This window comes from Balaenoptera borealis (assembly GCF_965194805.1).
Source record: "Balaenoptera borealis genome assembly, chromosome: 3".
NCBI classification, from domain to species: domain Eukaryota; kingdom Metazoa; phylum Chordata; class Mammalia; order Artiodactyla; family Balaenopteridae; genus Balaenoptera; species Balaenoptera borealis.
The window spans coordinates 131,152,899-131,441,256 of NC_138866.1; the positions used below are offsets into that span (position 1 = coordinate 131,152,899).

The following is a 288,358-nucleotide window of genomic DNA, read 5'->3' on the forward strand; positions in this document are numbered from 1 at the left end:
GCAGAGTCACTTTTAGTATTGACCCAAGAGAAATAAAAATACACTTTCACAGTAAGAGTTGCACAGGAATATTTCTAGTGAGGTTATCCATCATAGCTCCGAACTGGAAAAATCCTAAATATTCACCAGTGAGAGAACTGATAAACATGTGTTGACAGAGTCATGTGATGGAACACAAGTCAGCAACAAGAATAGAATTACTGATACACATTAACAACATGGATAAACCTCAAAATATTGCATTGAGAAGAAGCTAGACACCAAACAGTAAGCACCGTCGGATTCCAGAGTTCAAGAACAGACAAAACTAATCTATAGTGACAGAAATCAGATCACTGATAAAGGTGGGCAAGTGGAGACCTACGGGGCTGACTGATACGTTCTGTATCTTGATTACAGTGCTTACATGGTTATGTCTTTATAAAAAATTAAAGAACTGGGTATATAAAATCTGTGCATTTTACCGTATGAAAAATATACCTCAATAAAAATAAAAGTTGGGGGTGGCAACTTGCTTCTCCCTGATCCCACAGACCACTGCAGGCCTTGGGCCACCCTGGGCTTAGAGCAGGGTGTACCACCCACCCCAGGACCAGCTGGAGCTGGAGGAGGCCGGCCTTGGGAGTTTGGTCACAGGCATGGACGTTTAAAGGGGCCACCTCACCAGCCTTTTCTTCTGCCTCAGAGCTGTGTGGGTGAGCCAATTTCCACCATGATGGGACTTCACAGTGGTCTCTCCACTGCAGACTGGAACCCCTAGGTAGAAGCCAGAACCTGGCAATCACAGCTCAGCTCTGGGAGCAGAGGAAGCATTGGAGCACACAGAGTGCCGGCTCTGGGTCAGGCTGTCCTGGCTCTCACTCGGGACCTAAGCCCTGGACCAAGCTGCCCCACTGCCCCTGCCTATTCCCTTCATCATTGCACAGTGGGAGCATTGGCTCCCAGGGCCGGTGCAGGGCTGTAGATAAGGAGGGCCTCGCAGTCGGGGTTAAAAGGTGTATCAGGGTCGGGCAGTGCTTTTTCACAATTTTCCCTCAGTTTTCTGCTGTGGATTATTTGTCATCATCATCTTCTGCCCCTCCCCACTCCGGCCCTTGCTCCTCCCCTCTTCTCCCCTCCTTTCTTCCTTCCTTCCTCCCCTCCTCCCCCTCCTCCTCCCCCTCTATACTGATATTGTTTCATTCCTGACATTGGTCATTTGTGTCCTCAATTTTTTTCTTTGTCAGTCTTCCTAGAGATGTGTCAATTTTATTGATCTTTTCAAGGGACCAGCTCTTTGTCTCAATGATTTTGTCTATTGTTTTTCTGTTTTCAGTTTTATTGATTTCTGTTTAAAGAATTTCCTTTAGCCATTCTTTTAGGTAAGGTCTGCTGATAACAGATTCCTTAGTTTTCTTTCATCTGAGAATGTCTTTCCCTTCACTACTGACAAATATTTTCACTGAGTAGAGGATTCTTATTGATAGTTATTTCCTTTCACAAATGGAAAAATATTTTGCCAATTCCTCTGGCCTCCATGATTTCTGATGAGAAATCCACTGTCATTGGAATTGCTTTTCCTTTTTAGGTAAGGTGTCACTTTTCTCTCTGCTTTCAATTTTTCTTTGTCTTTAATTTTCAGATGTTTAATTATGATGTGTCTTGGCATAGATTTATTTGGATTTATCCTGTTTGAGGGTCACTCAGTTTCTTGAATCTGTGGGTTTTTGTCTCTTGCCAAATTCAGGAAGTTTTCAGCCATTATTTCTTTGAGTACTCTTTCAGGGCCTCCTTGTTTTCTCTCTTTTGGGAACCTGATGATATGAATGTTAGATTTTTTATTATCATCCCACAGGTCCCCAAGGCAGACTTTGTTCATATATTTTTCCAGTCATTTTTTTCTCTATTATTCAATTTGGGTAATTTCTATTGTTTTATCCTCTAGTTCACCGATTCCTTCCTCTGTCCCATCCATTCTGCTCTTCAGTCCATCCACTGAGTTTTTTTATTTTGGTTACTGCACTTTTCCACTCTAAAATTTCCATTGACTTCTTCTTTATATCGTCTATTTCTTTGTTGACAGTTTCTATTTCTTTGCTGAGGCTTTCCAATTTTCATTCATTTCAGGGATGTTCATGATTACAGGAGGCACACAGGTTCATGGTAAAGGGAGATTGCATTTTGACACCTAGGCAGTAGTCCAATTTAATGGAAGTAAATCTTCATTCTTCTTAGTAGTAAGTCAATATATAATATCTATTGGTTTCCTTTCCCTTGACAGTGTCCTCAAAATGCCTTGCTGGCTTCTCTTCACCATTCTTTTCAACCAAAACTGGAAGAAGATCAAGAAGGAGCTGGTGCAGTGTGTGATAACATGCTGGCTCTGCTGGACAAGTTCCTCATTAAGAACTGAAGTGATTTCCAGTACAAGAGCAACTTCTTCTACCTGAAGATGAAGGGTGACTGCTAGCGCTACCTGGCAGAGGTGGCTTCCAGCAAGAAGAAAAATAGTGTAGTCAAAACTTTAGAGGTGGCCTACAAGGAAGACTTTGAAATCAACAAAGAGCATATGCAGCCGACACCCCATCCAGCTGGGCTTGGCCCTCAACTTCTCCATGTTCTACTAGGCCATCCAGAATGTGCCCAAACAGGCCTTCCTCTTAGCCAAACAACCTTCAATGATGTCATAGCCGAGCTGGACACTCTAAACAAGGATTCTTACAAGGACTCCATGCTCCTCATGCAGCTGCTGCAAGACAACCTTACTCTCTGGAGGAGCGACACACAGGACTTTTACTTTCATAGGCACTTTTTTCTTACTCACTAAATTCAGTTCAGAAATGTCAACTGAGCACCTACTCCACCTTGGGCACTGTGCTAGCTTCCGGGTAACATAAAGGAGTGAATATATCCCATTCCCTCACAAAGCTGTCAGGCTGCTGTGTCACAGTAGCCTAGAAAGCTTCCAGAATGAACTTTTGGAGAAGAAAATAATTGTATGTACATCATGTTTCCTCCTCCCAATAGGTCCATTATGTAAACCCAGATTTTTTATATTTTGAATTTGTTTAGAAGTAGAAACAATTCACTTGGTAGCAAGTTTTAGATCGACTGCAAATTTCCAGGATTAGTTCAGGGAGGCTTCAGTAGTTGGTCAGCAAAAATTGGATGGAACAGAAACTTTTGAGCAGAGGCTTCAAGATGGTGTTTATGAGGGAGACTTCTTGCACTCGGAAGTTCTTCGTGTGCTGATGGTGAAAGAACAGTGTTCTTGTGTGGGTTACTCCTGATAAGAGAACACAGTCAGAAAGCAGTTCATTGCAATTCAGAATGAAAAATGCCCTGTGAGGTGTGCACAAGGGGCCATGGGAGCATGAGGAGGCCTGGCTGTCAACGGGAACTTCAAGGGGAGATGAGACACTCAGAGTGAGGACTTTGCTGGAGGTGAAGAGGGCAAGGCTGACAAGCGTTCCTGGCAGGGAACAAGGCTTATTGACAGAGAGTCTTTCTTGACCAAACTCTAGTTGGCAACTCTGAGCTCTTCTTCAACTAGGCCCTCCCCTGAGCAGGGGACCCTAAGAGCCTGATTTTAGTAAGATTCCTCCTCGGACAGTTTAACCAGCATCTCCCACCCTCGACACCTGGTCATCCTCGATATCTGACAAGATTCCTCACTCCCTCCCCAGAGGATGTCTGCTCCGTCTGGCCTGCCTTCAGCAAGGATCCTGTGAGGTCAGTTTAACCAGCATCTCCCACCACCCTGCTGTTTCCTCTTAGTAACTCCATCCTCTGACTCCAGCAGGCTCTTGGCTGTGAATTCCCACCAGTCTGTGCTGTATTCAGAATTGTCCCTGGTTCTGTACTGATGTCTCCTTTCCCCTCTTGCAATAGTTCTTGAGTAAAATCCGGTTTTACCACTTTAACTACTGTCCAGCTCTGGTTTTTCTTTGACATGTCTGTTGGGACAGGCTGGGCTACACTGAGTAACAACAACCCAAAGATTGCAGGGGATTAAAATAGTGAGATTTGTATATCACTTGTACTAACATCCATCTCATTGGAGTGGGCTCTGCTGCTCAGTGTCTCTCTCAGGCTAACAGAGCCTCCATCTACAGCACTGTGGTCACCACATGAGAAGGATGCATGCATTGCATGCTGCCCTTGAGGGCTGCTTTTCTGAACTGACACTGCCACTTTCCCTCACATTCCATCACCCAAAACAGTCACAGGATCAGTCACACCTGACTCCCAGGGAGTGGGTTGTGCAGTCCCACCACATGCCCAGGAGGAGGAACCCTGAGATTACCCGACCCTTCACATGTGTCTAATGTCACGGGGATAGGGAAGGGCTGGTCGGTTACAATAAAATGTTTGGACTCTGAGCTATGGCATGCCCCTTTTAGGCAGGGAAGAGGCACCGGCATTTTGTGTTTCAGAAAGATAATTCTGCTGGTGGTGTGGAGAAGGTCCTGGTGACAGCCGACAGGGAGGAATTTACCACATCAACCATGGTGCCAAGTGGAGAAGTGATGATGATTCAAGAGACATTCCTGAGTAAAATGAATGGAATTTGGTTAAAGACTTGCTCCATGAGTTGAGAGAGAGAGAGGCCTCCAGGAAAGTGTGGAACTTTCTCGGTTGGGAGTCAAGGTGACTGATTGCATGACTGAGGCCAGCAGTGGAGCAGAGTTTCACAGGAGGAGACAGGTTGGGGTACCCAGGGGCCTGCAGAACGTCATGCCCCTCCTGACAGGTGAGGCACCAAGCCATCGGTAGAGTTATCTTGTGTGAGTGCTGAAGTGCTGGCCATGGATGGGAGCCCTAGGAGGAGGGTACAGAGTTTGGGAAGGCTCAGAAGCAAGCTGGCAAAGAGAGGGGTGACCAGGAGGGAAGGCAGGGGCAGGACGCTCCAGGATGCTGAGGGGGATAAGGCCTCTTAGAAGTGGGGCTCAGAAAACGCTCCAACTTCTGGGGAGACAGGAGATGCGGGCTCGAAAAATAAAAAAGACATCCATTTGGACAATTAGAAGTTATTGGTATATTTGCAAGAGCAATTTCAGTGCGGAGATGGGGGCAGACATGGCCAAAGGCTGAGATTTTTCTTCAAAGGACTTTGTACACACTCTTCTCACTCCTCAGAAATTCCCTGCTTCCTTAATCTCCCAAATCAACTCACAGAGCATCTCTCTCTAAAGTTTTCCTCGATGTCCTCCTCTCCAGGCTGCCTCTACCTTTTTCCCTCAGCTAGTCTTGCTTCGGGAGGTCTGTGTTGACCATCCGTACCGGGTGTTTCCACCCCATCTGGAATCATTGCCTGGCTCTGGCTTCTGCGCTGGGCTGTGAACAGGGATTGTGTTGTATCACCTTTGCAAACTTAGTGTCTGTCTCAAAGGAAAATTTTAAAAGTGTAATGTAATGAAGAGAAAAAAGCAAAAGCTTGAGGGGAGCAAAGGGGTGAGCACTTTTACAGGAGGAAGAGGAGTCAATAAAGAGAGAGATTGAACATAAAAAAGAGAAAACATGGAGGAACCAGAGAGAGAATGGAGCAGGAGCCCAGGAAAAGGAGTTACCTAGACAGACTCCCCTCAGACCACAGACTAGATGCTTCTTTTCTGTGGAAATGAAACAGCCCTGGTGTGAAGACCTACAGTGTCTCTGAGTTGGAGGCCCCTCTGAAACTATCGGGTCTCAGCTCAAGAAGCCGAAGGAGAACCTTGTTGCCTCCAACTAGGTTTTCAGCTCTTTATAGGCAGGTCTCATTTTATTTCACTTTGCTCTTTGTGTTTCACAGAGAGTGCATTTTTTACAAATTGAAGGTTTGTGGCAACCCTGCATCAAGCAAGTCTTTGACGTCATTTTTTCCAACAGCATTTGCTCATTACTTATCTCTGTCACTTTTGGTAATTCTTGCAGTATTTCAAACTTTTTAAAATAATTATATTTTTTATGGTGATCTGTGATCAGTGATCTTCGATGTTACTATTGTAATTGTTTTGGGGGACCTCATATTGCACCCATATAAGACAGCGAATTTAATTGATAAATGTGTGTGTTCTGACTGCTTCACTGACCAGCTGTTTCCTTGTCTCTCTCCTTCTCCTCAGGCTTCCCTATTCCCTGCAATACAACAATATTGAAATTAGGCCAATTAATACCCTACAGTGACCTATAAGTGTTCAAATGAAAGGAAGAGTTGCATATCTCTCACTTTAAATCAAAAGCTTGAAATGCTTAAGCTTAGTGAGGAAGGCATGTTGAAAGCTAGGCCTCTTGTGCCAAACTGTTAACCAAGTTGTGAATGAAAAGGAAAACTCTTTGAGCGAAATTAATAGTGCTGTTCTAGTGAACACACTAATGATAAGAAAGCCAAACAGCCTTATCACTTATATGGAGAAAGTATTAGTGGTCTGGATAGAAGAACAAACCAGCCACTCCATTCCCTTAAGTCAAAGCCTAGTCCAGAGCAAGACCCTAATTCTATGAAGGCTGAGAGAGGTGAGGAAGCTAAGATAATTCATGAAGGTGGTTACACTAAATAACAGATTTTCAGTGTAGATGAAACAGCCTTCTATTGGAAGAAGATGCCATCTAGAACTTTCATAGCTAGAGAGGAGAAGTCAATGCCTAGCTTCCAAGCTTCAAAGGACAGGCTGACCCTTGTTAAGGGCTAACACAGCTGGTGACAATAAGTTGAAGCCAATGTTCATTTACCATTCCAGAAATCCTAGGATCCTTAAGAATTATGGTAAAGCTGTTCTTCCTGTGCTCTCTAAATGGAACAACAAAGCCTGGATGACAGCACGTCTGTTTACAACATGGTTTACTGAATATTTTAAGCTCACTGTTGAGACCTACTACTCAGAAAAAAAAAAATTCCTTTAAATATAGTTCAGCTCATTGACAATACACCTGGTCACCCAAGAGCTCTGGCAGAGATGTACAATGAGATGAATGTTGTTTTCATGCCTGCTAACACAACATCCATTCTGCAGCTCATGGATCAAAAAGTAATTTCAACTTTCAAGTCTTATTATTTAAGAAATACATTTCCTAAGGCTATAGCTGCCATAGATAGTGATTCCTTAGTGAATCTGGGCAAAATAGATTGGAAACCTTCTAGCAAGTATTCATCATTCTTGATGCCATTAAGAATATCCGTGATTCTTGGAAAGAGGTCAAAATATCAACATTAACAGAAGTTTGGAGGAAGTTGATTCCAAATCTCATGGATGACTTTGAGGGGTTCAAGCTTTCAGTGGAGGAAGTAACTGCAGATGTGGTGGAAATAGCAAGAGAACTAGAATTAGAAGTGGAGGCTGAAGATATGACTGAATTGCTGCAGCCTCATGATGAAACTTTAATTGATGAGGAGTTGCTTTTCATGGAGGAGGAAAGAAAGTGGTTTCTTGAGATAGAATCTACTTCTGGTTGAAGATGCTGTGAAATTATTGAAATGACAACAAAGGATTGAGAATATTAAGTAAACCTAGTTGATAAAGCAGAGAGAGAGTTTGAGAAGATTGACTCCAATTTTGAAGGAAGTTGTACTGTGGGTAAAATGCTATCAAACAGCATTACAAGCTACAGAGAAATTGTTCATGAAAGGAAGAGTCAATCTATGCAGCAAACTCCAGTGTTGTCTTATTTTAAGAAATTGCCACAGCCACCCAACCTTCAGCAATCACCACCACCCTGATCAGTCAGCAGCCATCAACATTAAGGCAAGACCATCCACCAGCAAAAAGATTATGACTCACTGAAGGCTCAGATGATGGTTAACACTATTGGCAATAAAGTATTTTTAAATTAATGTACATTTTTAAAGACATAATGCTAACTGCACACTTAATAGACTACAGTATAGTGTAAACGTAACTGTTATATGCACTGGGAAACCAGAAAATTCATGTGACTTGCTTTATTATGATACTTGCTTTATTGCAGTGGTCTTGAAGCAAACCCATGATATCTCCGAGGTCTGTCTGTACTTTTAAATATGTACCAAAAAAAATCACAAACATTTGAGAAAGTCTCTAATATTAAAGCTAGAGCTCAAATAAGGAGAGAAAGGCATACTATCCCCAGAAATGTTGTCCATCTATGAAAAATAACAAACTATCATTAAAAGTAAGAATCAAGAACAAGAGAGTGGATTTAGAAATGGAGTGTGATAACAAATTAAAATGTCCAATAAGTAAGTAAAGTTAATGAAATATCCTAGAAAGTATTTATAGGTTTAAAAAGATAAAGATGAAAGTAGGAGAGAAAAGAGAAGAAAACTAGGGTATAAATGCCAGAGGTAAAACACCTGACCAATAGGTGTTTCATAAAGCAGGAACTGAGAAGATGGTGGAAAGAAACTTCAGTATCAATAGAATAAGATAAGAAAGTTTGTCAAAAGGAAGGGACATGAGAACCCTCATACACTGTTGGTGGGACTGTAAATTAGTGCAGTTACTCTGGAGGACAGTATGGAGATTTCTTAAAAAAACTAAAAATAGAGCTATCATATGATCCAGCAATCTCACTCTTGGGCATATATCCAGAGAAAACCATAATTCAAAAAGATACATGCACCCCAATGATTATTGTAGCACTACTTACAATAGACAAGACATGGATCTAACCTAAATGTCCATCGACAGATGAATGGATAAAGAAGATGTGGTATATATATAATGGAATATTACTCAGCCATAAAAAAGAATGAAATAATTTTCAGCAACATGGATGGACCTAGAGATTATCACACTAAGTGAAGTAAATCAGACAGAGAAAGACAAATATCATATGGTATTGCTTATATGTGGAATCTTTTTAAAAAATGATACAAATGAACTTATTTACATAACAGAAAGAGACTCACAGACATAGAAAACAGACTTACCATTACCAAAGGGGAAAGACAGATGAAAGGAGGGATAAATTGGGAGGTTGTGATTAACATATACACACTACTATATATAAAATAGGTAACCAACAAGGACATACTGTATAGCACAGGGAACTCTACTCAATATTTTGTAATAACCTATAAGGGAAAAGAATCTGAAAAGGAATATATATATATATATATATATCATTGTGCTATACATCTGAAACTAACACAATATTGTAAATCAACTATACTTCAATTAAAAAAATATTTTTAATCTAAATTTTTGTAAAAATTAATTTAAAAAAGGAAGCGACATGAGTTTTCAGATTGAAACTGTTCATTATGTTTCTTAGAGAAGTACAGAAAAATTACCAACACGAGGGACATCAGGATGAAACTTTACCACCCTAACTATAAAAGGAAGAATGTAAGCATCTCCAGAGAGAAAAAAAGGGGTCAGTGCAAAAGACTGGAAACAAGGATGGCCTCAAACTTCTAAATAGCAACATGGAAAGTTGGAAAGCAATGGGACTGTGCTTTCCATATTCCAAGGGAAAATTATTTTCAACCTTGAATTTCATGTCCAGTCAAACCATTAATCAATTATGAGTGAGAATAAGAACCGAAGAAGGATCAAACAATTTACCACCCATACACCCTTGCAAGGGATGCTACTGAGAGGATTCCAGCCAAAAAGGGAGTAAATGAAAAAGAAAGAGACATCTGACCCAGGAAGTGGTGGAGGATGTGGGCAGAAATGGAGGGGATTCCTGGGGGCGGTGAGGGAAGGCCAGGGGGCAGCTGTGCCGACCCAAGAGGGGCTGGAAGAGATGCCTCCAGGGAACAGAACAGCCCTGACAGAGCAGTGTGATGGGAAACAGGCTCTCTGGAAAAAACAAAACAAACAAACAAACAAGCCCTGGCTCGTGGCATTTGCAGATTTCTATATGTAAAATTTCCCATTATGCTGATGTCAAGCTCCCAACACCTTGGCTTACAAAACTTCCAAAATTCCTGAATATTTAACCATTAGCTTTCCCAGCTGGTAGGAGCTGGAACCAGCATACTGCTGAACTGATAAATCACCAATTTGTGATTGCGTGGAAAATAGCATGGAGGGGCATTAGACTGTCCTGTCAGATAGGACAGAATGAATTCAGGATAGAGTTACAGACAGTGAGGTCAAGTGAAAAATAAGCAATTATTAATTCCAAGAAAATGTTTTTAAAAGTTATATGAGGGGAAATGTGATTCCCCGGGGGTACATTGGGCTCAGTGTAGACAACAGAACATAAACAATGAAATGGGATTGAACAGAAACGGCAGCAGATTGAAAGAATAGGGGCAGGAGTGCTGTAGATGCTAAGTTCACACTTCCTGTCAGGAAACTGATGGATAATGCTTAGAGGAATAAGTCAATGGAAAACAGTATAAGCATTTTTATTTGAAGTTTGGAAGAAACAATGTTGAAAGTGGTTACCTTCAAAGAGTCCAGCCTCAGGTAGGCAGGGAGGCCTTCTTAAAACCTCCTGCTTTTAAGCACTATTCACAATAGACAAGACACAGAAACAACCTAAATGTGCATTGAGAGATGAATAAATAAAGAAGATGTGGTACATATATAAAATGGAATATTACTCAGCCATAAAAAAGAATGAAATCATGCCATTTGCAGCAACATGGACGGACGTAGAGATTATCATACTAAGTGAAGTAAGTCAGACCGAGAAAGACAAATACCATATGATATCACTTATATGTGGAATCTAAAATATGACACAAATGAACTTATCTACAAAACAGAAACAGACTCACAGACATAATTAACAGACTTGTGGTTGCCATGGTGGGGAGGGGGTGGGGGGGAAGGATTGAGATTTGGGGATTAGTATATACAAACTATCATATATAGAATGGATAAACAACAAGATCCTACTGTATAGCACAGGAAACTATATTAAATATCCTCTGATAAACCATAATGGAAAAGAATATGAAAAAGAAAGTATATATATATATGTATAACTGAATCATTTTGCTGTACAGCAGAAATTAACACAATACTGTAAATCAACTATACTTTAATAAAATAAAAAAATTTTTAAAAATCTCCTGCTTTGAGTACTCTGGCTTATTAATCCATGAACAGAGGTCCTTGGGTAGACTCAAAAATTGATTTTTAAAAAATTATTTATTTATTTATGTATTTATTTATTTATTTATTTATTTTTGGCTGTGTTGGGTCTTAGTAGCTGTGTGTGGGCTTTCTCTAGTTGTGGCAAGCGGGGGTTACTCTTCATTGTGGTGCGCAGGCTTCTCATTGCGGTGGCTTCTCGTTGCAGAGAACGGGCTCTAGGCACTCTGGCTTCAGTAGTTGTGGCTCACAGGCTCTAGAGCGTGGGCTCAGTAGTTGTGGCGCATGGGCTTAGTTCTTAACCACCACGCCACCAGGGAAGCCCCTCAAAAATTGATTTACCTCAGGAGTGGGGGACATGGGGCAGTCAGACAGCTCTTCCCTCTGTGAAGGTTTCAGGAAAAATGTTCAGCAAGCCCCCTAGGTAGCTCCTCAAGATTTATAATCACTCTGATGACTCACACATCTGATTTTCTTTGGTATATTTTTTATTATGGTAAAATATACATAACATAAAATTTACCATTTTATCCATTTTTAACTGTGCAATTCAGTGGCATTAAGTACATTCACATTGCTGTGCAACCATAACCACCATCCATCTCCAGAACTTTTTCATCATCTCAGAACAGAAACTCTGTCCCCATTAAACACTAACTCCCCATCCCTCCTCCCCCAGCCCCTGGCACCACCATTCTACTTTCTGTCTCTATGAACTTGACTCTTCTAGGGACCTCATATACGTGGAATCATATACTTGTCCTTCTGTGACTAGCTAATTTCACTCAGCTTAGTGTCTTCAAGGTTCATCCATGTTGTAGCACGTGTCAAAATTTCCTTCAGTTTCAACTTTGAAAAATATTCCACTGTATTAGGGTTCTCTAGAGAAACAGAAGAAATGGGATACATATACTTAAGAGGAGATTTATGACAGGAATTGGCTCCGAGGGGTTGTGGAGGCTGAGGAGTCTCACAGTCTGCTGACGGAAAAGGAAAGCTGGTGGTGTCATTCTGTGCGAGTTCCAAGGCCTGAGAATTTGGGGTGGCTGGTGTAAGTTCCAGAGCCCCAAGACCTGAGAATCAGGAGCTCTGATGTCCGAGGGCGGGAGAAGATGGATGTCCCTGCTCAAGCAGAGAGAGTGAATTCACCCTTTCTCTGACTTTTTGTTCTATTCAGTCCCTCAGTGGACTGGATGATCCCACCAGCATTGGTGAGGGCGGATCTTTTTGCTCAGTCTGCCGATTCAAATGCCAATCTCTTCCAGAAACATCCTCACAGACACACCTGGAAATAATGTTTTATCAACTATCCTGGCATCCTGTTGCCCAGTCAAGTTGACACATAAAATTAACTATCATGTACGTTGTATGTATAAGCCACATTCTGTATGTCTGTTCATTGATGGGCCTTGGGTGGCTTCCACCTTTTAATTATTGTGAATAATGCTGCTGTAACATGGGTGTACAAATACCTGTTTGAGTCTGTGCTTTTAATTCTTTGGGTTATATACCCAGAAGTGGAATTGCTGGATAGCATGGTAGTTCTGTGTTTAATTTTCTGAGAAACCTCCATACTGTTGTTCACATTGGCTGCACCAATTTACATTCCCACCAAGAGCGCACAGGGTCTCAATTTCTCCACATCTAACACTTACTATTTTCTGGGTTTTGTTTTTGTTTTTGGTAGTAGCCATCCTAATGAATTTGAAGTGGTATCTCAAAGACTCTTAATGCTCAATCAAGTTGAGTATTATTTGCCAATCAACTTTAGCCATTTTCTCTTATTTGGGTCCTGAGAGCAGTTCTAATAATAACTGTCATCTAGGAAACACCTACTGAGTGGCAGTTATTTTAAATAAATTAACTGTCATCTTCAGACAAAACCCCAACTCAGCATGATCATGTGTATTTCAAACAGAAACATACATTTTATCTGAGCTGTCAGCTGGGGGGAAAAAGCAAAATGCCTAGCATGAGAGCAGTGAGTTTCAGTTTTTCTTGGGGACCTTACTTAGGACTGTGGCCTCTGGGACAGCCTCACACTGCTCCATGGGACTGCTCTGAAGAAGTAAGGGAGGAGCTGGGATGTATACATGAATTTTTTTTGGCTGGGAAATACATGTAGTCAAGTGGAAACTGATGACTGCTAATCAGAAGAACAGACATCTCAAGCTAATGATTTCAGTGCTTTTCTGTGTATGGGAAGATGCGAGATTCTGGGCGTCACTGAATTTCTTCCTTAAATATGCATCTTAACTACGTAGGGGCCTGTGTATCCAAAGCACAGGCTACTTCATACTATTTTTCCCATCCTGAATTCCCCTCAGGGGGCGCTGTTTGTGGCTGACTGCCGTGGGTTGCAACTTAATCCTTGTGGAACTCCAGTGGCGGCCACAGTCTTTGTTCACAGGGCCTAGAGCACAGGATCCTGTTCATAATTCATGCTTCACTGCCTCCCGTGACCCATGCCCATTGCCTCTCACCTCCCAAAGCCTGCATCTGACAAGCCCCAAGCATGGACACCCCTCTGTGCACTGGAGACCTCCCGGTGCCCAGGTGGTGACAGTCGCTGGGAAGGATGTCTCACTTCCCTTGAGTGCAAGACATTTTGATGCGACCTGCCCTAAAAGCCAATGTAATACCTTTTGAGGAGGTGCTGCCTCCCACCTACAGCCTCACTGGGTCCTGAGGCTCCATGCATCCTCAAACCTGCCTCCTCTGTTTTCACTGCAGACTCCCAACATTGCCCTTCCCAGTAAATCCAGGACTGCAGTGACCACCGCACCAGCCTGATGCTGGGTGACTGGCTATGCCTGGGTGTCCCCTGGCAGAGGCTGGGGTATCCCCGTGGAGGACGCACTTTTCTGCAAAAGCTAGTACACCACGGGCCCTGGATCAGAGTAAATGCGCTCACTGCACTGCTTCGACTCAGCACAATGCAGCCCTCCCACTGTTTGTGCCTTGACAGAGATGCAACTTGTGCCCGCAAAGCTGCCAATAACAGTTCTAGAGGCAGCCCTGGGGCAGGGGCGCATCCCATCCACTATGACCCTGCCTGACACCGGAGGCACCATCGGCCGAGGAGCAGGCCTAAGGGTGATGGGAAACTTGGGGATGGGATGGGCATCCACAACATAATAAGGAGCCATGTCGTGGGTCTTTCTATTTTTTCCTCTTTTCAGTTTTATTGAAAATGTTCACTAACACATTGACTTTGGATAAGGTGCAGAAACCACGCTATTTGTCCCCTAGTGTTTTAGAGTAACACTACACAAGGTACAGAAGTCGGGGGGCGGGGGCAGCCTAGGTGCCAGAGATGATGCCCCTCTGCACCTTTGAACTTGATCTGACCTTGGATGGATCCCAGGCCCCACACTCTCTGCAGGTCTTCCAGAATCCTTCTATCACTTAGCACAGGTGTGGAGGTGTGGCCCAACCACAGCAGGAGGGGGACACAGAACTGGCTGTGGAAGTGGGAACCCCTTCAGTGGCAACAGTGGACCCTGAGGGCTGGTCTCCTGGCTCCAGGCCTCCTGAGAGGCTTCCCCCAGGTCTGGAGCCAAGCACTGCCCACTGTCCTGCCCACCAGGGCCTTCTCCCCACAACCCTGCCAGGACTCCCCGCTCTGGGCTATTCTGCTCTTCTCCAGAGGAGCTTCTGTTTGCCTCCCTGGGATCTCTCTTTCCTTCAGCATCTCCAGCTACAACAAGTCAGGTTCAAGGGATGGAAGTGAACACTGACCCAAAGTGAGAGTAACTAGAAGCTCATTTTGAACAACTATTGAATAAAAAAACTGAGGTTTGTGAAATGGGTAAATTAGGATCTTAATTATTCTCTTGACAAAGGATTCCTGGCTCCCCAGAAGGCTTTGAACTTGAGTTGACTTTGGATGGATCTCAGGCCCCACATTCTATGAGAGTCTTCCAGGAACCTTCCATCACTTAGCACAGGTGTGGATGTTACCAAACTCAGGTCCAGCTGCTCATCACTCCAAACATCAATACTAAAGAGGGGACAAATGTTGGTAGAAAGGAAAGTTGTTTTAATCAGAATGCTGGCAATCTGGGGAGACGGCGGACTCAGTGCTCCCCAAAAACCATATCCCAAGATTCTGCTTGGCCATGAAATCTTTTAAAGGGAAAAGGGAAGTAATCTCAGTTAATCATGGAGATGAGGGTCAGTCGTTGCCACCTCCCACTGTGTGCAGGCTTGTATGCAGGCTTGTCAACTTCTTGTCATCTTTCTTTAGATGCTATCTTGTTCGTGAGATTACTGAAGTTAGGGAAGAGATCTGATCACCCGTAATTACTTAATATTCATTTCTCCTCCTTTGATCTACAGAAAGAACCAACAAGTTAGGCAAGGTATTGTGTGATCAAAAGATCTGAAAGGATTTTTGCATCTATGTTCATCAGTGATATTGGCCTGTAGTTTTCTTTCATTGTGACATCTTTGTCTGGTTTTGGTATCAGGGTGATGGTGGCCTTGTAGAATGAGTTTGGGAGTGTTCTTCCCTCTGCTATATTTTGGAAGAGTTTGAGAAGGGTAGGTGTAAGCTCTTCTCTAAATGTTTGATAGAATTCACTTCTGAAGCCACCTGGTCCTGGGCTTTTGTTTGTTGGAAGATTTTTAACCACAGTCTCAATTTCAGTGTTTGTGATTGGTCTGTTTATATTTTCTATGTCTTCCTGGTTCAGTCTCGGAAGGTTGTGCTTTTCTAAGAATTTGTCCATTTCTTCCAGGTTGTCCATTTTATTGGTATATAGTTGCTTGTAGTAATCTCTCATGATCCTTTGTATTTCTGCAGTGTCATTTGTTACTTCTCCTTTTTCATTTCTAATTCTGTTGATTTGAGTCTTCTCCCTTTTTTTCTTGATGAGTCTGGCTAATGGTTTATCAATTTTGTTTATCTTCTCAACAAAATACTAGCAAACAGAATCCAACAGCACATTAAAAGGATCATACACCATGATCAAGTGGAGTTTATCTCAGGAATGCAAGGATTCTTCAATATACGCAAATCAATCAATGTGATACACCATATTAACAAATTGAAGAATAAAAACCATATGATCATCTCAATAGATACAGAAAAAGTTTTTGACAAAATTCAACACTCATTTATGATAAAAACCGCCCAGAAAGTGGGCATAGAGAGAGCTTACCTCAACATAATAAAGGCCATATATGACGAACCCACAGCCAACATCATCCTCAATGGTGAAAAACTGAAATCATTTCCACTAAGATCAGGAAGAAGACTAGGTTGCCCACTCTCACCAGTATTATTCAACATAGTTTTGGAAGTTTTAGCCACAGCAATCAGAGAAGAAAAAGAAATAAAAGGAATACAAATCAGAAAAGAAGAAGTAAAACTGTCACTGTTTGCAGATGACATGATATAATACATAGAGAATCCTAAAGATGCTACCAGAAAACTCCTAGAGCTAATCAATGAATTTGGTAAAGTAGCAGGATACAAAATTAATGCACAGAAATCTCTTGCATTCCTATACACTGGTGATGAAAAATCTGAAAGAGAAATTAAGGAAACACTCTCATTTGCCATTGCAACAAAAAGAACAAAATACCTAGGAATAAAGCTACCTAGGGAGACAAAAGACCCGTATGCAGAAAACTATAAGACATTGATGAAAGAAATTAAAGATGATACCAACAGATGGAGAGATATACCATGTTCTTGTATTGGAAGAATCAACATTGTGAAAATGACTATACTACCCAAAGCAATCTACAGATTCAATGCAATCCCATCAAACTAACTCTGGCATTTTTCACAGAACTAGAACAAAAAATTTCACAATGTGTATGGGAACACAGAAAACCCCTAATGACCAAAGCAATCTTGAGAAAGAAAAACGGAACTGGAGGAATCAGGCTCCCTGGCTTCAGACTATGCTACAAAGCTACAGTAATCAAGACAGTATGGTACTGGCACAAAAACAGAAATATAGATCAATGGAACAGGATAGAAAGTCCAGAGGTAAACCCACACACATATGGTCACCTTATCTTTGATAAAGGAGGCAAGAATATACAATGGAGAAAAGACAGCCTCTTCAATAAGTGGTGCGGGGAAAACTGGACAGCTACATGTAAAAGAATGAAATTAGAACACTCCTTAACACCATACACAAAAACAAACTCAAAATGGATGAAAGACCTAAATGTAAGGCCAGACATTATAAAACTCTTAGAGGAAAACGTAGGCAGAACACTCTATGACATAAATCACAGCAAGATCCTTTTTGACCCACCTCCTAGAGAAATGGAAATAAAAACAAAAATGAACAAATGGGACCTAATGAAACTCAAAAGCTTTTGCACAGCAAAGGAAACCATAAACAAGATGAAAAGACAACCCTTAGAATGGGAGAATATATTTACAAATGAAGCAACTGACAAAGGATTAATCTCTAAAATTTACAAGCAGCTCATGCAACTCAATATCACAAAAACAAACAACCCAATCCGAAAATGGGTAGAAGACCTAAATAGACATTTCTCCAAAGAAGATATACAGATTGCCAACAAACACATGAAAGGATGCTCAACATCATTAATCATTAGAGAAATGAAAATCAAAACTACAATTAGGTATCAGCTAACACCAGTCAGAATGACCACCATCAAAAAATCTACAAACAATAAATGCCAGAGAGGGTGTGGAGAAAAGGGAACCCTCTTGCACTGTTGGTGGGAATGTAAATTGATACAGCCACTGTGGAGAACAGTATTCAGGTTCCTTAAAAAACTAAAAAGAGAACTACCATATGACCCAGGAATCCCACTACTGGACATGTACCCTGAGAAAACCATAATTCAAAAAGAGTCATGTACCACAGTGTTCATTGCAGCTCTATTTACAATAGCCAGGACATGGAAGCAACTGAAGTGTCCATTGACAGATGAATGGATAAAGAAGATGAGGCACATATATACAATGGAATATTACTCAACCATAAAAAGAAATGAAATTGAGTTATTTGTAGTGAGGTAGATGGACCTAGAGATTGTCATACAGAGTGAAGTAAGTCAGAAAGAGAAAAACAAATACCATATGCTAACACATATATATGGAATCTAAAAAAAAAAAAAAAAAGGTCATGAAGAACCTAGGGGCAGGACGGGAATAAAGATACAGAAATACTAGAGAATGGACTTGAGGACACAGGGAGGGGGAAGGGTAAGCTGGGCCAAAGTGAGAGAGTGGCATGGACATATATACACTACCAAATGTAAAACAGATAGCTAGTGGGAAGCAGCTGCACAGGACAGGGAGATCAGCTCGGTGCTTTGTGACCACCTAAGAGGGGTGGGATAGGCAGGGTGGGAGGGAGGGAGACACAAGAGGGAAGAGATATGGGGATATATGTATATGTATAGCTGATTCACTTTGTTATAAAACAGAAACTAGCACACCATTGTAAAGCAATGGTACTCCAATAAAGATGTTAAAAAAAAAAAAGATCTGAAAGGTGTGCTTGGGCTCAAAATGAGTAGAGCATGGGGGTGACTGGTTTAAGGTTAGTTACAATATAGCTTTGCTAAAGTGACAAGACCCAGGGATTTCCTGCTGAGAGCTCTTTGTTGTCAAAAGCTGCTTACACAGGTGGGCCCAGCCACGGCATGAGGGGGACACAGGGGAGCTGGCTATGGAGGTGGGAACCCCTTCAGGGACAGCAGTGGACCCTGAGGGCTGGCCTAGCAGGACTTCCTCTGACTGGTCAGTGGTGGCTCTCCTGTGGGAAGGAGGGAATGTGCATGCTCAAGGCCTTACCCTGACCACAAGATGTCCTTTATGTAGTGTGTCTGCTGTTTGGTAGTTAACCAAGGTGAAACAGCTTGGAGCAGAGTCTGAGTCATCCATCTTGCCAGTCTGTGAATCCATCTGTTCATTCATTTCCTCACTCGTTCCACAAATAACTCTTGAGGGCCCTGTGAGCCAGGAACTGCCCGAGGCACTGGGGTGCTAGAGTGCTGTGTCAGTCCCAGCCCATGGGTCGTGATGCTCACAGCCAGATGCCTGAGGCACTCTCCTGGGCCCATGTGACCCAGAGGGAGCCCCACAGACACTTCCCCCACTGGAGCCTATGTGGGGGTGGGACTGGACCTTGTAGTTCTTATTATGATGGTCCTGCAGGATGTGCTTCAGCAAAACCATCAGGGAACTTTGAGGAACAAGATTTGTCACTTGCCACCTTTCCTAGAGGGTACAGGACATACAGATGGGCACACGGAGGGTCACACAGAGAGGTCTCTGTGGAGAGGGAGGGAGGGAGCATGGACGTGGGCTTCTGCCTTTAGTAGGGCCCAAGGGTGGCGTGTCTAGAGCCTTCATAGGCTAATTCAAAGCATAGAGCAGGAATTATGGTGCAGGAAAGGAGAAGGGGGTCCCTCAAGTGGTCAGTTATCTAGGTCACCCAGGGCTTCATGAAAGAGGGGTCTTCAGGTGTGGGGGTGCCCAGCTCCTCATCTGTTGTTTTGCTAGTAGCTGTGCCTTACAGTGGGCAATCTGTTGCTTCAAGATGGGTGGCTTCAAAGAGAATGCCTTGACAATCGAAAGCTTAACGTCCAGTGCTAACCCCACACAAAGTGAACAGAACAAAGATCCTCAACTTTGCGGCACTTACAGTGTAGTAGGAATAGAGATGGAACCAGTGAGCATCTTTATAAAAGTAAATAGTAGAGTTTACCAGAATGTGATGGTCACTCTGGGAGAAAAAGTCAAGGTAGGGTAGGGTAGGGTAGGGAAGGGGAGTGCTCTGCACTGGGTTGGGGGGATGAGAGATGAGTGTTACACAGAGTCCAGGGAGGCCTCCTGGAGCACAGAGGACATCAACCAAGTGCACATCTGGGCCCTGGTGTCCAAGCAGGAGGAGCAGCCCCTCATGCAGGCGCATGGCCCATTGTTTGTCCTGGGGAAGACAGAGCAAGTGGCCAAGAAGGTGAGGGAGGGATGGAGGAGGAACAGATCATGTTGGACCTTGTGGGCCCTAAAAAGACTGTGGTTTTGGGGGAGAACAGAAGCCACTGGAGGCCTTTAAGAAGAGTAGGGTCTGGTTCTGACATACCTCCTTTGGGGAGACATGGTGGATCATCAGTGCAGTCCCAGGGGACGATGCAGAGGCAGGGACAGGGGAAAGTGGACAGAAGTGGTAGCATCTGGACACAGTTTGAAGCTGGACCAACAGGATTTCATGAATGATGGATGTGGTAGGGGGAGGGAAGGGGACTGAGCTGAGGAAGTGTCTGCATGTCTGGGAGGCGATTTCTCACTCCTCTGGCCACGGTTGGCTGCTACACCCAGGTGTCTTCCCCTTGGATTCAGCAGGGTCCTTTCATATTTGCTCAGAGCTGGTTTCCTGCCATGAACAGTTGTCAAAGATCCCTTTTGTATTAGGCTTGGGTTTGTTGAACATTTGTGAGTTTGCAAAAGGAGGCTGGGCCAGGAATATGATGCTAGTGGAGAATCCTGGCCTTCCTAGCCCCAGCCTTCCCCATCACAGTGGCAGCTTTCCATGTTAATGTGGTCTTGGAGGGGGCGGAATTTCATCTTCCAGATTTGGTCATTATAAAAGCCACTTTAGATGTAGATTTTAAGAAGAACCATGAAATGAAAGTAAGTCTCTATGACATCACTTCCACACAGAAGGGAAGCTGCAATGCATTTTGCTAGACAGTGTGGAACAGTCTAGAGAGAACTCATCCTGGTATCTCCCTTGTTCCCATTCGCCCTGCCAAGAATGATACCGAAAATGTTCTTTCTTGATTAACACTATGAGTATATCCCTCCCTCCCAAGAAGCTGAAAATGGCTCAGAATTTCCCAGTTCATGAAATTTAAATTTAAATTTAATTTCTCACTATAGTTTTCAAAGATCTGTCAAATGGCTGCATTTTACCTCTCTGGGCATATTTTACACACCAATAACAAACATAATCAGAATGAGTAATGTAAGATGTAACCTGTGACTTTGTATTATATTTTGTTTTTTACATTCCACAATGCTGTTTAGGAGCCAGGAAGACATGGGTGAGCAGAAGGGGGTCTCAGCTCAGTCATCGTGGGATTTACAATGTGGGGAGCAACACCAACAAGAGAAGAACCACTGTGTGGAGAACCAAACCAATCTTGGGTCTGCTTTCTCGTGTGCAGTAAAGCCAAACCTGTAGTGGTGAAGGAAAGTGCAGCGTTTTTTGCAGGCACCAAGCAAGGAGTCCAGGCAGCTAATGCTTAAAAGGCCCAAACTCCTTAAAGGCTTTCAGGGAAAGGTTTTTTGGGCAAGGGAGAGGGTTGTGGGGTGCGTGATCTACTCGTGGACATTCTTTTGATTGGTTGGTGGTGAGGTAAACGGGAGTCAACATCATCAACCTTCTGGTTCCAACCAGTCTGGGGACTATTTGCTTGCGGGTAGCATACAGTTAACTTCTTCCACCTGGTGGAGGGGTTTCAGTATCTACCAAACAGCTAAAAGGATATGGCTCAAAATATTATCCATAGCTCTTGAGGAGGAACTAAAAGTCCTTGACTTTGTTTAATGGCTAAACTATTATTATTTTGTCTTGCTTGACTGTTTTCCTTTCTTTTTGCATTTTATCACTTCTCTGATTAAATTTACTCTTTGGAAATTAGGGAAGGCCTAGGAGGCTAATGTTTTTCTAAAGACAAGAGGCAGCTGAAGGACATGGGGGAGGGTCTATTCTGGGAAGGCCCCATAGCGTCCTGCTCAGTTACAGAGAGACTAAATGCCCTGCTTGGGAGAGTCTAGAGGGTTTGGTGTCACAAGTGAGGCCACTCAGACATGGAACAGATGGCCTCTTTAGGGACCCACAGCCAGGCTGGGGCTTCAATAATGAGGATGTGTCAGCCCAATGGTCCCTCAGCAATTTCCGTCTATATTCTCCATGGGAATTCCCACCTCTAGACATACTCTCTGATTATGCTGAAGATGCATATGACCATGATCTTTGTCTTCCATCATAAATGTGTTTCTTTATAATAAATTTGTGAACCTCATGGGGAAATAACGAATCTATCACTATCTTGTTCACTGGTGATATTTATTATTATTGCATTCTTAGGATATGCCTTTAAATTCTCTTCCTTTTTAACTTAGGGTGCCAAGGGTGACGGGGTGGCCTTTACGCTAAATTCTGTCATTCACAAGACCTGAGGTAGCAGGAGAGAAAGAGATGGAGAAAAAGGCAGGAAAAAATGACCCTTTCCAGGAATATATCCTTCCTCTAACTCAGCACAAGTGCTCCTCCCCCATCTGCCTCCTGATTTTTCTCTTGCTTCACACATATGTAATGAAGACATTTTGCAAATCTTAAATATTAAATCTTTTGATTTATCTTAAAGTTCTACACCCTTGCAGCCTCTCCCGTCTGAGGTCACGGTCCCTAGGAGAATGTACTTCACCTCTTGAGGAAGGCGGCAGAGTGATATGGACACATCCTAAAGATTCCTTTAGCCCTCTTCCTATGGACAGGACCAGTCCTGGGAGGGCCAGACTGGAAGAGAAAGGGAAGAAAGCACCTCCCCACCACCATCCCCAGCACCAGTACTGACAGGTCAGGAACCATGTGCGGGAGGAAGAGAGGGAAGGAGGAGAGCTGGGGTCAGAGCTGCATCCCTCTGCCCCTTGGCCAGGTTTTAGCCAGAAAGGAAGGCACACATTAGTTGAGTGAGGGGTCCAAGGTCAAAGGCCACCAGAAAAGACAGTGGGCTCCTCAAGTCCCCAGGAAATGCAGTGTGGTTGTCAGAAGAGACACTGAGGTTCAGCTTTCCCAGGGCTGCCCTCATTCCCAGGGTGTGGAGGAGGGGTCCACAGTCCCAGCAGATACCAAAGGCAGCAGAGAAGAGCAGAGTGGGGGTAAGAGGGGGTTCCTGGCAGGGGTATATTGGTCCCCTGAAGTCATCGTAACAAAGCACCACAAACTAGAGGGCTTGAAACAAGAGAAATGTATTGTCTCAGGGTTCTGGAAGCTTGGAGTCCAAAATCAAGGTGTCAGCAGGTCTGTGTTCTCTCTGAAGGCTCTAGGTAGAATCTTTTCTTGCCCCTTCCTGGTTGCTGGTACCAACCATCCATGGCATTGCTGGGATTGCAGCTGCATCACTCCAATCTTTGCCTCCCTAGACGCTTGGCTATCTCCCCCCGTGTGTCTCTCTCCTCTTCTTATAAGGACACCAGTCATTTGGACCAAGGGCCCACCCCATTCCAGTATGACTTCATTTTAATTTAATATTTCATCTGCAACCACCCTATTTCCAAATAAGGTCACATTCTGAGCTATGGTGGGGTGGGTGTTAGGACTTCAACTCATCTTTTTTGGGGGGGGCGGGGGACACAATTCAACCCATAACAAGGAGTGATGACACTGGTTGGGGACCCAGCAGATACTCAGGGGTCTAGGGCATTAGCAGGACCCCAAGTGAGGCCAAGCCAACAGGTAAACAGGGCCTGGCACTGATGAGATGTCTTTGTGAGAACTGGAAACATGTGCCCCCATGGGCTGGTGCCCTGCACCCAGGTGTCCCAGGCAGTGATGGTGCTGGGTTCCAGCTTCTCCATAGAGGGGTCTGTGAACTTGGAAGGGAAGAAAAAAAATATTTATTTTCACTAATCTCTAACTGATGTTTTGTACTTCTTTTAGTTATGAATGTGGTCAATAAACTACTGTAGTATTAATGATACTGGTAGGGTTACCAGATTTAGCCAGTGAAAATATAGGATGCCCAGTTAAATCTGAACTTCAGATAAACAACACACATATGTGTTTTTTGGTCTTTTTTTAATTGAGGTATAGTTGATTTACAGTGCTGTGTTAGTTTCTGGTGTACAGCAAAGTGATTCAGTTATACAAATATATACTTTTTCAGATTCTTTTCCATTATAAGTTATTACAAGATATTGAATATAGTTTCCTGTGCTATACAGTAGGAACTTGTAAACAACATAATTTGTTTTAGTATAAGTAGATCCCATGCAATATTTGGGACATACTTACATTTAAAAAATTATTTGCTTTTTATCTGAAATTCAAGTTTAACTGACAATACTGTATTTTATTTGGCAACCCTAAGTTATCTTTGTTCCCAACAGCAATTAGCTATTTCCATTTACATTATGGTTGGTGTAGTTATCATAAAATATTGATATATGCATCAGTTCTCCAGAATTGCTGGAGGTATTAAGCCAGGTGCCAGCTTATTTAATGCATTCATAAGGAGCACATTTTATCATATAGTGAATTAGTCTTTCCCTCCTGCGTGTCTCCTGTACTCCCCACACAGAGCACTTCATGTCTGACACTTCTGTTCACCATATGTTTGGGTTTCCCCCCACCAAGCAACTCCACAACACCAGCTGTGTATCCAACAATTTAACTCAATTAAGACACTATACACCAGGAGATAGCACCAGATCCCACATGTTAAGGGCTCAGTCCCACAAGACTGTCCCGATTTCAGGCGCTAGTCACAAGTAGTAGGTTCCCAGGTTACCCACAACTTCTGTCCCATTTGGCTACAAATCAGAAGTTCTCACAACTGCCTCCTTAGGTTTGATTAATTAGCTAGAGCGAGCAGCTCACAGAACTCAGGGAAACACTCGCTTACACTTATCAGTGTATTAAAGGATATGATAAAGGATACAGATGAACAGCCTGATGAAGAGATACTTATGATGCGGTCTTGGAGGGTCCCAAGCACAGGCAGTTTTGTCCCGTGAACCTAGGGTGCATCACCCTCCCAGTACACGGATATGTTCACCAACCTACAAGTTCTCCAAACGCCATACTTGGGAAATTTTTATGGAGGCTTCCTCACGTAGGCACGATCAATTATTAACTCCATTTCTAGCCCCTCTCTCCTCTCTAGAGAACTGAGGGGTGTGGCTGAAAAATTCCAAGCTTCTAAGCATGGCTTGGTCTTTCTGGCGATTGGAACCACCCAGGAGCCCACCCAGAGTCACCTCATTACAAAAAAAGATGTTCCGAGTGTTCTTACAACTTAGGAATTCACAAGAAATTTAGGAGCTCTGTGCCAGGGACTGGGAGTGGAGAACAATATATATATTTTCTATTATCTCATATATAGCAAAATTTTTTAAAACTATTTTGCTATTTCAGTATAACTGGTTTCCTTTGTTATTAACATAGTTCATTCTGTTTGCTTAGAAACGTGAGTCTTTGGAGTCCGGGGTCTTCACCAGATGACCCCGTCCAAGTGCAGAGACCCAACCACAGTCTGACAGCCCTGCTGGAACAGCCTACACAGTCCCAGCACACCTCCATGGGAGTCTGAGGAGTCTCACCCAGCCCCTCTCTGAGCCATAAGGTCATCTTAGATGCTGGTGTCAGGGGTGAGAAAGAGAATGAGGAACAAGCACCCTTAAAGACTGAGAAGCCCCCTTAGGGACTGCTCTGATGGCACAGGGAAAAATCTAATTTGTTCCTGCTACCCAGTGGGTGAGAGAGCAGGTGGGGCGAAAGACCAGATTATTCTAGAGAAAGTCAACCCTCTTTGCTGTGCACGTGTGCATCACAGTGGTGTGTGTCTTGTGTTCCACTCTATAAGTGGCCTGGGGGCCTGTAGCAACCACTCCCTTGCTGTCCACTCCAACGCACCACGCCCTCCTGTTCCTTCCCTGAATGCCTCTGTCTACGCATGCACCCACTCCTCCCGCCTGCTCCTCCCTCGCCCATCCCACTTTCTGCAATCCGTCTCCTTCAAAGCTCTTGGTGACGTGGGTGACTCATGGACAACAGGCACTTTCCTACTCTGATTCTCTGACACTTGGGGTGACCGCATGTGTCCCCAATCATACTCTAAACATTTCCAGAACAGGGAGCAGGGTGAAGCCAAATGCTGACTGAGAACCCTGCAGGGGAGCCCCTCAACCTGGCACACCCTTTGTGCTCAATAGATGTTCATTGCATGAGTAAATGGATGGATGAGGGAATTGAATTAAACAGTAGGTGTCACATGAAACTTGGTTTAGAAATAATGGGTGTTCCACCAGAATTACCTTTAAAGTATTTAAGTTATTTTAATTTACTTTATCCACTTTGGAGAATGAATTTGTTCTATGTGCAAATAAAATTAATATTTTTGTTTCTTATTGAAGTATAGTTGATTTACAATGTTGTGTCAGTTTCAGGTGTACAGCAAAGTGATTCAGTTATATATATATGTATATATTTATATATATATATTCTTTTTCAGATTCTTTTCCATTATATGTTATTAAAAAATATTGAGTAGAGTTCCCTGTGCTATACAGTAGGTTCTTATTGTTATCTATTTTATATATAGTAGTGTGTATATGTTATTTCCAAACTCCTAATTTATCCATCCCCCACAACCTTTCCCCTTTGGTAACCATAAGTTTGTTCTCTATGTCTGTGGGGCTATTTCTGTTTTGTAAATAAGTTTATTTGTATCATTTTTTTAGATTCCACAAATAAGTGATATCATATGATATTTGTCTTTCTCTGATTTACTTCATTTAGTTGATAATCTCTAGGTCCATCCATGTTGCTGCAAATGGCATCATTTCATTCTTTTTTTGGCTGAGTAATATTTCATTGTATTTATAAAAAGTATTTAAGTTATGTTAATTTACTTTATTCACTTTGGAGAATGAATTTGGTCTGTCAATGTACAAATAAAAGTAGTATTCTTAACTTATAAGTGGAAATTAATTAATATTTAGTGAGCTTTTCCTCAACCAAAATACCATGGTCTGAGTTAAGACTCGTGCACCCACCTGCCTGGGCTCAAATCCCAGCTCTCCCACATGCTGTTGTTAATTACCCTCCTTGGGTCTCAATTTTCTACATCTGCAAAAGGGACAAAATTAGAATATACCTCACAGGCTTTTGTGAGTGGTAAGGAAGTCCATCTATAGAAACCACTTAAGTGGATGTCTGCTTTATAAGGAGCATATTCGAAGATGTTACCTAATTTAGTCTTGAAATGTGTGGGTGTCACATGATGAGACTGATCTAATGGATCCAGAGGGGGACCTGGATCCCTACCCTGCCCCACCACCAGTTGCTGACCCCAAAGCTTTGAGATGTAGATAGAGATGAAAAAAGTACATAAAATACATTTAGAGCTGGGAATACAGAAGACTGCTTCTCATTTACATCTAACTATAAAAACCAGAGTGCCTCACAGACAAATGTTATGCCTGTGTTTCAAGAGAAACAAATTAACATCACTGCCATTTTAAACAACTGAATTAAAGTTCACACTACAGAGCTCTCACTGCCGTGTGTGTGTGTGTGTGTGTGTGTGTGTGTGTGTGTGTGTGTGTGTGTGTGTGTTGGGATGGGGGAGAATTTGTAAAAGCCTTCCCAGGGGCACTACCTCCCCATTGCCTTCCTGGAATATGCTTCATATTCTGCAGTACATAATAGGTTAAGAATGTATGGAGGGACTTCCCTGGTGGCACAGTGCCTAAGAATCTGCCTGCCAATGCAGGGGACACCGTTTCAATCCCTGGTCTGGGAAGATACCACATGCCACAGAGCAACTAAACCCGTGCACCACAACTACTGAGCCTTCACTCTAGAGCCTGTGCACCACAACTACTGAAGCCCGTGCACCACAACTACAGAACAACAAGAGAAGCCCCACAATGAGAAACCCGTACACCTCAACGAAGAGTAGCCCCCGCTCGCCGCAACTAGAGAAAGCCCACACACAGCAACGAAGACCCAATGCAGCCAAAAATAAACAAACAAATAAATAAATGTATATATAAAAAAAAGAATGTATGGAAACACTTTTCTAAAAGGTGATTATAACATCTATAAATATATATAGCATATCTATATAAACATTTTTTTTTCAGGAAAATATGGGATTATTGTCTTAAGGAGTACATCCTTATTTAAAGAGATCTTTCTGTAGCCCCAGGTTGGGTAGCTGATTTTTGTTCCTGGCCAGTTTTGAGAATCCCTCAGAGCATAGGAAAGGAAAAAGGGGACCACCAGAGAGGAGGCAGTTACCCTGACACCTTTTGCACGATGACCAGCAGAGAGGCTGCACAGAGCAGCAGCAGACCACAGGACCAGTCCTCATGAGAAATCCAAGCTGAAAGTAGCCCTGTGCCTCCCACTTAGGCAGGATTTTTCACCCAGGGGTCTGAGAGCCTTAGGAGTGCTCTGTGCACAGCCCAGAAGAAATTTCAGATACCAGAGACTTTGGTTTATTCTGATTGGCACATGAGAAAACATTGAATGCCAGTGTTTTCTTTTTAACTCCAGTGCCTTCTGATGGATCTGGAATGTGAAGGGAGGAAGGCCAGGGGGCAGCTGGTCTCTCCAGCTTGGGCTCCACATACATAGGCACCTCAGGTAGGAGGTCACATGTCTTAGAATGTACCTTTCAAGGGATAAACATGCAGCTGCATTTTTAAAGTGTAGCCAAGAATCACATCTCTTTTTTCACACAGTGGAATGTAATACTATACTTCCTTTTTTAAAAAATGCATGTTCTCTTCAGCCTTACTCCCAGAGTGTGATTCAATAAGAAGACGCCAAAGAAAGAGAGTTTGGGCAATCTCTAAAAAAATACAAATTTTCAAGGTACACCCCATATGGAGCTCCCTTTATTGAATCTGTTTATAACTGCTTGATCAAATTGCAAGTGTTTGTAAAAGCTAGCATTTTTAACATCAGGAAACCAGTAGGAATTTGTGCCCTTATTTCAAAAACAATGGTAAAAACCTGGTGTGAGATGGTGTTAATGTTCCAGTTATCAAAGATCAAAATGACATTTGCCCATTATAAAAATCATCCTCAATTAACTATGAAAACTACTGTCAGAACATTTTTATCATCCTGAGCTGAAACTCTGCACCCATTAAATTATAACTGCCTGCAAGAAGGAGGATATATGGGGATATATGTCTATGTATAGCTGATTCACTATGTTATAAAGCAGAAACTAACACACCATTGTAAAGAAATTATACTCCAATAAAGATGTTAAAAAAAAAAAAAAAAATCTACAAAAATGTAATCACTGTAAATGTTGAGAGTGACTGACTTCAAGCTCAGCATCTTGAGAAATAATTCCTTAAATGAGTAGATTTAAGCCTAAATTAAATTTGAAAATGGTCACTTATTCACTAGGAAAGTACTTAGAGCTTTCCTTTAAAAAATTACATGTAGGGATTCCCTGGTGGCACAGTGGTTAAGAATCCGCCTGCCAATGCAGGGGACACGGGTTTGAGGCCTGGTCCAGGAAGATCCCACATGCTGCGGAGCAACTAAGCCTGTGCACCACAACTACTGAGACTTCACTCTACAGCCTGCGAGCCACAACTGCTGAGCCCACGTGCCTAGAGGCCGTGCTCCACAAGAGAAATCACCACAATGAGAAGCCCGTGCACTGCCACAAAGAGTAGCCCCTGCTCACCTCAACTAGAGAAAGCCCGTGTGCAGCAATGAAGAACCAATGCAACCAAAAATAAAAATAAATAAAATTGAAAAAAAAATTAAAAAAAAATTATAACTGCCCTTTCTCCCCTCCCCCAGCAACCCACATTTTACTTTCTGTCTCTATGAATTTGACTACTCTAAGTACCTATGTAAGTGGGACCATACGGTATTTGTCACTTTGTGTCTGGCTTATTTCACTTAGCATAATGACCACAAGGTTTATCCATGTTATAAGAAATGTATCAGAATTTCCTTCTATTTTAAGGCTGAATAATATTCCATTGTATGTATAGACCATATTTTGTTTACCCAAGTGTTGATGGACACTTGGGTTGCTTCCACCTTTTGACCATTGTGAATAATGCTGCTATGAACATGAATGTATAAATACCTGTTTGAGTCCCTGTTTTCAGTCCTTTTGGGTATATACCCAGAAGTAGAATTGCTGGATCATATTTAATTTTATGGTTAGTGTTTTTTAGAAATCACCATACTATTTTCCACAGTGGCTGTAGCAATTTACATTCCTACACCAGTGCACAAACATTCCAGTTTCTCCACCTCCTTGCCAACATTTATTGTTTTGTTTTGTTTTGTTTTCTTGATACTAACCTTCATGGGGGTATGACATGACATTTTATTGTGGTTTTGATTTGCATTTCCCTAATGATTAGTGATGTAGAACATGTCTCAACTATTGACATTATGAGATTATTATATTGTTGATATTATGAGATTTTAATATGAGTGATTACCAAAACAATGAAAAGAACTCCCGTAAGTCATGTTTGGAAGTGAAGGTTGAGGGTAAGGGAAACCATGGTGTTTGGGAGGGAGATGGGATCCCCGGGGCAGGACAAAATGTGGTTGGGGGTTTTGTGTAGAGTGATAATAGGTTTAAGAACTAGTTGATTAAAAACTTGAGTGTAAGACCTGAAACCATAAAATTCCTAGAAGAAAACACAGGCGGTAACTTCATTGACATCAATCTTAATGATGCTTTTGTGGATCTGACTCCAAAGGCAAGGGAAACAAAAGCAAAAATAAACAAGTGGGACAACATCAAACTAAAAAGCTTCTGCACAGCAAAGGAAACCATCAACAAAATAAAGAGGCTGCCTACAGAGTGGGAGAAGATATTTGCAAATCATGTATCTGATAAGCGGTTAATATCCTAAGTATGAAAAGAACACATATAACTCAAAAACAAACATATGAAAACCAAAACAAACAACCTGATTAAAAAATGGGCAAAGGGGACTTTCCTGGCAGTACAGTGGTTAAGACTCCATGCTCCCAATGCAGGGAGCATGGGTTTGATCCCTGGTCAGGGAACTAAGATCCCACATGCCACATGGTGTGGACAAAAAAAAAAAAAAAAAAAAAAATGGGCAAAGGATCTGAATAGACATTTTTTGAAAGAAGATATACTGATGGGGAACAGGCACATGAAAACATGCTCAACATCACTAATTATCAGGGAAATGCAAAACAAAAGCACAATGAGATATCACTTCACACCTGTCAGAGTGGCTATCATAAAAAAACTGCAAATAACAAATGTCAGTGAGGATGTGGAGAAAAGGAAACCCTCTTACACCGTTGGTGGGAATGTAAATTGGTGCAGCCACTATGGAAAACAGTATGGAGGTTTCTCAAAAAACTAAGAATAGAACTACCATATGACTCAGCTATTTCATTTCTGGGTACAGGTGGACCTCAGAGATATTGCAGATTCAGTTCCAGACCACTGCAATAATGTGAGTCAAAATTTTTTTGGTTTCCCAGTGCAATAAAAGTTGTGTTTACACTAAAATGAGTCTTTAAGGGTGCAATAGCATTATGTCTTAAAAAATGTACACACCTTAATTAAAAAATACTTTATTGCTAAAAAATGTCAACTATCATCTGAGCCCTCGGTGAGTTGTAATTTTCTGGAGATAGTAACATCAAAGGTCCTACTCATAGATAGACATAGCAAATATAACAATAATGAAAAAGTTTGAAATATTGCAAGAATTAACAAAATGTGACACAGAAACAAAATAAGTGAGCAAATGCCTTTGGAAAAAATGCTGCCGATAGACCTGCTGGGTGCAGGGTTGCCACAAAGCTTCAGTGTGTAAAAAACAAAAAATATCTTCAAAGTGCAATAAAATGAGGTAAGCCTGTATTTATTCAAAGAACACAAAAACAGTAATTTGAAAAGATGTATGCACTCCTCTGTTTATTGTAGCATTATTTACAGTAGCCAAGATATGGAAACATCAATGGTCCACTGATGAATGAATGGATAAAAAAGATATGGTATATATATATATAAAATATATATGTGTATATGTATACACATATATATAATACATTATATATATACATACATATAATGTATATATGTGTGTGTGTATATATGTGTGTGTGTATATATATATATATATACACATATATACATATATATATATATATATATACACACATGATGGAATATTGTTCAGCCATAAAAATGAATGAAATCTTGCCATTTGCAACAACATAGATGGACCTTGAGGATATTATGTCAAGCGAAATAGGTCAGATAAAGAAAGAAAAATACCATATGATTTCAGTCATATGTGGAATCTAAAAACAAAAACCAAAAAACCAAAACATAACAAAAAAAATCAATGAACAACAACAATAAAAACATAGATACAGAGAACAGATTAGTGATCACCAGAGGGAAGGGGGTTGGGGCAGTAGGCAAAATGGGTGAAGGGTGATGAATGGGAACCAGACATGTAGTGGTGATCACTCTGTAGTGTGCACAGATGTTGAACTATAAGGTTGTACACCTGAAACGTCTATATATAAAAATAGAACTAATCTAAGTCATCAGCCCTGACACAAAGGTACAGGAACACATACTCAGTAGTACCACAAGCATCATACCCTTTGGATGGGAAGGACAAAAGGAGGGTCCACAGGGACAGGGACTACTTAGCAGAATATGAGGTCCATACCCAGAACCCAGCTGGTGGTCTGCAGATGTTTAGGATGGGCCGTCTCCCCCACAGCAGTCAGCCACAAGAAAAACTCAGAAATCCCAGTTCCAAAGTAGAGGGTGGGCTGTGGGGGGCAGTTTGCTCCCCTGAGAGAATCAGGCATGGGCAAAACATGCCTCTGGCATTCTGGTCCCTCCTACAGTGCTGGGCAGTAGCACATTTGAACAAGAACTCCTCACTTCTTGGCTGAAAATTACTAACAAGGATGGAGGAGGGGTAAGTTCCTGGGTGTCTGTCTTGCCAGACTTCCACTCCTGGGCAACACCAATGGGTCATGGCTAAAAATCAGCAGGAAAAGAGATACATTTCTATTGAAATTGCCCTCCTTCTGCACTGAATGCCCTATTCATTTTCAAGCAACTCTTGCCTCCTCAGACCTCGTTCACACAAGACTTTGAGAACCCGGCTCACAGAACAAGGACCACGGTGCCTTCTAAGCACCGGAAGGGGTGGTTCCTCAACCAGGTGGGACTTCTGCTGGTGGGTTTCCAACAGCCTGCTCTGTCCTTTCAGACCGTCACCCAGAGAGGTTTGGCACACCCTTCCTAGCCTGCTTTGGCTCATTTTGAGGTCGCCACATTTAAAAGTCTCAAGAATAGTGAGTACTTAAAATACTGAGATCCCTTTTCCTTGCATTTACATGTACATGTATAACTGAATCACTTTGCTGTACACCTGAAACTAACACAACACTGTTAATCAAGTATGTTCTAATATAAAATAAAAAATTTTTAAATATATAAAATGTTATTCAAAAAAGAAAAAAAGTAAAGAAGGGAAGTGGGCAGCAGTGCTTCTCTGTGTGTGTCCTTAACGGTGAAATGCACCATTTCCTTTGGGAGCCTCAGCTCTTTCTTGGCAACCTGCTTCTTCATCTGGTTGGGGCAGTCCTGGGGTCACCTGTATGTGCAGATGCCAAGGGAGGCAACTGTGGGTGTTGGTGTGACGGCCAGGTGGGCATCTTGGACATGCATTTGACTGGTATTTCACAGCTCCAGCAGCCCTGCTTCCTTGGCCCAAGCAGTGTGATGCGAGACAGCAATGCCATGCCCCTGACAATCACTCTCCCTAAAGGGATGGAAAGAAGACATGACAAGCCTCTGTGCACGTCCCTGGCCTCGGACACTCTCCGTTGAAGCTGTTGAGTTGCTGCACATGGACCAGAGCCTCATGGCCCCTGACCCATCAGTTGAGCCAGAGAGGGAAGAGGAGGCTTGCCCGCTGTTGCCCCTGGGCAGCTGGGGCTGCAGGTGACAGGTGCACCAGGGCCAGAAGCTGTTCCTGATGTGGGTCAGGACTCCAGAACATTTTCCAAACAGAGAAACCCCTGCAGCTGAAACGGAGCAGGACCCTGTGGGGATCCTGGGTACAAAAGCCTTTCTGTGTCCCCCATTTCTTGATTACAGGAAATAAGCTTCATTCAGCCTTCATGACCTTCCCTGAGTTCCAAGGGGCAGGTTCAAACTGTTGTTAATCAGGGAAGGGAGGGGATGCAGAGACAAGAGAGGAGCAGTCAAGAAACAGTAGTACAATCTTGGGGTAGGGTCCTGGTTCCCCCTCAAGGGATATACATAACAATACCTTTGAGCTGTCTTGCAGATACTGAAACCCCCACCAGGTGGAAGAAGTATGCTGCCCACAAGCACACAGACCCCAGACAGGCTGGAACCAGGAGGCTGATGAAGCTGACTCCCACTTACCTCACCACCAACCAGTCAGAAGACTGTCCATGAGCTGATCATGCCCTGCTCTTTGAATCATTACTATAAAACTTCTCACTAGTCCCTGCAGGTTGGGACACACAGTTTTGAGGGCATTAGCCCACTGTGATCCCCTTTGCCTGGCAAAGCAATAAAGATATTCTTTCCTACTTCACGCAAAACTCTGTCTCCGAGATTCAATTCGGTACTGGTGTACAGAGGCTGAATTTCAGCTACACAGCCACTTACACCTAAAAAAGCCTAGCAGTGAGTACCCAGGCCACATGCCCTGACCTTAGGTACAAAGTGGAATTCAGGAAGAGAACGGATCTGGTAAAACTCCTCTACCTACCTCGGCTGCCCACCCAGCATATGGACTTCTATTTACAGTAAAGACCCATGAGCTCCAATTGGTCATGCTAACCATGAACCCCTCTTCTGTTTTATTATGTAGCCATGTTTCTGGCCAGTTCTTCTTAAAATTCTTCGCTTCATCCCAACAATGTAATGGATCCACGCTGACAGCCTACAACATTTTTGCATTTCTCTGTATGTGGATTAAAAAGCAACCTCTTCTAAAATAATTAAATTACAGGCTAGGAAATATTAATTTCTGAGGTAAAAGACTAATTGACCTGGGGTGTCATAGAAGGCAGCCTCACTGGATGCACAGAAGGCAGAGCAGAGGATGACTCTTCTCTTCCTGAGCACAGCTCTTTTCTCGGCCTCCCCGTTAGCTAGGGTTGACCCCACCCTCCCTCCAAAAAGGGTGGGAACCGGTGAGCACCAGGAAGGGGTTCAATCCAGTGAGCAATCTAGGCCTTGTGTGCTGGTTTAAGGAAGAAATGAGGATGACAGATGGTTCTTAACCTCAATTTACCTAAATGTTGATTTTTAAAGACTTGACATATAAACATATACATGGAATAGTAGTGCAAGGCAAAATTAAAGCAAAAACAACCAAAAAACTGAAGAAAGTTAAAATCCTAATTATGAAGAAAACCAGAGTCACCTGAAATTCACCCTGAGTTGAGGTGACTAAACTATCCTAACTCAGTGTGTGTGGGATGGGAACACGGTTCATGTAACTTGTAAGACAGGGAGCTGCCTTCCTGGCAGGGTGGGAAGGCCTCCATGTGCCAAGCAGGACTGGGCTTCGTTAAGGTTTTCCTTATGCCAGCCAGTGTCTGAACCGTGTCATAAACTTTCCAGTGAAGGTCTCCAGCTTTGTTTTTACTAATGAGGACAGGAGGAAAGAAATACCATTATAAGTGTCTTGAAAACACTTTGTCATTTTTCCAAAACACTTGCTTCAAGTTAGGTATAAACTAAGATCAAATTGCTCAAAAGTGTTTTAGTGCTTTTATGTACAAACAAAAGAAAGAAACCAGCCTGCGATTATGTTAAAACTGCAGGGTTGAGATCAAAAAGAATCATAACATGCAGGTCCTTCTGGAAGAGACACTAGGGACTTGTGTAACAGTCCACGTGACAGAGAGGTCATCCCTAGGCAGGACAGAGGCAGCCATCCTGGAGGCAGTGTTCATTCTGCGTAAGATCAACATCCAGAGACTGGGAGGGAGGTGAGCAAGCCCTGTCTTCCTTGTGGCTTGCTCAGACGACCCAAGGCCATCAATTCATTAAAGAAAAGAAAAGTGGCTGGTGGAGACAAAGTTGATTTCATAATCTATGAATGGGCCCCAACCCCAGATGGGTTTCTCTGTGGTGACAGAGTGAACACTTAAGGAAAGGACTTGAGAACAAATCCCAGTATGGAGATTATTCAGTGGAGATGCAAGAAATGCAGGATGAGGTGAAACTGAGTCACAGTGCTGGAGCTGGCAAATGTGTGAGGGGCTCAGGAAGGAGGCCATGGAACCCTCCCTCCTTGGAGGCACAGACAAAGGGAAAGGCCAGGGCAGAGCCAGGTGAGAGGGAGGGCCTACCTCCCTAGCCGATGAGAGTCAGGGACTCCAGGACCTTCCCTGTCCCTGTCTCTGTTCACTGTCCACAACCCCACCCCCAGCTCCTCCTTGGCCTTGCTTGGTCTAATCCACTTCTAGTGGAAGTGGAGGTGCTCTGTCTATGGGACTTGTGGCCTCTGCAGATTTACAGTTGGGCCACTATTTTCTACTCACTTCACAGTCACAAGTACAGAAACAAGCTGCTTATGATCTTCTAACTTCAACAACTACTTTTTTTCTCTACCTGTTCTATTAATTTCTGAGAGAGGGTCAAGCTATATTTGTGATTTTTTTCTATTTCTCCCTTCTGTCAATTTTTGTGGCACGTATTCTGAAGTTCTGTTATTAGGTGCACACCATTCAGGATTGTTATGTCCTCCCAAGAAGCTGACATTTTATCATTAATTGTCCCTCTTTATGTCTCAAAGTCTATGTATCTGCTATTGCTCCAATTATGTCACCTTTCTTTTTTTTTGTTATTCCTTTTTCCATATTGGTACTCTCAACCTGTCTGTGTCTTTATACTTCAAATGCATATAGTTGGATCTTATTTTTTTAATCTAGTCTGAAAATCTTTGTCTTTTAATTGAAGTTTTTAGTTTACTTACATTTAATGTAATTATCAATATGATTGGTTCAAGTCTACGATCTTGCTTTTTGTTTACTAAATAGTAAACAAATGTCCATCTGTTGTTGTTCCTTTCTTCCCCCTACCTGTGGGAAGAGGGGTATGATCCTAATAATTTTTAGTCTTTAAATTTATTTTCTGTATTTTTAAAGCTGTACTTCTTGTATCATAATTGTTTATTTTCATTTTTAATGAAATATAGATCCATGCATTTCTCTAGATCTCCCATTTCAAACACTGTATTGTTCTATGCACTGCCAGAGTGGGGATCCTGATTTCCAGTTAGAAAAATATGATCATAGTGCCAAGGAAGTTCAACACAAATTGAGCATAAAACTAGGGACTTCCATCTCCAATGTAGAGAGACAACAAGGTGTTATAATGAGAACTGGAGTACACCAAAAGCTCAAGCATAGTTTGCAAAGGCCAAGTCAAGTCAAGAAGAATTTGTTCTTGATTCGGGAGCTATTTGAGATGAGGATCCTCTGAGACTGAGGAGGTCTCTTGGGAAATGGTCTCAGAACCTCATTTGCTGGAACATGAAAGAAACAGGATTGGGCAGAGTGAATCACTGAACTGTGATTGGGTCATAACAAAGGCTTTGGCTTGTCCCACAAGGAGCTTTGGAGCTGGGTTGACCCTTCTATGCTGTTCAGAATTGAGGCAGGAGGCCAGGCCTTGGTACCATCACATAAACCAAGATGCAGGTTGAAATCAGGAAGGAAATGTGGGCCTGGGAAGGAAGTCTCTTTAGCTGAGGGCAATTTCTAGAGATAGACTTAGCAGAGAGCTGTTGGTACCAACACTGCCAGGAGCTAGGGAGTAAGTGTTACTGTCCTGAGAGGACCTGGGTTGTGGGCAGCACATCACAGAATCCATGACAGCAGTTCAAATTGTCTCTTTTTTTTTAACCTAGGATGGCCTATCCTAAAAGAGTAGAATTCTAGAACTAACAACACTACATTAATTATTTACTTGGACTAATGTTCCAACTAGGAAAAGGATTCCAAAGAGGAGGTAACATTTGTGGATTTACTATTACTCCTGCTGAGCCAAGACCATAATTCCAATTTTGTGACACTGTATCTAGTTTCTACCACTACACCATGCTGTTTTTCAGTGATTAGGATCCACCCCCCAAAAAAGGAGATGGAAATACAAATCCAAAAGGTCCAGTGAATGCAGGTCCAAAGGGTGTCAATTAAACTAGACAATCCCTTAGTGCAGTTTTGATTGCACGACATACCCATTACCCCCAAGGCCTGCATATACTGTGTGATGGGGTTTGTGTCTCAGTTCAACTGATATTTATTTAGAACATAATATGTGCTAGGCTTTGTACTTGGCACTTGATCACATGTAATTAAACATATAGTAAATGGTTTCTAACCTTTCCATCACAAAGAACCTCTTTTATTACGTTTCCTTCAATGGACCACTTGTTTTAAAATCTATCATTTTTAAAATAAAAGCTGGCTTTTAAAAATGACAATTTTGTTTTTCCATCGTAATGAATAAAATCCATAGATAGCCTGGTATAAATTCAAGTCAAAAGTAAATATATTTAACATGACATTCGACTTTGCAGCTTTATCCCTGGGAAGAATACAACTTCTAGTAGAGCTTTTAAAATATAGGAAATAACTTGATTTTCCTCTAGATCTATTTCAAAATTGGGAATTCCCAGATTGGGAATCATTGCTATAGGGTGTGGCAGAATCGATATGGTACATAAACACTCAATCACACCATACAGAGGACCTCATGAAATTATTATAAGTTATTACTAAATAGAATTTAGGTAAATAAGCAAGTTGCAGAAATTTGGGAAATAATGAGAAATCACCCACAATTTCATCACTCTTATAGTCTTTATCAATCCAGGTTTTATTTTTTACATACATAGTTTTAATCCTCCTTTTTTAACATCATTGTTTCATATACATTTTCCCATATGATTCATAAACATTGTTTTTGGATTTGTGAAATCTCAAATATTCCCAGAATCATTTAGTCATACTCCCACTGATATCACTCTAATTGTTTCCAAATTTTCACCACTAAATATGACAGGTAATGAATATCTATTCAATAAAATGCAAATAATGGACTATTTTCTTTAGATTTAATCATCAAATTGAAATTATTAGGTAAAGAGATTGAATATGTTCAAGGTATTTTGTTGTACCTTGCCAAGTTTCTTTCCAGGATTGTTCCCACTCAAAAATATGAGTGGTCAACTCATCAGTCTTTGGTCAAATAGCATCTCGATATTCGTTTTATTGATTCATAGCAGTCATTTGTCTCATAAAGTTCTTCTCTTCCTAGTTATTATGGTTTTTCTCAATGGGGTTGATCTTTCAATTTTGGTTATCATTTAATACACAAATGTTGAAATATCTTTTAGTCCAATTGACTGAGTTCTTTTTTGGGTTTTTTTCCTATCATTTCTCACTGGGAATGCCATCTCTCCTGTTAGACTTCCTACACAAAGCCCCTGCTCTGGGCTGACAGTTGGGGTCCCAGGGACGGGGTGGGGTCATAGACATGGCCTCTCATGCTTCATGGGAGTATTGGTGTATGAGTAGGATTCTGACACCAATTCCAATGTGTGGGTTTCCCCATACCGCCAAGTAATTCTCTGACATCGGCTAGATATCCTACACTCAACTCAAATCTGACACTACCCACTGATAGCAGCAGATTCCATAGATTAAGGGCTCAGTCTCAGACTTCAGACACCAATTCCAAGTCCAGGTTGTCACCTGTGCATCTGACTGGCTATAAATCAGAAGTTCCCCTGACCCCCTCTTTGAGTTCCATTAATTTGCTAAAGTGGTTTGCAGGACACAGGAAACCAGTTTACTCATTAGATATTATAAAAGGATATAACTCAGAACAGCCAGATGGAAAAGATGCACAGGGTGAGGTATGGGGAACAGACATGGAGTTTCCATGTCCCCTCCAAGTGTGCCACTCTCCCAGCCTGGAAGTTCTCTGAACCCCCACCCCCATCCAGTCCTTTTGGGTTTATACAGAGACTGCATTACATAGGCATGATTAAATCACTAGCTATTGGTGATTGAACTCAATCTGCAGCCCCTCTCCCCTCCCCAGAGGTCAGGGGGTGGGACTGAAAGTTCAGACCCTCTAATCACTTAGTTGGCTTCACAGTCAACCTGCCCCCATCCTTATGTGCTTTCTGAAAACCATTTCATTAGCATAACAAAAAACACCTTACTGCTCTCTTCACAGGAAATTCCAAGAGTTTTAGGAGCTCCGTGTTATGAACAGGACCTGTCTAATTGTAAATAACAATATCAAAGTGAGCCTAAGTGATGTTTGTAGGAGCAGCATCCTGGACAGTCCAGGTTCCGGATTATAATATTGAACAGTGTTGGCAAGTCCAAAATGTGCAAATGAGAAGCCAAAAAGGCTGGGAAAGGAGCTGTGTGGGGCTCTGCTCAGGTTCAGAGGGGCTGTGGGAAAAGGAGGCTGGGGAATGCCCCAAGCCAAAGGGCAGGCAAAACCTCAGGACCCACCACATGTGCCTAAGGGCTCTCTCTTCAGCAGTTTGAGGATAGTTGATTTCAGTTTCTTCTAATTTTACCATGGTTTGATCTCTTACAATTTTTAATTTATTTGGAATTTACTGATATGGACATAAGAATAAATAATTTTTCTACACTGTTGACCAGTTACCAATGAGATTTTTAGTAACTATTTCTCTTCCTCATTGATTCTTGATCCTTTCTTAAACCTTATACATTAAGTTCTTGTATGTAACAGGATACATTTCTTTCATTTCTAGTCAGTTCATTTCTAGTCAGATACATTTCTAGTCAGATACATTTCTAGTCAGTTCTGTTTATGTACCTTTATCTGAATTATTACTACACTATTTTAAGTATCAGCGCTTTATATTTTACTATTTGGTCTCTCCACTACTTTTACTTTTTAGAATATTCTTCGGTATTTTTGCCTGTATATATTGCCAGATAAACTCTAGATCCATTCTATTAATTTCAAAAATACCTAAACAAGGAAAAGAAACAAAAAAGAACTAAACATTTTTAAAGGCTATAGAAATTGTGTTTGGAATGCAGTACCTTTGCAATACTTAGTTTTCCTTCTTTCTTTTTTTTTTAATTGGCCATGCCACGTGGCATGTGGGATCTTAGTTCTCCGACCAGGACCAGGGATGGAACCTGTGACCCCTGCAGTGGAAGTGCAGAGTCTTAACCACTGGAGCACCAGGGAAGTTCCCAATACTTAGTTTTCTAACCTAGAAATGAGGCAAGTCTTTATAGTTAAGACTTTGGTTAACATTGTCCTAAACTCTGGTAGGTTGTCTTTATACTTATTTAGAGTATTCTTAGGTTTTTAACTTTTTGTTAGTGTTGGTGTTGTATTGGTGAATGAGAACTTTTCCTTTTCCCCATCATGCTCTATAGAAAACTAGGATTTTTCCCTTGTAGTTAGTCCATTTATTGCTTCCTCTTGTTAGTCATGAGAACCTTCTAGTTTATTCATTTGGATTTTTGGGGTATACAACCATAATGAAACAGGAGGGAGGGGGGCAGAGCACAACCTTTAAAAGAATGACATAGCCATAGGACATGACAAAAACTGGTTAGAACCAACTAGATCCAACATGGCAAAGGATTTGACTTCCAGTAGACCTTGAGCCTCCTTATATGCTTATTGTAATACGTTAGCATGCTAAATGACATGCCCACTAATGCCATGACAGTTCCAAGGCCGACCACAAAAGGCCAAAAAGTGGGCAGTGGCCCAGTTCCTGGAAATCCCTTCCCCTTCCCCAAAATAGTTGGAAAAATCCTCCCACCCATTAGCCTATGAAATTACCCAGCCCATAAAAACTAACCACTTCATATTTCAGGGCCTCTTGCCTTCTGAGATGGCTCTCACTCTGTCTGTGGAGTGTGTTTCTCCCAGGGCCATTTTTACCTTTTGATACAGACCACATTCTGTCTATGGAATGTGTATCTCTCTAAATAAATCCACTTCTTACCTATCCCTTTGTCTCTCACTGAATTCTTTCTGCCATGAGACATAAAGAACCTTAGCTTCAGTAACTCCTGAGGCCAGGTGTGTGATTTTTCAGTTAAAAGACAGTGGGTTCAAGTCCCAATCTGTGTCCTGGCCATGTTCAAGTCCCGGCCCGTGGGTTCAAGTCCCATCTGAGGTGCATAGTTTCAGCTGGCGACCATGAAGGGACAGTGATAAGGTAAGAAAATGTTGAGAGTTAGGTCTTGGTCGTAGAAGGGCTTGCAGGATTCCATGAGCCAGGTGTACTGGGGAGTATGCTCTGCCGATGTCTGCCCATTTTTGATGGGCTGGTCAACCCCACATGCTTCGGGGCTCTGATCAGGAATCTAGGTCCAGACCAGAGGAATAATGGCAATTGGCATGGTTTGCTATAGAAAGATGGTGTGGAATGGCAATGCTTAGGCACATCCAACAGCAGGTCCAGGACAGAATTATTACTGCAGGATTTGATAATCTATACTATTCTCCTTGACTCTGTTTTTTCTCCTACATTCTATGTTCATTCCTGTTTCATTTCTTTCTTTTCTTAACCCCAGAAGACGTGTGTGGCTGCCAAGATGTACTTTTTATTGACAAGTGCTGACCCTTTATTCCCAACTTGCAGCTACGCCAACTCCCACTCATCATCAACACTGTGGGGGACACCTTCTGTACCATTCCTTTGTGGCAACTTTTTGGGCACTAACACCTAGTTGGGAGACTACTTTGGAAGGGATAGCACCTAAAATCATAAGTGCAAATCTTGACCAAATTGCGTGGTGGATTTTGACATAAGAGGGGAACTTTTGGATAGCATGGAAATTAAAGACCTCACCTCAGCCTTGGGTCTGAAATGGGTCAAGCCACATCAATCCCAACCAATACCCCTCTGGATCATATTCTCCGGAATTGGGGAAAAAAATCAGACAACAGGAATTAAAAAGGAAAAATCATATTACATTATATAATCAGGTTTGGCCACAATATTAGTTAGAAAGCCAAGAAAAGTGGCCACTAAATGGGTCCCTGAGTTATGATACTATATTGCAGTTAGGTTTATATTGTAGAAGAAAATTAAAATGGAGTGAGATTCTGTATGTTCAAATTTTCATGGCCTTGTATTTAGACAATGAAACCCAAAGGAATTTAAGGAATATGTAGCTCAGAGGGATAACTCTAGGAAGAACACAGAGGACATTTTAACTGACCCACCCTATGGGGCCATGCAGTACACTGGGTGGGGAACATTGCCATTCCTGAGGTAGACCCACAATGGAATTACCAGGTAAATTCTATTGACAAGAGATAGACAAGACCATATGATTACCTGTTTAATAGAGGGCATGAAGAAACTTACAGTAAAACCTGTTAATTATGAAAAGGTAAAAGAGATCCAACAGGGACAGGACAAAAATCCTGCAGTCTTCCAAGGGAGACTAATGGAAGCTTTTAGGAAGTATATGAACATGGATCCCTCCTCCCCCGAGGGACAGGTCCTTTTGGCTCTGAGTTTCATAGCCCAGTCTGTCCCAGACAGCAGGCACAAAATTCAGAAGGCAACTGCTGGTTCTCAGACTCCAATGAATGAGTTGCTTCAATTGGCTTATTAAGTTTTCAATAATAGGGATATGGCCTAGAAGGCTGAATGCACCCAGCAAAATATGCAAAAGGCCCAAATGCTGGCAGTGGCTTTGTCTGCTCAGAGACCACCAAAGGGGAAGCCAGCTTTTCGGGGCCAATCTGGCCCTGGCAGACCACTAGGCCCACGGGCACCCAGACAGGACCAATGTACCCTGTGTGGACAAACAGGGCAGTAGAATGAGGATTGCAATCATTACACCCTTTGCAAATAGCCAGGACATTGGAAGAGGGAATGCCCCAGATGCCAGAGAGTGATGGGGGGCCCCTCGGCCATTGATCGTTTTACAATCAGAAGACTGAAGGGCCCCAAGGCCAAAGGTGGCTCTGCCTAGAGATACCATCTATATAACTAATGTCGAGCCTTGGGTGGTCACTGATATGGTGGGCCACTTTATAAAATTTCTTTTATAGTTGCTGGTGCAACCTTTTCAGTCTTAACCCAAAGGATTGGAAACCTTATCAATCATAATGAGTATGTAATGGGGATGTCAGAGAAGAGGCAGTGGCACACTTTCCTGGAACCCCTTTTATGCAACATCAATGGCCAGCTGTTTCTACATTCCTTTCTCTTTGTGCCTGATTGTCTCATCTCTTTAATGGGAAGAGATTTATTAACTATGTTAGGGGTCACTCTGTTTCTTGAGGGGCAAGGGAAACACCTTCACCACCATATGATTCTAACAGAAAGCAGAAAAGTAACAGATTGAATCTGGAGCTAAAATAGAAGACTTAGTAGACCCTGGAGTATGGAATATTGAGGTTCCGGGCTTGGCCAAAGATTTCCAGCTGGTGACTATTAAATAAAAAAGGGTTACAGAGTGTCTAAATATAAGGCACAGATTTCTTAAACCAGGGAAGATCCTCAAAAGTGTCTGTTAATACATTACCAAAATGGGAGGTCACTAATAGAACTAGACTAACCATAGCTGATATTTGGAGCCTGATAAAAATTTTCCGGGGAAGCCCTTTTCCCTAAGCTAAATGAGGGAAAGTAAAACATTACAACATAGGTGAATGAATGTGTCAGTCATTTGATATCATTGAGGTGGCCACCCAATTGTTCGAGGGAAAAAAAAGAAAAGAAGAAAAAAATCATTTTTCTGGGCTTAAGGGAACAAAAGTCATCCTAGGAGGAAATTGCCTGTGCCTTCTCAGAGATACAAATGTTCTACCTGGTCTTCTCCAGGAACACTTATCTCCACCATCTTTTAAAATACAAATTTTGAAAAAGGGGTAATTTAGAGCTTGACTTGTCAAGGATAAATAGAAATCCTAAGTGTCTTTTCTGTAAACATTAGTAAAAAGAATTTAGCCATCTAGACAGGTGACCTTGATTTGTTTCATCTGCCAGAAGCCCAATTTGAATTCAATCTCTTTTGTAAATGATGGGTTTTACATTTTTGTACCTGACTCATGGCTGAAATTTTGAGACAGGAGCTATGAGGTTTTTGTTTGTACTTATGTATATATGTGTTATAGATGTATGGTACTGCCAAAATTCATAAAACAGCTCTATTTAATTCGCTTTAAAAATTAAGTGCTTATATAAATACTCATAAATGTGAAGAAAACCAGCGAAATAAATTTCAGGTTCACATGATCTGGGAAATATTCAGTACTGAACGGATATCTGGTATTAAAGCTAGCTTAAGCTTGTTGGTTTGATTAATATAGACATGTCTTTAGAGTCATCAGTGTTAAGTATAATACTTCTGTTGTACCTAGGTTTACTGAAGGTCAAGTTTATGTTATTCCTATTGCAAACTTGTCAGTAAGAAAATTAACTCGATGTGAAAAAAACTTTTAAGGAAAGTAAGATGTATGTTTTCAATGAAAGAAGGTGTGAGGAATAAAAAAAAATACTGAAAAAAGAGTGCACGATCAGGATTTTCTAAGATTGGATTAAATTTAGTTGGGCAAATGGATTTTGTTGAGAGTAGGCTGAGGCAAGACTGGATTTGATTTCTCCCTCCAAAGTTTTCTTGAAATGCTGCTTTTGATAACAGATTATGTAAATTTCTTTGCCTTTAAGTGACCTGTTTTTGCTTTTGAGACCTCTTTTAACTTTGGTTAAAGAATAAGTATTGTCTCACAGTGACCTATGATTTTATTTGACCAAGTATTTTAAAACTTTTTGACAAACTCCCCAAAGATCAAATTTTAATTAAAGTTCTTTTGATTTACAGCTAACTTTGGGATGCTTTAGAGGGCCCCTGAGGCATCTCAAAGAAAAATACTTAACTAAGATTATTTGGTATGTTAAGTTAAATGTAATCATTCGTAATTCTGGTTATTGTAACCAAGTTTCTTTATCAATTACACTGTAATCAGAGGTTTAACCATGCCTTTTAAGTGTTTTGTCATTTATAGATGGCTAGTTTTGTACTCTGATGCTGTTACAAAAAGTGCTTCATCATCAAGAAGATTCATAGGAAGGCTAAGGAAACAGTCACAACAGTTCCACATCAAGATGATGGCTGTGCGAGGATTCCAGCCCATACCAACTTAAAACAAGGAACTGTCCTGTCCCTGGGGTCCCTAGATCAGGCATCTAGAGATTTTTACTCCCTGACAGGCAGGGTCGATCCCCCTACTCAGCCTTGAAGCAGTTACAGAGATGGACCGTTGCCCCTCTACTTCCCAAAAGAATATGGGAGTAAAATCTCTGACCGGGGAATGAAAGAGGAGGAAAGGGGGCAGGGCACAACATTTAAAAGAATGGCATAGCCATCGAGGACATTAACTGGTTAGAACCAACTAGGTCCAAGATGGCAGAAGATTTGACTTCCACTAGACCTTGAGCCTCATTATATGCTCATCATAATACATCAACTAAATGACACACCCACCAGTGCCATGAGTTTCCAGGCTGACCATAAAAAGTCAAAAAGTGGACGGTGGCCCAATTCCTGGAAATCCCTGCCCCTTCCCCAAAATAGTTGGAATAATCCTCCCACTCATTAGCCTATGAAATTACCCAGCCCATAAAAACTAACCACCCCATATTTCGGGGTCTCTCACCTTCTGAGATGGCCCACACTCCATCTGAGTGTGTTTCTCTCTAAATAAATCCACTTCTTACCTATCACTTTGTCTCTCACTGAATTCTTTCTGTCATGAGACATAAAAAACCTGAGCTTCACTAAGTCCTGAGACCAGATGTGTGATTTCAATTAAACGACAGTGGGTTCAAATCCTAACCTGGGTTCTGGCTGGGTTTGAGTCCGGCCCAGGGGTTCAAGTCCCATCTGAGGTGCACGGTTTCAATATGTGTAAGTAATGATAATTTGGTCTCTAATTCCAATATTCATTCTTTTTAAAAGTTCATGTCTTATTGCATTACCCAGAAGTTCCAAAAAATATTAAATAATACTGGGTTATAACAAGCAACTTTCCTTTATCTCTGATTCTAACAGGAATGCCTTTAGTGTTTCAGCATAAACATTAGTTCTCGGGGTCACCACACATTTCCTGAGTGCATTCTAAGAGCTAGGTTCTATGCTAGTGCCAAGGGTGTTAAGGTGAAGAGGACACAAGATCTGACCTCCAAGAACTTAAAATTGGTTTTGTATAATGTCAAATACTTAGTCCATCCATTTTGTCACCAAGAGCAGAGGCAGCCTTATTTTGGATTTGTAATTAGGATTGAGTGACATGACATGTACTTCCCAGGGTTCTTTTGAGATAATCATGGAGTTCATCTCTGTAGTATGTTCATTTGAGATCAAACTTAGCTGCTTGTGATAATATTATTGTAGGCTTCTATAAATATTCTTCATCCTTTGGGCAGCTAACTGCCAATGCCCTTTATGATGCTTTTTTCTCTGAAATGGCCTTGGTAGGCATATTCACAAAGCCACTTCCTGGATCATTCCATTTCCCAAGAGGAAGTATCTATGGAAGAAAGATGTCTTTGGAAAGAAGGTAGATTGTGAGTGCAGGAAAATCTGGAAGCTGGGGCATTTTAATTCTCAGATACTCAGGTAAATAGGTGTCTAGTTCTTCTTGTACTTTGTACTAACAACCATTACCTTAATTCAGGAAATGGTAGAGTTGTGTATCTTCCCAGGGAAATTCTTTTCATATGTGTTGCTCCAAGAAAAGATGAGGTAATCTCAGGCATGGGGGGAGGGAGTGGGCTAGGACAGCACCACTTTCAGTCCTGGGCATTGCTGGCTGCTGAAGGCCCTCCACTCCTTCTTCTCTCTTGCCCCACTAACAGGACCCAGATATTCCTGAGTATCCACTCATGCAGCCCAGGTACTTGGAGGGAAGCTGACCTCTCTCTCAGCTCCAGCCTGGAGCCCGTCAGGACATTCTCTCAATTTGCCAGTAACTGGTTTAAGGCTGTCCTGCAACTGCATGAGGTCAAGGAAACCAAGACTCTGCTCAGGATGTGGAGAGTGGCACCCTCTCTCTCCTCTGGAGCATGATGTGAGCACATGTCCTGGGATGGTACCAGCCATGTCATTACCAAGAACAGAGCCAGCCTTGGGATCAAGCTGATCCCAGAAAGCTGAGTGCAGGGAGAAAGGGGAAAGCCCAGGTCTGAGTTGCATGTTCAATTGCCCTGGAGCCCACCTTCTCTCTGGCCTTGCAGACATGAGGCCTGCCTTCCCTTTCCATCTGACCAGATGAGGTGCATCTTCTGTCACATGCAATGAGCCACACATGCTGGGTAACCAGCCATTATTGCTGGCATGCTGTGCTCAGAAACTGCTTAGTCCTGAGATCCTCCGACCTCTGCACATCGCTGCTCCGGGGACAGGCAGCCACAGGAGTCCTAAGCAGGAGCACACCCTGCTCACTTCACATCCCCAGGCTGAGCAAGCAGGCAACTCACGATGGCTGGCAAAGTCAAAGAGAGGGTTCTGAAGAGTAAATGCTATACAACTGCCTTGGATTCTTATAATATTTTCCTTCTCTTTTTCTCTGTTTAGAGACAGAAGTAATGACTCATAAGACAAAAACCTAAAGAGCCCAGCCTCTTGGTGCATGGAGCTGGTGTAGCCCATGTCACAGTGTCCCAATGTGCAGCTTGCATGTCACCCAGCTGTTTCCTCCACAGGGTCTAAAAGGACTTGCCATGAGGAAGTGCCCTGGAGTACTCAGAATATGTTCTGTCAGTGTAACCGAGCAGGACCCTAAGGGGTCTTCCCAGGACAGACCCCTCCCCCATATTCTCTGCTGTAGCTCCTCTCTGAAGTACCTAGTGATAGTATCTGATGCATATTTCCTGAGTTTTCCAGATGTGGTACCACCACCAGAAGGAAGAAATTAATGCTTGATGATCGTGAGCCCTAAGGACTGATCACCATCAGAGAATTGTGCACAGCTGATCACAGACCCTGGAACGTCTCTGTCTCACCTGGCCTTTAAAAATGCTTTGTTGAAACCCTTTGGGGAGTTTGGGGTAGTTTTGAACACGGGCTACCCGTTCTCCTTGCTTAGCCCTGCAATGAACTTTTCTCTGATCCAAACTCTGATGTTTTGGTTTGTTTGGCCTCACTGTGCGTCAAGCACATGAACTTGCATTCGGTAACATTAGGTCACGTATTAATAATACCACACAACAGTGGCAACCCGACACGCTCTCTTTGCAAAGTGAAGGTTGTTTATTGCTTGTTATGATTTTAACAGGCGAGACCCTACATAGGAACTATAATACCTACAGGTGGTCTTTACCAAATGCCTGCATAGAGTAGAATGTTGGAATGAATTTCGTGTGTGTGTGTGTATGTGTGTTTTCCCAGAGTTCTCACTTTCCCTTTCCTGGTGAAGCAGAGCCCACCCTCCCAGTGGTGGGATTGAGAGACAGACAGTGGGGATCTCTGCTGGGGCCGTGTGCGTGCCCGTCACCTCCCCTCACATCATCCACACCCGCCCAGGGTTCACTGTGCTCACACGCGTTTCCACTAGGGGAAAGCAAACATCACACATGTTGAAGAAAACCAATCAGACTGCATTTTCTTATAAAATGAGATGAAAAAATAAATCTAAACCCACCTCTCAAGTGTCTCTCTTCCTTAAACTTTTATATACGATAAAGCTCTTATTTTTCTTTTCAATATACTCTAGTTAGAAATTTTAAAAAATAAACTTTTTTTTTGGTACCTTTCATTTCCTGTGTTAGCCTTGGAAATATATAAAATACATCTCACTAGAACTCTTCTGTGCAAATAATAAACATAAATAATATTAACATCTATGTTATAAAAAAAGCATTTCGAGGTTTTCACCGCTGCCACCACCAGCTGTAGTCCCTGGAAGGAGGTCCTAGAAGTAGTCCGTGGTCTGCCCACTCAAGCCTTGCAGGTCCTGGTCTGGCTGCGGGGGGCTGGGTAGGAACTCGCTGTCCCGCTTGTCCATCTGTAAACCACTTTGGGAGAACTGTAGGACGCTTCCCAGCCCGCTGACCAGAGAGAGGGAGGAAATCCAGTTGAGTGAGCTGAGGCTGGGCAGGCTGAAGATGGACGACAGGGCAGCTGCCCTGCTGGCACTTGTGGGTTTCATCTTGGGGTCCCCTGGACAGCCTTCCGGGATCACCTCCCCTGGTGAGGAGGACCCCGTGGTCTGGCTGCCCAGGCCTTCCAGCAGGGTGTCCTCCCTCAGAGACACGCCCATGTCCACCACGGTGGGCACCCCGCTGGCCTCTGGGGAGCAGGCCAGCTGTTGTGAGTGCCAAAACACCTGCGAGCTACAGTCCTGGGAGAAGGACCCCAAGGCACTGATGCTCCTCTGTTCTGACGGTTCCGTCCTCGGTTCTCCTGGGAGGTGTCCCTGAGCAAAGGTCTCTTTGGGAGCCCTGAGTTTCCTGGGGGACCTTCTGACCAACTGGCGTCCCAGCTGCAGTTGGGTGGGGAAAAGGCTCCCCTGCAGGGCTTTGAAAAACAATCTGGAAAGAACATATAGAACACAGTCAGCTATTGCTGCAGTGGGGCCTTTGAGCTTCTGAGACTCAAACAGTACAGGAACACAACAAAGGAGAATACTGTCAGAGCCCACGTGGGACCCAAAGGCCACTGTCCCTGATACCCACCTGGGCAGCAGCGCGGTGACAGGTGCTATGAGACAAATGAAGTAAAACACAGGGTCGCCCATTAACGTCTGCATGGTCCAATAGGGGTTGGACGGAGGGTAGCACATTGCACAGGAAGCATTATAAATCAAAGCCACAGTGAAAAATAAAAGGATACTGAAGCCACAAGCCATCCAGTTGAGCCAGGTCTGAGGGGGAAAAAGAAAGACAGGGCTTTTATCTCAACAAAAATGCAGTGGTCCTCTGCAAGCGGAGGATGTAAGAGGGCGTAGTGGGAACAGGGTGGTCGGTGGGGCGTGGAGCCTTGAGAACTGGTGGACCGGCCTGAACACAAGTGGGGAGATGGAAGTCAGGTGCCAAGGGAAGGAGGGGGAAGGAGAGCTGGGGTGGAGGGGCTTGGGCAGGCAGGTGCCCAGCGCTGCCCGGGACAAGTGCTGCTCCCACACCCTGGGCTTGCGTGGGCATGGCCGGCCTGTGCATCTGCTTTTGTTCTCATCACAGTGAGGCCAGCTTTGCAGTCCCCCCCTGCCCCCAACTCAAAACTCTGCTCAATCTCACAGAATGTGCACGGAAGTGAGCAGATCGCAGACCAGCCCCCTTCTGGATCAGGCCCACAGCTCTCACCCAGGTCTTGGTTTCTATACCCAGGTGCAGGAGGAAGGTGAACAGCGCGATGGTGGTGATGGGGGTCCCCCAGGTGAACATGTCTGTGTCTGAGTCGTGGTAGGCCTGAAAGACAGCGAGGTCCTGTGTCTGTGTGTCGCCAGATAAAGGTGGTGGGAAAAGCTGGGCCAGGTGCCAACTTACCAAATAGGGAATGAAAAAACACACGAGGCTCTGGAAGGCAGCATCAGCCATGTTCAACCAGAACGTACGAGGCCGATATTCCTGAGACACAAAAACAAGCACGGAGATTACAGGAAAGGCCTCATCTCTTCAAATGGTTTTCCGTCACCTATGGGGGCCATGAAGGCACAAGTCAAGCACCCCAGGGACACCTGCTAATTCAGGACCTTGGAGAGGGAGATCCTGGAGTGTGAAGGGCTGGTGAAAAAACACTACAGAAAGGCCTGCAGGGGCACATGAGGCTGAGTAAGTCACTGCGAGCATTTGTGCCCAAAAGGCCTGCTACAGCATTCTCAGTCAACAGCAGAAAGATGAAAACGCTTTCTAAATCCCATAAGGAATTTCCCTAGATAGGGACTAGTGCATGAAACTCCGGCATCTGCCCCAACCTGAGCCGTCTACTTTGTCAGGGCTTTGCTTCCCTCCGTTGGTGGACCCGCTAGAATATTTCTTAAAAGTGGGTTATTTTAAAATTAGATCATGGGTGTTTCCTAATGTTAAAATCAAAAAGCTGCCTACCATGGGCAAAAAATGACTTTGAAATGGACTAATCAAGTCTTCCTTATCTGGATGCTCCAATCTGTATTTGGCCCTGCAGAATTCTGAGCTGCTGGTGCCAGCGGTGACAAGCAGAGGCTCTCCTCATCTACCTGACCCTCAGCAACCCCTACCTACCCCAGGCTGCCTGTGGGGAAGTCAACTCTTCAGTAAATCAGTTCCGAATGAGAGACCATTATGGGAGATGCGAGGATCCGTTCCCTGGGCACTCGTATAATAATTCCAACCAGCCCAAGAGCACCACTCACAGGGCTTTCTTTAATGGCCAGCTAGGAACAGCTGGTAATTAGCATGTCAATCTATGTGATGCATTGATGTAAACATGTATTTTACATCATCTGTTTGTGTTCACTTGTTCTTCCCAGGGTTTCCCTATGGGTTTATTTTCCCATTAATCCCCATTCAAAGGAAATCACATTTCTTTGGGGGTGTTTTAGAAAAATCTCTGCTCTGCCTGCAGTCATCCCACGTGACCTTGACTTAGATTCCAAACGGGATTTCCTTGGGGTCCTGGAGACTCCTGGTGTAAAGACAGTTTTCACCTCAGTATACTTTTTAAAAAAATCTTCCTTTTTTTTTTTTTTCCCCAAAAAGCTTTAGGTAAATTGATATACAAAACCCACACACTTTTAATGTACACATTTCTATGGGTTTGGGCACATACATACACCCCTGATACCATCACCACAACCAATCAACTCTCTACTTAAATAAATGCATTGCAGTCAAGAGACAGAATTCATTGTTTTCCGCCCACTGGTCAGATTCTAGAATTTTAATTGTTTGTTCCACAGTGTCCATTTTTTTTCTTGGAAGATTTTATTTTTTAAATTTTATTGGAGTACAGTTGATGTATGATGTTGTGTTAGTTTCAGGTGTACAGCAAAGTGATTTATTTATACGTATATATATTCTTTTTCAGATTCTTTACCCATATAGGTTATTACAGAATATTGAGTAGAGTTCCCTGTGCTATACAGTAGGTCCTTGTTGGTTCTCTATTTTATGTATGGTAGTGTGTGTATGTTAATCCCAAGCTCCTAATTTATCCCTCCCCGCCAATGTTTCCCCTTTGGTAACTATAAGTTTGTCTTCGAAATCTGAGAGTCTGTTTCTGTTTTGTAAATAAGTGCATTTATATCATTTTTTAAAATTGGATTCCACGTGAGTGATATCATATGATATTTGTTCTTCTCTGTCTGCCCAGGGTGTCCATTTAAAGGCAGGTGTGGGGACCTGAACTTTCCAGGAGCTGGATGTGGAGCGTGGAGGGCCAGGAGATGGGGTGGGGGGAAGGGGGGCTTCACCTCCATGTTCTGGCCAGTCTTGTAGAGCTGCGGCTTGGTCAGCAGCACGTCAGCCGGCACGTCCTTGTCCAGCACCCCAGTCACAAGCTGGGGAAGCGATGAGAAGAGCAGATTAAAGAAGATCAGATACCACTGGTCAATCATGGCAGACGCAGAGAAGCCACAGTAAAACTGGAACCAAAACAGGAGGCCCACGAACATCTGTGATCAAGGGAAGAGTGGGAAAAAGCAATTATCAGCTGCCCTGCAGAATCTCGCCCAAGGGAGCTGAGGGCTTTGCAGCGTCTGACTGTAAAGACTAAATTTATAGGCAGAAATTGTCTCCAAAGACAGCCCTCACTTTGGTGCCCTCTGTCTCTCCCTCCCCCTCCTCCTCCCTCCTCTATCCCTCGAGCATCAAAGACCAGCATTGGGAGCTGGGAATTCCCACCAACAACCCTTGGAGGGATGGAGTCTTGGGCCCAAATGCCACAGATCGTAAGAGAAAACAAAACAAAGGTCTGGCAGGGTCTAGGGTGGCTCCCATCTCAAGAGGGCTGGCTGGATACATCACTCATCATGAGGCTTCTTTCCTTGTGCCCCTCTCTGTGACACTAAACCAAACCTACCTGGGCTAAACCCTGGATCCTGCCTCCCTCTTTTAATGAGGAACAGTGTGCAATTATTGACTCGCATGGAGGGGAGGACACACACAAGCATGGCGGTAAAGTTGATGGTGACACCAACATCGCTGCCTTTACTGAGCCCTGGCATCTGCCGGGCACTGTTGGTGGGTGAGCTACAGGCATTATTGCTGGTCCCTACAGCTACACTGAACAGGAAAATGAGGTCCAGAGAGGTGGAAGAGCCTCCTCCCATGCGCAGTAGGAGGAGCTGGGTGGACCTCTTCCCACTATTACTTGATCACTGAACATCCGTGGCCTGATGTTATATGGGGCGCATGGCAGGTTAGCAATTGCAAAGCATTCCTACACTTATTAGCTGTGCAACCTGGCACAGACCATTTAGCCCCTCTCTGCCTCAGTGACCTTGTCCATGAAATAGGCACACCCATGGTACTTGGCTGAGGGGTTGTGGTGAAGATTAATGACTAATGCACCTTCAAGTACTCACAAGAGCTTCCTGCACACTGAGATGCTCATCAGTGGTTTGTGGTCGTTACTGTCAGCAGGACGGCTATTTCCTTTGTTTGAGGCTCAAGCAGGGCCAGTGTGCTCACCCCATTTAGAGGAAAGTAAACTGAGGTCCAAGATGTCAAACGACTGGACTATGGTCATTGTATGAGTAACAAACCCAACTTGTTCAACCACTCGTGACCTGGAGGAGCCATGGGGGAAGAACATTCTCTGCTGTGCACCGCATACAACGGCCTCCGTGTGGGTTCTGGAGCTGCCACTGCGCACATTTCTGACCTTGACACCGTCACTTAACCTCTCTGAGCTCGGGTTTCTTGACCTGAAAATGGCTTGTTCCAAAGATCAGAAAAAATGATAGTCTACACTGATATCACCTCTAATGACACAGATCCTCCAGGACTTGTTTCAATCTATGACTTAATGCAACTTTTCCCCTCTACCCTGAAAACTGACAAACTTGGCTTTTTCATCGACTTTCTTCCCTTTTTCACACCCACGCCTGCTTTTCTTTCTCCCACCTCCTCAGGCACAGCCTAATGAGTCATCAGTGAGCAAGTGGAGTCAGACAAAGAGGAGGAAAAGTACTTAGATACCTGAGACTTTTTTTTTTTACTGCAGTACCCAAAAGCCTTCTCCCCAAACCACTGTTGCTATGGAAACTTTTCTTCTTTGCTCTTTACTGGAAGGAAGGCCAACTTATTCCTAAAACTAATGAATTTCTCACTTTGGGAGGCAGAGTGATTATCCTCGAATTTCTCAAGTAGATTAAGTACTTGTTAACAGAGGCTTTGCATCTTATACAGAATAAAAACAGGCACCCCTTCTCCTTCCTTGTCCCCTCCGTGAGGACAGATTCACGGTGGCAGGCAGGAGCCAGTGACCATTGCAGGCGGCCACTCTGGGCCTCATCTGCAACTGAAATATTGAATGCCATCCCCTCAATCTGAGAAATTTTCATTAGGAATTACAGAGAGCAGAGTTCAATTCCCGGGTTCCATTTTATTTTGTTTTCAGATAAAGAAAACAAAATCCACAGAAGGCAAATAACTCGCTCCAGATTGCACAGCTAATGAATGAAAGAAACAGGGCTAGGATTCCACCCTTCCCAGCCCCACTCACTTTTACTCAAAGCACCCTCCTACCCCTTTGGGAGCTGGGACCCTCCAGGTTTGCAACTGTGTGCTTGGTGGGGAGTGGGGGTGCTAGGGAAGCAATGCCAGGCAGTCAGAAAAAAGGGGAGTGATCTGACAAGGACAGGGACAGCATGGCACATCTTTGTGTGGACTGAGTCCCAGGCAGAACCCAATCTCAATTTATTTCCAGGACCTAACTTATAAAATTAGACATGCCATGATTGGTCCTGAATATCTGTATTAATTCGCTAGAAGACATTTCAAAAAAATGGGTGAGAGTGAGGAGGTGGGAGATGGGAAAAGAAAGGTGGGTCTAAGCCTCTGGAACAAACTATAAGAACATGTATAAGAGCTGTCCTGATGGTAGTTCAGAGTGAACATGGAGATTTAAAATGGAATTAGAAATAAACAAATAAACCTTTTAATTTATTTGATTTTGTTTCAGAAGACTACAGGATGATCCTGACTTTGGAGCTGCGGATTTCAGCAGGGTAGGTTTATGGGACTACTCTGCAGAGTCAGTTACCCCAAGAGTCAGTTACCCCAAGAGTTTACTTTGTCTCCTTGTTTGTACATTCAACCACAAGCTATCAGAGGCAAGACGGACAAGTAGCAATCCAGCAACTTCTCAGCAGAACGTCTATACCTCACTTACAAGTAGGGTAGGGTCCTGAAATGGCCATGTGGTCCATCCTGGAGGACTATGGCTGCCATACAGCTGTCTGCCAAGGACATAGTAGTGAAAGAACTAAGAATTAAATGTTAGGGTCAACAGGGAAAGGACCAGGGCCCTGGATCAGAGTCCCTGGAGAGACAGAACTGTCCTGAGCCAGCCAGGTCCGGGAATGCCCTAACTGAAGGGTCAACTACAGACTGAGCTGGCCGGAGAGGGCGCCTGCTGGCATCCCCTTCCCACTGGCCCAGGGTGGGCGCATTTTTTTTCCGATTGTTTCTACTTTATTAAATCTGGACCCCAAAGCTTCAATGCCATAATTGCTATATCAAAGCCCATCTGTATCTGAATAAACAATTTTCTATGAAATCAGTTTAGGTCACAATCAAATTTTTATCATTCCACATACTTCATTGACTGGTTCTGAACAATCTTTTCTTTTTTTAAATAATTAATTAATTAATTTTTGGGCTGCATTGGGTCTTTGTTGCTGCGTGTGGGCTTTCTCTAGTTGCAGCAAGCAGGGGCTACTCTTCGTTGCAGAGCATGGGATTTCTCATTGCGGTGGCTTCTCTTGTTGCAGAGCATGGGCTCCAGGCGCGTGGGCTTCAGTAGTTGTGGCTCGTGGGCTCCAGTAGTTGTGGCACGGGGGCTCAGTAGTTGTGGCTCGCGGGCTCTAGAGCACAGGCTCAGTAGTTGTGGCGCACGGGCTTAGTTGCTCCACAGCATGTGGGATCTTCCCGGACCAGGGCTCGAACCCGTGTCCTTTGCATTGGCAGGTGGATTCTTAACCACTGCACCACCAGGGAAGTCCCTGGACAGTCCATCTTAATCCTGGATTTACAAGTGAAATTATTTTATTTGCATATCTATTGAGATGGTGCAGTGGACTAGGTGTTGTAGTAGAGTGTAGTAAGTTGTAGTAGAGTGTCAATGTCTAGTGCGCAAGTACCCTGAATAGAAAACTATGGTAAAATGTGACGATGCCTATGGTTGACAAATACAGAAGCAACAATGCAGCCATAGGAGTATGTATACTCATGTCGGCCAGGGCAACGAGGAAAGGCTTCTCGAAGACTGCTCAGTATCAGGATTACAGCCTGGCTGAGTCCTCTCATGCTAACCCAGGACTGCCAAATCACACTCCTGCTCATCTTCTGATCCCCTGCCTGCTCTGGAGAGAGCACCAATCAGAGCACTCCTGTCTGTGGGCACCTCGGCAGACCACTCCTTAGAGACCAAGGGACAGAGTGGTCAAGGGCTTGGAAGCTGGAGTCAAATGGATGGGGGCTGAATGCAGCCTCAGCCACTCACTGGCTGATGACCTCATGCAAACCCCTGGACCTCGTGGTCACTCTACTTCTTATTATAAAGCTCCAAGTGGATGTTCTCCTTGGATCTACCTGTTTCCATCCTCAGAGGTGCAGGTGAGTTAAGACTTCTGAGCCTGCAGGGTACAACACCAGGCCAGGCCTGGGGAAAATCCACAAAGGTCAAGGAGGGTGGGACCAATGGGAGGCTGTGGGGTAGCCCTCCGGCCACGTTCAGGTGATGGTCCTGTGAATCTCAGGCCTTTCACATCAAAAATCCTCGACACCGGCACCAAATACGTACTGTGTTTTTGTAGAAGAAGTACAGCACCATGTTGGCAAGTCGGGAATAGCACCAATGTCCATGAACGATTAAGAGCCTCTCAAGGTATCGGAATTTGGGCACCGCGAAGTCGCTGGCCATCACTGCCTTGAAAGGGAGAGAGTTCCCGTTACTGGTGCCACTTCACTGCGCCTAAGGTCTGTCTCATCTCCCCCCAAATACAAAGCACAACATGGACGGAGAAATCCAGTCTGAGCTGGCTGTACCACCATCTCCCTGATGAACGCCTGCATTTAAGAAAAATCCAATCTCAACAACACTCTAGTTTAGGGATATCGCCCTAGAGGACTCATTTAAGATTTCAAATATATGTAATTGATGGATTTTTAAAGTTTTTGCTTTTTCTTTTCCATACATTTCTGCTTATCTTTGAGGGTTATTCCACACAAAAATGTTAAGTCTGCTTTTCAAATTTTATGGACTTCCTTAAATAACACCTGGAAAAGAGTAGGTGATGATGTTGTCCCATCTGTGCAACAAAATAACATCGTTATGCATGACAGAAAAGAATGAAGCCTTAGAATGTCTGCTTTCTGAACCCAAACACAAGGATCTGAAAGCAAATAGTGTCTTTACCCCTCTTCCTGTCAACATGTAGGAGTCAAGGGTTTTGTGCATCTTTTCTTCCTTCCGTCATTTATTCCATGATTCATCCTCTCAAAAATCATGTATTAAGACCCTCCAGTTGCCAGGCATAGACTTGGAGATAGACACCATCACACAGGGTCCCTGTCCTCAATGGAGTCAGTCTAAAAACTCAAAGGGTTGTTGTTAAACAGAGTTAAGGAGAGGCCTAGGGGGTCTTTGAGAAGCAGCCCCGACCCTTGAGAACTGCAGATAGACCCCTCCTTCCAGGCCCTACCTGCTTCTCCAGCCTTTGGCCACAACTTTCCACCTCCACACCCCAAACACACTGCTTGTTCCTCCGTCAAGGGAGCCTCCCCAACGCTCCCAGCTGGGTTAGAGCCTCCCGTCACATCCTCAACAGGGAAACTAGTGTTTCTCTTTCACAGCACTCACTACAATTATGACTACTGGTGTAAGTTTAAAATACTTCTCTGTCTTCCCTCTCTGGTCTTTCTGAACATCCCGTGAGAGCCAGGACGGTAGATGTTGTGATCACCCTGCAGCCCTAGTTCCCAGTCAGTGCTTGGCCCATGGGGTACTCAACAAACATGGTTGACCAGAAGACTCTACAAAGACTGAGCATCTCAGAGCTACAGAATCTCCTTGGTCCCCTCTGTCTCCCTGTCCTGGACACCCTTCCCACCTTGGCTGAGCTGGGGAGCTGCAATCACCCTCACTCTTCCTCAGGGATTCAGCTTGGACTCCTCGGGTCCCTGCAGCCACAGCGCCCCACACAGTGCATCTCCCAGAGAGCTCCGCACAATGTCCCTTTGCTTATCAGACTGACTAACATGCAAACAGGGCCACATTCCCCTGGGTAACCTGAGCCCTTAGAGCAGTAAGAAAAGGTGTCCAGTCTTACTGCCATCTTACATAATGTGCCCTCAAAAAAGAAGTATAGCTTTAAACAATACAGAAGCATCCAGTTACAACCCACGCAGAAGTCACGTCCACTCAAAGCCAAGTCTCAATAGGAGCCCTACAGCTTGGCTGATCCCCACACCTCTTTCATGGCTCGTAGACCCCTCCAGCTCCTGCCCTGAGGCCATGCAGTGGGGGCAGCTCACGCCCCTCCTCACCCACATGCTCAACCTTAGAGACTCTGAGACAAAGTGGATTCACTGGGTGCATTTCTCTGCATACATGGTTTACAAGCACTGCCCTGGGTAGCTTTTCACTCTAGGAAATGAATGCAAAGGAGGCAATGCTGAAAAAATCAGAAGGAATTAACTATTTTGTTCATTCATTCAACAGATGTTTTTTGAGCTTCCCCCATGTACATGGCACCATGAAGAGGCAAGGATGAGTCCAAGCTGGGCTCTATTTTCAATTTCATGGAGGAAGAAAAATGTACAATAAGGTAACACAAGTCAGAGGAGGGGCAGGAGGAGAGTAAGAAGGTGCTGAGGATGGGCCCGAGATGGAGCGACCGTGCTTCTGGCTCAGGACTTTCCATCTTACTGCGATTTCAGTGTCAAGTGAGAAAATCAACAAGCCTGCACAAGCATGGCACATGAGCGCTCAATAGCTAATTACAGACTGAATGCATCAATGAGATCGACCAATGACCAAACAGTGACCAACATCCTGATTTTTAAAAGAAGACAACTGGATAGATTGTTCCTGAAAGTCTCCACCAAGTTAAAAAATACTGTGACTCAAAGTTAATCAAATGTCGGCAACTGTTATAATGTTACATCCAAAAGAAGTACATCTTTTTTCTTCTGGATTTTTTTTTTTTTTTGATGTGGACCATTTTTTTTTAAGTCTTTATTGAATTTGTTACAATATTGCTTCTGTTTTATGTTTTTGGTTTTTTTGGCCACAAGCCATGTGTGATCTTAGCTCCCCGACCAGGGATCAAACCCACACCCCCTGCATTGGAAGGTGAAATCTTAACCACTGGACCGTCAGGGAAGTCCCAAGAAGTACATTTTTAATGAACTCATTTGTTCATTGTCTGGATCACATGTCAGGAACCAACACAGTGGCAAATGAAAAATGCAGAAATAAATTTTCACATGAGCAAGGATGGCTGCACTCCATCTTTATAGTGACACCAGGATACAACAGTCCTACAGCAAAGTCCATTCTTCAAATGGTATCACTAATGTTCAGGAGCAGTAAAAAATGCCTTCGAGGGACGAACCATTGACAGCCAGAGGAAGGCGATGACTCACTGTGCCTCGCTCCATCCCACCTTTTCACAGAAATACACTTATAGACACATTCACTGCACATGGCTTCATAAACATGAAGAGCCACCTGCCACCTGGTATCCTACCACTGGCTTAGCAGGAGAGCACCAGTTGTACTGAAGTCCAACCCTTTAGCTCTGCGGCACAGAGCCCACAAGAAGGCCAGCACAGCTCACAGTGTGAGGACCCCTTGGTCACCCAGGACAGCCCCTTTGGTCTTTACCTGCATGCCCTCCTGGCCTGAGAGTCCCACGCCCACATCTGCCACCTGGATCATGCTGACGTCATTGGCTCCATCTCCTAGAAACAGCACGGGCAGGAAGAATCATTTGAGTTGAGATGCACAGAATCAAATCAGCTTGATGGATCATCATGGGGTCCCCGTGAGCTGGGTCCTGTGAAGGGTCCTGGGGAGGAGTGAGGAAGAGGCAGTGCAGAGTCTGCCTTGGGGGAGCCAAGTTATGCAGCCAGAAAGAGCCTAGTGGGAGGCTTGCACTCACCAGCCACAGCAGGAGGTATTTCCAAAAGCGGTGGCCAGCGTGTCCCTTTCCAGTTAGTACACGTTCCAAGCTACTGGCTCATACACCAGTAGAGCCCTTCACGTGGCATCCAGCACAGGGAGAGATATGACCACCACCTTCATTGCTGTTTCCTGAGCCACTCCAGACTTTGTCACACGTCAGTCAAGGCTACTCCAATTCATACTCAGGTGAGTGGTTTTCTAAACTGAACGAAGGAGGTTAAACTCTGCCCAAACAAACTGTGGAGCTCTTTTTGCACACCAATGTCCAGCTAACTTGTTAGCTACCGTGCCCACTCTTGGGCTCTTTGAGCATGTGATAAAGGAAACCGTCTACTTATTCAGTCACAGAAAATGTGTAGGAATACAGGGTATAGGTCAGAGCTCTGGACACCTTTAGGGAAAGGCAAGCAGAGACTTAAAGTCATTGTCATTCAGTGATAGTGACCGTTCTTGGAACAGGGCAGCAGAAGGGCCCACATCACCGAGTACCTCTCAAATTTCAAATATGCAAAAAGTGTAGATACATAAAGTTGGAGGATCTCAGACCATGGCTATAGGACATCTCTCCCTTGTGATTCCTCTGTTCTTTATTGCACTGGGCCCAACAAGGGTGATGAGTCAATATTTGTCAAATTGAAATTCTGTAAAGCAATAACCTCTGCAACTTTTTCCAGAACGTCCCATTGAAAATGAGATATGTAGACAATGATGTTCTCTGGATTATTAACCGCTGGATGCCCAGGACTAGGTCATATCCATGCTTTAATTCATAGAAAGAAATGAACTAAGGTTGATTGGTCCTTACTTTCCCTTTCCCTTTTGAGATTCTATTTTGTTTTTTCTTTTCTTTCTAACCAGCCAAGCTTTACCTCCGTTTTCCTAAATGAATGACACACATCAGTGATTCAGTGGCTGAGCAGGCACTGACCAGAGAGTGAAAATGTGCTTTATCATTCAGGTCTTACACCAGCCCCACTGGGGGGCACTGTCCTCATGCTACACAGGAGCAAAATTATCGGTAAGGGTGCAGACCCAGCCTGCAGACTCCTCAGCTTCTCCCTCCAACACTTGCTCAGACAGCCCGAGCCCTAAAGGCCCCTCCAGGCACACGAGGGCAAAGGTGGTCCTGAGACAGCCTCCCTGAGGAGGGGCCACCCCCAGAAGAGCTGCCTGTCTTACCTCAGCCTGAACTAAGGGGCCACAGATGAACACACACTCACTCCCCTTAGCAGTTACCATGGCCCTGGGGATGTGTAGGGCCGTCTCCATGACGACCATGCTAAGGCCATCCCCCACGGACTGGGCTCAACACCGGCCTCAACTATCCTGATGAGGTGTCCTGTATGACAGGGTGGCAATCCCTACGTCATCAAGGAGGGGCTGTCACAGACCTTTCGTAGAACATACAGTAACTATTAGTGATTGGTGAGGATGCTTTATTTCAGAGCCAACTCTCACCCCGGTGTGCATTCTATATGCAGGGAAAACAAACTGTTTGATATCGGGGGATCCCGGGGATTATATCATCTCTTTTCCTGGGCTACCTGCAGTCTCTCCCATCCCTCACCAGCAGGTGGCGCTGCCAAGTCCCTGAACCTCACTGGAGGCCGGACCTGTATCAGACATGGGGACACTCCCCTGGGGGAGACAGGTGAGCACCGTGCAGCACGGAAGAGGAGCCAAGAAGGCTCTCCAGACCAACAGTCTGCAAGGAAAAACCACCATTAGATGCACAGTCCTTAAGGAAATGATGCAAAATTTAGCAACTATTCAGACCTTAGGAGGGATTGTTCAAATTAGATGCTTGTCTTGAAACAAAGTTCAGCAGACAAGAAGCGATGGGAATTCTGATCACCATGGAGTCCCTGGGTCGTGCAGCATGATGAAGCTTTGGACTCCAGGTGGCTCACGGCCATTAGAAGCACCTGCAAAGGGCCTTCTTCCTAAGTTGGCCTGGGGTCGTGCTTAGTGTGCAGGGCTCCACTGTGGCCGAGGCTGCTGGACAGTAGTCTTCTGTCGCCCAGGAGACAGTAATAAGCTCCATCTTCTTCAACCACCATTGAATTACTGACTTCCTAATATGTAGCTATATCTGTTGCTAGTACATTTGGTGGCTTTCAAATCCAAGCTTTATATTTGGAACAGGCTGCCTGTTTCATTGTACCAGGTGTGATTTTATAAATAGAAAAAAGAGCAAGGAAGCATTTTCCCATCCTATGGCATAGTGTGGAAGGGGCAGGAAATTCAAGATGCTTTGACAGGAAGCAGCTGCAGAGGTGGGGGCTGTTCGGCCTGGATACTTGCCTATGGCCAGAGTCATGGCCTTGAGCTTGCTCCTGACCAGCTTCACCACCATGCTCTTCTGCAGGGGAGTCGAGCGACAGCAAAGGACAGACCGGCACTGCTTAGCAAGGAAGAGGAATTTGTCCTCCAGGTTTCTCTCGAGGGCATAGGCCAGACTTCTCCCATCGATCACAAGGCTGGGGCTGGGGCCAGAGATGGCGGCTGCAGAGGGCGAGCAGAGGGGGGAGAAGCCCACGCTCACGCCGCCAGCGGTCTTCTCGGCGGCACTGTGGGGGGTCCTGGACTGCACATAGTGTAGGCACTGGTCCAGCAGGGCTGCACACGCCTCCTGAAATGGACACGAGAGGACGGTGCAGGTCACTCGGCAGCATCACAGAACAGGCTGCCCACACAACACATCTGAGAATCTCCAGGGACCCAGGCTGTAGGCTCTGCCCAGGAGGTGGCCCTCCTGAGCCTGGGAAGTCGGTAAAAGTGGATGACTTTCAACATGAAAGAATCTGAGTTGGTTTAGGGTTCCTATAAGACTCTACTTGATTCCATTATACTGTGTAGAGGTTAGGACAAAGCATTTTCACTTCGGGAGGCCTGGCCAGACAGGCTGAGCTGCCAGCTAGTTAGGCTATGGGAGCTTTCCAGGCACTTCCCCATGGTCCTCAGAGGCCCTTACTCAGCCCTTCTTGTTTCCTAGTGAGGTACCAACAAAAGCTTCTGTTGTGATTAGCTCCGAAAGAAGTGTAATCAGTGTCTCCCTAAGCTCAGGAAAATGAAGTTTAAAAAAAAGCCTCATTACTGAGGCTTTGAATTGGCAGTGCCCTTCCAAAGCTGTATCTGAGTTCCAGAAAGAATAGGGAAACTTCCTGGGGAAGCTGCAAGGTCAGGGGACAGAGGCATAGGAGGGAAAAGTGTTTCCAAGAACGAACACACTCCAGGGAACTGAAGTGGTTCCTGGTCCTCCACGGATGGACAATGAGCCCCCAGGTTAGTGAGCAGCTTCCTACAATGCACTGTGGGAATCCAGGTGTGTCTGACAAGCACTTAACTGAGGACCTTTTACATCGAGGAAAATGAGTGAGACTGGAGAAAAGAAGACCAAGAAGACGCAGCTGTTGGCCTTGAGTGATGAGCAGGCAGCCGGACACACACACACACCCATGACCACAGCAAGTCACTGACCAGCATGTGCAAAGTGTCCCTGGATACAGGGAGGGGAAAACTTGCTTCCAGGCAGGGCTGGGAGTGGTGGTGACTGGGAAGGCCTCGCAGAGAATGCGGGACCTCATTGCAGGTATACCATGGATGCCCTGGTCCTAGCACAAGGCACTGACAAGGTAGGATGGAGCAAGCACGCCCTGCCTCCCCTACAGGTGCAGCTGTGGCACCTGGACAGATTCATAGAGCCACTTTGAGTACTCAGAGTAAACAGTAGCTGTCAGGCTGGGGAAGAAGACCGGCATTCTAAACACACTGAACCGCAAGGTTTCCACTGTCACTCTGGCAGGCCCTCACCTGGACCCAGGTGTCACGGAAGCTGGAGGTGGGCACCGAGGCAGGGACAGAGAAAGCTCCAGCTCTAGAAGCCCTCTACTTCTGGCTTGAGGAGCGGAAAAGAGAACTTCCAATGCTTAGAGAAAATGGAGGAAACCCCATTTTAATTTATTTTTTCCTCTATTCTCTTGAACCCAGCCCCAGGCAATTTTGCTCTGTGGGCAGCAGTAGGAACAACAGTGGTAGCACAGCCATCTGTTGCTGGGGACTCTGAGGGAGGTGGTCCTTCCTTCCTATCAGAGCAGCTGTGGCCCCAGGACAGCAAGGCAACGGCTGCCCTCCTTTCTGTCTGTCCTGCCACCACTTGGCCCTGAAAGTCGGTGCAGAAGTACAAAGCAGATCAAGGTAACTCAAACCCCAGCTTTCATGCCAGAGGGAGTCCCAGAGAATCAGAAAGTACTGGAAAAATTGTCAGGAGGGGGGAGCTTGGCAAAAATGTAAGACAGATTCTAACAGCTTGGCAAAGGCCAAACAAAACTGACATTGAAATCAACACCCCAAGGCTGTTCAGAGCCTGCAGGCTGCACCCAAGAGGACTGATATCCTGCCTTAAAAAAATCCACATTCTCCAAATTTAAAATGATCAGAGTGCCATTCAAAATACCCACAACATAACTCCAAATTTATTAGCATATAAAGAGCTAGGAAATTTTCAGTGCCTGTGGTAAAAGACAATCAAGCCAATGTCAAGATGACACACATACTGCAATTACCTGACAGACTCTGAAGCAGCCATTATAAAAGTGTTCCAAGAAGTAAGAAAAAATTCTAGAAATGAATAGAAAGGAAGTCTCAGCAAAAAACAGAAGATATAAAGAGGAATCAAATAAAAATTTTAGAACCCCCAAAACACATTAATGAAAATGAAAAGCTCACTGGATTCCACTTATGTGTCCATCATTGGATTACATAAGTAATTTACATAATTTCTCCATGCTCAAGGAGGGGGATTATAACCCCCACACTCTCTGTGAGCTGTGCACAGTGACTTCCTTCCAGAGAGGACAGTGTGAGAATTAGTTTACGGGGGAGAAACCTGACAAAATTAACATCCACAGTGATACGTCATGTTGATAGAATGTGCTATGTGATATGATGCGATGAAATGGTGAAAATGGCCCTTCGTCTGTGGTCTTCTTCCCCAAAACTCATAACTTTAATCATGAGAAAGATATCAGACAAATTCCCATGTAAAGACATTCTACGAATCACCTGAATGTATCTATCCTCAAAACTGTCAAGGTCATCAAAAATGAAGAAAGTCTGAGAAACTGTTATAGCCAGTAAGAGCCTAAGGAGACATGATGACTAAATGTAATGTGGATCCTGGGGACTACCCTGGTGGTGGTCCAGTGGTTAAGAATCCTCCTTCCAATGCAGGGGACGTGGGTTCGATCCCTGGTCGGAGAACTAACATCCCACATGCCGTGGGGCAACTAAGCCCGTGCACCACAACTACTGAGCCCGTGCGCTCTAGAGCTCACGCGACACAACTAGAGAGCCTGTGTGCCTCAACTACTGAGCCCATGCACTCTGGAGCCCACGTGCCACAACTAGAGAGGCTGCGTGCTGCCACTACTGAGCCCGCACACTCTAGAGCCCGAGCACCACAACCAGAGAGAAGCCTGTGTGCTGCAATGAAGAGCCCATGTGCCGCAACAAAAGATTCCACGTGCCGCAACGAAGATCCCACGTGCTGCAACTAAGACCCAACGCAGCCAAATAAATAAATTAATTTAAAGAAAATGTAATGTGGGTTCTCAATGAGATTCTGGAAAACAAAAAGGACATTAGGTAAAAATTAAGGCAATCCGAATATAGCACAGATTTTAGTAAGTAACTGTTTATCAATATCATATTATAAATTGTAAAGATGTTAATAATAGGCAAAATTATGTATAGGTGAAACAGTACTATTCTTCACAATTTTTTTGTAAATCTAAAACCATTCTATATAAAAAGTTTATTTTTAAAAAACCACTAAATGGGCTCAGTAGCAGAATGGAGATAACAGAAGAAAAAGTCAGTGATCTCAAAGACAGATCAAGAGAAATTATCCAATTTGAACAAGAGAGAAAAAAAAATTGAAAACTGAAGAGCACCTGCGGGACCCTTGAGAAAATAACAAAAGACCCAATATTCATGTCATCAGTCTTACAGAAGAAGAGGAGAAAGTGCAGTGCAGAAAAAGTATTTGATGAAATAATGGCTGAAAACTTACGAAATCTGGTGAAAGACATAACCCCACAGATTAAAGAATCTTAGCAAGTCCCAGATTATAAATCAAAAGAAATCCATGCCCAAACACACCGTAATGAAAGTGCTTAAAATTATAGACAAAGAAAAACATGGGAAAGCAGCCAGATATAAATGATTCATTAGCTATGGGGTAATAATGATTCAAATGACTGTTGATTTCTCACTAGGTACCACAGTGAAATAAAGACATTCTCTGATGAAGAAAAGCAACAGCATTTGCCACCAGTGGACCTACTCTAAAACATAGATAAAGGAAGTTCTTCCTAGAGAAGGGAAATTGTGCCACAAGGAAACCTGAAATAACAGAAATGGAAGAAAAACAACAGAAATTGTAAATATAATTTAATTTATGTAAATATAATTTATTTTAACTAAATATAATGGACCATTCTTTTCCTCTTGATTTCTTTAAAATATGCTTTTAGATTGAAAGCAAAAAATATAATATCTGATGAGGATTTCAATTCATGCAGTTGTAATATATGACACCTTCAACGTTAGGGGGAAGAGTAAGGGGCACGTGGAGTGGTAAGATTTCTTCATTCCATTGATTCTAAGTAGACTGTGACAACTTAAGTATGCATAGTGTAATCCTAGAAAATACACTAAAAAAGCTAAGTGATGGGGAATTCCCTGCTGGCACAGTGGTTGAGAATCTGCCTGCCAATGCAGGGGACATGGGTTTGAGCCCTGGTCTGGGAAGATCCCACATGCCGCAGAGCAACTAGGCCCGTGAGCCACAACTACTGAGCGTGCGCGTCTGGAGCTTGTGCTCCACAACAAGAGAAGCCACGATAGTGAGAGGCCCGCGCACCACGATGAAGAGTGGCCTCCACTTGCCACAACTAGAGAAAGCCCTCGCACAGAAACGAAGACCCAACACAGCCAAAAATTAATTAATTAATTAATTAAAATACTTATTTAAAAAAAAGCTAAGTGATGTCAAAACATAAGAGACAAATTAAAATGAAATACTAAAAAATGTTCAAATAACCCAAAAGAAGGTAGAAAAAGGAATGGAGGAACAAAAAACAGAGAATAATAAGAAAACAAAAGATAAAATAGTAGACTTGAATCCAAACATATTGATAATTATAATAAATGTAAATGATCTAAGCATACCAATTAAAAGGGACTGTCTGAATGTATGAAAACATGATCTACCCAAAAAACCATAAACAAACAAAAAACCTCACCTCATTTCAAATGTAATGCTACAGGTAGATTAAAAACTAAAGGATCAAACAAGGTATGCCATGCAAACAGAAATCAAAATAGCTGGAGTAGCTATTTGGGGCCAGAGTAAATTATTTCAGGCTTTTCAGATCATTCAGTCTCTGTGGCAACTACTCAAAACTGCCATTATAGCATGAAAACAGCCAAAGATTGTATATAAAAACATGGGGAAGGCTGTGTTCAAATAAAACTCTACAGAAACAGGTGGTAGGTTGGATTTGACCTGTAGGCCACAGTTTGCTGACCCCTATTATAGAAAAATTGAACCGTACCATCTCTCAACTGGATCTAATTGATATACCAGCCAACAACACAGCAGAACACACATTCTTTTCATATGCATATGAACATTCACCAAGATAGATCATACCCTGGGTCATTAAAAAAAATTAATATGAAAGAATTAAAATCATAAAAAGCATATTCTATGACAATAATGGATAGAAATCAATAAAATAGGTTTAAAATAGAAATCAGTAACAGAAAGAAAATAGGAAAACTCCAAACACTTGGAAATTAAACAAAACACTGCCTATTTTAAGACATTTAAAAACCCACAGGACAGCATGGTTTGGTGAAGGGACAGACACACAGATCAATGGAACAGAATAGAAAGTCTAGAAATAGACCCACACAAATAGGACCAATTGATTTTCAACAAAGGTGTAAAGACAGTTTAGTGGAAAAAAGACTGTCCACAAACGGTGCCTGAATAATGCAGAAAAATGCAGTTTGATGTAAACCTCACACCTTAGACAAAATTCTACACAAAACAGATTGTGTTTAAAGCTGAGATGCTAAACTATAAAAGTTTTAGAAGAAAATAAAGGAGAAATCCTGTGATTAGGGACATCTTACGTGTGACACCTAGAGCATGATCCATAAAAGTTAGACTTTGTCATCTGCTGGAGGAGATGTTCCAAGGGAGAGTCAGTCACTCGAGGAATCAGAGCCCCGGCCAGGGCCTATGGGAAGAGATTCACCCTCCACACTTGGGGATTTCAGTCAATAGATGTGACGAATGAAAACCCACATGCCACTGGGGCATCCGTGAGACAACACATGCCATCCTGAGGACGCCAACGCAGAATGGACCGTTGCCCTGGCTCCATGTGACCTCATGAAGAACACTCTCTGATACTGTTGGCTGGAAAGTATGTCAGGAAAAAGTGGGTTGAATTTTGCATTATAAAGCCGAGATGCGCGTTCCTAAGAAATCTCAGCAAATCCCACATCTTCCAAGACTATGACAAGCACGTTCTGAGCGCCAGAAACACAACACAGGTGCAAACAGAGCAGAGAGCAAAGGCCCGCCTCACAGCGGCTGCCAGAAATGGAAGGCATTCTTTCCTGCTCTGCTCTGGGGCTGGTGGGGTGTGAGGCTGCCCAGGCACAGCGGGTCTCCCCAACATCCACCCACCTGGGATTCGGCGTTCAGGGTGATGACTTCCTCGTCGTGGTCCAGCAGTTTGCAGGCGTAAGCGATGTTAATGGCTGTTTCCTGTTTGTCACCGGTGAGAACCCAAATCTGCAGGCCTGCTTGACGCAATTTAGCAATGGTTTCAGGAACTCCGTCCTGCAGGCGGTCTTCAATCCCAGTGGCACCTGGTCAAAGGTACAACGGTGTGGGTAAGCCCTCTGCTCATGGGCCCTGACCCTGACCGGCATGAATGCCTCGCTCCGACACAGCAGAGGTGCTGGCCCCACCCTGCAGACTGGGCCCTGCTGTGGTCCATCTTATCTGGAAGCACTCGGTGATTCCTCATTCAGGACATGGGGGCACCTTCACTAGCTCTTGATTCCACACGGTAGGGATACCTGGGAGGCACTGAACATAATTCTCTGGACGTACAACAGAGCACCTCCAATGCTTTCTAACATGCAGCCAACTTTTAACTTTACAGATAGCTTGGAAACGAAGCTTGTGGGGAGATGGTGGGAGTGACCATATTCGGAGGGATGAAAAGTTTTAAAACTTATCCATCCCACAGAAAGCTTCTGGTGAATGACACCCACAGTGCTTGCTCTCAACAACGCTTACCATTAGCTGTCGAAACAGACCACGAAGGCCCACTATTTCTTGAAAGCAACATTATCCTGAATGTTTTTTCCACAAAAATAATGATTAAGGGGCAGATTTTCCCGTGCAGGTCTCAGTATATTGGGAAAAATATACTACTCAATGCAGAAAAGTGTCCTCTAGGCCAGCCTGTTTTTCCCTCCATTTCCAACTTGGTGAGATGGTCTCACCTTCCTTCTAGAAGTGCAGCATTGCCTGAGGCCTCCTTGTCAGCCTTACCTTTCTCTTTTATGCACGCTGCTCCCTGTGCTGGGATGCTGTTATAGACTGAATGTTTGTGTCCCCCCTAAAAATTCCTAGGTTGATGCCCTAATCCCCAAGGTAATGGCAATAGGAGGTCGGGCCTTTGGGAGGTGATTAGGTCATGAGGGTGGAGCCCTCATGAAAGGGATTTGTGCCCTCACAGCAAAAGACACAAGGGAGACGACTTCTCTCCACTGTGTGAGGATGCAGAAGGAAGGCAGCCATCTGCAAACCAGGAAGACAGCCCTTTTCAGGAACCAAACTGGCCAGCACTTTGACCTGAGACTTCCAGCTTCCAGAACTGTTGAGAAATAAATGTCTGCTGTTTAAGCCACCTTGTCTATGGAAGTTTTGTTCAAGTAGCCTGAAATGACTAAGATAGACACCACTTCCCTTTCTCTGCCTTGAATGGGTGAGATGGCAGGTGCGGGGAGGAAGGAGTCAAGGTAGAACACATGTACAAAAAGTGCACATTTCTTAAGTATACCCTTTGATGCACTTTCACAAATCACACAGCTGTGTAGTCAGCCCTGAGCTCAGGAAACAGTGTCACCAACTCCCCAGAAGCCCCCCTCAGGGGCAAGTGGTTGTCTTCTCTCTTCCATCTCATGCAGCCTGTGTGGGGTGTTGGACCTGGGCCTACCCCACACTTGATGAATGCACCAGAAGGCTAAGTGGTAACTTGGGAAGGACCCAGAAAGGAGGAGGGGACATTGCACCCAAGCTTTCCTCTGCTCTGAACCATTAAGTCCTCCCAGGAAGGACCAGGCAGGGGTGTGGGGTTCAAGGTCTGCTTAGGAATGGAACCTCTTTATGATGCTTGCTCATGGTGAGCATGACCCTAACCACCCTCCTGGCCCCTCTCCACTTCCCCAGCTCTGTGGCTCTAGCATTAGAATAAAGTGTACATCTCTGGCTTCTTATCTTCACCATCCAACAGAGTCGACATCTCTCAGTGCATCCTAAGTGTCACTTCTGCTACGATATGTTCCCTGATGTGGGGGAAAGAGGAAGGGATGATCTTGCCACCTCTGCGTGTTCATAGTGTCTTATTCATACTTAATAATAATGATTGTGGAATAATCATAACCATGGCTAACCTTGATGGATTCCTATATGCCAGAAAAAGTTTTCACAGCTTCCCTAAGATGTGAGAACTACAATGATCCCCACAACACAGGTGTGGAAAGCAGGGTGAGGGAAGTGAGTTAGCCAGGGAAGGGCCAGCATTCCCCTTATGGTATGTCTCTGATCCAAACCTCTGAGCTGCATGTCTGCTCTAGGATAGCACTTCCTACAATGCGGTGCTTTGTGTACAACTCAACCAACTACCCACTCTTCACTAGATGGGGATTTTCTGCAGAAAGGCCTTCTATCTCCCATCCTTGTACTCTGGCCACTCAGCCAGGGCTCCTTGGTAAGTGTCCACCAAGAAAGAAAGCAAGGAAGACCTCGCTGATAAATTCCCATCCAGAGGAAGTCTGCCTCTTTTCAGGGAAAACCTAACACCTTGAAAACATACCTTCTTTATTTCAGGAGCTTATTGGCCAAAGTAATGGGCTCCTAATTGGGTCACTTGACTGCCCCTCACCTATATAACGTGCATGTTTCAATCAAACACAGGATATTAATGAACTTAGAAATATAGTTGTGGAAAGCATGTCTGTCTCAGTGTGAACTATGGCTGAGAATAAAGAGGCAATCTGAGGAACAGTCCTTTTAAAACGATCTGGAAGCCTAGTATCTCTTTTCAGCTCTCCAAGGTAGCTTGTTTGTAATATAATTTATGTGACTTTGAATAAATGTCACCTTCTTTACAACCTGATCCTTGGGAGAACCTGGTATTTTGAGTATTATAATCAGGGTAGTTAGTGGGGTTCAAGCTAATGCCACCTTATTTCACTGCACTCAGATGTCAGGTAGCTTTCAATGGAGGGGAAAAATCTCACCAACTGGGAAGTTTCAGATGACATTTGGAGAAACCAGCAAGAACGCTGGGGAGAGTGAGCAGAATGTTGTATTTTGAATTTAGGTTCTTGGCCAGAACATTATGGAAAAGAAAATTTCAAGAACACAGGGGGAATGACAATCCTTGCCCTGTGGCTCTCTGATGTTACTTAATGTAAGAACCTAAATGAAAAGGTTTAAAAAGGGGTATTTGGCATGGGATATTAAAAATATAAAAGCTGACTTCACATTTCTCAAATACAAATCAGAGGAGCTGGAGCACGGTGCCCATGGATGAAGCAGTGGTGAGCACTGAGGTGGGGGTTCTCCTGCTCTCCAGCTTGGCTTCATCATTTGAACCATAAACATTCCAGGTTGTAGGGGATGGTACATGTTTAAGAACTGGCTTGCAGGGGCTTCCCTGGTGGCGCAGTGGTTGAGAATCTGCCCGCCAATGCAGGGAACACGGGTTCGAGCCCTGGTCTGGGAAGATCCCACATGCCACAGAGCAGCTAGGCCCGTGAGCCACAACTACTGAGCCTGCGCGTCTGGAGCCTGTGCTCCGCAACAAGAGAGGCCACGATAGTGAGAGGCCCGCACACCGCGATGAAGAGTGACCCCCGCTTGCCACAACTAGAGAAAGCCCTCACAGAAACGAAGACCCAACACAGCCAAAAATAAATAAATAAATAAATTAATTAATTAAAAAAAATGTTAACAGCATTTAAAAAAAAAAAAAAAAGAACTGGCTTGCGGGAGGAAGGCTGATTAGTGCGTTTGCCATTTCTGTGGTCCCAATCAGCAGAGAGTCTGTGCAGAAGATGCCAGCCAGGCCACACAGGTATGGAAGCAGTAACTCGAGCTTCATCACCTTCACCGTGCAGCTATGTGGGGCTGGACCCAGTGCCTGCACCTTGCTCAGTGCTTTGCTGCATCCCCTCTGCTCACCCTCACAGAACTATTACGTCCACTTGGCAGATAAGGAAACTGGGATGCAAGTGTCCAGGCTCACATGGCCAGTAAGCGGCAGAGCCAGGACTGGACAACTGAGCCAGGGCTCCTAGACTCTGAAAGAAGGAAAGAAAGGAGTGCCTGCAAAGACAGGCAGAGGAGGGACAGCTCAGGGACTCACAGCTGTGTTCTCAAACAGTTAAGGTCTCATCCTGTGGAAAAGGGAAGAGATTTTATCTGCATTGCTCTAGAGGGTAGGACCAGCGCCCCCTGGAAGAAGGTACCGGGAGGCGGATTTCACTCCATTCAAGACGTTAGAGCTTGGTGGGGAGGAGAGCTGTCCCAGGGGAGAGCACCCTGCAGAGAGGGGGGGCCATGACAACCAGCGGACCCCCTCCCATCCCACGGGTCTATCAACAGTGTCCTTTGGAGAAGCACGTTCCAGATGTGAACAGTCCTAGTTCAGGAAATCAAAACCTGGCAATCTAGAGGAGGCACAGCCATTTTCCAAGTGTTTCATTTAATTCACCTCCTGAGTACCGTTCAGGATGCCTCTGGGCCTCTGGATCTTCGGGCTTTTTTGAATAGTGCGTGGCCTCGTACAGGACACCGTAGGCGAAATAGAATATTGTGTAAAGTATGTATATGTAGTGCTCTTAAATATCTGAATATTAGCTATTCTATTAGATATAAGTATGTAGATACAGAGATATCCCAACGCCTTTGCCTATGAAGGGGGCCAAATGAATTACGGCCTTTCTTGTTGAAAGATGAATCCCCCGTATCTTCATGCCCCAGGAGTATCACCATCTGACCACCAGCACCATGAGATGGGGAGTGTGTATACACAGCACTACCACAACCAGCTCCTGGTGAGAGCACAGAGAGCATGTATACAAAGATCCAGCTAATTTAATACATACATTAATAAATATTTTAAATAATAAATTAAATAAATACTAAAGCAATAAATACTTTTATAAATACTAACATGAACTCAGTAGCAAATATGGGCACAATTTAGTAAGAATGAGCCCCATTTTTTTTTCACCCAAATCAAATCTGTGAAATATTTACTAGATGTAAAATGCAGCCCTGTCGAGTCCAACGGTTTCTGTTTGTTTCCTGGGACTGGGGGGATCCTTTAACGCATCAGTTGTTGAGAAGCCTTGCTCCTCATCTCTATTTTTGGTGGGAAAGCAGGGTTTCAGGGGAGGCAGTTTGGACGCTGTCGTGGTGCCTGGCAGGGTGGCACATAGAATGCCCCAGAAACGGGCCACGGGGAGAACGTTCAATCGAGCACAGCCCTGCCTGGGGGCCACGCTAGCGTCAGGCCAGAGGGGTCCTTAAGCAAGCCTAGCGTGTGCAGAGCTGCCACTGACTAGAGCCAGGGCACCTCTCCATCCAGGATGCTGCAAACTCCACCCGGCTCCGCGGCACCCGCCCGCCGGAGAGCGTAATTACCCAACAGATGCAGATTCGTCTCCAGGCGAATGGCAGACTGAAACAGGAGCTCCTCGCGGTTGTCCAGGGCGGATTCCGCTTCCAAGTGGCTCTTCAGCCAACAGGCATACTCTTCCTTACTCAGAACCTGGGTGAGACCCGCTGATGAGCGCCCAGGCCAAGCCCCGTGACCGGCCCCGCCCCTTCCGCGAAGCCACGCCTACTCACCCTCTTGGCGATGCACAAGGTGCGCAGGCCCTCCACCGCGTACAGGTTGAGGTAGTTCTGAGTCTTGCTCCGGATCTTCTTTTGATGCCTTCCTCTGGCGTCATCTAGGTTGGAGTAAGAGCAGAAACAACGATGAGTGAGAACAACAGAGCCCAGTGAAATGGCCTGGACTCCCAGGACACCTGGCCCGTTGAAATGAGTCTGCATATATGCAGTTTCCGCAGCTGAGAGCTCAGCGCCATCAGAGGTTCTAGCTGGGAAGTCTTCTCACCCAGGGAGAGAAAACAGGCACATTTTCAGGTCCCTAAAGTAATCACACTCAGAGAGCCAGAAAGTAGGATGATGGATGCCAGGGGCTGGGGGGAGGGGAGAAAGGAGTTGTACAGAGCTTCAGTTTTGCAAGATGAAAATTTCTGGAGATCTGCTGCACACCAATATGAATATACTCAACACTACTGAACTGTACACTTAAAACTGGTTAAGATGGTGAATTTATATTGTGTTTTTTTAACCACACACACACACACACACACAAACAACTAAGAAATTAGCTATCAGCTAGTAAGATTTTTCCAAACATCCACTCTTTTCTGTTTTCTGTAGACCCAGATGTGGAACAGACTTGCTGTTTATTACCAGACTGCAGAAGTGCTGGCTCTGAGCCTCACCACTGTGGAATCCATGCCAAAGTGACACACACCTTCTTAACTCCACCGTGTTTTTGGGTCAATAATTGTTAGTGAGAAGGCAGAAGGCACTTTAGTTTTCGTGTGATAAAAGTATGTTAGGAGTGAATGTGTTCCAGAGCCAGTGAGGACGACGTGGCCCTCCCCATTCTGCCTCACTGTAGCTAGCTGCAACTGGAATGCTAGCAGGAATTTTGTTGCAATTCATTAAGCAGGAATGTCACAGGTGCCCCGTCACGTCACTGTGATTTACTCCAACAGCCTCCAGAAAGGGCGCCCAGAAAACATCTGCACCAGTAGATTTAGCCCACCTCTTGCTTCATTACTTGCCAATAGATTACAGGTTCAATATAAAACTTAAAGTAAAAGTTAGATGTTATTTTAAAAAGAACCTCATAATATTTTTGACTATTTCTAATATCCCTTGTTGAAATGAGAATCTCACATAAACAAAACCTCATTAAGAGTGATCTGGCATCTTTTTGTCCAGGAGGTGAGTGTATAAACTTCCCGTTTAGAAAAAGTCATACTTAATAGAAAGTGCAGTTTCTATCCTCCTACACCAGTAATGTTGCCAGACAGAATATAAGATGCCCAAATATTCGGAGAAAACTATAATTCGAAAAGATACATGCACCCCAACGTTCACTGTAGCACTATTCACAATAGCCAAGACATGGAAGCAACCTAAGTGTCCATCAACAGAGGAATGGATGAAGAAGCTGTGGTACATATGTACACAATGGAATACTACTCAGCCATAAAAAAAAGAAATAATGCCATTTGCAGCAACATGGACAGACCTAGAGATTATCATACTAAGTGAAATAAGTTGGACAGAGACAGACAAATACCATATGATATCACATATATGGAAACTAAAATATGGCACAAATGAACTTATCTATGAAACAGAAACAGACTCACAGACAGAGAACAGATTTGTGGTTGCCAAGGGGGTGAGGGGTAGAGGAGGTATGGATTGGGTGTTTTGGGACTAGCAGATGCAAAGATATATAGAATGGATAAACAACAAGGTCCTACTGTATAGCACAGGGAACTATAACAAGCACTTTGCTGTGCAGCAGAAATTAACACAACATTGTAAATCAACTATACATCAATAAAATAAATTTTTTGAAAAAGAATAAAGGTGAGAAATAATTTACACCTTCCAAAAAAAAAAGAATATAAGATGCCCAAATAGCACATAGGACATACTTTTACTAAAAACATTATTTGTCGTTTATCTGAGATTAAATTTTAACTAGACATTCAATATATTTTCTTTGCTAAATCTGGCAACCCTACTTTCCAGTGGTGAGGCCCCTGGTCTGGGGAAGGCTGTCTACTAACCAGGTCAGCTCCTTGACACACAGGACCTGGGAGAAACACTCTTAACCTTCTAGATCTGTGCTCTTCATGGAGAAGACAGTGTCCCCAACAGACCGAAGACTAGTCCCTTGGAGGCAAAAAATCTTATTACGTATAAAGCACAGATACATGTACAGTACATAAACACATATACAGCATATCTGTGGCATTAAAATGTCATGGAAGGGCCATTAGAAAAAAAGTATCTAAAAAGACTCCTTAAGGGGGCAATAATGAAAAAAAGAGAGAGAGTTGGGAAACACTGCCCTAGATTATTGTGCTTTAGGAATTTAAATTTCCTGAAAAGATGACACTGAAAGTCATCTTAATTTTGACTACCATTTACTCCTGGTATTGTGATAACATTATTCCAGATTCTGACTGTTCTTTGAGCAAAGACATGTCTAGCTGAGGGACTCTGGAATTAACACTAATAAAGTACTTGAGTTGTCCAGAGGGGGAGGGGAAGGTTGCATTCCAGGGCAGGAGCAGGGTGCAGGGGCTGTGATGCTGCCCTTAACCACACTAGTCCAAACAAAACTAATGAGTGAGAGAAGGCAGGGTGGGCCACTGGGGACCCAGGGTGCCCTGGACAAGGGTGTGGTCACAGACCACACTGACATGTTTCTGTGAGGGATGGAGCCCACCCAGCCCAGCATGGAGAGAAGCTGTGACCGCCACATCTTGCCCATTCCTCCCCCTCTATCCTTGCCCTTGGAGGAGGGTGGAGCCATCACAACTTTTGTGTCTTAAAGACCACTCAGGGACTTCCCTGGTGGCGCAGTGGTTGAGAATCCGCGTGCCAGTGCAGGGGACACGGGTTCGAGCCCTGGTCTGGGAGGATACCACATGCCGTGGAGCAACTAAGCCCGTGCACCACAACTACTGAGCCTGCACTCTGGAGCCCACGAGCCACAACTACTGAGCCCATGTGCCACAACTACTGAAGGTCGTGTGCCTGGGGCCCGTGCTCCACAATGGGAGAAGCCACCGCAATGAGAGGCCTGCGCACCGCAACGAAGAGTAGCCCCTGCTCAACACAACTAGGGAAAGCCCGCGCGCAGCAATGAAGACCCAACGAAGGAAGGAAGGAAGGAAAGAAGAAGGAAGGAAGGAAGGAAGGAATGGAAGGAAGGAAGGAAGGGAAACCACACAGAGTGGCACTGGACTGAACCTCAGGCAAGTGAATCTTAAGGAAAAGAAACCAGAGAGAAGGGAAAGGGACCCAGCTTATGCTTTATGCCTATAACACACTAAGCACTGTGCTAGGAGCTTGGACAGGGGCTTCTTGTGAGGTCAGAAGCCTAATTTCCTTTGTACAGATGAGAAACTGAGGCACAGGAGGAGTGACTTGTCCAGGGTGACCCCAGCCCATAAATGTAGACTTGGGATTTGAACAGAGGTCCGCAAGGTAATGGGTGGGGTAGAGTCCCTGCTCTCTACCTGATCCCACACAACCTAGTGGTAGGGCAGGCAAGACATAGCCACGTCCTAAAAACACAACACATTCTCCATCCACCATCAGCTTAGCCTTTTCGTGCCGTTTTTGGTAAAAGTGTTGTGAGCTTTTTGAAGAAAGATGTTGGACACTCATGTGCCCTCCTCACTTTATCGCCTGCACACAGGTAGAGCAGCTTGGCCATCTGCAAGCCTGCTCTGCTCCATACCCCGCCCACCCCACCCCCAAAGTGAAAGTTGAATGATTTATGCACAATGTCAGGGTGTCACTGGTGGATAACTTCAAGATTACCCCAGAGCCATCCCCTTTCTTGGGAAACCACTGGGGGCTCTAAACATCCTGAATCTTAAATTGCCTGGCGTCTCTACATGTAGCTCTGACTGATTCAAGCTTATTTGAAGTGCACACTGCTTGGAAATTCCCAGAGGAAGGTGGAGATCTACATAAACTGCTTATTTTTAAGGTGCCCCCTTCAATGTCACGGTTTGGGTAATGTTGTGCTTTGAACCTGTCTGTTCCATGGCTTTGTTCTTTCTCACCTGTAGTTAATTCCTCCCAGGACCAGGTGGAGGGGTCTGGGATGCTCTCCAGCTTGCACAAGGGCTCCCTTCACCCCCTGACCTTGAAGCTGACTCTGATAGAAGTTTTGTTTGTTTGTGCTTTGTCTAGAAATTTGAGGCTTTCTACTCATTTTTAAAAGTGCACTGCCAGCCAAGTACAAGCGTGGCCACTGCTGCAGCCTTCTCGGTTGCTCTCGTGTCCCTTGCACAGCTCAGCAGGCTCCCTGCCCTCTCTCTGGGGTGGGGGTAAGCCTCTCCTGCCATCCCATCCCACCCTTGCTTGCTAGAGCTGGTCCAGTCTTTTCACCTTATCCATGACCCACTGTATGTAGTAAAGTCTGAAACACAGCGGTCCATTAAACTATCTTTAATACAAGGCTGTAGAATAGGAAAAAGGTGATATTTTTGCAGTAGAATAAAATCTGCTCAGATAATTGCCATACCTATCTGTTTTTCTTTTGCGTGGATGCAAAATCAAATTTCAGAATGAAGGAGGCTCTTGGAATGCAAAATCAGCCTGTAAATTGGATTCTACATCCACCCTAGAACCAACACAGGGGTGGGAAGGCAAACCCTGCCCTGGAGTAGGTCACCCTCAAGAAAGGCCATGCAAACCGCTTTCAAAGACGCATTTGCAATTCACTCAGCTGCCTTTGGGAGGCGATAGCTCTGTGACAGGAAAACGGATTTGTCTGCAGAGATCCACCAGTGCACTTTCCCTTAACTGGAGCTGGAGTCCTGTTCTGAGGCACTGAGATCATGGTGAGAGGACCATGGGAAGCAAAGTGGTAACCCCTAGCTCCATTCCAGAGCCCCAGAAGGGCATATCCAGCGTAAGGGTTTCCCACAGGTGGTACCCAGAGCTGTTTCCAGGATACAGAAGAGAGGGAGGCTGTGGGGGTCAGGCAGTGGTCCCTCTCCCATCTGCCATCTGCCATCCACCCTGCTTCTCTCCCCTGGAGGTCAGATGTGCCCTCCTTTGTCCTCTGGGCACAGAGGAAGGGGTGACTAGGTTTACTAGTGGGGACCCAGGCCCTCCCCCTTCCAAGTCCCAGAAGCATTTGTATCTGGAAAGAGGTACAAGCCCTTCTGCTAAACAAAGTTCCACCCTCTACACCAGTGGTATCTGAACCCCTCTTTTTCAACCCGAAAGTTACATGGAAGTCAAGTGCAAAAGAGAGCAAGATGGAGGTTCTTGGCTGTAAGCGGCAAGAGGCGAGCAGCCCCCACTACCTGGGCCCTCGCTGTGGCCTGAGAACACTCCACAAATGGGCTAAAAACCATGGCTTGGGCCTCATAGGTGCCCAAGGTCCAAGCAATCACAGGGCAGAAAGGAACCTTCTGGGACTTCTAATCTAAAAGCTCTTAACTTTCATTGCCCAGATTTAAACCTGATGCTAGGCCTCACCCCCATTAATCCCCAACCCCATTCTTCTGAGGTGGGTTCAGGCACTGAAACCCTCCATCCACTGGGCCCTCCCCCAAATTCTAGTCCAAACCCTTCAGAGGAGGAAAAGGCCACCCAGAGAGGCAAAGCTCCACTGGAGGGAGGGGCTGGTTTCTCAGGACTGCTCCCTGCGGGGAGCTGCTAGCGGAGGGGAACAGGGTACCTGTGGAGCAGGGCAGCAGGAGGTCCATGACCACCGAGTCAGCCCCCTTGGTGTAGACGTTGATCTCGTCCGTGAGTGGGTGCCGGATCACCACCGACATCCTCTTGCGGATGGAGTCGAAGCCCAGAGTGTGCAGGAGCTCGAAGGTGAGCCTGCCCAGGTGGGGCAGCTCTACCGACACCTGGTCGTGCAGTCGGTCCACGAGCGCGCAGCTGTAGGCGCGGGCGGCATAGACGAGCGCTGCCTCGTCGGGGCTCTCGGCCTCGTAGCGCAGCTCCCGCTCGGGCTCGGGCTCCTGTGCTGAGCACTCAGGTGCCCAGCCGTCCGCCCCGCTGCTGTAGCCATTGCTGGTGAGGGCCGGGGCCGGCGGGCCCAGCCTCTCCTCCAGCCGGAACAGCGTGCCGTCGGTGGCCAGCGTGGACAGGAGGCTGGACTTGTGCGCCGACTTGTTGGTGGCCATGCTCCCAATGCTGCTGCAGCCCGAGGCCAGGCGGCTGGGCGTGAACCTCCGGAGGAAATCTTCTATTGTCTTCACCGGGGACTTCAGCTCGAAGCGCACCCTCACCTGCCAGGGAAGTAGTTGGAAGACAGGTTAGGTGTCTCCCAAGAGGCCTCACCCTGACTCCCTTAGGGCCACCCTCCACTTCCCCAGGGGGGCCTGAATACGGATTTCCCATTTCCCACTGAAAACTGCAACCAGAGTCAGCATTTCTTCCTTGAGACTATCCCTTGGCCTCTTCCTCTCCACCTCAACACAGGTTCTGCTATATTCATTCTTTCAGGATGTGACTGTAGGGTAGCAACGACCAAGGCCCGGGATGGACTCAGGGCATTGGGTGGCCTGTGGTTCCCAAGGCTTTGGGACTGTCCCCTCACTGCAGTGGCCCATGGCTTTACAGAAACTTCCCAGGAGTGGGCCTGCCACTGCCTGGCATGAACCCTGGCTTTTTTTTTTTTTTTCAATTAAAAAAACCATTTAACAAAAGACCAATTTATACATTCCTTTGAATTATGTCCATAGAAAACTTAAATTTACACAAAATTTCCCAAACCCAAAAGAATCTTTCTAAACAAATGAAATACATAGGCAAATTCAGGCTCCAAGTCCTTAAACAAATGTTTAAAAAAATCACAATAAATTGTATATTTTCTAACGAGGACTGAAAACAACAAAACGACATGTATACAATTGTTAAAGTTTCAAAAAGCTCAATATGGAGCAACAAAGCAACACTTTATTTAAGTGAGTGCTGTATGCTAATGCTGATACAATATACCTATTTTAATTTTCTGCTAGATAATGGATTTAGAGCAAATGTTGAAACAATCAAACCATTGAATTATAGTTACCCCTTAATCTTTGCAATTTTGCCCATGGGTCTGAAGTTGTGAATTATAGTAAGAGCCTCCAGAAAAGTCAGGCATTTGGTAAAACAAGGCACAAAGGACCAATTTTGATAAAGGTGCTTTTTCTTTGGTCTTCTACTGACTATAAATATTGCTATATATCCAAGTGGGAGATTCGGGCAGCCATGCCAGAGCTCCTGCTGGCTCCAAACGCCCTTGAAGGTGGCACCCACCCATACGTGGGCACAGAAATGCATCCAGAGACACGTTCATGTGCAGTCTGAGGATTCTGCTCCCTACATGGAACTCACTCCATGTGTGACCATGGGCACACACCTCAGTCATGTCGGGGTCTCTCTCACTTATTCAGTAATTGCAACAATGCCTAGGTCAGTCAGGTAGGGTCTAACCTAGAAACCAGACCCCTCTTCAGGGAAGTATTCCAGAGGGACTGAACAGGGTGGCGGAAGAACCCAGAGGCCAGACGAGGGATGCCGAGGCTGCTGAGAGGTGAGCTGCAAAAGGAAGCAGCCTCCATCCAGGGCTGATGGCACAAGCCTGTGGTCTCTGAGTGGCAGAGCCCGTCCACCTGGGATCCGCCAGGCCCACTGGGGCCTTCAAAGGCTGGTGGGGTATGAGCAAGAGCACAGGGGGGTCACATTGCTGCCAGATATGCTGCTGCTGCAGAGAGGGCAGGGGCCCCTTGTTCACCCTCCATCACACCAATGGCTTCACCAGCAGAACCTGCTGGAAGGGCTGGCCCAGGAGGAGGGGAAGGGGTCTGGGAGAGTGGGGGGTCAGGGGACAGGCCTACAGTGTGCATCAGCCCTAGAGCACCTTCATTTGTATCCATTTAAAGTTGCCTAGCTGCATGACGCACAGCCATGCTTAGGTGCACCCCACCCCCTGCAACACCACCTGGTTCACCCGGAGGAGCGATTGAGTTATAGAGGTTCCTTTCACACATAAAACCTTACTCTCTTTGGAGAGAACCTTCATGTTAACCCAAACAAAACCCAACTTGGGTGTTGCTATGTTTCTACCGCCCGAAGTAACTTCCCACTGATTCTCAACCACTTCCTGAATGCCAATGTTAAAGGCCTTTATTAACATCAAATACATTTACTATGTGCCAAACTCTACTCTGAGACCTTTCCCTAAATCCCACCACCGCCCCCACATCCCAGACAAGGTGACAAAGACACAGGAGGGGACCAGCTTATAGTGTCGTCAGGATGCAAGTCCAGGCGGCTCCTCCCAGAGTCTGGGCCCCAGCCCATCCTGTCCCCTCTCATGTAAGAATCTAGGACCCTGAGGCTCTGGTCGGCATGGAGGGCAGCCACCCTCCTGCCACTGCCCACCTTGGGCCACGCCTGTATGCTCTGTGCCCCTTTCATCCCGGGCTCAGTAGCTATCTCTGGCTGGCTGCCCTCTCCCTCTTTGCCACAATCCTGGCACCTGCCCACTGCAGTCTGGGGATGTCACCGCAGAGCTACTGAGCTGGTCTGCCCCGTCTGAAGCCCCCAGTGCACCCCCTGAAACCTGAGAGTGGTGCTGAGAGACCAGGCTCCTGCAGGACAGGGAAGCCTGCTCCCTCTCAGGAAGACTGACACCAGTGGGGCCACACCTAGGGGGAGGGGCTCTGCGGGCTCGCAGTACGATGCTCCAGAACTTGCCTTTTGTCGCGGCTGATCCGGGGACGTGACCACCACTGTGTTGCAGATGGTGAGTGCAATGAAGAAGTCGAAAATGTCAGACAGCTCAGGTGAGAGGTGGGCCAGTGGGTGCTCCTGGTGCCTTGCAAAGGCCAGGTACCTGTCACACTCGCTCACCTTCTCCAGCAGCTTCGGGTCGGGCGTTATGTCCTTCTCCTGGGAAGAACACAGGGGCCGAAGGGTCAGTCTGACCCAGTGACCTGCCAAGTGTCCTTTTAGTGCTTGACTATTTAGGGCACCTTGATTTTACTAGAAGCTGTAAACAGACCTTCACCTCATATATACACATGTCATTTTATAATGACAAATTATGTATAATCTTGATTGTATAAGAATATACAGCTAACATGTGAAATGAAATGCATATATTCTTATATATAAGAAGGTACACATGTTCTTTTTATAAAATAATACCTCCAAGAAAATATATTATTATAAAAGTAACATATCTTACTCAGAAAGATTTGGAAAAATAAGAGAATAACAGGGAAAATGTAATAGATCTGTATCACACCACCTCACAGTAATATATACTTTCTAAAAAACACTTCTCTGCCTTTCCTTCGTCTTTTTTCTATACATTTACATTTTTAATCAAAATATTTTATACATAAATTGGCAGTTTCCATTTCCCCAAAAACATTATATTGCCTCAACTTTACCAGGCCTTTAATAGCCATTTGAAAATATAATTTTTAACGGCTTCAAAATGGACATACCATAATTTATTTGACCATTCCTTTATCACTGGGTACATTTTTTCGCTGTTTTATTGATGTAAATAACACACTGATAAGCTTCTATGCACAGAAATCTTTCACTGAATCACTAACTTCCTAGGTCAGAAAGTTGCGACATTTCAAATACTTCTGACCCATATTGATTGTGAAATTGATGTCAGGAAAAACTTCTCCAACACAGCCTCTCTGCTGCTCGGGTGAGAGCTCCTCGCCCACGTGCCCCATGTAAACCCAACAATCAGTGACCACAAGTCTAGATGACCTCTATTCAAATGGCACCTTCTTATATGGGTTTTGAAGGACATAAAAGAATGAGGCCACCATACGTGAACAAAACGGATTCTCCCTCTCTGGTCTTCACAAATTTTAGAAGTGAAAGGATCTTTTAGAGGTTGTCACTCATGTACTTCTGGAAATTTCCCTGCCGGATGAGAATGGTCCATAAATGTTTGGGCGACTGACAAGGCAAAGGAGGGATTTGGGTTCATCTCATTAAAACTTTTTTTTTTTAAATTTGACTTTGCTTTTTCACAGTTGTCATCTTGCCCTGATGTTTTACTCATTTCATAGGGCAGGACGGACTTCCTCTCTGTCACCCTCTTGGGTGAGTCATCGGCAGTCCCCAGCCTGAGAAGCCTGGTAAGGGGACCTAATCAGTGTTTTGGAAAAGGTACAGCAGTGTGGGAAGAAGGCACTGGACAGAAAAACATCCCCTAACTGAAGAGGTAACCCCGCAGTGAAGTACAGACACTTTTGGTGACTGGGGGAGGTGACAGCGGGAAGGAGGGCTGTGGGACTCACCATGGGGCTGCTGAAGGCTGTGTGCTTGGACAGCATGCTGGCCCTCTTGGCCTCGGCACGGCTGCTGGTGCGCCGGTGTGACCTGGTGCTCTGGCTCCGATGCACGATTCGGATGCTTTGGTGGCTCCCGGTGCTGCTGCGCTGGGGCAGCGAGCCCCCTCTGGGCACCACCTCCTCCTCCTCCGAGTCTGCCTCCTGGTACCTGGCCAGACGCCGGGCTGTGGGGGAGGGGCACAAAGTGACATCGTGGGGAGGCTGGGTGTGACACTGAGGGGTCTAGGTTCCACTTCCACAAGGCATCCAGCAGGGGACCCCGGGCCCTCGCCACCCTTGCTCTCTGATGGCGAGGCCATGTTTGACAGGGGTTTCCACTGAGGGATGGGGGATGTTCTCATTTACATGCACCTTCAGTGAACCCGATGGGGCTTATGTTCTCAACCCCACGTCACAGATGAGAAGACTGAGTCTCAGCTGTTAAGGTCACGGGATGCAGGGGCAGGGGGTCGAGGTGGCACCCAGGCCCATGGGATGCCAAAGCTCAGGTCCCGCCCATGATGGCAAAGGGGCCACCCCATCCCACAAAAAGTCACATGTGGGTGGAGATGGGTTCACATACAGCCCCTCTGTTCAGGGGGAGCCCCCATGTGAATGGGGTGGGTGGGCAGGTGGCTGGGAGGCCCACAGAGTAGCTGGGTTCCAGGCTTTGACCTTCATGCCAGGGTCACAGGGCCACCTGCTTACTGGGGCTGTCAGGACAGATCACGCATTGAGCATCTGCCTTGCAGTCAAGCAGAAATAACGGTTCTCAGGCTGTGTTGACGGTGCTCTCCTGAGAGGGCTCCTTGCTCAACGTCAGGTGGGGAGTAGGTGCTGTCTGCACTCACCCCATGAGGATGAAGCGCTTAGCAGCAGAGAGGCTCACATCCTCCTGGGGTTGTACAGCATGGAAGAATGCTGCCAGAGTTCAGACCCAGCAAGCAGAGCTCCACTGAAGAAGACGGTGATTGTGATGCTGTGCTTGGCTCTTAGGGGGCACCGGGGAGCGACAGTCCCTGAGCCCTCCAGGGCTCTCAGTGAATCACAGAAGTGTACCCACGCTGCTGTTCTTGCTAACAAGGGCTCTCAACACGTGTTCCTGGCTTTGCCCAGTTAGTTCAGCTTCTCCATCATATGTGAGCAACAGGAGACTATCCATAGGGACCACTCACTCCAAACAAGCAACTCTTAAGAACTTCCAGGGCAGGCCCGGTGCTGGGTGGCAACACAAGGCATCCTAACAGGAGGTGGCCCGTGTGAGGGGCTAAGAGAAGGGCCCCCCGTCTGGGCATGCCATGGTGCGGTCTGTCCTGTGGGCCAGGCCTTGAACTCAGCTTCTTCTTTGGGAAGACTTTTCTTTAGAGATAAGGAAAGGGAAGTCACCTGCCCATGGCCACCAGGCCGGGTAACTGCCAACCCCAGGATTCCACCTCAGGGAGCTCCTAATTCCAGGAGAAAACTCCTGCACCCGCCCCCTTTTCCCCCTGGCAGTGAGGTGGTGAATGGATGGCAAGGAAGGGCAAAGCCTGGACTGGGCCTGTCTAGCTCCTAGGCTTGGACATTATGAGCATGGTGTCAGCCTCCCAAGGGCACATCTGCCCACCCACCCTCCCACAGCAGTGATCAGATGTTAGCCTGAAAGCAGACATCCCTCAGGCCACTGCTGGTGTGTCTGTGCTCTGCGACCAGGCAGCAATGGCCTCAGCGATGCCCTCGGGCTCTTTTGGGAAGATGGGGACAAGGAGCAGGTGATGTCCTGCACTGTCACCAGGACACGAGGTAGAGAGGAACACGCCCATGGTCTGTGTGGCCGGTTCAGGTACGCGTGAGCTGGGCTCTGTACTCACAGCCAAACCCGCCTGCATTCATTTTACTAACAGATCTGAGAGGTCGGACCATGGGAGCAGCTGCGAAGGGTGCCCGCCCAGGGGCCCATCAGTCACTGATCACAGCTCTTCTTTAAAACATGCTGCAGAGACACCTGGCTGTTTCCACCTTCCCCAGCAATGCTTTCCTGTGTCTTCTGGGGGCGATGGACCCCTTTGGTTTTATGGCAAGCATCTGACAACTGTAAAAATCCTTCTGTGATCTTACTTGGGATTCTGCCCCCAGAGCCTCAGTTCCAGTTCGAAGGCCGACTTCAGACCTGGTCCTCTGACTCCTTTACAAGCAGGATGAGGTCTGCTTTCAGTCCCCCAAGCTCTTCTGCACAAGCCTGAGGAGTCAGGGAAGGGGAGAGCCAGAGAGGGAGGCAGGTGGGCGGATGGGACACTGTTCCTGACCGGTTTTTTTGAGTGGCAAATAAAACATTAAACAAATTGGACACATTCTTATGCCTTCTGTTAATATGATTCCTTTTATCATGGAGGATATAGTGGATATCATGATAATTCTTGGTTTTATAAAACTCACAAAAATCTCATGCTTCCAGCAGATCTTTCCCACCAAATGCCCCTAAAGAACAGCTTCCTATTGATGCCCCCATGTTGTCCCCCTATTCTGTACTTGCTTCTGTTTCTGTGGCAAGGTTTCTTTGATGTTCTCAGATGCTGTTCCAGGAAAGAAGGGGAGTCCTGGTTGCAGAGCAGGTGTCCTCTCTCTCAGAGGCACGATGGCCCCAGAGACACTTCTGTGGTGCAGGGACCCCCTCCTGGTTTGGGTGGGCAGCTGGCTCCAGTCACCCCTCGACTTAGGAAGCAGATGGCTCCCCTGTATGTTCAGAGGGGACAGAGGGAGGCAGCCAAGGATGAGAAAAGGAGAGGTGGGAGGAGGGACTGCCTAAATTCCAATGTGAGGTGACACTTCCCTCCGGGAGGTCGTATTCCAGAGGAAAGAACGCAGCATGAACTGCCCAGTGCCCTGCTGAGAATTTTCAGCTGATAACAAGGAGACTGATGCGTGACAAAGGAAACATCTCTTTGCCTCTTGGTGTGACAGAGACCAGGTGCCTCTGAGGTGAGTTCCTCAAGGTTGCCCTCTTTGGTTCTGCTTGTCTGGCAGAAAATGAGTGTTTAAGCAGATGCCCACCACACCAGATAGTGCAGGGAGCAGGGCGCCATCAGCAATGAGGAGGGCCCTTTTCTATAGATGCTGGTCCAGAGTTGCTCTGACAGCCTTTCTGTTTTATTCTCCCTCAAAAATCATCAATCCCTGAAGCTGTGTGTGTGTGTGTGTATGTGTACACGCACGCACACACAGGCACGTGGGCATGCAACTCTGATACAGGAGCTCTCTGGTCCTGCCCAGATTGGGAGACCCCGTCCCCAGACTCACCATTTGCATCATGAGAATATTCTATGCCAGACACAGTGCATCTTCGGAAAACCATCTTATTCTCGGTTAAAGTGCCAGTTTTATCGGAGAAGATATACTGTATCTGCCCTAGGTCTTCCGTGATGTTCAGGGCTCGGCACTGCAGCTGCGAGTCTGTCTCCTCATCATACAACTCTATATCCTGGTTAATGAAGTACACTTGGCATACTTTAACAATTTCAATGGAAACATACAAGGAAATTGGGATCAAAACCTAGGAGACACAAGGCACATAGAATGAATGACCGTGAAGACCGGGAACTGCGGATTTAGTCCAATTTAAACGACAAAAACTACAACCCCAAGTAAGTAGGGACTATACTGTACCTTTCAGAGCTTACACAAGTTGGCTTAGAGTCAGTATTGTTAGAGTATTAGGATATTGGCAAAGAGTTTAAACTAGGACAGCCTATGGTGCCACTGCAGAGCGGAAATCCACTATCGTGTCTGGAAGTATGGAAACCATGGCTTGTATAGAAGCAAGCGTTTTCATATTACTAAGTTGTGCTTGAGAGAAGCTAGGAGAGGAAAAAGAGAAAAGAGAAACACAAAACACATGGCACATTCAGAGTCCTCATAAGAAAAGTCACCTCACACCCAGGCTGTCCCGGGGCTCCCGGCGACAGGAGCTGCCTGTCCCGCAGACACAACCCCACAGCTCAGAAGAGACAGTCTTTTCAGAGGCTGGTTCTGTGCTGAAGGACAATCTCTGTGATCTTGTACAATACAGAGCAGAGAGAAGAGGCTTTGAGAAGAACAGTCACGGTTATGCTTTGACAATTCAAGAATAACCTTCATGAAATCAACGCTTAATTTTTTCTTTATCCGTGGAGTAACAGTATTGAACTGATACTTATGGGCTCAGAATACCACATCCAGACTAACTGGGTTCTCTGGGTAACTTAAGTATATGTTAACGCAACACCTACTACAGGACGAACTCAAGTACATGTGATATAAGACAGCAGAACCCCCCTTCCAGGCAAAGGCTAAGCCAATATCTTCTGTTCACTCTGTGTCCCTAAGGAGGGTGGCAGAGATGCTCACTGCCCCTCTCCACTCTTACAGGCTTTTGGGGCATAGATTCTCAGTTAGTGATGGGGAATTGTTCAGGAGGTATGGGAACTAATAATAGTAATAATAATAACCAATGCTGCAAAATGCAATGTGATATCCTAAATTGACTCCTGGAACAGAAAAAGCACATCAGTGGAAAGACTAGTAGAATCCAAATGACGTCTGGAGTTTTGTTCGAGACAAAGTACCAAAGTTGGTTTCTCAGTTTTGACAATGTACCAGAGAAATGTAATAAGCTCACATTAAGACACACTGGTTGAGGGACACATGGGAACTCTCTGTACTATTTTTTGCAACTTGTCTGTAAACTTTAAAATTATTCTGAAATAAAAATGTAGGTTTAAGATGGGAATAAAGACGCAGACCTAACAGAGAATGGACTTGAGGACTCGGGGAGGGGGAAGGAAGTGAGAGAGTGGCATGGACATATATACACTATCAAATGTAAAACAGATAGCTAGTGGGAAGCAGCCGCATAGCACAGGGAGATCAGCTCGGTGCTTTGTGACCACCTAGAGGAGTGGGACAGGGAGAGCCGGAGGGAGGGAGATGCAAGAGGGAAGAGATATGGGGATATATGTATATGTGTAACTGATTCACTTTGTTAATAAAGCAGAAACTAACATACCATTGTAAAGCAATTATACTCCAATAAAGATGTTAAAAAAAATGCACGTTTTTTTAAGAAGTAATCGAGTGGAGGGGGGGTGGGATGAATTGGGAGACTGGGATTGACATATACATACTATTGATACTATATATAAAATACATAACTAATGAGAACCTACTGTATAGCACAGGGAACTCTAGTCAATGCTCTGTGGTGACCTAAATGGGAAGGAAATCCAAAAAAGAGTGGATATATGTATACGTATAGCCGATTCACTTTGCTGTACAGTAGAAACTGGGAAGGAAAGCCAAAGAAGAGTGGATATATGTATATGTAAAGCTGATTCACTTTGCTGTACAGTAGAAACTAACACAACATTGTAAAGCAATTATACTCCAATAAAAATTAATTTAAAAAAAAAAGAAGTAATTGAGTGGAAAAACAAAACAAAAACAACGATCGAAAACCGACCCCTCAGAGCCTAAAAATCTTAAGAACAGCAAAGGAGAATTTTAACTTGAAAAGCACCCAAGAAAAGATCCTTTAGATAAGTCGGGTGGGAAAACAAAAGGCAACACATTTGTCAGATGAACCTGTGCTCCTCCCAGATGCAGAATTTGTAGGAAGTTCTTAGCAGACTATGATGATTCGAAGTTCTCATCAGAAAAGTAAAGCAATTGTCATATGGAACTTAGTACTGTTACCTGCAGAACTATTATCATTGTCAAAAACGAATAAACTGCAGCTGTGACTGGGGATAAAGAGGTGCCGTCAGACTCAGGGACATCAAATAATGATTTCTTCTCTTGATAGCGCTGCACCCATAGTCCATGTCCTGTAGCAAAGTTCAAAGAGGAACGTCATTCACCCGACACAAGTATATCGGGTTTTATGAGCCCGCCTGGCCACCTAAGAAAGCAAAAGCCCACGGTATTGTTGGCACTACAATCAGAGCGCTGGAAGGAAGGCCCCGGGACTTGGACTCTGCCTCACCCCAGGCCTTTCCCATCACTGGTACTGAATAGCACCACTGGTCATAAAACAGGAATTGGACGTGTGCTGGTAGCTGCCAATGAGAAACCCCAGAAAGGAATTTCCCAATGCCTCACTAAACACCAGTCTCAATAGGCTCTGAATACTGCCTGTTATTGTCCCTGCTTAGAGATTCAAAATTCACATCTCACAGACTCTGAAAAGCCAACAGCAACACACATTATTTCATCAACTGAGCCCCACACCTAACTGATGACAGAGCCTTTTTCATGCCCCATACACCTGTGCCTTTTTACCACTGAGTTCCAAGACCACATCACACCTGTCTGGTGTGTGATGGCAGCTGAGCGGGACACGGTGAAGGTCGTTTACCTGGAGGTCCACGCACTTCCCTGCCAGGCACTCCCAAAGCAGCATGCCAGTTTGGAGGCCACCAGAGGCTGGGGGTGCCAGACTCTGCACACAGCCTAACTGCTAGCCCCTTCTTGGGACCCAAATAATGTTTTCCCTCTTCTCACAGAGTCCCTATTAGTAGCATTTGTGCTTCTACTGCTCTGATTCCTGTTATCACCAGGTTAGTATCACTCTTTCCACTGGAATCATTACAGGAAGCATGATTAAGCCGTTCTTCCACCCCAGAAGATGCCAATTCGAAAAACACTAGTTTGCGGAGCTCATTCATCGAAGCGTCTCAACGTGGCCTTGCCAACGCAAACATCCCCTGAGTCCAAGCCAGTGACAAATGTGTGTTAATTAGAGCACTGGGTCAGAAGGAGACAGAGATAGCCCAGCAGGGGCCCCCGGTAGCCGTCCAGCAGTGCCCACTCATCGTGACCTCCGAGGAGACTTACCGACGGCCGAAAACAGAGACATACAAACGAGGAGGAGGACACACCAGAGCACGTCACAGTTCATCTGCCTCTCCAGCCGGCTGCGCTTGTAGCGGGGCCCGCTGTTGTTGAGCAGAGCCTTGGTCTCGTGTCCTGTGGGGGAGGCGGTGAGTCAGTGCCCAGCAGGGAAGGGACGGGCTACGCTGACTCCATGGATTGGAAAAGGGTGCTGCCATCCAATGATCCATATGGGATAAGTTCAGTCAGAAAAGTAGGCTCTACAATTAACCTCAACTATGTAACCACCACGGGGAAATGCACAGAAAGAAATAGGCTAACATGTTAAGAACACTTCTGGTCCAGATATTATTAGACATTTTGCATCTTTCTATTTTCCTGGTTTTCTACAATGGGTTTGTGCTACTTTGATAATCGGGAAAAAACCAAAACAACCAGGAGCAATGTCCAGGAATAGCCAGCCCACCATGCCAAGCCAGTGCCATCACAGACTGCAGGTGACACGCAGCACCTACCTGCGTAGATGACGATGCCCACGACGGCTTCTGTGTTTCGGATGGTGCAGCCTCGAAGCAGCAGGTTTTCTTTGTAGAGCCCTGCCTTTTTCCCGTTGTCGTGTATGCTGTCATGGAACAGTTGGCATGTGTCACGTGGGTGCTTACATGGCCTCACAGCTCAAGCAGCACCGCTCTGGGAAAGAAGGCCTAGACCCAGGACTGGGGAGGGGAGGGGTGGAGGGACTCAGCGGACCTTTGCAAGAGCTGAGATGGGGCTGGCGCTCACCAGTAACTGGGCTTCTAGAAGCCCCTCCAGAGCCTGATGTTTGTTCGTTTACTTTGCCCACAGGCTTTGTGAAATAATAAGAAATATATGATTTTGCCTCTGCCCCTGGTTCCTGACAGAGGGCTCCTGACACCTTTGTAAATAGAAGTCCTAGGATAATCTTTTGTTCTAATATTTAGTCTTTGACTCCAGTGTCTGGCACAGAGCTCCTAAAATTCTTGTAATTTCCCAACTGGTCAGAGCACTACGAACATCTTTTGTTCTAACATTTGGTCTTCGAGCCCGGCTGTTCCTGACACACAGGACTGAGCCTGTCACCTGTGGGATCTGATGCTCTCCCCAGATAGATAGTATCAGAATTGAGTTAGACTGTGGGACACCCAGCTTGGTGTGGGAAAAACCCACACGTCAGAATTGGTACCAGGACCATTGTAGGCTTTATACCACGGGGGCTGGCCACAGCTAGAGAGGGCAGAGCCAGGAACTGGGGGACCGAGTTGGGAAGCTGGCCCAGGAAGGCCCTGCCAGGTGGTCTCTGCCCATGTCCTGATCATCACAGAGAACTCTGCTCCTCACCAGCACCTCATGTTGTCACAAGGGTACAAATATTTCTCTAGAAAAGGGGATCATATTGGTTTCAGCAACATTTCCTACATTCTGTTTTTCTTATTGAAAGTCATACAATTATTAGAAATATTAACATGTTAAATTTGAAATGTGGTAAACTCCATGATACAATTTTATACATTCAGTTTCACTGCTATTTAGATTCAGAGAATATCCCACGTTTAAGCAACTGCTTTTCAAACTCATCCTCTTGACCTACTAATGGCAGCCGCACCCCCACCCCTGTTGGTCAGGAGTGTGCTAGGGCCACACTGGGGTAGACGAGGTCCCGGGAGCCTGATGAATGGGTCACAAGGGGAGGCCCTGGAGGCTTTCAGAACTAGAGCAGGGGCCCAGCCTAACCTACATCAATCAGGCAGTGCCACCTGCCTTCCAAGAAGCCACCTTCTCACACCCTAGGTGGACAGCCCTCCCCAGCTCTCCCACACACACCCGCAGCCCAAACTCCTTCTCTGAAGTCACCAAGAATCCCTGCGGGTGTCACCCCTCCCACCAGCTCCTAGCAGTGCCCACTGATCAGGGAGCAGAGCTAGTTTGGAGAGGTACAAGGTCAGAAGAAGCCGTTAAGGTTTCCAGGAAAACAGCACTTCCTGCCACTTCCGGACCCTGGTCACAGCATGAGGGATGGGGCTGTCTCTCAACCTAAGACACAACCTGTATTCTTCACAACCAGGGAAATCAATATATTTTACGGTGAAGAAAAGAAGCTAAACAATAAAGAAAAGGCCAAAACACCATGCTGGGGGGACACATTTCCTGCAAGCCTGTTATTTACCAACATGGCATCAGTTCTTCTGCAGAACTCATGCAAAGGAACGTGCAGGAGGAGGGCCAATCAACACTGTGTGATGCCCTTCCCCCCACACCTTGTGGCAATTCCAGAATAAAGTTTTGCTTTAAAAAGAGATTCAAGACTGGAAACCTCAGTGCCAGCTAAAGCGTCAAGAGGCCCGAGTGTGTGAGACGTTACACACAAAACCCAGCTCCCGAGTCAGGAGTGAGAGAATGCCCACCACCACGGTTCTCTCTGCAACAGCCGCACATGGAAACCATTTCTCAGGACAGCAGTCAAGGATGAATCATCTAAATCAAACCAGTCATGCTTATTCAGAACAAGAGATGAACTCAACAGAAACAAGAAAAGGTATTACATTAAGCTTCCTTCGATGTGACCTACACCTTTCAGTAACTACTGTGCTTTCTAATCAGACCAAGCCAGACCAGAACTGATCACAGCAGGTATATCGGCCTGTTTAAGGCCTCCGGCGGCATACAAATGGCAATGGGGGCTGTGCTCTGAGTGAATCTCCCTGCATCAGAAGGGGAGGAAGGCTGGAGAACGGCGTCACCCTAAAGGTGCTTGGCAGTGCAAGTGCTGCCTTGGTCTCCTAAGGGGGAAAGTCCCTGCCAAGGGCGAATAGGCCCAGGGCCCAGCAGGCATGAGGCTCAACTCCAGGAAGACATGCATGAGAATGTGAGCCCATCACACTGCCCTCAGCACCTACCTCTGTCTTATGGCTTGACATGTGTCCCCCCCAGAATTCATATGTTGATGTCTTAACCCCAGTATCTCAGAATGTGACTGCATTTGGAGTTAGGTATTTAAAGAGGTAATTAAGTTAAAATAAGGTCGTATGGATGGGCCCTAACCCCATATGACTGCTGTCTCTGTAAGAAAAGATTTGGACACAGAGACGGACAAGCACAGAGGTTAAGATGATGTGAGGGCACAGGGAGAAGGTGGCTGTCTGCAAGCTAAGGAGAGGGGCCTCAGGAGACACGAGTCCTGCTGACACCTGGATCTTGCTTCCACCCTCCAGAACTGTGAGACAATGCATTTCTGTTGTTTAAGCTGCCGGGTCTGTGTCAGCCCGAGCAAACGGATACATCCCTTAACATTTAATCTAAGCCACTTAGAAGAGCTCCTTTAGTTCAAGTCCCCAGGCCTCTTGACTCATCCAAACAATCTCTTCTAAATCGAAACTGTCCAAAAGTGCCCTGGGAAATACCACATGCAGGACGTGGCAGGGCTCAGCTAATAAACTCCTGACTGGCTGCTCTTTCTCAAGGGAGGCTGTGTCTCCTGATGGGCTTGCATGTCAGCTCTGTCCTTCTAAGTCCCAGCACTCGGAGGTGCTGGGGGGAACCAACCATCTGTCCAGACACAGGTGCAAGGTGCCATGGTTGTGACGCAAGAGAAGGGGGACCTTGGACAGCAGCCTGCAGCCAGCCCCTCCCTAGGTCACATCACCTCTAGCACCCAGACTTGGGTCTCTTCTCTGCTCCATTGCTGGCCGAAGCTCCACCACTGACTGGTCACACCTGGACCAGCACCCTTGCTGCCATTGTTCACTCCCCTCCTTATTTTTATATCCACACAGACATCAGTTTTCGATTTTGCCCCCTTCGCTAGCTACTACTTTTTTTTTTTTTAATATCTTTATTGGAGTATATTTGCTTTACAATGTTGTGTTAGTTTCTACTGTACAAGAAACAAAGTGAATAAGCTATATGGATACATATATCCCCATATCCCCTCCCTGTTGAGCCTCCTTCCCACCCTCCCTATCCAAACCCTCTAGCTAACACAAAGCATCGAGCTGATCTCCCTGTGCTATGCAGCAGCTTCCCACTAGCCATCCATTTTATATTTGGTAGTGTATATATGTCAATGCTACTCTCTCACTTCGTCTCAGCTTCCCCTTCCGCCCCATGCCCTCAAGTCCATTCTCCACATCTGCGTCTTTATTCCTGCCCTGGCACTAGGCTCATCAATACCGTTTTTTATATTCCATATCTGTGCGTTAGCATCCGGTATTTCTTTTTCACTTTCTGACTTACTTCTCTCTGTATGACACTCTAGGTCCATCCATTTCATTACAAATAACTCAATTCTGCTCCTTTTTAGGGCTGAGTAATATTCCATTGTATATATGTGCCACATCTTCTTTATCCATTCATCTGTCGATGGACACTTAGGTTGCTTCCATGTCCTAACTACTGTAAATACAGCTGCAATGAATATCGTGGTACATGACTCTTTTTGAATTATGGTTTTCTCAGGGAATACACCGAGTAGTGGGATTGCTGGGTCATATGGTAGTTCTATTTTCAGTTTAAGGAACTGCCATACTGTTCTCCATAGTGGCTGTATCAATTCACATTCCCACCAGCAGTGTAGAAGGGTTCCCTTTCCTCCACACCCTCTCCAGCATTTATTGCTTGTAGATTTTTTGATGATGGCCATTCTGACTGGTGATAACTCTTTGTAGTTTTGATTTGCATTTCTCTAATGATTAGTAATGTTGAGCATCTTTTCATGTATTTGTTGGCAATTTGTATGTCTTCTTTGGAGAAATGTATGTTTAGGTCTGCCACCCATTTTTGCATTGGGATGTTTGTTATTTTGATATTGACCTGCATGAGGTGCTTTTATATTTTGGAGATTAATCCTTTGTCAGTTGCTTCATTTGCAAATATTGTCTCCCATTCTAAGGGTTGTCTTTTTATCTTGTTTATGGTTTCCTTTGCTGTGCAAAAGCTTTTAAGTTTCATTAGGTCCCATTTGCTTATTTTTAATTTTATTTCCATTACTCTAGGAGGTGGGTCAAAAAAGGTCTTGCTGTGATTTATGTCATAGAGTGTTGTGCCTATGTTTTCTTCTAAGAGTTTTATAGTGTCTGGCCTTACACTTAGGTCTTTAATCCATTTTGAGTTTATTTTTGTGTATGGTGTTAGGAAGTGTTCTAATTTCACTCTTTTACATGTAGCTGTCCAGTTTTCCAGGCATCACTTATTGAAGAGGCTGTCTTTTCTCCATTGTATGTATATTCTTGTCTCTTTTGTCAAAGATAAGGTGACCATATGTGCATGGGTTTATCTCTGGGCTTTCTATCCTGTTCCATTGATCTATATTTCTGTTTTTGTGCCACTACCATACTGTCTTGATTACTGTAGCTTTGTAATATAGTCTGAAGTCTGGGAGCCTGATTCCTCCAGCTCAGTTTTTCTTTCTCAAGATTGCTTTGGCTATTTGGGGTCTTTTGTGTTTCCATACAAATTGTAAAATTGTTTGTTCTAGTTCTGTGAAAAATGCCAGCAGTAGTTTGATAGGGATTGCATTGAATCTGTAGATTGCTTTGGGTAGTAGAGTCATTTTCACAATGTTGATTCTTCCAATCCAAGAACATGGTATATCTCTCCATCTATTTTTATCATCTTTGATTTCTTTCATCAGTGTCTTATAATTTTCTGCATACAGGTCTTTTGTCTCCTTAGGTAGGTTTATTCCTAGATATTTTATTCTTTTTGTTGCAATGGTAAACGGGAGTGTTTTCTTAATTTCACTTTCAGATTTTTCATCATTAGTGTATAGGAATGCAAGAGATTTCTGTGCATTAATTTTGTATCCTGCTACTTTACCAAATTCATTGATTAGTTCTAGTAGTTTTCTGGTAGCATCTTTAGGATTCTCTATGTAGAGTATCATGTCATCTGCAAACAGTGACAGCTTTACTTCTTCTTTTCCAATTTGGATTCCTTTAATTTCTTTCTCTTCTCTGATTGCTGTGGCTAAAACTTGCAAAACTATGTTGAATAATAGTGGTGAGAGTGGGCAACCTTGTCTTGTTCCTGATCTTAGTGGAAATGGTTTCAGTTTTTCACCATTGAGGACGATGTTGGCTGTGGGTTTGTCATATATGGCCTTTATTATGTTGAGGAAAGTTCCCTCTATGCCTACTTTCTGCAGGGCTTTTATCATAAATGGGTGTTGAATTTTGTCGAAAGCTTTCCCTGCATCTATTGAGATGATCATATGGTTTTTCTCCTTCAATTTGTTAATATGATGTATCATGTTGATTGATTTGCGTATATTGAAGAATCCTTGCATTCCTGAGATAAACACCACTTGATCATGGTGTATGATCTTTTTAATGTGTTGTTGGATTCTATTTGCTAGTATTTTGTTGAGGATGTTCATCATGATATTGGCCTGTAATTTTCTTTTTTTTGACATGTTTGTCTAGTGTTGGTATCAGGGTGATGGTGGTCTCATAGAATGAGTTTGGGAGTGTCCTTCCTTCTGCTATATTGGAAGAGTTTGAGAAGGATAGGTGTTAGCTCTTCTCTAAATGTTTGATAGAATTCTCCTGTGAAGCCATCGGGCCCTGGGCTTTTGCTTGTTGGAAGAGTTTTAATCACAGTTTCAATTACAGTGCTTGTGAGTGGTCTGTTCATGTTTTCTATTTCTTCCTGGTTCAGTCTTGGGAGGTTGTACTTTTCTAAGAGTTTATCCATTTCTTCCAGGTTGTCCATTTTATTGGCATATAGTTGCTTGTAATAGTCTCTCATGATCCCTTGTATTTCTGCGGTGTCAGTTGTAACTTCTCCTTTTTCATTTCTAATTCTGTTGATTTGACTCTTCTCCCTTTTTTTCCTGATGAGTCTGGCTAATGGCTTATCGATTTTCTTTACCTTCTCAAAGAACCAGCTTTTAGTTTTATTGATCTTTGCTATTGTTTCCCTCATTTCTTTTTCATTTATTTCTGATCTGATCTTTATGATTCCTTTCCTTGTGCTAACTTTGGGGTTTTTTTGTTCTTCTTTTTCTAATTGCTTTAGGTATAAGGTTAGGTTGTTTATTTGAGATGTTTCTTGTTTCTTGAGGTAGAATTGTATTGCTATAAACTTCCCTCTTAGAACTGCTTTTGCTACATCCCATAGGTTTTGGGTTGTTGTGTTTTCATTGTCATTTGTTTCTAGGTATTTTTGATTTCTTCTTTGATTTCTTCAGTGATCTCTTGGTTATTTAGTAGCATATTGTTTAGCCTCCATGTGTTTGTATTTTTTACAGTTTTTTTCTTGTAACATATCTAGTCTCATAGCGTTGTGGTTGGAAAAGATACTTGATACGATTTCAATTTTCTTAAGTTTACTGAGGCTTGATTTGTGACCCAAGATGTGATCTATCCTGGAGAATGTTCCATGTGCACTTGAGAAGAAAGCGTATTCTGTTGTTTCTGGATGCAATGTCCCATAAATATCAATTCAGTCCATCTGGTCTAATGTGTCATTTAAAACTTGTGTTTCCTTATTTATTTTCTGTTTGGATGATCTGCCCATTGGTGTAAGTGGGGTGTTAAAGTCGCCTACTATTATTGTGTTACTGTTAATTTCCCCTTTTATGGCTGTTAGCATTTGCCTTATGTTGAGGTGCTCTATGTTGGGTGCATAGATATTTACAAATGTTATATCTTCTGGATTGATCCCTTGATCATTATATAGTGCCCTTCCTTGTGCCTTGTAATAGTCTTTATTTTAAAGTCTATTTTTTCTTATATGAGTATTGCTACTCCAGCTTTCTTTTGACTTCCATTTTCATGGAGTATCTTTTTCCGTCTCTTCACTTTCAGTCTGTATGTGTTCCTAGGTCTGAAGTAGGTCTCTCGTAGATAGCATATACACAGGTCTTGTTTTTGTATACATTCAGCCAGTCTGTGTCTTTTGGTTGGGGCATTTAATCCATTTACATTTAAGGTAATTATTGATATGTATGTTCTTATTACCATTTTCTTAATTGTTTGCGGTTTGTTTTTGTAAGTCTTTCCCTTCTCTTGTGTTTCCTGCCTAGAGAAGTTCCTTTACCATTCACTGTAAAGCTGGTTTGGTGGTGCTGAATTCTCTTAACTTTTGCTTGTCTGTAAAGCTTTGATTTCTCCATCGAATCTGAATGAGATCCTTGCTGGGTAGAGTAATCTTGGTTATAGGTTTTTCCCTTTCATTACTTTAAATGTATTGTGCCACTCTCTTCTGGCCTGTAGATTTTCTGCTGAAAGATCAGCTGTTAACCTTATGCAGATTCCCTTGTATGTTATTTTTGCTTTTCCCTTGCTGCTTTTAATAATTTTTTTCGTGTTTTACTTTTGTTAGTTTGATTAATATGTGTCTTGGCATGTTTCTCCTTGGGTTTACCCTGTATGGGACTCTCTGCGCTTCCTGGACTTGATTGACTATTTCCTTTCCCATTTTGGGGACGTTTTCAACTATATCTCTTCAAATATTTTCTCAGACCATTTCTTTTTCTCTTCTTCTTCCAGGATGCCTATAATTCAAATGTTGGTGCACTTAATTTTGTCCCAGAGGTCTCTGAGACTGTCCTCCATTCTTTTCATTCTTTTTTGTTTATTCGGCTCTGTGACAGTTATTTCCACCCTCTATCTTCCAGCTCACTTATTCGTTCTTCTGTCTCAATTATTCTGCTATAGATTCCTTCTACTGTATTTTAATTTCAGTTATTGTGTTGTTCATTACTGTTTGTTTGATCTTTAGTTCTTCTAGGTCCTTGTTAAACATTTCTTGAATTTTCTCTATTTCCAAGATATTGGATAATCTTTAGTATCATTACTGTGAATTCTTTTTCAGGTAGTTTGCCTATTTCCTCTTCATTTATTTGGTCTTGTGGGTTTTTATCTTCTCCTTTGCCTGTAAGATATTTCTCTGTCTTCTCATTTTGTCTAATTTACAGTATTTGAGGTCTCCTTTCCTTAGGCTGCAGGGTCATAGTTCCTCTTGCTTCTGTTCTCTGCTCCCAGTGGTGGCGTTGGTCCAGTGTCTTGTGTAGGCTTCCTGATGGGAGGGACTGGTGCCTACATTCTCATGGGTGGAGCTGAGTCTTTTTCCTCTGATGAGCAGGGCCATGTCAGGTGGTGTGTTTCGGGGTGTCTGTGACTTTAGCATGACTTTAGGTAGTCTGTGTGCTAATGGGTGGGTTTGTGTTCCTGTCTTGTTTGTTGTTTGGTGTGAGGCACCCAGCACTGGGAGCTGCTGGCTGTTGGGTGGAGCCGGGTCTTGGATTCAGATAGAGGCCTCCAGGAGAGCTCTCAGCGATTAGTATTCCCTGGGGCTGGGAATTTTTTAGTGGTCCAGCATCCTGGACTCGGTGCTCCCCCCACCAGAGCCTCAGGCCCGATTTCCGGTTGAGGGACCAAGACCCCGCAAGTTGCTCATTCCAGCAATAAAGGTGATCAAAAAAAAAAAAAAAGACTAACAAAACCCCAGACAAATGGTAAAAAGTAAAATCAAAAAAACAGAAACAAGGAAACACACACACACCAAAGAAGCAAAAACAGAACCATATAAATCAAAACGCAAGAGAACAACCAGACAAACAAAAGAACCCAAGAATGAAATCCACCAATTAGGAAGAAAGCTGACAAAAACACAAAACCAAAAAACAAAATCAAAGCAGAGTGCTAACAGAAGAATGAAGCAAAGAAACAAAACAAACCAACAAAAATGATTAAAAAAAAAGAAAGAGAAAAAGAGAAAGGAGAAAGAAGACAGAACAAAAGGAAGGCAACATAGAAACAGAAATTTAAAAAAAATAAAATAGAAAATATATTTTTAAAAAAAGACAAACAAAACCCCAGAGAAATGGTAAAAACAAAATCAATCAAACAAAAACAGAGACAAGGAAACACACACATGTAAAAAAAACAAAAACAGAGCCAAATAAAACAAAAAGCAAGAGAATAACCAGACAAATAGATGAACTCAAAAATGAAATCAATTAGGATTAGAACCAACAGAAACACATAACCTAAAAACAAAACCAAAGCAATGTGCCAACTGAAGAATAAAGCAAGGAAACAGAACAAACTAATAAAAATGATTTTTAAAAATAGGATAAAATAAAGTAAAAAAGGAAAAAACACAGGACAACAGAAAAGCAAAGTAGAAATGGAAATATATTTTTACAAAAGAAAGAAAAATATATTAAGAAAAAGAAGAAGAAAAAATATGGGAAAAGAACACAGAACCAAAGAAAAGCAAAGTAAAAACAGAAATATAAAAAAAAAATTAAAAAAAAACGTTATAAAACATGGAGCTCCCAAGAAACAAAAACAAAAACAAAAAAAACTAAAACACCACCACCAAACACAAAAAGAAAGAAAAAGAAACCAAAAAAGAGCAACAAACAACAACAACAAAAGCTAGAACCAATGACAGAATGAATCAAAACAAACAGAATTAATAGTAATAATTATGTTTCCCTGGGGTCTCCACTGTAAGTGTCCTTGCGCACACCATGAGCCACAGCCCACCTCCGCCTCCCCAAGAGGTCCTCTGCCTCTGGGCTGGTCTCTGGACCTGCTGTGGGCCCTGTGGGGACCACTCAGACTCTGATCTGGCCTGATTCCTGTGTGTGCTGCCCCCAAAGTCCACAGCTGCCAGAGGTAGACCGTTTTCATTTGTGGGAACACTCATTCTCTACTCAGGTATTCCACAGATGCAGGGACTACCTAGCTGATCGCGGGGATTTAATCTTCAGCTTGTACAGCTGATGGCAAGATTTTTGATCTTCTTCCTTAGCCACCCTGTCCCTGGGGTTAAGCTTTGGTTTTATCCCCACCTCTGTGTGTGGTCCACCCACAGGAGTCCAGTCCTGAGGCTGCCTTCGAGCTCTTGGGTCAGTCCATGTGAGGACCGGGCGCAGAGGCGGTATGACTACTTGGATCGCAGAGCCCTGGCAGCGTCAAATGCACAAAGAAGCCAGCAGCCACGGGTGCAAGAGATATGGCAGTAGTGAGGGCCTTTTCTGGTGCCCGGCGTAAGGCACGTGAAGGTCAGCCCTGGCCCGGCTTTTTCTGGTGCCCAGCTGCAGGCGCACGAGGGCCAGCTCTGAGTGTGCTTCTTTTATTGTCATCAGCAGCTCTGGCGTGTGGGGAGAGAGAGGCTGCAATAGTGGCTCCTGCCCCTGCATGTGACTCAGCAGAAGCGCCCTGCTTCCATGGCAGTCTGGTCTTCCTCTGTAGGCATTTCCTGCTGTGGATTTCCTCCCTTCCATCCCTTCAGTCCATCTCCCCACAGCCAACAGCAGTTCTCGCTCTGGGCCTGTTCTCCAATCCCCACACACCAGCTCCCAGCACCTGTGAACAGATGTACAGACCGTCTGTGTATTTCTCACTCTGTCCCATCTGCCACAGATTGGCCGCTTCACCCTCTTCCAACAGCCTCAAATGCGTCCCTTCTGTCCCAATCAACTTCCCCATCAGAGAGGGGGTTTCCCCGTTGGAGAGGGCGTTTCCTCGAATTCGGGAATCTCTCCTCTGCTTCAGCTCCCCCACCCCGGGATGCAGGTCCCATCCAGCTTCCTCTCCTCCTCCTCCTCCCTTCTTTTTTTTTGTCCTACCCAGTTATGCAGGGATTTTTATAGTCCTTTCTGGTGTCCAAGGTCTTCTGCTAGTTCTCCACAGGTGTTCTGTGAAAACTGTTGCATCTATAGGTGTATTCCTGATGCATCTGTAGAGAGAGATGAACTCCACGTCCTCCTACTCCTCCACCATCTTGAATCCGCTACTCACTGGCTATTTCTTTAATCCACCTTCTTCTCATACTCTCTGTGCATCACTGCCCTAATTCAGGCTTCCAAATTTCCCTACTTCAGCCTTCGATGCACCCCTTGTGGCTTGGATGCCACCAGCCTTGGTCCTTCCTGTCCATTTCTCACCCAGGCACCGATCGATGTTTCAGGGTGCAGGTTTGAGCTCTGCATTCTCCTGGGAGCATCCTGTGGGATCTCTGACTTCCTCTGGCACACACGGCCACTCTGCGCCCTGGGCGGGCCCGTCCTGTGCAGGCTCTCGGCCCCAGCCACCCATGCTGCACGTCCTGCTACCCACGCTGGCTGTTGGCCCAGCGTGTCCTGCCTTGGGGAGCTTGGCCTGCTACCCTGGGCTCACATTTTACAGCCCTCAGGAAGGTGCTTTGCTAACACTAAGCTCCCCAGACCCCACAGCCAGGAGATTCTGCGGTATTTTGTGCTTCCCTGTCTCTGCTTGTAAGAACGGGCTCCTCACATGTTCTTCCATCCTGCACCCCATCCCCACCCCAGTCCCTGGCAAATGCTGAGGCTGCCTGGCCCTCAGCTTTGGAGTGGTCCAGGCCACGGGGATGTCAGAAGGAAACCAGAGGAGTGGACAGAGGCGAGGGAGGATGGGAGCGTGTCTCGGCTCCTCCTAGGAGAGAGTGCTGGGCTGGTTGTGTCCCTCAACCAGGGTGGTGAGCCTCCCAGGAGCCCCCTGGACATGAGTCCCCAGGGGCCACTCCCCTCACCCCCCCGGGACCACTGGGCCTCATGGTGACCACAGCTCAGCTGCTCCTAACCCTGTGGCTGCCTTAAGCCCTAGCCCCTCCTGCAGAAATGGACCCTTGGCTAATAGCCCCACACATTCAAATTTGAGCACCTGATCTGTTTCCAGAAGGGACCCGACTGACACAGGTAGAGAGGATGGAAGGAGAGATAACCCCTTCTACTGCCGAGTCCTAGGCATAATTTTCTTTCTTTTTTTTTTTTTTTAAATTTTATTTATTTATTTATTTACTTATGGCTGTGTTGGGTCTTCATTTCTGTGCGAGGGCTTTCTCCAGTTGCGGCAAGCGGGGGCCATTCTTCATCACGGTGCGCGGGCCTCTCACTATCGCGGCCTCTCTTGTTGCGGAGCACAGGCTCCAGACGCGCAGGCTCAGTAATTGTGGCTCACGGGCCTAGTTGCTCCGTGGCATGTGGGATCTTCCCAGACCGGGGCTCGAACCCGTGTTCCCTGCATTGGCAGGCAGATTCTCAACCGCTGCGCCACCAGGGAAGCCCATAATTTTCTTTAAAATAATATTTGCTCAGGTTTCTGTTTATCTATGTAAGTACAGAAATGATCCGACTGTGTTTTGTGCCAATGTTAGATTTTCTTGAGATGTAAATATCAGTTAAAGGTGCTAAGGTAAAATGAAAATATTCCGATTTTAGAGTCTAGCTGATGCAGTTACAATTCGTCTCAAAGCCTGGTCCTTGGGAGTGAGGACATTTTGGATATAAACCCACACAGAGCTCCATCCAGATGCTGGGCTGGGGGTCTGGGGAAACTGCCAGGGTGTCCTGGGGCGACCACAGTCTTGGAGCATGTCATCTGCCAGGGTGGGGCGGGGGTGCAGTCCCAACAAGCACACCCTGGGCTCTGGATGGCAGCCAGTGTCGTGAAGCCTCATGTGGTCAAGCAGGCTCTGTGGCCCACAGGGAGGGACCCCAGAAGCTGCTCCACGGAGGACTTAGGATAAGAAATGGAGCCTGGCTTTACAGCTGGAAATGGAATTTCACATCAGATGATGAAACCAACCAACCTCTTTGCTTTATTTATTCTTTAGGAGTAAGTGAAAATGTTTGGTTGACTGGTGGCTTCAAAGCCCACATCGTCCTGCCCTGGAGTTGCTGAGCAAGCTGAGTAGGGTGCCCTGAGCAGCCAGAACCCCCATACACAGCGGTTCTCTGGGCTGCCAGGGCCAGAACGATGTTATTTCCAGCTCCTGTCTCTGAGTATTTCATAAGTGCTTAACTATAGGGACTGCATTAAAAACTAGTGAGCATTAAAGCACACTTGAATAATGATGCACCTGACACTTTTATTTTAATAGCTTGAGCTATATTTCATATACCATGAAACTCACCCATTTAAGGTGTACAGTTCAGGGTTTTTTGATATATTCACAGACTTGTGCAGTGCTCCCCACCAGCTAATTTGAGAATGTTTCCATCAGAAAGAAACCCTGTACCCACTGGCAGTCACTCTCCATTCCCATCCCACCCCCCAACCATGGCAAACCACGAATCCACTTTTTGCCTCTAAAGATATTCCTACTGTGGACATTTCACACCAATGGGACCACACACCATGGCTGACACCACCCTCTTGCATGAAGTGCTCTGATTCACATTGTGTCTTTCACGCCATTCAATGTCAGCCACTGTTCTCTCCAGAATTAGGAAGAAGCCGGGGCTCGGAAACACAGCATAACCTTCCTAAGGCCACTTGCCCAGGGGAGGGGAAGAGCTGGAATTCAGACTTGGGACTTCTTGGTACGACCCCAAGCAAGCTTAGTTCTCCAGCTGCAAACAGCTAATGTTCCCAGTTTGGATGGACTGGTCCAAATAAGAGTGAAACCTGTTGGCCTGTCCAGTGGCCTATAGTCCTGGGCTCTCCAGTGTGAGTGAGGCTACAGGGCGGCAGCTGAGCTTAGGCTGAAGGAAAGCCACCAGGAGCAGACAGTGAGAGCCAGCAAACCAGGGAACTGGCTCAGCAGCTGGTCTACCCCCTGGGTTTAAATCTCAGCTCTACCACCCAGGTTAGCCCCACCCATGAGCATCAGGACCAGTAGCGGGGCTGGGGCCTCCTCCCTTCCTTCTGCCTGGAGGCAGGACTCAGGACCTGGGGTGACCAGGCCCCTCCCAGAGGCCCTGCTCACCTGCCCTCCCCTCCCCTAAGCACTCTTCCTGGAGACTTCAGCCTGAGTCACGGAGGGACGAGCTTTTAACACACTGCCACCAACACCCAACCTCCAGAGCTCCTGGCTGGACAGGCCTAGCTGGGAGATGGGCCTGTCTGCATCCTGACATTCTTGTAGCAAATCCCAAATATCGCCTGGTAGAGAGAGCAAGTCACAAATGCATGGAGGTTTAGGCACGCAGAGGCCTGAACTGGCCGGGCTCTAGCATGAGCCTCAGGGCAGGATGGCTTGTTGGGAAAAGTAAGAGAAAGCATGACAAGGCTGGACCAGAGCGGGAAGAGGTTTCACCTGGGGAGAGTTGCCCTTCTTGCCTTTCTTGGGCAACGTGCCAGCGAGAAGGACGCATGCTGGGAACACTTGCTGGCGACATCTGTCTGAGCGGCCAAGTCAGCCTAGCTGGCCATAGGCACAATGCCATCCACTTGAGGCCATCTTCCCAAGAAAGGGGCAGCTGGGGCGCCAAGTCAGCTGAGGGCCGGCTTGGAGGCAATGTAGGGGCTGCAGGTGGTCGAGGGGCCATGGGACACCCCTTTCCCGGATCACTGAATCCCTTCGCATGGAGGTCCCCACGGAGATCTCCAGCCTGGCCTTTTGTCATCTTCTCTCTTCCTAACAAGTGTCCCTCTTCTTTTTTTGAGGCTTTCACCTCTGGCCCTGTCCCTCCTTTTCAAACCACATTTCTAGAAAGAGTGGTTGAAAATATAATTCCTCTTCCATCTCCTATAATCTGGGCTCTACTCCGACAGTGCGGCCCTCCCCTTTCCCAGGCTCCTGTGGAGTCCAGCATCTGGCAGACCTCCTTCCTAAATGTCCCTCTGGGCCTCCTCCACTGGGTGTTGCCCTTGGAACCACATCCCCAAGGGATCCTGCTCCTGGCTGTTGGGATTGCTTTGTCTTCATTCCTTTCCTCTCTTGCCTTCTGTCCCATGTTGGTCTGGTGTCTCCCCGTCCTCAAACACAACCTCTAGACAGAGGCTCCCCAAACCTGTGTCTTTAGCGCCTACTCCCCTGAATTCCTAGCACACAGATTTTTTCTGTCAGCTGGGTCACTCCACCGAATGCACTCGCCAGCTCCTCAAATGCAGGGAATCCCAAACCCCATCTCTCCTCCACCTATAGCTCCCCATGATCCATATATAGTAGACAAACCATCCTCCCAGCCTCCTCTTCCACTGTATCTCCCTCCCCAGGGAACATGTGAGTTCTAGCCTCTCCCTCCCTCCTGACCTGTCTCTCTCCCTGCTCCATAGTATAATAGTAATAATATATTACTATATAGTAATATAGTCATAGAAATGTTAACAACAGAAGCAATGACCATAATAGTGGCCAATGTTTATTAAGCACCCACCCTGCTGAAAGCTTTCCATGTATTAAATTGACAAAGCTTTGCACCCATGACACGAGGGGGCTCCTGGATTCTCCCCATTATACACTTGAGTAACGTTCAGTAGTTCGCCAGAACTATCTTGCTGGAAAGCATGGGCTCCAGAGTCTGCCAACCTCAGAACTAAGCCAGACTTGGTGAATACCCTTGTTTAACACAGAGGTAGCTCCCAAGGGCAGGACCAAGAGCTGCTGACTTGGGGCTAAATCCCCTCCAGCGCTAATCCAAGTCTGGGGCAGTCAACAAGAGTGTGAGGAGAGGTCTGAGAACAGGGCTCCAGAGGCCCCACAGAGCAGGAGAGCACAGGCCAGGGTACAGTCAGGAGAAGGAGGTCTAGCTTTTTCCTTTGGGAGAGTTGGCACCAAAAATTTACCCCATCAGCAAGAATGTCCACAGAACATTCTCCCTAGAGGCTGCCCCCACCTCCTTCAAAGTAGTCATTTCAGGGTCTGTGGATCCAGCATCTTCTCTGTTCTGCCCGCCTGACCCGGGAGATTTGGGGTGGTGCACAGGATGGTGCCATGTGTGTGACGCCCAGGGGGGCCATAGGGGCTGAGAAACCCACAGCAGACCAGTTTCGGATGGACGGCTGAGTATCTTCCCCCAAATTTTACAGATGACATTTTAGCATTTTTCTAATGAGTTTTTACTCTCCTTTAACTGGTTCCTTTAAGGAGTGATCTAACATTTTCAAGTTCTAGTCGATCCTCAGGCAAGTATCCGCAATTTCAGCAGGTGACGGGCAGTATCTGGTCCTTCACTGTTCACACTTTTCATTTACTGACTCTCCCCCTGCCCCCCAACATGATGGGAAGCCTGCTGCGTGCTGGGCAAAGGCAACATTGCTGGACATGTCAGCAAAGCAGAAGACTTGACCTCACGCCGAAAGCTCTCGGCAGTGGAGCCCCTCCAGGAGCAGAGTGCCTGCGTTACCTGTGTGTCCTCGGCACCCACGCTGCACCTGCACTGCTAAGCAGCATCCTGGTCAGCTGGCCCCTCAGAGCCGGACAGCCGTGGGAGGCCCCAATTCTCCAGGTCACACCTGTGGTCCCCAGGCTCATGCCCACACAGCTGGCTCCCTCTGTGGGGGGTGCCCCCACCGCCCCCAGCAGGCAGCTCCACAACTCCATGCTACACCCTGTTCTCTCCCTCCTCCCTTTTCCCCACACTGCCCAGACAAGTTGTGCACAACTATTAACACGATTGCGGTAATTTCCAACCATTCACAGAAGCAGAGATACCAGTCCATATTTCCCATGTACCCCCAGCCCACCTTCAACAAGGACCAACAGATGGCCAGTCCCATGTCATTCATCTACCTTTCTTGTCTCTCTGTTTTGGAGCAAGGAGCTGGACAATTTAATATGTTCTAGGTCTTCTTATTTTGTTTACTGTCTCTCTAACTAGAGTGAAATAAACATGAAGGCAGGCATTTCTTTTCTAATCAGTTCACTGTGTTATCCCCAGAGCCTTGAAAAGAGCCTAGCACACAGTAGGTGCTCAGCAAATACTTGTTCAATGGCTGAGTGCATGAATGAAGGAATGAACTTCCAGGCAGGCTCCTCCGGCCTGGGGCCTGTGCTTACATTTATGGGGCCACATGTAGTCAACCTTGTTTCCCACGTCCCCACCTTCTCTGGTTGCTAGAGGGAGGGGATCTGACAAACTTCTACTGCTGACAGGCTCTTACCAAGCAGCCCCACGAGCTCAGGTGCAGGGCAACATTCCTCAAAGGCTGCACCAAGTGGCAAAGAATATATATATATATATATATATATATATATAGTACTGTACTATACTATACAAAGTGGACCATTGAACAACACGGGTTTGAGCTGTGCAGTTCCACTTATTCACAGGTTTTTTTCAATAAACACAGTATTACACCATCCGAGATTGGCTGAATCCATGGATGCAGAATCGCACATCCAGAGGGCAGACTATGGGACTTGAGCATCCATGGACTCTGGTATCCCCGGCAGGTCCTGGAACCAATCCCCCATCGACACTGACCATGTGAATTTTCAACTGGGCGGGGGTCGGCATCCCTCAACCCGTGTTGCTCAAGGGTTGACCGCATATGTACATATAGTTTGTCAAACAGAAGGGGAAGCCCAGGCAGAGGTCTGATACTCACATGCACCCACGAAACCTAGTCAGGTCATTGTTGGGCTTCTCACACTCGATTACGCTGGTGAACGTCAAAGGATTGAATTCGGAGACCTAAAATAATAGCACATACACATTAGAGAGATCTGGGCTCAGCCTGTCATCTAAAAGGCACTTGCTTCTCTGTCTCCCACCCACAGCAGGAACATTTCATGAAGAAGGATTCTGCCTTGTAACCTGTGCAGTCTCTCTCTCACACGCACATACACCGCACACAGAGTGCTTGGCTTGTGCATCTTTGTTTTTACAGTGAATGACACTGAGCCCATAGAACTGTAGCTCTAATGCAAATTAAGCACATATGGTATAAGAGGGAAGCCACTAGTGGCGGGAAGGAATGAGTGAGTTTCTTGAGACAGACCAGCACCTTCCAACTTTCTATATAGATTTAGAGAAGCAGATTCCATCTGGAAAATAGGAACTTAGAATAAAAATATCACTTCCTCAATGTGCGCTAAAAATTCTTCACAGATATTTGGGGAAAAACAGTTAAATAATCAATGTGTAAGCCAACAATTTCTTTATTATTCTGCTTGATGAAAAAATGACAGCTCACCACAAAGATAGTCCTTCACTTAGAATTTGGCATTGATAGATGAAGCAAGGCCTGGCTCGCGTGGAGATGAGGCGTGGGGAGAGGGAAGGGGCAAGAGGAGGGGGGTGGTAGGGAGGGAGGAGAGAAATACCGGAAATACGTCTTTAGTGTAAATAACTGAGTACATTTATGTTTTTTTTTAAAAATCAGCTTGCTTTGATCAGGCTGGCCACTCTCTTTTCTCCATTAAGAGTCACACGTGGTTAAAAAAAAAAAAAAAGGGACCTGTCTTTGCTCATGCAAGCATAGTGTCACAAAAAAAGTGCAACTGGTTAAAAATCAGAGGAATGCCATAAACATTGTTGACACCCACCCAGATAACTATTACTCCAGCACAACAATGCCCTCCCTGGGACAGGATACGGCTGTAAAGGCAATGACTCAAAAGTCCGTCCTGAATGTTTTCCCGTATAGCATGTACATTAAAAGAACTCACTACATAGTAGTAGCTCAATTCAATAGCTGAAAGGAAAGTGCCATTTTAAAAGGCTCTTCCTGAAGTTTCATTAGCCATCAGCCCCTCTCTCTGTGGACTGAAATGGCCTCTGGCTCTGTTCCAGAGTAAGGCTATGCTTGGAAAAGCGGTGTTTATTTCAAGACTTGTGCTTCTCTTGAAGCCAGTTGGCTGACTTTTCCAGAGCAGACATCTGCAGATACAGTGCCCAGGACGGCCATGAAGGGAGGGAGTTCTGCAGCACACCAGGGTTATTCTTGGCAGACAGGGAGGATAGACTTAAAATACTCTGTCTCTGTTTATGATTCTTTCTCTCTAAGAAAAATGTAATGTGCATGGCTCAGAAACGGTAGAACATTCTGTCTCTGGGGCTTCAGAGCTGCATTTGTAACGTTCTACTAATAACCATGTGCCTTGGGGAATGTGCATGCCCAGGGCATGGGATGCCTGGCCTCGTTTGCTTTGTCTGGAACTGGGGAGGATTTTTAGAGCTGGAGGGATTTTTAGAGACTGTTATGGATTAAACTGTGTCTCCTTACCCCACCCCCAGAATCCATACGTTGAAGTCCTAACCCCGAGTACCTCAGAATGTGACTGTATTTGGACATAGGGTCTTTACAAAGATAATTAAGGTAAAATGTGATCATCAAGCTTAGCCCTCATACAATCTGCTTGGTGTACTTATAAGAAGAGGGAATTTGGACACAGACACAAACTGAGGGAAGATTGTGAAAAGAAAAAGGGAAGAGACACCCATCTACAAGCCAAGCAAGGAGAGGGGCTTCAAAGAGAGCAACACTGTGGACACCCTGATCTTGGACTCTGCAGCCTCCAGCACTGTGAGAAAATAAATTTGTTGTTTGGGCCACTCCTAGCCCTAACAAACTAATACAGAGACCATCTCCGAGTTTCCCATTTAAAAAGGGTTTCATGTCCGGAGCACACCTTTTGGATGAGAAAATTCTACTTACCTTGATTGTTTCCAACTTAATTGGCAATCTCTTAATAACCCCATTTAAGAAATATATTTATTCATCACTCCATCCAATCATCTACCCGTCTCAGTCATGCCAAACTGGCCTCAAGGTAGTGCCCAAGTCATCCAACAGCCAACCTCCTGTTGACCTGGCACCAGAGCATGGACAGAAGGTCCAGTCTACCCTTCCATCCCAAGCATGCTAACTCCATTTTTTAAAAAAGCAGACACAAAGTTGGGGAAGATGAAAAAGTTCTGGAGATGGATGGTGGTGACTGTTGCACAAGAATGTGAATGTACTTAATGTCACAGAACTGTACACTTAAAAAAGGTTAAAATTGGGAATTCCCTGGTGGTCCAGTGGTTAGGACTCCACACTTTCTCTCTGTGCTTTCACTGGCGAGGGCCCAGGTTCAATCCCTGGTCAGGGAACTAAGATCCTGCAAGCCGCACAGTGTGCCAGAAAAAAAAAAAAGAAAGAAAGAAAAGAAAAGTTCAAAGCAATAAAGAGACTCTAAAAATACAACAACAAAAACGGGTTAAAATGGTAAATTTTGTTGTTATGTGTATTTTACCACAAAAAAAAAAGTTTAAAGAAAGCAAATATAAGCATGCATTGAGAATTGACTGTGAAGAAACAGATGAATCATCAAGTAGCACCTAGCTCAGAGATCCAGGAATTTCAGCACAAATACAGAGAGCCTCATGCTTAACTCACCCGAGGGCACCTCTGTACCGATATCTATATCATAATCATCAACTACAGCTGCAATGTTTTATAGGTCACCTAATGCCAGGCATTGTGCTAAGTGCTGTTCACCACCGCTCACAGCACCACAATGAGGTTAGTTTTCAAACTACCTTTAGTGTGGGGTAATTAAGGACCATGCCCAAGGTCAAGAGACCTTGGAGCAAGTGAGGGAAGCTCCTTGGTCTCTCAGACATCCAGCTCAGCCGCCGACCTCACCGAGACCATCTTGCATTAACAAGAAAAGATGACGTATGTATAAGCCAGAAAGTGTACAATTGATTCCACAGAAATTACCAAAGAAACAAACATGTCAAAGTTTGAATGTTTTCAAAAACATGCGTCAATTAAATGTACCCCTTTCCCATCTTCAGCAATGCCCCTGGATGTAGTTAGCACAGTTCACCCAAAACCGGAGTAAAAAAATCAGGAGCCCTGGGATTTACTCCTAGTTCTTCTGATTAAGAAATGCAGGCCTCTTGGCATTCAGACTTGTCTCTCCAAGGTCTCCGGAGCCCCGTGAATTCACAGTTTCATGAATGCAGAGGTGATTCTAACCCCCGCACCCGCACCCGTCCCGGCCCCGCCTGCAATGGCCTTGGTACTGGAAGGCGCTGCAGAAGCAGCATGATCCACGAGGATACCGTCACACCAGCAGGCCTTCAGCCGTGCCGCCCACTCTCTGCAGCTTGGTCACAGCACACCCGGCATCTTGGGCCAAGTGTAGCTGACATCATTCACTGCAGAGCCTGCATGTCCAAACAAGCACCTTACTGGCAATAAAATGCACATGGTTTCTGCCGCAAACATTTCTCAAGCTTCTTTGGATGAAGTGATTTGACCTCATTAGGTAGATGGGAAAGAAGAGGCAGGGTGGTGACACAGGGGAGAGCCCTGGGCCCTGCCTTTGAACTTGTATTTCTCTAGAAACTGTGGCAGCTGAGAACCTTGTGAGCCAAGTCACCCCAGATTGTGGTCCCTCCTTCTTCCCTCCGCAGATGCCCAACTCCCACATCATCCTGGCACTTGGCACCCTCTCAGGTAGAACAGCTACCTGCGCAGGTGCCATGTCCCTGGTTCAACCACACAGGGGAGCCTGGTGTCTAATGCAGTGCCCAGACCAGTCGCTGAATGAATGTTTGATTCACCAGGAAGACTCTTTTTTTTTTTTTTTTGGAGTATAATTGCTTTACAATGTTGTGTTAGTTTCTGCTGTACAATGAAGTGAATCAGTTATATGTATACCTATATCCCCTTCCTCATGGACGTCCCTCCCACCCACCCCCATCCCACCCCCTTAGGTCATCACAAAGCACCAAGCTGAGCTTCCTGTGCTTTATAGCATGTTCCCACTAGCTATCTATTTTACACATGGTAGTGTATGTATGTCAATCCTGATCTCCCAATTCATCCCACCCTCTCCTTCCCCTCCTGTATCCACATGTCTGTGCTCTACATCTACGTCTCTATTCCTGCCCTAAAAATAGGTTCATCTGTACCATTTTTCTAGATTCCACATATATGCGTTAATATACGATATTTGTTTTTCTTTTTCTGACTTACTTCACTCTGTATGACAGTCTCTAGGTCCATCCACATGTCTACAAATGACCCAGTTTCGTTCCTTTTCGTGGCTGAGTAATATTCCATTGTATGTATGTACCACAACTTCTTTATCCATTCACCTGTCAATGGACATTTAGGTTGTTTCCATGTCCTGGCTATTGTAAATAGTGCTGCAATGAACACTGGGGTACATGTGTCCTTTTTAATTATGGTTTTCTCAGGGTATATGCCCAGTAGTGGGATTGCTGCATCCTATGGTAGTTCTATTTTTAGTTTTTTAAGGAACCTCCAGACTGTTTTCCACAGTGGTTGTATTAATTTACATTCCCATCAACAGTGTATGAGGGTTCCCTTTTCTCCACACCCTGTCCAGCATTTATTGTTTGTAGATTTTTTGATGATGGCCATTCTGACCGATGTGAGGTGATACCTCATTGCAGTTTTGATTTGCATTTCTCTAATAATTAGTGATGTTGAGCATCTTTTCATGTGCCTCTTGACCATCTGTATGTCTTCTTTGGTGAAATGTCTATTTAGGTCTTCCACCCATGTTTTAATTGGGTTGTTTGTTTTTTTGATATTGAGTTCCACGAGCTGTTTGTATATTTTGGAGATTAATCTTTTGTCTGTTGCTTCGTTTGCAAATATTTTCTCCCATTCTGAGGGTTGCCTTTTCATCTTGTTTATGGTTTCCTTTGCTATGCAAAATTCTGTTATCAATCTTGTGTTTCACATTTGCATTAAATTAGTGGTCCCCAACCCTTTTGGCACCAGGGACTGGTTTCGTGGAAGATAATTTTTCCACGGATGGGGGTAGGGTGGGGTTGGGTGGGGGATGGTTCAGGCTTTGGACCATTACCGGTCCACGGCCTGGGGGTTGGGGACCCCCATTAAATGAATGCATTAAATGAATACTCTGTAAAAGCAAAAGTGGACTTCCTCCATCCTAAAACAGAAGCAGCGATGTCTGAAAAAGGCCATTTATAGTCCATTAAAGCAGACACATTATTTATTTTTTACCATAAAAAAGTTACGTAGGGGGCTTCCCTGGTGGCACAGTGGTTAAGAATCCACCTGCCAATGCAGGAGACAAAGGTTCGAGCCCTGGCCCAGGAAGATTCCACATGCCGTGGAGCAATTAAGCCCATGTGCCACAACTACTGAGCCTGCACTCTAGAGCCCACGAGCCACAACTACTGAGTCCGCGTGCCACAACTACTGAAGCCCGCGTGCCTAGAGCCCGTGCTCCACAACAAGAGAAGCCACTGCAATGAGAAGCCCGCGCACCGCAAGGAAGAGTAGCCCCCGCTCGCCGCAACTAGAGAAAGCCCACATGCAGCAATGAAGACCCAACACAGCCAAAAATAAATAAATTAATAAATTAATTAAAAAAAAAAAAGTTACGTAGGAATTCCCTGGTGGTGCAGTGGTTAAGAATCAGCCTACCAATACAGGGGACAAGGGTTCAAGCCCTGGTCCAGGAAGATCCCACATGCTGCGGAGCAACTAAGCCTGTGTGCCACAACTACTGAGCCTGCGCTCTAGAGCCCGCAAGCCACAACTACTGAGCCCGTGAGCCACAACTACTGAGCCCGTGAGCCACAACTACTGAGCCCGCGTGCCACAACTACTGAAGCCCACACACCTAGAGCCCGTGCTCCACAAGAAAAGAAGCCACCGCAATGAGAAGCCCCCGCACCGCAACGAAGAGTAGGCCCTGCTTGCTGCGACTAGAGAAAGCCCGCACAGCAACAAAGACCCAATGCAGCCAAAAATAAATAAGTAAATAAATAAATCTTAAAAATTAAAAAATAATTTTAAAAAATTAAAATGTTACGTAAACCAGTTTACATTGCTTTGCCGATGGGACAAGTAGGTGCTGCCAGCAGGAACCCTACCTGGATCTCCCCGTGGAGACTTCAGAGTGAGGTTGTGTTGTCTTGGTCTCTGGGTCCCAGAGGAGGCTGGTGAGAGGACCCACAGAGCCTGGTAACACTACCTCCTGCACCAGCGGCCAGACCTGGGCACGCATGAGCTCCTTCTGTTCTCTACCTCTGGGACCCCCATCCTGAAGACGCCCTTTGTGTCCTGTGGTCTGTCACGATCTCCTACACACAAGGGACTCAGGGTTCCCCTCCACCTCCAGCCTCAACATCACTGCCCCACAGTGGCCTTCGAAGGCTAATCACCCTACTTCGGCTGCTGCACTACGGAATGAGATCTGCACCTCCACGCAGCAGCCAGACTCTGCCCAGGGGGCCCCGAGGTGACCCTGTCGGCTGCCCCCATCCCTCCTGGCACCCGTTCCTGCACTCAGGTGCCCTGGAGAGGCCCACACCTTTCCACATGGCTTCCTTTGCCCTCCCACCTGACTCCACCTGGCTAACCGCCCCCTGCACTTGAGGATGTGACAGCCCCCTGCCTTAGGTTGGGCAGGCGGATACTGCTGCTCCGAGCTTGCATGGCCCCCACACACACTGCTCCTTCCCTAGACCTCAGATTCTCTGAGGACAGGACTTCTGTTTCCTCAAGACCAGCACAGGGTCTGGTGCACACACGACCCAGGGGTGACAGATGTTTATTCCTCAAGGATCTCAAGTACTGCAAGCTCCCAAATCGACCCAGAGCTCCGTGCTGAGCCCTTGGAGGCCTGGACCCCTTGATTGCCAGGCACCCCTTACCTGATGCTAAGGCAGATGGGGCTGCCAGGGGGCTGGTAGGGCCTCTCTGTGCTCCAGAAAGCACAGTCCCTCTTTTACAAGTGTTAGGGTAGCAATATCAAATGATTTCTTCATAGCCTCTTAATCTGGCTGCTTACTTATTGACGATGGGTGAACAATACCTGCATTAATTTAGGCAAAGCATTTAACCCAAATGCATGGAATAACTACCCCAACTCTTATTTTCCATTTTTAGTACAATTTGTATTTACTACATACCTGTCAGTGCTGTGGGCATTCAAAAGAGGGCAGACGGCCCAATACTGAATGAGGGAATGAATGAATGAATTTACTTCTTTACTGCAAAGATTAGATTGCCAAATCAATATTTTCAGTCAGTTAACCTGAAATGGGAAAGAAGTCGTCTACCACGGTGTCCCCTGGCACATGGCAGGGTGTCCCCTGATCAATCAGTTTTTATTAAATAACTAAAAACCTGAATGAAACCAAAGGCACTCTGGTCCTGGGAGCAGGAGAAGCCAAATGTATAAGGAGTCTTCAACCAAAGAATCTTCTCTCCAATTGGTTTCATAGTTCAGTGTAACACTGGGAGTTTATGCCCAATACAAACAGAAATAGGATAGAAATGATCACAAAACACATTTAAGTAACTAATCTACAGTTGCAGGAGTCTGACTATCATTTAACACGTCCTAGATTCATAAGTGCATAAGGAGGCTGGCACAGCAGCTGGTGACAGGGCCCTGGATGGCAGGCAGTCCAGAATGTGGCGATTTTTCTGAGTGCCACACCGGCTCCTGATCCATCAGCGTCTCCAGGGAAACAAAGCTGACAGGGACAGCAGACAGGCATCAGGGCCTCAGCGGGCCTCACAGGAGGCTTCCAAAGCTCAGCGCCTTTGACAGCTGATAGAGACCTGATCCAGGGGTGTCTGGGCTGAGGCCTTCTTTTTCCAATTGCAAATTTTCCTGCCACAAGTACCTGCACTAGATTTCCCTTTGTGTGAAGGTAGAAAGCCAGGCTTTCATTTGTTAAATCTGACTTAAAAATGCACAAGCCAGACCTCCCTTCCTTCCCTACCTTTTTGTCCTTTGTTCCCTTGTCTCCTTGCTGGTTCACAGTCAAAAAGCCTCAAAGCTTTAGTTTAGATGGTAGCCAAGTACAAAGGCTCAGAGTGCTGGGTTTGAGCCTGAATTCTCAAAATTAAAAGGCTTGCTTTCCCTCTCACTACAAATGCTCCATGCTGCCTCTGTAGGCTGTGACTGCCAGCAGAGCTGCACTTTTTTTTTTTTTATCAAACGTGTAAAGAGTATCTAAGGGCTGGCTATGCCTTCAGACAGTTAAGCAATAGAGTTGTTTTTATAGAAAACCAACTTCGAAACCTAAATGAGGGCCGTTCTTTAAAATAGCCCTCTTAAAGAATCTGTACTTAATCCAACACGGTGCCACTGCATAAAACACGTCTGGATCGGCGCTGCTGAGCTGATCTGCTCTGCCAGGTGACAGGCCAGCCTGTCTGCTTCCCAGTGTCGACTGAAAAAAATGCACAACCTAAAAGTTGAGAGTTGTGTTTTATTCCGCGTACCTTCTGAGGACTTCACGAATAGGACACAGCATCTCAGATAACACTCAAGAACCATTCTGAAGAGGTGGGGTGGGGTGGCCAGGATATATAGTAGTTTTTGCAACAAAAGACCAGCTAGTCGGAACATCAAAAGATGACTGTTGATTAAAGAAAACCAGATATATCAAGTTAAGGAATTCGGTGCTTTTCTCTGTATGGGAAAGATGCAAGAGTCTGGGCTCACTGAAATCATTCCTTTGATATGCATCTCAGCTATCTGGGGCCAAGTAGCCTGTGCTTTCTCATCCTGAGTTTCCTCAGGCTGGCTGTTGGGGTGAGGGTGAGAGTGCCTTCAGGGCAAACATTGTTTCCATCCTGAGTTCCCTCAGGGCTCACTGTCCCTAAGGTGATGGCTTGATGGTTGCAACATCCTTTTTTTTTTACTGATATAGCAGGTGATATTTTTCATTCACACCAACCACAGGCCTCCAGTACCTCTTTCATCACCAAAGGTGATATGTGACGTGTAGGCACAGACTGGGCAGCGGGGTGTGAACCTGTCCCGTTTTGGAGATCACTGAGCAGACAGCCCAGCTGGAAAAAAGGCACCCACCTCTCAGAAGGTGGCTTGAAGGGAACTGAAACCTGGGGTGCATTTATAACCAAGTGGATTCTGAGGGCAGCTCCCAAGGGTAACCATGTAGGAGAGAGTCATACTGCTGGTGTTAGAAGAAAATCAAGATGGAGGATACAAAAAGAGGTCAGCTAAGGAGCCCTTGCACTAACCTGGGAAATGACCAAAAGGGCAGCAGGAAAGCAGAATTCTAAAGCACAACCAGACTAGTTCACTCATTGGAATTCAAGAGAGAAAAAAAAAATGCCCAGCTTGAAAGATAGGCAATTTGGACCAAATGTCCAGCTGGGGGCAAATAGAAACACTGGACAAAATATTAAAAACGACTGCCCAAAGGTATCAGAGATTTAACAAGAAGGTGAAGTAGAATCAAATCTAGAAAAGACAAAAATCTGGAGAGTTGGGACTGATCTTTGGGGCCTCTTCTTCCTTCAGGGAGTCTCTGGTCTCTAAAAGAGGTAGTAGAGAAACGAGTGGCGCTAATGAGACCAGTGGTGAGTGCAGGACCTGAGCCAGTTTCCTCCCTCTGCTGTAACACATGTGCTATCTTCCAGGTCTGGAGGTCAAAAGTTGGAAAGGGGCCTCACTGAGCTAAAACCAAAGTATCCAGAGGGCTATGTTGCTGTGTTCCTTCTGGAGGCTCTAGGAGAAAATCCACTGCTTTGCCTCTTCCAGCTTCTCGAGGCCCTTCCCATTCCTTCACTCACAGCTTCCTTCCATTTTCAAAGTCAGCACCTGGGGATGGAGTCTTTCTCACGCTGCATCTGACATTCACTGTCCTGCCTCCTCTTTCACTTCTAAGGGCCCCTGTGATTACTAGGAGACTGCCTCAATAGTTCAGGATAATTAGTGATATTATCCCCACCTCAGGGACAGCTGGTTAACCACCTTAATTCCATTTGCAACTTTAATTTCCCCTTGTCATGTAACACAACATATTCCCCGGTCCAGGGGATTAAGACATGGGCAACCCTGAGGGGGCTATTATTCCGCTACCATAGAACTCACTGGGGCCTGGCACCCCAGAGAGAGAGAGAGAGAGAGAGTGAACCAGAAGTAAGAGTGAGCCTTTGTGCAAACTGCTCCCCAGCTTAGGGTCAACTGGGTGGCCCAGAAAATATCACCCCCTGGCACTGGATTAAGGTCATTCCAGATTGCGGGAACTCCCAGATAATGAACAAAACAAAGTCCTCACTTAATTAAAAAAAAATACATATAATCCTAGTCCTCAAATTATTTATAAGAAATAAATTTCCAAGTACAATGTCAGACACATACTCAGAGATAACCAAGCACAACACAAGATAAGGTATCATACAATAAGAACCAACAAAAACAAGAATAGGATCAGGCTTATAGGGACTTTAAGTTACCATGCTTGCGATGATCCTGAAGCTAAAGACAAGATTGACCAGACTGACACTTAGAAGAGCTAGAAACTATAAAAAATGACTTAACAGATTTAAACAAACGAACACCTCATACCAGCCAGAATGGCTATCATCAAACGCCTACAAATAATAAATAGTGGAGAGGATGTGGAGAAAAGGGAACCCTCCTACACTGTGGGTGGGAATGTAAATTGGTGGAGCTACTATGGAAAACAGTTTGGAGGTTCCTTAAAAGACTAAAAATAGTTACCAGATGATCCAGCAATCCCACTCCTGGGCATATATCTGGAGAAAGCCATAATTCAAAAAGATACATGCACCCCAATGTTATTTACAATAGCCAAGACATGGAAGCAACCTAAGTGTCCATCAACAGATGAATGGATAAAGCAGATGTGGTACATACATACAACAGAATATTACAAAGAATGAAATAATGCCATTTGCAGCAACGTGGAGGGACCTGGAGATTATCATACTAAGTGAAGTAAGACAGACAGAGAAAGACAAATACTACAGGATACCACTTATACGTGGAATCTAAAAATATGATACAAATGAACTTATTTACAAAACAGAAAGAGACTCACAGACAAAGAAAACAAACTTATGGTTACCAAAGGGGAAAGAGGGGGGACAAATTAGGAGTTTGGGATTAAAATATACACACTACTATATATAAAATAGATAACCAACAAGGACAGGGACAGGGAACTATACTCAATATCATGTAATAACCTATAATGGAAAAGAATCTAAAAAAGAATATATATATATATATATATATATATATATATATATATATATATATATATATCTGAATCTCTTTGCTGTATACCTGAAACTAACACAACATTGTAAATCAACTATATTTCAATAAAAATTAAACAAACAAAAAGCCAACTAGACCTGAAAAAAAAATAATTACAAGCTTGATGAATGGTTCAATGGAAGATTTGGTAAAGCTGAAGAGAAAATTAGTATACTAGAAGTTAGAAAAAAAATAGAATAAGGCATTGGGAGACTAGAGGTTGAAAGCTAACAGAAGAGAGGGTAAGAGACACAGAGAGAGAGAGGGGGAAAGGCTGACATATTTGTCATTGGGAAGAAGGGAACGAATTATGTGGGAGGAATATTTGAAGAAATAATAGCTGAGAATTTAGTAAATCTGATTAAAAGCACCAAACCACAGATCCAAAAACCTTAAATAGGTAAAGGGAGATTATACCTAGGCACACAACACTAAAATGCTGAAGACCAAAGAAGATAAAATCTTAAAAGGAAACTGAGAGTGTCACTGGCAGACTAGAACTAAAGAAAATCTAAATAGTACTCTTCAAAGAGAAGGAAAAATGGCCCTGGTTCAGATGCAGGAAAGAATGAAGAGCAACAAAAAGGTAAATGTGAGGGCAAGTGTAAATACATGGTGACTGTATTAAACAATAATAATGAAATCTCAGGGGATTTATAAACAGATATAATTATAACACATACCTATAAGAGCATGTAAGTTAAGAGGGAATAAAAAGATGTTAAAAGAAAAAGAAAAAGTCCTTGCATTGTCCAGGAAGAGGATAAAAATCAATTCCTATTTATTAAATACTGATAAGTCAAAGATGCATGCTGTAATCTCTAATACAACCACTAATATAAGAGTAAAGGAATGTATAACTTCCAACCCAACTGGAGAAAGAAAAATAAAACCCTCAATTGGGAATTCCCTGTCTGTCCAGTGGTTAGCACTCGGACCTTTCACTGTCAAGGTCCCAGGTTCGATCCCTGGTCAGAGAAATAAGATTCTGCAAGCCATGCGGTGTGGCAAAACAAAACAAAACAAAACAAAAAAAACCTCTCAATTAATCTAAAAGAAGGAGAAAATGGAGGAAGAAGGGAAAATGGTGCAGGCAGAACAAATAAAAGATGGAATCATCACACTCAAATGTGCTTCCCAACAGTAATATTAAAAGTGAATCATGTAGAAAGAGATTAATCAAGATGGCGGAATAGAAGGACGAGCTCCCACTCCCTCTTGCGAGAACACCAGAATCACAACTAGCTGCTGGACAATCATCAACAGGAAGACACTGGAACTCACCAAAAAAGATATGCCACATCCAAAGACAAAGGAGAAGCCACAATGAGATGGTAGGAGGGGTGCAATCACAGTAAAATCAAATCCCATAACTGCTGGGTGGGTGACTCACAGACTGGCAAACACTTTTACCACAGAAGTCTACCCACTGGAGTGAAGGTTCTGAGCCCCATCTCAGGCTTCCCAACCTGGGGGTCCGGCAATGGTAGGAGGAATTCATAGAGAATCAGACTTTGAAGCCTAGTGGGAATTGGTTGCAGGACTCCGACAGGACTGGGGGAAACAGAGACCCCACTCTTGGAGGGCGCACACAAAATACTGTGCGCATCAGGACCCAGGGTAAGGAACAGTGATCCTGGAGGAGACTGAACCAGACCTACCTGCTAGTGTTGGAAGGTCTCCTGCAGAGGTGGGGGGTGGCTCTGTTTCACTGTGGGGACAAGGACACTGGCATCAGAAGTTCTGGGAAGTACTCCTCAGCGTGAGCCCTCCCAGAGTCTATCACTTCAGACCTAGGGACACACACAGACTGAAAGTGAGGGGATGGAAAAAGATATTCCATGCAAATGGAAATCAAAAGAAAGCTGGAGTAGCTATACTCATATCAGATAAAATAGACTTTAAAATAAAGAATGTTACAAGAGACAAGGAAGGACAGTACATAATGATCAAGGGATCAATCCAAGAAGAAGATATAACAATTATAAATATAGATGCACCCAACATAGGAGCACCTCAATACATAAGGCAACTGGTAACAGCTATAAAAGAGGAAATTGACAGTGACACACTAATAGTGGGGGACTTTAACACCTCACTTACACCAATGGACAGATCATCCAAAATGAAAATAAATAAGGAAACAGAAGCTTTAAATGACACAACAGACCAGATAGATTTAATTGATATTTATAGGACATTCCATCTAAAAACAGCAGATTACAATTCTTCTCAAGTGTACACGGAACATTCTCCAGGATAGATCACATCTTGGGTCACAAATCAAACCACAGTAAATTTAAGAAAATTAAAATCATATCAAGCATCTTTTCTGGCCACAATGCTATAAGATTAGAAATGAATTACAAGGAAAAAAACGTGAAAAGCACAAACACATGGAGGCTAAACAATACGTTACTAAATAACCAAGAGATTACTGAAGAAATCAAAGAGGAAATCAAAAAATGCCTAGAGACAAATGACAATGAAAACACGACGATCCAAAACCTATGGGATGCAGCAAAAGCAGTTCTAAGAGGGAAGTTTATAGCTATACAAGCCTACCTAAAGAAACAAGAAAAATCTCAAGTAAACAATCTAAACTTACACCTAAAGGAACTAGAGAAAGAAGAACAAACAAAACCCAAAGTTAGCAGAAGGAAAGAAATCATAAAGATCAGAGCGGAAATAAATGAAATAGAAACAAAGAAAACAATAGCAAAGATCAATAAAACTAAAAGCTGGTTCTTTGAGAAGATAAACAAAATTGATAAGTCATTAGCCAGACTCATCAAGAAAAAGAGGGAGAGGACTCAAATCAATAAAATTAGGAATGAAAAAGGAGAAGTTACAACAGACACCGCAGAAATAAAAAGCATCCTCAGAGACTACTATAAGCAACTCTATGCCAATAAAATGGACAACCTGGAAGAAATGGACAAACTCTTAGAAAGGTATAACCTTCCCAGATTGAACCAGGAAGAAACAGAAAATATGAACAGACCAATCACAAGTAATGAAATTGAAACTGTGATTAAAAGTCTTCCAACAAACAAAAGTCCAGGACCAGATGGCTTCACAGGTGAATTGTATCAAACATTTAGAGAAGAGCTAACACCCATCCTTCTCAAACTCTTCCAAAAAACTGCAGAGGAAGGAACACTCCCAAACTCATTCTATGAGGACACCATCACCCTGATACCAAAACCAGACAAAGATACTACAAAAAAAGAAAATTATAGACCAATATCACTGATGAATATAGATGTAAAAATCCTCAACAAAATACAAACAAACAGAATCCAACAACACATTAAAAGGATCATACACCACGATCAAGTGGGATTTATCCCAGAGATGCAAGGATTCTTCAATATATGCAAATCAATCAATGTGATACACCATATTAACAAATTGAAGAAGAAAAACCATATGATCATCTCAATAGATGCAGAAAAAGCTTTTGACAAAATTCAACACCCATTTATGATAAAAACTCTCCAGAAAGTGGGCATAGAGAGAACCTACCTCAACATAATAAAAGCCATATACGACAAACCCACAGCAAACATCATTGTCAATGGTGAAAAACTGAAAGCATTTCTTCTAAGATCAGGAACGAGACAAGGATGTCCACTCTCACCACTATTATTCAACATAGTTTTGGAAGTCCTAGCCACGGCAATCAGAGAAGAAAAAGAAATAAAAGGAATACAAATTGGAAAAGAAGAAGTAAAACCGTCACTGTTTGCAGATGACGTGATACTATACATAGAGAATCATAAAAATGCCACCAGAAAACTACTAGAGCTAATCAATGAATTTGGTAAAGTTGCAGGATACAAAATGAATGCACAGAAATCTCTTGCATTCTTATACACTAATGATGAAAAATCTGAAAGAGAAATTAAGGAAACACTCCCATTTACCACTGCAACAAAAAGAATAAAATACCCTAGGAATAAACCTACCTAGGGAGACAAAAGACCTGTATGCAAAAAACTATAAGACGCTGATGAAAGAAATTAAAGATGATACCACAGATGGAGAGATATACCATGTTCTTGGATTGGAAGAATCAATATTGTGAAAATGACTATACTACCCAGAGCAATCTACAGATTCAATGCAATCCCTATCAAATTACCAATGGCATTTTTTACACAACTAGAACAAAACATCTTAAAATGTGTATGGAGACACAAAAGACCTCAAATAGCCAAAGCAGTCTTGAGGGAAAAAAACGGAGCTGGAGGAATCAGACTCCCTGACTTCACACTATACTACAAAGCTCCAGTAATCAAGACAATATGGTACTGGCACAAAAACAGAAACATAGATCAATGGAACAAGATAGAAAGCCCAGAGATTAACCCACGCACCTATAGTCAACTAATCTATGACAAAGGAGGCAAAGATATACAATGGAGAGAAGACACTCTCTTCAATAAGTGGTGCTGGGAAAACTGGACAGCTACATGTAAAAGAATGAAATTAGAACACTCCCTAACACCATACACAAAAATAAACTCAAAATGAATTCGAGACCTAAATGTAAGACCGGACACTATAAAACTCTTAGAGGAAAACGTAGGAAGAACACTCTTTGCCATAAATCACAGCAAGATCTTTTTTGATCCACCTCCTAGAGTAATGGAAATAAAAACAAAAATAAACAAATGGGACCTAATGAAACTTCAAAGCTTTTGCACAGCAAAGGAAACCATAAACAAGACGAAAAGACAACCCTCAGAATGGGAGAGAATATTTGCAAATGAATCAACAGACAAAGGATTAATCTCCAAAATATATAAACAGCTCATGCAGCTCAATATTAAAGAAACAAACAACCCAATCCAAAAATGGGCAGAAGACCTAAATAGACATTTCTCCAAAGAAGACATACAGATGGCCAAGAAGCACATGAAAAGATGCTCACCATCACTAATTATTAGAGAAATGCAAATCAAAACTACAATGAGGTATCACCTCACACCAGTTAGAATGGGCATCATCAGAAAATCTACAAACAACAAATGCTGGAGAGGGTGTGGAGAAAAGGGAACCCTCTTGCACTGTTGGTGGGAATGTAGATTGATACAGCCACTATGGAGAACAGTATGCAGGTTCCTTAAAAAACTAAAAATAGAATTACCATATGATCCAGCAATCCCACTACTGGGCATATACCCAGAGAAAATCGTAATTCAAAAAGACACATGCACCCCAATGTTCATTGCAGCACTGTTTACAATAGGCAGGTCATGGAAGCAACCTAAATGCCCATCAAGAGACGAATGGATAAAGAAGAGGTGGTACATATATACAATGGAATATTACTCAGCCATAAAAAGGAACGAAACTGGGTCATTTGTTGAGACGTGGATGGATCTAGAGACTGTCATACAGAGTGAAGTAAGTCAGAAAGAGAAAAACAAATATCGTATATTAACGCATGTATGTGGAACCTAGAAAAATGGTACAGATGAACCGGTTTGCAGGGCAGAAGTTGAGACACAGATGTAGAGAACAAACTTATGGACACCAAGGGGGGAAAACCGTGGTGGGGTGGGGATGGTGGTGTGCTGAATTGGGAGATTGGGATTGACATGTATACAATGATGTGTATAAAATTGATGACTGGTAAAAAAAATAAAATAAAGAAACCAGGAAAGAGCAAGAAAACAAGTATATACCTACTAAATTTTAAAAAAATAAGTGAATCATGTAAAATCTTTTAGGGAAAATATAAAGATTGTCAGAATGAATTTTAAATACTCAACAATCTGGTATTTGTAAGAAAAATACAGATACCAGAAAACAGTGTGAAAGGATGAAAAATATATCTGACAAAGAGTAACAAAAGAAAGCTAGCATACCTGTATTAATTTTAGACAAGGTGATTTTGAATCAAAAAGCATATCTACATATAAAAAGGGTTAACTCAAAATGATAAAAAGTTCAATTCATAAGAAAATAAAAATAACTCTAAATAACATAACATCAAAACAAATCCACAATCTTAATAGGGGGATTTTAACAATCCTTTCTCAGTATTTGACCGGACAGTCAAAAACCCAGAAGGTATAGAAAATTTGAACAGCACTACTAACAAACTTAACTGAATAGATATATACGTATATAAATAAAACACTGCACTCGGACTTCCCTGGTGGCTCAGTGGTTAAGAATCTACCTGCCAGTGCAGGGGACATGGGTTTGATCCCTGGTCCAGGAAGATCCCACATGCCATGGAGCAACTAAGCCCACGTGCCACAACTACTGAAGCCCTTGCACCTAGAGCCCATGCTCTGCAACAAGAGAAGTCTGAACACCACAACGAAGACCCAAAACAGCCAATAAATAAATAAATAAATATAAAACATTGCACTCAACAACTGTAGAATACATTCTTTTCAAGTGCGCACACAAAATTTACAAACATTAACCACTTTCTGAGCCATAAAGCAAGTAACAAATCTCAAAAAAATGAACACAGAGTTCAATTAAACCAGAATACATAATAAAAAGTAAATGATTTTTAAAAAGACTACTTGCTTTGAAATTATGGAATATAATTCTAAATAATCAATTGGTCAAAGAAAAAAGTCACAAGAGAAATTAAGCCATGTATTTACCTAAATAATATTAAATACACTATGTATCAAAACTTGTGGGATATTGCTTCCTTTCAGGGAAATTAAGAGCCTATTTGCATATATTAAAAGTATTAAAAGCTGAAATAACAAGATAACTATCCACCTCAAAAATTAGAAAACAGTAAATGAAATCTAAAGAAAGTTAAAGGAAGGCTATATTAAACATAATAGAAAAAAATAAAAGTACAAATGTCATAACTAACCCACCCCAGAAAGACTGAGCTTGAAAACAATGAGTACAAATTACGAATAACAGGAATAAAAAAGAGGTTTTCACTATAGATCTTACACGCATCAAAAAGTTTAAAGGTGTTATATGAATAATTTATGACAATAAGTTTGAAACTTAAATGAAAAAACAGATTAGAGAAATACAAAATACTAAAATTTATATTAGAAAAATAAACATTCTAGTTATTTAAACATTAATGAATTTAAAGATATTTAAATCTTCCACAAAGAAAACTTCAGATTCAGATGGTTTCACCAGTGAATTTTAGCAAAATCTGAGGAAGTAATAACACTCACTTATGAAAACTGTTCAGCGATCAGGACAAATACTTTCCAACTTATTTTCTGAAGCCAACATCAACTTGATACTAAAACCCAACAAACACATTATGAAAACAGAAAATTACAAGCCTATCTTACTATGCAAATATTCTTAATAAAACATTAGGAAACTAAGCCCAACAGCATATATTAAAAGATAATACATTAGGAAAGTGGTTGTAGTCCAAACATTCAAGGTTGGTATGGTATTAGAAAAAAATCAGAGATTGGTTCACGATGGCAGAGTAGAAGGACGTGCTCTCACTCCCTCTTGCAAGAGCACAGGAATCACAACTAACTGCTGAACAATCATCAACACGAAGACACTGAAACTCAGCAAAAAAGATGCAACACATCCAAAGACAAAGGAGAAGCCACAGTGAGATGGTAGGAGGGGCGCAATCACAATAAAATCAAATCCCATAACTGCTGGGTGGGTGACTCACACACTGGAGAACACTTATACCACAGAAGTCCACCCACTGGAGTGAAGGTTCTGAGCCCCACGTCAGGCTTCCCAACCTGGGGGTCCGGCAATGGGAGGAGGAATCCCTAGAGAATCAGACTTTGAAGGCTAGTGGGATTTGATTACAGGACTTTGACAGGACTGGGTGAAACAGAGACTCCACTCTTGCAGGGCACACACAAAGGAGTGTGTGCAGCGGGACCCAGGGGAAGGACGAGTGACCACACAGGAGACTGAACCAGACCTACCTGTTAGTGTTGGAGGGTCTCCTCCAGAGGCAGGGGGTGGCTGTGTCTCACCGTGAGGACAAGGACACTGGCAGCAGAAGTTCTGGGAAGTACTCCTTGGTGTGAGCCCTCCCAGAGTCCGCCATTAGCCCCACCAAAGAGCCCGAGAAGGTTCCAGTGTTCGGGTCCCTCAGGCCAAACAACCAACAGGGAGGAAACCCAGCCCCACCCATCAGCAGACAAGCGGATTAAAGTTTTACTGAGCTCTGCCCACCAGAGCAACAGCCAGCTCTACCCACAACCAGTCCCTCCCATCAGGAAACTTGCACAAGCCTCTTAGATAAACTAATCCACCAGAGGGCAGACAGAAGAAGCAAGAAGAACTATAATCCTGCAGCCTGTGGAACAAAAACCAAATTCACAGAAAGATAGAAAAGATGAAAAGGCAGAGGGCTATGTAACAGATGAAGGAACAAGAAAAAAACCCAGAAAAACAACTAAATGAAGTGGAGATAGGCAACCTTCCACAAAAAAGAATTAAGAAAAATGATAGTGAAGATGATCCAGAACTTCGGAAAAAGAATGGAGGCAAAGATCGAGACAATACAAGAAATGTTTAAAAAATATCTAGAAGAATGAAAGAACAAACAAACAGAGATGAACAATACAATAACTGAAATGAAAACTACACTAGAAGGAAATAATAGCAGAATAACTGAGGCAGAAGAACGGATAAGTGACCTTCAAAGACAGAATGGTGGAATTCACGGCTGTGGAACAGAATAAAGAAAAAAGAATGAGGCGCCCGCCTCAGAGACTGAGGAGAGCGGGAGGAGGTCGCGGCGGCGGGAAGATGCTGCACTTTGGCGTAAATTGCAATCGATTAGGGATCGTTTCTCAGACTCAAGTTAGAAGTGAGAGTTCAGATAAGTGAGGCCGCTATTGCTGCTTTGAACACCTCAGAAGGGGAGAATGGATTTATCAGGAGTGAAAAAGAAGAGCTTGCTAGGAGTCAAAGAAAATAATAAAAAGTCCAGCACTAGGGCTCCTTCTCCTACCAAACGCAAAGACCGCTCTGATGAGAAGTCCAAGGATCGCTCTAAAGATAAGGGGGCCACCAAGGAGTCAAGCGAGAAGGATCGTGGCAGGGATAAAACTCGAAAGAGGCGCAGCGCTTCCAGTGGTAGCAGCAGCACCAGGTCGCGGTCCAGCTCTACCTCCAGCTCGGGCTCCAGCATCAGCACGGGCTCCAGCAGCGGCTCCAGCTCATCTTCAGCATCAAGCCGCTCAGGAAGTTCCAGCACATCCCACAGCTCCAGCTCCAGCAGCTCCTCTGGCTCTCCGAGTCCTTCTCGGCGCAGGCATGACAACAGGCGGCGTTCCCGCTCCAAATCCAAACCACCCAAAAGAGATGAAAAGGAAAGGAAAAGGCGGAGCCCTTCCCCTAAACCCACCAAAGTGCACATTGGAAGGCTCACCAGGAATGTGACCAAGGATCATATCATGGAGATATTCTCCACCTATGGGAAAATTAAAATGATTGACATGCCTGTAGAAAGGATGCACCCCCATCTGTCTAAAGGCTATGCATATGTGGAGTTTGAGAATCCAGATGAGGCCGAGAAGGCGCTGAAGCACATGGACGGAGGACAAATCGATGGCCAGGAGATCACTGCCACTGCTGTGCTGGCCCCCTGGCCTCGGCCACCCCCCAGGCGATTCAGCCCTCCCAGGAGAATGCTGCCACCGCCTCCCATGTGGCGCAGGTCACCCCCACGGATGAGGAGAAGGTCACGTTCCCCTCGGCGCAGGTCCCCCGTGCGCCGGCGATCCCGCTCCCCTGGCCGCTGCCGCCACAGGAGCCGCTCCAGCTCCAACTCCTCCCGATAAGCAGGGCCACCGAAGCTCTGCCCTGTGACTTGTATCCCATCCAACTCAACTTTTGTCACTTTCCTAGCAGAAGGAGGATCGGTAGGAAAGAAATCCTTCACTCAGGGGCAGGCTTCGGAGGTGAAGGCAGTTAATTGCTACATTTCCCCTGGCGGCAGGGTTCTGGCTGCAGGAGTGTTGTTGGTTTGGGGTCGTGCTTATAAAGATGCTCTCCAGTTTTCTGGCTAGAAAGCTTCCACATTTCTAGTTCCTAAGAGTCAGTTTACTGGCAAAGCCAGCAGGGATGAGCAGGGGGCTCCAGGCAGTGGTACAGCCCCAGCCTGGGAGCATGTTTTCCCATTTCACAGATGCCGTGGGGCCCATCTGGTGGGCTGGTCGTGCCCTAACCTGTTGGCCTGCAGGGTCCCACAGGAAAGGGTGTGCTTTTATGCAGCTGCCATTCCTGTTAGCGTGGCCCTGCTCCCCTGCTCGAGTCCTCTTCTGACCTCTAGGGCCAAATACCCAAAATGGTTCTTTTCACATGTACTCATGTGCATGCACACACACAGACACACAAACCCACAAACCCACATCTCCCTTTCTCTCTGAAACTGGTAAGTTGAAAGCCAGCTCTGTCGGGTCATTACAGAACCCCCCGTTGTGTTGGTATTCATGGTGGTTGTGCAGGTTACCTTGGCAACGTGTACATTGCTTTTTTGGCTTTTATTGTACAGTCAGTACTATACATTTTCTGTTTTGAGTTTTGTAACTTTGTAGCATTTTAGATAATATTGTGTTTGTACTTTGTTGTGTAGAGAAAAGAATTGTGTTGAATAAACCTAGGATTAGAGTGCAGCTCGAGTGTTGGGTTCGCTGCCTCCTTCCTGTCCCTTGGCCCCAAAGGCAGCTTCAGTTGTGAGGTAATTAAACATTATTGTCTAAAAAAAAAAAAAAAAAAAAAAAAAAAAATGAAAAGAAATGAAGACAGCCAAAGAGACCTCTGAGACAATATTAAACGCAACGGCGTTCACATTATAGGGGTCCCAGAAGGAGAAGAGAGAGAGAAAGGACCAGAGAAAATATTTGAAGAGATTATAGCCGAAAACTTCCCTAACATGGGAAAGGAAGTAGCCACCCAAGTCCAGGAAGCACAGAGAGTCCCATACAGGATAAACCCAAGGAGAAACACGCCGAGACACATAGTAATCAAATTGGCAAAAATTAAAGACAAGGAAAAATTATTGAAAGCAGCAAGGGAAAAATGACGAATAACATACAAGGGAACTCCCATAAGGTTAACAGCTGATTTCTCAGCAGAAACTCTACAAGCCAGAAGGGAGTGGCATAACATACTTAAAGTGATGAAAGGGAAGAATCTACAACTAAGATTACTCTACCCCGCAAGGATTTCATTCAGATTCAATGGAGAAATCAAAAGGTTTACAGACAAGCAAAAGCTAAGAGAATTCAGCACCACCAAACCAGCTCTACAAAAAACGCTAAAGGAACTTCTCTAAGTGGGAAACACAAGAGAAAAAAAGGACCTACAAAAACAAACTCAAAACAATTAAGAAAATGGTCATAGGAACATACATATCGATAATTACCTTAAACGTGAATGGATTAAATGCTCCAACCAAAAGACACAGGCTTGCTGAATGGATACGAAAACAAGACCCATATATATGCTGTCTACAAGAGACACACTTCAGACATACGGACACATATAGACTGAAAGTGAGGGGATGGAAAAAGATATTCCATGCAAGTGGAGATAAAAAGAAAGCTGGAGTAGCAATACTCTTATCAGATAAAATAGACTTTAAAATAAAGAATGATACAAGAGACAAGGAAGAATTCTACATAATGATCAAGGGATCAATCCAAGAAGAAGATATAACAATTATAAATATAGATGCACCCAACATAGGAGCACCTCAATACATAACGCAACTGCTAATAGCTATAAAGGAGGAAATCGACAGTAACACAATAATAGTGGGGAACTTTAACACCTCACTTACACCAATGGACAGATCATCCAAACAGAAAATTAATAAGGAAACACAAACTTTAAGTGACACAATAGACCAGATAGATTTAATTGATATTCACAGGACATTCCATCCAAAACCAGCATATTACACTCTCTTCTCAAGTGAGCACGGAACAGTCTCTAGGATAGATCACATCTTGGGTCACAAATTAAGCCTCAGTAAATTTAAGAAAATTGAATTCATATCAAGCATCTTTTCTGACCACAATGCAATGAGATTAGAAATGAATTACAGGGAAAAAAAAGTAAAAACCACAAACACATGGAAGCTAAACAATACGTTACTAAATAACCAAGAGATCACTGAAGAAATCAAAGAGGAAATCAAAAAATACCTAAAGACAAATGACAATGAAAACACGACGATCCAAAACCTATGGGATGCAGCAAAAGCAGTTCTAAGAGGGAATTTAATAGCAATACAATCCTACCTCAAGAAACAAGAAACATCTCAAATAAACAATCTAACCTTACCCCTAAAAGAACTAGAGGAAGAACAAACAAAACCCAAAGTTAGTAAAAGGAAAGAAATCACAAAGATCAGAGCAGAAATAAATGAAATAGAAACAAAGAAAACAATAGCAAAGATCAATAAAACTAAAAGCTGGTTCTTTGAGAAGATAAACAAAATTGATAAACCATTAGCCAGACTCATCAAGAAAAAGAGGGAGAGGACTCAAATCATTAAAATTAGAAATGAAAAAGAAGTTACAGGGCTTCGCTGGTGGCACAGTGGTTGGGAATCCACCTGCCAATGCAGGGGACACGGGTTCAAGCCCTGGCCTGGGAAGATCTCACATGCCGTGGAGCAACTAAGCCTGTGTGCCACAACTACTGAGCCCGCATGGCACAACTACTGTGCGCATAGAGCCTGTGCTCCACAATGGGAGAGGCCACCATAATGAGAAGCCCGTGCACTCCAATGAAGTGTAGCCCTCACTCACCACAATGAGAGAAAATCCGCGCACAGCAACGAATACCCAACACAGCTAAAAATAAATAAAATAATTAAAAAAATAAAATATCCTGTTTAAAAGAATAATAAAAATAATAAATTTTAAAAAAAAGAAGTTACAACAGACACTGCAGAAATACAAAGCATTCTAAGAGACTACTACAAGCAACTCTATGCCGATAAAATGGACAACCTGGAAGAAATAGACAAATCATTAGAAAGGTATAACCTTCCAGAACTGAACCAGGAAGAAATAGAAAATACGAACAGACCAATCATAAGTAATGAAACTGAAACTGTGGAACACACCCAAACTCATTCTATGAGGCCACCATCACACTGATACCAAAACCAGACAAAGATACTACAAAAAAAGAAAATTATAGACCAATATCACTGATGAATATAGATGCAAAAATCATCAACAAAATACTAGCAAACAGAAACCAACAACACATTAAAAGGATCATACACCATGATCAAGTGGGATTTATCCCAGGGATACAAGGATTCTTCAATATATGCAAATCAATCAGTGTGATACACCATATTAACAAATTGAAGAAGAAAAACCATATGATCATCTCAATAGATGCAGGAAAAGCTTTTGACAAAATTCAACACCCATTTATGATAAAAACTCTCCAGAAAGTGGGCATAGAGGGAACCTACCTCAACATAATAAAGGCCATATACGACAAACCCACAGCAAACATCATTCTCAGTGGTGAAAAATTGAAAGCATTTCCTCTAAGATCAGGAATAAGACAAGGATGTCCACTCTCACCACTATTATTCAACATAGCTTTGGAAGTCCTAGCCACGGCAATCAGAGAAGAAAAAGAAATAAAAGGAATACAACTTGGAAAAGAAGAAGTAAAACTGTCACTGTTTGCAGATGACATGATACTATACATAGAGAATCCTAACGATGCCACCAGAAAACTCCTAGAGCTAATCAATGAATTTGGTAAAGTAGCAGGATACAAAATTAATGCACAGATATCTCTTGCATTCCTATACACTAATGATGAAAAATCTGAAAGAGAAATTTAGGAAACATTGCCATTTACCATTGCAACAAAAAGAATAAAATACCTAGGAATAAATCTACGTAGGGAGACAAAAGACCTGTATGCAGAAAACTATAAGATGCTGATGAAAGAAATTAAAGATGATAAGATGATAGTCTATTTATCTCTTGTAAAAATAAAATACAGTGTGTGTGTGTGAAAAAAAAATAAATAAAGATGGCAAAAGAAAAAAAAAAAAAAAGATGATAAGAACAGATGGAGAGAAATACCATGTTCTTGTTTGGAAGAATCAATACTGTGAAAATGACTATACTACCCAAAGCAATCTACAGATTCAATGCAATCTCTATCAAATTACCAATGGCTTTTTTTACAGAACTAGAACAAAAAATCTTAAAATTTGTATGGAGACACAAAAGACCCCAAATAGCCAAAACCGCCTTGAGGGAAGAAAACGGAGCTGGAGGAATCAGGCTCCTGGACTTCAGACTATATTACGAAGCTACAGTAATCAGGACAATATGGTACTGGCACAAAAACAGAAATATAGATCAATGGAACAGGATAGAAAGCCCACAGATAAACCCACACACTTGTGGTCAACTAATCTATAACAAAGGAGGCAAGGATATACAATGGAGAAAAGAGCCTCTTCAATAAGTGGTGCTGGGAGAACTGGACAGCTACATGTAAAAGAATGAAATTAGAACACTCCCTAACACCATACACAAAAATACACTCAAAATGGATTAAAGACCTAAATGTAAGACTGGACACTATAAAACTCTTAGAGGAAAACATAGGAAGAAAACTCTTTGCCATAAATCACAGCAAGATCTTTTTTGATCCACCTCTTAGAGTAATGGAAATAAAAACAAAAATAAACAAATGGGACCTAATGAAACTTAAAAGTTTTTGCACAGCAAAGGAAACTACAAACAAGACGAAAGACAACCATCAGAATGGGAGAAAATATTTGCAAACGAATCAACAGACAAAGGATTAATCTCCAAAATATACAATCAGCTCATGCAGCTCAATTTTAAAAAAACAAACAAACCAATCCCAAAATGGGCAGAAGACCTAAATAGACATTTCTCCGAAGAAGACATACAGATGGCCAAGAAGCACATGAAAAGATGCTCAACATCACTAATTATTAGAGAAATGCAAATCGAAACTACAATGAGGTATCATCTCACACCAGTTAGAATGGGCATCATCAGAAAATCTACAAACAACAAAGGCTGGAGAGGGTGTGGAGAAAAGGGAACCCTCTTGCACTGTTGGTGGGAATGTAAATTGATACAGCCAGTATGGAGAACAGTATGGACGTTCCTTAAAAAACTAAAACTAGAACTACCATATGACCCAGCAATCCCACTACTGGGCATATACCCTGAAAAAACCATAATTTAAAAAGAGTCATGTACCAAAATGTTCATTGCAGCTCTATTTACAATAGCCAGGACATGGAAGCAACCTAAGTGTCCATCATCATATGAATGGATAAAGAAGATGTGGCACATATATACAATGGAATATTACTCAGCCATAAAAAGAACTGAAATGGAGGTATATGTAGTGAGGTGGATGGAGTTAGAGCCTGTCATACAGAGTGAAGTAAGTCAGAAAGAGAAAAACAAATATATATTAACGCATATATGTAGAATCTAGAAAAATGGTACAGATGAACCGGTTTGCAGGGCAGAAATTGAGACACAGATGCAGAGAACAAACGTATGGACACCAAGGGGGGAAAGTGGCGGGGGGTTGTGTGTGTTTGTGATGAATTGGGAGATTGGAATTGACATATATACACTAATATGTATAAAATGGATAACTAATAAGAACCTGCTGTATAAAAAAATAAAATAAAATTCAAAAAAAAGAAAAAAAATCAGTGTAATTAGCCACATTAGCACAAAAGGAGAAAAATTATACAATCAGCTCACTTGAAGCAGAAAATGCATTTTATACAATTCGACATCCATTCATGATAACGTCTCTTAACAGAATAAAAATAAGAGGGATCATCCTTAGTCTGTAAATGGTATTCAGCAATATCATACTGAAATGTCATATATAATAGTGAAAGGTTCAAATTTTTCACTTTAAGTTTCATATCAGAGGAAGAATGTCTGATATCACCACTTTTATTGGAGACTGTATTGGAGGTCCTTGCCTTTGCAAATGGGCAAAAATAGGAACTAAGACTATGATAATTGGAAAGGTAGAAATGTTATCATCATTAACAAATGAAATGATTATATGTGTAGAAAATCTAAAATAATCTTCAGAAAACTTGTTAGAATTAATAAGTGTAAATCCACTTATTAATTAGCAAGGTTTCTGGATACCAGATCAACCACTGTATTTCTACAGATTGTATACACATACATACATATATATACATGTATAGTGCATTTACTACTTTGTAAATGCACACACATTGCATTTATATACACATTATAGCAAGCTAACCAAATCATTTTGCTAGGATGAAATCTAACAAGAATGTACAAAGACTCTATGTTGAAAACTAGAAAGTGTTATTAAGACATAATTAATGGAGAAATATATAGTATTTATGAATTAGAGAATTCAAAATTGTTACAATATTGATTCTCATCCCTCCAAATTTATCTATATATTCAATGTAATCACAATCAAAATTCCAACCTCTTTGGGAATTCGTTTGGGAACAAGTTTATTGTAAAAGAATGGAAATGCAAACAGCCAGGAATAGTAATGACACTTGAAAAGAAGAGCAAAGTGGGAGGAAGACTTCTAACACGTACTAAGACTTATCAGAAAGCTACATAATTAAAACAGTACAGTGCTGGTATAAGGACAAACTAAGGACAGACAAATGGATAGAAGAGCATGGAGGCCTGCAAACAGAGCTGTGCATGATGGTCATCTGATCTACGATACGGTGGTGCTGCTCTGTGTAAAGGGTGTCTTTTCAATAAATGATTTTGGGATAACTGGGCATCCACATGGGAAAAGGAAGTCATCTACAAAAATCAATTCCAGCCGGACTGTGGCCCTAAATGTGAAAGGTAAAGCAATCAAGCTTTTATAAAGTTACAGGAAAATATCTTCATGATACCAGGGTAAAGAAAGATTTATTAAATAGTAAACTAGAGAGATTAGTCACAAAGGAAAAGATGAATACATTGTCTTCTAGAAATATTAGTAACTTCCCTTCATCAAAAGACATCACAGAAAAGGTGAAGAGGCAAGCCACAGAATGGGAGAAAATATCTGCATAGGGCTTTTATAAAAGAATTCTTCGAAAATAATTACAAAAAGACAGGTAACCGAGCCATCCTCCTCAGGGGCAATCCCCTTGCAGAACTAAGTGCCCAGGGGAAGAGGTTGGGAATGAGTCATTGAGTGAACTGAAAGACAGGTACAATACCTATGAGAAAGGCAGGAGATTTTTAAATTTAAAGTTCAGGACTTCTACTACTGGTCAAGATTTAGTAACAGAGACAGGACTTAATCTACAGTTGAAAACAACACATAAAATATATAAATCAAAGACCTTCAAGACATGGAACATTTGGACAGCAACACCTGAAAGATGGAAAACAAAGGAACTGAGTCCTACAGATGCCCCAGATTACTGCCCAGACTGAAAGACTTTACAGGCCATGACTGTGGAGGGGAACCCAGATGGCTGATTTCCTCAGTTGACAAGCTGGACCTGGGAGTTCAAGGAGACTAGGAGAGTTAGTTTGCAGGACAGAGTACCAGAGAGGAGAAAAGTACACGGAGAACCTCAGAGATCTGCAGAGGTTCCTCCGTGAGTATCCAGCAAGGATGACAGATGCATACCTGTGAGGGAATTGTATGTGGCAGGGAGAGAAACAATCAAAAAGGGTTAGAGGGTGCTGTGCTCTGGGCTCAAACAGGTCCTGGAACAGTAACTGCTCCTATCAGCCAGACTGGGAAAATGCATAATCCATGGGCACTGGTAGGGTATTCAGGTATGGAGAATAATTAACTCGAAATGAGTACTGCTTTGGACACACCTAACAAATCAAACTGTTCTCAGTTACTTAACTGCAGTCCAAAGCAAAGCTCAAGAATATTTAAAGGAACATGAAAATAGGCAGCACCCAATAATGTAAAATCCAAATACACAGCAGGAAAATAAGATCCATAATGAGGAGAATAAATAAATCCTTTGAAACTGATCCAGAAAAGAGACAGTTGTTAGAATTAATAGGAAAGGGCATTGAAATAGTAATTATGATTGGATTTCCTATGATTAAAAATTTAAGTAGAGACAGGAAAGGCATAAAAAAAAAGAACCAAATTGAACATCTAGAGATGAAAATGACAGTGTTTGAGATGGAAAATAAACTGGATGAGATGAACAGCAGACTAAGAATTCCAAAAGAAAAGACAGTGAACTTGAATGACTGAAACATAAACTATCCAAACTAAAATACAAAAAGAAAAAGAATCAAAAGGAAAAGAGCATCAGTGAATTATGGGACAAATTCAAGAAGCCTAATATTTGACTACTTGGGAGTCCCAAAGGAGGGGGAGGGTATAAAAAAATATTTGAAAAAGTAATGGCAAAAAAGTTTCCAAATCTGATAAAAACTATAAACCTACAGAATCAAGAATCCCAAGGCCAAAAATTACAAAGAAAACTACAAAGGCACATCATAATCAATTTGCTCAGAACCAAAAATCTTCAGAGCAACTATGTTACGTATAAAGGTACAAAAATAAAGATGACTACAGATTTCTCAGTGGAAGTAATATAAACAATAAGCAGGGAAGCAACATCTTCAAAGCACTGAAAGGACAGATACTGTCAACCTAGAATTCTATACCTAGTAAAGATACCTTTCAAAGAGAAAAGCAAAATAAAGATGTTTTCACATGAACAAAAGCTGGAAAAAACTCATCACAACAGAGCCACACTATAAGAACTGTTAAAGACCTCTGGGCAGAAGGAAAATGATATCATTTGTAAATTTGGCTCTACACAAAAGAATGAAGAACACAGGAAATGGTAACTATATGGATGGATATATAAGATTTTTTCTTATCATGTAAATCTCTTTGATATGTGTGTATAAACAAAATTAATAGCAATGTATTGTGGTATTTAATGCACTTATAAAAGTAAAATGCATGATGACAATAGTACCAAGGCTGCAAGCCTGCAAGAAGAGAAATGTAAGTATGCCATTGCAAGGTTCTTTAATTATATGTGAAATGGAATAATTTCACTTGGGATAGACTGTGATGAGTGAAAGGTGTCTCTTACAAACCCTGAAGCAGCTACTAAAATAGCAAAATAAAGAGTTACAGCTAAAAGAGAGAACAGGAAAAGAAAATAAGGAGAACAGAGGTAAGAAAACAAATATTAAACCTAACCACATGAGTAATTATATTAAATGCCAAAGCTTTAAATATTTCTATTAAAAGGTAGACATTATCAGAAAGGATTAAAATTAAAAAAAGGCAAGACCTAACTCTATGCTGCTTACAAAAAATGCACTTTAAAGATAGACACACATAGGTTAAAAATAAAAGGTTAGCATGTTAATACCAGTCAAAAGAAAGCTGGAATGACTATATTATTACTGGAGAAAGTCAATTTCAGAGCAAAGAATATAGCCAGGGATGTACAAAGTTATTTCATAGTGATAAAGGGATCAAAATGCCCCCAAAAAAGAAAGCTTCAAAATAAGGAAGCAAAGTTGGTAGATTTGCAAAGAGAAATAGACAAATGCACAATTATACTCAGAGGTTTCTACAGCCCTTTCCAATAATTCATAGAACAAGTAGCATAAAAATTAGCAAGGAGCAGAAGACTTGAACAACACCATCAACCAGAATAACCTGCTTGACACTTATGGAACATTCCACCCAACAGCAGAATTCACACTATTCTCAAAAGAGCATGTGGAGCATTTACCAAGATAGACCATATTCTAGGTTATAAAACAAGTATCAATAAATTTAACATAGTTCAATTCATCAAAATTTGTTCTCAATCCACTATGGAATTAAGTTCGAAATCAGTAACAAAGATCTCTGGAAAATGCCCAAATATTTGGAAACAAAATAACACCTTTCTAAATAACCTATGGGTCAAAAAGACATAAAAAAGGAAATTAGAAAGTGTTTTGAATTGAATGAAAGTGAGAACACAAGTATGTGGAATTCCATTAAAGCAGAATATAGGGGGAAATTTATAGCACAAAATTCATACATCAGAAATGAAGAATGGACTCAACTCAATGACCTCAGAATTAACCTTATGAAACAAAGTAAGCAAAAGAAAGTGATAAAGATCAAATTGGAAATCAGTTACAAAGAAAAAAGAAAAACAGAATCATTGAAATCAAAGGCTTGCTCTTTGAGAGCATCAATAAAACTGATAAACCTCTAGCTAGACTGATAAAGAAAACAAAAAGAGAGAGAGAGAGGAAGATACAAACTACCAGAATTAGGATTGAGCAAGTATGAACAAAGTTTGCCAATAAATTCAACAAATTAGGCAAAAGGGGGAAAATTCCTTAAAGGACACAAACTACCAATACTCACTGCAGAAGAAACAGGTACCCTGAAAAGCCCTGTATCTATTAAGAAAGTCACATATGATATGATCCTATATATAGAAAGTCTCAAGGAATCTTCAAGTACTATAGCTAATAAATTCAGTAAAGTCGCAGGGTACAAGATCAACATACAAAAATCAGCATTTCTATACACTAGAAGCAAACATACTGAAAAGGAAATTAATAAAACTATTCTATTTACAACATCATATAAAGAATAAAATATCTTGGAATAAATTTAAGCAAGGAGGTGAAAGACTTGTATAGTGAAAAATATAAAACATTGCTGAAAAAAATTCAATACCTAAATAAATGAAAAGACATCCAGTGTTCATGAATAGGAAGACTTAATATTGTTAAGATGCCAATACCAACAAAGTGATCTATAGATACAATTCAGTCTCTGTCAAAATCCCAACAGCCTTTTTTGCAGAAATGGAAAAGTCAATCCTCAAACTTATGTGGAATTGCAAGGGGCCCCAAATAGCCAAAAGAATCCTGAGAAAGAAGAATGAAGTTGGAGGATTCACACATCCCTATCTCAAAACTTACTACAAAGCTACAGTAGTCAAAACAGTGTGGTACCGGCATAAAGACAGACTAATAGACCAATGGAATAGAATAGAGAGCCCAGATATAAACCCTTGTATATAAGGTCAAATAATTTTTGAAATGGATGCCCAACCATCCAATAAGAAAAAAAGAAAAATGATCTCTTCAGTAGATGGTGCTGGGTATGAAGTTGGACCCCTGAGTCACACCACATACAAAAATTAACTCAAAATAAATCAATGATCTAAATATAAGAGTAAGACCATAACATTCTTAGAAGAAAACATAGGCTAAATCTTCCTGACCTTGCATTTAGCAATGAATTCTTAGATATGATAACAAAAGCACAAGCAACAAAAGAAAAAATTGATAAAATGGACTTCATCAAAATTAAAAATTTTGTGAATGAAAGAACATTATCGTTGAACTGAAAAGACAACCTACAGACTAAAAGAAAGTATTTGCAATCATACATCTGATAAAGGTTTAATATCCAGAGTATATAAAGAATTCTTACAATTGGAAAACAAAAGACAATCACCTATTTTTAAAATGGGCAAAGAACTTGAGCAACTATCCAAAGAGTATATACAAATGGTCAATAAACACATAAAAAGATGCTTAATATTATTAGTCATTAGGAAGACGGAAATCAAAACCACAAAGAGATACCACTTCATACCTACTAGGATGGCTATCATTTTTTTTAAAAAAGGAAAATAACAAGAGTTAGCAAAGATCTAGAGAAACTGGAACCCCTATACATTGCTGCTGAGAATGTAAAATGTGCAGTCACTGTGGAAAAGAGTTTGGTGGTTCCTCAAAAACCTAAACATAGAATTATCACGTGGCCCAGCAATTCCACGTCTGAGTATAAACGTGAAAGAACTGAAAACACAGACTCAAAGAGATACTAGTACACCAATGTTCATTGCACCATCATTCACGATAGCCAAAAGGTGAAAAAACCCAAGTGTCCATCAGCAAATGAATAAAGTGTGCTATATACATACAATGGAATATTGCACAGCCAAAAAAGGAATAAAGTTCTGATACATGCTGCAACATAGATGAAACTTGAAACCTAATGGTAAGTGAATTAAGTGACACAAAAGGACAAATATTGTATTATTCTATTTATGCAAAATATATAGAATTAGAATAGGCAAATTCATAGAGACAGAAGGTAGATAAAAGGTTGCCAGGGACTGGGGCCATAGCAAGGTATAGCTTAATGGTTACAGAGCTCCGTTTGGGGTGATGAAAAGGTTTGGAACTAAATATTGGTGATGTTTGTACAACACTGAATGAAATTAATACCATTAAATGGACATTTAAAAATGGCAAAAAGGCTAATTTTATGTTATACATATTTTAGCACAAGTAAAATAAAAATACTGGCTGACCACTCACCACACCAAATGTTGAGGATGTGTAGGAACCAGAATTTTCATACATGCTAGTGGGAACACAAAATGGTGCAGCCACTTGGGAAAGCAGTTGGCAGTTCTTAGAAAAGTTAAACATACACCTACCGTAAAATCCAGCCATTCCACTCCTGGGTATTTTATTTATCTAAGAAAAATGAAAGCCTATTTCCATACAAAGACCTATACATGAGTTTTCACAGCACCTTGATTTGTAACAACCAAAAACTGTAAACAACCCAAACGTCTATCAACAGATGAATGTATCAAGGTATATCATTGAGACATACTACATAAAGAACTACTACTAGCAATGAAAAGAAACGAATTATTAACACACAACAACTTGGATGAATCTCAAAATATCTGTACTGAGAGAAAAAGGCCAGAAGGAAAAAAAGTACACACTATATGATTTCATGTGTAATTCTCTAGAAAATCCAAAATGATCGATAATGACTGAAAGAAGATCAATGGTTGTCCAGGGCCTCAGGGAGGGATGGGAGAGATGGATTACAAACTTCTAGGAGTGATGAATGTGTCCACTAACTTGACTGTGGTGATGGTTTCCATGGTGTACACACATGTTGTCAAAACTCATCAAATTGTCCAGTTTAAATATGTGCAGTTTATTGCATGTCATTTGCACCTCAATGAAGCAGTTTTTAAAATGAAAGGGCAGCTAGAGTTTGCAACTGATAATTAAATAGAAAAAATGTGGGGCTTTCTTTTTCTAGTGGCACACTAATTTTCCCTAATTTTTAATTTTTTGAATGAGTCTTATAGAGTAGGTAAAAACAACCACTTAATTGCCTGTCCTTTAGGTACTACACTGTCATCTGACTTCCCTGAGGATATTTTTCACTTTAGAAAAAGAGAAACTTATTCTGAAAGAAAATAATTGATCCTCCACCTATGCTTACTTCATTCTCCAGCAAAATTAACCTGCCCCAATCAAGAGCTTTACTTTTACAAGCCTAAGTTGCTTGCACATGGAATTCTTGAAATACATTATTTTCCCTGGGACTTGGCGTCCTTTCAATTCTAGATCTTTCATTTAACATAAGCTTATTTGTTTGCCTCTTGACTATCAGCAACTGGTGAGCACAATGCATCCCAGATGACAGCAGATGGTCAGGCTCCCCTGCAGCAACTCCCTCTCACTGGGTCCTAGGACTCACTTCCTCTGTGGACCGCCTCTCCAGCATCCCTTCAAACATCGCGCTCCCCGCGCCTCCATCACCAGCTTCAGTCTGCTCTCCCTGCCCCTCCAGTCGTCTAAACCTTCCTATCACCCGAGGCTCAGCTCACCTCCCACTCACAACCCTTCTGATCCTTGAGAACATCCACAGTGTCCCTGGTCCATTGCAGACCTGCTTAGCAACCAAACACAGCCCTTTCGTTTACTGAGGACATGCCGTGTGCCAGGAACCATGCCTTAATTTGTCTCCAATCCCCACAACAGGAAAGCATTTTCTTACCCACTTGACACAGATGAAGAAACTGGGACACCCAGAAGGCATGTAGCTGGCCCTGGCAGAATCCCCTTCCATGTACTCCTTCTTGCCCCCAAGGTCAGTGTCCAGCTTGAAGGGGTGGAGAAAGGGGGCTCCAGGTGACGGAAAACAGCTGTGCCATGTGTGCTACTCTCATGCACGCCTCCTTCGCTCCTCTGCCCCTGGCAACACAGGTGTCAGCAGCTGCCCACTTGCTCTGCCAAGCAAGTCAACAGCAGTGACCTCTGTTGCTTACACTGATTTACACACTTAACTAGCTAGCAACACTCGTTCTCCTCCTGACCTTAATCGTTGTCAGGATGAAAATCCTGAGCAAATAAAAGAATCCCCTTTGTTATCCAATGATCTGAAGTCAGACAGCAATTCTCCTCTCTGCTCCCTCCCCACCTCTCAGCACACCTGCCCCTGGGGGCAGCAGGGGCACTTGTGGGTCTGTCCTCCAGGGCATAGGGAGGGAAACTCCCAGCTCCTGCCGGGCAGTCAGTCAGTGGTGCAGTGTACTTAATCCCTGCCAGGTTCACTCACATACAGTCTCAGGCAGCTAACCTGATTCACCTAGATCAAAGCAGAGGAGAAATACAGAATAGAAGGAACAGAGTGGGGTGCCTGGCACTCAGACAAATGTCCCTCTTTTCCAGGGAGACAATCACAGGCTTCTGATCACTCCCCTTGTCACAGATGTGTGTGATCCACCCATGACGAAGACACCAATGCCCACACACGCTCTCCACTAGCACCGGCCTCCGATGAGATCCACCACACAGCAGCAAGCGAGGAACAGACCGCTGTGGATACTCCTTTTAAATCTCATCCTGAAATGTTTCTCCTCTATATTTTATGAGGTCCCTACAGTATTAGTATAGTCATTATTTGACCCACACAACAGCAATGGTTCAACCCAATACACAGAATTTAACTGAGAAGGAAACTGACAAGCCTACATTGCAGTGCTCAGGCACTGGTTACCAATTAGGGTGCATGAACTAGTTTGGGAACCGGTGATCTCGCTGGGAGGACAAAGGGCGTAGGCAGAGTCTACAAATCCAAATGGGAATCCCAGGTCTCTCCTGCACTAGCTGAGTGCCTGCCAGCAAATCACAGCATCTATCCAGGATCCCAATTCCTTCATGTAAAGTGGGGGCAATGGCAATGCTGTCTCATGGGGTGAGAATTAACAGGGCAGCAGATGTGAATGGTTAGGCTGGTAAAGCAAGGCAATGAAGAAGAGGCCCCTTGGGGAGGGTCCAGCCAAGGCAGAGCTCCCCAAGGGGACGGAGCAGAAAACGGTGAGTGGAGCTGCGGGGACCCAGAGGAAGCCCTAGAGAGGCTCTCCTTCCTGAGGGAGGCTCCTGACACATCCACGGTGCCCAAGTTGATGATGTCCAGTCATTCTCTGGGCACAAACTCTTCTGAGCCACCGGGGCCCTTGCATTAAATGTCGTCCACGTCCCTCCTCTGCAGTGAGCACATCCCTCACCTCACAGCTGCTGCTGACAACACTGCAACAGAGCCCAGAGCTTCCTGACCAGCTCAGGACCTCCTGCTGCAGGGACTTCTGCCCCCAGCTCCCCACACTAGGGTAGAACACACTATTGTCTTATTCATGCAGGAGAGTCTAGCCCCATGTCTAACTTAAATCTTCCCTGACCAAGTCTACCTTCCTCTGTTCTATTCTTGACAAAGCTGGGCCTCTGAATGCAGCATTCTGAGGCAGATGAGAGCTTCCCTCGGCCAAAGGCCAGGGTCCAGCACATCACACCATGCATCTCATTCCGAGCAACAGACCTCATGTTCCTTGTCTCAGCTGTTGCCTTTGTAAAATGGGAGAAGTGATATATACAAACCCCTCGGGTCACTGAGGGTCACCTGAGAGGCCACCTTGGGGGCCTGGCACACAGCAAATGCACTGGCGGGCGCTGGAGTTGGATGTGTCATGACCGGGGCATAGCTGCCTACTAATCCCCGTCATCTCTCCATCCACACCACTGCAGTGTCCTTGCCCTTTTCCATGAAAGGCAGTCACAGAGCAGGGACAAGAGGGGCCTCAGAGACCTCATGGTCCAATGCTGTCCATTTCTAGATGTCTGGGAGAGAAGTGACTTGGTCAAGGTCCCGAGGCCATGTTATGGCGGCCTCCTCCCCGCCCCAACCCTTGCCCAGCCTCACTGACTCCTGAACCTGTTCACCACAACTCTATCCCCTCCCACTTCTCCCGCTCTCTTGCGAGACCCTGGGATGACGTCCTCCCACTCAAGCCATAAGTCAAGGTCAGAAGCAGAAGAGTCCACGCTCAAAGGGTGGTCAGGGCCAAAGCAGAAGTTACAGAACTGCCTCCCTCTGCCTTTTTACTGTTCATATTCTCTCCAAGGAAAACCCCACAAGATACCAAGTAAACACAGGTGGTGGTTAATTTTATGTGCCGATTTGACTGACCACGAGGTGCCCAGATCAGACATTGTTTCTGGGTGTGTCTGTGTGTTTCTGGACAAGATGAGCATTTGCATCAGTGGACCTGGTAAAGCAGATGCCCTCCCCAAAGTGGGTAGGCATCCTCCAATCCACTGAGGGCCTGAACAGAACAACAGGTGGAGGAAGGAGGAATTCGCCCTTTTTCCTGCCTCACTTTTGAGCTGGGACAGCTCTCCTCACTTTCTCCTGCCCTTGGACTGGGATTCATACCATAGGTTCCCCAAGTTCTCAAGCCTTCAGGTTCAGACTGAGCTACACATCAGCTTCCCTGGTCCTTCCTGTCAGTTTGCAGATGGCAGATCATGGGACTTCTGTCTCTATAATCCTGTAAGCCAGTTTCCATAATAAATCTCTCTATATGTACATACATTCCCATATATAGAAATATCTATATATCTCTATATTCCTCTAAAGAAACATTATATACACACACATATGTACATATATAGAGAGAGACTTATATAGATATTGACTCAAATATAGAGATATAGACATAGATACACAGATATATAAAGAGATATATAGAGAGACTATATATAGACAGAGATTGACCTATCCTCCTATCTATCTATCTAGCTAGCTAGCTAGCTAGCTAGCTAGCTATCTTCATCTCTCCTATTGGTTTTGTTTCTCTGGAGAACCCCAATACAATGCACCACAACCTTTTAGGGTCTGTCACCCTTTCTGAGGACTCCCAGAGACCTAAGTAAGGCATTTTCCCAAAACAGTCTCATGGCCCTGACAGCAGTAAGTATGAAACAGGCAGGGGTTGGGAAGAACACAGTTTCTGTAAGCAGTTCCACCCTTGGGGATCTCTGCCAAAGGTCGCTCCTTTCAGATTCAGCTGACCTAGCTGGTAAAAATCCCGATTCTCAGGGCAGGCACCCCATAATGCGAAGACTGCAGGTCTCTGTGTATCTATCTGCGTGCACGTATGCACACACACACACGTGTGCACTCATGTCGGTCACAGAGGTGTGCCATGTGCCTGTGGTTTGTCCTTACATTTTAAACTTTAAAAGCCGAGAATGCTTGTTATATATCTTAGTCTTGTGTTGCAATACTTCTGGAGGTCTCAGAGGACGGGTGTGATATTTGAAATTTCACCCACGGGCAGACCTGAAGGGAAGCCAGACTCCAGGAGCAGAGGAAGCACCCGAGGCTGTAGGCACACCTGGGGGAGGACCCAGGACACCAAGCAAGGAGGCCTGGGGCACACTGGGGACAGCATTCCAAAGCACTGGTGTGTTAGAAAGAGTGCCCCCTCGGAAGTGGTGGCAGCAGGAGTCCTGTGAAAGGGAGGAGGGCAGGCGTGCAGGAGAGCCAGCGTGGGAATCGGAGTAGCCCTAATGCGCAGTGGCACTCAGCTGGGCAGAGCGGCTTCCCTAGGACACCAGGTGACAGTGGCCCTACCTTGGGAACGCCGAAAGAAGAGGCTGCCGGGACCATGAAGTCCAGGGCCCAGAACCCACTGTACCAGTACTCACCCCAGGAAGCACTGCTCCTGCCCCACGGACTAACCTAGCGGTGCAAACAAAGCATCCCTGAAATTACTTCTAGGGGAGAATATCGTTCAATTTTATTTTATCCAGAGGTGTTCAAAGGCACATCTTTTGTAGAAGGTGATCTATATTTGTGACTTTTTTTTTTTTTAAAAAAAGAAGTGTCTTAATTAGTGAATTACTGAAATATCTACTTCCATCAAGAAGACAAGAAGAACATAGAAACTGATTATTATCCTACTTGTGTCCGGAAAACAGAGGAAATACAGAAAACTAAGTATGTCCAGGTGTAAATCAGCACCACTTGACTTCTCAGACATGAATCCCACAATGATCTTATCAAAACGAGATCCTGCTTCTGTGGGGCTGAGCGGGCCTGGGACTCTGCAGTTATCACCAGCCCCAGGTGAGGGCAATGCTGCGGCTCTACCCACCAACCTCCGGACAAGAACCCAAGAACACAAGGAATTATGTGCAAATAGTTTTTCAGTCTAAGTTTTTCAGACCCATGGTGCAGTGTGGGCTTCCAGGACCAAGGATGCCCTATCTGGTGATCTCAGCCATCCTTAACTTCCAGTCGCTGAGACACAAGGGTCATCGCCAAGGACGCCCCACCTGTGATACCAGAAATCATATGGGCCCTGCCCTTGAATTCAAGGGTGCCAAGAGCTCCCGGCTCCAGCCTGCCAACTGCAGAGGATAACTCTGCAGTGTGTCTGGTGAACGCTTGTGAGGAGCCTTATGGACATAAATGAAGGCTTCCTTCTCAATTATTTTCCCTTTGCAAGCCTGGCCTTTACAACCATCCTACAGTTTGAGGTGAAGCACCTCCAGAGAGCCCCGGCAGGTCCATGGACCCTGGTAATGATGTCGGCCCTGCACCGTGGGGCGTCATGTCTGCTGAGCTCCTGGGCTGTGGGTAGAGATCTAACAGTCCCTGGCACATCAAGCCAGCATCCTCCCTTCCTCTGTGGAATACATGCCAACAGCTGCAATATGTGACACAAGGATTCCCTCTAAAAACCAGGACTTTCCCTTAGAAGCATGTAGCCCTGCCCTGCGAATGGGTCAAGGAGCAGCTCCCCAGGGTGCTGGTTGTGTCCTACCTGCTCCCATGTTCCTGCACCAGGGAGGCAGGTTAAAGCTGCAGACCCAGCATCCCACACCCACAGGCCGGTACTCCATGCTGCAGCCTCCTCCTCCCCAGAACCCCACACAATTCCCCACTAGCACCCAGCTCTCCAGCTCTCTCCAGCCACTCTGGACTCACTGAGCTCAGGGCAATGCCTCCCACTGCTGTGTTTATTATCAGGCTCTTCTGCACAGAGAGGCACACAGGGGCCGCTCCCACCTTTCCTCCGAGGACAGCCATGGGGGCAGGGGCAGAGGCACCCCTGCTGAGCTCTGGCCTGCCGGGAGAGGAGGACCTCTGACACTGCTCCCATCCTGCAGATGTTGAAACTGAAGCCTGAGAGGTCATATGACCCTCTCGGGTTGCAAGCCAGCAGGTGCAGAACCCCGAGCCTGCTCTCCACAGTGCTCTCCGCGGCCCCCATCTTGTTCACTGTGACCAAGCCTGCCCGGGGCCTCCTTCTCAGACCCCAAACTGTCTACCAGCGTCTTCCTCCCCAGGCCCGTCAGGGACTGTGGCCCCTCCTAAAACAGGGGTTTCCTCGCAGTCAGGAAGAAGGGGTGAGAAGAGCCGGCCACCACTGAGGTGGGTCGGGAAGCTGGGAAAGAAGGAAGCCACACGCCACTTCACAGGCCATGGAAGGTCAGCTTTATTTCTACTCTGTGTGGACTGAGGGGCTGCAGCCTCAAGTCAGCCTTGCCAGCTCTGCCAGCCTCTGCTATAATTGGGTTTTTCTTAGGAAGTCTTGGAGGGAACGGGGCAGGCAGGGCTGACACACACAGAGCAACCACACGCCCAGGCATCACCCACCCTTCGGGAGTGAGGGAAGGGTTGGGGGGTGGCCGCGGAGCCAGGAGGCTGGCCGAACCCCCCCTGCTGCTTCAGGCAGGCTTCAGTTTGCATCCGGCTCTGCTCCAGTCAACAGCTCAGATCACTTAACCCGCAGTTCCTTAAAGGAAGGGATGTTTTCTGTTTTAATCACAGTGCCCAGCACACAAAGTGCTAAGTCTGTGAACAGTGAAGGAGACTTTCCGAGCCTCCCTGTTCTCCCCTTTCCCCATCACCACCACCCTGTGAGGCGGGGAGGGGGCAGCACCCCCACCCCCCACCCCGGGCTGCCCATCTCAAGGAGGGCAGAGAGGAAAGATGGCAAGGGCTCAATTTTCCCTCCACATCTTGGCCAGACCCCTAACGGTGATGGCTGTCATGCTCATTTAAAAGCCCAAGTGCAGCACTGCTGTGGGAAGTGACCCAGGTGCTCACAGGGCCACACTGCCCAGGGGCAACTGCTTCCTGTCCCTGCTGTCTGAGAGCAGCAGCCTGCATGGGGGCGTGCCAGAGGTCCAGGTGGTCATCTCGTCTGCCCACAGCCCGAGGGTCCCTCATCACCCCAGCTAACCAGCTGGGGCACCCCAGCCCCATCAGAGACGGAGCCTTCTCTCCAGCCCCAGAGCCCTGTACTCATCCAGGCCTCCTGGATTGAAGCCAGGGACGAGGACCACAGCTCGGTGAGAAGCACAGCCCAAAGGCCCCAGAAACAACCTAGCCAGGGTTTTGCCAACACTTCAAACCAGTGGAATCCTCCCACTAATCAACTCTTAAGTGGAACCCACAGATACATGTGTGCATGTACATCCCTATCTACTACATCTATGTGTGTATATATAGAGAGAGAGACATATATAGACAAACACATATCATGCATTCTGCCCCTGGCTTCTTGGCATCAGCAGTTTCTTTAGACTGGGCTGTTCTGCTACACAGCGCACTGTAGTCAGATATTTGGACAGTAATCAATTTCTTTTCTGCCCGTTATGGCCTAGGGACTTGTCCTTTAACTTTACCACAGTGCTCTAAAGTGCCTGCCTCCACTGGAGGCTTCTGAGCCAGAGTGCCAAGGTGAGAGCTGCCATTTGGACATGAATCTAGCAGCCACTGTAACAGTGTTCAGGGCCAACTGCGGGGGGAAGACGCTGCGTGGACACACTGGGAAGGTAGAAGGAGGAGTCAAGTCAGGTGCTGTCCTAAGAAGGATGGACTCAAGCACCCCTGCAGGGTGAGCGCAGGAGCTGGAGCGGCAAAGGGGCAGGAAGGGGTGCTGCAGGAATGGGCAGTGCAGCCAGGATGCCTGCTTTGTAGCTGCAGGACTGGGGCGAACCCGCTTATCTCTCTGGACCTGGGCCACCTTACTTGTAAAACAGGAAGGCAACTGTTCTTATCTCAGGGCAGATGTCCTCAGCCCTGGGGAAACCCTGGGGAGCTCGGAACAGCCCAGCGCCTGCCCACCCCACACCAAGGTAGGCAGAGCGCTGGGGGGCCCAGCCCCGGAGGGTCCCATGCACCCCCAGGGCAGGTTTAGGTCAACCATACTAGAAAGCACTGTTAAGTGGTTAAGTGCCAGCAAATGTCAGCTGTGGAGACCACTGCCCCAGGCTAGTTGCCAGCAGCTTTCACAGCTCTGAAGAGCTCTGTGGAGGGGAGGGGAGATGCTCTCCATGAAGGGACCTTTCAGAGTCACGTATTCGGGACAAGGGCCTTGGGTGTCCCCAGCTGAGGTGACACCTCATGAGGGGCTGCCTCCCAGTCGGGGTCCCAGGCCTGGCACTGCAGAAGCTACAGGACTGGGACCAGCTCTCTGCACTCAGGGAGGGTTGGGTGAGCGGTAACTCCAAGTGCTGGGCTGGGGTGGCCAGGAAATGACTGGACCGTGACAGTCATTTGGGAGGAGTGACCATGACCAAGGGGAGGGGAGGGTCAGAGGGGTCTCCTGAGCTGTGGGGCGGGTAGTAGAAGGAAGGGGTGTCCTGGCCACCTGCTCCTGCCACAGCAGCTCAACGCCTTTAATTGTGGACTTTTTTTGTGAAAGGTGTAATCAGTGGAACAAATGGCTTCTTCTGCTTAGAATAAAGCAAACATTTCCTATGCCTCTCAAGCCACAGGGGTGGAATCAGAAGCACACACTCCAAGCTGGGCAGGAAGCCAGCCAGACCAGATGTGGCAGTGCGACCACGGGACCCCAGACTCATCCTGTCCACCCCAAGGACGGCCACGCTCTGCCCGCCCCCCGCCCCGTCCCCATGGCTGTGGATGAGCCCGGCCCGGCCCTCCTCATCCTGTACATTCAACAGCAATGGTCCCGGGCTCTCTGGAGGTGGCCCTGAGTCCTACCCGTCCCTCTGCCCCATGATAGGCCAAGGGGCTGAGTCCCTCTGTGTGTCAGGGCTCATCTGTCACACGGGACCTGGATGACATGGGTGTCCCAGCACCTCCCTCAAGAGAATCAGAGGAAGCAGTGACCTGGGAGGCTCAGAGAGGCCTGGCACACAGTGAGTGCTGGGTGAGTATCAGCTGGTACCACTACCCGAGGCGGGGGCGGGGGGCAGGGGGGTTGGCGCAGACAGTCTCATTCTCACCGGAAGGGTCACAGAGCCCCCCCAGTTCCGGGTTCTGCACAGTGCCAGCCCTAGGGTCTCCTGTCAACAGGGGGTTGGCAGGCAGCTGTCACAAAGATGCCCATCTCCCCAAGGGGCATGATGTGCAGGATGGCTTAGAACAGGCAGACGGCCCCCCCTTGTTGAATCCAAGTGCTCTTGAGCCTCTGATCTCTGGTGCTTGGGACAAACAGTCCCAACTGAGCTATAGAGCCCGACCCTCCTGGCACATCTTCCCTGCCTGCCCTTAGCCCTGACACACCAACACTCAGAATATCCAAGCAGGGTTTCAACACTCACGACCCTGGAGGAGGGTCTCCAGGGCTGAGAGAGACACGCCCCCTCTCAGTCTGTCCTCATGTCAACCTCACAAAGTCTGTCCTCACAAGATTTCCTGCCTGATGGTCAAGGCTCCAAAACGCTTGATAAAGGCCGGATGGCCAAACCAGCCATTTGATGTTCCTTCCAAAACAAACCTAGATCTGCAGTCCTTTGAAGCCAGCCTTCTTTACCACCACGAAAGGGCTCACTTCTAACCAACAGCAGGAAGATCTGCTGAAAAGTCGCTCGTCACAAGTATGTGAGAATATTTCTTTCCTTTTTTCTCAAAGACACAAGACACACATGGATATTTCTGTTAGGGTTAGGGTTAGGGTTAGGTGTGTGTGTGCAACAAAGAACAATTCTGAAGCTTTGGCCTAATTCTAAACTTACAAAAACCCATGCAGATGTACCTCAGTGTCCGCTCTCTGGATCGGAGGGGAAGATTTCTGGTCACTGGCTATGACACACTTTTAGAGGGGGAGGGGAAGGTGCCCTGACACATCTGCTACTGCAAGAGGCTCCACTGGAAACCAACAGACTTCAGCCTGACCTCGGTTGGGTGACAATGCCCATCGGGGCTGCTAGGTCGAATCCCGGTGTCTTCCACAGTATGGATTATTCGTCAGCACTGCTGGAAAAGCCCCGAATGTATCTCAATATGGTTTAAACCCAATTCAGATGTCAGGAGCACAGTTTCATCCACACCCAAGCAGGTAACAGTGTGCTCTGTAGCACAGCTCCCTTCCCCTTACAAGTGAGACAGACTGGGACCTGGGACCTGGGACCCTTTGCTGCAGTGCTTGCACCTGGACAATTGTCTTCTGGAGCTACAAAATACAAAGAAACTATAAGGGACTAAAAATAACTGCGTGCGTGCACAGTTGGGGCACATTATGGACAAGATATGAAAAGACCAAAAAACACACCCAACTGCCACTGCTGAAGAGCCAGGAGCAAAAGCAGGGGGTAGGGAGCAAAACCAGGGTACTGGGCATGCCCCCTGCACACACCACCCCCAAGGGGTGGTCAGATCACCTAAGCTACCCCTCCAGCCCGACCCCTGGACACACCCCTACCCTCACCCCATACAAGGAACCAGCTCACCACCCCCGCCAGGGAGTGAGCAAGGGAAACTGTTACTTGTTTTCACTCACCCCTGCTGCAGCAGGAGCCCCAGTAAAGCCTTGCCTGAATTTCTTGCCTGGCCTCTTATCAATTTCTATTGATTGGAGAAGGCCAAGAACCCTGGTAGGTAACACAAGGACTGGTTCACAGGACATCATGATGACCATGCAGATGTGGATAAGGATCTCTGCTTTGTTCTGTTGTGTGGGGAGGCCAGACGCTCAGAAGCACTCACACCAGTACAAGAACCTAGCACTGGCTTCTACTGGAGGAGTACATGCAGGTTGAAAGCTTTGTATAACTTTCCCAGTAATTCTTGGTAAAATGGGGAACTAGACTCAACATTCAGAAACAAAAGGAGGATAACTCAAAAAATTCAAATGCTGCGGCGACTGGTCTCATGTTGTGGGAACAGGGACCTTCCTCTTGTCGGGGGCTCTGCTCAGAAAACAAGGGGAAGGGACACGGCCCCAGGCACGATGCCCCATCAAGGAACAAACTGCCCCACAGTCCACTGTGCAGAGACGGGACTGCCTGGGCACCATCACCTAATGCGAGCGGTGAACAGGAGATGCTCAACAACCAGACTGAAAATTCTAGGTCCCCCAGGAATGAGCTCCTGCACATGAATATACTACTAGAACAGTATGTCTTAGCCCAGGAAAGAATCTTTATCCTCTCCTCAAAGATAGTCAAAAGCGGTAACTTGGGCACGCTTAGCTCATTTTGCTTTATTCTTTGGGACATACACTTGCACACACACACTCTCACACACATACACATACCTATGCACATGCCCACACACAAATACACTCACACGTGGGCAAACACACATGCACACAACCACACCCATACCCACTTGTGAGGAGGACCTTACTGCCAACTGGACAGATCTCACATTGCCAGCTCCTTCTACTGGTAAGAAATGCCTTCTCCAGAACACACACACACACACACACACACACACACACACACACACACACACACACACAGAGCCTCAAACTCTTTGCGATTGCTGATGCAATTTAACTACATTTAGAAAAGTTGGAATTTGACTAAATTCCTTTTTTTTCCAATGAAAATACAAAGAAAAATAAAACTTCATATTGTATACCACCATGAATAGAACAAAAACCTTATTGCTTTAGCTGTCTTTCTCCTAGAATAGAAAATAACCACTTCCAACCAAACAAAAAAACACGAAGTTAAATGCACACAAAAAAATGTTGAAGTTTCTATATATTGTAATAAGATCTTTTAGGATTAATACTTCAGGGGAGCCTAATATTATCAACTTCCTGGCATTTAGTTGTTTTCATTAAGATTACAGTACTTTACTCTCTGTAAGCACTGCTTTCCTAGACCACAGGTTCAAGGCAAAGAATCCATGGCAAAGTCACCGGGATTGGAAACCAAAACATCTTATTACACAACCAAATTGACATTCCCCATGAAGTAAACGCAGTTGATATTATAAAACATGGTATGTCTCAGATAATTATATTACCTACCTAACTGAATTGCTTTGAATATCCACAGTTGCTAGAATTAAATTTTTAGTCCAAATATAGTTATTATATTCTCAAAATAATTTTCTTTCTCATAGTCTTTCCTGTTACCTATTTAATATCCTTCAACAAAAGTATGTGATTGTTAAATTTGAGAATAAAAATGTCTCACAGTATAAATTACGAGTTTAGTGACTATATTTCATTATGTAAAAGAAAACCATGAATCTTTTTGCCAAGGCTTGATATTGACCAATCCAATTAACACACCCAGCCAGCTGTCTTTGTTTTCCACTTAGATGACAGATGGTTTCCTTTTTCAATCCCACAGCAGAGAATATAGTTAATTTGAAGACTACTCGAACAGTTTAAGGAAAAAGAAACTTTGGTGTAAGAACTATCTTATAAACCACCCCTTCACCCCTAGTTTTCCTGTGGTAGAGGTAATTTTGGGAGCATGTGTAGGTAGAAACAAAAAAATATTAATTGTGTCTCCTACATAATTGGAATTTTAGTCATTCTGCTAAACTTGAATTTTGTCAAGTAACTTGGGGGAGGACTGACTCTCCCTCATAAAGGAAACTCTGAGCTTTGTCATTGAGAGAGTCTGGCACCCAATGCTGGTGGTAACTTAGTAAAATCTACGTGCAAAGTGGAAGAAAAGCTGGGTCACTGTCTTAGGATCCGTGCCAATCTAAACATTAGGTACATCTTTTTAAAGTAGTGCTTCTCAGACTTTTTCCAGCCTAGGAAATTTCCACACTAATGTCATCGGGAGCACGCGCCAGGCACACATGCACACATGCGTGCACACACCCACACACGTCTGGAAAGAGCGAGCTTCGGCAGGCTTGTGGGTTCAGCTCTTCCTGCAGCTCCCACAATCACCGCTCCAAACTGTGGGAAGCAGATGGCCCTGTGGGTGTAGCCGGGGTGTGGGCAACAATCCCACAAGTCCATCCAAGAGACAAACTGGAGGAACATTTTTTCCCAGGAAATTAACTCACACGTAAGTCCCCTCCTAGACGGCCCCTCCCTGACACCGACGTGGCTTACATGGCCTCAGGGCCCCACCCCCTCTGAAACTCCAACACCACCTGATGTTTAGGGCCCCTGCTTCTGCTTTATCCTCAGCAGTATCCCTAGTCCATCTCTGCCCGATTTACCTATTCACACGTCACACAACACCATGAGGGGAAAGACGTTTACCTGTTTTGATGGGTGCCTAGAATGGCATTTAAAGCATAGTAGGTGCTCAATAAATATTTGTTAAAAGAATGAAAAATCACAAAAGTGAGTCTCTGTAAAAAAAAAAAAAAAAGATCTTTATGTAAAATTATCAGCCTAAGGACCTCCTCATTCTGCAGAAATGACTGTGTGAATGTTACAGATGAGCTAGAAACTTCTCCCCATATAGAGGCTGAACACATGCAGCTGCACGGGCAGGGCTGCAGGTCTGAATGAACGCGTGGGATGAAGCAACACAGATGCCCAATGAACAGGAAAGACGGGGCGCTGGAGAACCCCCATCCTGCCAACCCAGGAGCTGCCAGACCCGGAAGCTTTGGGCTCCCCGCTGATTCGACGGGTGGGGGAGGGTGGCCTTGGCAGAATCTCCTGACTTCCCTGTTTGTCATCTATAAAAGGGTATGATCATCATTACCTCACAATTTATATTTAAAAATATGATTTAAAAATGTTTGAACCACTATGAATGGGAGAGGCATGATAACGCCTGGCCCCCAGGAAGCCGGAACAAATCTGAGCTGTTATTGTGACAGCTCGTGTTCAGCCTTGGGGTCCCTCTTATTTCTTGGATAATGCCAATTTCACCCCAACTTTTTTTTTTTGGGCCACGCTGTGTGGCTTGCGGGATCTCAGTTCCCCAACCAGGGACTGGACCCAGGCTCCTGGCAGTGAGAGCACGGAGTCCTAATCACTGGGCCGCCAGGGAACTCCCATGACCCCAACTTTTAAATCAAATGTTTATTTTGAAGTGCCAATGTCTATGTTTCCTTCTCCAGAGGCAAGATGGCTGGGTGGCTGAAGGTGTCTGGGGGCCTTGTCCCCTTGGACTCAGGGGTCTGGGCAAGCCATGCGTTCCCACCTCGCTGTGCTTCCAGCCCCTCAATTCTGTACAATTTATCTAACTCTCTTCTTTATATACAATTCTGTTTCCACCTCTGAGATATCATCTGACCTGTATCATTGCCTAAAACACCTACCCGGCACCCAAACCCTCCCATCCTAGCCTTCAGAATACAATTTAAGCCCTCTTTCTGGGAGCCTCCCTAGGCCTCTCGGAAGGCCACTTTCCAAGCCCAATCCCCTAATGGGATTCTTCTTGTTGCTCAGTATCAAGTGTCTGCTGGTGAGCAGGCCTGGGTCCTCTAGGTGTTGGTCCCACTGCCTTAAATGACCAGATCCTACAGTGTGTGGACCACTTCCCTCTTTCTTAGCATCCTTCCCCAAGCAAACAAGCACTTCATAAATGACTTCGGAAATTGGAGAGGGTGGGAAGAGGAGCCACATTCTTGCCTTGTCAGCCAAGGGTGCTGGGGGGAGGAGCTGGCCTTCAGGTGGAGGGTCAGCGGATTTGTTCTCCAGGACCCAGCCAGCACAAGCTCTCCCCGGCTCTCAGCTCAGGGAAACCAGATCCCTGAGGCTCAGCCTCGGACCCCAGCCCAGGCTGCTGCTCTCTGCATGCCCTCCTGAACACCTCGCATATACAGGCGTGGGATCCATGGGGCTGCTGTCCAGAGATCCGTCACCTGGCCTTCGTCCACGGCAGTGGTGGGAGCCCCACACAGAGGGTGGCATCCCCAGCACCCAGCTCCAGCAGCACCTGTCCCAGCATCTCGCAAGCTCCCAGGCCCAGCACCTCCCAGTGGATGGCTCCACTGCACCTGTGAGGGCTGACCCACTGGTACAGCCCGCCCCTCAGTAACTTTTCTGCCATCCCATGAGGGACAGCTATGCCCTCGGCCATAAGAACAAGACTCAGGCTTGGGGGCCTCTTCCCTGGGCGCTATCTTAGCACCAGGACCACTGGCTGTTCCCTCTATCAGCTCTTCTGCATTCTGGGGAGTCCCTTCACTTCTTACTGTGCAATCCCCCATGAGGAGTTCTTTACATCAAACTTGCCCTGACCGAATCAGCTGTGGTTTCTGCCTCCTCACTGGACCCTGACAGATACACCCAGCCCCTGCATGAATGTCAAGGTCCTCTCATATTCTTCACCTTAGTTTTGCAAATCACCTCTAATTTAAGTTTTCCTAGGGGCCTGCACTTCCAACTGAGCCCTCGTCAACGTGGCACTGTGTTACTGTGCATTGGACAGGAATCCACTCTTCACCTGCCTGAGACGCCAGCTGACTCCACCCATGAAAACCCCACTTCAATACATAGAACTGAATGTTCCTGGCATTGTAATGTTACAGCCAAACCTTGGTTTTCCAATTGTCAGGCTTTTAAAAGCCAGAGACTTCCTATCTTTATATTCCACGGGGCAGTTCATACATTTCAGAATAATAATGTATGAACAAGAATTCAGGTACCAGAAAAATGCCTTTGGACGTTAGGGAAAGAGGGAGAAAAAAACAGAAAGTGAAAAAATATACCAATAATAGAGACTAGAGTGTGCATTCATATTGAAGAATTTGGGTGCTGATAAAGAAATTTTTTTTTAATCAAAATGGTTTTGGTTCTTAATTTTGGCCATTTTGACTAAGTTATGGCTCAGCTCCATTGACCTCCTCAGGCATGCACGGGCCCTACGCAGGAGGATACAGGATGTGTCTGTCTGTAGCAATCCTGGAATTTCAACATCCATCTTACAAACAGCGTGTTTATACAAAGCACCAGCGAGAAAAGTGGGTGGAGGAGGCTTTTAGATATTACTGGGTTCAGCAGCTGAACAAATTATAAGACAGGAAACAAGGAAGTTGTTCCCGAGAGCTGACCAAGGAGATGCACCCCCGTGGCTTTGCCCCACCCGTCACCCAAACAGATCCACTCTACTCTCAGGTTCTGCAGTTTCGCCAGATTTTCCACAGCGTCTGAAGTTTCACCCATTACATACACAGATGCATCCGTTTATGTTACAGGCACCCTCTGCTCACACTGGCTGCTCCACCTGGATGGAGCTGGAGCCTGTGCGGTCACCACCTCCCTCCAATCCAAGCCCATCCCTGCTGACCTCAGGGCTCGTCCCCACGTCTGTGCACTGGAGAGGGCTTGGGAACAGTGGGTTCTGAGGGACTGGGGCAGGCCTGGGGGAGAAGCCTTGGGGTGAGGCGACCTCAGGACACATGCACATGTGGCCGGGGGGGAAACAGCAGGGGAAGGTTGGCCCACATTTATTACCAAACCCTGGAGCACAATCAATGCAGAAGCTGGAACGCACTGAATGTGCCAGTGCTGGGCCTCAAGGGTCCCAAACAAGCATTGTCACCAACTCTCCTGATCTGGGAGAAGAGCATCCCATTTAAAAAAAATACTATTTTTAATGTTTATGTATGCTTTGCCTCGTTCCAAGAAAGATTTGAGGCAGCTCACAAAAACATTCTTGGCACAAAAGGAGATGAAAACGAGGAAATCATGGTGGTGGACAGAAGTGACGGCAGAACAATCCAGACACTGGTGAGGAAGTCCAGGTTGTCTGCAGGAGGTGGGTGAGTGTCAGGCTCAGAAAGTCCTACCACCAAGGCCAGCAGTAGCCCCAGGGTGTGGGACGCCATCTGGCCCTTTGCAAGTGTGTAGGAGGTGCCTTCGGCTGTCACAGTGACCAAGGGTAAACGGCATGGACACTCATAGCGGGATACGGGGATGCCCCCCGACAATCCTGCACAATTAATGCCCTACGTCAAATGCCGACAGTGCCCCAGGGACAACCCCAGGCTATAAAACAAGCCAACTGCTCCAGACCCATCCCAGTCCTGATTCTAAGGCCTGGTTCTCCTGTAGGAACTCACTGAGAGGGTGCCAACGACAGAGGAAGAAAATCCCCAGTGTGTGACACTGACACCCATTATGTGACAGAGGAAGAGACCCCCCCAGTGGCTGCCTTCCTGAAACTCAGGAGCTCACTGCCTCGGGCACTTCTTAAACCTTCCTTCCTCGATGGCAAGGCCCCTGAGTGACAGAGACAGGCAGCTCAGTGTCAGGAGAACAAGGTGTGGGCTAGTCCACTGCCCTGCCAGACACCTCCTGATCCCCAAGGGCTCATGCTCCTTTCTGTCCCCTGGCGTTGGCACCCCTGCATCCTCTGCACAGACCTAGAGGGGGACAGAGGTTGGAAACCCCTGACAGGGTCTGAATTTTCCGGCCACAAGGCTATCAGTGGGTATAGGTGGTGGGACCCTGCTCCCCTTCCTACTTCTCACTCCCCACAGGGCCAGCATTTCTGAGCTGTAGTCAATGCTCCTCCAAGGCAGAATTCAGTCACAGAAGACCTGACACTGAACTCAGAAACACCCCTGAGGAGAGAAATTCCTGAGCCACATGCTGGGGTCAGGTCATTACTGCTGCTGTGTTAGAATGACAGCAACAGCTGGGTAAATGCTGACAGTCAGCCAGTCCCAAGTGTTCCTAGTGACTTTAAAGGGACTCCAAATCTAAGAAGTGTACAGTGGAAATCAGAGTCATAAAACTGGGTCCTGTTTCCCATAGTCACGGGCCGGTTATGCGCTCAGGGGGACTGGGGTCCTCTCAGACCCTCAGTCCCACATCCGTCCATCAGCCTGGCCTGATGGAGGGGATGCAGGTGCTCGAAGGCCTGGAGGGCCGGCATGGGAAGCACCACGGGACGTGGTACCTGGGACCCCGGACACGCCAGGTCACTTACGAGCTCGGAGAAGCCTCGGACCACCTGGCGCCGTTTCAGGTTGGTCTCTCCATCCAGGTTGGCTGTCTCGATGTGGCACAGCCCGTCGGGGTCACTGGAGTAGAGCAGCAGGATGTCTGCAGGGATGATCTCATTGCAGCGAAGACGCACAAAGTCTCCCACGCGGATTTCTTTCCAGAATCGGTTCACGTACTGCTTTTCTTCCCTGGTAAAGAGACAGCCGTTAACAAGTCTGGAGGAGATCGATGGAGGCCAAATCTGGATGATGGGCACATGCAGCTCATTGAACACTTCGTGCCACTTTCTGTAATGCTGAAATTTTCCATAATAACAAGCATTTAAAAGAAGATTCCTAAAGGCCACATATAGTGAAACTCCAGTAATATGAAATATCTAGAACAGGCAAATCCATGGCAATAGAAGGTGGATTCGTGGCGCCAGAGCCTGAGGGGAGGGGAGATGGGACAGAGAGAAATTGTTTCCTGGGTACAGGTTTCCATTTGGGGTGATTAAAATGTTCTGGAACTAGGTAGTGGTGATGGTTACACAACACTAAACGCACTAAATGCCACTGAGCTGTCCACTTTAAAATGGTTACACTTTCCACTCTTAGGTATATACCCCAAAGAATTAAAAGCAGGGACTCGAATGGATATTTGCCTACCCATGTTCATAACAGCATTACTCCCAATAGCCCAAAAGTGGAAACAATCCAAATGCCCAACAATAGATGGATAAGCAAAATGTCGTATACCCATACAGTGGAATATGATTCAGCCATGAAAAGGAAGGAAATTCTGACACATGTTACAACATGGATGAACTCAGAGGACATTATGCTAAGTGAAATAAGCCAGTCACAACAGGACAAACACTGTATGATTTCACTTTTAGGAGGTCCCTACAATAGACAAATTCATAGAGACAGCTAGTAGAACCTCTGTACCTTCTGCAGGATGGAGATCACAGCAGATGTATCCTCTCCACGACACTCAAGATGAAGGAGAAAATCACTCAAATGAGTGCCTGCCACAGTCAGCTTTCAATACCTGATAGTTACTATTGATTAATAGGTAGTAGGATGAAAACACGTGTAGATTTTGGCTTTAGATTTTTTTTCACTCTGGAAAAATGGGCTCATTAATCCTACAAAGGGCATTTTTAAGAGCTCCTTGAAGGCAGTTTTGTCCAGTTTTATAAATAAGCAGAGGAACAAGACTTTATCTCAACATGACATTCTACATGAGAAAACTGCATCAAAAAATCCTCTGGGTTATGTTGTTAGGAAAATAAAAAGCCCTAAAACACACTTCACTTTCACCATCACCTTCTCACTGGCCCCCCACACTTCCTCGCCTGAGCTCCCGGAGAACAATTCAGCAGCGAGTCTGTCTCACCTGACTCCTGAGCGCTGGGTGATGAGTCCTGAGTGTCAGACTTCTATTTTATTCCACACTGTGGATCTGAGGGAACCCACGGCAGACTTCCAGGGGCTCCTAGCATCAGCTGCCCCAGGTGCTGAAAAGAGAAGTAGCCCCTTCCACTATAAGCCTCTATTTACTTGCATTCCTCTGTTTCAAGATCCACCGTACTTTGGTCGCTATAGGGCCAACAAAGATAAATTAGATACAACTTTGTCCTCAAAAATAAATTCAAGGCGAGACCAAAGCATTAGATAGCACCCCCTGGGGGCTATAGAATCAAAGGTATTCTTCCGGACCCAACCCTCCCTGCAAGGCCAGGGTGCTGTTCAGGTGAGGCATCCTTTTCCAGCTGTGACAAGTCCCCTAGCCCGAGCCCAAGGGCGCTGCCCGCTCACTGTCACAGTCTGACTTCTTCCCAGTGGACAGACATCCTTGATGAGTGACAAATGAAACATCACTTAAGTATGTTCCTATTTCCTCTTCTGAAGATCAAACCTTGACTTTCTATCATTGCAACATTAGCTCTTTAGTCTTTCTTCCTTATCAGGACACTTTGTTGGCTTCCCACAGAAAGTACAGAGGAATTTGAAAGGCCCTGTCCTTTCCAGAAGAAGGTTTCCAAAAGCTAATTCGCTGTGCGGTCACTGAGGTGGGCAGTGCACGCTGACAGTGAGCTGGACGGGCCCCAGTGTGACAGCAGCTGCCAGGAGACCGGTGGTCCTACACTGGCCCTGGGGACAGGCAGGAGGTAGGGATGGCCGGGCCGGAGGAGGCGGGGCGTGACACTGTCTGGGTTGTTTATCTTCACTACATTCCATTTACAGAACTCATCAAAAATAAAGTCAGTTTCCATCTGCTTTGAAATCTTAAAATATTAGCTTGCCCACTCCAGCAGAGCATGTATTGAAAACAGTAACTTTGATGGAGACATTTGAGCCCGAAGGAGACCCCCGCACAGGCCCCTGGAAACACACAGCAATGGATGAGGAGACCTCGGTGACCAACCATCCTGGCGGGAGGACCCGTCCCAGCCATGGAAAGCAAAGGGAGCAGCAGCAGAGCAGCTCCAGGATGCCTGAAAGAGAAAGGCCCTGCAGCTCACAGGAACTCCTAAAGCAGCAGGACCCTTAAAACCCAGACTCAGGAGTCACGTGTGGAAGAACAGCATCACCTTGACAGACAGACAAAAATTCCTCACTGAAGCCCCACAGTCCAGTTGACTGTTCCAGCAGGAGCTCCAGCACTGAGTGTGGACCCTACACCAACCCTGCAACGGCCCTGCCTGGCCTGCGTTACTCTTATTTTTATTATATGTATATCATATACGTTATATAGTAACATACACTGTATAACTTATATATACTATATTACATATTACATGTGTATGTCTATACATATATAATAGATATATTACCTATAACATACATATTAGATATAAGCTGCCCTCCTTTTCTCAGCAACTGTATTTGGACATAAGGTCTTTAAAGAGGTGACTGAGTCAAAATGAGGTCATAGGGTGGGGCCCTGATCCTTATAAGGAGAGGGAGAGACACCAGGGATGTGTATGCACAGAGGAAGACCATGTGAGGACACAGGGAGAAGACGGCCATCAGCAAGCCAAGGAGAGAGGCCCCCAGAGACACCAGTCCTGTCAATGCCTTGATCTTGGACATCCTGCCTCCAGACTGTGAGACAATAAACTTCTGTTGTTTAAGCCGCCCAGTCTGTGGTGCTGTCACAGCAGCCTGAGCAGACTAGCACCCAATAACTTCAATTCCCATGACTCCTGCCGGAAGGAGCGGCTCCCAGCCTGCAGGGATGGGAAGGGGGAGAGCAGCAGAGGACCAGGTGACAGAGGGCATCACACCAGGAGACTCTTCCACAGGCTTGTGTCCCACATGGCCCCGTGTCTGTGCACTGGAAAAGCACCGCAGAGAAAAGATGTAAGTCCCACTGACACCATACGGCAACACTGGCCTCCTAAGAACACTGATTTTAGAAGCAGCAGGTAAACAATTTAGGACCGGCTTCTATTTCCTCAGGTCATGGTGGATGCAGTCTAGGGTGGACAGGACACATGACCCCTCCTCTCCACAGGAAAAGTCTCAGGAGTGTATGCCACCTGTGGCCTCCCTGCAAACTCCAGAATTCTAACCTCCACCAGGCAGGTGCCTGCACTCCTCCAGGGACCAGGGGATCCACCTGAGATGCAAGGTTTAAAATCACCCAGTCCTCAACACTATGCATTTGTTTCCAGCAATTTTAGGAAGTGGCCCTGTGTAGTTTGCCCCCGAGATATTCCTTCTAAGCACAGGTGCTGCCCCATGTGGTGGCAGGATTCTGAGACATCCCCTAGATCCCCAGCCCTGGTGTGCAAGCCCCTGCCAGCGCCCCACCCCCGGCCCCCAAGTAAGGTGGGGGCTGTGAATGTGGGAGGAGTCACTCCCGCAGGTGTAATGAAGGTGACCCGTCAGTGGGCTACGAGCTAATCATCAGGTGGGCCTGATGGAGCCACAGGAACCCTGTAAACTGGGCCTAAACCAGAGACAGTAAGTCAGACATGAAAGTGTAGAGAGCAATGGAAGGGCCTCATGACCAGGGCCAGGAGCTGAGAGTGGCCCTGGCCATCAGCCAGCAAGAGCACGGGGCCCCAGGCCTACCAGCACCGGAGCTGAATTCCACCAAGAACCTGAACGAGCCTGGAGGAGGACGAGACCACAGCCAGGCCAACACCTGGACTGCAGCGGGTAACACCCAGGGCAGAGCACCCAGCCAACCCGCGCCTGCACGCCTGCTCCCGGAAGCTGTGACAGCACACATCTGAGTTGTCTCCAGCTGCTGAGTTTATAGTAACTCATCACACAGCAGTAGAAAACTAATACGCACAATTCCCTTCTTCTGCACAGAAGCAGGAGTCAGAGGCATCTCAGTCCTCTCAGGGCACAGCAACTGGAAAACTCCCACTCAGCTTTAGAATATGCACACCGAGAAAAGACTACCTCATAGGAAAAGAACGCAGAGCAAGACTGGTTAAAATCCAAACACACTTCCCTCTCCTCACAAAGTGGGAGCCCAACAGAAGGTATGCATAACATATTAAAATGTGGGGAAACCTGAAAACGTGTAGTCTTGAAATATGGGCCACATCATACATATTACAAGCATGGAGCATGGACCCTCCACGAGAATGACAACCGCCCTTGCAATCAGCCATCACCAAGTACCCTGCTCAGGTGTCCTGAGGGGTCTGCCCCAGAGTGTCAATCCAAGAGTTCAGGGTCATTGGTGGAAAAAAGTGTGATTCTTCTGAGATGGGGGCGGGGATGGGGGAGGGGTCCAAGCTGAAAGGGGTCCTGATAAAAATGCCTTCTGTTCGAAAGAACCCTTAGAAGGCCACAGGCAAAAACATGTCTTTTCTAGGGAAGCACTGCCACTGGTTTTTCTGCGCCAAACCCCTCACCTCTTGGCCTGTTGTTTGCTCAACTGTAAAACCAGAGTGTTAAACAGATAATTTCCAAGATCTGTTCTTAGGCCAAAAGAGGCTTCTAATGATTAGCTTTCCTCTTCTGGGAAAATCAATTAACACCATTTATAATTAGTCCTGCTGAGCTTTGAAGTTCTTATCTGAGCCTTTTTTGTGCAAAACAGCACAATGTGGGGGGTGAAGGAATAAGGAAATATTAGAGTGACTAGTGACAAATTTTATTTAAAGACAAGCAGTAAACAGAATTTTAAGATCCCTTAATTCATCATTTTTGGTCAGTTATTTAGGCTGACAAACTATTTATTTGTACTAGTTATGTTTTTAAAGTTACTAAGTAAACAATTCCAATAAGAGGAGGTAGCTGGCTTACAGAATTTACAGGAATTATTTTAAGCAGTTGAAAGCAGGTTTTTGCCTGAAGTTACTTTCATGTAGCTCTTCATGAATGCAGGGTTCAAGGACTCCTGCTCAGAAATGTTCTGTTAATGATTTATTTTTTGAAATGCATCAGAATTCCCACCAGTTCAGCCTCACTCATGATCCCTCTCCAGTGTTGAAACTGTCTCTGCAATGGCTAAGGGTTTTCAACAATGTATTTATAAATCTCTCCAATTGTATTGGGGGGGAAAACAAATCTGACTCCATATTGGATCTGTTTCTTTAACTTCTGTATTCTATTGCTTTTGCTTTAAGTTAATCACTAAAGGGACATTGCCTATAAGCTTAAATTATACATAATGGCCCATCTCTGGGAACCCTGCCTCCCAGGTACTGAGCCTTAAGCTAAAATACCTTTGTTTAACTCACAGGAAACATCCTGACCAGGCCCACCTGTGAATGACTACAGGGAGGAGAAATTAACACATCCCCTCTGGAGGCTGACCAGAACCAGGAAATGTTTGACTTTACTTCCCCTTTTAGTATAAAAGAAGTCTGAATTTTAACTCAGCAAGATGGTTCTTTGGGGCAGGAGTCCACCACCTTCTTGTTCTGCTGGCTTTCGAAATAACGTCACTATTCCTTGCCCCAGCAGCTCATCTCTCAATTTACTGGCCTGTCCGGTAGTGCCGCGAGCATTATGAGCTTGGACTCGGTAACATGATGTGGCCAAGGAATAAAACCGAACAAATTGATAAAGTTTAAAAAGAAAAAGGCACTTGCAGAATTGAGGGAATTTTACTTTTATCTTCAATGCGTTGTTTTCAAAGAAATTTTCATTTGGGTTATTGGATTACCATTTTCCCAAACAGCAAAAGAAAATTTTTTTAAGGTGACAACAGATTCCAAATTTGAGAAACCATTTAACATCCCTAGTGACCCACTGCCCCTCCTTGTACAAAGACAGTCCCAACAATAATTGGGCTGTCACTGTCCCTGATCTCCAACCTGGTTTATGGATTCATGAACGTAAGAGTCCTCCCGCCTGAAGGAAGGAGGGAGAGGAAGATGCACGCCCATTTTTGACTCCACCCACAGCAGGTGGCTCCTCCCTTGTAATGTGACACGACCATTCCAGTTTAGTGACCAGGAGGCAGGCTGCCCACAGTTCTAAATGTGTCCATGAAATGCCCATGTCACATGCATGGAACCAGCGTCCCAGGGCATCTTGCTGTTGGAGACACTTGCCTCTTCCATTTCTCAGTAATTTAGGAAATGAATGAGAAGATTGAAATGCTTATAACTTGGATACACATTTGATTTTCTGGCCCTTACATTATCTAACAACTTTACGTGGCCATATTTTACCATATACTTTCTCATGTTCCAAAAATGCTCCCTTTAATTCAATTGCATATAAGTTTCACAACCACACACGGGAACTCCCCAAAGCCCTCCCACCATTCACCATGCCCACACCCTGCTCAGGTGCTGGCAATGCGTGTGCAGGGGTAAACAAGGCACATCTCACTCACCTCCCTTGATTTTTCCCTCCCTTAAACTTGTCTCTCCCCCAACAAGACCAACAAACAAAGGAGTGTGTCTTGGGTTTGGATGGGCAGGAAAGAATGAGAAAGAGAAAGAAGAGATAGAGGGTTTTTAAGGTTTGAGCAAATCCACTTGAAAACAAGGCATTAAAGATGAGGGCTTCCCTGGTGGCGCAGCGGTTGAGAATCTGCCTGCCAATGCAGGGGACACACGTTTGAGCCCTGGTCTGGGAAGATCCCACATGCCGCTAGAGCAACTAGGCCCGTGAGCCACAATTACTGAGCCTGTGCGTTTGGAGCTTGTGCTCCGCAACAAGAGAGGCCACGACAGTGAGAGGCCCGCGCACCGTGATGAAGAATGGCCCCCGCTTGCCGCAACGAGAAAGCCCTCGCACAGAAACGAAGACCCAACACAGCCAAAAATAAATATAAATAAATAAAAATTAAAAAAAAAAAAAAGATGAAAGTACAATTCCCTCACTTGTGTTTTAAGTACAATTCAGGGCTGAGAAGAACACTTGTTTTGATTAGGCAGTCAGGGAGTGCCTCCTGGAAGAGGGGGCATCTGACTTTAGCTCCTGAAGGATGAAAAAAATCTTAGCCTAACCCATACCCCACCCACCCCAAGCAGACTACTTATACTAAAGAGTGGAATTTAGGGAGAGGCTAAAAGGGCAATGCCCAAACCAAAGCTAAGGGAGGGCACAGCAAAAGAAATCAGCAGACTCAGACACAGAAACAGTAAAGAAAGACCAGGCATGGGAGTTTGACTGTACAATCAATGTGACTGGACTCCATGAATGATCAGATAAGTCAGGCACGGGGTGCCCAGGTCTCCAGCCCTGGTGGCTGGAATGTGGGAGCCACTGACCTCACCCAGGAGTGGGTGTGCTGTGGGATGGAACAGAGTCCAGTTGTGAGCAATGCTGAGTCCAAGATGCTGATGGGCATATGGGGTGGGAGATGCGTCAAAGACCAAGGTAGATAAAGACAGGCACTCAGGGTTCACGCATGGAGGAGACAGGATGCCGACCACGGGCACTGTCATGGTGATTACCAGGGAGAGAGCTGGCTAGAAGGAAACAGCGTGAGCTCAGACGGAAGCAACGAGGGAGGGAATGCCGAGGAGGGGAAGCCGGCGGGGGGTGGCTGGGCAGGCAGGCGGGGCAAAGAGTGGGGGCTGGGAGCCCAGGATGAAGATGTGCCCAAGGTCTCGTGGTGCCTGCTCACCACCACGGGCAGGAGTCCAGGGGCCACACTTTCCACTGCCAAGTGATCACATCTGGACAAACAGTCATGGAATGTGTGCTCACAGTCACTGTATTTTTATTTCCTTTTGTGGGGCCTCAACCTTCAGTGGCACAAACCTGAATACGGCACACCTGTTACGATCAAAGCTCACTTTTCCAAACACTCCTGGCCCTTCTTCCTCCCCCTCCAGACCTGTTTTCCACTCAAGCACATTTCCTGCCTGGCTAAGGGAGAGTTCAGTCTCTTGAAAGACGGGGAAATGTTTTCCAGGAGTGGGCCACCTGCACAAGGTTCACGAATGCTTAACGGCTTGGGACAAGGCTTTCAGCCAACGCCAGCTGGAGGCTGACACCAAATCCCCGTCAGCGCCCACACATCAGCATCATCTTAATAATCAGAGCAACAAAACAATAGGTACGTACCCCCGCTAAGTGCAGCCCTCACATGGAGCAGGCAGCACGCAGAGTGCTTACACACAGTCCTCACACTACATTCTCACTTACGGATGGACAGACTGACCTGTCCAAAGTCACACCCAGAAAGGGGCACAGCGAGGACCAAATCTGTCTGACTCGGGGGCCCATGAAGCCCTGGGGGAGGTCTGGTTTTGAAAGTATTATACATTTTACATTTAATCTGTGGTTTGTAATTAAAGCAAGAGCTGAGATTTTGTTTTCTTAACTTAGAAAGACGGTGTGATTGTTCAGAACAGTTAAGTGAATGGGGTACCTGTATGGGCAGCGCTGAATGTAGAATCATAGAGAAAATAAGACCGCGTGGTTAGCAACATTCCATACAATGTCTCTGACGTGGAACAACTATCCCTGTAAAGAGAGAGCTCTTTCCAAACATCAAATTGCTTCAGGTCTACCTGTCAGTTTATCACATCTTCTGTTGGTAAAACATCCCCCTGGATAAGAAAGGCAAGCTCCAACTAAAGTCGTGCTTCATTTACTAAACAGAAAAAAAGTTGGCCAGAAATATCGGGATGCATGCAGGTGAATGCATGTTCTTTCCTCCAAATGGTTCAAGATCGAGGTAGGGTCAAACGTAAAGTATCTAGAAAGATCCACAGAACATTTTTAAGAAAAAGAGAAGCCCAGAGAACTCACGAAACACGCAAACCAACTAGACTCAGGCCTCCCAAGCATGGCCCGAGTGAAGTACTCCTTTGGCCCTCGAAGGGGAGAGCTGCTCAACACTTTTTAAAGCTTTTTTAAGCAAACAGAACAAATGAGAAAACAGGATGCAGTGAGGCAAGCCCTAAATGGGAGTGTGGCAGCAAGAGATCCAAGAATCTCGTGGAATAATCATCGTGCCAAGGCCTGATGCCTTAGGGATGAGAAAACCCTTCATGGATCCATTATTCAGATCGTGGACAAATGAAGGAGTGTGTGGGGATGAAGAGAGAGAGAGACAAAGATGGACAATTTTCACAGCACTTTAAAAAGACCCATCAAGACTCTGAAACTACTCCAAATTTAATATACACTCATTATGAGACACGCCTGGGGCCTGGGACCCTTTGCTGCAGTGCTGCAATGCATGCACCTGGACAAACCTCTCCTCTAGCTACAAAATACAAAGAAACCATAACGAACTAAAAATAACTGCATGCATGTACAGTTGGGGCAAATTCTGGACAACAAGATACAAAGAGACCAAAAAACCCAACTGCCACTTCTGAAGAGCCAGGAACAAAAACGGGGTGGAGAGCAAAAGCAGGGTACTGCACATGCCCCCTGCACACAACACCACCAAAGGGGTGGGCAAACCACCTAAGCCACCGCTCCGGCCCGACCCCTGGACACACCCCTACCTTCACCCAATATAAGGAACCAGCTCACACCCCCTCAGGGAGGGAGCAAGCAAGCGATCCTGTTGTTTGTTTTCGCTCCCCCCTGCTGCAGCAGGGGCCCCAATAAAGCCTTGCCTGAATTTCTTGTCTGGCCTCTGATCAATTTCTATTGATTAGGGAGGCCAAGAACCCTGGTCCGCAGCAATTACACAACAGGCAGAGAAGGGAAAAGTCCAGAATGAGAGAGATAATGGCTTTAAAGCAGGGTTTCTCAGCCTCAGCGCCACTGACGTTTGGGGCCAGATCGTTCTTTTTGCAGAGGGCTATCTGCACTGTGGGACTTGGGCAGCACCAAGCCCCCACCCAAGAGGGGCAGCAGCCCCTCCCCACAAATCCTACCAGCCAAGTTCCTCCTGGGGGCAAAGTCGCTCCAGGTGGAGGACCACCACTTCATAGCACCCAGGATGGACATTCAGGAAGGTGGGTTATTAAGTAAACCTTTACAGAACCAACATATTTTAAAAATTACGTGGGTGAGAACTCAGCACTAAAACAGAAATGGCAAAATCTGCAGCAGACACCCGACCCAAATCTGTTGCATAACGTCCAGAATGTGTCTCCTTTCCACCCTAAACTGAAACAGCTGCTCCTTCGGTGAGACATGCTAATGGATTCGGAATCTCATACTAAACATCAGAGGATGCTGGCGGTACTCACCCTGGATTACGGGGCCTCTGTCTTCTTTAGAACGAAGATTGGATGCTGACTTTCCCAGCCCCCACTGGACTATGCTGGGACCACACAATTATTCACTGCAATGCCACAATGCATACCCAGAAGAAAGGAATTTTCCCCAGGAGCTGTACTAGCTTGTGACAGCAAAATGACACCTAAAAGAACATGACCAATTAGAAACCTCTTGGTGAGTTATAAAACTTTTGTTTTTGGACAAATCATTTCTACAGCAATCTTTTCTGAGTTTCATGGGACAGTCTCAAAATAGCTCACCAGACATCAGGATGCGGGATCAGACTCTATCCCAATAATAATACTGCCCATTTGTAAAGCATGTAAAATACTTCGGGGGCACTTTTAGAGTTTTCAAGGTAATTTCTTCTACATTCACTGGTTGGTATGACATTCTCATGAAACAGGCAGGATGACTCACATTTTTCAGGCAATGCCTTAAAGCTGGGAGGGGTCTGGTGTTTTTAACAATTTTTCCTAAGAGGCTGCAACAATACATACTTCTCCATTGGTACCTAAGAGTACCCGCCGCCCTGTTTCTGCAAACAGTAAGTGCTTCTTTCTTTTCTCTCCTTGCCACCTGATAGGCAGACAGGACACCTTACCTTTTTACTGCTCCTGTCTGACTCCCAGGCCATTTAACCTGTTCTTCTGGGAATAAACTGCCTATTTTCCCACCGTTTTTCCTATCGTATTGTTTGCTTCCTTCTTGACAGCTTAATTTGTGAGAGCTTTTATATTAAAAATATTAATCTTTTTTATTTTACCTTGAAAATATTTTTCTCTAAAGAATTATGTTTTTTAATGTTTGCTTATAGTATATTTTTGTCATATAACAGTTTTAAATTTTTATATAGTTAAATATGTGTGAGTTTTCTAGGCCTGGCTAAGAAAGTCCCCTGTGCCCCTAGACTGGACGTTTACTTTTTTGTTTTTTGTTGGGGAGTGCAGCATTCTTTTCTTCTTTAGTATTCAAGTGTTCAAATGAACTGATATTCATTTTTATATAGTACAACCTGAGGGTCCAAGGCTGTTTCCTCCAGACAGCCAATTGTATAAACACTGTTTATTAAATAATCCTTTTCCCAAGGAACTTAAGCACCCACTCTAAAATTCTCACATATAATATCATGCATTTGGGGTTTATCATATCTTTCTCCATGTCCACACTCTTGACACTGGGACCCACTGCACAGTGTGCTGGATCAGCCCCACCACTGGGAGCCCCCAACCCCGGGTGGAGGCAGCCCCATGGCAGGGCCCCGGCTGGCACTCTGGGTGACACTGGGTGCTTCCTGCTGCCACCTCTGCACCCCTGCAAGTCACAGTCAACTTCATGCTGCAGCCCTGGTTCCACTAACTGTACGAAAAGTCCCTCCTGTTTGATCTTTTTAAAAATGTCTTGGCTATATTGGGGCATTATAAACTCTAAGGCCATTTTATTCAATTCCAAGAGAACCTTGCAGGCAGAACCACACAGCACACATGCACCCTCTTCTTGGAGAACTCACTCTCCCACCCACGGCCACAGGAAGCCTCCTGCTGGCTTACATCCTTCAAAGAGATACTGCAGTTATCTTCATGCAGGCTTTGAGCCCTTCTTGTTCAATTCACTCCTCTGGGTGCTCACTGCTCCCTGAGTTACTGTGAGTCATTCTTTATGGTCCCAAGCCTTCCTCAGCAGCTGTTTCTCTGGGCATGAGTTCCCTCTGCTCAAACCATTTTCCTTTCCCTGGCGGCCAGGCCCCTTTGAAGGAATGGTTACTATTCTTGGTTAGCATGTTTGGGCTCTGCTCTGCTTTCTAAAATGATGGCAGGTGCCCGCCTTGCGGAAAGTGAAGCGGCCCCCAAGAGAGCAGTGAGCATGAAGTTCACCCAAGCTCCCGCTGGCAGCCTCTCCCAGCCTCAGGGGCAAATGAAAAGCACCCTGGAGGCCACAGCGTCAGGTCACCCTTGCATGCACCAACGGCCACCTTCCCCACTGAAGGCCCACAGCCCTCTGCAGGCCCAGGCTTTCTCCAAGACACTCACTCTCCTTTGTGGCACCCACCCCAGTGCTGTTCTCCGAGTGCCTGTGGCCTATGCAGGAGCCTGAGCCAGTGCTCTGCACGGACCCAGATGGACCAAGGTCGGTCCAGATGCACAGAGACCTGTGGCCACTGCTCCAGTATGCAGGTTGGAGAGGAGAAAGATTCAGGCCCCCATTTCCCCAGAGCCCCCTGCTTCCTCTGAATCTGAATTTTGAAAGTGAGAAGGCTTCATTGATGACAAAGTCCCTCCCTCTCATTTGACATTCTGAGGGGACTAAGGGCCAGAGAAGTAGACAGATTTTTCCCACTCGGTGGGGGTGATTGTCTGCTCCCACTGCACTGCCGGGAGTCTTCCCGAGGCTCATTGAAAAGCACTGACCTTTGGGTCACTCTCTGACTAATACCACGCTGGGTTCCCCCCGGCCAAGCAGAATGAGGAATCACGCAAGCAACCTAGTCTCTATATAAAGTTCTCTAAAAGAATCACTGCAATAACATTTCTCCATAATTGATTTATTGCAAATGTCCCTCAGTCATGACAAGCACAGTGAACGACCTCAAGCAAGCCCTGTCCTTCAGAAGATTCAGCCCCTGGAACGGAAGGGATGTTAAAATATGGATCAAACTATGCTCTGGCAACATGATTTCTTTTGAAGCAGTTTGTGTGGGGACGTAAGACACCTCTGGAATTCACAGCTTGGGAGTCCAATCCCAATTTTCTCCAGTAAAGCAGTAACGGCAACAGTATCTCAGGAAATTGATTTCACCCAATAATTTTCTGAGAATGATCAACAATGCTGGAATTCAGAATTGACTTAATCCCCTCTTTGGGTAAAGACATGGTGAGTTTGGCCATGCTGCTGATGGTCCCCTTTTCCTTGTGCCACGGCTGCCAGACCCCACTGGCCACCGCAGAGTCACTGTCACCAGTCATGTTTGCAGTGCCCTGTGAGGGGGTGCCACTCCCGCTTTAAGGAGGAAGATGCTGAGGACCAGAGGGGGTTAAACCTATGCCCTGACTCACGGCTGGAAGAGAGGAGAGTTGCTCCAAAAACACGCATAGAAGGAAGGCCTGAAACTAAAGTAACCCATGCTTTCCAATTTTAGATTATTGGGGGCAAAAATGCTAAGAAATGGGAATTGCTAAATTATAGATGTTCTCGCCCATCTTTATTTAGAAAAAAAAATTTCTTTTTCTTCTTGGGGGAATCAAGCAGGTTACAGTAAGTTACATTCAAAGAATCTTTTGTCGCTACACAAATGTGCAAAGTTAAGAAGCACACCCCTTCGGAGGAACTGAATCAGCCAGGGGTTCCCACCATCCCAGCACCAAATCACCGTCATACTGCTGAGCCCACCTCATGAGGCCTGGGTGCCATAGACGTGACTGTCACACAGGCCCCACTGTGGGAAGGCCTGCCGACTGGTCACCTCTGGCCCAATTCTAAACCCGTAACAATGACGACTTTGGGATTTCAACATAGCTTCTTGAGATGGGGGAGAGACAGACCCTTCCCTCAATCCACTTCAGTGATTTGGGGTTGAAAGGGCTTGTAAATAGGAACAAAAAAATTTTTAATGTTTTTGGATTTCTGCTTATGCCTCTAACAATCTAAATACCATTGAATTTGATTCCTGATTTTGGTTTTAGCAATATGTTATTATCTTTACCACTATTAATAGTAATACTTATTTTCCCAAAGACTGCCAGGTAGGTACCAGCACTAAAATTACTGCCTGGAAATATTTCTTGAGACATTTTATTCCTTAACGGAAGTAGTGTGTCATGAAATCCGCTGGGAAAAATTTGACCTGTGAAAAGGGTTTGTTTCGCAGCCAAAGCACAGGCGCTGAGTGTCACAGTCTCTTTCATCCACACAGCCACGGCTCTGTCATGACCCTGTGCGCACACACAGCCAGGGCCAGCACATGGGGGTTCCCACAGCAGGGTGCTGGCCAGGGAGCCTTTGTTCCTGCACAAGCTGAGTCTGGCCGACATCAGAGAGCACTCACCCTTCTTCAGACCACTCCGGTTCTTTCCACTGGGGATGTGCCCCTGTGGCGAGGCAGGCATCCTGGGCATGGCTGCAGCCACACGTGACCTGGACAGGTGTCCTCTGCCTGGAACTTGCCTGCTGCCCCCTGGGATGGGCCAACTGGGCCTCAGGACAATGCCCCCTGGGTGGAAATGGCAGCAGCAGTAATTCAAACTCGCCTTGGAAAGGCCTCTCACTCCTTCAGTGGCTCTTGAAACTTTAGTAACTTGGAAATGTTATCTTTCAGAAAAGAATTCACCAAACACACACCTGTGTATATTAGGCTCCTCAGTGGCACAAGGAATCCCCCTGCTGCCAGGAAAGCTGGGACAGGCACCCCCAGGCCCAGGAGACACCTCTGAGCGGTCACTGTCATGAAGAGGGGCCGACCCGCCGCCCGCGTCTGTGGACATCCCGCAGCAAGGCCAAGGGCACAAGGAGGGCAGCACAGAACAACAAGAAGATTCCAATCAGCAGGAGAAAAAAGGCTTTTTTACTTCCTGCAATATGTGATTCCAGTCTGGTGAGACAGCTTCCAGGTCTCCTGGGCCACAGGGGCTGGATGACAAACACCTAACAAGAGAACAGTCTCCAGATCATGGTGACAAAACCCGATTCAGCTGCTCTGGCTACCACCCGCGCTGGACACGCCCATAAAGGGCTTTCATCTGGACCCCCCAACAATGCAAACTGAGTCTAGTGTAGAGTAGAAGGTGTGTCAGGCAGCCCACTCTGGAACATTCAGGAGGCTTCCTACCCATCCTAATAAAATTCACTTTATTTCAAATACCAATACATGGTTAACTATTTTAACATCTATTTCTCACCTTATTTAATTTTTTATTTTTCAGTTTTATTTTATTCCTAGTATTTCAACAACAGCAGAGCCTATGTGCTTTTACAGAAATAAAGTCCACACATTTAATCTAACGCCAGTATTTGAATAACTTTAGTGACAGCACTATCCTCATGCTGTCCCCCTTATGGAGGAGAGTTCGGGGCGTCATTCTGGGTGAAAGGAAAATGTATCTCCTCTTAGGTAACTAACTTGAACAAAAGAAAACTCTTGGGAGTGACAGCCTCCCCTCAGCTGGGGAAGGCAGTCCAGTGTGTGCCATGACCCCAGGGGGACAGAGATGCTTTGGGGAACCGGCCACATGTACTGCCCTCACACTGTCCTACACATTGGGATTTGAGGCCCCTCAGCCAGCAGCTCCCCAGACCCTGGGTTCAACCCCAGGGTCAGCACTTCCGAGCTGTGCTGCCAGGCGTGTATCTGAGCCTGTGTCCCCATCTGCAGAGTGGAGATAACAGTGACAATGCTTGTACCATGGGGGTAGGGAATGGGTGCAGAGATGAGCTTGGCTGTGTACTCAGGGCTGCTGTGACGGGGTCTTGGGTGAGTCTCTGGGGGAAAGTGCCACTACGGAGCTTCAGAATGCTGACTCGTACTCACCTCCCAGGCGGCCAACACCTCTCACCCTTAGTTCCCCATTCATCAGGCCTCAATGTGCTCAGTTTGAAAATGGTTCAACCTGGCATAGAACAGCTTGCTTTTAAGGAAATCACACCTTTCCGCTCTATAAAGCACCTTGCCCCTACCCCTTCTGCACCTACTGCTCACCAGGCTACTGTCCTTTTGCACCACCAAGTGGGAGGGGCACCTCGGGCCCCCATGGGGACCCCTCCTTACTAATCTCTGAACCCGACATGACTGACAGAGCAGAGGCCACGTGGCAGTATATCTCCGTTACTGGCCAGCAGTACCACTTGTCTTGGGCCAAAGGCTGAGAATCTCCCTGTGTTCCAAAGGGAAGGATCTCATGCACATTTTTTATACCAACACAGGGAACACGTGCTCCACATGATGGGGGGGCACGTGGTCGACTCAGGCTAGTACCACACACAAAGCCATCTTTGTTCACCAGGGAGACTTTAAAAATTATTTTCCTGTTTCAAGTCAGTAAAATGTTGCTTTTGGGCCAAGACTTACTTGGGAACTCTCCAACTGGACGCTTGTCTTCTGAGAACAGAACAGAAATTGGGCAAAGTGCACCACGGAGACGTTGCATATGCCTGTCTCTGCAGTACAGACCATGTTGTTTCAACATCGCAACACGGAGCTGGGCTTTCCTCCTTGAAAACTGAAACCACCAGGCTGGGAAATATGGAGGCAGCTTCTCTCAGACCCACAGGCCTCCCTCACTGAAGCTGGGGCCACATGGATGCACTGAATCAGAGCCTGGGACTATGGACCAGTTCCCTCTGGCAGCAGTAACAGATTACCACAAGCGAAGTGGCTTAAAGCCACACAAACGTATCATGTTATAGTCCTGGAGGACAGAATCCCAACATTGGCCTCACTGAACTAAAATCGAGGTGTCGGCAGGGTCGCATCCCTTTCTGGGGGCTCCAGGGGCAAACCCGTCTCCCTGCCTTTTCCAGTATCCAAGGCCACCCCCCTCCTCCACCTGCAAGGCCAACGTGGCATCAGGCCTCTCTCACTGAGCTCCATCTCTCTGGCTCTCTCCTGATTTTTTTCTTCCACCTTAGGATCCCTGGGATTATAATGGGCCCACCCAGAAAAGCCAAGATAATCTCTTTATCTTAAGGTCATCTGATGAGCCACCTTAACTGTGCTTTGCCATGAAAATATTCACAGGTTCTGAGGATTAGGAGGTGGATGTCTTTGGGGGACCCTTATGCTGCCTAAAACAAATCATGAGCAGAAGTCAGGTAAAAGTGCATTTTATATGTGAGGAGGGTGTGGCCAATATTCAGTGGGATGTGTCCTGAAGTCAGCTCCCACCTGGTGCCCTCACGGCCAAGGGACCCTTGTGAGTGGGGACGATTCCTGAAACAAGGCAAGGCCCGGCCACAGGGACACATCCCCCTCTGACCCTGGACACAGCAGCCTAGGGTCTGAGGGGAGACAATGGTTCATGCGAAGGTGGTCAGGTTGTGACTCTGTGGCCTGTGCTGGGCCCCCACTTACCATCCCTCAGGCACATCTGCCATGCAGTCCCCTAGGACCCCTGGATTACTCGTGACCCGCTGGGCACCTTCTTCCTTTCATTCACTCACTCATTCATTCATCCAGTGTCTGTTGGTTCTGCTGGGCTACGTGCTAAGGGACAAGGCACGACGGGGAGCAAGAGGGCCTGTGACGCCCTCATGCCCTCTGGGCATCTGCAAGTTTCCTCTCTGCGTCTCAGTCACAAGGACTGCATCACTAGAGCAACTCGCCCACCGTGTAGAGTTCTTTAAAGAGAGTGACGGAACCTACACAAGCAGCCCGAGCTGCTCTGCCTTAGTTAGTCCGTGGGAACCAGGGTTTAGCCACGATGCAGCTGCCATTCTAACCCCTGGCGGGCAAAGTCCAGTCCCCATTCCCAAGGGCCCTTGTCACTAGCACCTGTTCCATAAGGATGTGACCCTCAGGTTCCGAAGTGCTGCCATCCTGCTTGTAAGGCCAAGATAGCCCACAGTGGACACACCAGCAGCACCTGCTAAACCCAACAGTGAATTCGGAAAGCCCAAGAATGAACCTCACTCAGTCTGGACCAAGCTGGGCAATTGCCAAATCTCCATAGGCCTTGGCTTCTGCGAGCGTAGACTAGGAGCCACAGATCTGCCAGACGTGGGCTTGAGTACGCCTTAGTACCACCCACACTGCTGCTCTGTCTGCACACTGCCTTGCCACAAGATGTGTGCGAGTGGGAGGCATGTGTGTGTGGTGTATGCACGTGAGTGTGTGCGGTGTGTCGGTAGGTATGGGGGTTGCACACACGTACACATGGATGGGTACACACAGATATACACATCAAGGACAACTGACACGCGTGGAAGTCAAGTAGAAACAGCCTGAGATCTACAAAGATAGAGGTGTTCAATCAGCCTCTGGCATCCACTTTGTGTGTGCCTGGATAAGCCACCTAACTACTAGGAACGTGAACGTAAGTCATCTTGTCTGGAGAACGTGGCTAATGACATAGATGAGTCACCTCTCAGAACTGTCCTTGGGAATCAAATCAATTTTTTCCAGCACGCACTTTTGAATATTAAATATATAGAGTCAAATAAATGTTTGTTAAACAGCTGAATGAATAATATATGTGGTATTTCCTTTAGAAGTATAAAATATTATAAAAATATCAGGAATTTTAAGTATTGGGTTTTTAGATTTGCTCACATTGTAATACATCCTGGGTTTGGAAAACAGAAAGGTGGGAACGGAGGAAAAATAAAAACCCTCTTTCGAAATCTTATAAGGCACATGCAGCTGGTGTGGCAAGCTAATGGTGATGCGGGAGAAGGTTCTGAGAGAACCAGCCTCCACATCTACACACAGGCCCACAGGACCCTGCTGGATACCCGCTCAGCGATGCTTCTCCAGCTAGTTTAGAATGACTGGTTGAGTCCCTAGGAGCTACAGTGCATATGGAATCCACCAGGCCCAGCACACACTGGCCTCAGGGCCTCCGCTTCACCACCTTGAGTTCCTCTTGCTGTACAAGGGTCCAGATCCAGGAAAAGAGATGTTGCCTCATTAAGAAACAGAAAGTCTTTTATTATCATAATCAATGTTTCAATAGTAGCATTCACCAAAAAGTGGGCCCACCCCCTGCATCACACTTAATACATATTTTTGTGCTATGTTCGAGTTCGAACAGCTGGCTATTTACAGATTTTGACTGGGAAAATATCGCATGAACATATAAGAAAGTTCCAGATAAAAGTCCAAGTCTTGTAGCTCAACACCCGTGGGTTGTGTCCACTCTAGCACCTCCTGGGCCCACAGGTTGGAGGCTTATGTGTCCCTTCTAGGGGCAGAACACAAGGAAATTCTAAATCCATGGGTTAAAAAAGTAAAGCTGGACTATTTTCCTTCCCAAAACTCACCTAGCTCTAGGAATTGGCAAACATTTCATAATTTGCTTCATGAAAACAAGTGCCTACCTTTACTAAAAAGAAAAAAAGAAAATGTGAAATTCCCATAATTCCCAAACAGTGTCTGGAGGAAAAGGCATTTCAGAATCAAAGATGAAAAGCACATCTTCTAGTTATTTCGAATAGTCTTCCCAAGACATTTACCTTAATTCTTAGAAAAGCCCCTTATACTGCTTTGAGAAGAAGCAACTGCAAACTGCTAAATATAATTATCTTCTAATTAATACAGAAGAAACAACCGCCCTGACACACCTTCTGCTCTCCCTCCACCATGAATGCTCCCTGACCCCAAACCAGGAGAAATGAAGGGCAGGCACGTGTTTTCTCCAGTGCATCTAAATGGCCCAGTTCTGACCACAGCCTACCCTTCAAGGCACCCATGTCTCCATCACACAGACTGCCTTCACCTCAGCTGGGAGCTCAGCTTTTCAGGAGCAACAAAAGATGGGCAAAGGAGAAGTGCTCAGGACTTTCAGAGAACGGCCACCTTGGGTGTGAGACCAGGAAAACACCCTTCACTCATTTCTTCATGCAGTGGAATCTTCACATATTTCAAGAATCAGCCCGAATGCCATCTTCTCTCCTCCACTGAGCACCTGTGAACGCTCAAGGGGACCAGATGCCCAGGCTCTGAGCACCTGCACCAGGGAAGGTGGGCAGGCAGCCTGCCCGCGGGCCTCCTCACCCACTCCACCAGGCCACACGCACAGGGTGCGCACTGGCCTTCAGGCTGCCCATCCCCTCACCCTGCCCATAGCCCGGCCTCCCAGAGGTCAAGCTGGTTTTGCTGGCTGAATGGATGAATACTTTGAGATTCTTGCGATGGTCAAACATTCCTTGTGGGGTGATGGTTTTAAATGAAGTCCTAACTAACCAAATATTTTAAAGAGAAAAACACTTTCGTTGGTGCCAGTTGGGGCTCTGAAATGACGTCCTCACAAATTTTCTAACTATAGTGGAAGTGAAGGTAAAAAGTTCGACTGAATGATTTCTTTGAGGAAGACCACAGTAGAACATATCAGTAAGAAAAAAAGCAGTAAGCAATCACCATTTAAGTAATATTGAAAGTTAAATGTGTCCTATTTACTTTCACAAGTGCCAAATATATCAGCAGGCTGAGAGCACACAGCCCCCGATTTAACTGTTGGTTCCCATGCTGTACTACACAACAAGGCCCTTCATTTCACAGTATGAAAATAACACCACCATGAGTCACCACTGGGTAGCAAGGTTACTTCCCAGTTCTAGGGTTTGTTCTCACTGTTGCATTTGCTTTCTTCAAGGTCTCACTATGGCCTTACTGTGCTAGGGGTATTTTGGATGAAGCAGCTAGGCATAAATTAACGGTTAAATGAGCAAAAACGGATGACAGGTTTCTCCCACTATCCAAAAGCAGAGTGTTTCTATGAAACCTTTCCTGACCTGAAATGGCATAAGTGAAGAAGCAATTACCTTATGACACATCTGGCAAGGGATGCGCAAAAATAAATCTAGATAAAGCACAGATGCTCACACAGTTCAAAGCTACTTGATGCAGAGATGCTGAGTGTGGATCCCAGAGAAGGAACTTGGTGGTGTCACTCTTTGAGGTGTGCATTGCCTCTATTACCGCTCGCTGCAAAACAAACGCTATTTTTGATTTTTGCCTTTTTTCATAAAAGCAAAAATCCTCTTTGGATTTCTTTTGGTTAGCAAAAGGGAACGCAAAAAAATAAATAAATAAAAGTAAAAACAAAGTGGCATAAACCGAACTTTCGAAAAGTGGGGGACACCTGTACTTCAGCACAACTTATCGATCAACTCTCATCAAAACACTCTCCCGTTTGTCTCCTGTTTCCCAGGTGAGAAAGCAGTTTGTATAAGGAACTAGTGATTCACAACTCATGTATTTTTATGCCAGTATTTTCCCCCATCAGGTGACCAGCCTGGATATATGATATTTTTATGCCAAATGCTGTCTATTCTTTGGGGGAACTTAGAAGAAGTTTCTTGGAGAAGGTGGAGTTTTGCTTTAGGATTAAAGGCTGGGGGGATTCACACGCGCTAACATCAGCACAGGCTTTCCTGGGTTTGAGGAAGATCGACACGGTTGGGAGGATGTGATGTGCTCACTGACTGGCCGTGAAATGGGGGTATGCAGAGACGCCACAAGTGGGCAATAAGGTCCTTACAGGAGGCGGCCCACATGGTGGGGAGGGGAGACATGATGGCTGCATGGGAGGATCCCTGCTTGTGTTCTCTGAAGCCTGAGCCCTGCGGAAGCTTCCAGCACTGGGACAGTCTGCACTCTAAGTAAGAGCACCCTGGGCGGCCCCAGATGGGAGGGTGGGAGGTGGGGAGGGGGGACCACCCCCCGAAAGAACCCAGCTGAGTGTGGGATGGTGGGGGCCGCATGTCAGAGTGGAGGAGTCCCCAAGAGATGGGATACAGGAGGGAGCCTGTAAGGCCCGTACCTCCCACAAAGAGTCTAGTGGGAGCAGGGTGGGAGTGGCGAGCGATGCACTGAGGGCACCAGGGACAATTACTGACGGCAGAGTGATGGAGGACACACATTTCACTTTGACTTTCTCAAAATTACGGTGTTTCTTTTAAAACTAAAGACGAGGGCTTCCCTGGTGGCGCAGTGGTTGAGAATCTGCCTGCCAATGCAGGGGTCACGGGTTCGAGCCCTGGTCTGGGAAGATCCCACATGCCGCGGAGCAACTAGCCTGCGCGTCTGGAGCCTGTGCTCCGCAACAAGAGAGGCCGCGATAGTGAGAGGCCCGCGCACCGCAATGAAGAGTGGCCCCCACTTGCCACAACTAGAGAAAGCCCTCGCACAGAAACGAAGACCCAACACAGCCATAAATAAATAAATAAATAAATCAAAGGTTAAAAAAAAAAAACTAAAGACGAGAAAAATCAAATGAGCAACCAACCTTAAGAACTCCATCCACTTCACCACAAACTTGCTGTGAGCTAACATTAACAAAGGGCTCATTTATGTAAGGATGGCTTTTTTTTTTTTTTTGGTAAAGTCTATCTTCAAGGTAACATGTAATTAAATTTCTGCTTTAATTTTTTAATATGTGCTCATATTCCTTTCCTTCTTGGGAAAACCTCAAACTCACTACATAGATGCACCATGTGCCTGAGAACAGTGCTCATCACCCTGGATACGCTGAGAGGCGGGAAGATGTTTCCATGACCACTGTTCATCTTTGGTCTAGCAGCACATGGTAATTTTTTTTTTAACATCTTTATTGGGGTATAATTGCTTTACAATGGTGTGTTAGTTTCTGCTTTATAACAAAGTGAATCGGTTATACAAAACATATGGAACGCTTCACGAATTTGCGTGTCATCCTTGCACAGTGGCCATGCTAATCTTCTCTGTATCGTTCCAATTTTAGTATATGTGCTGCCGAAGCGAGCACAGCACACGGTAATTTAAGCATGAGGACTTGTTGCTAAAAATCCTGAAGTAGAAACGAGAAGGGGATGGAAGATACTTTGCCCCCTTTCCCATGGCCTGTATTCTCAGTTCTGCCGTCGCAGAACTGCGTGGTTAGATCCCGGCTGGCGGCCGATACAGAAGTGGTCTGCCTTGGGGTCACCCACACTGCAGACTATATGCACTTCAGGTAGATCTAGGACATGTATGGTAAACCACTTGACATAAGAAATTAATTACAAGAACTTTTTTCCCAAAAATGACAATGTGCATTTTAGAATCTAGTTTTCAAAGTCAGGGTCTTCAACTAGAGATGAAGGCTTGATGGCAGTTTCCCCATCACTGAATGTTAACTCCCTGTGATCCATGTAAGTGTTACAGAGTGGGGGGTGAGAAATGAGGAGGCCAGAGCAGGAAAACTATCCCCGAACTCCTCATCTCCTGCAACCTTCTAATAAGACCTGCTGCCGAAAGCCCAAGGGCCTGGTTCAAGTTTCCTTAACTTTCCCGTCTGTGGTTACCTGATAGTACAGCAGCGGGGTTGCCAGGAGACGGAGTACAGGGATGAAGGCAGGGATGAATTACCAAATGGACGATTTGAGCCTGATGTGTCTACACTGCTTAGAATTCAAAGCTGCTGGTAGGCAGTTCAAGAGCAAGCCAATCCTCTCACCTGCATATTTTAGGGTTCCTTTAAATCTGAAGATGTTCTGGGAAATACACATCTATACTTGTTTATTTTCAAAGTGTAGCAATGCCCACAGAGCTCTGGGCACACAGACTGTTTTGCAACTTAAATATATACGATGAAACTATGATTCTATGTCCACAGGGCTTTACCTCCTACCTGCCTACAACAAACAATGTTTGTACCACAGTCTGAAAACAGAGCACACAGTCCTGGCCAGGACTTATGAGACGAGGTCTCCCGGGTCTGATGGAAAAGGCTTCCATAGAAAGTACTACTACTGGGATCCAGGGGGTGACCACTGGGTGGCCAGAAATTCATCTGCAAAGCCAGGGAGGTGAGGCATGCAAAGACACACCATAATTATGCCTAGAAGCCAAGTGTAGCACAGCCTTCCCTTTAACCACAGCCTGACAGAAGCAGAGAAGTAACTGCCCTGATCTGGAGTCAGCACAAGTCTCCTAGCCATGACAACAGTGTGTGTTTAAATGAGGTGGAGGACATTTGTCATCCAGCAGGGGTCACAGGTGACCTGACACCACCTTAGCAGAAATTTCTCTTCACTTCACTAATTACAACCCATTAACAGCCTTAAGCCACCAGACAATGGGGTCCAGTGAGCATAGGTCCCAGAGGGGTCAGTGTGGGTGGAACACAGGAGGCAGGGAAGGCCAGCATCAGGGACACTGCAGGAGCCCAGAAGGGAGCTGCCGGGATGTCCCAGGCAGACGTGGACCACTCGGGCTCTTGCAGGCTCTCTACAGATACAGAGCTGGGTGATTAAGAGGAAGAATGCCAGAGGCAAACTTTGCTGACTGGCCAGTTCCTGGCCACAGAGAGAGTGAAGCATCCCACCAAGACATACAGCAGAGGTGGGAAAAGAAAAGAGAGGAAAAAACTAAGAGAAACAGGAGATGAAGACAGAGAGGGAAGAGAGAGGAGAGAGACAAAACGATCAGGGCAGGGCCTGATCGTTTACAAGAAAAAAAATTTACAAGAAAAAAATTAAAAAGCACTAGTGAGATTGTGGGGAGGAAAAGCTTCAGGGACCCAGAAACATCACAAGCGTCAGGGACACAGGGACAGTGCACATGGGTCATCGGACACACGGGGACCGACATCACACCTAATCCAGCTGTACCACAGCTCACTCCCCCAGTCACTGTGTGTCTCCCCAGGCCCAGCCCCACTGCTCTCCACTCTGTGAGGCCGGGGAAACTGAGGTACGGGCTGGAAGATGCCAGCCGGCAGAGTGCACGGCATCATGCAGGACCTGGAGCGATGGCGATGCTTGCTCAGTGCCTGGTCCATGTTTCTCCCCACACAGCTCCTCTGAAGTGGACACAGTTGATCAGGAGACACAGCGAACATTTACAGGAGCAAAGATGACAGCTGTAGTGCCTGTCTGGCCAGCTAAAAAACTGATGCCTAGGAGTTAGTTGTTTTTTTGTTTGTTTGTCTTTTAAACAGTTTCCTTAGTTTCTGACTATCCTCTGATAAAGAGCACGGTATCAATCACACTTTAAAAATAAGTCAGGAAACAGGAACCTCACTCAGATTCTTACCATGTTAAAGAACACTTCTGTAGTTTGGATATCATGCCCTGTGCTGAGTACAAAGCTCGATTTGTTTCTGCTTTGTAATGTAGAGTGTTATGTTCTACCACTGCTACACAATCACTTTGAGGAAACATTACTATAAAAATAAATAAGTTTCTTTTTTCATTCAAAGCGAGGGAAAATAACAAGGACGCCCTAAGCACACCCACAAACCTTTTCCAAGAACACTTGTATTTGTCCCTGGGCTGGCAAGAATGTTTTGCTGATGATATCAAAGTCCTTTAATTTATCTACGATCAATCAGACTTAAACACTGAGGAAAAAATATTCATTCTGTTCCACTTTAAATTAAAACAAGCTATTTTTGGGGTACTAGGCTGTCTTTATTTTTCTTTGAACACAGGGGAATACGCTACTCTGAGACCTGGCTGTGAAAGGGCAGCAAAACGCACTATTAATCTCTGAGTTGGAGTTTTAGAAAAGACAAAGTATAATTCCATTTTCAAAAATGATTGCCAACTTCCACTGTTGACCAAGTGGAATATACAGGATTTATTCTCCACTTTGAAACAAGTAAGAAGCTGGGACAAAATACATTTTTAAAAAATGGTTTTCAGGACTTCCCTGGTGGTGCAGTGGTTAAGAATCTGCCTGCCAATGCAGCAGACACGGGTTCAAGCCTGGTCTGGGAAGATCCCACATGCCACGGAGCAACTAAGCCCGTGCGCCACAACTACTGAAGTCCACGTGCCTAGAGCCCCTGCTCCGCAACAAGAGAAGCCACCACAATGAGAAGCCCGCCACTGCAACGAAGAGTAACCCCTCTCACCACAACTAGAGAAAGCCTACGCACAGCAACAAAGACCCAGTGCAGGCAAAAATAAATAAGTAAATAAATTTTTTTTAAAAAATGGTTTTCAGACACTGGACAGCAGGAAGCTGTGAGAGGGGAGCAACTGAGGTGAGCCCCACACTTGCCCTTCTTTATTATCTGAAGGGTCTCAGGCTGCAGACAGGATGGGGAACCAGGCAGAGCCCTCGGTCTCCCCAGGCCGGTGGGGGACAGAGCTGAGGATCCAGGGAGACCAAGGTCGCTGCAGTTTGTGGGGCAGGGTGCCAAAAAGGGAGAGCTGCCCGGAGTGGCCAGCTGCTCTGGAGACCAACGGAGGGTCCCCTGAGGAAACAACCCAAGGCCAGGGAAAGAACCGCCTGAAAAAAAGCAAAGGAAAGATCTCTGAATTTCCCAGTGGTCCAGGAATAGTCCTTGCTGTCACCAGCTAGGGTAGAAAGTTTCTTAGTTCAAAGTGTACAGAAGTGTCCAACAGCTTATAAAGTAAAATTCATAACACCTGGCCTGGTGATAAAAAAAACACAGGCATGCAAAGAAGAAGAAAAATAATCAAGAAAATAAAAATCAAGCAATACAAACAGATGCAGAAATGATACAGATGACAGAATGAGTAGGGCACTAACATAGTTGTGACAACTGTAATCTGTGTGTTCAAGAAACTAGAGGAAAGATGAAATTGTTAAGTAGACATTTGGAAGAGATTTAAAAAATAAAGACCCAAATCAAACTTCTAGAGTTGAAAACTACAAAGTCTGAGATGAAAAACCCACTGGATGAGATTAACGGCAGATTAGACACCTTAAAAGAAAAAAATTAATTAACTTGAAGACACAGAAATAGAAACTATCCAATATGAAAAATAGATTTATAAAAAAGATGGGAGGGGCTTCCCTGGTGGCGCAGTGGTTGAGAATCTGCCTGCCAATGCAGGGGACACAGGTTCAAGCCCTGGTCTGGGAAGATCCCACATGCCGTGGAGCAACTAGGCCCGTGAGCCACAATTACTGAGCCTGCGCGTCTGGAGCCTGTGCTCCGCAACAAGAGAGGCCGCGATAGTGAGAGGTCCGCGTACCGCGATGAAGAGTGGCCCCCACTTGCCGCAACTAGAGAAAGCCCTCACACAGAAACGAAGACCCAACAGAGCCATAAATAAATAAATTAATTAAAAAAATTTAAAAAAAAAAAAGATTTATTATTTAAAAAAAAAAAAAAGATGGGAGGGTATAAAAAGAGCATCAGTAAGCTCTGGGACAACTTCTAGTAGGCTAGTACATCTGAAATAGAGTTGGGGGGTGGGTGGGGGAGCAGAGAAAAATGGATGAAGAAATAATGACCAAAAATTTTCCAAATTTGATGAAAACTATAAATCACAGATTCAAAAAACTCAATAAATCCCAAGCACAAGAACAAGAAGAAAACGACACCCCAGGCAAATCATATTCAAACTGCTTAAAAATCAATGACAGAGAGAATCATAAAAATAGAGAAAAAAATATATTACGTACAGAGAAGCAAAGACAAGAATGATAAACTTGTCATTGGAAACACCGAAGCAAAAAAGACAGTGAAGCAACACCTTCAAAGTATTGAAAGAAAAAACTGTCCACCTATAATTCTACACCCAGTGAAAATATATTTTGAAAACAAAAAAGAAATAAAGACTTCTTCAGACCTAGAAAAATGGAAAGAATTCATCCCAGGTAGACCTGTACTCTGGGAAAGGAAATGGAAACCCTTCGGGAAGAAGGAACGTCACACCAGGTGGAAATCTGCTTGCACAGAAGTGATGACAGGCATCAGAAACGATGCCCACCACCCGGTGTCAGCAGTGACGTCTGCAGATCAACGCCTTTGGGTCTGCAGTCCAAATCCTCACTTGCCCTTTTCCTCAGGACCACCCATGCCAACTCGGGCCTCATTTTCCTGCGATTTTTTTTAAGTTGCTCTGGAAAATACATGTTTCCTTGTGATCCCTGAGGTTTCCACGTCTTCAAGCTGGGCAGAAGGGAGTCTGTTACTTCGAAAGATAAATGAATAAGCCTTCTTAAATTTCAATTAGACCACTTTGGATTTCCCTTGGAACTATTTCTGGTTTGGGAACTTATTTTGTGTACAAAAAGAGGAAATTCTTTTGCATTTCCATTTTTGGGGACAGACAGAAGATAAAGGCAGAGCCAGCCATATTAACCTGGTATTGTGAAGTTTGTCAGAGTCAGGGACAAATGTTTAAAAATTAATAGGAAAATGCACAAATATCTGCACTATTTGTGTAAGGTGTATACCTCCCAAACACAAAATGTCCATTTGGCTTGTGAAGAATATGTAAGAAGGTTCTCTCAAGAAGCTAGAACATCCTTTCAAGATAAAAAGATATTACAGTCAAATTTTTTGCTGTTTGCTAAAATCAATTTGATTAAATTGAACTCTCTCCACCCCCTCACCCTCTACCAAGTTGACATCAAGCCACTGAGCACTCAGAAGTTAAATTCCATAAAACACAAGCAGCTGTGCTCCATCAAAACAAAACCAAAAATTGACACAACTAACTATTCACTTAATCCAATTAGTTGAGGTTATTGATCAGTTGAGATTATCAATACTCAAAATGATTAACGTAACTTCATATTCTAAACCAGGAGAAATCTGTGTGGCATTCTAGGGAGGGGACCCAGGGAGGTGACAGGAGAACCAGAAAGCTGCAGCCACAGATCGGCTACTTGCACATTTAGGCCTGTGTTCTCATTTCATAACGGCATTGATTTCTCGTTGCATAAAGGAGGGATTGTGGCTCTGCAACCATCTCAAGGTTCTACTTTGGACACTTCTAAAATAGTATCTACAGAGTCAATGGGGGGCCTGTTCCATGGGAGTGTGAAGGTCTCAAACCAGTGGTCCACAGTAACCTCTGCCTTCAGAGTTCAAAAAAAGAGACTTATAAAAAGACATTTATAAAAATCTTGATGTCCACTTTGTTGTGAAACTCAGTCAGCACTGCAACTGCACAGGAACAAGGGGCATGTCTCGGGGCCGGGCTGGCCTCTGCAGCACAGTATCGTCCATCATGGGGTCTGGGTGCCTGCACAGCCTGACACCTCCGGGGGGACACACCCTTCTCCCAGACTCTCCCCTCAGCCCCTCCCAACAGCTCCTCTCACTCCCAGGAGTGGCCAGGCAGGAAGAAGATGGAAAACTTAAATGCACCAACTTTGTTATCTATTAGCAGATGGTCTTAACATTGCAGATGGCAAAGAAGCTTAGAGCTCACCTCTTCCAACTCTCACCAGACACACCAGATCACCTCTCCTCACACCAGTTCACCTCTCCTGGTTATTACAGGACACGGGCTAAAACCAAACTCAGGAATGAATTCTGCAAACATCCTTTATTAAGCTTATTGTAATGATTAGATGTTCCACACATGTGAAAAGTGGCTTTTTCCAAGAAAATGATATTACGTTGGAAATGTTAAAAACAAAAGACTGGTTTTATTTATTAGCCATTTTCGAGGAAATGTTAACTTTACCAAGGAACTAGCTTCCCTCCTTAGGATGATACATTTTGCTTTACACAGGCTATTATTATCTTTGTGTTTTAAATTGATGGGTCAATTCAGTTCCAACTCTTGCAAATGAAAGGAAATTTTGCCTTTCCAATTCTAGGCTGATAATCTGAGGGTTACTCTGACAATTGTGTCTTATGGAAGGAATTTTAAGGAGGAAAATTACGTAAATCTTTTTTAAACTAGAAATTTCCATCATAGGGGATCTAGAATGCCTATAGTAAATAACTTACAGAAGACTTAAAATATTTCTAAAAGTGAGATATACCTGTTCCTTTATTATCAATAATAGTTAACATTTATAATTTAAAATGTTTGAAGTTGGTGAACAGAACTTGCAGAGCAATAAAACTTACGATGAATAAAATGACTGACCTTTTGTTGCTTTTCTGGTTTTGCTTTTAAAACAAAAGTGGAAAAATATGAAAAACCAAATCAACTCATAAATTTTCCTTTCTGTGCCTAAAGAATATAATTGGTTTTATGTAAGGCAAAAATCCAGATTTCTGTTAATGATGGGCACAGTAAAAATAAATGAAATACAGAATTTTCTTAAAAAATACAAGTTTTTTAAGAGTATACATTGGTTTGATATTTTCAAAAATATTGCCATGCTTTTAATATCTCTTTAAAAGGTAACCGTCAACCATGCCACAGATTTGGTTACATCTCTCCCTAACCTGCTACATCAAATACTATGCTACACAGTTCTGAGATAACATGACATTACGAAAAAATTTTAAGTGAGAAAAACTGATTTTTTTGTCCTATCTGTATGAATTTTTGAGGTGTGACCTATCTGCAAAGTGAAAAGATCTAAGATCTCCACATTTAGAGAATTATTCTCATTAGGAGTAGAAAAGCCTACTATAAGAATGGGTGTGAGAATTTCTGTTATAGCTTACTCTGGGCTACAAAAGGTGTGGGTCCCACCCTAGAATTTGATCATCTGTAGGAAAAAAATTCTGCTCGAATTTTACAATCTACTAGTCTTTGTAATCTATTTATAGTGCAATTCTCCCTCTCTCTTTTAACAAACAATGCAGTCCATAACCCACTAGAAGGTGGGTTTAAATAGGTCAGTTTAATAGATCAATTTCCAACTTTGATAGCATGAAGACTATGAAAATACTATTCATTTTGGGAAATGAAAGTTCACATAACATACTTAATCTTACAAAAGTGTCTAAAAATGATTTATAAAATCATTTACTTCATAAGAACAACAACTGCCCAAATGCACACACACTACCAGCTCTTTCTTTTCTCCAAACTCTCTAGTCCACCCAGATCATAGCTGGAAGGACACTGGTCACCTCCATGGTTCAACTATCAGTTCACCTCTTCATAGATGGAAATCCAGGTGGGTGTACATTATTTGACCTTCCCAGGGTCAGAGTCCTTATCTCTACAATGGGAACAAGACCAAATAGGGCTCTTTAGAAGAAGGGTGCTAAAGAATTTGAAAGGTTATTTTTCGTAATTAAATGTAGAATGCTACGATGATGATAAAGTTCTACTTGTACATTCCTTTAGATGGAATATCTAATGTATTCATTTTTGGTTTTCACTATAAATTAGTTTTAATATTCTAGTAAACTGATTTTTCATTGAATTTGCTTGAAACAACTGGAAGATTAATTTACAAACACAAAAAGCCACCTAAAAAAGCATAATTAACCTATACCATTATTTATTTGATCTTAGGTTCCATTAAAATGAACCTTAGGGATAATTTTACATTGCTAATTTATTTTTATGCAAACAATATATAAAAATAAAAGTATTTGTTCATTATGGGATACATTTAAAGCAAATTGAAACCAAAAGAAATTTTAATGTGGGAAAATATATTATAGGACAAATATCAATATATGAGAAAATAATTTTTTAGACAGTAAATTAATATTAAACAAATATTTTTAAACAAAAGACACTAAAGGAATAGATCATACTATAGTGGTAAATATAAATACATATAGATGAATATAAGTATGACAGAACTATCATGATATGATCAAAATCAAAAACTTCAATGAAAGAGCCACATGCAATTGAACAGCATACTTCTACATCTGTAATCACTAGCTCAAAAATCTGGGGGAGGAATCTTGTCCAAGGAAGGCAGACCATTCACAATAGCACAAAAATTACAAATGTAAAGAAATAAATTTAAAAATTACTGTGCAGAATCTTTATGAAGGAAACGGCAGTGCTTTCTGAACAACTTAAAAGGAAAACCTGGCTAATATGAGGACCACCATGGCCTTAAATGGAAACACGTTACACCATATTGATGTTGATTCTCCTTCTATCAGAGCAAGCCCAATCAAAACTCCACAGGGACGTTTTTTTGGTGACATTTTTTCAACCCATTTATATTGGCTTGAAAATATTTCTAATATTTACATGGAAAAATAAATAGGTGAAAATACCTAAGAAAACAATTTAAGTGGAGTGATTTTTCATCACCACATGTTAAAATGCTTATAAATGTGCAAAGGAATATGCAGGGTAAGACTGGTGGTCTGGAGTAAAAAAACGAAAAAAATGAATACAATGAAAGTAGGATTTTAAATTGGTGAGAAAAAAATTCAATAAATTCTTCTTGGAAAATTTATTATTTGAAGGGAAAAACATACTTTCTACCCTCACAAAATACACTGTAAAATGTTTGAGAGAAATTAAAACAAAATCATAAGGAAAACAAAAATGAATGTAAGTGACTATTTGTACGTTAGTTAAAGGTTTGGAAGAACTTTGTAAGTTAAAAGGTATAAAAAACTAAAGATTGATTGATATGACTATATGAAAGTTTTCAACTTTTATGTGTCAAAAAACACTCAACAAAACTGAAAGTAATGATTCAGTGGGAAAAATACCTGCAACATATATACTAGATAAAAATTAGTATACATGATGGTATATGTTTATATATCTTATAAATTTAATGAAAAGTAAACAATTATTTTTTTAAACTGGGGAAAAACAGGTGATTTTAAAAGAAACATAAAGCCAGTAACACTAAGGAAATAATGTACAATCTTACCATCAAAGAGACACAAATTAAAAATAAGAAGGTGCCATTTTTGCCTGCCTTTAGGCAAAGACTAAAAATAAGCTGGGGACCAATGTCAGTGAGGGTGGGGGGGTCTCTGAAACTGGCCCCCAGCTTATTTTTGACACTCTGACAATTGGGGCATCTATATTGGAAAGGCTTTTTCCTTCAGATTTCAGGAGGCCTGTAGGAATACATCCAGCAAAAACAACAAGATCACACAAGGATCGTATAGGAATGCATAACCCGTTCAGAAATTCATGAACAATGAAGTAAATGGAACAATCATTAGAGCAGAAGCTTTGTAGTCTTTAAAAATCATATTTTTGCAGAATATTTCATGATACATAAAACATAACAAGGCAACAAACACGGAATACAAAACTATAAGCACATGAGGACGGTAAAAGTCTCTGAGTGACAGGAAAGGTTGCACATGATTGGTATTTACTTCTTTCTGAATTACTATATGTTCCAAATGATCTATAGTAAACATGTATACATTTTAGAAACATAATATTTATGTATGTATGCATTAAATAGGTATTATTATGTACTTATGTATTCATTTGCTATTTATTTAAGTATGTACATATTTGTAAATAATATATATTGTGTGGTGCTAAGCTGTCACCCAGTACTTCTAAAAATACTAATGATTAATGATAAAATTAATGCTATGTCATAATCTATGTTTGTTTCAGTATTACATGAAAATTTAGCCTGGCTATGTAACTTCTGGACTTTATTATCTGACCCACGCTTTGTCCTCCTACCCCTGCTGACCAGGGGCATCACAAGGACCCAATGTGCCTTTATGCATCTCACAACAAGGCTAGGAGGTAGGTAATATTCCCATTTTACAGAGAAATACAGGCTTCAAGCATCATGCCCAAATTCACATAACTAGCATCTAAGCACAGCTGGAGCCAAAACACAGGTCTGTCTCACTCCATAAGCATATTAAGTCTTGTTCTCTCTCTCTCTCAGAACCTACAGCTTAGAAAATAATGTCAATAGGGAAAATTATCTTACATATAACAATTTCCCGTCATCTTTTATACCTTATACAAAGCAGTGTATTGCCAATTCATAGCTGAATCAATGTTTGAATGTTTAACTGTGGTAAACAGTACAGCCAAACTGAATTGCTAATTCCAACCGAACGTAAAAACAAATCTAGATTCCTACACAATGTCTTTCTTACACTACATTTTCTATCTAAAGTTGCAAATCTACCTTCATTAAGTTATGACCCATTTAACCTAAATAAGAAATCTTGATGCCTCTACAATATGCAAACTTTCAGAAGTTAACCAAATATTTAAAGAAACTCATTTTTTACATATTCTAGTAGACTTTAAAGTTTAGAAACCTCAAGAGTGAAAGAGGGGCTTCCCTGGTGGCGCAGTGGTTAAGAATCTGCCTGCCAATGCAGGGGAAACGGGTTCGGGCCCTGGAGATCCCACATGCTGCGGAGCAACTAAGCCCATGCACCACAACTACTGAAGCCCGCGCACAGCAACGAAAGAGTAGCTCCTGCTTGCCACAACTAGAGAAAGCCCGCATGCAGCAACGAAGACCCAACGCAGCCAAAAATAAATAAATAAATAAACAATTTTTAAAAAGAAGAGAAAATACTTTGAGATTAATGCAAACGAAAACACAACCACCAAAACTTACAGAATGTGGCTAAAAGGGGTGTAAAACAGAGGGGAATTTAACATGCTATGTTAAGTATCATTTGTACTGGTTTTTTCAATTATAAGTACTCCCATGGAATTATCAATAAAAGTATTTTTAAATATACTTTAATAAATACATTAATATTCCAAGAAATGAATGTACTGTAATACTTAACCATTATGCTAATTTAGCAGCATTTAAGTTATGTTCTATTTTTGCTGTTGTACAAACTATCTTTGGACACTTTAATCTGTGACTGCATTAAAGATTATTTTCTCAGGATAGATTTATAGAAATGGAACATTCACTCAGAAAGTAGGTATTTCTATGGCTGGCGATACCTGGCAACCTTCTGTTCATTGTGTATGAAGCCATGTCCAGCATCTCACACATGCTGGAAATGTGTGGGAGAAGGAACAGTGGCAGATGTTGTGATTCCACTGTGCTTGCGAGAACCAACACGGGGAGCAGGGGAGAGGAGGCCAGTTGTACTCCTTTCTTTCCCATTTTTCTTGCAATAACACAAGTATGTCCAAAGAGTGCTTTTTTTAAAAAAATTATTTATTTATTTATTTATTTATATTTTGGCTGCATTGGGTCTTCACTGCTGCACGCAGGCTTTCTCTAGTTGCGGCAAGCGGGAGCTACTCTTCATTGCTGTGCACAGGCTGCTCATGGCGGTGGCTTCTCTTGTTGCAGAGCACGGGCTCTAGGCGTGTGGGCTTCAGTAGTTGTGGCATGCTGGCTCAGTAGTTGTGGCTTACGGGCTCTAGAGCACAGGCTCAGTAGTTGTGGCGCACAGGCTTAGTTGCTCCATGGCATGTGGGATCTTCCTGGACGAGGGCTCGAACCCGTTTCCCCTGCATTGGCAGGTGGATTCTTAACCACTGCACCACCAGAGAAGTCCCAGAGTGCTTTTTTTATAACGGAATTTTTACAAAGCTTGGCCACACCTGTCTGGGAGGAGGGGAAGGTGTCAGTTCAGGTGTCTTCATGGCAGGTAGTGATGTCACCAAGGAGGAGGGCAACCCCTGAAAGCACCCAAGGAGTAATGCTACCAGGACTTTGCATCCTTTTAACCTAAAGTTATACTGAGGAGGAAGTGTCAGCTCCATTTTAAAGATTAGTAAAAACAAGGCCCCCAGTAAAGTCTTAAATAGGTGAGGCAATGGTTAATGAGCATTGTGACATTATTTGTTCCTTAAAATATACCTTATGTATGTATGCCTTGAGCATGTTTAGGAGGCAGGTGGGCTCCCCTCGAGGGGCCAGGTGTGCAGCCAAGCTCTTGCTCCTGTGGAGTTCACACTCTAATGGGGGGCGGGGGGGCGGTGCTGCAAAACAACCAACAGTGGACTGTGGTGAGTGGTGTCAGAATAAACAGAGCAGGATGCAGGGAAGGGCTCCTGAGGACACGACACTGGAACCCAGATGTGGATGACACTGTGTGGGACAAGCCAGGGAGCGTGGGGAAGGTTCCAGAAAGGGCAGCTGCCCAGGGCCCTGAAGTGGGCACAGCCCGGAGGCCAATGTGGGGTGGGTGGTGGGGGGGCGAGGACAGGAGGGAGGGAGACAGGCAGCAGCCATCTCGGTAAAGAGCCCCTGTGGCCAGGAGAGGGCTTTGGGTCTTCCTCCGGGTGGGAGGGGAGGCAGGGAGGCTTCGGAGCAGAAGCCTGTGAGATCTGCTTTAGGTTGTAAGGCATCACTGCTGGGTAGAGGGTATGTGGTGCACACTGGGGGCAGGGGCGGAGGCACAGGCCAGCTGGGTCAGTGGAGGTGGAGGGGTGACAAGTGAGGGACGCAGGGAGGGAAAACCATCTGGAGCTAGGCTCCATCTATGAAGCAAAGGGGTAGTGAGGACAGCCCCGCCCCCTCCACAGCACAAGCACACCAGAGGCTTAACTGCAGGAGACGCAGTGCCCACAGGCAGTGCCTGGCACCATGCCCCATCCTCCCTGTCTCTTCACTCAGCATATGTCCCCAGATGCCACACCTCTGCTCTACTAATGGGCATCTTTCTGTGGGACCCCTCCCCTTCTCTCACTGCGGGTTGAGGGTCCTTGGTCCAGAACTCTAAGTCTATAATTTTCCCACACCCAAGAAGACATGACACTACAAAATTACCTCTTTTTGTTTTCATTATTAGACCCTTTTAAAATATTAGCTTTAGGAAGCTTCAATATCTAAGAGCTTATGGGAGTCAACATTCCACATCTAAGGAATCCATTTCCTCAGATGCACAAAAAATACCAGAAAACAGTTGGCCGAGCTGACAGTGCTCTCAGAGGACCATCCACCCTCCTCCAGCTTCATGGCTTCGCCATGTGCCAGGCTTCCTGCATCCGACAGCCCATCCGCATCACTCGAAGCTAAAACTGTAATTGGGGTGCATGACGAATCCACAGTGAAATGCAGCCAGACTCCCCACCCGCCCACCACTCCCCCCGCAGACAGGCTGCACCCTGGGCCCGACCCAGCACCCTCCACTGTGTCTGGACGTCTGGAAGCACTGCCCACACCCACTCCTTCCTCTGGAAGCCCAGCTCATTCCAAAGCTGCATGTGGCTCGGGCTGCGGGGACCCACCCATACAAGGTACTCACTGCAATTACATGCCATTGGGCCATGACTGTAACTGCAGTATGTTCTGTGTGTTTACGCTCCCTCCAAAAAATGCCAGATTTATTCACAGATGCAGTTAATCTCCTTGATAACATTTTCCAGGGGAATGCTATGGGCGGGCAATTCCTAATAGGGGAGGGAACCACTTTCGGGAGTTCTATAAAAACACACGTCAGTGTGTAGAGATGTGAAAGCAAAGCTGACCCAGCAACATCCTTGAAATACTTGGCAATCAGAGTGTCTTCAAGGATTTTTTCCAAATACCATATGGATTAATGCACCGCGTCTTCTGAGTTTCTATTTATCTACAAGCTCTAACCGAGCCATATGACGTGCCAGGCGCTGTGCCAGGCGTGGGGAGCCAGGGACCATGAGCCAGACTCTCCCTGCACTGAAGGAGGTTCCCGTGGGCACCACCTCACTGCCTGATCAGGTGAAGACCCAGAAGACAAGCTCCGTCAGAGATCTCCAAAGAGCCACACCACCCTCGGCTCTTAACAACTCCTTATTCACCACCTAAATGGAATCCTTTACAAACAGAAAACCAACAAACCTTGCCAACAGAGACAAGTGTCCGTAAGTGACTACGTCAATTACACTGTGATGAAGTGTCCTCAAAAGCCATGTCCACCCAGAACCTCAGAGCACAACCTTATTTGGAAATAGGGTCTTTGTAAGTTAACATGAGGCCACACTGGAATAGGATGGGTGCTAATCCACTGACTGCTGTCCTTTGTAAAGAAAACAAAGACACAGAGACTCACACAGAGAAAAGACAGCCCTGGTAAGATGAAGATAAAAAAAAGCTGAAGCCACGCAGCTACAAGCCAAGGAAAAACACGGGTGGCCAGCAGCCACCAGGAGCTACATGAAGCAAGGTTCCCTCGAGCCTTCAGGGGGAGCACGGCCCTGCCAACAGCTCCATTTCACGCTTCTGGCCCCCAGAACTGTGAGAGAATAAATTTCCATTGTTTTAAGCCACCCGGTTTGTGTCCAAACTACCACAGCCACAGTGGAGAGTTGAGCTCCACTTCCTATGCTGACAGAGACCCTGTTTCAGCAGGGCACAGACGTCACAAAGACAGGAGACACTCTGGGTCCATCACAGGGATTCCACACTGGCATCTTTACATCCCAGGTTGCTGATGGGCAGATTCCATTTTTTGTTTTACGATCATGGGAACTATTTCAGATGGGTTCTAGGTTTTTTCCAAGCGCATATCCTTTACATCCGAATCACTCTCCTTTCATGTACTACATGTAAAGCAAAAAAGTAAAACAAAAACGGGCAACCACCAGCCTTCTGCCTAGAGAAGAAATTAAAAGAGCACAATGTACACGTGCATGTTGGCCATGCTCCGCAAAGACCTCACGGAATGGAATACCCCTGTCTCTAGAGAATGGAAACCCGGTTCCACAGCAGCCAAGGCGGACTGGTTAGAGGCCAGTTCAGGCTGACTTTCCTATAGGATCCTCAGTTTTATTTTCTGAAGAGTCACTTGCCAGTAGAGTACTGCTGCCAAACATTTCTGTTCACTTTGGAGTCAAAATTTAAAAAGAAAAAATATAAAAGGAATCCCTGCTCTGTGGCCCCCCTAACCCCCACAGGGGCAACACCCCCAGAAGTGGCTCCCCTCTGTGTCAGGGCAGGGACACGGGTACTCAGTCACCAACATCACCAGCTGCTTTCGGGGCTGCGGGAGTCAGTGCAGCCTTTAAGGCAGGAACACAATCCCGGAGTCTTGGGCATCCCGCCCTCCCTCCCTCCCAATCCCTTCCCACTTTTTCTTCCCCCGCAGCAGCTCCTTATGTTATTCCTGCTCCACCTTTCCCAGTGGATCCCTTCATTTCTTCCTCTCTTTCTGCACCCTTTTCTCTTCGCTATTTCTATTCCCTTTCTAACTTCCTTCCAGAGGGCTGTCTGAACCAACTACCCCATAAATGTGGTGGCAAAAGAAACACGCCCTGACCACAGAGGTGGCAGTGCCAACATCAAAGAAAGAAGCGTTTAAGGCTCATGGTGTGGGCTGAACTGCTGTAGACATCACTAACACAAGGCAACCAAGTGCAGACACATTTTATTAAACTCGTACCTACCTAGTCAAACACTAAGACATCCTCAAGGCCCTCGCAAACCCCACTTCCTCCAGGAAGTCTTCTTGGGCAGTGCAACCAGGGCTGACCATCCCCGCTATCCTCTCAGACAGCTATGTAATTAATTAGTGCCAACTATGTGCCAGGAACTGTCCTACATATATTCTAGGTATTGGCTCACGTGAGCTGGTCTCCATAGCAACCCTAGGAAATGGGTACCATCATCACCCTTGATTCACAGAGGAGGAGAGTGAGGGCAGAAGTCACTTGCAAAGAACCACACTTCTAGCAAGGCCATCTCTGTGAGCACCTGTCCCTCTGGCTCAGCTGTAAGCCCCTTAAAGACAAAGGCCAATGTTTCACCTTTGTGTCCACAGAACATCTGCAACTGGGCTTCATATGTGTAGATGATGCTGCTGACTTGAGGAACAAAAAGGAAAGGTATAAACTGCAATGCTCTTTAAGCTCTAAGATCTTATTATCTAAACCAGATGGGCACGAATGGGTACAGGACCAGAAACTGTGCACACTCACAGTCACTTGGGTGGAAATCACCTGTCTGCTCCCATTCAGCAGGGGGGGGGTCCTAGGAAACAGCTGAGGATAGGGGGCAGGCTTTGGGCAAACTGAAGGGGGAACACACAGCAGACCTGGTTGAAAGGGGAGCTGGCAGGAGGGAAGATGGGCAGGGGAGGGCTAAACTAGGTGATGATGCTCTCGGAAGAAAGAACCTGGCTGGGGGCACTGCCCTTGGGCAGTGTGGAGGTCAACAGGAGGGAGAAAGCTGATGGCACCAGTGTTCTCAGGCCTGGGCTCCAACTTCAGCAAGCGGCAGTACCAAACACAGAGGACAGCACCCATCCCAGAGTCTGATTCAGTTGGTGGGGGACAGGGCATTAGAATGTGAACCTCTAACAAGTTCCAAGGTGATGCTGATGATGCTGGTCCAGGGACCACACTTTGAAAACCACTGCGCTAGGGAGTTCTAGCCATAACTTTAGCAGAAGTTGTTCCAGTGTTTCTGTGACATACCACCCTGATGTCTGTCATTATACCCCACATTTAGTCAAGTTAAAACTGGGTCTGCTTTGGTCTCTGATTTCAAACAGTATAGGTCCAGCTGCTTTCCAGAAAAGAGGTACCTTCCAGTTGCCGCTAGCCTTCCCTAATAGACCTCATTCTACTCTGTCTGCAAAAGAATAAACCAGCGGGAAGCAAGTTTGTTTTCCTGCGATGGCTGCAAACCAAAGCAGTAAAGGGGAAGTGGAGAAGAGGAAATATTCACCTAGGGAAGCAAATACACTTGGAAAAAGCACCTCTCCAGCTGATTCTGATATGGTCTCCCCAGGAGGGCTACCCCCCACCCCACCCCCCGCCTACACAACTAAGAAAGCTAGTTTGAATGGATTAATGTATATGGCAGTAAGACTCATTGTTTTATTAAAAACTCAGACATACTGAGTTTTTTTTTTAATAAATTTATTTATAGATTTATTGATTTTTGGCTGCATTGGGTCTTCGTTGCTGCACGCGGGCTTTCGCTAGTTGCAGCAAGCGGGGGCTACTCTTCGTTGCAGAGCACGGGCTCTAGGCACGCAAGCTTCAGTAGCTGTGGCACGTGGGCTCAGTAGCTGTGGCTCGCGGGCTCTAGAGCACAGGCTCAGTAGTTGTGGCGCACGGGCTTAGTTGCTGTGCGTCATGTGGGATCTTCCCGGACCAGGGCTTGAACCCGTATCCCCTGCACTGGCAGGCAGATTCTTATCCACTGCGCCGCCAGGGAAGTCCCATACTGAGATTTTTAACTTTAGTAAATCTCATTAGATATGAAATGGCCTTGAACTTTCAGAGAAATGGTGGTTTAGATAGGAATTATTTTGTCACATGGTTGCCCTTAAGCAAAAATTTATTGAGAGTAAGAAAATATGTAAAAGTACTAAGATGCTACTGGGTGGGGGTTGGGGGGCGGATAACGAATTAAAATAAGAAGAAGAAAGCTGTGGATAGCTAAGGCCAAATGGCCCAGGCATTTAACTCTGGTGGGCACATGTCAGAGAAGCATATAGGTCATCTTTGCTCTACATCCGGGTCGCATGTAGCTGGTCCCATGGGAAGGCCCTTTCGGGAAGTGTGTACTCCATCTGGGTCCAGTTTTCTTGAGGTTTGGCAGGTTCTCATTTGGCCTGATTCAGACAAAACAGAAACTCGGATACTCTGATTTTTCAATGTGAAACCAACATACTCAAATTGCTTATTACTCAGCAGTAAGAATCTCAGAGGCCTAACGAACACTTCGGAATGTACTCTTCATCTCACATCAGGTCACGTGCCTGCAAAAGGCAGGCACGAAACACAGTCCCAAGTAAGCTCAGCTCCTGCACAAGCCTCAGCTTCTTCAGGAGCCAGAGCGAAGGTCCTGGACCTGGAGGTTCCAAACGGCCTGTGACAAATTCACATCCCCAGCAGAGCCACACCTGGGTTGGGTGACAACTTCCCAAGCCTCAGTGTGAAAGCCCAAGGTGGCCCTGGCTTGAACCAGATTTTAGAGCATCCCAATGACAGCCTCAGGGCTCGGCTCTGTGCTCAAGGCCACCCTTCAATCTCCATTCTAGCACAAACAATATTTTTATTTTATTGAAGTATGATTGGTTAACAATGTTGTGTTAATTTCTGCTGTACAGCAAAGTGACTCAGTTATATGTATAAATACATTATTTTTCATATTCTTTTCCATTATGGTTTATCACAGGATATTGAATATAGTTCCCTGTGCTATACAATAGGACCTTGTTGTTTATCCATTCTATATATAATAGTTTGCACCTGCTAATCCCAAACTGCTAATCCATCCCTCCCCCCCAAATAATTTTATTAATCCAACAACAGGGATTGTTACTCAAATGCAGATCAAGTTTTGATTTTCTGCAGCTTTAAACGCCTCTGCAATGGAGTCCCTTGTAGCCTCTTCAGGGAAGTGTCCCGCTGAGAGTTAAGGCTCTTGATTAATGATATTGCGTGTGGTACTTCCTTTAACCTATTTCCCCTGAGCAAATTGGGAAAGGGCGGGCATGTCTCCAAGATGTTGTTCTAGAAGTAGCCTTTCTCTATAGTTAGAAATCAAGGTCCTTACAGAGGCATTTCCTATTGAGAACTTCCTCACCTTTCCACAGGACTGCGAGACACCTGCCCCTGTTCTTATTTCCTGGGAGTGAATGTCTCTGGATGAAAGATTGTTTATTTTAGGAACATCCCATGCAGTGTAGTGTTTCTGCGCAGTATCCATCTCTTGTAAATATGTTAAAAATGTGTATTTACATAGGTGTCAACTGTGACATAGCAATATGCTTTTATCCAAGACCAATTCTTTCTAGAAGACACTGGCTATCCCTCAGCATCCAGTTACAATCCTGATCTCAAAGGCAAAGGGCTGGGATATTCCCAGGACTGAGCCCGGGTTAATAAGAAACTCCAGGGTGTGTGCATTAGTGCATCCCTTCCAACATCATTATCTGAATTACTCATAACAATAAGATAAAAGGACATTAAGGGGGCTTCCCTGGTAGCGCAGTGGTTAAGAATCCGCCTGCCAATGCCAGGGACACAGGTTCGATCCCTGGTCCGGGAAGATCCCACATGCCATGGAGCAACTAAGCCTGTGTGCCACAACTACTGAGCCCATGTGCCACAACTACTGAAGCCCGCGCGCATAGAGCCTGTGCTCTGCAACAAGAGAAGCCACCGCAATGAGAAGCCCATGCGCTGCAAAGACAAGTAGCCCCTGCTTGCCACAACTAGAGAAAGCCTGTGTGCAGCAGCAAACACCCAACGCAGCCAAAAATAAATAAATTTATTTTTTTAAGAAAGGACATTATTAAGATAAAATTCTATGGGATATTTCCAGGCATTAATTTAAGCTAATATTCCCAAGTGTTTTATAGTTTCCTTATAACCAGAGAACCAAGTCACCTCAAAGTCAGGTATGGAATAACAGCAAGATTCTTCTATTTGCCCTTAATTACAGTTATTCACAAGGTATATATGCTTATACCCACACCCATAAGAGATGTTGTTACCCAAGCGCTTCATCTCTGCTGGGACGTGTAATGTCTGACACTACCACTCCCTGGGAAGAGTGGCAGCACATCTCTCCCCATCTTGCTGCAATGGCAGAGCAACATGAGGGAACAGGCACCCCTTCAGAGACCATGGTCCTGGCAGCCTCACAGTCCCACTGTCTGGGTCCTAGGAATATTGAATTTCTGTGTCTCCTTTTCATATTTAATAATTATAGTACTTAATAACAAAATGATCATTTTTAAACTTTTTGTTTTAAAATAATAATAGAGTCACAGGAAGTTGCAAAGAAATGTAGAGGGAGGGCCCATGCACCCTTCAGCCAGCCTCCCCCATGTTAACATCCTGCATTTCTGCATAACCAGAGTACAATATTGAAACAAGGAAACTGACAAGGGTATAACCTACAGAGCTTATGCAGATTTCACCAGCTTTAAGCGCACTTGTGTATGTATATGTGTACTTCTATGTGATTTTCCATGTGTAACCTCTTATAAACACCACATCAAGATACAGTACCCCCTCAATGCTACCTCTTTGTAGCCACACCCATCCTCCCCATCCCTAACCCCTGACAACCACTAATCTGTTCCATAATTACGTTATTTCACAAATGCTACGTAAATGGGATCATGCAGCATGTTTCATTCTGGAATCAGCTTTTTGCACTCAGTAAAATGTCCTTGAGGCCCATCCAAGTGGTTATGTAACAACAGTTCATTCCATTTTATTGCTGAGTAGCATTTCAAGGTGTGGATGGACCACAGTTTGTTTAACCATTCACCCGTTGAACACCTGGGTTGTTTCCAGCTTCGGGCTATTATGAATAAAGCTGCTGTGTACACTCGTGTACAGATTTCTGTGTGAAAATAAATCCTCATTTCTCTGGGGTAAAAGCCCAAGAGTACAGTTGGGTTCATAGAGAAATTCTATTTATGGTTTTAAAAGGATTATTTCCCAAAGTGGGTGTATTTTACAATCCCACAAGCAATACTTGAGACATCCAGTTTCTCTGCATCGTGGCAACATTTGGTGTTATCGCCATTTTTGTTCTTGCCATTCTAGTAGATGTACAGTGATATCTCCTGGTGGTTTGAATTTGCATTTCTCTATTATCTAAGGATGCTTAACGTTTTCCATGTGCTTACTGCCACCTGCATATCTTCTACAGTGAAATGTCTCCTCATTTCTTGCTCATTTTCAAATTAGGTTTTTTTAATGTTCAATTTTTAGAGTTCTTTATATATTCTGAATACAAGCACTTTGTTGAGTATGTGATTTGCAAATATTCTCTCCCAGTCTGTAATCTGTCTTCTCTTTTTCTTAACAGGGTCTTTGTGCTCGCTTCGGCAGCACATATACTAAAATTGGAACGATACAGAGAAGATTAACAGGGTCTTTCCCACAGCAAATGTTCTTAATTTTGATGAGGTCCAATTTATCAACTTCTCCTTTTATGGATGATTCTTTTGGTATCAAGTCTAAGAACTTTGTGCCTAGTCCTAGGTCCTGAAAAAAATTTTTCAAAATGTTTTCTTCTAGAAGTTTTGTAGTTTTACATTTAAATCTATGATTTTTCTGGAGTAAATTTCTGTATGAGGTGTAAGGTTTAGGATTTTTTCCTTTCTTTCTTTCTTTTTTTTTCTTTTTGGGCCTCTAGATATTCAATTGCTCCTACACAATTTCTTGAAAGGCTATACATTCCTGCATTGAATTGTTTTTGGTTCGTTGCCAAAAATTAATTGGACATATTTGTGTGGGTTTATTTCTGAGTTCTCTATTCTGTTCCTTTGATATATGTGACTATCCTTTTGCCAATACCACACTATCTTGAATTCTGTAGCTCTACAGCAAGCATTAATATTGGGAAGAGTGATTCTTCCCATTTTATTCCTTTTCGTAACTGTCTTAGCTATTCTATGACCTGCGCTTTTCCACATAAATATCAGAATAAGCCTGCCTATGTCTACAAAAAGTTTGCTGAGATTTTGATAGGAATTGTGTTAAACCTAAAGATAATTTTAGGGATAATTGACATCTCCATTACAATGCTTCCTCCAATCCATAAACATGGTATGTCTCCACATTTACCCTGATCTCTTTTCATTTCTTTCATCAGCACTTTGTAATTTTCCTCATGCAGATCTTGTATGAGCTTTATTAAATTTATATCTAAGTATTTTATTTTCTTTGGAGCAATTATAAATGGTAATGTGTTTATGATTTCAGTTTCCACTTGTCCATGGTCAGTGTATAGAAATGCAATTGATTTGTATATGTTGATCTTGTATGCTGTAATCTTAATGAGCTCATTTATTAGCTCTAGGATTACTAGTTTTTTTGTTTTTGTTTGGTTTGGCTTGGTTTTGGTGGTAGATTCCTTAGTATTTTCTTCATAGGTAATCATGTTTGCTGCAAATTAAGTTTTATTTTTTCTTTCCAACCTGTATGCATTTTGTTTCTTTTTCGTATCTTATTGCAGTGGCAAAAACTTTTAGTACTGTATCAAGTAAGAGTGATGAAGCTAACATTCTTGTCTGTTCTCATTCTTAGGAGGGGAGGCATCAGTCTTTCACCAGTAGTATGATGTTAACTCTGGGATTTTTGTACATGCAATAGGAAGGCACCTCCCCAGGTTGCCTTCCACTGTGGTGTGGGTGGGTGGGCAGACACCCCTGGGCCTGGGTCTCCTTATGCTACTGGGTGGAGAGTAGGGCACCCAGAGCTGTGCCAACACTGCTCCTACAGGAGCATCAGTGCCTGCTGGTGCCCTGCGTGGGATGGGGCTCTCCTAGGTCACTGTTGGGCTTCCCCTTTGGCCACAGAGCCTTTTTTGTTTTTGTCTATACTTGCTGGCAGTTCTGGTTACAGGACTCTCCATGCCCAGGCTGGATGTACATGGGAGGTAGAAAGGAGACCCAGAGAATTCACCGTGCTATCATACTTCAAGTTCTCAGGTCCCCAGCCAGTCTGCCTTCTTCTCTCAGCTTCCACTGTTCTTTGACTGTTGTCTGTTGAATTATTTCCAGGATTTGGTTGTAGGGGAGGAGTTAGGAAAAGTGAATCTACACCATCTTGTTCTGGAACCAGGAAGTCTCTGTTTTTCAATTTTTCTACCATGTTTCAATGAACTGCGAGAAACTAAACCATCAGTTTACTTGTATTTTTGAGATATTTCTATAAGAAATGCATCATTTTCATATTGTGATAAATAGAATTTACATAATCTATATATATGATTAATGTCAGCAGTCTTTAAGGTCTCAGACACAAATGTCATCTCCGATTTTATAAGGTGTCTTTTACAGCTAGAACTCTGACTCTATTATCAAGTAGTTTTATTTAACTATTAAAATTGCCTTCCTCCACCATCCAGAATTTCAAAACCTAGTGTTCTAAACAGCTACAGGAGATGCCAACAATTTAAAGTTGGAACGGAGGTACAAAATAAAACTGTGCAAACTCCTGTCTACCCGAGTCACTCCACACACCTCCCCACTCCCCCACCCCCGGTGCCAGACAGCAGGTGCGAACCCAAGGAGCAAAGGCTCGTCCTCCACCCCTCATCGGCCCGAGGTGTGGCTGGGGCATCTCAAGTCGTTCCTCACCACTCAAACCCACATCAGTGTGCACAGAGGGTTCCAGGGGGCCACACCTCTGGGGATGTCAAACTTCAAAACAGAAAGCTGGAGACAGAAGGCAACTCTTCCACGTGAGCAGACAGAGATGCGATTAAACGGCAGGGAGTAGAATACCTTCTCTAAGAAACTGACTGAACTTTGCCTCTGCATAGACCGAATAGCTGATGTTCCCAACTCATTGCCTAGATTTGGTACAGAAAAGACATGCTCCTTTCTTGGGGGGTGGGGGTGGGCGTGGCAGGTTGACACTTGCATCCCTTATGACAGCAAATGTGCACATGCACACAGACACACACGTGTGTGCACCATCAGCTCTTTTAGGCACATATGAATGAAGACAGCTTCTTTCAACATCTTTCCCTAAGCCCTGACCCCGCAGATTTCCATCTACTCAGATATCACCCCAGCCCTTTGAGGATGTTCAAGAAGAACTCATCCCCCAAATAAAGACAGATGCTGGGCCACCCACATGACACTCCCAGTGTTTGAACTCTCACAGTCAATCATGCCAAGCCCACAGCTCCTGCCACAGACCCCACTAATTCCAGAAGCAATTTCTGGATGCTGTTTCTGGTTGATACCAGAAACTCTAAATTCACAAACACTCAACAGACACTGTCAGAAAGGGCTGGAGTCTCCTTTTCACTTTTCTCCACCTTCCCATGGCCTTAAAGCATAGTTTTGAAGTATTTGTCTAAAACAACAATGTCCCCCTCTGCCAAAACCATGACAAAGCCCACCACACTAGGAACTTTTGCTCAAGATAAATCAAGTGGAGATGACACTTACTTTACTATCACTCCAAATAATATGAAGGAGCCAAAATGTGAGAAACAAATGACACAAGGCCACAAAGCACACAGGGATTAAAAAATGCCTTTGTCATACACTTTGATAGCATGTTTATTATTTCTCATTGGTTGTATGTCATAACATTACAATTTGAATGCTTTCAAAAAGGGAGAGAATTTGCCATTCAGTGGAAATGACCTTGAGATAACAAATCCTGGAGTTTCTCTGTACATCCCACCTCTGGCCAGCTGGACCCTCTACAAACAGGAGGATTAATAAACTCCAACCTCAAGTTAAATTATGACGCAAATCAAAGGAACTTTTATGGGCCTGAACAAGGGTAATGAAGCTTAAGAAATATTTTTCTACACATCCATTTTCCTAATATATTCGTTTTTATGATGTCCTATTTTTAAAGGGATATATTAATTTCTCAGGTAATCAAAAGGGAAATAAGTAAAGTTGTTTTCCTTTAAAAACAATTTCTGTGTTCCTGAAAGCTTTCAAAATGTAGATAGAGTAAGAACTCACTTATTAGTAAAAGAAGGTTGAAAACCAGCCTCTTTCAGAAAGGGCTTCATGATCATGCAGTGAGAGTGATGGGCACAGCCCCACCTGTCCCCTCACCACGGCCCCCCGCCACTCCACGCACTCTGATTGGCGGGGGGGGGGGACAGGGGTCCCTCCCTGTCCACACCTTGCCCATCCCGCAGGGCTGCAGGCAAGCGATGGGGCGGGCACATTGGCCCTGCTCCTGCAGCAAAGCCACCAGCACGGTAGACCTGCAGACTCACCCTCTGGGGACAGGCCTAGCCCCAACTGTAAAATGAGACGTGGAACAGGGGTGGGGCCATGCGGGCAGGGATGGTGTGACAGCCTCAGGGACATGGAATGATCTCAACTCCTCCCTGTCTTCAGTGACAGATTTTAGGTCCACTGGGCCCTCCCTGTCTTCCTCCAATCACCAGTCACCACATGCCTCTGATTTGACCAAAAGGGACACAGCCCAGAACAAGGGCCCCATCAAAAGGGTGGAAGTGACCCAGGAGAAAGCCCCAAATGCAGGGAGATGGTGGCACCTCCATCTGACGAGGTGGAACTCACCAAGCAAGACCTTGGCCGGAGATTCTCAGGAGCTGTAAGACACCCTGGGCTCTGACCGTGGGGAATCAAAGCATGAACAAGGATGGAGACTCTGAACACCAGTAAGGATGACAGAGGCGAGAAAGGTGCCACAGGCGGCAAAGACCAAGTCACACCTGCAGAACCGCAAAGTCAGCAGGCCCTTTCTCCTGCACGTGTGGGCATCAGGACATCCCAGTGATGCGGCAAAAGTGACACCTGGTGCCTCCACCTGCGTGCACTGCAGTGAGCCGACAGCTGTGCCTGGGCGGCCAGTAAACAGAGCTGCCTCTGGACCCAAAGGAATCTCAAGCTCAAAGATAAAGGGCGGGATGATATCCAGGCAACAGGACCATGAGGGAGCACCTGACCCAGGCTAAGTTGACAGCAGTGCCCCCAAGTCTGCAGGTGTGTAGTTGGGGGAGACAGGTGTGGTTACGGATACATCAGCTGAGCTCCTGGAGACCTGTCTGTTGGCAGCACCACCTGAAGGTAAAGGGCTGAAGCAACCTCCTTAGTTCATGGGAGCCACACAAAAGCTAACGGTGGGGAAAGACCCCATAGTGCATGCTGCCTAGATGCACCCTGACTGTGCCATCCTGAATACATAGATACAGCCCCTGGAAACCAGGGCATCCAAATGAAATCCATGCAAAACATCCCCATAAAGGTCAAGCACAAGATACTCAAGCAAATACTTGTATACCCATGTTCATAGCAGCATTACTCACAACAGCCAAAAGGTGGAAGCAACCCAAAAATGTCCATCACCAGCTGAATGAATGAACACAATGGGGTCTACACATACTCCCTGAATATCATTCAGCCTCAAAAAGGAAGGAAGTTCTGACACATGCTACAATACGGATGAACTTTGAGAACATTATGCTAAGTGAAATAAGTCAGACACAAAAGGACAAATTTGTATGATTTCACTCATGTGAGGTCAAAGAGACAGAGAGTAGACTGGTGGGTGCCCAGGACTGGAGGAGGCAGGAATGAGTTGTTGTTTAATGTGGATAATTTCAGTTTGGGAAGATGAAAAAATTCTGCAGGTAATGCTGATGGTTGCACAACAATGTGAATGTAATTAATGCCACTGAACTGTACACTTACAAATGGTTAAATTGGTAAATGTTATGTGTATTTTACCACAATAAAAAGGTTTTAAAAGTAAAGCACAGGAAAGAGCACACTGGAGGGTAGGTGGCCAGTGTGCCCATGCGGCGTGGCTCAGGCTGCCCAGTGTGAACTGACAAGCCATCTGTGCCCAGAAAGTGGACACAGCCAGACACCCAGCATCTCACAGGCCACGACCACCAGACGGACCTCATGGCACACAGGGAAGGACCGTCCCTCTGTGAACAGTGGGCATTAGCAGTGCCTGAGGTTCTTTAAAGGTTCCTAAGTGGCCCTGGATAAATAAAAGAAATCCCGAGAATGAACTGGACTGTGCATCTGAACACACGCAACGCTCTCCAGTGAACTAAGATAAACAGAAGGCCACCTGAGGATGCTCCAGGGCATGCTCATACACAAAAACACACCATCACTGGGGTGCAGAAAAACATCACCACTTTTATTTGTAATTGCTATTTACCTTACTTTTAAATTCACTTATATATTCATGCATTGCATTACATGTCTATGATTTATACATAAATAAGTCCATCTTGAGCGCACACACACAAGTGCTTGTGACTTAGAAGGGTGTGAGATCAAAAAAGTTTGGAGATTACTGCTCAAATGAACCAGCTACACTGAAAAGAACGTCCATTACAACATTTAAACTTTTCTAAAAAGCATACATGCTCTTGGTCATTAACCCTTGGTAAATTCTGGGCCCTGGCATGTGTAAGGATAACTATCTGGTTTCAGACACTTTCTCAAAAGCCTGAAATAATTAAACAGCTGGAGCCTTATCCGCACCCACACACAAGATGAAAATGGCCCTGGATACTCACGTAGGGTAGCACACGGCCAGCATGTGGCTGGTGGCCCTGGGTAGCATCACCTGGGATCCCAGAGCCCAGAGCCATCTGTCCCACCCCCCAGGTGCACCCCCTCTGAGCCGAGACCTCCCTCTCTGGGCCACCATTTCCTGAGAGGGTCAATGAAGAATTTATCAGCACCTCCAGGGCTGGCTGTGAACTTCCCACACAAATTCATAAAAACTCTGAAGAGTATACAGTGCTAGAGACATGTATGATGTCTTATCACTAAATATTTCAACTGAAAAAACAAGTAAACACCTCTTTCCCACTCTACCATGTCCTCATGCCCCACTCAGCAAACGTGGAATTCTCAGGTATCATCAGCTGATTTCAAACAGCTACAGATGTTTTCAACTGAAACTAGATAAATTGATAGGAACACACAAAAGGCTATGGTTCAAGAACTTGGTATTTGTTTGTCAGATTCTCCCATCAACAGGGATGTGTTCATTTCCTGTGGCTGCTGTAACAAATCACCACAACTCAGTGGCCTGAAACAACACAAAAGTGTTATCATACAGTTCTAGAGGTCAGGAGTCTGATATGGGTCTCGTGGGGACAAAACCGAAGTCTCGGCAGGGCTGTGCTCCTTCTGGAGGGTGTAGGAGACAGGGTTTCTTTGACTTTTCCAGCTCCCAGAGGCCACCCACACTCCGCAGGTTGGGAACCTTCCCTCCATCTTCACAGCCAACAACAGTCAGTTGAGTCCTTCAAACGTTGCATCTCCCTGCCCTCTCTTCCTCTACCTTTAAAGACTGGTGATGAGACTAAGGGCTCACCAGAATAATCCAAAATAATCTCCCCATCTCAAGGTCAGCTGATTAGCAACCTTAATTACATCTGTAACCAACCTTAATTCCCCTGTACCATGTAGCCTAACAGTCACAGATTCTGGGGATTAGGATGTGGGCATCTCTGGGGGGCTGTTATTCTACCAACAGGCATTCATTGTGTCACGACTCAGGTATCACAAGGATTAGTTCACTCATTAGATCAAAGATGCTGAGGCCCTGTCACAGCATCACAGCAGGGGCAGTGAGGACTGGCTGGTCCCAGAGAGCAGGACAGGACAGAGCATATGGAGCAGAGGAAGGGCACAAACACCCAGGATACAGAGGAGGGACTCCTGCTCCAGGTATGAATGGCAGCAGGAGGGAGCGGTTAATAGGCCTTGGAGAAAAGGGCTGGGGATGGGGAGAGGGTGCTGGGGCAGAGGGGCTACAGGTGTGTGCAGCACAGCGGAGAGTAGGTGGCCCGGGACCTTGTGCACAGAGGTCCAGGGCTGCAGCTCAGCATGCAGGGTGCAGATGACATCGGGATTAATCAAGAGGTTCCAAGAGTCAAAGAAAAAGATGTAACATTTATAAACCGAAAAAGACAGCTCTGGTGGCAATGAGGAGGGGAGACCACAGGAGAGGTGCAGACGAAGCAGGAGTAGCTAAGTTAGGAGGTGAAGTCAGACACACAAGAAAGCTGAAGAGGGCCTGGGGTAGTAGCTGTGTGGAGACACATCTTAATGTAGGGTTACTGTTACTCAGGTGTGGGGAAGCCAACAGATCAGGAGACACTGCCAGTGAAAAGATAGTTTGTTTCTCAGTTCCCAGGAGGAGAGGCCACGGGGGAAGCACCACGGCAGTCAGGAGGCAGAGGAGTGGGGGGAAAACGTGGGCAAGAGACTTCACTGTGGTTTCCGTGGGAAGGACAGGGTGAGGCAGGGTAACCAGGCTCAGGAATAGTATCAGTAGGCTCTGGGACATAGGGGCTGTCCTCAGCTGTCTGCTACCTGGCCCTGAGGGTTTGGGGGCCCTGAGTGTGACAGCCTGATAAAAGGGTGTGTAGGGTGTGGGCTCTGGATTGGTTGGTTTGCATATGAAAGACACACTCACTGGCCAGTCCTTTGCTCTCTCTAGGAATTGGCTGGTCCTGGGAGGAGCCATCCACCCACAGGTGGCAAAGGCCAGATGTCAAAGCCTCTGAACAGAGGGCTTCCCGGTGGCGCAGTGGTTGAGAATCTGCCTGCCAATGCAGGGGACATGGGTTCGAGCCCTGGTCTGGGAAGATCCCACATGCCGTGGAGTAACTAGGCCCGTGAGCCACAGTTACTGAGCCTGCGTGTCTGGAGCCTGTGCTCCACAACAAGAGAGGCCGCGATAGTGAGAGGCCCGCGCACCGCGATGAAGAGTGGCCCCCGCTTACCGCAACTAGAGAAAGCCCTCGCACAGAAACGAAGACCCAACACAGCCATAAATAAATTAATTAATTAATTAATTAACTAAAAAAAAAAAAAGCCTCTGAACACAGACAATTAAAAAACAAGGGCCTGAAGAAGCAGGGACTGACTTAAGATGTCACTGTATGCAGTGATTGGGATCAGAGCCAAGAGTAACAGACATGGCGGTCCCTGCAGCAGCCCACCCCTCCTCCAGCCTTGCAGCACTGTGAAGGAATTCCCATTAAGTCACAGAAGATCAATGAGACAGAAAACAGGGTGAAAAGAAAGTAAGGCCAGAAGCAGGGCGGTTACAGCGATCAGTGGGGAGTACCCACAGAACCAGGAAGACGCCCCTGCCATGGGGCAGCCACAGCCCCGGGACTCAGCCCCACCCTGATGCTCAGCTGATGTGAAGGAGTCCCGGGCCTGGCGCCCTGGCCTAGCGTCAAGCCTGTTAAAGAGGCAACACAGCAACCAGACCTCAATGTAATGAATCAAACTTTCCACCCCGCTTAAAAGCAATGATTTTTCTTTCCAAAAACAAAAAAACAAAAAACCACTGTAAGTGGAAAACGTTACAATGCCAGTCTCAGTATACCAGGAACAGTTGCACACATCTGATTTGACTAAAGTCTGTCACGGCAAAATAAAGAAAGAAAGTAAAAGAATGAGGATGATAACTGCAATATGGAATGCTAGGGCCTAGGCTGCTACCAATTAGTCATGAGAAACAAGACACATCTACTAAACTATCGTGCCGTTTAGCACAAGTACTCTTTTATAAAATAAATACATGCTGTGTGTATCCTGAGGCTGTTAAATGAAGAGGGAACAAATCGCTTGCACACGTTTAAAGATGGCTTGTTTGTTCAGAGACAAAAGCTGAGAGCATCCCAAGAGGAACGCTGCCTCCCTCCCAACAACCCACTCTCTTCCTGCCGTGTCTTTTTGCCTCAGATCGCTCTGAGCTTTCTGAGTCAACAGATTTCCTGAGCCACTGGTCCTGAAGATGACCGGGATAGAGAAAGTGGATGGATTTTGTAACTGAAATGAAAATGATTTCCAACTTGGCCAAGGGCAAGGGGAGAGGTCCCATCTGTGTGTCCGCCCGGGCGCTGGAGAGAACAGCACTAGACTGGGAGGTGGCCGCACCCTGAGTAATCCCGGGGCACCCTCCTCCGCCCACTCACCGTCCGGAGAAGACCCTGCATCTGGGCACCACCCGAAGGAGGCTGGCAGGACACGAAGCCAGGGCGGCTCAGGTGGGATCCACCTGCATGCGCCACGCCCGCGTCCCCATCTGCAGCTGACCCATGGGGCAGATGCCGCCAAGAGCCCCAAGGTCACATCTGACAAAGGAGAGAACTTGGAACCAAAACTGAACTCTCCTGAACTTGGTTTTCTTTAGCTGTCATGGAAGCACACAGAAACACAGGGCGGGACAGAAGAGCAGTGAAAAGCGCCTGGTGACAGCTTGGGCTTCCTCCCATTCCATTAACCCCTCAGATACTAGAGTCCTTTAGGAGCAGAAATTTCCATCAGAAAAGCACTGACGGGACTTCCCTGGTGGTCCAGTGGGTAAGACTCTGAGCTCCCAATGCAGGGGTCCTGGGTTCGATCCCTGGTCAGGGGAACTGGATCTCACATGCATGCAGCAACTAAGAGTTCACATGCTGCAACTAAGGAGTCCGCATGCTGCAACTAAGCTCCATTGCAGCCAAAATAAGTAAATAAATATTAAAAAAAAGAAAAGAAGAAGAAAAATTAAGGCAGATCCTGAGCTGACGGGACGTTCCTACTCTTCTAAGCTCTGGAATCTCAGAAGGGCCATGAAGTCCTCTTCTGAGGAGCCCTGCACGCAGGTCACTCCTGGAGGAAGCCACCCTGGCTGCTCAAGACTTGTTCTCCTTTTGAAAACCAAGGACCTACTGTAGGTTGTTGTTGCAAATAGGTCAATGAATTTAACTCATTGATATTTTTAAAACCAAAGAAAAAAAAGGATTTTACCACATCCAATGGATTTATAAAACTCACCACACTGCTTTCTAATTATTAATCTAAACAAATAATGCCTTAATGTCACCATGTCCCTGTAGTGCTTCTCCAGTGAAGTGCATTTCTAAGAAGATACTTGAGCCACCAGGAGCATCCCGAGATTATCAGGGGTCCATGAGATTAGCAACGGGAGTCCGCAAGCTACTTTCAATATTTCAAAATGCTTTCAAAAGCAGTCCATTTACCCAGGGTAAAACTACACAGGCTAATGACAAAGGTCTTTGTTTTAGCTAAAAGTATATCTACTTCAACTTGTATGTTGGGGGCAATGTATACAAACTGTACTCTGGGAAAATGCAAAACAAGTAAACATAGAAAGCCAAGCTAAGTGTATTCTAAAAAAGCAAAGATCAAAATAGCTTCTCCATTTTTCCTGTGAATTCTTTCAGTGCATTATATATAGCAAGGTAAGTCTTGTACAAATAAGTACAATGGGCTCCCTTGTTAAGGGAATTCAACAAGAAGCTGGACCACCCCACTGTAAAGGGCAGAACCCTAGCAGACACACAGCCCTCTCTCAATCTTCCCAAGTCAAGGAATCCAGAAACGTGGATAAGCTTTGTCTTTAAAATGTCTTCCAAAAGTGCTTTTCAATGAGGGCTTGACTGGTCTTGGGGACAGGGGCGTTCTTTATGGGGTGGCACTATCCAGAACTAGGCAAGAGCATCACATACCATTCAGCACCCTGGTCCAGGTGCACCAAGTCCTAGAAAGGCTGGCAGTCACTGTGATAACTGAATATTTGCAAACACACCTAGAGGCAGTACTGCCCCCACAGATGAGACACCTGACTCCTTCCAGAAAAGATGAAACCTGCAGAGTAGCTGATCACCATAATGAATGACCATCAGATGAAGGTCCAGCCAGACCACAGCATGGCAGAACAGAACAGACATATTGGGCTTCTCAGGCCACTGAAAGCTTTCAAAGAATTGTGTCAAAAATAATAAGGCCACTAATCAACTAAAATGGACAAAAAACCTGAACAGACATTTTCCCAAAGAAGATATACAAATAGCCAACAGGTACACAAAAAGGTGCTCAACATCACTAACCATCAGGGAAACGCAAATCAAAACCACTATGAGAGGGGCTTCCCTGGTGGTGCAGTGGTTAAGAATCCGCCTGCCAATGCAGGGGACACGGGTTCGAGCCCTGGTCCAGGAAGATCCCACATGCCACGGAGCAACTAAGCCTGTGTGCCACAACTACTGAGCCTGTGCTCTGGAGCCTGCGAGCCACAACTACTGAGCCCACACGCTGCAACTACTGAAGCCCACGCACCTAGAGCCCGTGCTCCGCAACAAGAGAAGCCACTGCAATGAGAAGCCCATGCACCGCCATGAAGAGTAGCCCTGCTCACCACAACTAGAGAAAGCCCGCATGCAGCAACGAAGACCCAACACAGCCAAAAATAAAAAATATATATAAATAAATAAATAAATTTTTTAAAAAAAAAGAAAAATCAATGTAACACATTATATTAATTTAATAAAGGACAAAAGCCACATGATCGTGTCAATAGATGAAGAAAAAGCATTTAACAAAATCCAACACTCTTTCTGGATTTTAAAAAATAAAATTAAAAGAAAAAAAACCTCAACAAAGTCAACAAAGAATAGAAAGGAACTTTCTCTGATAATGGCATCCATAAGAAAGCCACAGCTAGCATCACACTTAATGGTGAAAGACTGAATGTTTTCACCCTTAGATCAGGAGCAAGACATGATCATATATAGAAAATCCTAAGGAATCCACAAAACAAGTATTAGGTCTAATAAATGAGTTAGCAAGGGGGCAGGATACAGGATCAGTACCCGAAGGACTGACCAATACTTGTTACTGCATTAATGGAAAAACCATTTCAATCTGAATAAAAATGTAGTTTAATTTAATAGGTTTGTGCTAATGTTAATTTCTTAGTTTTGACAACTGGAGTACAGCTAAGTAAAATGTTAAAATTAGAGGAAGGTTGGTTAGGGGTATACTATTTTTGCAACTTTTCTATAAAGTCTAAAATTATTTCAAAATAAAAAGTTTAAACATTTTAGAAAACCAATTAGTTCCAATTGGAAGATGCTAGTGATCCAAATCAAGCATTTCTCTCTCTTTCCTATATGAGTTGTACCACTGGGAAACCAGGCAGTAGATGAGGGGAAGAATTTTTTTATGAAAGTATTCCCAATAATAAATGAAAGAATTAGACCACCATCATTTCACAACCACTAGCAAATAAATGGATGTAGGCAATGATCATCATGGCTGCTAACATCACAAAAAGATGGACCAAGGAACTTTATGTTCCTCCTGATGGAAGTGCACCACCTACGCTTGTGGTTTTGACCAAAAAAAAAAAAAAAATCAAACCTGAACCTGATGAAACTCTGATAAAGCATTGAGACTCACCTACCACTTCACAGGAATTACAGTAGAAAGAAATATGTTACATGATCCACAGGAAAGGAATCAGCAATATTCAAGCTATGCGAAACCCTCCAGGACAAATAACTCAGTTTCTTCAAATATATTTTGCAAGGGGAAAAATAAATAAAACAAATTGCAAGGGGTAAAAAGAGAGAGAGAGAGAGGGAGAAAGGGAATTTTAAAGGAAGAAATCAAAAGAGTAAAGGAGCCCTAAAAGACAGATCAGCCAATTGCAATGAGGCCACCTTATCTGGATCTGATTCAAACACACAAATTGAAAAAAAAATATGGCATTTATGAGACAAGTGGAAATTTGAACATTGATTGGGTATTTAATAATATTAGGAATTAATATTAATTCTTTATAATAATGGTATTGTAGTTTAGGTTTTTAAATAGTTGTTGATTTTCTAAAGATAAATGCTGAAACATTACAGAAGAAATGTCCTGATGTCTGGGATGTGCTTCAAAATAAAAGGGGGTGAGGGAGTGAGGGCAATATGGATAAACAATGTTGCCATGAGGTGCTAACTGTTAAACTAGGTGATGGAGACACAGAGGTTCCCTATCTGTGCACTGCTCTTTATCTGTGTAAACAGAATGCAACTGGAAATCAATAACAATGAAATTTGGGGAAGTCAGCAATATATGGAAATTAAAACATTCCTAAATAAAATGGGTCAAAGAAGAAATCACCAGGGAAATTAGAAAATACTCTGAGATAAATAAAATATTGAAGGTTTTGTCTTTTGGGGTTTTTTTAAATGAAGCATACTGCTCTAGGAGGTGGAGACGACAAGTACAAGAAAACTACAAACATGGAGTCGGAGCAGGATGACTCTGGGCTCAAGCCATGGCACTGTCATCTCCTAATAGGGAACCCCTAAGGCAGCTATCAAGCCCTGAAGCTCAGTTTCCTCATCTGTGAAATGGGGATGTGAAAATAGGACCATCAGGATGTTAAGATGGAACTGTGCACTAAGACACTTGGCTCATATTAACAAGTATAAAAAGAACCTTCCCATGAACAAGACTAACTCCTGAGGGCAACCAAGTTTTTAGGGAAAGATAGGTTCTTTTTCTATAACTGGACCCTATTTATGACTCATGAAAGGTATCAAAAGAAAAATTATTTCAAAAAACCATGTGAATGGCAATGTCCAAATATTATTCCTCAAGTATCCCCCAACCTAGCACACCAGAGGGATGTCCCTGCTTAAAGAGGACTTGCATTGTCCTGATATGTCCCTGTCCCCTGAGTCTTGCGCTGGTACCTCTGCTTCTTCAAATCTTTTACTCCAAATAAGACAAAGATGCTGTGCTTCCCAGGGGCAAAATGTTTCTGCTGCTGGTGAGGAAGAGACTGGGCTCTCCAGGAAAGGGAGGAAAGGAGGACCAAGACAAGATAAATGGACAGAAACAAAAGGAGAACTTTGTCAGGTCCCATTTCAGGCTCTTCTGAAAAAACAAATCATGAAGCCCAGGGTAAGCAAATTGGACAGATAACCCTGATGAGCTGGGGAAACAAAGCGAGAATCAAAGGAAAGGGAAGAGACAAATATCAGAGTAATTCCAAGATAAGGATTAGAGTACGCCCTGACTACCTGTTTTCCCACAAGATGGTGGAAAGACACCAAGATGCCATACTCAAGTCCAAGAACAGAGCCCCCAAAGCCCAAAAGATTCAGGGAAAAGTCATCTTGGGTTAATTCATGCAGAAACGCTGCTGTTTCCATCATCCTAGAGACAGACACTGAAAGGTGCCTGTGTTTGAGTTATCTCAAAGCGTATGGAAGCAAAAGGGAAAAAACATTACACAAGAACCCAGGAAGGGTTTGGGCAGAGGGTGGGGAGCCCATAGCACAAGGGTGCCAAACTCTCCCAGGGCCACAGGATCAGGGCCAGAAGGGGCACGTGGACCTGGGGCCAGTACCCCACTTGACTAGTTAGGAAATGGAGTGCAGGTGAGGCAGGGGGGCTTGTGCAGAGTCTCGGCCAGGCAGGACCCCCACCTCAAGCTGTGCCACTCTGAGGCTCATTCCATTTCTGGCAGCAAGGGCGAGGTTTCTGGTTTTAACGTGTTACACCCCCGCCCTGTGGTTGAAGAGGTGGATGAGTGCTTGGACCCCTGCTTCCGCCCTTCACCTCTCTTGGGCAAATCCCCTTCCAGGAATGTTTCTACTTAAATTTCCCCCCAGCTCCTCCTCTGATAACCATGCTCTGCTTTCCCACCACCAGAACCGCCACTCTCTGGGCTGGCTCTGCACTCCTGTCCCCTCTCCTCTGTCAGTCCCACCTGCCTTGGGACCTGTGGTCATTCGCTGCCCCCTTCATCCCAGCCCCTGGTGGCGCCTGCCCTGTCCCAGCTGGATGCTCGCTTGGTACTGGAGGTGGATGCCTGCCAGCTAAAGTGAACTCCAAGCCCCCCAGCAACAGAAACCTGAGGTCACATTGGGAGGGAAGGGGGACAGAACCCAGTCATCCCCTTTCTTTCCACCTGTGCCCAGAAGGAGGTGGTTTCTCCAGCCAACTGTCACCAACACCAGGGAGGTCTACGTGACCAGAAAGGGCTTCCATGCCTCCCCCATCGCACTAGCCCACAGCCGAGTGATGCTCAGACTGACTTTCCCCCAGGGTGGGGGCCACAGGCAGGATCTGAACCCCCAGGATCACCCACTGCGCTCTTATCCTGCTGGCTCAGGAGGGTTTTCCTAAACACAGCCTGAAATCCAGGAGGTGATACCGTGGGCTCAGGCCGTGGAAATAGGACCTCCACTCAGGTTTGTTCGTGCAAACCAAGCCGTGATGTGGACACCAGCTCTCCCACCTCCAGAGGCTCAGCAGCCCAGGGGTGGGGGGAGGAGAACCTGGGAACCTGCACTTCCAGCAAGCCTGATGGGGGATTCTCACAGAGAGGGGACCCAAGGACTCCGTTATGGGGACACACCACATAAATAACGGTACAAATCATTGATGCACTGCACGCTCCAGTCAGAACACAGAGAAGCAACCCTCCAGAGACACTGTCAACAGGTCAGGCTTCCACAACTAAAGTCTGCTCTCACTCTGCATTTACATGCACTTGACTGAAGCCCCATTTCACAGCCACCAGAGCAGTGACACAACACAGGACAGACCCTGACTGTGCACCACTGTGGGGCCACTGCCTCTGTAGTCACCAAAGGCCTTGAACGAACTCTGGCCTGACATAAAATGTCATTTCCCAGGCTTCTCTGGCCAGCCTCAGTGCCAGCTCTCTGAGATCCTGACTTCAAGGCCATACACGTCCCTGTGCACAGGTTAAGACCTGGTTGCAGTCTCAGGGGGCCCTGACTCTGTCACGTGCGCCACGCTCCCTGGTCCTCAGACTCGTGCGCTCTGCAGGGAGTCTCCTGAGCTGCCTCTCTGGGCTAGCAGCCCCACCCAGGACCCCCACGGACATGCCCCATGGTGCAATCGGTCCCCACGGTAAGCTCCAGGTGAAACCCAGACTCTCCCTTCTCCAGAGCCTGGCCTGGGTCTGGCTCAGTGAGGAAGAGCTCAGGGTGTTGGTTTGAGCCGATGGGCAACAGCAGCAAGGCAGCCACATGCAGCGTGGAATGCAATCGGAGGACAGGGAGGGCTCAGACATCCACAGGACTCAAAGCCTAGGCCGGAAAACACCCATCCCAGACTTTCTGGGCCCAGAGAAGTTTGACCTGGCTTCTGAAAAGGGATGGCTCTCCTCCAGACAGGCCTCCTCTCCACACACAGCTGCCACCATCTCACACCCACGGAGCCTCCCCAGGAAGAAGGCCAATTCTCTCCCCAGGAAAGCATTCAAGGAATTTGACTTGGGAACTGAGAGGTTCTGGGGAACTCCTCCTGAAAGCACCATTATCCCCAAGGCCTTGCCCCCGAGGACTGTACCCAGCTTTTGAGAACCCAGGTCAGGTCAGGGCAGAAGGGGAAGAGAATGCGGATGGGTGGGTCCACGAGGAAGATGAAGGTTTCAGAATCCCATGAAGCATTCCAAGGCCATGGAGTCCAGAGATTGCTTTGGGGTTCCACTCTGAGTTTTCTCATGGGCATGTTGGGGGTGATGGTTGTTTTAAGGGTTAATTGACTTCATGGGTCGAAAGTACTTTGTCAGCTGAAAATAAACTGTTTCTTGAGGCCTAAGTATTCCTAAAAAGGAGGCTACAGGAGCTACCAGCTGAGTAATAACAAGAAGTGATACACGTGTAAAGACTAAAACCTGGAGCCCCATTGGGGTCATGGTGAGCAGAACAGACTGGAGTGCTGGAACGGGGGACCCTGAGGACATCTGCGTAAGGGTGCCCCCTCCCTTCTTGGCTTCAGGAGCCTGGGGAACAGGAGCCAGGAAACCCCACAGCCCTTTCTATCAATGTCATGCTTGCTGACTGGACAACGGGTACCCCTTGATGGGAAGCAGGCAGCATTACTCAAAAGTGGGTCATGATATAAGCATCACCTCTGTGCTAATTAAATACACAGATTCCTGGGCCCAATCCCAGATGAGCCTGTCAGATGTGTTGGGGACTGGAGCCTGAGAATTGTTAAATTGTTTATTCTTAAATTCAAGTTGTTAAATTGTTATTTTTAATAAGTTCCTCAGGCTGATTCTTATATAAATTTAAGAAGCACAAGCACCAGAATATTGTAAAAGCTGTAAAGTCGGGAAGACCTGGGTCAAATTCTAATACTACTACATAGCAGCTGTGTGGATTTGGGCAAGCTACTTAACCTCTCTGAACTTCTGTTTATTCATTTGTAAAATAAGTATAAGGCACAATCAGTGCTGCTGGGAGGGTCAGAGATACTCAAAGGCATTCATGGTCTTCGTCTAAACTATCCTAAGAGGCAGGAATAACCATGGCCCACTGAGAGTACAAGGGGCTTCCTGGAGTCCGCTCACATGTGATGGTGGCTGAACAAGGCTAATGTCCTTCACCTCAGAGGCCCATATCAGCCCCTACACCGAGACTCAAGCAAAGACAACAGGAGGGAAAGATGGGCTGAGCTCTGGATGGAGGCCAAGACCATCTGCCTTCCTGAGGGGTGCGGTCTTGAGGTGGACTCCACTACTAGACACAGCTCCAAGATGGGTATGCAGCCAAGTGGCTCTCTTGGGGTGGGGAGTGTAAAGAGAGAAGAGACAGAAGCATCCCAGACAGGTCCCGCCTGATGATCCAAAACTTTAGAGAGGTGCAGGGAGAGAGAAGGAGCAGGAGGAGCCCAGAGGAAGTACATTCCTTGGTACTAACTGTGGACAGGACTTGAAAAACCCCTCAAAGCCTCAGTCTTTCCATCTGGAAACTGGGGTTAATTTTTTAAAAACTGAACAGTCAACTATGGGATGGCACCTAGCTGGGTGGCCTGCTCACAGCTCACGTCAATGGATGGACGCCGCTGTTACTACTCCTGCCCTTTTAACTGGTCTCTGCCTGGCATGTCAGAACTTGGCGGCAGTTTCACTCTGTTGCCCCAAGACGAAATGTTATCTAAGACCGAGCTTTACATTCATTCCTGTCTAGGTTGTTAAAGTCGTTCAACATCCTGGTGCTTGGAGCCTGGCTGAAGATTGAGGCTGGGACTTCAGGCTGGGGCGCCCGGGAATAGATTTCCCTCCTTTTTACTTATAAGGCAGGAGCGGCTGGGAATGAGGACGCCCAGCTGCCTCTGGATTCCAGCCCTGGGATCCCTAGGCTCAGAAGCGGCGTCTGAGTGACAATCAAGGACAGGGTACCCCTGCACCCCGACATCTACGGTTTCTTGTTCTCCGCGACCCGAGTCGCAGAGTCCCGGCTCGGCCCCCGGCCCCTCGAGGCCCGGCCCTCCGCCCAGAGTTGAGCCGCTCTCTCCGGGCCTCCCCACCCCGTGCCACTCACGCCGCGCCCAACGCCAAGTTTCCGAGAGCGCCCCGGCCCTGCGCGGACCCAGCGCCGCCCCGCCCGCTCCGCTCACCTGCTGAAGACGAGGCAGCCCAGGTGGTTGATCTCTTGGTCGGAGCGGTGACGGCTGTAGTCCTCCCACAGGTCCTTGAAGGCCGTGACCGCCAGGATGAAGAGCACAGGCGCCAGTGCCAGGCCGGGCTGAAAGGCGTTCACGGCCGGCACGAAGTTGAGCAGCGCGATGAAGACGAAGTACACGTTGGCCAGGCGATGGAACTGCTCGAACAGGTTCTTGGGCAGGAAGGACAGCAGAGTGTACTTGGTGGTCTTGAGCCGGTTGTCGGACAGGTGCTGGGAGCCCCCGCACCGCCGCCGCCGCCGCGCGCCCTTGGCCGCGCTCGCCGCGGGGTCTTCGGCGCCCGGGGGTGGCAGCAGGTTGGAGCGCACCGTGCGCGTCCTGACCTCCCTGCGCCGCCGCCGCCGCCGCCGTCCCGGGGGCCCGGGCTCCTCAGCCGCCGCCGGCTCCCGCTCCATGGCCGCGTGTCGCCGCGCCCGGCTCCTCCGCCGCTCGCGCCCGCCCGCGCCAGCCTCCTAGGTGATCATCGCCGGCTGCCCGGCGCGGCGGCGCGGGCTCCCCGCCTGCGGGACGCACAGAGACGCGGTTAGCGGCCGCCCCGCCCAGCCCAGCCCAGCCCAGACCGCCCCCCCGCCGTCGGGGCCGGGCGCCGCACAGAGACCCCTTGTCCTCGCACCCTCCCAGGCCTTTCCGCCCCGGCGGCTCCCGGCCCCGCCCCGCGCCGCGCCCAGCGTGGGACACCGCGGAGAGCGGGAAACAAAAAGCCGAGCTGGAAACTTTAGAGCGGCTTAGTTTCGTTTCCCAGAAGCATCAGTTCGGTCCCAGCACATTGCAAACGCGCCCCGCCACCGGAGGAGAGAGGAGGCGGCAGAGTGTGGGAGGAAAGGACAGCAGCCCCCCTAGGCTGGCGGGCTCTTCCCGAGTCCGTGCAGGAGGCTACGAGCCTCCTGGAATCAACTGGAATCAAAATTCAAATGAACCAGGGCATACCAATGCTCCGATTTTTATGTCTTATTTACCAAGGACATCTGCTCCTGGGACCCCAAGAGGATTCTTCGTTGCCTCTACACTCTTCCTTACCCTGCCCTTTCAGATTCACTTCTTGGCTGAACTAGACTTTGAACTTTCATGATCATCACTGCCTTTCCTTACTTCCCTAAATAGGAATTTTTTTTTTCTTTTTTTCCCCTTAATTGAAGGGAGGAATATTTCGCTAAGCAAAGGCAGGCTTTGGTTTGCTCTATTTCCGTCTATTTTTCTCTCTGGTAAACCCTGAGGGCCAAAATATACCTTGTGTGCTCTGGTTCTGAAGTGGCCTCTATGACCCAGACGGTGACAGGGCGTTGAAGATGGTTGTTGGAAGGGGAAGGAGGGGCCCAGGAGGGTGTGGCAGAAGTGTCTGTTGGTGCAAAGGGCTCCCCTCAGTATTCACAGGGAATCAGAGAGAGCAGTGTGTGAAGGGTGGGCAGAGGCTGGGCATGGCAGAAGGTATGGGGAGTCCCAAGTGGGGACAGTAAGACTCGTCTCCGGATGTACTACAGCCAGCGGTGACAGTTTGGCCACTTTAGAAGTACAGATGTGAGAAGAAGGGATTTCCTGCCCAGGAGACCATGGCTGGGAATTTGGGTGAGAGGAGCACTTTCGGGTACTGCCTATCTGGATTTGGGGAGCTGCTGGCCTCCTCCTCCTCCTTCAGGCCAGCCCCTCATTTCTCTTACTGCATTGGGACACTATCATCTCCCAAGGGACCACCTCAGCAGCCTCTGCTGACCTGAGTTCCTCCCTCAGGTGCCTGCTGACAAGTCACTTCCCTGGCTTTGCTCAAATCACTTACCTCTTCCCCATGACGCTCTCTCAGGATGGTCCTCACCTCCCATACCCTGGCTTACACCCCATCCAGCCAGGCCAGGGGCTCACATCTCTACAGGGAACCTTGCCATGGACCACAATATTTACTAGAATCCAGCTTGAGGAGGGTAGAGTGACAGGTACTAAGAAAATGATCCATGTCATCGATCAAGCCTGTTTCCTTCCACCATTCCTGGGGGTACCATATTGATGTGTGGAGGCCCAAATCAGAGAAAATTTTGACTGAAGTGCCTGCATTTTCAGGGAAAGAAATCAGATCTCACAGTGGACCAGTGGCATCCCAAATTGAGTATTAACAGCCCACAAAGGACCACAATTTCCCTGGTCTCCAGGGACTAACTCATGGATCCACATTTTCCTCTATCCCCCAACCCAGCGAGGTCCCAGGGCCTGCTGGTTCCCTCCATTTCCCATCCCTACAGTATCCCCAGGGTTGCCCCAGAGCCTCTGGGTGGGTCTCCCTGCCTTCCAGTCTCCCAGCTACAACCAGTCCCCAGGTGGCCAAAGCGATTACTTGACTTCCTTGACTACTTCAATTCATTTCCTTACCCGGGAGCTTACAGGAGTCCCCTGTTGCTTACAAAGTCAAAGGCTGGCTCCTCAGGCAAAGATCCCTTGAGACCCTCAGGGAACAGGCACCAACTTGCTAATTTAACTCTGCCCCGCCCTCCTCCCCACCAGCCCCAAGGGAGAGGTCTCCTTACCCTTCTCAGAACAGTCCTTGTTCGTTCCCATCTATGTTCCGCTCTAAGGTTCCAAGATTCTGTGAGTCACACTGCTCCCTAAGCGGGGAACCTCTCCCCACCTGCTCTTCACCAATCCAAATTCAGTATTTCCACTAAGGCCTAGTTCATCTGGCCTCGAAGTTTTCCACACCGCATGATCCATTGAACCTCATGGAATTACTTCTATTCTGACATATGTGTAGTGGTATGTAAACCTCTCTTAACTGCTCTGCAGGGGTTTTGGGTTTGGATGTCTTCTGTCAGCCAAACTCTCAGACTCTTAGCTGGGCCAGGACCAGGCTTGGATGGACTCCCAGGCTGGCCGTCTGGACCCCTGAGTTCTAAGGAGGCCCTGCTGCTGACCCCCGGGCAAGTCTCTTTCATTAGAATTGTCTCACGGATCTAACATTCTAGTAGAAGAGGCAGTGTGATATTGTGATCTATAATAAGAAATATATATTTGGTCTTTGTCTCCATTTCTGGTTTCTGGCACAGAGCTCCTAATCCCTTGGAATTTCCTAAGTGATAAGAGCTATAAAGGTGCCTTGATATTCATAGCAAACCCCTTTCAACCACACCTGGGTTTATGTTAATGAAGTGACTTTTAGAAAGCCCCTAAGGATGGGGGCAATTGCCAGGGAACCATCTAAGTGATTAGAAGTTTGGAACTTTCAGCCCTCTGACCTCTGGGGAGGGGAGGGAGCAGGGGGGTTGAATCAATTACCATTAATCAAAGGTTTTAATCACTTTTATGTAATGAAGCCTCCATAAAAACCCAAAGGACTGTGTTTGGAGAGCTTCTAAGGTGGTGATCATGTGGAGATTCTGGGAGTGTCGAGGGCTCACAAAGGGCATGGATACTCTGTGCTTTCCCCGCACCTTGCCCTGTGCACCTCTTCCATCTGGCTGTTCCTGAGTTATATCCTATTACGATAAACTGGTAATCTAGTTAGTAAAATGTTTTCCTGAGTTCTGTGAACCACTCTAGCAAATCAGTCAAACTCAAGGAAGGGGGGTCTTTGGGAAACTCCAGTCTATAGCCAGAATCTATAGCTGATCTATTGTCAGAAGCACAGCTGACAAACCTGAACTTGTGATTGTCTCCTGAAGTGGGAGCAGTCTTGTGAGACTGAGCCCTTACCCTGGGGGATCAGATGCTCTTGTCAGGTAGATAGTGTCATAATTGAGTTGAACTGTAGGACACCAGCTGGTGAATTCCCACACACACATATTGGAATCGGTGTCCCATAACAAAGGCAGCCACTAAACAGGACACTCTGGGAACACCACTAAGTCCCTGCTCTCTGGAACACTGTGTTCTCCTGTGGGAATTCCAACAAGGCGGGCACAGGAAATGGAGGGGCACAGGCAACCCGGCAGGGAGGGGTGTGCTTGGCTTACTGTAGCTAGGGCTGTCGGAGTGGGCCTCTCCTAGGCAGCCCTGAGCAGAGGCTAAGGAAACAAGCTACACAGATGTCTGGGAGAAGAAACGCCAAGTGCAGGAGAGGGTGGGGTTCCGGGCCCAGAAGATGGGCTAGGTGACTAGGGCCCCAGGGTGGGCTCTTGGAGGGCCTGGAGGATCACGGAGATCATTTTGGCTTTTAGCTGAGTGAGAGGGGAAGCTAGGAGGGGTTTGGGTGGAGGACTCACGTGACTGGACTCAGGCTTTCAAAGATCATCAGCTGGGGCTTCCCTGGTGGTGCAGTGGTTAAGAATCCACCTGCCAATGCAGGGGACATGGGTTCGATCCCTGGTCTGGGAAGATCCCACATGCCACAGAGCAACTAAGCCCGTGCGCCACAACTACTGAGCCTGTGCTCTAGAGCCCACTAGCCACAACTACTGAGCCCACGCGCCACAACTACTGAAGCCCACACTCTCTAGAGCCCGTGCTCCGCAACAAGAGAAGCCACCACAATATGAAGCCCGCACACCGCAACGAAGAGTAGCTCCCGCTCGCCGCAACTGGAGAAAGCCCATGTGCAGCAACGAAGATCCAACACAGCCAAAAATAATAAATAAATAAAAATAAAATAAATTTATATAAAAAGAAAAAGATCATCGGCTGTTGTGTGAATAGAATGCAGAGGAGTGAGAGCAGCAGAGAGAGGCCGTCAGAAGCCATTGCAGTGACCCTGGACAGGGGACGGTGGCTCAGGCCGGGGTGGCCATGGTGGAGGCTGGAACGCGGCTACTCAAGCAAGCAGAATCTGCTGGTGGCCTGGGCGTGGTGTCTGAAAGAAAGAAGGGAGTTGAGGATGTATAGCTAAAAACTTGAGTTGCTGAGGCAGGACAGTGTGGGGGACGGGGGGAGGGTGCTGCAGGTGGGCACCGGGCCCAAGAGCCGAGGTGCAGGAGGCAGGGGTGCACAGGTGCACACATCCCAGCTCAGCAGGGAGGCCCAGCCAGAGATGTCAGTCGGGGGTCAAAGAGCAGGATGTGGGTGGAGGACAGCATGGCTGGGAGTGAGATTGGGGCACAGGGGCCAGCGTGCAGGGCTTCACCTGCCTTTGGAAGGGACAGGCCTCTCTGGATTCGTTCCAAGGGCAACAGGAAGCCACGGACTGCCCCAAGCAAAGGCATGAGATAAAAGAATCTGATTTTCCCTTTTAAAAGATGGAAGATGGACTTGGAGCCCAGTGGGAGCAACCAAGGCAGTGTACTAAATAGGAGGTGGCTTAGACACAGGCAATGGATAGACAGTAGAAAAATTGGAAGTATGTCTTCCAGGTACAATATGTCCCTTACATAGAGACCTTAAGTTGCAAACTTTCAAAGGTGCGAACATGTGTTCACGTGTCCAATCATGTAAGTTAGTTCATGTGTCTGGTGTACATTGGTTTTTCCACCACTTTATGCTGGAGGTAGAGAAATATTGCTTGGAGAAGGATGTCCCATTCAACATTCTTTTGCTGCTTGACAACGCTCTGGGCCACCCCCCATTCATGGACGACTTTCATCCCAACATCAAAGTAGTGCATCTGCCATCAAATACTGCATCGCTCATCCAAACTATGCACCAGGGACTTACAGCGACTTTCAAGAAATATTGTTTATGTCACACTTTTCATCAGACAGTAAAGGTGAGTGACGAATCAGGAACAACCTTGTGACAATTTTGGAAGGACTATAATATCTACAAGGCCATAAAAAACATTGACTTTGCTTGGCGTGAGGTTATGGCCGTCACCATGAATGGGGTTTGGAAGAACCTTGCCTGCAATTTGTTCATGATTTTCATGGATTTGAGAAAGTGGATGAGGAGTTCAAACAGGTCTTCAGCAACTTAGTGACCCTCAGCGAGAAGCTGGAGCTAGATCTGCAAGAGGACGACTTCATTGAACTCCTTGCTGTGCAACATGAGGAGCTTACTAATGAAGACCTGATGGATTTGGGGGCCCAGAGAAAGGACACAGAGAAACAAGAGGAAGAAGAAGTAACTGAAGAACCGAAGAGATTTACGACGCAGGAAATGGCAAGGGGATTTTCCTTATTTGAGGAGGAACTGCTAGTTTTTGAGGCACAGGATCCGAATGTAGAACAGTACACGATGGTTGCAGCAGCTGTTCAGAATGCCATCCAGTGCTACCATGTAATCTATGATGAGAAAAAAAGAGCTACTACCCAGACATCACTTTTTCAAGAGGGTAGATAGAATTGAATCCAGCAAGCAACCAGAACCTGTGCCATCAGCATCAGGTGTGAGTGAAATTGCAAATTGCCCTCCATCTCCTATTGCTGGGGATCCTTCAGCTCTACCATCCCCCACCTCCTCTCCCTTCTCCAGTCAGTAACTCTTCTTGCCTGTTCACTCGATGCCAGCCCCTGTATGCCAGCTGTTATACTGCACTACTGTACTCTTCAACGTACTATACTGTAAGATTAAAAATGATTTCTTTACTTTTTGTGTTCGTTTGTTTTTTATGTATTATTTGTGTGAAAAGTATTATAAACCTATTATAGTACAGTACTATATAGCCGATTGTGTTAGCTGGGTACCTAGGCTAACTTTGTTGGACTTACGAACATGCTCTTGGAATGGAACGTGTTTGTTTGTAGGGGACTTGCTGTAGAGTTAATTGATTGGCCAACAGGTTGGATGTTTGGATGAGGAAATGAGGTGAATCAAGAGTAACACTTAAGAGTTTAGTTAATAACTTGGGGATGAAGAGGAGCAGAGTATGCCACCCTAAAATATGCCCCTTTGGCACATTGATTATTTTGAATTAAAGTTACTTGAGAAACAGCCAGTGCAAGAAGGACACTTTGACCCTCCTTTGTCCCCCTGAAATCAGGAAATAAATATCCCATGTGAAGATACCCTCCCTGTAACAGGAGGGTAGAAAGCATACTTATCACCAGAAATAGGGAATTTAGAGGAGTTCCCTAGTGGTCTAGTGGTTAGGATTCTGGGCTTTCACAGCCATGGCCTGGGTTCAATCCACGGTTGGGGAACTGAGATCCCACAAGCCACGCAGTGCTGCCAAAAAAAAAAAGAAAGAAAAGAAAGAAAGAAATAAGGAATTTTAGGACTGAGAAGGCTATATACACAAACCTTTTTACTTCTTCACCGTTTACTCCCTGAGCCCAAACCCCTTTGTATCATCAATTCTTCACAAATGCATTCTTTGTCTAAAAGGTCTAAAAGCTGCCTGCTTTGGTCGCTTCTTTGAGTCTCTTTTTTTATGTACGAAAATTAAATGTGTTTTTCTCCTATTAATTTGTCTTATGTCAGTTTAACTATTAGACCAGCCACAGGACCTAGGAGGAAAGAAGGAAAAGTTTTTCCACCCCTAAAGGGAAGAACAAGTTTGGGGAAGAAAACACAAAGGTAGCATACCCCATGCTAAGTGTGAGGTGCCTGTTGGACATCAAACAGATGCCAAGTAGGCAGTGAGATAGTGAGGTCTAAACATCACAGGAGAGGCCAGCACCAGAGATACAGATCTGGGCAACATCAAAAGAGACCTGTAGTTTAGAGCTATGTGATGAGAAGCTGGTACCTACAGACAGAGCATAAATAGAGTGTATAGAAGAGACCCTGGTGTGATGTTCTCACTGAACAACGTAGAGAATTGAACGAGGCAGTCCTGAAAACTATGTCCAGCTTTCAGGTACTGAGAATCAGCCCCTTTGATGGTGTGATGCTTGCTTAATTAATACTTCTGGACTAAGTGACAATCACATTCTCAACGTTTTAAACTAACAACATTTGTTTAATATTTACTCTGTGACTGCGCCTAATTTTTTTAAAAAAGGCATAAGAGAGTTTGAAATGTGAAATGTATAAAAACAGGCACAGATGCTGGCCATTTATTAATGAGGCACAGATGCTGGCATTAATAATGTGATTTTAAATAAATGTTAATTAATTAACATTTATTTAAAAATTATCAAAGTATAAAGCTGTGGAATATTAGAATAGATTAATTGGTTAATGATCCATGATAATGTTCCAAATCCCAGAAATGCCAAATTCGCCGAGACTCAAGTAAACATTTCTATTTTAGAATGCTTGCCTATGCACAATTTGTTCTCCTTTTCTACAAACTAAATTTCTTGTGAAAGACAGATGATATTTTTTTTTAAAGATAAATGTATAGTTGTGCTGGGAAACTGGGGAAAGTATCTTCAGAAGATAGAAAGGGATGCCTGGAGATATAAAGCAGGTGAAAGTGGGTTGGTGAGGAAGTCTAATAAATATAAGGGAATGCATTATATAGTCAAGTAGGCAAGGATGCTTTTTAAAAAGTGTTTTCCAAATATACCCCCTGAAAAGTCCCAAATCTGAAGAGAAGGTCTGGGAGCATGAGCCGTGCTGGGGCATCTGGGGAGGCAAGGAGGTCCATCATTCATGCATTATAAGGACGAGGGTGCTGCTCTAGACCCCAGGCCTGTTATTTCTACTAGTTGCCCTCACTGCCTGATGCACATGAGGGACCCCTGGTGAGCTTCAAAATCACACCAACACCCAAGTCTCACTCCAGACCAGTTATATGTGGGTGATTCTACATGCAGGTAGGTTTAGACTCTGGTCTACATCTGCAGTTGTTAAGTATGAACTTATTAAACAGTCAAGAGTCCCCCGGATTCTTGAGCAGAACTAGTAACATGAGAGAAAGAAAACAACTCCACACAAGTAAGTTTGTCCTCTCTGAGAGAATACAGACCCAACACAGAACACAGAATAATAACATTAAAAATCATTATTATCCTTGGCTCGCAGAGAGAGTGTCCAGGAAGCCCATGGCAAGAGGCTGTCCGGGTAATAGCAGAGATTAAAGAACTTGTCTGAAGTTAAGGAACTTCTGGAGAGAGAGGCTTAAAATTTGGATGCATACTGTTTCTTTAAAAGCCGTGTGGGTGAAAGGCTCTTGGTGCTCCAGCCAGGCATCAGGCCTGTTCTTCTGAGGTGGGAGAGCCAACTTCAGGACACTGGTCCACAAGAGACCTCCCAGCTCCACATAATACCAAACGACGAAAATATCCCAGAGATCTCCATCTCAACACCAAGACCCAGCTTCACTCAACGACCAGCAAGCTATAGTGCTGGACACCCTATGCCAAACAACTAGCAAGACAGAAACACAGCCCCATCCATTAGTAGAGAGGCTGCCTAAAATCATAGTAAGGCCACAGACACCCCAAAACACACCACCAGACGTGGACCTGCCCACCAGAAAGACAAGATCCAGCCTCATCCACCAGAACACAGGCGCTAGTCCCCTCCACCAGGAAGCCTACACAACCCACTGAACCAACCTTAGCCACTGGGGACAGACACCAAAAACAGCAGGAACTACGAACCTGCAGCCTGCAAAAAGGAGACCCCAAACACAGTAAGATAAGCAAAAGGAGAAGACAGAAAAACACACAGCAGATGAAGGAGCAAGGTAAAAACACACCAGACCTAACAAATGAAGAGGAAATAGGCAGTCTACCTGAAAAAGAATTCAGAATAATGATAGTAAAAATGATCCAAAATCTTGGAAATAGAATAGACAAAATGCAAGAAACATTTATCAAGGACCTAGAAGAACTAAAGAGGAACCAAGCAACGATGAAAAACACAATAAATGAAATTAAAAATTCTCTAGAAGGGATCAATAGCAGAATAACTGAGGCAGAAGAAAGGATAAGTGACCTGGAAGATAAAATAGTGGAAAGAACTACTGCAGAGCAGAATAAAGAAAAAAGAATGAAAACAACTGAAGACATTCTCAGAGACCTCTGGGACAACATTAAATGCACCACCATTCGAATTCTAGGGGTCCCAGAAGAAGAATAGAAAAAGAAAGGGACTGAGAAAATATTTGAAGAGATTATAGTTGAAAACTTCCATAATATGGGAAAGGAAATAGTTAATCAAGTCCTGGAAGCACAGAGAGTCCCATACAGGATAAATCCAAGGAGAAACACACCAAGACACATATTAATCAAACTATCAAAAATTAAATATAAAGAAAACATATTAAAAGCAGCAAGGGAAAAACAACAAATAACACACAAGGGAATCCCCATAAGGTTAACAGCCGATCTTTCAGCAGAAACTCTGCAAACCAGATGGGAGTGGCAGAACATATTTATTTATTTATTTATTTATTTATTTTTAATTAATTTATTTATTTATTATTTTTGGCTGTGTTTGGTCTTCGTTTTTTCTGTGTGAGGACTTTCTCTAGTTGCGGTAAGCGGAGTCCACTATTCATCGCGGAGTGCGGGCCTCTCACTATCGCGGCCTTTCTTGTTGCGGACCACAGGCTCCAGACGCGCAGGCTCAGTGGTTGTGGCTCACAGGCCTAGTTGCTCCACAGCATGTGGGATCCTCCCAGACCAGGGCTCGAACCTGTGTCCCCTGCATTGGCAAGCAGATTCTCAACCACTGCACCACCAGGGAAGCCCGGCAGAACATATTTAAAGTGATGAAGGAGAAAAACCTACAACCAAGATTACTCTACCCAACAAGGCTCTCATTCAGATTTGATGGAGAAATTAAAACCTTTACAGACAAGCAAAAGCTGAGAGAGTTCAGCACCACCAAACCAGCTTTACAACAAATGCTAAAGGAACTTCTCTAGGCAAGAAACACAAGAGAAGGAAAACACCTACAATAACAAACCCAAAACATTTAAGAAAATGGGAATAGGAGCATACATATCGATAATTACATTAAATGTAAATGGATTAAATGCTCCCACCAAAAGACACAGACTGGCTGAATGGATACAAAAACATGACCCATATATATGCTGTCTACAAGAGACCCACTTCAGACGTAGGGACACATAACGACTGAAAGTGAGGAGATGGAAAAAGATATTCCATGCAAATGGAAATCAAAAGAAAGCTGGAGTAGCAATTCTCATATCAGACAAAATAGAATTTAAAATAAAGACTATTACAAGAGACAAAGAAGGACACTATATAATGATCAAGGGATCGATTCAAGAAGAAGATATAACAATTGTAAATATTTACGCACCCAACATAGGAGCACCTCAATACATAAGGCAAATACTAACAGCCATAAAAGGGGAAATCGACAGTAACACAATCATAGTAGGGGACTTTAACACCCCACTTTCACCAATGGACAAATCATTCAAAATGAAAATAAATAAGGAAACACAAGCTTTAAATGATACATTAAACAAGATGGACTTAATTGATATTTATAGGACATTCCACCCCAAAACAACAGAATACACATTTTTCTCAAGTGCTCAGGGAACATTCTCCAGGATAGATCATATCTTGAGTCACAAATCAAGTCTTGATAAATTTAAGAAAATTGAAATCATATCAAGTATCTTTTCCAACCACAACGCTATGAGACTAGATATCAATTATAGGAAAAGATCTGTAAAAAATACAAACACATGGAGGCTACACAATACACTACTTAATAACGAGGTGATCACTGAAGATATCAAAGGGGAAATCAAAAAATACCTAGAAACAAATGACAATGGAGACATGACGACTCAAAACTACGGGATGCAGCGAAAGCAGTTCTAAGAGGGAAGTTTACAGCAATACAAGCCTACCTCAAGAAACAGGAAACATCTCGAATAAACAACCTAACTTTGCACCTAAAGCAATTAGAGAAAGAAGAACAAAAAAAACTCCAAAGTTAGCAGAAGGAAAGAAATCATAAAGATCAGATCAGAAATAAATGAAAAAGAAATGAAGGAAACAGTAGCAAAGATCAATAAAAATAAAAGCTGGTTCTTTGAGAAGATAAACAAAACTGATAAACCATTAGCCAGACTCACCAAGAGAAAAAGGGAGAAGACTCAAATCAATAGAATTAGAAATGAAAAAGGAGGAGTAACAACTGACACTGCAGAAATACAAATGATCATGAGAGATTACTACAAGCAACTCTATGCCAATAAAATGGACAACCTGGAAGAAATGGACAAATTGTTAGAAATGCACAACCTGCCAAGACTGAACCAGGAAGAAATAGAAAATATGAACAGACCACTCACAAGCCCTGAAATTGAAACTGTGATTAAAAATCTTCCAACAAACAAAAGCCCAGGACCAGATGGCTTCACAGGTGAATTCTATCAAACATTTAGAGAAGAGCTAACACCTATCCTTCTCAAACTCTTCCAAAATATTGCAGAGGGAGGTACACTCCCCAGCTCATTCTACAAGGCCACCATCACCCTGATACCAAAACCAGGCAAAGATGTCACAAAGAAAGAAAACTACAGGCCAATATCACTGATGAACATAGATGCAAAAATCCTCAACAAAATACTCGCAAACAGAATCCAACAGCACATTAAAAGGATCATACACCATGATCAAGTGAGGTTTATTCCAGGAATGCAAGGATTCTTCAATATACGCAAATCAATCAACATGATACACCATATTAACAAATTGAAGGAGAAAAACTATATGATCATCTCAATAGATGCACAGAAAGCTTTCGACAAAATTCAACACCCATTTATGATAAAAGCCCTGCAGAAAGTAGGCATAGAGGGAACTTTCCTCAACATAATAAAGGCCATATATGACAAACCCACAGCCAACATTGTCCTCAATGGTGAAAAACTGAAACCATTTCCACTAAGATCAGGAACAAGACAAGGTTGCCCACTCTCACCGCTATTATTCAACATAGTTTTGGAAGTGTTAGCCACAGCAATCAGAGAAGACAAAGAAATAAAAGGAATCCAAATCGGAAAAGAAGTAAAGCTGTCACTGTTTGCAGATGACATGATACTATACATAGAGAATCCTAAAGATGCTACCAGAAAACTCCTAGAGCTAATCAATGAATTTGGTAAAGTAGCAGGGTACAAAATTAATGCACAGAAATCTCTTGCATTCCTGTACACTAATGATGAAAAATCTGAAAGTGAAATTAAGAAAACACTCCCGTTTACAATTGCAACAAAAAGAATAAAATATCTAGGAATAAACCTACCTAAGGAGACAAAAGACCTGTATGCAGAAAATTATAAGACACTGATGAAAGAAATTAAAGATGATACAAATAGATGGAGAGATATACCATGTTCCTGGATTGGAAGAATCAACATTGTGAAAATGACTCTACTACCCAAAGCAATCTACAGATTCAATGCAATCCCTATCAAACTACCACTGGCATTTTTCACAGAACTAGAACAAAAAATTTCACAATTTGTATGGAAACACAAAAGACCCCGAATAGCCAAAGCAATCTTGAGAACGAAAAATGGAGCTGGGGGAATCAGGCTCCCTGACTTCAGACTATATTACAAAGCTACAGTAATCAAGACAGTTTGGTACTGGCACAAAAATGGAAATATAGATCAATGGAACAGGATAGAAAGCCCAGAGATAAACCCACGCACATATGGTCACCTTATCTTTGATAAAGGAGGCAAGCATATACAGTGGAGAAAAGACAGCCTCTTCAATAAGTGGTGCTGGGAAAATTGGACAGATACATGTAAAAGTATGAAATTAGAACACTCCCTGACACCATGCACAAAAATAAACTCAAAATGGATTAAAGACCTAAGTGTAAGGCCAGACACTATCAAACTCTTAGAGGAAAACATAGGCAGAACACTCTATGACATACATCACAGCAAGATTCTTTTTGACCCAGCTCCCAGAGAAATGGAAATAAGAACACAAATAAACAAATGGAACCTAAGGAAACTTAAAAGCTTTTGCACAGCAAAGGAAACCATAAACAAGACCAAAAGACAACCATCAGAATGGGAGAAAATATTTGCAAATGAAGCAACTGACAAAGGATTAATCTCCAAGATTTACAAGCAGCTCATGCAGCTCAATAACAAAAAAACGAACAACCCAATCCAAAAATGGGCAGAAGACCTAAATAGACATTTCTCCAAAGAAGATATACAGATTGCCAACAGACACATGAAAGAATACTCAACATCATTAATCATTAGAGAAATGCAAATCAAAACTACAATGAGATATCATCTCACACTGGTCAGAATGGCCATCATCAAAAAATCTAGAAACAATAAATGCTGGAGAGGGTGTGGAGGAAAGGGAACACTCTTGCACTGTTGGTGGGAATGTAAATTGATACAGCCAATATGGAGAACAGTATGGAGGTTCCTTAAAAAACTACAAATAGAACTACCATACGACCCAGCAATCCCACTACTGGGCATATACCCTGAGAAAACCATAGTTCAAAAAGAGTCATGTACCAAAATATTCATTGCAGCTCTATTTACAATAGCCAGGACATGGAAGCAACCTAAATGTCCATCGACAGATGAATGGATAAAGAAGGTGTGGCACATATATACAATGGAATATTACTCAGCCATAAAAAGAAATGAAATGGAGGTATTTGTAATGAGGTGGATGGAGTTAGAGTCTGTCATACAGAGTGAAGTAAGTCAGAAAGAGAAAAACAAATACAGTATGCTAACACATATATACGGAATCTAAGGAAAAAAAAAAAAAAGCCCATGAAGAACCTAGTGGCAAGACGAGAATATAGACACAGACCTACTAGAGAATGGACTTGAGGATATGGGGACGGGGTGGGGTGAGATGTGACAGGCTGAGAGAGTGTCATGGACATATATACACTACCAAATGTAAAATAGATAGCTAGTGGGAAGCAACTGCATAGCACAGGGAGATCAGCTCTGTGCTTTGTGACCACCTTAGAGGGGTCGGTTAGGCAGGGTGGGAGGGAGGGAGATGCAAGAGGGAAGAGATATGGGAACATATGTATATGTATATGTATATGTATATGTATATGTATATGTATAGGTATATGTATAACTGATTCACTTTGTTATAAAGCAGAAAGTAACACACCATTGTAAAGCAATTATACTCCAATAAAGACGTTAAAAAAAAAAAAGAATGCTTAAAAAAAAAAAACCATTATTATCCTTAAAAAAGATCCCAAAGTCCAGCCCATGTATAGAATTGCCATGAGAAAGAAGCAAGTAAGAAACAATAAAGTAAAAATTGAAAATAGTAAAAGCTTTGGAGCAAAGGCAGGGCTGGTTACATAGTTTTTAAAAACATAATACACAATGTGAATGTACTTGCTGTCACTTAACTGTACACCATAAATGGCTAAGATGGCAAATGTTATATTTATGTATATTTTATCATAATTTAAAAAAAATAATAGAGGGGAAAATTAGTAATCTGGATGGTAAACTGAGGAAATCTTTCAGAACGTAGGGCATAAAGATGAAGAAATGAAAACAGCAGAGAAGAGGCTAGAAATGTGGGGGATGGATCCAGAAAATTCCCTCCCAGATGCCTGTGCTAATGGCTGGCAAGGTAAATTGGACCAACGCTTCAGAGGACATCTAGAAAAAATGGACAAAACATTAATAGAAAATCTGTTTGGAAGCATCAGAGAGTGAACAAAAAGCAAAGGTAATGAGGCCAGGACCCAGAAGGAGGAAGACATCAGAGAGCAGAGTCCAGCGTCTGGGACAGGACTCTGCAGACCCCTCTCCCTAGCAGCCTGGCTTGTCCCCTCCCTGCTCTGACTCACGCCTGATGTGCTGTTTGTGGGCGCTCTTCTGCAGCTCATAGACCTGAGCTCCACCTGGCCGGGCTTGGGGGCTGCCTGGTCACTGCTGCCACGCGTCCTGGTGCCAGGAGAGTGCCTCACAGGGCTGCCTCTGGAACATACTCAGCAGATAAGCATTTACCTTCCTCACGTGGTGGAAAAACTGCAACACTCTTCCACAGGAGGCAGATTTTGAATACAGATTTCTATATTAGTCAAATTGATATTCAACTGTCCTGGCAATTAAATGCATTGCCAGACATTCAAAAGTTCAGAGAAGCAACCATTCATGCTTGTTTTCTGAAAGAAAAAAAATGTAGCTTACTATTTGTGGTAATATATCTATAAAATGAACATAATTTGCCTTTATATATTAGTGTTATTTTTCTACTTTCTACATTTAGAAAATATAAACTAGAATAAGTGACTCAGGAATAAGACAACTTTTATTTTTATAGAAGTATAGTTGATTTACAATGTTGTATTAGTTTCAGATTCTTTTCCCTTATAGGTTATTACAAAATGTTGAGTATGGTTCCCTGTATACAGTAGATACTTGCTGGTTACCTATTTTATATATAGTAGTGTGCATATGTTAATCCCAGATTCCTAATTTATCCCTCCCCCGCTTCCACTTTGGTAACCATAAGTTTGTTTTTTATGTCTGTGAGTCTGTTTCTGTTTTGTATATAAGTTCATCTGTATCATTTTTCTTCGTTCCACACATATAATATTTGTCTTTCTCTGTCTGGCTTATTTCACTTAGTATGATAGTCTCTAGGTCCATCCTTGTTGCTGCAAATGGCATTATTTCATTCTTTTTTATGGCTGAGTAATATTCCATTGTGTATATATATATATATATATATATATATATATATATATATATATATATATATACACACACACACCGTATCTTGTTTATCCATTCATCTGTCTATGGACATTTAGGTTGTTTCCATGTCTTGATTATTGTAAATAGTGCTGCTGTGAACATTGGGATGCATGTATCTTTTCAAATTAGAGTTTTCTCCGAATATATGCCCAGAAGTGGGATCCCTGGATCATATGGTAACTCTTATTTTTAGTTTTTTAAGGAACCTCCATACTGCTCTCCATAGTGGCTGCACCAATTTACATTCCCACCAACAGTGTAAGAGGGTTCCCTTCTTTTTTTAAATTAATTTATTTATTTTTGGCTGTGTTGGGTCTTTGTTGCCGTGCGCAGTTTTTCTCCAGTTACGCTGAGCGGGGGGTACTCTTCGTTGCGGTGCGCAGGCTTCTCATTGCGGTGGCTTCTCTTGTGGAGCACGGGCTCTAGGTGTGTGGGCTTCAGTAGTTGTGGCTTGCAGGCTCTGTAGTTGTGGCTCACGGGCTTAGAGTGCAGGCTTAGTAGTCATGGCGCACGGGCTTAGTTGCTCCAGGGCATGTGGGATCTTCCCAGACCAGGGCTCGAACCTGTGTCCCCTGCATTGGCAGGCGGATTCTTAACCACCGCGCCACCAGGGAAGCCCAGAGGGCTCCTTTTTCTCCACACTCTCTACAGCACTTATTATTTGTAGATTTTTAAATGATGGCATTCTGACTGGTGTGAGGTGATACCTCATTGTAGTTTTGATTGGCATTTCTCTAATAACTAGCAATGTTGAGCATCTTTTCATGTGCCTGTTGGCCATCTGTATGTCTTCTTTGGAGAAATGTCTTTGTAGATCTTCTGCCTAATTTTTTTTAAAATTTTTATTTATTTATTATTTTGGGCTGTGTTGGGTCTTCGTTTCTGCATGAGGGCTTTCTCTAGTTGCGGCAACTGGGGGCCACTCTTCATCACGGTGTGCAGGCCTCTCACTGTCGCGGCCTCTCTTGTTGCGGAGCACAGGCTCCAGACGCTCAGGCTCAGGAGTTGTGGCTCACGGGTCTAGTCGCTCCATGGCATGTGGGATCTTCCCAGACCAGGGCTCGAGCCCATGTCCCCTGCATTGGCAGGCAGATTCTCAACCACTGAGCCACCAGGGAAGCCCCTGCCTAATTTTTTATTGGGTTTTTTTTTGTTTGTTTTTTGATATTGAGCTGTATGAGCTGTTTGTATATTTTGGAAATTAATCTCTTGTCAGTTGCATGGTTTGCTAAGAAAACATTTTGAATAAATTAGCCAGCCCCAGAAGATCTTGAAAGTGTCCTCAGAAATCTATCCTCCAAAAGCACCCAATGGAGAACATTTGACAGACAAATTCTGCTGAAACTTCAAATAGTTTAGTTTTAAATTGTATTCATAATATAGTATAGAAAGATATTGAGACCCTCTCAATTGTTCTACAAGGCTAGCAAAACCCCCATTAAAATCAGAACGTGTAATTGTGAAGGAACCGTCTATAGTTTATTTATAGTAATATGTATAGGTATAAATATTGGAAAAGAAAAAGGCACAGTTTACCACTCTTTGCAACATCATGGTTTGTATCCAAGAAAGTGGTTAGTAATACGTCCAACGGCAAGATAAAGACATACAATCAGCAGGTTTCTCATATACAACCAAAAGTCAATTGGAAAATGTAATGAATCAACCAACAGGCCTCATTTTTAGAATAAATATAAAATACCTAATGAAAAGCAATTAAAAATCTGTTTGGGCTGTATGCAAATAAGCATAACAAACCCCGACAATAGCAGCAGTAGCATCTAACCTTTGGGGAGCAGGTAAGACCTGATCGGCGTGTGCTGATCACTTTATAGCCTTTATCTCCATCATCCTTCCCTGAGGCAGAAGGATATTTACCCCAATATTAGAGATGAGGAACATGTGAACACGTGGCTGGTGAATATGACTTTTTACTGAGGTGATAAAGGAAGATCTAAATAAAGATAGAAGTATGCCGTGTCCCTGGGTGCATCTCTCAAATTAACCTGTTCATTTTGTGCATTTTACAAACTAATTGCAACTGGATTTTTTTTTCAACTTGACAGATTGAATATAAGTAACTGAAGAATAAATGAAGATAAATATGAAAAAAATTTTGGAGATAAGAAATTAATAACGTACTGCATTGACAAAAATTAAGAAGCCAAACAATACTTAAAGCTTTTGAGAATGTGGACTAGATGGAACTTTTTTTTTTACTCAGTAATTTTTTAAATTTAAGTATAGTTAATTTACAGTGTTGTGTTAGTTTCAAGTGTACAGCAAAGTGATTCAGTTATATATATGTATATACATATTCTTTTTCAGATTTTTTTCCATTTATAGTTATTACAAGATATTGAATATAGTTCTCTGTGCTATACAGTAGGTCCTTGTTTTTTATCCATTTTATATGTAATAGTTTTCATCTGCTAATACCAAACTTCTAATTTATCTCCCCTCGTCTCCAACTATTCCCTTTAGTAACCATAAGTTTGTTTCCTCTGTGAGTCTATTTCTGTTTTGTAAATAAGTTCATTTGTATCTTCTTTTAGATTCCACATATAAGTGATATCATATGGTATTTGTCTTTCTCTGTCTGACTTACTTTACTTAGTATGATAATCTCTAGGTCCATCCATGTTGCTGCAAATGGCATTATTTCACTCCTTTTTATGACTGAGTAATATTCCATTGTATATATGTACCACATCTCCTTTATCCATTCATCTGTCGATGGACATTTAGGTTGCTTCCATGTACTGGCTATTGTAAATAGTGCTGCAATGAACATTGGGGTGCATGTACATTTTTGAATTATGATTTTCTCTGGGTATATGCCCAGGAGTGGGATTGCTGGATCATATGGTAGTTCTATTTTTAGTTTTTTAAGGAACCTCCACACTGTTCTCCATAGTGGCTGCACCAATTTACATTCCCACCAACAGTGTAGGAGGGTTCCCTTTTCTCCACACCCTCTCTAGAAGAAACTTTTAAACTTCACCAATGGAAGTATGAATTGGTGTACCCACTTCAGTTAGTGTTTTGGTGTTTCATATGAAAGTTGAACATTCAAAGTCCTTAAATCTTAGCACCCCCATCTCTAAGAATCAGCCCAAAGAAACATTGCCCATGAACACTTCCATTGTAAATGGTGTGTTTGTTCACAGTCGGAGCGACTTGTTCCACCACTGCCTGTGGATAGTAATACAGTCACAAAGTGAAAAATGTATGGGGCTATGAAAATGAATAAACTGCAGGTACATGCAACAAAGTGGAGAAATCTTGGAAGCCTAATGTTCAGTGAAATAGTAAGTCCTAGAAGATTACATACAGAACAACACTGTTCTCACACAGCACAAATATGAGTAATACTGAGCTAAATATTATTCAGCACATTTTATATGTGATAAACCAATTTCTTAGAAAACGAAACTAGTGCTTACCATGTAATTCAGCAATTGCCCTCTTAGGCATTTATCCCCAATAAATTAAAACTTACATTACACAAAACCTGTACACAAATGTTCACAGCAACAACTTTATTCATAATATCTAGAAACTAGAAACAAACCAAATGCCTGTAACAGGTAAATGGATAAACAAATGATGGTACATCCATTTTATGGAATTAACCACTCAGCAAAAAAATAAATGAGCTATTGATGCACATAACAGCTTGGATGGATCTCAAGAGAATTATGCTTACTGAAAAAAAGGGCCAACCTCAAAGGGTTGCATACTGGAGTTTGGGCCTTTTGAGTAGGATCTCCCCGTTCTCCTTGCTGAGCCCTGCAATAAACCTTTCTCTGCTAAAACAAACAAAGAAAAACCAAACAAACAACAACAACAACAAAAAAAAAGGGTTACATACTGTGTGATTCCATTCCATTTTTGAGATGATGAAATACTAGAGATGGAGAGCCAGTGTGGTTGCCAGTGGTTTGGGAGGAGAAAAGAAGGGAAGTGGCTGTGGCTATAAAAGGGTATCCCTAGGGGTCCTTGTGATGGACCTGTTCTGCATCTTGACTGTAGCAGTGATAAGATGAATCTACACATGAAACAAAATTGCATAGAACTAAAAACATGCACATACATACACACACATGAGTGCACGTAAAACATGAGTGCATGGTGAAATTTGAATAAAGTTAATAAATTTTATTCATGTTAATTTTCTGGTTGTGATATTGTACCATAATTATACAAGATGTTAACACTGAAGAACATTCAGTGAAGGGTGTAGTGGAGCTCCGTGTATTATTTCTTACAATTGCATATGAATCTACAATTATCTCAAAATAAAACTTTTTGAAAATGCAGACATTAAAAAAAAACAAACAGGGTGAAATGATAAATAGCAAAGGGAGGTAGGGGGCTGTGATGAGGACAGGACACACTAGTAGATGTAAGTTATTAGGAGTGGACTGTTTCCTGTGCTGTATCCAGGGGCCCCAGTGAGCCCCATCTCCTGGTGTTCGAGGATACTGAGGACATGACAATGTGTTATTCTAGGCTTGGTCAGAAGACATTGCCGTTTCTGCCTCCATTCTCTTGGATCACTTGTTCTGGAGGAAGCCAGCTGCTAAGCTGGAGGGCACTCACGCAGCCCGATGGGAGATCCACACAGCGAGGAGCTGAGGTCTCCAGGGCCATGAAAGACCCCATGCCAGAACCACCAGCTAACCTCTCCTGAATTCCTGATCCACAGAAACTGGTAGATAATAAATGATGGCTGTTGTTTTAAGCCACTAAATTTTTGGGTAATTTGTTTCGCAGTAATAGATAACTACTATTCAAGTATATCATTATACTTTGTAACAAACATATTTAACATAAAATTTTTATATCAAATGATATATTTAAAAGGTGGGACACACACACACACAAACACTGTAAATTGAAATGTAAAAAAAGGGATATATCATACTTTACATCAATTAAAGCTATAATTTCTGGTTTTCATGAATTAATGTATAACTGGGATAAAAATAGAGCCCAGTAACAAATTTCTGTATTTATGGAAATTTAGTCTATGATATATGTAGAGTTTTAAATCAATTGAGGAAAGGAAGAACTATTCAATATATTATATTGGAAAATTTGACTAGGGAAAAAAAGTCTAATCTCACACCATAAATTAAAATAAATTCTAGGTGGATTAATTATTTAAACTTTAAAAAGGAAAAATATCATAGAAATATATACTATCTTTAAGATGTTGGAGTGGAAAGATCTTCCTAAACAAGAACAAAACTGAGAAGCCATAAAGAACAAGATCAACTACATAAGTGAATACTTCTGTACTATAAAAGCTTAACATATAACATATAAAAGGTAAATAACATTTCAACAGAGAAAAGGTATGTCCATACTATGCATACTAGGTAACCATTTTTAAAAAATGAGGTAGAATTGAATGCACTGGTGAAGGATATCTATACATTAATGTGTGAAAGAGGGAAGTTGGAAAAGAATATGTGTAGTAATGATATGTGTTATATCTCATTTATTGGATGTGAACAAAGTGTAGAGCAATATATCCCTGTATGAGTTTGCTGGGGCTGCTGTAAAAAACTACCCCAAACTGGGGTACAGAAATGTATTATCTCACAGTCTGGCAGAAAAGTATTATCTCACATAATGAGATATGTATTATCTCACAGTCTGGAGGCTGAAAGCCCATCATCAAGGGGTCAGCAGGGTTGGTTCCATCTGAGGGCCGTGAGGGAGAATCTAGTCCTGGTTTCTCTCCCAGCTGCTGCTGGTTTGCTGGCCATCTTTGGCATTTCTTGGCTTGTAGATCTCTGCCTTCATCTTTACATGGTGTTCTCCTTGTGCGCACGTTTGTCTCCAAACTTCCCCTTTTTATAAAGACACCAGTCATATCGGATTTGGGCCACCCTCTCCAGTATGACCTCATCTTAATTAATTACACTGCAATGACTCTATTTCCAAATAATATTCTTAATTTGTTAATATTTTTAAAAGGCAAATGATTGTTTAAGCAAACATTATACCAATTTATTGTGAGCTTTATAACAACTGAATTTAAAATATATGACAACAACAGCACAAAAAGGAGACGTTAAATGGAATTACATTATCACTACAATCTCCAGGTATTAAAAGAGTAATGAAGAAACATTGCAAATAACTTTATGCCAATACAATCAACAGATTAGATGAAGTGAATAACTTCCTTGAAAAACAGTTTACCAAAACTAACGCAAGAGGAATAGGAAATCTGAATATCTCTATGTCAATATTTTTTTTTTTACTTTTCTTGAATAAAATTCTGTTTATTTAGAAAACTAATAACCTAGCATATCACCTGACGAACAATAGCTTTTGCTTTCTGCTGAGTGGAACATTGTTGTAATTAGGGTGGTGACACTTAACCTTTTTTCAGCCACAAAAGGGCTGATACCCCTTTTCATAGCCACATTTTCTCAAATCAGAAAGAAAGATTGAACTCCTTTAATAGCCCAGTAGCATTGCCATTATCCTCACCTTTTCCTTTTGCTTTGTTTGTTTTTTGTGTGTTTTTAAAATTTTTAAATTTAATTTTATTTTTTTTTATACAGCAGGTCCTTATTACTCATAAATTTTATACACATCAGTGTATACATGTCAATCCCAATCGCCCAATTCAACACACCACCACCCCACACGCCCCCTGCCGCTTCCCCCTTTGGTGTCCATAAGTTTGTTCTCTACATCTGTCTCAACTTCTGCCCTTCAAATCGGTTCATCTGTACCATTTTTCTAGGTTCCACATACATGTGTTAATATACGACATTTGTTTTTCTCTTTCTGACCTACTTCACTCTGTATGACAGTCTCTAGATCCATCCACGTCTCTACAAATGACCCAATTTCGTTCCTTTTTATGGTTGAGTAATATTCCATTGTATATATGTACCACTTCTTCTTTACCCATTCGTCTGTTGATGGGCATTTAGGTTACTTCCATGACCTGGCTATTGTAAATAGTGCTGCAATGAACATTGGGGTGCATGTGCCTTTTTGAACTATGATTTTCTCTGGGTATATGCCCAGTAGTGGGATTGCTGGATCATATGGTAATTCTCTTTTTAGCTTTTAAAGGAACCTCCATACTGTTCTCCATAGTGGCTGTATCAATTTACATTCCCACCAACAGTGTAGGAGGGTTCCCTTTTCTCCACACCCTCTCCAGCATTTGTTGTTTGTAGATTTTCTGATGATGCCCATTCTAACTGGCGTGAGGTGATACCTCATTGTAGTTTTGATTTCAATTTCTCCAATAATTAGTGACGTTGAGCAGTTTTTCATGTGCTTCTTGGCCATCTGCATGTCTTCTTTAGGAGAAATGTCTATTTAGGTCTTCTGACCATTTTTGGATTGGGTTGTTTGTTTTTTTAATATTGAGCAGCATGAGGTGTTTATGTATTTTGAGGATTAATCCTTTGTCCATTGATTCGTTTGCAAATATTTTCTCCCATTCTAACAGTTGTCTTTTCCTCTTGTTTATGGTTTCCTTTGCTGTGCAAAAGCTTTGAAGTTTCACTAGGTCCCATTTGTTTATTTTTGTTTTTATTTCCATTACTCTAGGAGGTGGATGAAAAAAGATCTTGCTGTGATTTATGTCAGAGAGTGTTCTTCCTATGTTTTCCTCTAAGAGTTTTATAGTGTCCGGTCTTACATTTAGGTCTCTAATCCACTGTGAGTTTATTTAATCCAACATTTAGGTCTCTAATCCATTTTGAGTTTATTTAATCCATTTTGAGTTTATTTTTGTGTATGATGTTAGGGAGTGTTTTAATTTCATTCTTTTACATGTGGCTGTCCAGTTTTCCCAGCACCACTTATTGAAGAGACTGCCTTTTCTCCATTGTATATCCTTGCCTCCTTTGTCATAGCTTAGTTGAACATAGGTGCGTGGGTTTATCTCTGGGCTTTCTATCTTGTTCCATTGATCTATGTTTCTGTTTTTGTGCCAATACCATATTGCCTTGATTACTGTAGCTTTGTAGTATAGTCTGAAGTCAGGGATTCTGATTCCTTCAGCTCCATTTTTTCCCCTCAACACTGCTTTGGCTATTCTGGGTCTTTTGTGTCTCCATACAAATTTTAAGATTTTTTGTTCTAGTTGTGTAAAAAATGCCATTGGTAATTTGATAGGGATTGCATTGAATCTGTAGATTGCTTTGGGTAGTATAGTCATTTTCACAATATTGATTCTTCCAATCCAAGAACATGGTATATCTCTCCATCTTTTGGTGTCATCTTTAATTTCTTTCATCAGCGTCTTATAGTTTTCTGCATACAGGTCTTTTGTCTCCCTAGGTAGGTTTATTCCTAGGTATTTTATTCTTTTTGTTGCAATGGTAAATGGGAGTGTTTCCTTAATTTCCCTTTCAGATTTTTCATCATTAGTGTACAGGAATGCAAGAGATTTCTGTGCATTCATTTTGTATCCTGCAACTTTACCAAATTCATTGATTAGCTCTAGTAATTTTCTGGTGGCATCTTTAGGATTCTCTATGTATAGTATCATTTCATCTGCAAACAGTGACAGTTTTACTTCTTCTTTTCCAATTTGTATTCCTTTTATTTCTTTTTCTTCTCTGATTGCCGTGGCTAGGACTTCCAAAACTATGTTGAATAATTGTGGTGAGAGTGAACATCCTTGTCTTGCTCCTGATCTTAGAGGAAATGCTTTCAGGTTTTCACCATTGAGAATGATGCTTGCTGTGGGTTTGTTGTATACGGCCTTTATTATATTGAGGTAGGTTCCCTCTATGCCCACTTTCTGGAGAGTTTTTATCATAAATGGGTGTTGAATTTTTTCAAAAGCTTTTTCTGCATCTATTGAGATGATCATATGGTTTTTCTTCTTCAATTTGTTAATATGGTGTATCACATTGATTGATTTGCATATATTGAAGAATCCTTGTATCCCTAGGATAAATCCCACTTGATCATGGTGTATGATCCTTTTAATGTGTTGTTGGATTCTGTTTGCTAGTATTTTGTTGAGGATTTTTGCATCTATATTCATCAGTGATATTGGTCTGTAATTTTCTCTTTTTGTAGTATCTTTGTCTGGTTATGGTATCAGGGTGATGGTATCCTCATAGAATGAGTTTGGGAGTGTTCCTTCCTCCACAATTTTTTGGAAGAGTTTGAGAAGGATGGGTGTTAGCTCTTCTCTAAATGTTTGATAGAATTCACCTGTGAAGCCATCTGGTCCTGGACTTTTGTTTGTTGGAAGATTTTTAATCACAGTTTCAATTTCAATACTTGTGATTGGTCTTTTCATATTTTCTATTTCTCTCTGGTTCAGTCTTGGAAGGTTATAACTTTCTAAGAATTTGTCCATTTCTTCCAGGTTGTCCATTTTATTGGCAGAGAGTTGCTTGTACTAGTCTCTGAGGATGCTTTGTATTTCTGCGGTGTCTGTTGTAACTTCTCCTTTTTCATTTCTAATTTTGTTGATTTGAGTCCTCTCCCTCTTTTTCTTGATGAGTCTGGCTAATGGTTTATCAATTTTGTTTATCTTCTCAAAGAACCAGCTTTTAGTTTTATTGATCTTTGTTATTGTTTTCTTTGTTTCTATTTCATTTATTTCTGCTCTGATCTTTATGATTTCTTTCCTTCTGCTAACTTTGGGTTTTGTTGTTCTTCTTTCTCTAGTTCCCTTAGGTGTAAGGTTAGATTGTTTATTTGAGATTTTTCTTGTTTCTTGAAGTAGGCTTGTATAGCTATAAACTTGCCTCTTTGAACTGCTTTTGCCGCATCCGATAGGTTTTGGATTGTCTTGTTTTCATTGTCATTTGTCTCTAGGTATTTTTTGATTTCCTCTTTGATTTCTTCAGTGATCTCTTCGTTATTTAGTAACGTATTGTTTAGCCTCCATGTGTTTGTGTTTTTTATGTTTTTTCCCTGTAATTCATTTCTAATCTCATAGCATTGTGGCCAGAAAAGATGCTTGATATGATTTTAATTTTCTTAAATTTACTGTGGTTTGATTTGTGACCCAAGATGTGATCTATCCTGGAGAATGTTCCGTGTGCACTTGAGAAGAATTGTAATCTGCTGTTTTTAGATGGAATGTCCTATAAATATCAATTAAATCTATCTGGTCTATTATGTAATTTAAAGCTTCTGTTTCCGTATTTATTTTCATCTTGGATGATCTGTCCATTGGTGTAAGTGAGGTGTTAAAGTCCCCCAGTATTATTGTGTAACTGTCGATTTCCTCTTTTATAGCTGTTAGCAGTTGCCTTATGTATTGAGGTGCTCCTATGTTGGGTGCATCTATATTTATAATTGTTATATCTTCCTCTTGGATTGATCCCTTGATCATTATGTAGTGTCCTTCCTTGTCTCTTGTAACGTTCTTTACTTTAAAGTCTATTTTATCTGATATGAGTATTGCTATTCCAGCTTTCTTTTGATTTCCATTTGCATGGAATATCTTTTTCCATCCCCTCACTTTCAGTCTGTATGTGTCCCTAGGTCTGAAGTGGATCTCTTGTAGACAGCATATATATGGGTCTTGTTCTTGTATCCATTCAGCAAGCCTGTGTCTTTTGGTTGGAGCATTTAACCTATTCACGTTTAAGGTAATTATTGATATGTATGTTCCTATGACAATTTTCTTAACTGTTTTGGGTTTGTTTTTGTAGGTCCTTTTCTTCTCCTGTATTTCCCACTTAGAGAAGTTACTTTAACATTTTTTGTAGAGCTGGTTTGGTGGTGCTGAATTCTCTTAGCTTTTGCTTGTCTGTAAAGCTTTTGATTTCTCCATCGAATCTGAATGAGATCCTTGCCAGGTAGAGTAATCTTGGTTGTAGGTTCTTCCCTTTCATCACTTTAAGTATATCATGGCACTCCCTTCTGGCTTGTAAAGTTTCTGCTGAGAAATCAGCTGTTATCCTTATGGGAGTTCCCTTGTATGTTATTTGTCGTTTTTCCCTTGATGGTTTCAATAATTTTTCTTTGTCTTTAAATTTTGCCAGTTTGATTATTATGTGTCTCGGCGTGTTTCTCCTTGGGTTTATCCTGTATGGGACTCTCTGCACTTCCTGGACTTGGGTGGCTATTTCCTTTCCCAGGTTAGGGAAGTGTTCAACTATAATCTCTTCAAATATTTTCTCTGGTCCTTTCTCTCTCTCTTCTCCTTCTGGGACCCCTATAATGCGAATGTTGTTGCGTTTAATGTTGTCCCAGAGGTCTCTTAGGCTGTCTTCATTTGTTTTCATTCTTTTTTCTTTATTCTGTTCCACAGCCGTGAATTCCACCATTCTGTCTTTGAAGGTCACTTATCCGTTCTTCTGCCTCAGTTATTCTGCTATTGATTCCTTCTAGTGTATTTTTCATTTCAGTTATTGTATTGTTCATCTCTGTTTGCTTGTTCTTTAATTCTTCTAGGTCTTTGTTAAACATTTCTTGCATCTTCTCGATCTTTGCCTCCATTCTTTTTCCGAGGTCCTGGATCATCTTCACTATCATTATTCTGAATTCTTTTTCTGGAAGGTTGCCTATCTCCATGTCATTTAGTTGTTTTTCTGGGGTTTTTTCTTCTTCCTTCGAAGGCAGAGGGTACATAGCCCTCTGCCTTTTCATCTTGTCTATCTTTCTGTGAATGTGGTTTTTGTTCCACAGGCTGCAGGATTGTAGTTCTTCCTGCTTCTGTTGTCTGCCCTGTGGTTGATGAGGCTATCTAACAGGCTTGTGCAAGTTTCCTGATGGGAGGGACTGGTGGTGGGTAGAGCTGACTGTTGCTCTGGTGGGCAGAGCTCAGTAAAACTTTAATCTGCTTGACTGCTGATGGGTGGGGCTGGGTTCCCTCCCTGTGGTTGTTTGGCCTGCGGCCACCCAAAACTGGAGCCTACCTGGGCTCTTTGGTGGGGCTAATGTCGGACTCTGGGTGGGCTCTCGCCAAGGAGTACTTCCCAGAACTTCTGCTGCCAGTGACCTTGTCCCCACGGTGAGCCACAACCACCCCCCGCCTCTGCAGGAGACCCTCCAACACTAGCGGGTAGGTCTGGTTCAGTCTCCTATGGGGTCACTGCTCCTTACCCTGGGTCCTGATGCTCACACTGCTTTGTGTGTGCCCTCCAAGAGTGGAGTCTCTGTTTCCCCCAGTCCTGTCAAAGTCCTGCAATCAAATCCCACTAGCCTTCAAAGTCTGATTCTCTAGGAATTCCTCCTTCCATTGCCGGACCTCCAGGTTGGGAAGCCTGATGTGGGGCTCAGAACCTTCCTTCCAGTGGGTGGACTTCTGTGGTATAAGTGTTCTCCAGTCTGTGAGTCACCCACCCAGCAGTTATGGATTTGATTTTACTGTGATTGCACCCCCCGTACCGTCTCATTGTGGCTTCTCCTTTGTCTTTGGATGTGGGGTATCTTTTTTGGTGAGTTCCAGTGTCTTCCTCTCCAGCATCTAGTTGTGATTCTGGTGTTCTCACAAGAGGGAGTGAGAGCATGTCCTTCTACTCTACCATCTTAGTTCAGGGCCTCTCTATATCAATTAAAGATATTAAGTTCATAATCAAAACCCTTCTCATAAAGGAAATTCCAGGCCCAGGTGGTACAACTACAAACTCACTAGGATGGCTAACATGAAAATGCATGTCAGCACAAAATGAGGTGAGGATTGGGAGCAACTGGAACTCTCCACCATTGCTGGTGGGAGTGTAAAACTGGGACAACCACTTTGGAATAATAATTGGTCATTTTTCATTTCATTAAACATCTCTGATCAGCAACTCTAGTCCTAGGCATTTGCTCTAGAGAAATGAGAATATACGCACACAAAAAGGCTTGTTCATTGCAGCTTTATTCAAAATAGTTAAAAACTGGAAAACACCACAATGTATATCCCTACAATGGAATACTCTCCAGCCTCTGCTCCCTGGCCTGAATCTCTGGCATCCTTTACACTTCACCATCCCAATTTTGCTCTGCATCTTCGCTCTGCTTTATCAGCATGCTTAGCAGTTTCCTCTCCAGCCTTGCGGTTCCTGATCACACAGAGAACCTGTGCCTGACCACAGCCCTTTCAGAGGGAGCACAGCCTGCTGCTTACCCCTCTGGATGCCTTACAGGGGGACAAACTCTGGCAGTATTGCATGTCCTCACTTTAATGCTAGATGCAGTACATCGCATTTTTCTGTTATAACCTGTAAATTTGTGAGCATTGCCATTCAGTCCTGTGAATATCTCAGCAATCGAACTCTGTTTAACTGCCACCGTCAGTGCACTAAGTTAAATCAACTTTCCCCAGGACCTCTCAATACACTGATATTTGGGTCAGTCTTTTTTTTTTTTAATGTTATTAACTAGTTTATGGAATAATGACTTTGTTCCATAGCATCCTCCTATGATGACCAATCTGGATATTTTTGTTTTGTGTCATAATGAACTCATGGATGTCAACATATTTGATGTCAATCACTGTAGACAGCATTTGGTCAGTGAGGGTTCTTCAGGCTGGTTTCTGAGTCTTTTTGATACAACTCCAGTTGTGCTTTACAGCTTTCCTCATCTCCTGGATAACATGACGTTCCAGGCTCATCTTGTATATTCCCTACCCTAGCCCTGGAATAAACCATTTCTCGAAAGAGCCCTGACGGTGTAGTGTAGAGTGGGAAATGATATTCAGAAACTTCAGTTTGTGTGACGGGGCATTTACTGCTACTGCAGAGGTTACTGCATTTACTTCGTTAATACACAGCTATAAAAATGTCTTTCATATTTTTATGAAGAAAGGTACTTTGATTTGGAATGAAAAATAAGAAAAATGGCTTTTGGCACACTGATCAAAGAAACTGAGCAGCACATAAAAATAAAAAAAGCAATTCTATCACAAACATCAGAAAGTTTGTTATTTTTTATTCTAAATAAATTATAATATATTCAAAAGAAGCATTTAAAATTAAGGCATGAAGCTTTTTCCGGAGAGACTAATAAATACACAACATGCAGTTCAGATCTCTGTTTTATAAAGGTTAGAAAGAGAAATTTTGAGGAAGTAAAACAGAAGTAAGAGCTCAGGGAGAGGAAGAGCTGTCTACTCACGTTCTCTGATGTCCCGCATGTGCTATATAAACAAATCCTGTCCGTTCTACCCTCAAAATAGACCTTAACCCACTCCTCCTCACCAGTTCCATCTCTGCCACACTGCCCTTGCCCAAGCCACCATCTTTCCCTTAAGATGCTGCCCTAGCCTCCTGCCTCCATCTGGCCCAGAAACCACCACTCTGGTCTATTTCCCACACAGCGCCCAGGGTGATCTTTTTAACTTTGTGTATCAGATGAGGTTACTCCTCTATTCAAAACCCCCTACTGACTTCACGAAGTCCTTTCCATGGTGGAGGAAGCCCAGCAAGCCTGCCTTTGGTTGTCTCCATGGCCCCATGCCGTACCTCTCCCCCGGCTCACACCTGTACATGCAGTGCTGACCTCCCGGCTGTAAACATGCTGAGGGGACTTCCCTGGTGGTCCAGTGGCTAAGACTCCGTGCTCCCAATGCAGGGGTCCCGGGTTTGATCCCTGGTCAGTGAACTAGATCCCACATGCTGCAACTAAGAGTTTGCATGCGGCAACTAAAAAAGATCCCGTGTGCTGCAATTAAGACCAGATGGAGGCAAATAAATAAATAAATAAATATTAAAGAAGAAAACAAAAAACATGCTGAGCCTGCTCCATGTCAGCCCCCGGGTGTGCTGTTCCCCCAACCTGGATGTCCCTTTGCCCACATCTCTACTTGCCTATTTCTCTAGTCACTCTCCCATATTTACTTCAAAGCCCTCATTGCCACCTGATATTGTGGTGTCCGTGCTGCTTTTGTTTATTTATATGTCCTTCCGGGACTGCCCCCTACCTATTTGAATATAAAGTCTGTGCAAACAGGAGGCTAGAATCTCTGTCTGCTTGTTCACTGCTATAGCTCCAGTACCTAGAACCATGAGTGGCACATAGTATGCTGTCAATAAATATTCAAAGAATGAATAAGTGAGACAGTTGGAAAAGGGCATGAGAAGCTGAGAAGCTGATAAACACACACATGTGTGTGCAAACACATACACACATATATCATCATCATCACCATATTTCCATCAGAGGACTGAGAGATAGCAGAACAAACACAGATGTGACAAAAGACTGAATAAAAAGGGAAAAGTCAGGAGAGGAAGAAACCAGTGAGAAAAAGTCTGAAAGGGCTTCCTGTGCCCTGTGCCCCTTGGCCAAGCCCCATGGGCCCTCTCCTCCCTCCTCTCTCTGGCTCCGGCTTCTTTGTCAAGTCTGGGGTAGAGTGTGCAAGATCAATGACTTTTCATCATGAGCTTCCTTGAGGAAGCTCCTTGAGACCTTGAGGTCTCTCTCAGCTGGTTTTCTCTGCCACAGAAGTCTGTTTGGAGAACACAAGTGCTAGGTCTTTGTTGCCCTTCTGGCCACTGTTCCTGAGCTGGTAAGACAAGAGTTTCCAGGTTGCTGCTGAAATGGGAAAAGGGACATGAGAAAATTAACATTAACCTTGGTTAATATCAACATATTATCTCACCAGGCAGGTATTTGTTAGGACATAAATGGTTTGCTCCTCTCCATCCATAAAGAAAGGCAGAGAATGTGGCAGGGCAGGGGGCAGGGTGGGGAAGGGTGGAGAAACATGGGGCAATGGGACAAGACCAGTGAGGTGGGACATTCAAAGCTCACCCATGCCCTTTCTCCCAGGCCCTTGTTCTGTTCCCTTCCCACTCAAAGTCTTGCCCAATTTCCCTCTTCCATGCCAGCGGCTGGGAGCTCTGTCTCACTTGGGGAAGTGTTTCTTGTGTAGGGGAAAGGGTATGGGGCCTACATACATACACTTTAGGGAGCCAGCTTCCATGGAGCTCAAAAGCCCGGGATTTTTATCATCATATATATTTTAACTTATTAGTTATAAAATTGCACTTCCTTGCCTTAATTTGCATTTTTATGACTAGTAACCATTTTTCCAAATGGCTTTCATTCTTACAGGCACTATCTGCTCTCTTGTTTTGCTCACTGTTGATTCCTCAGCTAACTTCTTTCTTTTGATGCTTTGAAACTGGCTTTGGTACACGCTTTCTTTCTTTCTTTTGGTACATTTTTCAATACATTAATCGGATTCTCTTAAATACCTAATTTCTAGTTTGTACTTAACACTTCCTAATGCTTACTGTTTCAAGTTTTAGAAACCTGAGTTCTCCTTTGCTTATCTTTTTGTTTCCCATCTAACTGCTGTACTTCTTTGGTAATTCCAGTGCTGATAGTTTTCAGCCTTAGTCTGCTACATTTTTGTTTTCAAAATACATATCCTTTCCATTTGTGGGGGTGGTGGCTTCAGTGTATCACTCATTCTTTAAGACAAAATCATGGCTCTTCTTTGTCTTTTAGAATGAGAAAGAGGTGTGAGTCAGGGTCCAAGTCTGCAGGGAGAGGGATGATGGTCAGGGGCAGAAGTGTGAAGAGGAGCCCAGCCACTACTCTGAAGACTGTCTCTGAGGTTGGTCAGAAATCTGATGTGATGACACCCCCAGGGTGGAGGGGTGGTGGGGAGGTGCTGAGATATAAGTGAAACCTGCACAGAACTCTTGGAAATATACATGTAGCTGAATTTCAAAAGAAGTGTATGATCATAAGCCTATTATAAACATTCCAACAATACAGAAAACTACAGAATAAAAACTGCAAGCCTCCTTTACACTTTCTCGCAGAATCGCCACTCAATCTCTGAGCAGTGAGTTAACAATGAAGTTGGTGCACCGGCAACAAAATGAGACTTTCAGAATGAGGAGAAAAATCAGAACTTTGTTGGACTTACGCTTATTTTATAGTTTTGAAAAATTATTATTATATAAAGGGAAGAGACATCTTAATGGTTTGGTGTTTGGTCCCGACAAAAGGACTTAATTGAGTTTTCTCTTATGTAAATGGTGGTCATGTGATTTATCTTGTGTCTTTGCTCATCTTGTGACACTGAGACTGTGAGATGGGAGCCCTTTCTCTGCAGGACCTGCAGGTCCACCTTACCTTTTGCGGTAGTTCTGTTATGTTCTCTGGCAACATATTCCCCAAACATTCTTGACTATTTACATATTCATAAGCATGTAAGTCATCTTTAACAGTTTCCTATTGTAAACAATGTCACCAGAAACATACATCACACCTTTATTTACAAGCTGAACAATTCATATAAATTAGATTCCTAGAACTGGTTTCTCAGTTAAAAAAAAACAAAAACGTGCATTTGAATTTAGATAGACACAGACCTTCCAAAATGTTATACCACTGTGTGGAGTGAGCTGATTTCCCCCTATTCACACCAACAAGATACCATTCTTTTTTTTTTTTTTTTTTTTGGCTGCACCATGTGGCTTGCAAGATCTTAGTTCCCCGACCAGAGATCGAAACTGGGCCCATGGCAGTGAAAGTGCAGGGTTCTAACCACTTGACCGCAAGGGAATTCCCAAGATACTATTCATCTGTCCACTTTTGCTCATCTGATGGGGGAAATTGATACTTCACAGTTCTTAAATAATTTTGAATACGGAAGGATTTTGATTTTGAAGCTGTATTTTAAAGAGTTTTCCTGGTGACAATATGGAAAGATAAAAGCAAAGGTATGGAGGGTAGAATATATGTCAGAGAGGGGAAGACAGGAAGTAATTATCCAGGTGCGAGGAAAGGAGGGAAGGATTTTGTGGGCAGCCATGGGTCCGACAAAATGAGGCAGGTGTGAGAAAGCAGCAGTGGGAAGGATTAGAAAGGTGTTTGTCATATATCTTGAACCACCTCCTTGCCCCTGCCCTTCTCTGTGCCCATGATGACCCTTCCATGTATGAAGGTAGAGTTTGTCCTGAGAGATTGCTACAGAGATTGCCATGTAGGAAGACCCCAGGCTTGGTATCCTCTGAGTTAACCAACCTCCAAGAGGTTGAGATCAACCAGGAACTTGGACCAAATGACCAGCAAGGTTACCTGCTGCCCCACAGTCCTGGGCACTGAGTGTGAAGAGCTTTGATCTTGGGTGGAGGAAAGCAGATTTTATTACACCTTCAAAATCTTTCTTATATCTTAAATGCAGAGAAGCGTGTGCCAGTTCATCTAGTACCAAGATATTTTTTTAATGAATTAGATGGGAAATTTCTATAGGATGATAAAATTGTTACCTTCAATGTACTTCTCCTGAGTTGGGGAAGGAAATAAAGGATTAGGCAGCATAAGGGAGATGTGTTTAGGCTAGAATGGAAATGTTTATTCATACCGGTTACAAGTTGGGTGGACCAAGCTCTGAGGCAAGCCAGACTTTATAGGGATTAAAAGTCTTGGGATGGTGAAACTATGTGGCTGGCATTTTTATGTAACATACCTCCCATCTGATTAGCAGTTAACAATTTCCATAGCACTTTTTATTTATAAACACAATCTCGTTTAGTTTGCTTTACCTATTTATAAGGTTGCTTTCTAGTGCCACAGGAGTGGGATGTTTGTTTGGCTGTGACATGACATCTAACAGTCCTGCTGAATTTCTGACACCCTTGTCCCATGAGCAGTGCCACCTAGGGACACAGAAAGAGAGACTTGGAGGCTGTGAAGTACTGAGAAGGCAAGAGATATCTCAAGCTATAGCAACAACATTCACGTGGTTGCATGCAGGCAGCCAGGGATGAAGCCAGCTGAAGGGGAGGCAGCCTATGGAAGCCTGAAGGGCCACCAGACTCAGAAAGTTGAAGAGTGGAAAAGAATTGTGATGGCAACAAAATATTTCTCTGTAATATAGTCAGGCATAAGTCTTATACAGCAATGCTTTTCAAACTTTAGAACCATCTAATACTCCCCAAATAGAAGGTAAGCTCCTGAAACAGGCATGGGCCACCTTCAGGTTCTTGCTTTAATAATAGAAAAGTTGTCTACTGACTTTCCTCCATGGCTAATCTCGGGGGAAAGATAGGGGTAGTATTTAAGATTTTATGATAAATTTTTTAAAAAAATAAATACAAAAGTCAAGAGAATAACACAACAACCCTAACACAGCCACTGCCCAGAGCCCTCCTTCCTTTTTACCATTTCAGGGTATACATAGTGCAATCAGTTTCTGCTACTTTGACATGTGGGCTGTTTCTGGTCCTTTGCTGCAATGAATACTCTTTTGTCTACATCTTTTCACATTTTTGCAAGTGTGTCTTTAAGCTAGATTCCAAGAAGTGTGATTGTAGGGTCAAAGAGTAAATATACATGTCGTTTTTCTCCACATTGCCAAATTTTCCTGTGTTGCATTACACCCCGAATATTTGAGAGTGCCTGCTTCCTCATTGTCTCTCCAGCAGTTTTTTGTCAATCTTTTGTAATTTTGTCAACGTGGTAGGTGAGAAATGGTATCTCAGTTTACTATTTTTTTGATTTTCTTTTTTTAAAAAATTGAAATAGAGTTGATTTACAATGTTGTGTTAACTGCTGCTATACAGCAAAGTGATTCAGTTATACATATATACGTTCTTTTATTTTAATATTCTTTTCCATTATGGTTTATCATAGGATTTTTTTTTGTATTTTTTAATTAATTTATTTATTTTTGGTTGTTTTGGGTCTTTGTTGCTGTGCGCGGGCTTTCTCTGTTTGCGTCGAGCAGGGGCTACTCTTCATTGCGGCGCACGGACTTCTCGTTGCAGAGACTTCTCTTGTGGCGGAGCATGGGCTCTAGGTGCACGGGCTTCAACAGTTGTGGCACATGGGCTTATTTGCTCTGTGGCATGTGGGATCTTCTCAGACCAGGGATCGAACCTGTGTCCCCTTCATTAGCAGGCGGATTCTTAACCACTGTGCCACCAGGGAAGTCCCTATCATAGGATATTGAATATAGTTCTCTGTGCTATACAGTAGGACCTTGTTGTTTTCCACCAATTTAGTTTTAATTTGTATTTCTCCTATTTTTTTCGTTTGTTCAGAATTATGAGGCCTTAAACGCTCTTACACTGACCATTTATGTTTTCTTCTACTCTGATTTAAAGATTGTTTTTGCAAAGGCAGAGAATGGCAATAGGTGCTAAGGGATGAATTGTTGGCACTGACTTAAGTACTAGGATGAAAAACGTTCTGCAACTGAATCCAGACTCGACAAAATTAAATGTTCCATGATCAGCTAATCAACTAGTGATGTCTGCTTTGGGGCGGGTGGGAGGGTGGTAAAGATACCTGTGGTATGTATGTCTAATCTTAGCCACTCCTGTTAGAACCACTCCTGCTTAGGTAAGAATCAGAACAATCAGAATAGTCTACAAAAATGTTTTTCCTTCTATTTGAAAGTAAATCTCTTGGTTTGAAGAAAGATTATATAATATATTCAGTATAATTTTAGAGTTGCATTTTTCAGTTGTCCTAATTCATTGTAATGAATCATTTTTACATGCTGAACATGATATCTCTTGTAGATGAATACAACTTGATGATATAAGTGAAAATTGAACTTGAATGTCAACATGTATTTCAATCTAAATAATATTGACATTAGTTATTTTAACTCAACTATCTAGAGTTCAAACCTTATTAATAACATGTATCTCAAAATATGTAATTTGCAAGTCTTTCCCAAATCCTTTTTTTAAAAAATTGAGATATAGTCGACATATAACATTAGTTAGTTTCAGCTGCATAACATAATGATTTGATATTTGTACACATTATGAAATGATCACCACAATAAGTCTAATTAACATCCATCACCACATATAATTACAATTTTTTTTCTTGTGATGGGAAATTTTAAGATATATTCTTTAGCAACTTTCAAATATGCAATACAGTATTGCACAGTCATCATGCTGTATATTATACTCCCAGGACTTATTTTATAACCAGAAGTTTGTGCCTATTGCCCCCCTTCACCCATTTCACCCCCGCCCCCCACTCCCCTGTGCTTTTCCTATATTGAGTGAGGTTGGTCATCTTTTCATATGGTTAAGAGCTATTTTCACTTTTTCTTCCCCTGTGAACTCTCTCTATATCTTGCCTAATTTTTTTACAGATTGTTGGTATTTTCGTTCATTGCTTCTACATTTTGAATTTTGAGTCATAATTAGGGAGGTTTTCTTACTCCAGGTAATAAAGAGGTTTACTCTTGTTCTCTTCTAGAACTTAGATATTTTCAAAACTCTACATTTAAATTTCTGTTACATGTGTAATATAGTCTAGTGTAGAGAGTGAGGCATGGATCCAATTTTACTTGTCTAAATAGCTATCCAGTTGTCCCAACAACATTTGTTTGAGAATTCTTCTACTTACTGACTTATGAAGTCATTTTTATAATATTCTCTATCTCCATATGTCCTTAGTTCTGTTTCAGGACTTTATACTGTTTAATTGGCCTGCTGTCCTTTCATTTTCCAATACCACACTACTTTTATGAAGGAAGGTTTATAATATATTTTATTATCAGGTAGGGATAGTTTCCTCCCCTATTATTTTCTTCCAGAGTTTTTCGGACTATTCTTACTTGTTTTATCTTTCCACATGGACATTATAATCAACTTGTACATTCAGGTCTTCTTTTATTGCTGGATCATTTCTGAAGGCAAGGTGTCTGCCATCCCACAGGTGCTGTGAGCAGCCACCTGGAAGTGTATAGTTACACTGGCTTCCTTTGACTTTGATCAATAACCCAGGAACAAAGCTAAGGAGAGGAGTCTCTGCTCTCAGTAAGCTCACAATCTTGTGAAGAAGAATGAACACCAATTACCACAGCACAAGAAGAACCCTTAAGTTACTAAAGGGTAGAGACCATCTGAGAGAAAGTTACCTAAACATGTGCCAGAGGCCAATATATAAAGTGCTTGATTAAATCAAACAGATGGCTGTGGGGAAGGCTGGAGTAGAATCCCAGGTTCCCAGGGGGAATACAAGAAGAGGATATTCATTTGGAATTGGAAGTCTTTGACAAGATGGTGGCCTTTGTGATTGGCTTTGAAGAATGATTGGATTCCAGTAGCTGTAAGGGGCTGTGTTGTAAAAGAGAGACCCAGACAGGGGAAGAAAGTGTGTAAAGACCAGAAGCCAAGGGGCATGTGGTATGTTTGGGAAATAGTGATGACTCCTTGGTGCTGGAGCAAATGTTGTTGGGGTTGAGGTAGGAGAATATGGGGGCACAGGGGTACCACGGGCACAGCATGAAATGAGATTGGAAATGAGGGCTGGACTCAGAAGATGGAGAACGCAAGACATTTGGCATGTGCACACCTGTGGTCATTGTGAATTTCTGAAAGCTTGGGGCAGGGAGGAGACATCAGCAACATGGTTAATATCCATAGGGAGAATTAGGGTTTGGATGTGGTTAATTTTAGAGTAATAAGTGATTCTTAATTGTTTTAGTTAAAAACAATATTTAAAATGTCTCCAACAATTCAGGGTCCTTTGAGTCTCATACCCAAAGTTAACATGGTACATTCTCAAAGTAGGAAAACTTAGTCTGGACTTCTTTAAAAGAAAGTGAAATGAGTAAATTTATATCTGACTTGGGTTCTTTACAATAATGTAGCAATTCTAGAGAATTGGGCCCTAATAATAACAGAATGTGTGAGCTGATCCAGGTGCAAAGACAGTTGTTTTTTTTTCCACAATAAATCCTAATTCTCTGTTTTAATATGATAAAAAATGGCATTCTTCTATAGAAATGTCATCTTTTATACCTTAAAACTCTCAGGGTCCTTTTTTCCCCAGAAGGAGTCCATTTTTTGTTCCTGTAGATTTAGAGGGAAAAAAATGGCCTTTTTAATCCCTTGCTCTCCTAGGAGAAAATATGGTGCTTCAGACTATAAGCATTCACTGCATTTAACTTTCAGATCTTCTACTTATTGATCATAAAAGCATACATTTCATTAAAAACTGTAATAAGTAAATTACTGCCTTACTTGGAACTCTTTCCCAGGACAGCAGTGACTAAGTAAGCACTGTGTGTAGTTTCTGCTGACTGATGTGCTGCTCTCTGTGGGAGTGGGATGAGAAGGAGAGCAGACCTGCTCGTCCCCTGTACCCTCTGGCTCCTGGCCTGAACAGGAAGACAGGATGGAGCAGAGAACAGCTAACGAAAACAGAAAGATGGAATGCCACGATTAAAAAATGAAGAAAAGATGCATCTTAATTCATGCATTAGGAATTCAAATCAAAATGATCACAAAAGACTATTATTATCTCAAATTCCACTTGGTCATTGCTAGTATATAGGAGAGCAATTGACTTTTGTATGTTAACCTTGTGTCCTGCAAACTTGCTCTAATCACTTATTATTCCAGGAGTGTTTTTCTCAATTCTGTCAGAATTTCCACATAGACAGTAATGTCATCTGCAAAGAAAGACAGTTTTATTTCTTCTTCCCAGTCTGCATGCCTTTTATTTTCTTGTATTATTGCATTAGCTAGGACCTCTAGTGTGTTGTTGGAAAACATGGTGAGAGGGAACAACCTTGCCTTGTTCCTCATCTCAGTGGGAAAGCTTTGAGTTTCTCACCACAAAGTATGATATTAGTGGTAGGTTTTTTGTTAGATGTTCATCCAATTGCAGAAGTTTTTCTCTATTCCTAGTTTGCTGAGAGTTCTTATCATGAATAGGTGTTGAAGTTTGTCAAATGCTATTTCTGCATCTATTGATATGATCATGTGACTTTTCTTCTTTCAACTGTTGATTTGATGAAGTAATTGATTTTCAAATGTTGAACCAACCTTGAATACCTGGGATAAATCGCACTTGGTCATGGTATATAGTTATTTTTATATATTGTTGTATTTGAAGGAGCATTATTATTATTACTATTATTATGTGTAAGAAACATTGTACCAATAGATCAAGAGAACAATGCAAGGATAGGAGAGCCAGTAGCTCTTGGAGACTGAGTCCAGTGAGTGGTAGTGAAGATTAGAAAACAATATAACAGAGTGAGGAAGCTTCACTCTAAATCAACAGCCAAAGTGTGTATATAGGCACAAAAGACAGAAATACTGAGAAGCTGGTTTCTATTGAAAAAGAGTTCTGGAAAGCCTTCAGTATTGGCACTCAAGTTACACCAAAACTCTCCTGTGGGGGTAGCCTCCCCTGTCTCACTCTCAGCCTCAGGGCCTGTGGGGCAGGAGAGCTCAGTGGTCGACAGAGGCTGGTGAGGGTGCCCATCACCTGCAAAACCAGAGCCAACCCCAAGGGGCCTCATGCATGGCACAGGGGACTGGGCTATGCTGGCACCCCTGGGCTCTGTGGTCTGAGGAGGATGCCCTGGTGTTCCTGGTGGAACCCTGCTTCGTTCACAGTGCAGACTCACTTGGGGCGGGGACAGGGGGAGGTCATAGGATTTGAAAAAGAGAAATGGAAAACTTAATTTTCCTTAAAATTTCATTAGAATATGAAATGCAATAACCGCAAACATGAATTAGAAACAAAGAGTTACATCTTATTCTAGTTTCTTCATAATCACGTTTCTGCATTTGTGCCAGAAGGAAATAATCTTGATTCTCAGAACCACTGTGCTCAGCGTGAGTTTCCTTTTTCCTTCCTCTTTCCCTTCTTCTTCCCTGTCTCTGATAAAATCATGTTTTCCAGAGTAGACATTCTTTAAATCGACATCCATTTTGTTATCTTTCAGCTCCATGGCAGGATCAAAAAAGAAGGGTGTATTTTGAAATAAACTCCTTTCTCTTTTGAAGAGCTATGTACCAACAATTTAAATCAAGGTCATTCTTTTCCTTTGAAATTTATCAAGATGAACTCTGACCCACCAAATCAGCTTCCTTTTCCAACCACTGACATTCATGTTAGATCAGAAAGGAAAACTTTTTCCATTTCATCTTAATCACTTGATTTATCACCAGTTGATGTCTTCTCATCTTTCCAAAGTAGAGTAAGATCGGTTCTGTGTATGGCCTCAATTTTGTATTCAGCATTCAGGGGTTACTTCAAAATCTTTGGGATTATTATCCAAGTCTGCTTCATGATGAACATGCTAATTGTAGATGAGTGTTAGTAACACTGTAGCTTTTTGTTTGTTCCTCACAGAAAATGAGGGGTTTATTACCAAGAACAGGTATTTAACGAAAATTACTTGGTTCTGAATACAAGTGAGGTACCATCTAGGGCACACCATCCTGTTAATGTTACGTGATACACAGTGAGGCCAAACAAACCGAAATGTTGGAGTTTGGAGCAGAGAAGGGTTTTGCAGGGCTATGCAAGGAGAACGGGTTCATGCCCCACAAACCCTGGACTCCCCGAAGAGTTTCAGCAAAGCATTTTTAAAGGCAAGGTGAGGGAGGGGTGTGGTTGGTTGTTGCAAACTTCTTGGTGTTGGAATCCTTTGTCCTTGCAGGTGTCCAGGTAGGTCAAGTCACAATGTTCTTGTAAACCTACAACAAGACAAATGTTTTCTCTGTTCTGCAACTTTTTATCTCTGTATGAATGGAAAAGTGTTAAATCATTAAAGATCATAGACTTGAGAATGGGCTATCCTGTATATTTCAGGAAATAGGCAACATTCTTTTAGTGATTAATTTGTAGCAAAAGCAATAGAATACAAAGGTTAAGGTAAAAGAAACAAATCAAATAAGGAGTCAGATTTGTTCTTCCTTATTACACTAAGGCACTTAGACAAGCACATGCGCACACTGACCTGAATGAGTGGTGATGCACACCACATGCAGCAGCCACTCCACCCAAACAATCGGCCAATGAGATCAAAGACTGAATAGCCACTCTGCCCTTTCATTTAAATTGGGTATAGTTCTAACACACCTGGCGAGTTTTCCTCATAATGGTAGATTAGCAATTGCAAATTATCTGAGGGCGTGAGAGGTGGGTATTCTGCCCACTGAAAGGATTGACAGCCAAATTCCCGCCATCCAAGGAGGGGTCAGAACAACCTGGGAAAGCTGTCAGGAGGATCCAAGTGGCATCAAGCCTGAGTCCCTTTGTGAAGAACTCGATTGACCTCCACACTCCACTGGCTTACGAAGACATTGCATAAGTGGTACAGCTTGAACTCCACCACTCCAGAGGCTCCAGCCCAGGGTCACCAACTGAAGCCCCCTCCCACACATGAGCAGGAGCTGGGGTACACCTGTCAGAACCTCTGGGGTTTCCTCCTGCTGTGCTCTGTCCTCTGCTGCATTTTACCACTTACTTATCCAGTCAAACCATGAGGGAGGGGCCACTATTCCCTCCTTCTTACAGCTTGGAGAGTGGGACTGAATTTCCCAAGTCCAATAAATGATGGAGGAATGTCAAACCTGGACCACCCGGCTCCAGGATAGACCTGTTCCCAGAAGTTAGTCCAAGCCCTGGCATCAGATGACCAGGTGCCCTTTTTAAGTCTTGAGCTCCAACCTAACCTACTGAATCAGAGTATCTGAAAGTGGGGCTGGGGGGTTCTTCTTCCCTGGAGAAAGCATGGCAGTCCCACACACTGACTGCAAGAGGGTGCCCATCCCTCAGACAATGCCCAAATCCCAGGTCTTAGGAGACAGGGTGGATGGCAAGAGGAGACGGTTGCAACCGTGGCAGGATGCGATCACGACGGCAATGCAGATGTGGCCCAGGCAGCACTACCCCTTCTCCAGGTAGACAGGAAAGATACTTTTGAAAAGTAAGAAAATACGTGGATGCAGGAACATGGGAAAGGAGACATCGGTGGGTTGTGAATTTTGAGGAAGTCTTGAGAGATATAATGCAGGTGGGTCTGACTGAGCAGGAAGGGATAAAACTAGGATCTGAATAGCCAAAGGTCAGCAGGGGTTGTCTCCGCCAGACTGGACGGACAAGCTGGGGTCTTTTGGCATAAAGGCAAGATCCAGTGAATCACTACATGGGGTCACTGGCAGTGTTGTGTCCTTATTTTCTACCCTTTGCTCCTAAACAACACGAGGCATGAGGCCCTTGGCTGAGACCTTGGTCCTGATGGGCTCTCGGTGAGGGCAAAGATCAGCCCTTTCGGAACAAGGCTCCAGCAGCCTGTGACCGGCACCTTTGGCTGGCCTGCCTGCCTGGGAGCTCTGCCCTCTCCCCTACTGCCTGTACTAACCCTGAAGGCCTCTCTTCAAAGGAGAAAACCCACAGGTGAGGAAAACTACCAACCAAAGAGAAAGAGCGAGTGAACAAGCTGACTCTGGAGAAGAGAGAAGCCAAAGATCTGGAGGAAAGTTAATTGGATGTAACTATTAATTGAGTGCATGTGTGTATGTTGTTGTACAAATATTGCATGTACATAGCATATTATATATAATGTATTATATGTAATACACATATCTACATACATAGAAAATATGTAATATACAGAAAATCAAGGCATAAATCACACATGATTACATATACATATATTATAATAATAATGTATGCACGTTACATATACATGCATATTGCATATACATACATGTAGAATGCATATATACACACTATAGGAAGACACAGCTTTAAAATGACAAAGAATTCCTATGAAAAAGGAGCCCGGGAGAATGTGAACGTGTTCCTGGAATTTAGAAACATTGTAAATAAAATATGAGTCAAAGGGAAGGGCGGGATAATAAAGGGGGGATGGCTGAATACAAATTTGCAGACCTGGAAGCTGACATTGAGGAAATCTCTGAGGATTTAGAGAAAAAGGACATAAAGGGAGAGCCCTCTGAAGACCTGAAACCAGCGACCTTGGCCAGTGGTCACCCCTTGGAGTGTGACCAGAGGGAGAGAAGAAAGACTCTGACTTTGATTGAGGGTCCTGCTGAACCACGTGGATTTCTTCCTTTGCCACATGCAGACATTGCTTAATAAAAATGATGGATTAAACTTGCATGCTGTCTTGGAGGTGGCTGGGAGGCTCTGGATAGGAATATTCAATCACATTTGGCACGGTTCTACTGGGCTCTCGTTGAACAGCAGACAGGACTCAAATCTCGCTGAGCAGCTCCCTCTGGCATCTACATTTCCATACCTATTGCAGGAGCTCCTGTTCTCTCTCTCTGGTCTCAGGAAATCTGCCTTTCCTGTGCCCCATCTGGTGTGTAGCTTGACAGGAGGGGGAAACGGATACAGTCTTCCATGCTGAGTGGGGAGGAGAGTGCGTTCGGCATGGCTGGGGCCAAGGTGGAGCACAGTCCTCATTTGTCCAGACAAACTTCCACTCTCACAGCCAGCGACTCATGCCCAAGCTGCAGGAATCTCGGGATGGGGCAGAGGGCAGGCTGGTGGGATGACAGGTAGGGCAGGAGGGGTGCACCCTTTGACTTGCAGACTTGCTCCTCCCTCTGTCACCAGTTGTCACATGGTGGCCACACAGCCTCCTGAGTTCCTACAACAGCTGAACACCCATGTGACTGGCCCTGTTTTCAAGTGGGAGTGATTCACTGCTCTGAGGGGCCTGAGAGGGAATGAGGATCCATAGTCAGCCTTGGCCCCTTCCCCCCGGTGCATGCTCTGCATAATGCCCTCCCGTTGAACAGGGGCTGCGCATGGGATGAGCTTTCACCCTGCACCTGTGACTAGCACAGATCACATGATGCGGCATGAAGGGCCTTTGCAAATGTAATCAGCTCACTCCGAGTTAATCAAAAGGGGGCCACTCTGGGTGGGCGTGACCTAATCAGGTGAGTCCATAAAAAAGAATGAAGCCCTCCTGCTGGCCCTGGAGAATTTGACTGCATGTTTTGACTGGAGGGGCCACATGACTTGGACCTGAGAGTGACCTCTAGGTGACCCAGGTTGACAGCCCACAAGAGTGTGCAGATCTCCGTCTTACAGCCACAAGGAGCTGAGTTCTGCTGAGAACCAGGGAGCTTGGAAGAGAACCCCAGCCCCAGACAAGACCATGGTCCACGCCGACACCTTCATCTCAGCCTGGTGACACACTGAGCAGAGGACCTGCTAACCGTGTTCAGAGCCCTGGTCCACCAAAGCCAAGAGATAATCAGTAGGTGTTGTTTTGAGTGGCTAAGTGTGCGGTAGTTTGTTCTCCCATGATGGGAAGCAAATACAGGGTGTGAGAGGCCCAGCACATCAAGGAAGCTTGAGAGAAGTTTCCTTCAGCTCAAGAGGAATCCGGCACTAGGTGGATCCACTGTGGTGGCCACACATGCCGAGGGGTTATCTCTGAGGACAGTCCTTCAGTGAGGGATTCCCCCCACAACCCAGCAATGCTGCTCTATGGTCTTCAGGAAATAGCTCATCTCTTATGGACTCTCTTGCCCGTCTATGAAACACAGAGAAGCACATTCCCTCCCCGCCCGTCCCCCACACCCCGCAGGACTTTGGGGAATCAAGTGAGACAATCTTTAGCTCTAGACTCAGTGCTGGTGCCTAGAAGGTGCTCAGTAAACTCTGGTGCATTATTACTATATTTCAAAGGGTCACTGGAGCACCCTGGGTGGGGTCGCCAGATATACTCACTGCCAGTGTCCCAGGGGCCTGGCTCTGAGCAGGGGTGGGTGGACCTGTGGGTATCTGACACCAGGGCCAGTGTCAAGGCTGGTGCAGGGCCAGCACAGGGACCGGCGGTCACTGTGAAGGGCAAAATAACACTGGATTCTAGTCAAAACTCCAGTTGTTAGGAAGAGGGTAAAGAGAAGGGTGGGTCCTTTTGAGAACATCTGAACAGTGTAGAGAGAATCAGTGTAAATCACAGGGCAGGCAAAGTCGGCTGGGACCAAAGAGGAGACTGGATAAGGGGTGAGAAGCCTGTGACCATTGCTGGGGGCAGGGACTGAGGCCCGCCTGTGACGGGCCTCACAATTATGATCTCCAGACAGGGTAGGTTGCTAGACTGGGCTGACCCTGGTGGCTACATGCAAAGAGACTGAAACTCAGGAAAACAAACAAAGCAGAACCAACTCCCACTCCAAAACCTCAGAGAGGAAAAGGGCAGGTCAGTGGGGTCACTGGTGCGAGTGCGGTGGGCAGGCTTGCTGCACTTGAATCCAGTGTCAAAGATAACAAACCAGACACCAGTGTAAGGGGTAAGGACAGATTTTCATCAGAAACAAACTGTTGTCATAGGGAAAGGGCCCAGTGTGAACTGAGCTCCACGTGTCTATTTGATCAGAGGTGACTGAGCATTTTAAAGGGAGGATGAGGGAAGGGGGAAGAGGACGGGGGTCGGGGGTGGGCAGCGGTCAGTAGAGTCAGGAAAGTGGAAAGTTAAAGAAAGTGGGGAAGGAGTGCTGTTCCCTGTAACCCATCTGGGTTTGTTAACTAGCACTTACCAGACTTAGGCTCCCACAGAGACAGGGGCCTATCTCAGATGGAACAAACAGTAAATTCCTTTGGCTGAGTTTTCTCAAGCCAGCACTTTAATGGGAGTGGGGAGGGTCCAGGGTTAACTTAGGGAGGCAGCTTGGGCTGTTAGAAATTAGGTTAGTCTTTTCAGGTCTTTATAGGTGGAGGTTGAGGCTTAGTTCAGAGGAGGGCTGATAGGGGCCTGGCTAGAGTTTGTCAGGAAGGAACATTTGTCCAGAGCCAGGTCCTGCCCTTACCCCATGGCCCTGCACCAACCCACCCCAGGGGGCCTTCGGGGCTCATCACCGAAGAGCCCTAGATGTTGGCCTAGAGGAGTGAGGGTGTCACATCATATGCTCGCCAAGAGCTCTAACAGCCTGAGAAACACTGGTGAGGAGACAGGCTCTTTACTGTCAGGATAGCCTCCAGCCTCTCCTCAAGTTCTTGGTGTCTGTCTTCCTTATCACCACAAGATGCCCCCACCCCCCCGCTGGCCTCCGGTCGCCTTCCCGTTGGGGGCACTCTGCTGGCCCCATGTGCTTGGCCCACCCAGTCCTTTGGGCTGCAGGCCACGTGATCCGAGGGCCTGGCACGCTGGCCTGTACCTGGGGGTACAGAGTGTCCTGGCCCAAGAGCATTCTATTCATTCGTTAACACCAATTGTGACATTAGAGATGTTCCTGGGAGAAAAAAGGAAGTGACCTCTAGGCCAAAAAAACCTTCAGATCATCTCTTTGTAAGGAAACAAGGTATTATATACCTTATAGATACCTGCCATATATCCATGTGTATCATATTTGTTTGTCGGTAGACAAGTCGTTTTTTTAACAACAGCAGTAGTGCAAGCATGACCACTAAGAGGACACTGTATTTAAAATCAGATGCTGTGCTGAAAACAGTTTTGCTAAAACACAGTGTATCCCCTGGTTTCAGCTGTGAAGAGAACCAGATTTGTGACAGAACATTTGTTTGTCTTGGGGGCAGGGACTCCCGGGCTCTTCATTTCTTTCCTTCTTTGGAAAGGAAGTGCCATGGGGTCTGGGGCCTATGGACAGCATGCTGTTCCTCCCTTGGCCATCCCCTTGGGCCACTGAGCTTGAGGCTGGGATAATGTGTCTTTGGTGCCCAGCACAGGGGGACCCTCAGCAGTAAGACTGGCCATGTGGCATAGGGGCCTCCACAGCAGTTTGCTGCATATGTAGATAAATAAAGAGTAAGACTTTAGCAAAAAAAGAGAAAGCTTGGGGCGATGTACTTCTGTCCTCACCTGACATCTGTGTAGGCAGCCTTCAGCCGACTGGGATCTGCAAACCCCAGCAAGAAGCAGATTCCAAGGGCACAGGCAGTTTCAAGGGAACCGTGGTCTAGACCCTCGCTTCCTGAAACCAGTGCTGAGCCGCCTGAGGAGGGGCAGCTCCTGTCCCCCCCTCCACAGTCTCCCCCCGTCCCCACAGTGAGGAAGGGCCATGACGCATCCACCTGATGGAGGGTAAAGGCCTCTGGGCAGCCGCAGCCAAGGGGACGGTCATAGTCCTGGAAGGTGTCCAGAACATGAAGGACGAATAGTGTCACAAGTCCTCCTGCACATCAGAGAATTCTAGATCTTTGCTTTCCGTGAACTGAAGGAGGATCTAATCAATTTATAAACTGACAGATCAGATCATTAAGAATAATCTATTATGATCAATCACCAGGTAATTTTCAGCACATAATGTGGAAGGAGTGAAATCTTTATAACAAAACTCCTTTCATTCACACATTACCATTTTAAATCATACATTGAGATAGTTTCAAAAGATTTAACTCTTTTAATGTGAAGAAGTTTATTTTATTGAGAAGAAGTTTTTCTCCATGCTTACGTATATAAAAAAGAATGGTAGTACAATTGATACAGAACCCTATCTCATGAATAGGTAATATTCATCCATGGATACATGAAATAACCTGAAAAAAGACTCAGGACCATTTGTCTCATTATAAGATGTGTTTCTGATAAATGTATATTTTCAGTAATTATTAATAATTATTTACCAAAAGTTATAACATAGTCATTTGCCTTGATGAATTGAATGTTAATAATAATTACAATAATAACTTAATCTAGAAAAAATCACCTAAATTTTAGAGACTTATGTTTATAGAAAAAATGTTAAGTTTCTATACATATTTTTGTTGCAGAAAACTTGATAGTGTGATCTGCAAAATACTTTAAAACATCATAAAAATTATTATAAAAACTATTTTAAAATTATAAAAACTGATATAGTAATATGGGGGAAGGGAAATTTAAAAAATAAGTTGAAGGAGAAAAATAAATAGTATAAAATTAAGCTGTTAAGGAGGAACTTGTTGATGCATTTTAAAAATGGTGGGTATCAAAGTTTTAGGCTGTTTAGACTCCACTGGACACATTTTAGAGTATGTACATTTTGTAATGACAACATATGCCACATGCTGACAGTTAAATCTTTTGAAACTATTTCAATGTATGATTAAAAATAGTAAATGTCAACTTAAAAATATGCAAGGCGGTACATGGAAACTTGCATTCTTTTAAAGAATGAGTCCCAAAACTTGCAGACCCCTGGTGGAGAGAACCAGGATGGGCAGGGAGCGTTTCTGAGGTTGGGGAAAAGGTGTTAATGGAAAGAGTGATTACAGAGATATTAGGGGAGTGCTCTGCTAAAATCCACTCCCAGGAGCTATTAAAAACCCTAGCCTATATAAGTGAACAAGGAAGTACTAGCTAAGCCTCAAGACAGTGAAAGTAATCGCGAGGAGAATCACAAGATTTGAACCGAGGGTGAATTTAAACATCTGTATGTCAAAAGACACCCCAACTAAAATTAAACATCAATAGTTACAGTAATGGTTTTCAAACTTTTTCTCACAAATTCCTAAAAGTACACTGAAAAACTGCACACATTTTTACCCATGGTAAAAATGGCTTTTGACATGTTTTATCCTGAGTTTAAATATTTGAAAAGAAAGTAGTTTCTGATATATTGCAAATATTGACATTTAAATATATATATGTATGTTATGTCATTCTTTGAAATGTATTCAATGAAATCTAAATCCTCTAGTAAAATGAAATACACCGTCATCCTTAAAAAATATAGAAGAACAAAACCTCTGACAGCTGGAAATTATAAGTTTTTTTCTTCTGTTTATTTCCTTTTCACTTCCTCACACAATTTTATCCTAACATAATTTATTTTTTGCTTGAATATCTTTTACTGATTATTCTGTCTCATATTTCTCTGTCACAAAGCACGTTTGTAAATGGATGAAAACACAAATGCACTGAAACTGTTATTAAATAATTATGAAAGTTGTACTGGAGATACATCTCAATGAAATAAATGAGGATATGTTTCCAATTAGTCCATGCACCCGTGGATGAGCACTGCTTAATGGTAGACTGTGGTAGAGTTCAGCATTGACTCTATTCCTTTTTACAGTTTTTTATAGCTGTAGATGGGCTGATTTTTATTACAGTCATGATATTCAACTTTTTGGATGTCTTTGGAGTTACATGCTCCAAATCCCATAATAATCCACCATTACAAATTATTTTCATGAATCTACCTGCTGACTGCTTGATTCAATTTTGTTAAAAGTAAAAATTGGAAACCGCATACTTGCCGTGGGGTTTGTTATTGAGTCAGCAAAGTCATTTACGTTCTCAATTTCTGGGAGAGAAAAAGGCTTTATCGGGATTAGCAAAGTGAAAGATAATTTTCAGAAAAAGGTAAAATCATGATTCTCATACATGTATAAAATGAGTCCATGTTAAAGATTTTATTTCAACTCATTATAAGTGAGGGAACTAGTAAGATATTACCATCAGTTCAAAGGAGAATCCAAGATTATAGGCCAGGAATATTGACAGGAATGTGCAAATGAGACTGGCCACTTCTGCTGTGGGGAGGGGTCAGCTGGACCCCCCACAGGATGCGGGTTTACAGGGCTGCAGGCAGGAGGTATTTTTCATGGAGATCAGCTGTCTACAACTAGAGATGTAAAATAGCTCAATGGCAGGAAAAGGCAAGAACTGGATAAGCTGGAAATGTGTGTAGACAGTGCACAGTTCTCCATGGGAGCACAGATTTTCTCCTACAGAGACTCTCCTAGTTTGTTTATGTCTCACTTTTATTCTCTTAATAAAGGGTTGGGAAAATTGAAACATTACTTTCCAAAACACCTTTGCTGATACAATATTTTTTGAGAAAACACTTATCACAAACTTTAAGTATATTATTCTCAAAACTTCGAAGCTGTAGATTCGGATTACTCAACCTAAGGAAAATGTCTGCCAGGTTAACCTAATGGTCAACCCATGTGTCACATCACAGTCATTTTCTCTTAGAAAAAAATGGACTTCATTTTTACATACAAATAAATGAGTTAACATGCATTTTGAGGAATCTTACAAAAAACATTGAGAAATAAATTATGGAACCTGTCTTTGAAGATAGACTACCAATAGCAGTCAAGATTAAAACAATGCTGATTAAATATAATTCAATCATCTATTCTATTAAGTTATAAAAACAAGATAGTGATGCTGTTTAGCATCACTTAACTTGTGATAATGAAATGTTTTATGTAGCTAGACTAACATATATGGGTGAGGAGCATAAGAGGAACCAGGGTATACCTTCAATAAATGTATAGGCAAACATGTATTTAACTCCAGTGTGTGGCTTCAGGAATAAACAAGAATTATTTTAAAAAATTAACAAGAATTGTTTTTTAAAACACCAGAAAATAAATCCATTTTTTTTTTTTTAATAGAACGTGGCCAAATTTTCCTTGGTCTCACACCTAGGGTATAATTTTGTCTTTTGTTAATAAATGGCAGAACATATTGAACATTCTATCTGATCAAATAAAAGTGAGAATTTGTGATTAGAATAAATATTTCATGATCTTGTTTGACCACATAGGTTTGCTTTCCTTATTGAATAATGATACACTGAACCTGAAAGAAAGCTCATAATTTATTTATTTGCAGGTCTTGTATATCTTTAAAACTTTGATAGTCTTGAAAAAACATTCTATTTAGGACAAAAAGAATCAGCATCATTAACACGCATTGCTCCTGCCGGTTTGGAGAGACATTTATTTTTTGCTAAGGATCTCTCTCCTAATGCACTAGGAGGAAAGAACAAAAGATATTTTTAGAATCTGACACTTTGCTTTGCTCTCGCAGAACCCTTGCTCAGAAGCTGTGCATCCTTCAACATAACGCAGGGCTTGGTTCGAAAGGGATGAGGTGACTCTCACCACTGCACTAAGTAACACTGAATTCAGAATGTCCCAACAAAAACCTGGTCTCAGCTTATAGGGGCAGCGTCAGTGACAACAGTTCTGTGCATACGAGCAGGAAAGAAGCCTTAGGGAGCCTTAAGGTGCTTTATCAGCTATTGAAGGATGATATTTTATTTTATTTAAAAATTTATTTTATTGAAGTATAGTTGACTTACAATGTTTTGTTAATTTCTGCCATACAGCAAAGTGATTCAGTTATATATATGTATATATATTCCTTTTCATATTCTTTTCCATTACGGTTTATCACAGAATATTGAATACAGTTCCCTGTGCTATACAGTAGGACCTTGTTGTTTATCCATTCTATATATAATAGTTTGCATCTGCTAATCCCAAACTCCCAATCCATCCCTCTCCCACCCGCCTCCCCCTTGGCAACCACAAGTCTGTTCTCTATGTCTGTGAGTCTGTTTCTGTTTTGTACATAAATTCATTTGTGTCATATTTAATTAATTAATTAATTAATTTATTTTGGCTGCACTGGGTCTTAGTTGCAGCATGTGGGATCTTTAGTTGTATCATGCATGCGGGATCTAGTTCCCGGACCAGGGATCAAACCCAGGCTCCCTGCATTGGATGCGTGTAGTCTTACTCACTGGACCACCAGGGAATTTTAGATTCCACATATAATTGATATCGTAAGGTATTTGTCTTTCTCTTTCTGACTTAACTTCGCTTAGCATGATAATCTCTATGTCCATCATGTTGCTGCAAATGGCATTATTTCATTCTTTCTATGCCTCAGTAATATTCCATTGTATATATGTGCCACATCTGCTTTATCCATTCATCTGTTGATGGGCATTTAGGTTGTTTTCCATGTCTTGGCTATTGTAAATAGTGCTGCTATGAACATAAGGGTGCCTGTATTTTTTGAATTACAGTTTTATCTGAGTATATGCCCAGGAGTGGGATTGCTGGATCATAGAGCAACTTTATTTTTATTTTTTTAAGGAAACTCCATACCTTTTTCCATACGGCTGCACCAATTTACATTCCCACCAACAGTGTAGGAGGGTTCCCTTTTCTCCACACCCTCTCCAGCATTTGTTATTTGTAGACTTTTTAATGATGGCTGGTGTGACTTTTTAATTTTGACTGGTGTGAGGTGGTACCTCATTGTAGTTTTGATTTGTGAAGGATGGTATTTTAGAAGGGTCTTTTGTTTGGTTGCCTTTTACATACACTCTTTTATATGACTGGGCATGGGTGAGGCACACGCCCTGCCTCTGCTACGTGGGAGAGGTGTCGTGGAAGGAGATGCTGGGGGAACCAGTTGCAGGGAGACCTGGGCAAGAACTTTCAGAATGTACAGAACTTACAGAATTGTTACCTTACAACTGTCTGTACCTCTGCCCTCTTTGGAAATGCACTGTTTACCCCCAGTATAAGCAGCTTTTGGCAGGAAAGAGCTCTTTGCAGGAAACTGTCCTCAACTGGAAGCCCCTTTTCTTGTCACTTTAACAGAGCTATATTCTAACTAACCTTAAATCAGGCACCCCCATACTCTACTCATCTCCAGCCCAAGCACACCTTGCAAATCTTTTGATCACACAATACCTTGCCTAACTTGTTGGTTCCTTCCATAGATCAAAGAAGTAGAAGTGAAGAATAAGTAATTAAATGATGACCAGATCTCTTCCCTAGCTTCCCCTTCGGTAATCTCATGAACAAACTGAACAATATAGCATCTAAAGAAAAATCACAAAAAGTCGACAAGCCTGCACACAAGCCTGCACACAGTGGGGGGTGGCGACGACTCTGACCCCTGTCTCCATGATTAACTGAGATTACTTTCCTTTTTCCCTTTAAAAACTGTCATGGCCCAGCAGAATCTTCGGAGGTGGTTTTTGGAGGACACTGAGTCTACCATCTCCCCAGATTGCCGGCATTCTGATTAAAAGCAACTTTCCTTTCTACCAATATTGCTTCTCTTGAGTATTGATTTTTGAGGATGGCCAGCAGCTGGACTTGATTGGGTAACACCAGGGTTAGCTAAAAGGCCTCTGAGAAGAGGGAGCAAAGAGCTGGTGCAGGTTAGGTGGGTGCTTTTAACCTGCGTGTGGCCACAGCCCCCTGACCAGGCACTCCAGCATCACCTGGGCACTGGTTGGAAATGCACATTCTGGGGACTCACCCCAGACCTACAGAATCCAGCTCCACGAGGAACCAGGTCCTTTGCTGGCTGCAGAGCAGATTTCTCAATTGGTAGAGAATTTGAGGGGGGAGGGAAGGAGGTGAGTATTATCCAAAAAAATTTCAATAGAAATCAAGGAAAATATTGAATATTCTTAATATTTATGAATAGAAATGAACAAAACTCACAAAAGGTAAAATGCAATCTCCTAATAAATATAAAGAAATTTCTACTCCTCAAATATAAAAATGCAAATGAGAAAGATAAGCATTTTGCCTATTGTCAAAGATTGGAGGGAAAAAATGAGATAATAGCCAGTATTAGCAAGGGTTGTAGGAAAGATAAAACAGTAGCTTTATATCCTGCTCATGTGGCTGTACTTCATTGAAAGATTGTATTTCTGGAGAGCAATTTGGCAAAATGGATCAAGTAACATACACATGCTTACCCTTCAAAGTCATATTTCACTTCAAGGCATTTGCTTACAAAAACAAAGCACATGTAAGTTTTCTCTACAGGGTTTTGATTTTAGGATCATTTATTTATGATAAAAATTGCCCTTACCATAACCATTACTTAAATGGAAAAAGTAAATTTATTAGGAAATTCATCAGATGGATATTATACATCCATTTCCAATCTGCATTCTTAGAAAATTTAATGACATGGCAGCAATGCTGGCATATGTTACGTGCAAAGAGTGGGATCCAAAACCTTGCATACAACACACACTTCATTAGGAGAGGAAAAAATCAAGTCCTTGGATTTCCTATATCTGGCATGTACTTTCCTCTTTCCTTGCTGATTGAACACTTTATACATCAACTGACCAGCATTTTGAGTGATCTCATCGGGACACTGCTCACTGGCCAGATGTCTAATTTTGGCAGCTTCATCATTGCAATGCTTGAGCAATTATTTGAATAGCTTTTTATTACATTTTGCCCTTATTATTTTATGAAAGAGAGAAGAAAATGGAATCATGCAAGTACTATAGCAGGAGAGGTCTTCCCTAACATAATGAAATCAGTGCAAAGTTGGAAATCTGAAGGGGGCCATTAGCCCAATCACACCTGCTTTGATTTAATCTTTACATTCAATGGATTAGGAAAGATTCAAAATTAATGATGCCATTCATAATGCTGGAAACAAACTTTGAAGATCATGTTTGGAATATTAGGAGTCTCATTAGGAGTTTGTAATATTCTTTGTATTATGTTTGAAGGTAGGAATATATGTATAGAAAAAAATCTTGGAATGTAATATAGGAGAATATTAAAATATTAAAAATGGTTATTTCTGGTTGGTGAGATTACTCTCATCTGTATTTTCTAAATATCCTGAAGAGAATATGTATACCTTTATAATCTGATAAAATTATAGATGTTCTTCTTAAGGGGGAAAGAAGAAAATTCACCCTATTAACTTGGTAAAATGTAACTGAACATGACCATGTTGCTTATAATAAGATGATGCTCTTTTCTGAGCCTGATCCAGCTTGTAGAATTCCTTCTGAAATGTGGTCTTCAGAGCCTACCATGACTCTCCAGGAGTGGCTGACCCCTTAGTTCCCTGGGGAGATTGGATGGAATCAGAGAATCTCAGAATCATCTAGATTGACAGCTCCCCTGACACTTGCATCCCGGTACCATTTATCCATTCGTCCTCATTTGATTTTCTACGAGAGCCCTTCAGATGTGTGAAGGCAGCTGTCCTGTCCCCCACCTTTATTTTTCAGGGGCTGGGATACCCCATAAGCTCTGCCGCATTGTTGAAAGGCATTTTCTCTTCTCAGAAGCATGTGTCTACTTCTTTCCATCATTCCCCCTATGATGCAGTGTTGGGTGCTCTCACGATCTTGGACACACTTGTCTCTCTGCTCTGATCTGCCGATGCCGTTTACCAGATGTCAACCACGGTGGGCACAGAAGGGCTTTGCTGGTACCCAGCACAAAGGGAGAGTGCCTCTATCTCATCTCTGGAGGTGACATGCTGCCCGTGTTCTGCAGTGGGATCACACGGACTTGTGCAGACTGCGACGTGGAGCTGTTTGCTGAGGGATGGGTGCAGCCTGAGTGGGTCCCCTACTGGCAGACAGATACCTCACTCTATCCCTCAGTCTCTACGCTTCCTGTCCCGCCCATCCTGCAGCACAATCAGGCTTCTCCTCCTTAGATGTTGTTCCCCGCTTTGTTACCCTGCGGAGTCTCCCAGCCTGTGCTGCTGTGTCCAAGGACCTTTGGGGACATTCCTCCCAGTTCACAGCAACGCTCTGACCCACCTCCCAGGAGCTTCACTTTCCTGCCAACACTTTCCTGCTTGGTGGCCACACGGGGCAGTGGTTCTCCCCTGGTTGGCCCCCAGCAGGCATTTACTGGTGTGTGAAGGCAGTTTTGGTGTCCTGAATTGGGAAAGGCATCTAGTGGGTAGGGCCAGGGATGTGGCCAAACCTTTTCCAATGCCCAGGATGGTCCCCACAACAAGGAATTATCCCTCCCAGGGTTGATCCTGTCAAGGTTGAGAAACCCTGACCTAGGGGCACGAGGAGTGAAAAAAGAATAAATGTATAGGGATTAGACAGTCTTTGGGTCCACAGGGAGCCCTCAATAGATGGTGGCGATTGTGGGATGGCCTGCCTGATGGTGACCCCTCTCTGCTCACTTATCCCATTGTCCTACCAAACTGCTGGTGGACACTTAGTTTTTACAGTTAATGTGGCTGCAGAGAGGTGCTCAGACCCTACCCAGGCCTGGGCCTCGCCGCAAGGCAGCCCCTCTGCACAGTGAGTCTCCCACGTGGGGATGGTCGGCAGGAAGAACACAGCGCTGACTGCCCAGTGGGTGGGGGACACACACCCTCAGTGCTTGAATTCTAAAACTAAGTGGGAAGAAAAGAGGTTGTTGGAGCACGTTTATTATGAATCTCACAAATGAAAAAATTCCTACAGTTAAGTGAATTTGAATGAGGAAATAGAGAAAGGATTACCCTGTCCTATGAAGGAAACATACATTTTCTTCTGTCTTCGTGTAGAAGTTGGCTGTGACCTAGAGCTATGAAGATACCATTTCCACACCAATGGTAGACTTTCTCAGTGAATCTAGGAGTGGAGAGAAGAGTCCAGCCAAAGGAGATATTACCCTGCACCTGCACCCCTCCAGGGCTTCTAGAAGCATGTGATCCTTGACAGTCTTGGGGCCCCACATACCCCGGCAGTGTCAGCCCATGTCCTGGCAAACTGAAAACGTTTGCATCAGGAATGCAGCTTTCAGAACCTGGGAAGTACTTCCATAGGCAAGAAATTGGATGACTCAGGGAGAAGGTTAAATATTGGCCAAATCTTCAAAGGACAAAAATAGCTTTTTGTAACAGTTCTCAGAGCATTCCTGGGTTCTGGGAAATTTTAGTTCTTAAAATAATAGTACAGGGGCCCCTTCGGTCTTTGGAGCACACGCCTGCCGTGGGGACTGGGAAGGTGGGAGCAAGTGCCTGAAATCTGTAAGTTCCACTGAAGGATGCGGTTGGCTTTTCCTTACGGGGGCTGCCAAAACCAGAACGTGTTTGGCACCCCTGCAGGGGAACGTGTTGAAAGTCCCTTACAGAACCCTCTTGTTTCCTGGTCTGAAAGGGGGATTGTCCTGGTGTAGGGCGGCTTGTCCCCAACATGATGTACTGGCTGTCTTGTTCCCAAATGTTCCCAGCTCTGCGCTGGGAAAGTTGACAAGCCACCCCCCCCCCCCAGTCCCTGCCACCCTTGGGGTGCTCGGGTTGTGGGTCCCAGGACTGACCTGAAGGAGCTCTTGGCTGCACCAGCAGCTTCTCCTGCTCCTTCAGCCCTCAGCTGTTGGAGTGCCTCTCAGGAATGACTAACCCTGTTACGGAGTCCAAGCTTGTACTGCTCACAGCATGACAGGCCAATAGATGGGCAGATGAGGTGCTAAGACAATGAGTAATGACTTTATTTGGAAAGCTGGGAGACCGAGAAGATGGTGGACTTGTGTCCCAAAGAACCATCTCACCCAGGTTTGGGTGCTGGTTTCTTTTATAGAACAAACAGGGGGAGGTCAGGAGGTAAACTTTATTTATTTATTTATTTATTTTTAAATATATTTATTTATTTATTTATTTTGGCTGTGTTGGGTCTTCGTTTCTGTGCGAGGGCTTTCTCCAGTTGCGGCGAGCAGGGGCCACTCTTCATCGCAGTGTGCGGGCCTCTCACTGTTGCGGCCTCTCCCATTGCAGAGCACAGGCTCCAGACGCGCAGGCTCAGTAGTTGTGGCTCACGGGCCTAGCCGCTCCGCAGCATGTGGGATCTTCCCGGACCGGGACACGAACCCGTGTCCCCTGCATTGGCAGGTGGACTCCCAACCACTGCGCCACCAGGGAAGCCTAGGAGGTAAACTTTAAAAGGCTATAAGTTGTTGCAAATATTTCCTGGTTTCTGCCAGACTCTGGATAGGATGTGATAATTTCTTCTTTCCTGCAGCCATTCACAGGTGGGCCTGGTCAGGATGTTTCCTGTGAGTTAAAATAAACAAAGGTGTTTTAGCTTAACACTCAGGCATGGGAGGCAGGGTTCCCGGAGATGAGCCATTATGTGCACTTTAAACTGTAGGCAACCTTCCTTTAGTGATTAACCTGTAGCAAAAGCAATAGAACACAAAGGTTAAAGTAAAAGAGATGGATCCAATATGGAGTCAGATTTGTTCTTCCCCATTACAAACCCACTGGATTTAGGAGTCAGGACAGCCCTTCATATGTTTGAGCAGCTGCTGAGGTGCTCTCAAAAGCTGCCGATGCTAACATTTGCCTGAAGAGGATGAAACTATCACAGCAGTGCACCCATTGAGGAAGTAATCGGGGTGTACGCCTCCTGCCTACACCTGTGGTTGAAGCGGGTGGGCAGTGTCTGCCCCTCACTCACCTGCTCCTGGATAGCAGCTCCTCCCAGGGGCTCGCTCCTGCCCTCCTGTTGCTCAGGGCCTGGAATCCCATTCACTCCGGGTGGTACCCCTACTTTACAAAAAACAAATGCCACGGGGATGAGGCACAGAGTTCATGGTTAGGTAGAGGATCAGGCCTGGACTCCTTGCTTTAGATGCTGTAGCTTGCGTGTCACCTGACAGATGGGGACAGTGGTCCATGCCCCCGTGGCCTGCTGGCATCTGCGGACACAGCCGCCTCAGGCCACTCCGTCTCAGGCCTGGACCCTGAGGCTCTCCTTCCCAGGCCTTCTCTCCTTCTGCTAATGCGTCCCTCACGCGGCTCGCACCCCTCCCAAACCTGGCACAGCCACCTGCCCTGCTTCTCTCTGGAACAACCTTCCACGGTCTCTCTTGAATCTGATCCTCTCTTTGGGATTCTGGTTGATCCAGCTGGCAGACGGGATGCCTTTATGCTCATTAGCATAAGGGGGTTCCTGTCTGTTCCGCACCTTCCAGGCCCTGGGGGAGACTGTGGAGGGTTCTGAGCTCTGCTAACAGCCTCTGATATAGGCAGCACACGACAGAAGGCAAAGAGGCATTTGTGATCTTTAACGTTGAGTGCAGGACACTGGGTTGGGGGTGAGGGTAGGGGTGGGGGAGTGTATGTAACTGGGATTTTTCTTTGCCCCTCAGGAAGGCAAATCCTGCAGGGGTAAGGAGTGTGCTGTGGGCAATGGTGCCACCTAGTGGTGCATGCACAGCCTGCACCGCCAAGTACAGAACACAAGATTTGTTGGAAAAGTCAGATTTAGAGGATGCAGTCACACTTGACTTCCTTTTGAGGTAAACAGTACAAATAGCTTAACCCCAAACACTGCTTTGCTTTTCATTTTGATTCCTTTCCTGGACTTTAAATAAAGATATAAATTTTATCATGTATCTTGCCCTATTTTACACATTTTCCCTGCAAGTGTCTTATTTACTAAAATAAGAAAACTGCTAATGTTTCTAAAATGAAATCACTCTTCACTCTTCAGTCACTTACCACCTAGACAGTAACCATTGCCAAACCCATTTTCTGTTTTTATTGGAAAAATCTCATAAAGAAAAATCTCTTTTTTCAATTTGTATTTGATAGAAAGGTGGTCTAAGAAATAAGGAAGCTCTGTGTCTAAACCTAATAGTCAATCATCAAACATTTGAAGCGTTTAAGAAGAGCAAGGCTGAGGTGTGGGCTGATTGGCTGGCAGGAGAAGGATGGGCTCCCTGGAATTCATGGGGGCACTGTGGACGTGGAAAACAGAAGAAAGACCTGAGGGTGAGGACGCCTCAGGCAGTCTGGGTATCACCCAGGGAGGGTAGGGCAGGGCTGGCAGCAAGCGAGACAGAGAATAGAACCTGGATTTTTAAAACAGGGGTCACTGCTTTGAATTTCATTCAGGAGGCAAAATACACACCCAGCCCATTGTGAGCTGTCTTCACCCCTACATTTTTCAGCCACTTAATTCATAAAGAGAGTCCTAACATTCATACAGAAAATGAATTAAATTCCATATAATATGCTTGGTAGGTTAGATACAAAGATGTTCTCATTAAATTTATTTCTAATAACATTGTAGCCTCAGCCAAAGAAGGCTTCTTAGCAGAAGCCGGCATTTGAAGTGGGAAGAGTTAGAAAACAAAGATGGGACTTACTCTGGCTCTGGGAATTCTGTAAGAATCCAGGAAAGCAGCTGGAGCGGTTGACATCCTGATGACATGAACATTTGTCAAAGACTCCCAGAGAACATTCACTGGCATTCTAAATGTATAACTCATGTGCGTCATGATTCCATTTCCCTTAAAACCTCTGACTTTCCCATGAGCAATTTCTCTTCATAAAAATAAATTGAACTTGACATCCTCCAAGTAAGAACAACACAATGTTCTGTGCCAGCGTGAGATGCAGTCACAGAGAAGTTTGTGGTCTAATAGAGTTTTTGACACAGAGAGGTATCATTTGGACATTTACAAATGAAATGTAGTGCTGTAGAAGGTTGAGCTTTTACCATTTACACAAAACAAAAAAAGCATCTCCTAATATTTCCCAGTTTTGTTTGTATATGATATATCATAGCATCATGGTGCCAAGATTTAGTC

General features: G+C 44.3%; 1 protein-coding gene, 2 long non-coding RNA genes and 1 pseudogene across 6 annotated transcripts in view; 1 reads left to right on the plus strand and 3 right to left on the minus strand.

The window, feature by feature from the left end:
* Positions 1 to 49,505: 49,505 nt before the first annotated feature.
* Positions 49,506 to 228,759, minus strand: ATP10A (ATPase phospholipid transporting 10A (putative)). Of its 3 annotated transcripts, none has more exons than XM_082385136.1 (21): positions 227,038 to 228,759; positions 163,567 to 163,771; positions 110,866 to 110,951; positions 93,112 to 93,218; positions 92,600 to 92,731; positions 91,460 to 91,590; positions 89,030 to 89,282; positions 85,721 to 85,938; positions 84,141 to 84,335; positions 81,118 to 81,682; positions 75,429 to 75,532; positions 75,222 to 75,348; positions 69,957 to 70,141; positions 63,494 to 63,821; positions 60,890 to 60,966; positions 57,803 to 57,928; positions 53,247 to 53,333; positions 51,343 to 51,423; positions 51,160 to 51,264; positions 50,536 to 50,723; positions 49,506 to 50,391 (listed from the first exon to the last, which is right to left on the minus strand). In XM_082385136.1, exons 1-21 carry the CDS (start codon positions 227,496 to 227,498, stop codon positions 49,773 to 49,775), a joined length of 4,380 nt encoding a protein of 1,459 aa, XP_082241262.1. In that variant the 5' UTR covers positions 227,499 to 228,759; the 3' UTR covers positions 49,506 to 49,772. The 3 variants fall into 3 exon arrangements, with proteins under 3 accessions (XP_082241262.1, XP_082241260.1, XP_082241261.1); XM_082385134.1 differs by having other exon boundaries at positions 53,247 to 53,447; positions 227,038 to 228,756; XM_082385135.1 differs by lacking the exon at positions 51,160 to 51,264 and having other exon boundaries at positions 53,247 to 53,447.
* On the plus strand, positions 131,021 to 132,945 carry LOC309625542 (RNA-binding protein with serine-rich domain 1 pseudogene; annotated as a pseudogene). The gene has a single exon. The product of its transcript is annotated as an RNA-binding protein with serine-rich domain 1 pseudogene (transcript).
* Positions 228,760 to 260,541: 31,782 nt separating the features above from the next.
* Positions 260,542 to 272,823, minus strand: LOC309625555. The gene is made up of 2 exons (XR_014242594.1): positions 272,307 to 272,823; positions 260,542 to 271,521 (listed from the first exon to the last, which is right to left on the minus strand). It is a non-coding gene; the product is annotated as an uncharacterized lncRNA (long non-coding RNA).
* A 12,853-nt stretch (positions 272,824 to 285,676) lies between these two features.
* LOC309625547 overlaps positions 285,677 to 288,358 on the minus strand; it is a 6,991-nt gene continuing 4,309 nt past the window's right edge. Inside the window, exons 1-3 of the long non-coding RNA XR_014242586.1 lie at positions 287,915 to 288,358; positions 286,219 to 286,310; positions 285,677 to 285,812 (exon numbers count right to left, since the gene is read on the minus strand). The exon at positions 287,915 to 288,358 is cut by the window's right edge and continues 4,309 nt beyond it. This is a non-coding gene — a long non-coding RNA (uncharacterized lncRNA). The remainder of the gene's footprint in view (positions 285,813 to 286,218; positions 286,311 to 287,914) is intronic.

What these genes read in the sequence shown, in the direction of transcription:
- ATP10A (XM_082385134.1), bottom strand. Translation starts at nt 227,498, where the DNA reads ATGGAGCGGGAGCCGGCGGCGGCTGAGGAGCCCGGGCCCCCGGGACGG. An exon ending in GTCTCTGTTTTCGGCCGTCG is followed by an intron (nt 91,591 to 92,599) that starts GTAAGTCTCCTC and finishes ACTTTGCTACAG; the next exon opens with GACATGGACTATGGGTGCAG. An exon ending in CCTGCTGCCCTGCTCCACAG is followed by an intron (nt 75,533 to 81,117) that starts GTACCCTGTTCC and finishes ACTCCAACCTAG; the next exon opens with ATGACGCCAGAGGAAGGCAT.